We start from the raw sequence: 288,358 nt of genomic DNA, 5'->3' as shown, positions 1-288,358 counted from the left end.
CCACAACTTCCTTAAAGACTTCAAGTCCAAATTCTATCTTTAACTCCGGATATTTGCGCCACTACATATGTGTGTCTGAGAAGATTTGCTTATATCCTACGCCTTCAACTTTGCAACCCAGTAAAATAAATGCCCAAGAGGATTTTGCCCCTTTCTCTCCAAGTGCTATAGCAGCTCCAAAATCTTTAGCTCCTTCTGTTGAACAAGGATTTTTGGGATGGACCACTCTCTCTTCGGGCTAGAGGCTACACCGAGCTGCTCACACTACCACCAGGCTCTACTGCCAAGCTCTAATACTAGTTGTGAGGACACAACGGAAGCTGAGAGGGTGAGAGGAAGCTTGAGAGACACAAGTTTTGGTGGGTGCAGAGCACCCTAATCTTCTATTTTATCCATATATATATATGTGTTTGAGTATTGTACATAACCGGCGTTAAGGTACAGTGGCCTTTAACCCCCACACTATCAAATATGACTTCAGAGGTAGTTTATTCAGGAAAATCTAAGTGATGTAATTCTTCTGCATGATCTCTTTTTTGGTTAGGCACAATTCTTTCCTTCACCTATCTATTGTATGAAGCAGGGATGATTCCTTCAGTTGCACTTAGTGTTTAGCATTTGCTACCTTGTGTTCTTCAAAATCATGGCATTTTCTATGGCTACAAATTGTGCATTAGTTGATAAGTCCTTAGCTCAAGGTTTTTCTACATGGCAAACCAAGGTGCAGTTGCTCCTCAAGCTAGAAGAACTATGGGAAATAGTATTTGGTGATGATGATATGGGAAGGTCTGACCCTTAGAAGTTGAACATATGGAGGCAAAACAATGAATTGGATATTGACCTTCTTGGCCTCAGTTTGTTAGATTCTCTAATCGGCCACATTGACTTCAAATTCTATGGTTAAGGAACTTTGGAATAGGCTAGAGAGCTTGTTTGGTAATTGCTTTACTAGCTCAAAAGTCCTTTTCCAACTATATTTTTATGATTTGAAAATGAATGATGGCAAAGAGTTGAGTCACCACAATCAAAATTCGGTTCACTTGTATAACAATTAAATGTGAGCCTTATGATGAAGATAAGATGGCTATTTTAATCAAAAGCATGTATGTAGTTGCTCATTTTGAGAAAATTTAGAAGTCTTGAGACTTGTAGCCACTACATTTGATGATTTGGTATCTCTTCTCATAGAGAAAGACACGAGATATAAGAATGCAAAGGTCATTTTTGAAAATGATAAAACCTTTGCCAACACATCCAACAAATGGAATACAAACAAAAGAATTCAATGCGGGTATTAAAAAATTGTGGGACATCAATAAGCCAACTATTTCAAAATATTGGAAAAGGATAAAGAAAAACATCATACAAGCCTTGTTAAAGAGAACCATGAGGAATAATCTATTGAAGTGGAAGGAATCCTTCCTTGCAACTACCCAAGTCCACATCAAGAGTTGGGATTTTTTATTGTCCCTTACATGTGTGTGTTGAGATAATAAGAGTTCTTTGTGCTGGTAGTGACTAGTCCCAAAAAATGATTGTATTTGAGTCTTTGTGTGAGAGCCTTCATTCTAGGTTTTTAAGATAAACTGTGTACCTAGTTAGGAGCCATGGGGAGTGATTGAGTGATTCCATAGTTGAAAGGGATTGACTCCCATGGGAGGCGTGCACAGTAAATCCACATCTTTGCGATATTGCTATGGAGTCAAATATTGTTATTCCTTTGTGTGTTGCTCTCACCACCACCTTTGCTCCAAAGTGGGGTTTGTAGGGGTATTTTGGAGCCAAGTTGTGTGAGATGTGTAAGTTTACTTTACCTTTTAAGATTGAATTTAATTCTATGTAACATTCTCAGCGATGCATGTGATGTGTGGAAGATAAGGCCAGCCTAGTGCTGCTATCAAATGAGGCTTGTACCTTTCACTCTAAAACAAACAACCAAGTTTTTTACCTGAGTCTTTGTGCCAAAGCATGTAGATTTCTCTCTTATTTCCAATTTATTTGCATCCTTAACAATGTTAAACTCCTCGTTTGAAAACAGGAGAGACTACTCAATGGAAGAAGCTCATGTGGGAGAAGGAGAAGATGGAAGAGACACCACACAATAGGATAAGGATCAACATATCAACCTTATATTGATCATCAACCTTGTAATGATAAGGCTACTAAGTGCTCAAAATAATATACACCAATATGCATAAGTTCCACCTATAATTTGGGCAATCATGTCTCCAAAAACCTATCCAAGATACTATTCTCCAATCATCCTGATGATAAAATCTCAGCACCCCCCTCAATATGAAATGGGAGAGGAGTATTGCCGTACATCAGGTAAACAAATTTGAGAAGCCTTTGCACATGGATATAATCGAGATTCCATTAACATGCTTGGCACTTTGAAGCCTAGCAACACCTCCTTTGTATTGCAATGAGGAATTTTCTTGAACAATGGTGTATACATAATAAAGAAGGAGGGTCTTACCACTTGACATATATGAAGATTAAGGGTAGTTTCTAGTCCATTACAATGTAGACAAACATATATAGGCATGTCATACAAAAGATACCCACAAACACATGAGGAATAGAGTCATACAAAATAAATCACTATAACAGTGACCTTTCCAATTGATCCCATTTGTGTTTTGACATTAATACCTCACCAAAATTGTGAACCTGTCAACTATTTAAATGATGTAAAATATAAGTGTGAGCACATCATATTTAGTTCAAATGCATTCTCTGGATCAAATGTCCTCAAATTAATACATGGTAATAAAGTCTTTATTATCAAGATACTTTTAATTAATATTTACCATATTTAAAATTTTTTCCTTAAAATATATTTTTGGCCATTGAGCCCAAGATGAAAAACAATTCTTAATGGATCAATTATGAATAATAGATCATCCACAAAAGCTATATAGAGGATGCGTATATAAGTCAATAATACATGTAGTAAAACATTAAAAATTTGACTTCCTAGACTCAAAAAATAGGTAAAAATCAAACAATGTGTGGCAAAAATAATAGCTCCAAGTGAAATGAATAAGACCAAGAAAATGATGTAATAGGCTAGTCAACTAAAGCATTGACAAACCACTAGAAACTTTGTAAAGTGGAAATTAGATATCAATTATTGAATAATAATGTGTTTGTAAATGAAAAGCCTTGAAACCTTAGCTAGGAAAACATTTGGAAAAAATTGACTAGAAGCATCCTAGTATTGCAATGAAGATTTCCAAGCGACAAGGGAGAAAAATATTGTGCTAAATTTTTACTCAACCTTAACTAGCCCGTACAAGAAATAATTATTAAATACATTGAACCATAACAAATTAAAAAATAAACCCTTCACCATTTTTTAGAATAAATTCAATAGAACATACCCTCCTAGCAAACCATTAGCCTTCATAAAAAAAGTTTTAGTAATAGGATCTTCTTAAAAAATCATGTTAGAGTTGAGGAGTGCTGCTTGTAGTAATTAATGTGCAATATGGAGAAGAAATCTAGCCACTACATTGACTTGGATGAATATGCTATAGAAGATCGGGGACTAAGCAACACAGAGATGCTTGTTGAAGTAGAGTCTCAAGAGCAACAGTACAAGGCCTCTAAGAGAAATCTGACTAGCCTTCAAGAAGCATATGCTGCTTAATATAGGACTCCCTTAGAAAGTAAACATACAAGAAATGCTTCAAAGCAAGGTCATGATTGACTTGATTCATTTTGACATATCTCCTCACATTCTTTAGGAAGAACAAAAGTATCACTTTCATTTGTCTAGATTTTGGTAGAATCTATGGAAAATTCCACATCCACCTTTTCTCCCTGTAGCATTGGGACAATTAGGAATAACTCTAAACAATTTTGTATCAAAATTGTCTAAACGCAACCTATAGTATATCTTGTATGGTCCCAGAATGATCTAGCTATGAAGCATGGATGATTTTTTCATGTTAGTTTCGTTAAGAAGCGAAACTTTTAGATTGGCATCAAAATTTTATATGCCCTAATAAAAATAAATGTTCGAAACATTCACCAGGATTTGAAACTTTCATGCAAAAAAATAAAAAGTTTCACCAAGATATACACCTTTAACTTCAAATTTCCAACAAAAATATATATAAGCATACCATGTTCTAACAACATTGCGAAACTTGAAAAATTAGCTCAATAAACATTTGCCAAGATTTTATATTAATATAGAAGTATAGCTTCAATAAAAAAATCCCTGCTATGAAGTAAGAAGATTAACATCTAAAGTATCCACTCAACTTTCTTGTATAAAGACAGCCATGATCCCATAGTCAAATAAGATCCTTTTCAAATCAATGTATTCCACATGAAAGTTCCATACAAACACAACACAATAGACTTCTTGTACTATAATATTAAAAATGAATTAAAAATATGAGCATGTACATTATAGTGATCATGGCAATGGTCTATAAGCAAATTGTTACAAGTATGAGCCTAATTGATAAAGTAAGAACTTACATGTAAATGACATCCCCTTGCAAACTCCCACTCACACTCATTTGTTGTCTCCCCATAAGTTCTTGGCCTGACAAATCTCTTCGTGTAGCCAATTACATGACACGTCTTTGTAGAGAAGAACAAGGTCCATTGGATAGGTTGTGTCCTATAGCTTGTTGAAATCTATATTTCTCAATCCAATTTTGCATGTCATTGTTATTGAAAATAAAAAAGTTATTTACCTTCTCCTTCAAAAAAATTGTCTTCTTTCTTGTAATACATCTTTCTTGAGAAATCTCACCCATCACATGATCATATGATCTTTAAAGTGCCAAAGGAAAGGCATAGTGAGATCCATGCTTGCGAGAAACTCTATGATTTTTACCATGGACTCTTGCACCAACGAACTATGATTTCCTTAGGCCTTGCTTTTTTAATCACAAATCCTTCAAGGTTTTCATAAACGTTTCGAGGAAAAACATCCAATGGCTATGTGAAACTTCCCACAATGGCTACTCATCCTTTATGTGCACAAGCAATTGTGCTTAGATCATGATACTGCTTGAGAGAAATGTCCTCTAGTAAGCACATGGCTTTAATAGAGTCCACCCTAGATTATTTGAGCTCAACAAAGAATCCTCCTTTAGATATATCCATCTTTTAATTAGTTACGTGCCAAAATAAGGTTCCAATATTACTCATGATTAGATGCATATTAATATCTCATAAAGATATCTAATGATGGATAATAAGCATAGCTCATAAGGCCACTAATATTGGAAATGGCTTTTTAACATATTTAACAAGCATCATTCCACCACATTTGGAAGGATAAAATTCAACGATAAACTCTATGTACAAAATCATACAATCATGAAGAGTGTGTCAATTCTTTGAAAAGCACACCCACAAGATCTTATGCCAATCATGAGACTTGAGGCCACTAAGCTTACTGTCCCTAAATGATAGCTCCCACTAGCCAATGTTTGAGTCCCATTAGCGTTTGAAATGATGCAATCTTGCTCTTGACCATTGCCTCCTCCCTTGTGGTGGTCAGGGCTTCCAAAACACAAATTTTCTACCATGTCTTTTTTATCACATTGCCCTCATCTTGTCCATTGCTTGCAGGTCCTCTCATGCTCCTTTCCTATCTCTCTCATCAATTAAATTCTTCCAAATGATGGATTTCACATTCTTGAAGAGATACATGGGGTCCAAGGGATGATTGATCTATGAATGAACCCAATACGGTAGCTCATGGAAGATCCAACATTCTCTTCACAACAATTGATCACCACAAATAGGAAAAGGATGGTACCCACTTGTTGACAAACCTACATGCATGCATAAAAGTAAGTGTGTGTGCAAGTGTCTATGTGAATGTGATCCATGCCAATAGGCACATGCATGAAAAGGGGAGGGGACTCTCACTTGATCACTCTCCATATCCAAGAAAGACATGCATGGTCCACATCAAGGCTCCCCCTACTCAAAAGATCATAAGTCTGCCTTGAAGATCTGGAGACATAAAAGATCCAACAATCTCTTTATCTCACTTGTGCCAACAATTGATCGCCACACAAATAGGAAAAGCATGGTAGACAAACCTGCATGCATACATAAAAGTTATTGTCTGTGCATGTGTCTATGTGAATGTAATCCATGCCAATAGGCACATGCATGAAAAGGGGAGGGGACTCTCACTTGATCACTCTCCATATCCAAGAAAGTCATGCATGATCCACATCAAGGTTCCCCCTACTCAAAAGAGCATAACTCTTCCTTGAAGATCTAGAGACATCAAAGACACAAATCCCTCTTTATGGGGTTTGTATCTCCTCTATTAAAGGTTCCATGTACACTTCCATCTTCCTTGCCTTGTATCTCCTTTGGGTAAAAAGGGCAAGCATAAGGTGTTCCTTCTTTATGGTCAACCATGGAAGGATGTTGTAGTTCACCAAAACTACTAGCCAGATGTTGACGATGGTCCAAAAAGGATTCATGCCATCACAATATGCAAGTATTTATCTACGAATTCCTACCATATGTTCTCTATGTGCTTCCATGTAGCACAATCAGTAGGAATCCCAAAATTATTATCGGTGGAATAATGTATAGCATGCCATGTCATCAATTTTTCCTAGACATATGTCAGATCCTTTGAATGATAGGATAGTATCAATACCTTTATTGGGATGGTTTGGTTCTATAAGTCCTTTTTATAAAACAAATAACCCCACAATCTGCATAACAAACCAAATCCCCATACTCATGCCAAAAGAGTATGCAATCCTTAGGACAAATATGGATAGTATTGTAGTCCATGCCAACACTTGTCAACATCTTCTTTTCTTTGTCTCTTGCTATGGCATGGTATTTGAAAACATATTTTTAAGAAGCCGGTTCCAAATCATAATCTCACACAATGTTAGTAACATGATGGTAATGGTTGATAAAACTCTAAGTCACTATCCCTAGATTCTAAATCCAAAACCCTAAGTTCTAAACTCCAAACTCTAAACTCACCTTAGTAAAGATGAGATATTGGAGTCTAATCACCCTTATGTTGCTTGCAAATATAGGATCAAAAGGAAAGCTTGTAGCTTCGACATAAGGAGCTAGACTACAACTCCCTCATCATGACCTCAAACTCAGACATGACATGTGTATGCTTGGTTGTGCCTCTAAAGATTGCATCCATCATGTCCTCCATCTCCTTATATTTAACCTAAAAATATATCCTCTTGTGTGTCCTCAATAATTTCATCTCCCTCATTTTGTTCCAAGTGTGATATCCCTCCTTCCCCAACTTCCCTAGAAGCTTGCCTAAATCTATGCAACTCATGGCTATATACGGTGCCAATACCAGGTCCTCTCACTGACCTTCAACATTTACTTACATAATGAGGGACATACATGATATATCATGTCAAATATTACATGAAAATTTAGGTAAGGATGTAGATGGAAATATAAATCTCATTCACTTATCATAAAAGCAAAATTTGTAACAAAAGTATCGATGTTGATGCAAAAATGTGAGACCCAAGAGCTTGTGTTTTAGTTTAACTTTTTATAATTAAGCTTTCTCTTTCCTTCAACTTTCCCCAAGTTAGAAATACTTCCCCCCCATCACTCTTTTGCACCCTCTTCAACTTTCCCACTCTCTACCACTTCCCTCTAAAGGAGAGCTTTGAGCTTGGTAGAGAGAAGGAGCTTAAAGTCCAATTCCCCTTCTCCCTTCACTTTTTCCATGCTAGGGATGTTAAATCCTTATCCTTTATTTGTCTATAAACGTTTTCTACTTTCTATTCAAAAGGTATTGGGCCTTGGTTTGACTCTTTCTAAGTTTTGTGAGGTTTTTCCTTGGTTTGTTTGCAAAGGAGAATGTAGCTTTTGTTTAGGAGGTGATATCCAATTATTTCATGCCCCCTACGTCTCTAATATCCTCCCCTTTCCGCTTTCATTCAAAAAATTCTAACAAATTCTCTTCTTGTCTCTTTTCATGATTCTCTTCTCTTCTATTTTTGTACAAGAATAGAGAAATATACAGATAGAGAAGGAGTGAGTTTGTTTGTCTTTTAAAACTCCATTCTTCTCTTTTCTTGTAGGAATAACTTAAGAAAAGTTGAAATCTTAAGGCAAACATGGAAGAGAGAAAGAGATGAAGAAAGAGGAAGATTACTTACCTTTTCCCTTTCAAGTTGTGGCTTGCTTGCTCCTCCTTTCTTCTATGCTCCTCCCTTCGTCTTTGAATAATATCTACCTAAGGACATTGCTATACTACTTTGGTAGGTACCTTGATCTATTTCTTACCATTCAATCCATTAAACTCATCTATCTCTCCTTGATTAACCTATCTCTCCCTAATTAGCCTATGCTCTACCTCCCCTCACGCCCCCTCGTCTCCCCATCCTTGTGCCCTCCTTTCCCCCTCCTTGCTCCCTCTTAGTGCTCCCTCTCCCCCCTCTCCCTTCGCTCAGCCCCCTCTTCTCCCTCTCTGCCTTGGTTGTCCCTCCTCCTCCCTCTTCTCTTATATATGCACCCACTCTGGGGCAGAATTGGAACCTTCTTGAATAGTGAATTTTTTAGAATGCCTTGATATTTCCTACCCCTCTTACCTTAATTTTTGCATGCTACCTTGATTTTTGTGGTGCCTCTCCCACTACAAATTCTCTTGTTGCTGTAGACTTGTGTGGTTGGTCATATGCCAACCAAGGACGAGTATAACTATGCTTATGAACATAATACTCAAGCTCTCTTTAACAAGCTAGAGTATGAGGGAGTCAAATCCATTGGGCTACAATAGCTATAACAAAGGTATGTCTTTGGCCAGTCCTACTTTTGTTTTATAATTAGCTTCTTTTGAGTTATGTAATGTTGATGTACTTAATCCATTCATATTGCATGTAGCCTACCCCATCTAGTAGCTTGAAAGAGGGAAAGGGATCTAGAGGCAATGGAGGTGGAGGCAAAGGAGTAGGTGATGATGAGATTGCTTCCTCTAAGGGTGAGGCAGATTGAGGAGATTGACAGGGGCACTAGCTTGTAGCTCACTAGTGATCTCTCTTTTTCTATTTCCTTTTTGGAATTTCTTGTAATTGATCTTGTAGCCTTATACATTCATGCCACTTTGAGGGTTTTTTTAATAGATATCTTATCTCTCTTTTATGTCAAGTTATGGTGGGTAGGATGGAGAACAAGTCCCCATTCTGCCCCACCAAATCTTTTCGTAGATTACACAATGTTGATGCTTGATGGATATATCGACACTCTATTTTTTGCATAATAATCGATACCTGTTGCATATGCCAACGATCTCATTCTATACATATACTAATGGTTATACCAATTCTTCCACACTTAGAAAAAAAATTGTTTCTTTAGAAATTCCATCAAACTTAGTATCCAAAATCACCCAATACCTTCTTCTAGCAACTAGAATAATCCAAAATCCCAGGCATAGATAATTGAGGATTTGAAGATCTTTGTTAATGTTCTTTGTTATCAAATTGTTGTTATGTGGTCATATCACATAGCCTTGAGCTTGATTGACTATTGATACTCGAGAGGAGAGCTCGTGACATGTATCAAAAAGGGATTATTAATCCTAGCTACAGTTTAAAGAGGAGGCTTTAGTATTTGCTTACAGATTCTAACATAATAGTATAAGATAAAATCAAAGACATTATGGAAGATCATTACTTAGGCTACAACAAGAATAAGGTAATGTATATTAACATCCTTGGCTTATTTTAATTTAGGTATTGTAGGTAGAGTTCTTGTTTCTTCTTCTTGTTCTGTTGTCTTCTTTGTATTTAGGTCTTTTGTTTTGGGGAATTCCCTTAACAAATACGAAAAAATCTCACAAGTGCATGCTAGCAAATAAAATCAGGCTCACTGACAAGATTGCATACAACATTTATGGCTATACCAACTCATGATATTCGATGGGATAGAACAAATAACTTTCCACTAAAAAAGATCATGATTTTATGACCCCAACGTAACACCCATGAACATGCAACAATTTTTACATGCTTAACATTTTCTTTTTTTTCCTTGATGTGAAATTCAAGATAAACCATATGTACCCTATGAATATTATAAAATCTTTGTATAAATTTTACATGGTAGTTAATGTTAATTTAATTTTATGTGTACAGATCTACACTAGCCCTTAAATTTCAAATATTATAGTTGAAATCTCTATATTAAGCTCATAGTTTTAATAATTCAAAGAACCAAATGTATAAGAGCTACTTGAACACTTGTTTCCTTCTCATGGTTGAATAAAACTGCTTGCTACTTACTAAGTTTTCCTAAATCACTACTCGTTAATATATCATGATCATGAACCTTAACAAGGATCCCATGTATTATAGAAAAATAATAATTCTAAAGCTACAACCTTTATCGAGAGGAAATTATAACATGTCGCATCACACTATATGCTTGCAAATTTTCTCTAGGTGGAAATGAGGAGTCCTCCATCTATTAGTTATATGTACGAATATTTGCTAATAATGAATGTGCACACACTAATATTTTCAATGGAGGCACATGGATAACATGAAAAAATGTGAATCTTGGCATGGAAGAGAGATGTTGTAAATATATTTAGCAAAAAAAAAAAGTTTACCTATTACGCTATTAGATAAGAGAATTATAATTTGTGTTCCTATTGCACTATTTGATAAGAGAATTATTATTTGTGTTCCTTTGTACCTTGGGGATGATGAATGATGTCACCAATGGTGTCAAGAACATATTGTTTTTTATTTTGAGCTAGCACTCAATCGATTATAAGTGCTAATTCTTTATCTAATCCAATTTGTACACCTCTTGAGGATTTCCTCATTGGATTTGTGAACTAATGATACATTTTATACGATGATAACAAAGTCACATTATAATAAATTCTTATCTATTTGCGAAATGAAATTTGTATTAAAAGTGTGTATTTACATAGTAAAGAAATGGAAAATGATTTAGAGAAGCTACATTTCATGTAGTACAAAAACCCAAAATTGAAGAGGTTTACAAGTTTATCTCTTAGATATGCATGGATACATGTTGCTCAACATTTCTAAAGCAAAGTTATCAAAATGCCTTAGCATGTTACTATCATTCAACTTACATAAGAAAGTTTACTTTTAAGTTACTATGTCACATTCCATTAGAACTTTGCTCATTTGTAAATACAAAACAGAGCATGATTCATGTTGGTTTTATTGTCATCATTGTGACATTGCTTTTGATGTATATGGAAGGGTTTTGTTCGACTAATGACATCATTTTGCACATTCTTCGTTTATGTTCTATACGTTATAAGTTGTGATTCCGAATAGCAATAGATAAAGAATAGCATATGAAAGTACAACAATATCTTTTTTTTCAAGATATGTCGTTGAAAGTTGTGGAATCTTACATTTGGTGATAACCTCCTCTCCACAGTCACTTGATTAATGTAAATGTGAGAGACATGATTGTGACAAGTAATTGACGAACTCCCAATACTTCGATACATTCTCTAAATAGTTTGTAGATTGCTAGCATTTCTTATACAAAAGTATATCACAAAAATGATATCAACCATCATCACATTTTGTGGTGCTTACTTGGTCATCATCCTAGTATTGATTGAATACCCATAATCTACCTCATGAAAGGTTATTAATCATATTTGGCCCCCAAAGTTCTTTGTATAGCAAAATCTTTCCAATTGCCCAATGGCATGTTCCCTCCATTACACATGATCGTCTAATAAGAGAATAGAGATTCTCAAAGATGCCAAGTTGTCCAACACTCTCTACTAGATGCGTACATAATTCAATGCGCATGCATGTTTTCACTTCTACCCACTCAAATTCTCATTCTCTCTCTCTCTCTCTCTCTCTCTCTCTCTCTCTCTCGCGTGCGCGTGCGCACACACATGCATGCATATACAAACATACATCTTACACACAAAACACCTACACATCCATAGATACACATAAGTATAACAAGTCACAAGTAAAGTCGACATTTGCAACAAAAATGAGATGTGTTTAGTTGTATGTTTTTGAAATGGTACTTAAATAGCATGCGGTGCCTTTGTGATCTTGGATAATTTTGCATATTATGCTTTAACTTCACGCGTATGTGGTTACACATGAACGAATGAGCTCCCAAAGCATTAATTACCCTATATATATATATATATATATATATATATATATATAGAGAGAGAGAGAGAGAGAGAGACACACACACACACACACACACACACACTTAGATCGCTTCTATAAGAATCTTGTTTCTTATTAGAAGATGTTCCCATGCGTGGAGGTGCAGTGGCAGAGTCTTGACGTTTGGGCACGAGTGCCTAGTTTGATAGTCCAAAGCCTGAGGGATTTGTTTGGGCACCCAGCTCGCATGTCCGAGCTATCATTGCCAACCATCTGGGTGCTCGCACCCTGAGTACGTGGGAAGATTTTTAGAATATCACATTGTCTCATGTGGTCTTCTCACATTAGACTTTGCTGATTTTGTATAAAAGTAGCTATTCATTAGGTGCAAAATGAATGTATTAGGTGGGTGTAAGTGCCTCACACAACAAAACCGTCTCTCAAAACAAAATGTATTCATAGCCGAGTGAGCTTTTGGGGCATCGCTTTAAGAGTACCCTTTTGAAGGACTTTCCCATATGCTAATGGAGATAAGGGCCATATGTTTTTTTTTTTGGGGGCGTGAAAGCACAAATCTATTAAGGAGAAATATATACAAAGAAAAAAAAGAGCGCCTTTGAGCAAGGGCATGATAAGCAGCTAAGAGCTTTTCATCCTCGCATGTTGGCTTAAGCTAAAACTAGGAAACTGCTCTGGGTGGAATTGCTTGCTCTGGGTAGAATTGCCTTCCCATGCGATTGCGATTGAGATTCCCTGGCCAACTGGCTTGGTAGATTTTTGCCACATGGCATCGCTTGAGCTACAGGGAGAATGTCTTGTGATGTCCCCTACGACCCCTAGCTCTCCAAGGCTAGGCTGGCAAAGGGTTTTTCACCATGGCTGAGCTCTCCAAGGCTAGGCTGGCAAAGGGTTTTCCCCTGTGACCCCTAGCTCTCCAAGGCTAGGCTGGCAAAGGGTTTTTCACCATGGCTGAGCTCGAAGCTGGACGCGACTCTCTTTTCCCCACTCCCCTCGCAAACATATAGAACACACTACGTGTCCGTGTGCGAGAGAGTATGTTTCTTCCCGTAGTTGCCTCAATCATATGCTTCCATCATGGTCCTCACCAACATACCGAGCGCCCAACTACGAGCTGTGCGGGACCGCGAGTGAGTCCGCACGAAAGAAGAAAATAAGATGCAGCTCATCCATTGCGTGTTGGGTGCGTGGAAATCATGAACTTCGTTTTTTAATGTTCTCCCAAACGACATTGGTTCTTACAACGAAGGTATATATTAAGCGGGCTCTCTCACTGGTTGTTGATGGTGCCCACCACCAGCAATATAGATGTATCATGTTGGCAACGCAATCACTGGGAAACCAAGACTATCTGGGGCTTTGCTTTTCAGGGTTAAGGGGATTGGGACCTGCCCATTTTGGATTCTTTCACGAAACAATTGTTCAGTACACAGAGGACGACGGGATCAGCAGCGGTACTGGTAACGGCAAGCAGCACATTGGCAAGGGGAAAGAAAGTTTCCCCAAGGCAACTCACTTGGCCAATTTACTTGCGACCTTCTGTCGCCTCCCACAACTGGTGTGGCAGTTGTGTCCATCACCGCACGCATGGGTTCGGTGCCTACGCTAGTGAATCCCTTGTGAACAGTCTGCCACAGACCCCACATGCTCGGGATAAATTTCAATACCTCGTGACTCGTCTATATGGATACTATAAGAATGTATCCATCAAGGCGCCAGGCTTAGTGCCGTCACTGCTGGTATTTGGTATTTTAGAATCTAGATAGAGCATCAAACCATCAAGTGGGGTTGAAAGGCTGAATTATCAGATATAGCATCGAGGAGCTGTTTCGCGCATGGCAAATGCTAGAAATGGAAGTCAGTCTCCACCTACACAACACTCTGCACAGCCTGGAATTCCAGAAATCATCATCATTAAAGGAGATGAAAAATCAGCGGGACCCAGGGGCCCAAAGGAAGGCAGCCCTGACCTCACAGCACTAGAGTAGTACTACACCTTCGACAAGTTACGCCCACTAGGTAGAAATCAGTTTAGAGATTACCGATTTCACAAAGTGATCCCTCTCTGGGTCCATAACACCGAAGATCAATGGCATTTTCTATGGTTTTTGTCGTTGAGTCATAACCTACAGGATGCAAACCAGACAAGCTTTTTATGAAAGCTAGATCTGTTCCAGGTCCCAAAGCATCGCAAACTTTTTTCTTAGCAACCAGATTCTAGAGTTAGAGGCACCACTTTGACTACCCTTTAGGATTCCACGCGCGATATCGAAAATCTTGACACGTTCTCCAACATTAGCGTCACGGCGGACTGTCCACGTGATACCAATTCCCAATTTCTAATTCCATTTAGGCTTTTTTTGGTTTCACCCTCAACTATTTTCCCCATGAGAAATGGGCATTTCATTTAAGATTTGCCCATTTCATTTGTTATAGGGGGGCCTGGTTGTAAATTTTAATCAACCACCCCCCTAAAAAAATGTTATTTTAGAACCTTTTTTTGGCCACACATAGCCATTCATAGAAATCCGATGAGAAAGCATATGAATGGGACTTTTTTTTAAAAAGATTTTAGTACATTTGAAGAGAAACATGTCGAGTAATTAAGGTGGGCAATGGGAATGGGAATATTAGTTTTATAAAAATATATTTTGAGGGTCAAGAATAAAACAAAACTATTGAATATGGAGACGTGTTTAGAAGCTCATTATAACAGCAACCTAGGATTCAAAATTAGTTGAGAGTGGAAATTGCGCTTTAATTATATCTATAAAAATTAAAAGAAAGTGATTTTGTTGACACTTTAATCTAGGGCTCTCATGTGAGCTTGACACATTAGCATGAGGAATAGAGTAAGACTTAACACATCAACGTGGATGGGAATAAAATTAGGCTTGCAAAAATAGAAATTTACGCATGACTTGGTCGTGCAAAAAAATAGTTATCCTTGTAGAAATAACTAGAGCTAGTAGTCAACACTTTGTGTGTACTCTAAACTTTAGCCAAAAAAGGAGTTGGATTGTATACAAGACAACCTACATTCTAGGATTAGAGAGTTCAAAGCTATGTCCGAGTTACTAGCCATGCAAAGGAGGGTGTCTTGCAAGTTGGAAGCTTCTACATTTGGTTCTATGTTTGCAGCAAAAAAGGTGTTAGGCTATACTTCCGTTAGACGATCTGTGTAGTCCCGTATTATCTATTGCTCTCTTTGTTTTATGTTTTTAAAAGTCTGATTTGTAGATGAGAGGTGCTTGTCCAATGTGGAAATCTTGAAAAGGTAGGTCTATATTCTCTTCACGTATCAGGTGTTTTGATATTGAGAAGAGAGCCCATTAGGGACGGGTGCAAAGTGGGAGTCTCAACACAGCTGATGAAGAAAGGGGTGGAGGCATTATGCACTAGTGTCTACGAAGCTAAGAAATCAAGAAAGGGGTGTAGGAAGGAGTGTAGGCATTATGCACAGGTGTCAAGCAAAGCCTCAATAGCCATGGGAGGACTAATGAGGTCTTTTTATCTCACCCCTCGGTTGACTTGTAATCGGTGCTTAACATGGCACTTGTCCTACCAAGGTGCCCCATCTTGCACTCCTTGGTTTTCTTAACGTCCTACTAGTGCTTGGTTGCATGAACGCGTTAACTCGCCTACTCACCTTGGTTTGCTATAACGTGGTCAAAATTATATGGAGAGAAGGGAACAAGCATATGCAAGCAATAGAGATAGCAGAGTAGAGAGTATAGTAAAAATGCACTTCTATTCAGCAAAGAGGGCATGCCCACACTCAAAGGGTGAATTTGTAGCTGAAGACATGTGAGCTCCTAACAAAGCAAGGGGATGAGATATTAGGTTATTGAAAATAGGGGAGAAAGACACCGAGGGAGTGAGATAGATCGATCCTACCTTGTGGCTAACTATGAGTCGTTGTACTTGCTTGTACCATTAGAATTGTATGCCTTCTCAAAATGTAACTCTAAGATACATGTACATGGATTAATTATGATGATCTCACTAACATAACGTGATAATGGGGAGATACATTATAATGTCCAACAAGGCTACCAAAGTTAAGTGTGTGTCCTGCAGATGATCCCATATGTTGCAAACTTATATAAAAATATGACCATGCCTATGAAGCTAGCATGAAGCATCCCATACTTCATATATAACATCATACAAAAATCGACTCTTCGGCCTATAGTGTTATTCCTTTTGGAAACAACGGCCAATTTCTAGGCCAAAGCCTAGCTAAGGGCTTAAGTATTTTGTGATAAGTGTATATAAGACATAAATTCTAACTTTGGTGGATTGTTAAGTGTCATTGACTAGAAAGTCACATTAATCAACAATCGATGGGGATGAAAGGTTCTAGTCACCTAGGGCGCTTAGCATTTTGTGAGTAAGTTTTTGCGAGTTTTGCGAGTTTTTATTAAAATTTTTCTATAGTTCATAGCATGCCATTAAAGATCATATGGTGTAGAACTCTTACAACCACCTTGATCTCTAGCTACAAGGATTGATTTGACTCAACCACATTGTTTTTTTAAATGGGAAAATTTAAGTAGAACTATGCATTTAGCATTGGGAGAAATTTAAATTAATGTTATGTGCACAACTTGTATTCTTAGATGTAAAGGACTTAATACAAATAGACACATCTTCCACAAAACTAGAAATTGCTGATGTTCAAATATTTGACCTATGGATGGCCATCGTTACTCTGCTCCATTGGTAATAAATTCCTTGGAACAAAACAAAACTTGAACTATGTTGCCAGTGGGGTATAAATTACGTGGAACAAAACAAAACTTTTGATACATGCACAGTTTGACCTCTTTGACACTAGAAATGAGCTCAGAAGGCCCAAACCCCTTGAAAATGACTACAAACATGGGCATCTTTAGATGAAACCCCAAAATGCCATCTAGGAAAAAAGTTTTTGGCACTTGATCTTTGTAGCTTGCTGGTGAGCTATTGTTTCAAGGTATTTATGCTTGGCTCAACTAATGCACAAATGCAACGATGCTTGGCTAATGCTTGCTTGGTTGCCTTTGTAGCTTAACAGTGAGCTATTGATTCAAGGTATTTATGATGAGATCTTGTCCTCTAATCGAACTAGCTCCATGGTTTCCATTGAGTGTTTCCTATGTTTAAGAAATATATTGCCTAGTTTATTATGGTTTATAATTGCATGGTGATATGTAAGAATTATAACTAGCTACTAGCTATAAAATTCACACATAAAGATATTTGAAAAACTTGCAAATTCGTGAGAAAATTTACTCGCAAAATGTCAAAACCCGTCACCTAGTTGGAGTGAGAAAGAACACCATGGACATTGGTGGATAGGGAGAGGTACCTATACTACATGTATGTATTCCTATGATGGCCTTTTATATTAATTGTAGCAAATAAGGTTGACTAATGAGTGTTAAGGGACTTATAGGGCATATATACACAAAGAAGATTTAAAAATATATGCAATGAGGACATTTTCAAATTCAAGATCCAAGAAGAATAAATTTTGAAATATAGGGAAATATTAAATGTATGCTTGTGCTCCTTGTGGTGGAATGGGTTTTACAGAGTGATTGCCCTAGGTACATGCTAATATTTCAAAGTTTTTTCAATTTCCAATTAGCCCATAATCAAACACATAATATCAATGCACCCCCTAGTCTCCCATACATTCACTGCCCAAATGGAAACCCAATATGCCATTGGAGGTAATGTGTATGGATATAAGCAATTAAATTTCATTGGTAGCATTGGATGTTAAGATAAACGATAATCACCACACCACTAGTACATACAACCCTAATGGCTCTCATCTAGCTCCTCTATTAGCTTTCTCATCTACATTTCCAATCTAAACATCCTAAAGACCTTTAATCTCAACAAATCAATCCACACATATAACTTGACCTGGCCTAATGGCTCTCATCTAACTCCTCTATTGAGCTTTCTGATCTACATTTCCCATCTAAACATCCTAAAGGCCTTTAATCTTAACAAATCAATCCATAAATATAACTTGACTTGAGGAGAAATGTAATTAAAAGGACCTTAATCCCAACAAATTAATAATTTGAAGGGCCTTTATATTTCAACAAAGAAATTCAACTGCTTTCTTAGGTGAAAAAAAGTGGAGATAGCCAATGAAGGTAAGCTTAAAAAGATAGCTTCAAAATTTCATGCAAAGAGGGGACTTAAACTCGACATGCTTTACCCTCTTATAGGGTCTTTCCAATTGGCTACATGAAGAAAAAGTATAGTTAAAGGGTTTTTAAAATTTTCTCTCTCATAAATAAAAGGGTTTTTAATTCTTGCTTTCTTAAATAAAATGGGAGGGGTCCCTCCCCTCACATTGATAAATAGAGGGACGTAAATCCTCTGCTCTACTTCCCACCCTAGTCTTTTTTACAAATCCCTTCTTAGCTTTTCCACTAAATAATACATTTTTTAATTCTTTTTATTGGAAGACTAATTTAAGGAATTCAAAAACATTGTATGGCATTTGATAAGGACTTTTAAAATGCCTCATGTTTGTACATATATTGATCCATTGTCTAACATGTTATGTTACATGTTCATAAGGTCACACTCCAAGGTGCATGTGGGAATATAGATAAAACTTTCCATAGAAAAGCAAAATTAATTATAGTGTTTTGCAACATTAGGGGCTCTTAACTATCTATTTTCTTAGATCAACTTGTCAAAGTGGATATCGCCAAGGGAACTGTTTGATGGAAACTTAAGACATGTAGGGGGAAGGACTTCCAACTATATGATAACATAGCTTGTTTTTTATATAGCATCAAATCATGTGGGATGGGATTCCAAATTCAAGGTTTTTTATACATCATGGATTTTTTTAAAGCTTTCAACCATGCTTAAAGCTCGATCTCAAACATTATTAGAGTTGTATGCCTAAAACTGGGCAACACGAGATCTTGTTGTCAATAAGTTCCTGTTAAGGGGTATTTAGACACCTAGGCTAAGTAGAGCCATGTGGAAGTTGGAATGTCACAGGTCATGTGGAAGTTGGAAGGTCACAAGTCATATAGATGATGACAGTTACCAAGAACCACTATGGGAAATTATAACTCCTTTTGGATAACACTATCTTGAGGTATGTCAATCAGCTAACCAGGCTTTCAGACCATGTATTCCCCTTTGGCAAGCTAGATGCTCAACGGATGTTGATCCCATGCACAATTCTCCATGCTCTTGTTTGTGTGTTGTTGGAAGAGGAACACTTTTGCTCCTATCTTTCTCTGTTGTATCTAATACAGTCCAACTATCTTTTGTTTTTATCCGACTAGCTCTTGATTATGTCCGACTAGCTTCTGTCTGACTAGCCTTCTATCCAACTAGCCTCCGTTTCTACAATTTCTTGTGTAATTATGTTCTGGGCAAGTTCAGCCCACAACACATTTGACGATCCCGTGGTTGGTTCAAGAATTCAGCACTCCAAAAAGAGACATGCTTATTTGGGAAATGAAGCAGACAATGCGAGACTCGAATACGTCTTGAAGAAGAAGAAAAATGTGACATTTTGGTTGAAGGATGAAAAGGATGCAGAGGCGAGAGTTGGGTATTGAAAGACAATGAGATGCACAGAATGCAAAATCTTTGATTATGGGAAGAGCGATGTGATGGCTTGCTATGCATGGGGCAAGCTGTTTGGTGAAGAAGTTACACTAGTGAGGGCCTAATATGAGACACTCTGCACAAGATGAGCGACAATCCACATCAGATAAGGCGGTTTGTTTTGTGAAGGAAATGGAGTAAAGAAAGGGATGGCCTGCTCTACACAAGGAACATGCAAAGAGAAATGAATGACGACCTTGTTTCAGTGTTCACCTATGGAGATGAAACTATCAGGTGCAGTCTATGTAGGGAGATTTTCACAAACTGATGGCCATCTAATCGAGCGTGACCATGACTTTCATAAAAGGCAACTTCAAAAGGAAGTCTGCCAAGAGATGTGTGAAGCAATGCCAGACTCCTGAAAGATACACTAGGCACCTATATCTGTCACTGTATTGGGGTGGAAAAGAGGTAACCGACTTTGCAAGTTACACCAATCTACACCAGATGGTGATGAATCAAGCTCTCATTTCTGAAGGAAATATGACCTTCCTTGAATCAAATCGCAAGCAAGGGATGCATTGAAGTAATTGAAAGGGAGCACCAGAAGCATTGCACTAATGCAAGAGTCAAGAGATGCAAAGGCATCTTTGAAGCGCTTTGGAGATTCATCGCTAATGCAATCCATACTTCGCACTTTAGAGGTTTTGGTCTACAACAAATGCCCATATTTCTTGAAGGAAAACTGGAACCATGATGTGTTAACTATTTGCAAAAATAGAATCTCCTAGAGAACTACGATGAAGCAATAATGCCAAACGCTTTCGAAGGATAGCTGATTCTCTTGTATTGCACACTGTAATAGCATGAGAGAAACTACATGATGGAATGTTCAATGCATTCTCCACCGGTTGTGGCAAATCTCTTTAAAAGATGATATTCAGAAACAAAAGTATTCTGTGACGTGGCTCCTGTCCCACACTATTTTTGCTTGCAAAATTTTAAATCATGAGAGCATTGCCAAAATGGAAGGTCCTATTGAGGAATGGAATGGGTTATACACTTGAAGTATATTGCTTGCAAAAAGTTCCATTGTTGCTGTCACACTCAGCCACTACGGCATCATTCTCAATTCAATAAATCCATTCAATTTTAGCACGTCTATGTATTGTATAAATCAAATTTTTGGTAACGTGCGGTGCAAATAAATGCATTTCAATCCAATCCGAAGCTTTTTATTACATTCGAAGTTTCAGATCCAATCCGGAGTGACTTTCAAATGAGTGAATAAGGTGCAAAGAAAGAGGATTCTTGAACACCGCCTACATTTCCAATCTCAAAGAAGGAAAACGCGTCATGATATGATGTTTCCAGATTTACATAGAGAGAGTAGCCACACATAAGAAAGGTGTATCAAAGACAAAGAGGCTACCTCACTGGAGCAACGTACAAAGGAAAGATCATATGGGGTGCCAACATCCTAGATCTTGAGCTTGATATAATCATATCGCACCAGAAAGCCGGTGTTCTATGGTTGTGAATTGTTCATTGAAGAATATAGGGCACATAAGGACGTGATTGATGAGCTAGAACTTGCATGAAGCTCTTAAAGACAAATGAATTATAAATGCATTTCAATCCAATCCGAAGCTTTTGATTACATTCGAAGTTTCAGATCCAATCCGAAGTGACTTTCAAATGAGTGAATAAGGTGCAAAGAAAGAGGATTCTTGAACGTCGCCTACATTTCCAATCTTGAAGAAAGAAAATGCATCATGATATGACATTTCCAGATTTACATAGAGAGAGTAGCCACACATAAAAAAGGTGTATCAAAGACAAAGAGGCTACCTTGCTGGAGCAACATACAAAGGAAAGATCCCATCTGGGGTGCCAAAATCCTAGACCTTGAGCTTTGACATAAGCATATCGCACTAGAAAGCCAGTGTTCTATGGTTGTGAATTGTTTAGTGAAGAATATAGGGCACATAAGGAAGTGATTGATGAGCTAGATCTTGCATGAAGCTCTTAGAGACAAATGAATCTATGTATCTGGCATCCGGTGAGTCAAGCTACCCAAGCAATGAATAGATCAGAGATTTTGGAGTACTTTGGGCGATGATTCAAAATATACAAAGTCAAATCTAAAAGTGGCAATAGGGAAAATAAGGATGAGAAGTCTCAAATCAAAATTCTTGAACTGAGGAACACTCTTCCTCAATGCCAGAAATAGATCCAACTTTGCTTCCGCTGTGTTAGCTATCTCTTTCCCCTTATTTGTCTTCTTCAAGGTACCATTCTTTTCATCTTCTTTCTTGACCCCGCAATCTGCAATCACATGGCCCTTCTTCTTGCAATAGAAGCATTCCCCCTGAAACTTCTTCTTGCCGCCCTTCTTTTTGTCACCACTAGTAGAGGACTCACCTTTGGTGGAGGAACCACCTTTGCCTTTCGCAGTGGCAGAGAATGCAGCATCCCCATTGCCGCCTCCATCTTGAGCTTTAAGCCTCAATTCCTCCTCCATAAGTAAAGCACAGAGCTCCTCAATTGACAATGGTTGGGGTCTCACCTGAGTGTTAAGCGCGCTATTACCAGTCCATCAAACCTTGGTGGATATATCCGAAGACACTGCCAAGCTAGCTCTTTGCTAGTCTTTTGTATCCTAGCTCCAGCCATCTGGCCACACAGATTTTTTATTCGGGTTATGAATGCCTCTGCTGTCTCTCCTTCTGCCTCAGAAAAGTCAAATAAAATGCAAATAAATTCAAATCGGTTATCAGGCAAAGAAAATGATGAGGACAATGTTCCAGATGAAACACCCTTTGAGGTGGTTTTACAAATAGAAATTCCAAATTTTGAAGGATGACACATCTGAGATGCTTTTTTATACTTGTATTGAGTTTAAGGATGATTATTTTGATGCAAATAATGATGCTATGTAATCATATATTAAAATCCCCTTGTTGGCAAAGATTCAGTTGTTTGGGAGGACTTGAGAGCAAAAGCACAAACTAAAAATTCAGAAACAATTGCAAACAAAGATGATGTTGATGTTTATGCTAATATTTATACAATGCAAATGATGAAATATGAGGGTAAATGGAAGAGCTTAACCCAGAGCTAGAAGAGACCAAAATGGAGCCGAAACAGCTTGAAGGAGTCCCCTAACCACCTTTACTTCATACCAAAAATATGCAGGCACTTGGCAAGTGATCAAGGTCAAATAATATAGCAAATGCAAGCTTGGGGAAAGAAAAAACAGCAAATAGAAAAAATGCAATCCGACATGTTTCAGGCCGTCTGATGAAGGTCGAATGCATTTTGAAGGTTAAAAACAATCTGCAAGATGGATTTGCAACTTGATTGCAGTAAAGGGAAGTTCTGAAAGTATTAAGGAATATTTTTGTGATTTTTTATTCAACAAATGATGATCAGACATGATGATCAGACAGTTGGCATGATATGGACAAGAAATCCGATGATAGTCAAACTAGTTCTGACAATCTGACTATGAAGATTCTAGAGAGAAATCAAAATTCAGGCAAGGGACTAAATCTGATTCAAAATTCAGAATTTGGGATGTTTAACCAATGTCAAATGCACATTTTTCAAACACAAATGAAGGATGTCTTTGAGGACTTTACACCAACTTATGTTGCAGATGTTGGAGCTTCATCAACATATTGCTTTTTGCTTGATCGGAGCGATGTATCCATTCCATGCCAATGGAATGGATACATTCCATGCCAATGGAATGTGAACATGTTGATTCATGCATGGTTCTACTTATTTATTTTTTATGAACTAGCATGGATTATATTTCATGGGTTGTAGCCATGAAATGGTACAATTGTAATCAGTAAAACCTACACCATGGAGGTTAAGAAGGGTTCGTGTCTATGCTTTTTTGTTCCAAAAAGAACTGGCCACTGGATGTGCCAAGTGTTGAGGGGTATTTAGGCACCTAGGCTAGGTAGTTACCAAGAACAATATGTGGTAGTTATAACTCCTTTCAGATAACGGTACCTTGAGGTATGGCAGTCAGCTGACTCGGATTTCAGACCATGTATTCCCCTTTGGCAAGCTATGCTCATCGGCGGATGTTGATCTCATGCACAATTCTCCATGCTCTTGGTTGTGTGTTGTTGGAAGAGGGAATATTTTGCTCCTATCTTTCTCTGTTGTATGTACTTTTTCCTTGAAGGATACATTTTGAGCTCGTAATACAGTCTGACTATCTTCTGTCTTTATCCATTTCTGTCCGCCTAGCTTCTATCTGACTAGCTTCTGTCCGACTAGCTTCTGTTTTTGCACTATCTTGTTTAGTTTTGTTTTGGGCAAGTTCATCCCACAATAGCTCCTAGTATCTCTTATTTTTTACATTGATTGATACAATTATAGTGGAAGTTATAGCATGGAAGTTATAGATTTATTGCTTGCTAAAGTTGAATATTAGTTTTATTAAGGCTCAAATTCAATAAGCAATGTAAGAAAATGATTTTTTCTCTTACATTCTATAGAAGGGAAGGCTTAGTGGGAGTGATAATGATTTGTCTAAATGGATAAGAAAAGGATAATTTTTAGGTTCTTAGGGTTAACTTAGATTTTGGTTCCCTCCGAAGTAGATCTTTGAGTGATTTTTGGGAGAGAGAGAGAGAGAGAGAGAGAGAGAGAGCATTTTCATGAAATTCCATAATGATTAGTTGCATTCTCAATCTATGTTTCCATTGCTTGGCTATTTGAAGAAGTCATTAGGATTAAATTGATAATATTTGTAGGCACCCAGGTGGAGAAGAATAGGAAACTACATATTGTTTCTTGGAAATTAAAGTAATGGAGTTAGCCAAGAAAAAGTTTGCATTAAACCTGAGGATGGATGATATGGATGGAAGCTTCTTTGTATATAAAAGATAATTTACCTATTTTTGGGTCTATCCAAATGATGAATTATCACACGTGTGCCTAGAGAGTGATGTCATGCAAAGGTAAAGATAATATATTCCTCAAGAAAAGTTTTAGGTCATGCATGGTTATACATGATGATAATATGGGTTATACAAGAAATATTCTCACACTTTTATACTAATGTATGAGCATTAGATGAGATATAGAAAGTCTCAATGGTGAATAAGTGCCATTGTATTAGGCTATGAGCTTTTGAACCATAGTTGAATGGTCAAAAAATAATTTTTATGAAGTGATGCTATATTATGTGATGTAGAACTTTAAAGTGTAAAGTTTAAACTTTTGTTATATGTATAAAACATAGGTCCCATAGGTATATATCTTTGAATAGGCTATAGCCCAATGATAACATACATAGATGTATTCAATTTTGAAGACCATAAGATAATTTTTAGTATTGAAAGTTTCACCCAATTTTATTTTCTATACTAAAACTATGTTTAATAAAATGATACCACTAGAAGTATACTTTTTCAATAAATTTAGATGCTTGAATTTTGTTCATCCAATAGTTTGTATAGGTCCAAACAACAACCAAGCAAATTTTTGCAAAGAAAATGGAGGCTTTGTCATAGCTTTTTGCCTATAGAAGTATTTTTCCCATGTTCTTGAACAAGTCAACAATATATGTCTTGAAGGGTACTACATTCAATATCAGTTCAAACCCTTTTTCTTTTTTTTAATGGAACCCGAAAAAGGGACACTTTTATGTCATATTGACTTACCAAACCTGTGCTAACTAAATGAATTTGATGATGTGCTTAAATGTGTACCTATTATAAGCAGACTTTTTGTTGTAATTTATAGTTACCAATATTAATCTCATGTCATTTTTCCTTTCTATACTCAAAGGAAGAATACTTAGAAGTGTGTTTCCATTCTTTCATCCATGTCAAGAAGGTTCCAAGATCCAACCCTTATTGCTTTAGCATATCCCTCTCCTAGTCATCTAAGAGATTTAGCCTCATCAAGGAAAGTACTCTTAATCTTCTTCATATAGGTGCCTCATAGAATAGTCCCTATGCATGAGACAAGGTTTGTACTATTAGCTTCAATGATTGATTGTGATTGAGAACTTGCATTGCAGAGTTTGGTGTCTATTGTATAATGGCTTGGATATATGAGTAATATATTTTGTCGAGTGTTTTGGAATGTTTTTTTGGGTGGGAGAACTTTCTTCCTCTTTTTGGTCATGGTCTCTTTACTTAGGAAATTGAGTGCTCTTTGGCTAAAGAGGGAGCAAACGGGTTGGCCTTGCATATGATCGAGAACAAAGTAGCCAAGCAAGAGGGAGACACAATGCCAAGCCACTCCAAAGGTGGAGGTAAGTATAATTGTCATGCTCTTTTGAAAATGAAAGGTTTCATTAATGGTAAAGAGGTTGTTATTCTACATGATGATGGTAGGACACATGATTTCATCTCAGAAAGAGCTTTAGCAAAGCTAAACCTAGAGTCATTCCCATCTCACTATAAAGTTAAAGCTGCTTTCACCAAAACAAAGTATAACTAGAGTTGAGGAATGCCATGGATACCTCAGTATAATCCTAAGATAGATTATGACTCACATCAAATGTGGATTGAGAAGGACAAACATGAAATACGTCTGAAGAGTTATATGAAAATAGGAATTAGTCCTTTACTCAACCATACACAAGCCAAGAGAGCAATTAGGAAACATGAGAAAACATATTTGATTTTGGTGCCTACACAAAAAAAATTTGTTTCTCGATTTTTTGATTGTTTCTTAGAGGATGTACCACCCACATTACCATGCTCCATAGGATAGAAATTTTACCGAATTATTCTCCACCTTGCAAGGCTCCTTATAGAGTCAACTAGCTAGAACAAAAGAAAATTCAAAAGCAAGGGGAGGAACTAATACAGAGAGCATTAGTAAGCCCCAATAGTTCTCCTAATGGGGCACCTATCTTATTGGTAAAAAAGAAAATGGAACCTATCGAATGTGATTAGACTATCATGCATTGAACAAAATCACAGTATCTAATCCCTAGAATTGATGATATTTTAGACAAATGAAAAGAGGCCAAGGTCTTCAGTAAGATTGATCTTAAATCTGGCTATCATCAAGTCCGTATGGTGGAAGAGGATATATACAAGACTACCTTTAGAACTCAAATGGGACATTATGAATATGCCTTTTGGGCTAATGCTCCAGCTACTTTCAGTAGAATGATGAATCAAATCTTTCTTAAACACCAAGATTGTGTGGTATATTCTTCGATGATATTCTGGTGTTTAGCAAAGACATTGAGGAGCATAAGGAACATCTAAAGTTAGTATTTTCACTTTTGAAACAAAATCAATTGTACATAAATCTTGAAAAAAGTAGTTTCTTCCAAGATCAGATAGAGTATTTGGGTCATATAGTGTCTGCCGATGGGATTTAGTAGATTCAAAAAAGATTGAATGTATAGTCACATGGCCTAAACCGCGAGACAAACACATCATTCTTGGGATTGTGTACCTTCTATAGGAAGTTTTTCAAGAATTTCGCATTCAATGCACATCCATTGACTAACCTTCTTAGAAAAGCTAAGCATTTCTTATGGACTGAGCATCAAGATAAATCCTTTGCAGCTTTGAAAGAAGCTCTCACACAAGCTCGTGTGTTGCAACTACCCAATTTCTCTAGACCATTCTTTGTAGTTGTAACCAATGCAAGTGGATATGGAATGTGAGTCATGCTTATGCAAGATGGACATCCTATAGCATATGAGAGCCAAAAATTAAAACCAACAGAATGCAATTATAGTACATATGTTAAAGAATTAACCATTGTTGTGCATGCCTTACGGATGTGGAAACATTATTTGATAGGAGCTGAGTTTCTTATCAAAATTGATCAACAAAGTATCGCACATTTGTTGACTCGGCCACTAATATCCGATAGGCACATCAAGTGGGCATCATTTATACAAAGTTTTCAGCCCATTATTTAGTATGAGCTTGGAAAAGAGAATGTAGTTGCTGATGCTCTCAGTAGAAAGCCAAGTGTTAATCACATCACTGCTGCTGTAGAGACCCAGCCTTTTGAAGGTATGAAGAATTCTTATCAAGAGGATCCATACTTTTTTGATATATGGAACAAATTAGAGAATAATAATTGGAATCCTATGTTGGACTATTAATGCAATGCTGGATACCTCTTTTATCAAAAGAAATTATGCATCACTCGACCCTTTAGACAAATTGTAATGGAAGAAATGCACCAACCACCATATATGGGACATAGGGGAGTGACTGCCACTTTACAAGTAATAGCAAGAGAATTACAAGTGATAGCATGAGAATTTCATTGGCCTACTATAAGAAAAGATGTGGCTAAGTTTGTAGCCGATTGCATCACGTGTCATAAGGTCAAGAGTTACAAAGGGAAGACTCCTGGATTGCTTATGCCTTTGCCTATTCCTACCCAACCCTGGGAACAAATATCCATGGATTTCATAACAAGTTTTCCTACTACAATGAATCAAAATGATATGATATGGATGATAGTGGATCGCTTTAGTAAGCAAGCCTATTTAATCTCATGCAAGAAGACTTTAACAGCTTAGCAAGCTGCACATATATTCATCAAGCATATCTTTGTCCATCATGGCTTGCCAAAGATCATAGTGTTTGATCAAAATTCAAAGTTTTGCAGTTTTTTTTAGACTGCATTATTTCATAATCTAGGCAGTAAGTTAGATTTCTCATCAGCTTTTCATCCAAAATCCAATGGACTACAGTCACAAATAGTACTATTTTGGACATGTTAAGAGCTTATGTGGGAAGTGAATGAAAGACTTGGGACAAATATCTTCACCTCTTGCAGTTTGCCTATAATAATACTCCTGATTTTGCAACTGGAAGAGTATCCTTTGAGATCATATATGGGAAAGTTTTACCTATACCTATACCTATCACATGATTGACCCTTTGAGATCATCAATGGGAAAGTTTTATCTATACCTATCACACAATTGACCCATAGAGTTGAAGTAGCTGATGCATTTACCTAAAGCTATTAAAATATTCTCAAGGAGGTTAGAGAAGCCATTGCAATCGCTCAAGAGAAGTACACAAAACAAGCTAATAAGAAACAAAAACACATGCTTTTTAAAGAAAGTGATTATGTACTTCTACGGATTGAGAAAGGAAGATTAAAGAGCATTGAGAAATGGCAAGTAATCAAGATGTTCCCACATTTTTATGGACGGTTTTATGATCTAGCATATAGGCATTACCTGATGATTGGAAAATACATAATGCTTTTTATATCAGCTTCTTAAAGCCCTTCAAAGGACCTCTACTTATACATACTATTTATTATAAAGAGGCTCCCATTGATTGTTGATGAAGAAGAAATACTAGAACCTAAATGCATTATTGATTATCAACAAACCTTGACCTGAAAAGGAAATGTCTATACCAAATATTTTCTCAAATGTAAGAATCATCCAAGAGATAATGCTCAGTGGATGCCAGAGTGGTTCTTTCGAACTTTTCCTGACCTTATTAGTCCCTATAATTAGACACACAACTGAGGTTACTTGCAATCTAACCAAGAGGGATGTTACGGAGATTATATTTCTGGTACGTCTTGCTTTGGATATTATTATTTCAGCCAAGTGTGACTATGACAAAGTATTCCATAGGAGCGCACCGGACGCGGAGGAGGTCCTAATGGATGCTTTGTGTGGTTAGTTGGGGACGCCTAACTCTCGTCTAACTAGCTTGTGTTTTGCCATGCTAGATGGTCAATATTGTGTGTGATTCCATGTTAATACTGATGTCACTAGTGTTATTGGTGTTGTGCTTGATTATTGTACATTGAGTGTGGCTATGTTGGGATCGGTTGGTTCGTCCATTCGTTCAATCGATTGCTAATAAACTAATGTAATTGACGGCTTGAGTACAGGTGATGGAACTCAAAGCGAGGATTGGAGTTAGTGCAAGGGTACCAATCGAGGTGTCACATAGCGCATCTTTTATGGCCATGGGCCAATTTTGTATTTCTTTAATATTGCAAAGTTTGAGCAATATAGTTGACAGAGGACATAAATCACTTTTGGGCCCAAAGAGGCTATGTAAACTTTAAAGAAAATCCCTTATTTTGGAAGAGAGGGATAATTTTGGCTCCTTGTGCTTTTATGAAATATTATAAATACTCTAGATGAGGAAGCGTGAGCCACTCATCTAGGGGGGGGAGATTGTACCCAATCTACTTGTACCTATCAATCTGTGATTTTGTTCTTCTTCTCCAATTGAGCTAGGTGGTGAATTTGTGTGGAAAGATCTCCTTTTGGTTTCAGTGGTGTGGAGGAGGATCATCAATTGTAGAAGCTACACAGCAAATCTAGACAAGGTGGGTGGAATACCATGTAGTTTGTGTACAGTGTGGTCAATGACACAACACTAGCACCGCTGCATGTAGAGATGAATGGAGACTTAAAAAGCTTGGTGGAGAACTTTTCTATTATGGAGGGACATAAAGAGGAGGATGGAGACTTGCAGAGACTGGTGTAAGTTGTTGTTCATGGACCAATGCTTGGATGCACAAGATGTGTCCATAAAATCTCATCTTTTGGCTTATAATGGGAGCGTGAAAAGAGGGAGGGGGAGGACCCAAAAAACGATGTCCACAAAGGTTAAAAACTCCAAGGTTTACATCTTACTGTTACAATAGGCTTAGAAGGGACCCGAGATTTGATCGTCCTTCGTGATGTGGATAGATTTTATCCATTGTCATCTATTTTTCATCTTTCTAAGTTGAGAGGAGGGATACACTTTTTCATTTACACTTGCATATGATATGCCACATCGTTGCAACAAGTATTTCAAAGTGTAAATATATTCATTCAAAAATACATAACTTGGAATAAAAAGCATCCGATTGGTGGAGCCATTCTGTGTAGGGCCTACAATAGAAGAATATGCATAACCTTTCATGGGACATTGTGATATATTTCATAAGCACTAAGGCCTCATTTGCAAATCGAGATGGACTTGTGTGTGTGCAATATAGCACAGATGATGTGAAGAGTCATGTTTGTTTAAGCAATTTGAATGTTTTTGAGAGGGCATGCATGTATTGTGTTGTGGGTCACAACTAGGGGCATCTTTAGATACGTGTCCACTGTCTTCTCAGGATGCTTCAAGATGGCAAGTATTACACCTTTGCATCATGGGTCACACCCTGCCAGGGAATGGGCATGGATCATGCATGTGCATTCACTCTTTTGTGAGCCATGGCTTTGCCATCTTCAGTCACTACCAATGATATCACCAACATTTTTTATAGTTTTGACATCCCACATGAACGACCCCATGTTGATTACCACATGAGAGGTTCACTGCATACCGCTCCCAAGTACTTTGAGCTTAGTCTAATTTGTCTGCCCTTGGTTAAGTAGGAGGGATGGTCCTATTAATGTGCCGAGTCGAGAGGATGGTGATGCAGATACTAGCCAACCCTTGATGCACTAGGCATACATCATGCTCAAGTATGGAAGCATCCCCCGAGCACATTTGGACCTAGAACATCCCCCAAGAAGGATCCCAATGTGGTTATTCTAATGCCCAATGTGGTCATACCGATGCCCAATGATGATAATGATAGTGATGTGCCCACTCGTTCACGTGTCTTGATTCCCTTGGTCAATGATAATAGCAAGGGGATAGATATAGGATGGTTTACGTTTCATGTTTCTTTTCCTCATGGATCCGAGATGTTTTGGAGGGGCTCTCATGTTTTGAATTCGTCTATGAAATATTATTTTGTATGGTTTTTGGGCTTGTGAATTTTCTACTAGAAAATAGAAAAATCTTGGGCTTGGAATCATGCTCATTCGAATTATACAATGAAAGTTCTGCGTTTTTAAATTAAGCAGACCCATTAAAGCTAATTAATGAGAAAATAGGTAGCTTTAAACCATGTGCTCTAACTAGCTACAGTGATTGGCATGCCATGTCCAAAGGGTGGTGTATGGACTTTAAAAAATTTAACAATTACAAGTAAACATGTTGAAGAAATAGCAGTTTTTGTCTTTTTGGGTGGCCTTAGCTCCATCAAGCTCGATTTTGACATTTTTACAATAATTCATTGTTTTTTACCATCACATGGTATTTATGTGATTATTTACAAGGGGTGGGGAGCATGCCAATTCATAAATGCAAGCCAAGTTATCGCCAAGGCACAAAGGGTAAGACAAGTCATCTGACTTATGGCAATATGGTTGAAGCCTAGCGAAAATTGCATCAGCTCCACTTGTAGAGCAAGTTATGGAGAAGCTAACCTTTGAAGGCAAACTTGTCATTGGATGACATAGCATCATACTATAAGATGGTAGTTGCATGATGTTGTAAGAACCAAACGATGATCTTACCCAAGCGTGACTCACTTTGCCAATTCATCTTCTTCTAAAAGGTAGTGACCGCTACTTGCTTATGCAAAGTGGTGTGTGTCATCAAACGATTCATATAACGTTCGTTGAAAATATCAAAAAGGAACTTGGGACATCCATAGGAATATAGAATCCCTTTGGTTGGTATCCAATCAGCTTGGAAATTGCTACACCTAGTGATGTGTAAGGGCCTCAAGTGGCAACATTGTTAGGTTAGCAAACTCACTTAAAGCATGGATCTACCTTGGACAGGAATGGAAACAAAATGGGAAATCCATAAATAGCTTGGTTACTAGATGTGAAATAATGTCCTCTTCAAACCATAAGTAATGGGGTCCTCTCTCCTTTGAATGCACTTAGGTTGGGGATAGTGACCACGTTGCCCATAATACAGGCATTGGTCTCTTTGAAAGCTCATTGCACATGCAGGGAAAGAAATAGAGTGAGGAGTTGCCACCCTCAACTACCCATCGGATTGAGGAAAATGAAATGTGCTCAATGTGCCCTCTATAAGGTCAAATTATTGCATACATCAAGTAGTAACGAGAAGGGTCAAGACCCTGAACCACCCATTTGATCAAGGACCATGATAAGGTGAGCTCATTTTTGCCCTTTACAAGGTAGTCACAACACTTTCAATGGAGTGCTCGAGTTTGCTCAAACTCACCAATGGGAACCATAAATGACAATGAATCCAAGTCAAGTTTTTAAAACTTGAATTGGTGTATTTCGGTAACCGATCTGGAGAACTTTCAGTCCCTTTTAGGGCATTGAAAACGTCCTCTAGGTTATTGAGCTGTTTTTCTTTTACTTTACTATATTTTCTCTTTTCTTTTCAATATGACAATTTTCATCTATGTAAGTTTTAAAAACATTGTTGTTTTGACCCCACATATGAGTTTAATGTATTCTCTCTTTAGCAAGGTGAAAGCAAAATAATGAAATTCTTAGAGTAAGAATTGAGAGAGAACCTTCAAGCTATATATAATAATGAGCTTCCAACATCTTCATTTTCACGTGTAAAAAACATTTCCTTGATTTTGTAAGCGTGTAAAATTTCAGGCAATGAAGCTACAAAAAATCCGCAAATTCCAAAGGGAAAAGCTTCAAAATGTGGAAAAACCAAAGGGTTGTGATGGGTTGAGAAAAATGTTTCATGGGATCAACATGAGCGAAGCAAAGAAGGATGAGTCAACTCCGAAGGTTGACGAGGGGCCATTTTAATTTTACCGCCTCAGCGACAGAAAGAAAAAAGGCAAAAGGGTCATTCCTTCTTCTTCTTCTTCTCTCTCTCTCTCTCTCTCTCTCTCTCTTTTTCATAAGATTCTCGCTGCTTGCTCAGTAGCAGGCACAACCTTGATCGCCATAGCCACCCACCACACACACCCCCTCACACAACTATAAGCTTTACAAACACTTCCCCTCCTCCCACCAGCTTCCCCCTTCTCCTCCCCTCAGCTTCTCACCTCGCTTCCTACTCACCTTCTCTTCTTCCAACTTTCGCTTCCTCTTTCTCTTTCTTTATGCCTTCCTCCCTCCTCCGTCTTATGTCCTCGTCTACAGATCTGCCCCCCCTGCTCCACTTAACGCCACCCTTGGCTTCCTCCCAGAAATTCTGCGTCGTGCCTTTGCTCACACTGTGCTTTACTCCGTCTTCGAGATGAACTCTGCACGCCACTTCTCCTTAATTACCTCACCAGACCTTTAAGATTTCCTGCATTTGGGTAAGTTTCTCGCACGGAGCACTCCAAGTGCACCCGTATCATTGGAAAATTTCGGTAGAATGTTGTCATGTACTGGCATATCGCCTCTCATTCTCCACATTATTTGCAGGTGCGAGCCTCTTCTATCCGTCTACCCGATTTCTCATGGTCGTGGAGCTCCGTATCGCTGGCAGATGTTCAAGTGGCAGCGAAAGCACGACCGTAGCAGCAGTTTTAAGGGTGTGTCCAAGCTACCTTGCAGTTCCCGAAGGTTTATTCGCGTGGCTTGTGTAGCACGGTTCGTGGACGAGGGTACTGCCGAAATTGTAGACATAAGTACCCAGTCAGAAATGATCAGCAACGAGGTGTTCAGGCACAGCCGCCGACTGAAAGTGGCACCGCAAGCCGCAATTGATCGAGTGTCCAGTAGCAGCAGGGAGCTGCTAGAAATGGACGTGCAGAAGGCCACCGAGATGGACACTCCAGAGATAGCTCTGGTAGGTACCTTGCCGCTCATACCCTCTTCACCGAAAAGCCACAATAGAGGGAAGAAGGTTTTGACGATTTTCCGCTCGATTCTTCACCTCTTCCCCGCTCCGTTCATTCCTTGCAAGTGGCTAGCATTGCCCCCCGGGCGTTCTGACTACCCGTCTCTCGGCAATCGGGTCACAGGGACGCTGTTTGGTTACCGAAAGGGCCATGTGCACTTTGCGGTGCAAGAAGATCCGAGGGCTCATCCTGTCCTGCTGCTGGAGTTGGCCACCCCGACAAACACCCTTGTCAAGGAAATGGCTTCAGGCCTCGTGAGGATCGCCTTAGAATGCGAACGCACACAAAACAGAGGGAAACTCTTCTTAGAACCTGTCTGGACCATGTATTGCAACGGCAGAAAGACAGGCTATGCCATCAGGCGGGCTTGCTCCGAGTCAGACAGGCAAATTCTGACTCTAGTACAAGCCGTGTCTATGGGCGCGGGAGTCCTTCCCATGGATGAAGAGGGTCCCGAAGGTGAGCTGATGTACATGAGAGCCCGCTTTGAGAGGGTTGTAGGGTCGAAAGATTCTGAGGCTTTCTACATGATGAATCCTGACGGCACTGGGGGCCCCGAATTGAGCATTTTCTTGTTGAGGATATGAGGGCTGGAGTTTGTGAGAAGGGATAGCAACCACCTTACGAGAAGTCTACCCCTGTGGATCTACTCGGTCGCTTTGTTAACATCAACTCATCAGCTGACCCTTTTGTCATGAGAAGTGTACGCAGTGGATCTGCTCGGTCGCATCGACCTATCACTGACAGGCTACGTTAACTGCAATTTACCCCATTGGATCTGTTCGCTATTGTACTGTTTAGAGATTGAAGATTGAACGGATTGATTGAGGTGTCCGAGCAGCAGGATCCTGGAGGAGCTGCAACAGCGATTGCTGAAATGTATGTATCAAGAGGGATACTCAACAACGGTCAAGGTTCGGATCTTTAGCAATGCGTATTGCCCGTTCAAACATTACACGGCTGATTCGTTTCGATAGTAGTCTGTTATGTATACATACAATACAGTAGTATATAAAGCAAGCCTGATCAAGGCCTTAGCACCATACCACACAAGGAAATTCTCAAGTGATATCAAAAGGTTTAATGCTTTAAATCTCAGGATTTGGCCACTATGTATTTTTAAATTCGTTGCAGCACTGATTGGTGGCCGAGCCGAGTGGTTAGGCTCTCTAGGTAGGATCTCAGCTTAGTTCACACGCATTGTGGGCTATTATTATGTCAAGGAGGCCCAGGCCCCGCATCCTCTCTCGCAACGAAAATGTAAACTAACGCAATTGTTTAACAAAGTTTTCTTCCCTTTTCTTTTTTATACTGTGCAGTGTGCTTGGTTCCACGTACAGCTTGAGTCAGTATGTATTCAACTTAAAACACCAGGGAGCGCTTTGACTGAAGAAGTCACGAAGCCCTTGTGGGCACGAGGGAGCTAGTTGTCATCATGACTGGTTATCTGTATTTGTCGATCTTCGTTACCATGGGAACCAGAATGTATCATTTAAAAAAGAGGCAGTTCCTGCACTGGTAGATCTTGGTGACCATAGAACGGAGAGAGTTTAGAGGAGACTTCCTTGTGGACCTGTAAAGGTTTATGTGTTTGTTTGTAGGGTATCTATTGTTTTATTGGTGCCTTGTTGCGAGGACACCCTAACCATCGTACTGTGTTCACCAAGAACATTTTTGTCAACGAGGCACAGAACTTGGGGTTTCAAATTTTTGAAGGTTTTTTGCTAAAATATAAGTAAAGTGCCTAAAATTTTGCAGATTTTATAAGATTGAGTGAAGATGTTGCAGGTTTATTGTACGTAGTTTGGATTTTTTTGAGCACCTAAAGAAACCTTCAATAATGAAGCTAACAATCAGTATAATTGTGCAGGATGCTTGTGCATTAAGTAGCACAACACTTTGAGAAACTAATTGCTTGAGTTGACTTTAACAAGAGCTAAACCGCCGTCGATTGAAACCAAAGGCATGGTTTGGGAAGGGCCTCTAGTGAAAAGAGGAGGGGGGGGGGGGGGGGGGGAGCCTCGCATTCATAATTGTTTGCCTTGCTCCAATGAAAGACTAATCATTTGAAATGATTCGCATTACCACCTTTCATCCATTGTTGGAAGATAAGAGGGAGACTCTTCAAACTCTCTCTCTCTCTCTCTCTCTCTCTCTCTCTCTCTCTCTCAAAAGCATCATGTTTCATGTAGAGATCTTTGGTGATATGAGCTCTTTTGGGGTTTGGATAGTACCTTGCACACATGTATGCACGTATATATGTGCATCTAGTTTTTGGCTTAATAGATCCAAATCGATCTCTTGTCGACATTAATAGCATGGTTAATATTCTCGTGTGTGTGTGTGTGTGTGTGTGCATGTGTGTGTGCGTGTGTGTGTGTGTGTGTGTGTGTAGCTTGCATCCTATGTTTGGCTTCATAGATTAAAATTGGTGTGTGTGTAGCTTGCATCCTATGTTTGGCTTCATAGATTAAAATTGGTCTCTCATCGGTGTGAAGAAAGCATCTCTCTCTCTCTCTCTCTCTCTCTCTCTCTCTCTCTCTCCTCTTGTAGTAGTCCCTTTATCCACTCACCCTTAGCTCACATACATGAACTTCCAATAATTTTATGTTAGCAATTTAATTTAATGCATAATGTAGTGTAAGAAGGAAATTGAATGTGGAGAGCACACCATACTTTGAAGGGAGGATATGACCTTAATAGATTGGCTAATTATAACGTGAAGATTTTTTGGTGTTCTTGAGTGGGCAAAGAAATGCATTAGGCTAATAATGGAGTGCAAGGAATGTGAGCATTGAGCATGCTTTTCGTTTTATACTATGCTCATATTAACATGACACTACAGGAAGAATTCCAAAGTAATACAATTTTGCATACTTTAATTCATCCTTTGGTATCAAGTCACTTATTAGAAATCTTACAATTGAATTAGGAGCATCATCTAGATAAAAAAGTTTTTAAAAAAAGATCACAAAACCAAGTTGGCTTTTATTATTTACAAAAGGAGAAAATTTACAAAATTTGGTGATAAGTGGGAAAATTGTCCATGACCTTCACCATATAGGTAAAAACTAACTCCTACCCCATGACTTTCACCATATAGGTAAAAACTAACTCCTACCCCATGACTTTCACCATATAGGTAAAAACTAACTCCTCCCCCATAGACAGAGTACGATCCCTCAAACACAAACCCACCAATATATCTCTCTTTTCAACCACCCGACTCAACTCCATCAGCATAGACTCCCCCATAGACAGAGTACGATCCCTCAGACACAAACCCACCAATATATCTCTCTTTTCAACCACCCGACTCAACTCCATCAGCATAGACTTAGAAAGAGCAACAATAACATCCTCCCTACAACCCACCCTAACCAAGTTTTAAAAGCTAACTAACTCCTCACACTTCACAATGTCAAAACACATAGCGCAAATAAAATGCCAACAAGCAGCCAGAGTCGATGGCAACCCGATCTCCCACAGCACCAACATCCTCCAATTCGTTTTCACAGAGAACTTGCTCATCAGTCCCACATTCCCAATCCCCACAACCACTACACACCATGTTCTCCTCGTTACTACTGCACACGCCCACATCAAGTGCATAATGTCTTCCACACACCTCTCACCCAACAGACACAATGGGTTCGCGGAAGACCACTTCTTAATTCTCCCCCCCAGGGGAAGCCGTCAATGCATAGCTTTCTAGAGAGAAAAATACGCCTTGCCAACCAATGGGCCCTTCCAGATCCCCTCAGACCCTGCCCTCCACCACTTTGGCGACCTTCTCAATCCCCATTTCTCATTCAACTTATCCCACATATTCAGGACTACTAGTAGTGATCTGTACACCTTTGTGCCTGTGATCTTTCTCAATGCCGAGTCACCCACCATCTATTGATTTACCCTCCAATCCGAGACATCACATAATTCGTGGGCCAACCTTCAAGCACATTTCCTAACCCAATAGCCACCAAACCAACTTCTCTATCAAACAACCCGTATTGCTCGCTTACCCACAACACCGATCTCCAACAAGCTCTCCTGCCATCCCACATATGCCACCAGTATTGCAATCCCTTTCTTCTCCGTCGACCTGGCAGTCTGCATATCCACCCATTCATGCCAATGCCTTATCCTGGCAATTAATTGCCCAGCTCCACCATATTGATTCATTTAAGCTTACATCACCCCTCAACCTAGACCTCCCCTTCCACCTCATCAATCTCCCACACAGCTTCCAAAAGCATTATCCAGACCAGCAAACAAATCCGACCCACAAATTTTAACAAGAAACCAAGAAAAGGCCTTATCATACTAGGACAGATCTCTCCACTTACCCACGCTCCTACACTTGGCCTACTCCACAAACCACCACATGCATTCCACCCAGGGAGCTCTACATTCAAACACCCTAGGCAACCATTTAGCCAACAAGGCCAAGTTCTTTGCATCCACATCTGGCACCCCTAGACCGCCAATCTCTTTCAGCTATTTCGCTACATCCCAAGGCACATAATGTCATTCCTACCCCGTCTGTCCTCTATCCACATGAAGGCCTTGAACATCTTCTCCACCTTAAGCCCTCCAAATCAAATCCAAATATTTAGTAGAAGCAGAGAGAACATGCTTTACTATATAAGTACATTGCTCACTATTATAAACCCTGTACGCGTGCATTCATAGTGTATTTGTAAAATCCCTTATCTATGAATTTTCATTAATAAATTACACCCTTTTCCTCCTCAATCTGTAAGTTTTTTCCTAATCCTTTTTATAACCTTCTGTATGTAAAAATGTGAGAAAAAAATGAAATTAAATATGTCCTTATGTTGAACTCATGTGATAGTCACATTTATTATTAAGTGCCCCCCCCCGGAGGCACACTAGCACTCCATCCCATGGTAGTCCCATGCCAAGCTCTGATCTTCTACCAATCTCTGCCTCAAAGTAACCCCCACTTCCAATGGGACTCCCAAACGATTATAACTCCTCTTTTTGCCCATCTCATAGGTAGCTCTATCATCCACTCATGCAGATGGCTTGGATCCGCCGATCTAAGTCCAAATGTATTTTCCCAACTACAAATAGAACTAGAGATCAAACAAAACTTTCTCATCACCTCAAACAATTTTTCACACTCCATATTTTCCAAAAACAATGCCACCAAAACAATTGACGACATTGGTTCCTTGAAGGCAATCTCACTCCTTTAATCTCCCCCATAGCTTACCCTTTTTTAATCAAATAAACAAGTGAAACAGTGCAAATAGCAAACAACAAAGGAGCCAGTGGACACCCTTGCCTCGCAAATCTCCTAAGGTCAAACCTGCCAACCACCCCCCCATTCAAACAAAGGATAGCGGCTGCATTCTTAAACAAGCAACCCATCATTTTACAGAATCCTGAACCAAACCCCACCTTTTCCAGGACAACCAAAATAAAATCCCACCTAACTCTATCATAGGCTTGATCAAAATAAAAACCCAGCAATAAGCATCTTTGCCCTGATGCAACTGCAAAATCTAGAGAGCTTGAGACGTTCAAAATATTTTCAAATATGTCTCTAGCCTTAACAAACCCATTCTGCTCTCCATCCACCACCTTAGCATAGATTTCTCTGATCCTCAGTGCCAAAGCCTTAGCCATTATCTTGTAGGATGTATCCCAACATAGTAATAGGTCTCTACCATTCCCTAACCTTCAATCTATTCTGTATTTTGGGAATAGCTACATGAAGCCCACATTCACATCTTTTGACAATGCCCCCCTCTGCATAGCATAGTTGGCCATCTCCACTAACCCCTCTTAATCAAACTTTAAAAGGCCACCAAAAACTCAGCATTGGGTCCTGGAGACTTATCATTCTCCAATCTATTTAGAGCCTCCCACAACTCCTTTTCGAAAAATGGTTGTTCCAGCCTTGCCCTTTGGGAAGGGAGGACTCTGTGATCAAGTTCACCTAACAGCACTTGCACTTGAGCCTCCATTCCTCATCTTGAACACCTTCCAAGACCACAATAACCAACAAATCCTTCCTAAACACACCTGCTACATGCCAAAACTCAGAAACTAGATATCTTCCTTGTCCATCACCTTCTCAATTCTCTCCACCAATTCTCTCCACCAAATGCTTCTTCCTAACAGCCTAGTAGAAGAACTTACTAGGGAAATTCCCCAATGGTAGCCACAAAACCCTACTCTTCAATCATGTCACCTTAGCACATTCCAGCTCTTCATTTCTCAGCACATCTTGCACTTCAACCAACCAAGTGGATAGGAAAGGGTCCATGGAGTCTAAAATCATAGCATTCTTCAACTTTAACCTGCAATCAATCAACAGTTCATTAAATTTAATCTTCTCTTCCCTAAAACTTTGATCACAATCTTTAGTAACTTTGACTACCTCATGAATGGATTTATCCCATCTCTCACAAGGATCACTCACCCCTACAGAAGTCCTCGCTCACACCCTCTTCACCTTCTCACATAACTCTTGCCTCCTTACGAGCCTCTAATAAAAATTTAACGGTAGGTCATAAGATCTCCCAATTTCTCTTGGCATAGAAAAGGTCCATCTGTTGACCACCGCTGCATGGTTCAGCAATCTCGAGAAAACCAGAACCCTACCACCCATAGGAGCACTAAGCCACCATCCCTCCTCTAGAATATTAAACCTCTCAATACGACTCACATGAAACTCTGATCCCTTATGCTTATTGTTCCTAGTAAATCCCCCAAGTCCATCCCGATCAAGTTCAAGACAGCAGTCCACCAACCCCTTCTCTAGACATAGACTCTCCCAAGCCTTCGACTCACCCGCAAAAATCCCCCTCTCAGAACGTGATTGATCCTTGCTAGTCCCTATCATGTTCCAATCCCCCCCCCCCCCCCCCCCCGATCCACTTACTACCAGAACTCTTCTCATTCAGCTCCATCCAACACTCCCCTATCGCCCTAACATCATTTGAGGCACACACACAAGCCACAATAAACTTAAAATCTCCCACTCCCACTGACTGCCAAAAATTGACCATCAGCATCCCAAAAGAGCTCTTGCCCCATCATCGGGCCTCTGAACAAAATGTGGGATTGCCAAAAATTGGCTATTAGCATCCCGGAAGAGCTCTTGCCGCATCACTGACCTCTGAACGAAAGTGCTCGACCTATTTTTGGTGAATTCACTATCACCTCATATCCATAATCCTAACTATTTGCAAGCCAACCATACCTTTTCATCAGCACCACATTTGATCTCCTGCAACAAAAGAATCTATACATTCCACTGTTTAATTCTCAAAATACATGCCTTCTGTTCAATCTTCCCATAGACCACAAACATTCCAGGATACTAACAACACTTCATGCCCCTTCCCCCCCTCAAACTTGTTTTGCGATAAAACCTTGTAGGCATCACGCAAGAAATTAAATCTATTCTCCTTTCCCCCTTCCATGCCCCTCACCGTATTCTTAATTCTCTTTGAAGGGTCCTTTGATGAGGATTTCACAATAGGAATTTCCTCCAAGTCCTTTGCATTTTGATGCTTCTCCTCCAATAGTCTCTTCTTATGATTTTCGTCAAGCAACTCACCGTCTGTACCATCTTGAACAGCAACTCCACTCTCCCTCTGCAACTCCTTGCCCTCTCCGACATCCAATACAGACATGAGCTGGACCTCCATGTCCTTATTCTCCCCTCAGCCAATGCCTTACCTCTACACCCCACATGTTTCCATGATTCGTCTCCCGTTCTAGAATCCACCGCCTTGGATGATTGCGATATTGCAAGTACCACCTCCTTTTCCTGATGATCCTCCAGAGCTCCTATTGTTTTCCATTTCACCATTTTTACCATAAGATATCTTAGGAACACTAGTACTCCTCTTATGCTTGGCCACATCAGACTCCTTAGCACCTGGCAATAGATCTGGCCCGTGATCACCTCCACTGATTTCATAAGATACATTCGCCATGAGCCAGACTTGTATTCTCTTCTTTCGTAGGACACTATCAAGCATAATGACCAGTCTACTTGCAAAGATAGCATGCATTGGGGAAAAGGTCGAAGATAGCCTTTTGTGTAACTTATACTTCCACATAATCTAGAGTGTTTTGCTCTGTATTCCACAAAATTCATGCTCGCTTTAGGCCAAACTCCTTCGCATACTCCGAAACAACCAAAACCCTGCCAAGAGTAGTAGCAATAATATCCTTTGATTTTCCCATCCATGCAAGCATGCCAAGAAATTCCACCCAAATCGAATAGTCTCTGCAAAGAAACTCATTAATACTAACACAGGTATCGACAACACAGGTGCTCCTGCAAACATTCATGACATTCCAAGCACCTCATTGCAAATTTCTTTAAAAATGCACCATAACAACAGGAAGAAACCTTTCCCCATGAACCGAATTGCATATCCCTCTACTTGAATCTCACACTGATATGCTAGGGATACTCGTAGCTCTCCCATAGTCAGCACACGGCTAGATAAAAACAAGTATACACCTCCATTGGATAACTTTTCAATTTCTGGCTTGATCACGCGAATTCTAGCGTGATTGCAACTCCATGCCGCACTCCTTTTTCACATATATCTCTCTTGCTAGGCTCATCTTCCCACTTAATGACATTTGCACAAAGTAGTCGCCAAGCCTCTTCGTTTCAAAGTGGCATAAATCCTCCTCTCAACCTTCTAGTTGTAATTTTTGCATACGAGATCTCTAGCCCTCTCCTCGTAGTCATGAACTGCCTTTCTCGGACCCCAAACTTACTCCATCCTCCCCTCCCCCAACCCACAGTCTTGCCTCGGTTCTCGATTTTGAATCCCTTGCAATATCTTCACACACCACTCACCAATCGACTCATCCCTCCACACTCGTTCATTGTCACCTCACATCTCTTTCTCTTACTCCCTATATTGGAAACCTCACCCCCAACACGACACATCGCACATGCACTTACCACCCTCATAGACCTCGCAGAGCTCCATCACCAACACCCTTGAAGTGTTAGTTGCCCGATAAAAAAGTGTTAATTTAAGGAACATAATTTGGAGTATTTTATGAGCCCACTAATTGGCATAGAGTTATTTCTTTTACTAAGGCTAAAAATCAAGTTGAGAATTGCAATACTTCTCCTTTCTTGACATCTTGTGCTACTTTATAGAAACATTATATTAGCATGTTTTATGAGCCTTCTAATTCATTCGATGTAGGATATGCTATCTTTTTAACCTTATTGAATTTTCCTATTTGTACCCCATCTTGCTCCATAGAAACGTGCCATATATCACTTCCAAGTATTCCAAGTTTGTACTAAGTGCTTGCACATTTCCAAGTTTATGTTGCCTCGTTTACAAAAGAAATTCATATGTACATTGCATATAATAATTGATTTTCTTACGATTGCGTGTGTTTGTAATTGAATCGAATAGGGTTGTTGTATATGATGTTTGCTAACCTTTTTGAATTGGGTTTTTCTTTGTAAAAGTAGAGCCATGTCACAAACCGTTTCATGGCATTATCTCCATTGGTAGGAAAGTTATGGATTTAAGAAAAGCACTAAGCTAAGGGGTCACCTCCCTCTCCACATGTGAGAAAAGGCAAGCCCACAAGGAAGTACCCACAAGAGTTACAAGAACACAGAAAGAGCATCCCTTTGAAGAAGCTCACAAAGTGCAAAGGTATCAGGCAGTATCTCAAATGAGTATTAAAAATTCGCATCTGCCTCCTTTCATGCATCTCAAATGAGTATTCATGGGCATGAGAGCGCTAACAGAAATAAAGAAAAGCAATGGTGACAAGGTGGTGTGGAGCCTTGACTGAGATGAGAGTTCCACACTTGATTTTGGAGTTGGAATGCTGATCATAGCATGCAGTGTGAATCATGGCACATTGGAGAGGAATATAAATAAGCGTAGATTCGCCCACAAAGAGTTATTTTAGGAGTTATTTAGCGTCTCAACCTTTGGAACTTGAGGTGCCCTCTTCTCACAGTAAACGGACACCTCGTTTGGTGCGAAACTTAAGGCTCTTCTTGTACGCAAGATTAACACACAGCACCGTACCCAAGTCTTCTCGCTACTCTGCGCATTTGTAATTCTGTAGTAGAGCACAGCTCACCCCTTATCGCTGTAGCATCCATTCCCTGCAGTCTGCTTTCCTATATCTCGTCTTCCTCTCACACAATCTGATCCCTGACTCCTCAAGCCTGACACCTCAGACGCCCTTTTCTCTCTTTCTTTTTCGCAATCCATTCAGTATACTCATAGCATCTATTGCCGCATGTTGCTATGAGCAAGATCTTCGGGACTAGCAATGCAGTACACACGAAATCGGGACACGTTGCGGTTTGCGATGGAGATTTGCTCTGATTCCTGCGATAATTTGTGTTGTACGCCATTCGGTGTTGCGTCGTGGATTTTGAGGAGAGACGCGAGCCCAGCGCCACCTACCGACCACAGTCTCCTGACCGGAGACTCGGTTTGCCGCAGTTGTATTTGCGGATTTACCGGTTGATAGTGTGTGCTCTTTACGTGACGGTACAGCCTTACAGGGGCTAGGAGTCGGGGTCCGAAGTTCGAAGTTCTAACGCAGGGGACAGAGCCTAGCATTCGGATTTTGAAAAGACTTTGATGCTTGAGAATGACTTTGATTTGCAGCCCGTTAGCAAATGGATCCACTAACCACAATGTCGTTCAATGTCGTTAAACGGGGACACGCCACGGTCTCTGGATTTCCGGAAATCTTTGGCGGGCCATCCCGCAGGACAATCACCGAAAGGAATCAAGAGTAGGCCGAAGTGAAGTGAATTTCGTCTCCAATTTCTGACTTCCCCCCACGAACGCCGGGATGCATCTTTTTGGTCATCATTGATCAACTTACCGGGCTGGGCTGAATTCAATTGCACGAGAAAGGGCAACAAGACATACTTCCTTTGAAAGACAAACAGACATGTCACATAGCCATCACAAAATGGCCAGACATGTCACACGGCCAACACTCGATTAAAGTTAACCATGTCACACCACTATCGAAATAGAGGGGACAATATGGGAAATATACCATTCGCAATAGCACTCCACGCTTTACTTCCCCTACCCTTGAGAACCATCGATGTGACTTACATTTCTTTATGGCTCCCCAAGGAAAATCAAAGAAAAACGATGAAAATATGCTCTTTCAAGGGAAAAACATGCAAAAAAGCCATGGTTCTTTCCCCTCCATGATATAAGACCCTTGCACTTCTTATCCTACTTAGTAGGCCTACCTCCATGGATAATGCATTGCATTCCCATGAGATGGGGTGATAGACTAATGATGACATGAACTTATTAGAATTGCTTTTCCCATTTTGGTGTGTGCTTCCTCATTGTAATTTTTGATGGTTTAAGGTAGGGTTAGATGGTTGGCCTCTTGTGGATTGTCCATGCTGTTCTTTGAAGGCTTGTTTATGAGTGTGTATTTCACCAAAGCAACATTAACGAGGCATGTAACTGATTTTTTACCAAGGGAAAATAGGTGTTTTCCAATTCAAGAGTTTTTACACTGTATAGGGAGGAAGCATAGATATCTTGTAATAACAACAATCAAAAGAAAGGCCATTACTATGATTGAATTTTTGAGATTTCAAGGAAATGTCTTATAAGCTTCTGAATATCTCTAAAGTCTCTTGAAGTGCCTTGATTTGCTAGGATAGATGTAACCTTGCTTGTGGAAAGGGTGTAGTAAAATAGTACTTTTGTAAGCAAAGTTTTTTTTTCATCCAGATGCGTGATAGGAGCTTATTTTTTAACACATAAACAAGCGCACATTTCCCATGCTTAATGAACGTTCTTCCATGACCTTGAAATAGAAAAATCGTGCAAATTTGGCACTTCAAGTTTAAAATACTATGTGGTCACACTCTTTATTAATAGTAACTAGAAGAGCCATTTAAAGACATTCGATTCTAGGAGTTGTCAAGGTACAAGCTCACCTTGCAACCGGGAAAAAGTATTAACAACTTGTAGATTCAAGTCAACATTCCCCTTTCAACTCAAATTGTTGGATGATGAGCTCCATGGCATGGGAATAAGAGTTGGTTGTCCCTTCTTATTGATGGTGATTCTTGGTTATCTTTGATTGTCATCCCCCAGGGAATGAGGGTTGGTCATCCCTTCTTATCGATGCCAATTCGTAGTTATCCTTGATTGCCATCGACCAAGAGTGGTGCTTCGTATTTCGTTTCTTATATTCTTAAAATAAATTGGATGAATAAAGAATGCAAAAATGCGATCTATGAGAAAGTTCATTATTCCATAAATTTTGATTGATTAATGGTAGTTGGCCCTTTCTTTGAATGCATCCTCTTATTACCTCCTTATTACATAGACTTATGCACACCCTTTAGTTTATAAATCCATGGTTTTGGGGGCTTTGGTGCAAGGTTGGACATGCAAATAAAGTTACAAGTTTGTAATAGTTTTATTGACTTGCATTGTAATCCATATAATGTCTCACTTATTGATCTAGAAGAATTGCAATCAATGCATAGAAGCTTCATCACTTCTTTAGTGAAAACATCTTGAGAAAGCTAAGAAGCTAGATACACATATCATTAATTTTGGAATCGTGTGCTCTCCAAAATCGAGGAAGGGAAGTCCAAAACACTTTTGATAATTACTTTGAACAAATGCTACTAGAAATTAAAACCCTCTAAGTGATAAAAAATCTCTAAATAATTAAGCAATTCTTCAAAGCTTTAGGTACAAAAACATCAAAATTACCATGTGCTCTCCTAAACCAAAGAAAGGACATTCAAAATAATTTTGATAATTACTCTTAAAAACAAGCTCATAAAAATCAAAACCCTCTAAATAACAACAAACTCTCTTAAAAATTAAAAGTTTTAGGTATACAAAACATATGAAATTATAAACGGATTTGATAGTAGTATAAGAAGTACATGAGGCTAATGTACGGAGAGTCCTCTTATATTTTTCAATTCAATTGGTTCCAAGGCTTGTAAAATCTCTAGTACTTGATAATTATTGGCGTTAAAAGAATCCTTACAAGAGTTTCATAAAGCAAGGATAGTATAATCTTTAATACTTAACAATGGTGTCAAAGGACACCTTTCAAGAGTTACAAAAAGCTATTATACTTAATGATGGTGTCAAAAGATACTTTCAAGAGTTACAAAAAGAAATACTTAATAATGGTGTCAACAACTTGCTAAGAATTACAAAAATCAAGAAACACCTTTCAAGAGTTTCAAAATGCTCCCCAATTAGCACTCTCCATGTAAAAAGCCACCTTTCCCACTAACCCCTACCCTCCCTAACCCCTTGTGGAGGGTTGGTTATAGCTTGTATAGGATATAGATAGCCCTCCATAACTTGTTTTCTATCTCCGTCCTTTACAATTACACTCCATCCTAAACCCCCTTGTGGAGGGTTGGTTGTAGACTGTGTAGTTGCAATAACCATGGCAATGTGGGCTACAGCTAGCCCTTCACAAGTGGATTTCCACCCCCTACTCCCCAACGACACCCATCATTCCTCCTCCCCAACTTCTCCCATGTACCCCCTAATTGCACACATCCCAAAACCTCCCTTGGCCTCTCCAACCACCTTGTGGAGGGCTGCCTGATAGCTCGTATACGAATTTAAAATGAAACAAAGCAAAAGCTATATTTCTTTTCTTCTCTTCTCCGCTTCTTTCTCTTGTAAGATTGAACGAAGGAGGAGGTGAGGTTCTAATCCAAGCCTTATGAAATTTTGCGAGTATAAGGGCCCTACCAACTTGAATTTGTTTCCAAATTTTAATGATCATTGGATATATAGACTTACTATATAAGCATATCTATGCACAATTGTCTGGCAATTGTGTACCATGCAAGGTAAAAAATGAGGAAATATGGATGTTCCACCATTCAAGTCATGTCTTATTCTTATGAAACTTTGTAGGTATAACTAAATAATTTGTGCAACTATTTTTACAAAGTTTCATGACCATGAATACATAGAGGTATGGTATAAGCATACCAATGCACAATGTTTGGCAATTCATGACCATAGCATACATAGAGGTATGGTATAATCATACTTATGCACAATTTTTTTTCATAATTATGCATTACAAAAAACATGAAAATGTGCACTATGCAATGTTGAAATAAAAAAATGTGCATGTCCCACCACACAAGTCATGTCACATGCTTATGAAAGTTTATGAGTATACGAACCTATTTCATTTGAGGGTCTTTGAAAATTTTCATGACCACCACACATAGCGATATGGCATAAAGCAGAATGCACACAATCATTTGCATGATCAAAAATATGAAAATCTGCATGTCCTACCATACAAACCATGTAAGATCCTTATGGAATATTGTGAATATTTAGAACTTACCAAAAAAATGGTATGTGCAAATTTTGATGAAAATTGAACATGTACACATATGGGTTGCATAAGTTCTTGACACTTATGTACATGCACGATCGAAAATTCAAAAAAGTGCATGTCACATGTCTAAAGATAATGAAACTTTGCAAGCATATAGTCATTAGTAATTCAAATGTCTTTGCAAACAACTAGTCCTTACTGATGAGAAGAGGGATCTCTTCTTGAGACTTCTTTTTTCATATGTGTCCTCAGAAGAAGAGAATATGAATTTCATTTATGAACATTTTGCTACAATGCTGAGCAACACGGATAGTGCAAAGACAGAGGTTGTAGAGGCACGACATTATGCAGAAGGAAAAGGGGTAAAACGGTATCCCCAGCCTTGATCAAGATCAACTAGACCTCGACCTCTCTCTTCAAGAACTAAAAGAGGATACTTTTGCCATGGCTGAGGGCAAGACACCGAGAGAAGATGGAGTTCCTGTTGAATTCTATAAATTCTTATGGGACATGGTTGGGCCATGTCTTTTGAAACTCTAACAAGAGTGCATGGAACTAGGTAGCCTTCCATGCCACCTAAATGGTAGTGTTATAAAACTTATCCGAAAGGAAGGTGTGAAAACAGAGCTAAAAATTTAGAGACCACTCACCATGTTGAATTGCAGCTATACGATTTTTGCTAAGGAGTTGGCCATTAGACTCAAGCATAAGATGGACAAATGGATCTTCCCAGAACAGAAGGGTTTTATCAAAGGCAGGCACTTATTTGAGGCAGTAGTAAACCTATGGAAATGGTGCACACATGTTGAAGAGATAGGTCAGGATGTTTGCTTCATTAAGATTGATTGTGACAAGGCTTATGATAGACTCAATTGGTATTTCTTGATTCAGACTATTCAAGACATGGGTGTTGGCCCAAAGTTCACCTCTTTTGTGATGTTACTACTCACAATGCATCAACAAAGCTCAACATAAATGGTAAGATGTATCAACCATTCCCTTTAAAATGCTCCATCAAACAAGGATGCCCTTTGGCACCTTTATTGTATGCTATTGCAGCAGATTCATTGGGATGGCTGATTAGAGATCAAGTTGACCAAGGGCATTTGAGAGGGATTGAACTGCCTTTGGGAAAGCAGCTAGTTTAGCAGTTTGCAAATGACACTAATCTCACAGTTAGAAATGACCCCCAGTGTATAGATATTGCATTAAAATGTGTGGACATCTTTTGTACTGCTTCTTGGTCAAAGGTCAATCATGGGAAGATAGGATATGTTGTTCTCTCAGGACAAGACCAAGATCTAGTTAAGGCAAAAGTGTGTAAACAGATCCCACATGGTCAAATATTTAGGCTTCTGGGTATTCGTATGGGTTTCAAAGTCACAATGAAGGCTAGGTGGGACTGATTTCTAAAAAGGTTCAAGGAGAAACTCGATAAATGGAGGGGATTTCAGGCTAACCTAGCCAAGAGAAGAGTTGTGCTAAACCACTATATATATCCTATCTCTTTCTTTTACCTCTCATGTTGGTGCCCCTCTATCGCAAGACTGGAGAAATTCATTAGACTCTGCATATCTTTCCTTTGGGGAGGCAATGACACTAAGAGAAGAATCTCTAAATTCAGATTGTATTTTTGTACAAGGCCCAAGAGTGAAGGGGAGTAGGGGTGATCAACATCCAACAAGCCTCCTACAAACTTGCAGCCTCTTGGATTCTTAAATCACTCATCAACCCAGATAGAGATTGGGCCAACTTGCTTCTAAGAAATTTCAAGCAGGGCAGACTAATCAAAGTTCCCAAATGGAGAAACTACCCTATGCTTTTAGCCATTTTTAATCTAGAACCTTGTTCAACTAAGGGGAGCCAACTCTAGAGGTCATTGTGGTCTGCATTTGACCAAAGCAAAGCAAGACTATTTTTCTCTGGGAAAGGCTCCTTCATGGGTTTAGACTCTATCTGTGTCTCCTCCATTTTCAAAAATTACCCTCTACAAGATGATGAGATACAAAAGGCGTGGAACCTCTTTAAGAAAGGACTGCACACCTGGGACCAACTATGGGATAGATAGAATTTAGGTGGAAAGAGTGGCAAACAATTAGGAGGGAATTCATGCTATCCAACCAGGAACAAGCTTTGATCATGGGAAGACTTGAACTTTGGGAGCGGGACGTAACTTGGAAAGGTGGCAGGATTTTATCTTATGATAGAGAGTTCACCTGGATAGGTGCCTCTCATCTCCTGCCTATCCCTACTCTAGTAGAAAGTATAGACAAGCTCTATCCAGTGCTAAACCACATGTGGAACCTAGCTGACAACTCTTTCAAATGGGGTATTAGATTTGGATTGATATGGGATAAAAGGATCCCTGAAAAGATGCCCACACTTCTTTGGCTTATAATGCATAAAGGAGTATGGACCAAAGTGTAGAAGCCTTAGAATAGGAAAAAGTGATGGTACTTGCTGCAAGAAGTGTACAAACAAGCAAGAGGATGTTTTCTATCTCTTTATTCCATGCCCTACTGCAAGGAAAGTCTGGAAGTTTATCCAAATACAATTAGGGGAACCCATCAATTGGAAGGCCATTCTTCTGGGGGATGCTTTCAAGACTCCCTATGCTACTTGGACTTAGTTAGAGCACATGCACTCTGGCACATTTGGATTTCCAAAAATGCCTACCATTTTAATAACGAGATTACTAATGCACAATTGTTTTTCTCTGATTGGTACTATAGATTTGTTGTCTAACCACTGTGTATTTTGCCTCAGGCTAAGTTCCTTCTTGATTAGGACATTCATAATTATAATGAAGAGATATGCCAACTCCACTCCGAAGTCTAGGGAAATCATAAGCTATTTGTCCACTATGAGGCCACTTATTAGGACCTTCTACACAATGTGCTACTTCCCCTCTACCCTGTCAAATAGGAACTGGTGGAGTGATAAGATTTTCACTGTGATCGTGCCTTGTGGAGTTTTTTTTTGAGCTCTCTCCTACTGCTATGAACAACCAGCAAGCCTCTATTGAGGGACTTTTTTATGTTGTGTAATTGGAATTTCATTGTATATACCTTCTTAGCAATACTATAATCAACTTTTATTTTGCCTAAAAAATATAAACAAATGTCGTTGCAAAGTTTCATGACTATCGAACACATAGAGGTATAATATAAGCATACCAATATGCATAATATTTTGGCATTATGCACCATCCATAATGAAAATTTTGCATGTCTGGCCCTACATGTGATGTCTAATCCTTTCAAAAAATTTTAGTATATAGATCCAATGATTTCCATACAGATACAACAAGCATCTTCCCCACATGCCATGCTTGCACAACCTTGAAGTATGGCCATAGTTATGGAAAGGATGTTTTTGAAGGAATTTGGACCATGATGGATGGACTTGATCTGAACTATGATTTGGAAGCTGTTATTAAAATTAACTCATGGCATTCAGGGATAGTAATTTCAAATTCATCTCTTTTCGAAAGAAGCCTCATTATTCCATTGAAGAATTTTGGACCATGATGGATGGACTTGATATGAACTATGATTTGGAAGCTGTTATTAAAATTAACTCATGGCTTATCTCGAACATGATGGATGGACTTGATCTGAACTATGATTTGGAAGCTGTTATTAAAATTAACTCATCGCTTATCTCGAACATGTGCATACAACTTAACAACATGACCTAGAGATAGAAGATGGGAATTCCTATGGGCTTATCATGCTCGCCCATTTGGTGCAATCTATACCTATTTTACTTCAAGTACAAATTCTGCATTAATCTGACTAGATAAGATAGATGGGATATTTTGAAATGGGTTTCAATATCTCTTTAGATATATTGATGACATTTGCTTGGTCAATATACCTAACCATATGAGGTTTCGTTCCCATGGTGATTATTGTATTTACCCTCTAGATTTTGTGGAGATTATTGTTGACACCACAACATTCTTTTGGCTAGAAAATGGTTGCATAATTGGTACCAACGCTATATTTCTTAGCACAGAGATCATTATCACATCCGTGCATGATGGGACTTTCATCATCCTTAAATATGATAAGAAGGATTCCCTCCCTTTTAAGGTGTCGAGATTCATCAAGGTGGACAACAATAGGCCATCAAAGCTATGTTATGTGGGTATATGCTTGCAAATTATGGCGATCATTTGCATTTGTAACAATCCTAGCTAGGCTACTTATTTTATCTGTAAACTGTTAAGATACTTTTCTGATAATGGATGCAGTAGCCTAAGGCTCAGGAAGATTGTGGATAACTTTCTCAAGGGTGATTTCCCTGGCACGTGGATCAATACTGAGGATCTAATAAATTTTGCATAAATTCATTCTTCCTTTTTTCAAATATCAAGATTCACCATATGGGTACTTGCTCTCAGATTATGCTGATCATCTACATTTGCAAAAATACAAAGCATGCTACCTATTATGTTAAGAATTCGTTCATATACTTTTTGAAAGTGGATACAATAGCATAAGGCTTAGGAGGATTATGATTAACTTTCTCAAAAATGATTTTCATAGAACATTGAACAACATTCATAATCTAACAAATCTTGCTTAAATGTCATTCATTTGTAAAGGTGGGCACCATGACCCCCTCCCTGCGAGGGGCCATGGTGACCCTTGTAGGGTGTAGGATTGTAATTGTGCAAGTAGACGGTTGGGCATGCACACACTCGTGCATGCACGCACACACACACACACAAGTGTAGGCTCTATTCAACAGTATAATGTTGGACTAGCGCTCACTACTGGATCTTGACAATGATGGATTGGTATTTCCCCTTATCAATAGTAAGAAATCCAATGATCCTTGAATTATTAAGCTACGAGAGGTAAAAATTAGAACAAATATTGCAACCTGTATGGAACTCAAGCATTGATACCAACGACATTTATAGTCATCTCTATGGTATACTTGATGGGAACCTGTGGATGATAATTAAGGGATTAGTCTATGAGGCTCTTCTTTGTCTCTCTCCCTCTTCTCTCTCTCTCTCTCTCTCTCTCTCTCTCTCTCTCTCTCTCTCTCTCTCTCTCTCTCTTTCTCTCGTACAAATGCACACACTCTTCATTTATGGAAAATTTATTAAGATATTTGCCATCTTATCTAGTGCTTTCCAAACAATTTATGATTAGCTTTTAAATTTGAGGTATACTCACGTAACACTTTCAAAAATGTCAACCCATTTAATTTCTTTTTATCATGATTAGACAAAAATATTCATGCCTTAATACCGCCCATGGATACTTTATTGGGAAGGTTTCATGAATTTATTAAAAGTTGTGTGTCTATGCAAATCTTCACATTCCCTCAATGTACTCTCATGCTTGATGGAAGAGCTTCAATATTTGCAACACATGATGTGGCTTTCTCTTTAAGTTTCATGGTCTGTGCATGTACCACATGCAAATAAAATAACTTACCGATGGCAGCATGCAACGCACAAAAATGTACTCTTTCTAATAGAATGTTTAAAATGCAATCCCATTTCTTATCAAAATTTTCATAATTGGTATAGCATCTTGATCATAACTCATCACTCCAATGGCTCATTGGTGTAATATGTATGTTTGGACCTCATCTTCAGAATTATTCCCCACATCTTGCCAAAGGATGATAGCTTCATGGTTCAAAGCTTTCACAAAAAATGAAATCATAGGTTCAACTCTCATAGCCATTGTGGGGCTTGGGAAAGACTGAGCATTTAAAGTGGGTCATGAGCCATTAACACTGCTAGAGGCAAATGGTTCCCACAAGATAAATTTTTAAGGTACCCATGCTTGCATAGGGAAGTGGGCCCTTTAATTACTCTGCCAATAGTGGGAGTTTCCTTTTTTTCCCAACGTTTTTTTTTTGGTTTTAGTATTTCTTTTTCATTTCTTGTATCTTTTTCTTTATATATTTTCTTGTATTTGTGTCCTTGCTTACCTACACATGTTGTGAGTGCATGCAAAAAATAGATTGGTATGTTGCAACTTGCATTGGCACTTGTCTCCACTCCACACATGCACTTCACTGTTTTTAAGTTTGTGAACATATGCCACTTAATGTTAAACCAACCAAATCCTTCCACATTGAGAAACACTCCTTTTCTTCTATCAAATCTTACAAAAAACTAGAAACTTGTCAAATCTACCAACTTAAAATTATGTCAAATGTAAAGTAAAAACTTGTCAACAAAACACATGAAAAAACTAGAAAAAAATAAGCACCAATTTTTTAACATTCCAAAAAAGTTATTGATATTTCTACAAAGTCCAAATTAGATTATTTATTAAAAAAATGAATTACTAACATGGGGTTCCCTACTACCTTCATGGGCTTACGTGCACTTCCCTACTATCTTACATGGGTGCCTCTATTACCATCTTTAATTGTGCGATAGTATCCATGCATGTCCATGCATAACCTTCCATATGATGAGTTCCATGCTGGTAAAGGATTACATGACGATGGAGATGTAATAGCTCAACACAACTTATCTCTTATCCAACTAATAAGAGAGAAGGTCATGGAGATATAAGTGGGTTAGATGACTCCACAAGAAGAGAAATGAGATGGGGGTTTGAATATAAAATGCATCCTTGGAAAGGAAACACATACACAAGCTCAAAAACTCCCACAACATCTTTCAACATTCATCAAGAGTATAAGCTCCATTAGTGCTTGGGCTTGGGTAGTAAAGAATCCATGGTTCCCTTCCAATAATTCCAAAAAGTGAGCCCTCTCCATTGGAGATGAATGTGTTGGACGACCTATCCATTCAAGTGAAGTTGGCCCAAAGGCATTCCACAAGAGACACCTTAGGAGGGCACTAAATCTCAAGCTGAGATAGAGCCATATTCAAAAGGTAAAGTGGCTACATTTTTAGATGAGTATCTCCATTATGAATTTATAGAATGGCTCTCCACTCATGCATTAATTGGTTTCTTACCTGGTCCCCAACCCCCTATTACATTTCTTGAGAATTGGATGAGAACTAATTGGGCAAGACTGAGTTGTCACTAGTGTAAGATTCCTCAGAAAGGGTTTTCATTTTTTCTTATTTGAGAGGGAAGAATGGCTTTTGATTCCTTACACCAAGGATTGTGGACTATCAAAAACCAACTTTTGTACTTATAATTTTGGTCACACGACTTCAACCCTAATCGACCTAGATCTACCACCATTCCAATGGGAGTGGAACTACCTGATTTCCCCTTTTCCCTAGTCAATCAAGTAGCAAATCTTTGTAGAAGTTTGGGTGAAGTACTACAAGTTTGTGTTAATTTGGATATAGTTGAGAACTCCTAGATACATTAGTTATTGTCAATAGGATGGGGCTATTTACAAAGAGCAACCCTTAGTCTACAGATACCTTCTCAATTCTTCTTTCTATGTGATCTCTCTTTGCATACAATGAAAATTTGTCATTTGAAGAGGAATAAACAAAAACCCCCCAAGAAAACTACTCTTGGTCCTCAATCTCCCAAAACAAGGTGGAATGTGAAAGCTAACAAATCACAGTCTTTGACCTTGGAACTAGCTTCAAAGTGCATGAACCTAACAAGACTTTCAACGACCAGCTTGCTAGGGAATTGACGCTCGTTCTATTGAAACAAAAAGTGCCTTAGAGGCATTAATTGATGAAGAGACCTAGCAACAATGGATACAAGAAAATTATTTGAATGAGGATGAGGTAAAACCTAGATGGTCAAAGCCTTTGAGAATGAAATAAATCAACAGGACACAATTATGAGTGATAGTGAAGTTGATGAGTATGAGGAAGAACTCCCACCCCCTATGGTGTAATTAAGAAATACTTTTCTCTTAAAGGAAAAGATCAAGCTACCGTGCACAATAAGAGAAGATTGTCACAAGCAAAGGGCTTAATTTTCCCTCCTAAAGGGTTAAAATTTCCCTCCTAAAAGCCCTTCCCCCAAGGCTAAGAACAGAATATTGTCACAAGTAAAGGGTCAAAATTTCCATCCTAAAAGCCTTGCCCCCAAGGCTAACAAGGGGAAATATTCTCCACCTTGCTTTGGCTCATCCTGCATAAGGTAGTGTGGACTAACTTAACCTTTTTATCACTTGTCCTAGAGCCTGAAAAGTATGGAAGTTTGTGTAGATTCACGTAGGGGAACCGATAAATTGGAAAGAACTTTTGCCTAGGGACTCACTCAAGATGTCGTATTCTTCTTGGGTTGTAATAAGAGCTCATGCCTTATGGTTTATTTGGATTGCAAAAAATGCATTATGAGTCTGTTAATGCTCTTGATCTCTTTTGTCAATGGTTTAGCAAAAATACCTCTTTTTTCCATAATTTTTTTCAAATGATAGCTACTAATATGTTGTTACAATGCTTTCTCAAGCTAAGTAGCTTCGTTTTTCAGATAATAGCTACTAATATATTGTTACACTGCTTTCTCAGGCTAAGTAGCCCTGTGACCAAACATTTTTAACTACAATGCTGCTTTGACACAATTACGGGAAGAAGCGGATGAACATCACATGACTTGTAACAGCATCAAAAATATTATCTAAGGTCTTCAAAACCAAGTTATTTCCCCTCTGCTCCTTGTTAAGGAAGAAGCACCATCTATTCAGCCATTGTCTACTTTGAAATCTCTTGCATATGTTATCCCTATGAATACTCCAGATATGGAGGTTATTTTGATGTCTCTAGATTCTCTTTTGTGAGATCCTTTTGGCTCCTCTAGAACAATATTGTATAAATCTCTTATGTTGATTTAAATACAAACTTTTTTGCCAAAAAAAAAAAAGAAAATCCCACTCCATGTAGGATTGGAAAATTTGTTGGGCAATGAGTGTGAAACAACATACTCTCACACTATCTTCATAGTTTGTGTATAGTTTCATCTCATTTGGCCAATGAAGCTTGTTCTTGAAAGATGTTCTAGATTTAGTAGATAATCATTTGCACTGGTAAAACTTTCAAAGTAGACAAGTATCTAATTTAAGCATCATAAGGATTTATTTAAAATAGGAAATTTATAGCCATGAACTAAATATTAATACCACCACACGTAATTCATCACACAAGGTCTTAAAACTAAAAATAACTAAAAGAATGGAACTCAAAAAAAGTGAGGCCATTTTGGGTGCCAACTAGGATCACCCCTACCAAAGCTCAAGCACTTGGCATATTTTTATATTCCAATTATATAAAAGTATTCTAGAATTTAGGATGGAACCCTTAATAGAAAAATAAGAAAAGAAAAAATTCATGTAGCCAAGACTTGGTAATAATTCTAGAAGCTCTGTTAGATGCCCAAAACTCAACCAAGGGAGAAGGTTGAAAACAAAGTCCTCATGCTTCCTTCATCCTCCTACAAGAAGGCACTGTCACAATAACTTTCCATGCTAAAAGAGTTGGAAATCCAATTCCCACAAGTGAATACAAGTAAAAACATTGGAAACCCCTCCAAATTTCTCAACAAAACTAATTCATAGCCTCAATCTCAATCCAACAATGAAACAATCAATCAAGAAGAAGCCAGATCAACATTACACATTTTGCATTGCTATTTGTTACAATATTTAATCAACTAAGCATTACACAATTGAATCAATACGATGAAACATAAACATTCACACAATATTAAACACTTGAAAACATGGATTCAATGAAATATATTGCTTCAACATGGCTAAAAAATTTGCACAAGATGAAGTTACAAGTAGATGGAGATGTACACAGGCATGTGTGCATGCACATGCACACACACAAAATCATAACAAATAGACACAAGTTACAATCCAACCTCTCAAGATAATTCTAGCAAGTTAACCAATCAGAGAATCCTAGTCTTTTTGCATCATAATAATAATATGGCTTTTCTTCACAAGCTTTGTCACTTTTCTATTGGCATATCATAGGTGCTTCTTTCTTCTTCTTCCCTTTTGCTTTCACATATGAAGCATTAGAAGCGTAACAAGAGCTAGGCATTGTGAACAATGAAAATAAGACTGTCAATAAAGTATCCTCAACAAATTTGGACTTGCATCAAGCATCCAATCACCAAAACTATCCAAAATTTTAGTATAAAAACAAAGAAACATGGAGACCTCAATTCCAACACTCTAAAGCATATTTGAGAGGGCTTTCATTGCGCATTGAAAGATCTTATACCAACTCATGTCCACCCAGGAGAATTGACGAAAATTTACGCAAAGTTGCCCGTGAATTACGCTTGTCCCAACTAGTCTTTTGCACAATTCTCCTTGCCAAGTGGACCATATCTGCTCAGGTTCAAGCATAAAATAGGTCTTGATGTCGCCCAACAGTAGCTAGGAGCATTATTAGAAATTTAGAGTATGTAGGCCGAAAAATCATCGGGCAAAGAACGCGTCGGCATGGGCTACGATAGGACAATTTCCGAGAAAGCCTTGCCTGTAGCAGAGGGGTCTATGACTGAAAGGATTTGGGAAATGACGCACTAAGGGAGGAGAATAATCCTGGCAAAAATCAGGCAAAGAGGAGGCAAATGAGAGAGAAGGTGGAAGGTGAAGAAGAATGTGATGAGGTGGCAGCTAAGAGGCTAGGGAGTTCACTAAAGCCTAGTGCTTTGAGACCACGTGTTGGGAATTGGTGCAAGAGAATAGATGCATGATGACTCAAGACATGAGAACACAAGATGAAGCTAAATGGTGTTTATTCATTGTGAGAGAGGTAACTCTTTTATAGAGTGTGGGAGGTTGGCCTAAATCACAAACACCTCACTCCTATATCATAGGCACCTCCTTAAGAGTGGGCCTTGCATTACATCATCACCTGTGTCATGGTACAGACACCTCATAGCACTAAGTGTGCCACTTTTTTTAGTGAAATCTTTAATTTTTGTGTGAGAAACCCCAAAAAGAGGTAAAAACCCACCAATAGGTATAAAGAAAAAATCTGTAAGTAAAGCCTCAGAGAAAAACTCATGAGGTAGCCCAGTAAAAAGTTACATATCCACTGGAGGAGAATGAAACAAAACATCCTCCAGTTTCAAATTGTTGCTTTGTAAAAAGTGATGCAATGGAGTAACTGCACCATCAATAAAAACTAGCTATTTTTTGCCCTTGTGATTCTTCTTAATATAAGTTGGCAGCTGGAATTTTTGAATCACAGGGTCAAAAACTTATCATGACCAAGGATGAAAAGAATCCAAAGAAAAAGGAACATCTGCATCCTGAACGGAAATAGACTCTGGCACGATCATCACAGGTGAAGGAGCTGGATCAATATTAGTAGAATCTGAAGGAGCTGCATCAGATAAATCACGACTCATCATTTTAGCTTCACTCGGAGTATCAACCTGAGATAATACATATACATCATCCCGTATAATCCCCTCTTCAAGAGGAACATCGATATGCTAAGGAGAAGGAGGTTGGTGGTGCTCAACAGGAGACTGAGCCTGAGCTTCTTTAGCAGCAAAAAGATTGGCCTGTGATTTATCTATCTTCCTCCAGTAATGCTTCGGAGCAGTGAATGAAGGCTTATCCAGTGAAGCCATAACAGAGACTCAAGGAGAAGGGGGAGTAATCTTGACTACTGAGGAAGGAGCAGGAGGAGTGGTCTTGGAAGCAGAAGGACAAGCACGTGCAAAATGACCAACCTAGTGGCAGCGATAACAAGATGTAGGAAGAGGCAAAATGCAACTGAATGTGCATCGGATGGGCAAAACCCAGATCAAGATCCAAAGTAGAAGGCACTAGCTACATCATATCCCATAGAACACAAATACGAATATCCCGAGTGGCTTGCAAAAACTCTTGTCTCGGAACATGAAGAGGCCTCCCCAAGAGTGCTGCAAGGGTAGAAAGATGCTGAAGAAGAGGAACATGCAACGCTTTGAGGGTGATCCATACCGGACAATGAGTCAAAAGAGAAGTTGCCGGATCAAAAAGAGGATCCCAGGGCATGACATAAGCAAAGAAAACTACCCAGGAACCCCAGCACAACTGACAAGGTGCTCCACCACCTCTGTTGAAGAATAGTGGGCATAATAAAACCCTTTGCCCATAAAGACAGGGGAGGAAATGAGATCCGGACCCATGGCAGCTTTTGCCCAACGACGAAGGTGAGCTGCAGAAAGAACCATGCCCATAAAGTAGAGACAGATCCCAAGCTGTTGAGCCTATCGAAGACCAAAGATCACAAGGGCAAAATCCAAAGAACAAACCAAAGGAGAACCCGAAGAAGGAAGTTCTGTAATGGAGGCAGCACACATCTGGTGAAGAAGATCAAACTGGAGAGGAGAGGAAGCTCCATCTGCAATATCTAGCTTCACCGATTTGTAAGAGCACGAAGGAAGCAAAACACCTCTCTTCCGCAAAATGATAACACATGTGGGAGCAGAGGCAGGCAGAAAGAGGAGCTGAAGCAGAGAACACGAACGAGGCATCTGTCGAAGCAACAAGAAAAGGGGAAGAAGAGGCATCAAGGAAAGAGCAAGATGGAGAGGGCTTCACTACACACACACACACTTTTTTTTTTGTGAAACCAAGATACTTATATTACAATACTTTCATTTACATCTGGGCAGTGCTCAAAAGAGAGCCAAAGCCCTATGCATCAGAAGCAGTAAAAGAAAAGTTGAATACAAGAGACATCCAAATCTTCCTCATGTAAGGCATCATATAATGATTGCCGCAATGAGGCTCGGAAGAACTCATATGGATGCTGAAGGGGAGAATTCAGATATGCTTGATTACGCTGCAACCAGAGGGTCCATAAGTCCCAGTATCTGATCCAGTGGAAGAAAAAAGAATACTGTGACAGAGATGCCGATAGTTTGCCATACATCCAGAAAAACCTATAGAACCTGTGTGCTGGAAATCTGAGAGATAAGAAATAGGAGATTCTGTCTAGAAGGTTTCTGGAATGTGAACAAGACCACAGTAGATGGGGAATACTTTCAGAAGTAAGGTAACACAAAGAGGTGAAGCTATCCGCCTTTGAGCCAATTTCACCCCTACTGGAAGAATACCAACAATACATCTCCATAAAAAAAGACGTTGCTTCAATGGCATTTTCAACTTCCATATTAATTGCAATTTTCCCTTCCACCAGGCTAATGACTTGTTCAAATGCCATAGAGAATTAGCATGATGGGCAATCCAAGGAGGAGGTAATATCAATTGATAAGCCTGTATAGAAGTCAATAAATGCAAAGGCTTAGAGGAGATGCTTGTATTTGAAGACTGAAGGTGCCAATCTTGAAGCCTGTCTCTGACATTCAATGTCGGTATCGGAACCAGAGGGAGTAAGAGATCAGCAATAGCTTTCCAGATAGGTCTATGATGCATCCCCAGATTGTATTGTCGACATGCTACTGGAAAAGAGAGGATATTTCCTTGCATATCTACTACATCATCAATGAAACGGATACCCATTTTCATAAGATTATAAGCTCTGATGGCTTGTTGAGCAACAAGGGGAGAGGAGAACACAGCACTCCAATGAATACTTTCCATTCTGAGTGAGGAATCTGTAGAAGTAGGAAGGGGAGACCATTTGATGTGCGAAAGTACTTGCTTCCAGTCCTGTATCAAGGAGTTAGAAAATGGACAGCGAGGTATTTTACCTTGAAATTTGCCCAGTACTACTTCCGATGGATCAACTAGCCAATGTCCATAAGCATTTGTGGTCATCTGTCCACACAAAAAAGCCAACATAATGGACCAAGGCTGCTCTTGTTGAAAAAAAGTCTTGAGCATAGTGATCTTTCTTGCCAACACATGAAATTGGATGTTGATTATATTCAAACCACCATGCATTCTTGGTGAACAAAGCATATCCATTTTGAGCAGCCGTAAAGCTTTTTTATGAAGCTTTGTTTTCCAAAAAATCTCCATGGCTTGAGACATAAAGGAGGTGAGATCTCGGGATGACCAATGCAATAGAGGAAGGTAGAACTGGACATAAGCTAGAACAATAGACTGGACAATGCGAAGCTGTACATGCAGAGGCCAAGTGGAGATCTTCCAATATTCTAATTTGTCCTGAATTTTGTTTAACACCCATGACATTTGTTGCTTATTGTTGATTTTCCAGCCAATGGGATAGCCCAAATGTCTTACTATATTTTTCGGATAAATAATCTGGCCTGGCCACAGGGTAGCATGCCAATCACAATGCTTGAGAGGCAAGAGTTTTGATTTTTGAAAGTTGATTTTAAGACCAGCCGCCAACCCAAAATTGATAGGGTATCCATCAAAAGGCGAATCTCCAAAGGGCTATTCTTTGGCATGAAGAATGAATCATTTGCATAGGCCTGAGCAATGAAGGGTCGTGAACCAGAAATCTGAAGCCCCTCTAGCTGTCCAGTATCAACCATGTGATCCATATAAAGAAGCAAAGGATGTGAAGCAATGGCATATAGCAAAGCACTGAGAGGGCATCCCTGTCGAACTGAACGTTCAAGAGTCCAAGACTTAGACAAATGATTTCCTATAAAGCATTGTGCAGTGGAATTTGAGTAGAGCCAATATATGACATTAACGAACTTTGGCCCAAAACCAAGTTTTGACATGATTTGAGAGACATAATCCCACTGTACTGTATCAAAAGCCTTCGCCACATCCACCTGCATAACCAACACATCTTAATCTGTATATTTTGCATATTCCATTGCAATGAGAGTGTTAGAGATATTGTCATGTATGTGCCGTCTTGGAACAAAACCATATTGCCGGGGATGAAGTCCATCATGAAGGATATCCTTTATCCGATGTACCAACATTTTGGCAATTAGTTTGTATATGACCGGCATCAAAATGATGGGCCTCCAGTCATCCATAGTCTCACATAGAGGTTTTTTGGGCACCAGCTTAACTAGACCATGCTTCCAAGCTGAGGGAAGATGTTGCTGTTGCCAGGCTACATTTATAAACTGCAAAATTGGACCTTTCAATTCAGGCCAAAAGGCATCAAAGAATTCAACCGTCAGACCATCCCAGCCAGGGGATTTATGTTTACCCAAATGCCGAAGAGCTTCATCCAATTCCACATCTGTAAAAGACATTTCCAGCATTGAGGCTTTTTGCGGAGAGACCATAGGAGAAACAAGTGCAGTAAATCTGTTTCGAGCTGCAACAACCCTAGGCGTAGAGAAAGATGGCTGAGAAAAAAGATGCTGAAAATGATCCAAACATTGTTTCTCCAGCTGAGATAGAGTTTGAGTCCAAAGGCCATCTGATTTCCTGATCCTCATGATAGATTGGCTTTGTCTATTTGCATGTAAGTTCCGAAAAAAAGATTTTGAGGAACAGCCCTTATCTAGCATAGGTTTAGCTCTAGCCCTGGTCTGCCATTTGGACAGCTTGCGTTTATCATTGGCATCTATTATAGAGGAAGCACAAGACAATAAATGCTGCTCAGAAGCAGATAGAGATCTTTGATGACCAAGCTGAACCAAATACTGCTTGTTTGATTTTGCCCAATGGATATGCTGTCTAGTTTCTGCCATGTACCATCTTCCATATTCCTTTATGACATTTTGAGTACGATGTGTGAAAGAGGTCCAAGCAAATTCCAGATCCTCCTAAGCATGAGATAACAATGGCCTGCAAGCCAGTCTGATCATTTGCTGGAATTTTTCATGTGTGAGATATATTTGATTGACCTGTAAATACCTGACTGAGGAGAGCTGCAAATCATCCATAGGCATACCAAAAGAAAGGGCTAGCCAAAGCGGAGTATGATCAGATAATTGTTGTGAATAATCAGTCCACATTTGACATGTATATCCATCATATTGCTGAGCATGAATGAGATAATATCTATCAAGCCTGGCCCAATATTCTGTAAAAGCATTATGATGATATGTGAATCCCATAACTGTTGGGTGAGTTGCTGTCCATAAATCTGCAAATTGAAGAGATGATGTCATATGTTCCCATTGCTGAAATTCAGAGGGTAGCATATGAGATTTATGTGTGGTATTGTCCGTCCAATGAGGAGGGTTGTTGAAATCACCACAAAGTAAAGCATTTGAAGACCAAGGATATTGCTTGATGGAGTTCCACGTTTGAGCTCTGGAAGCTGAATTCTGAGAGGCATACAAAGACCCTATTTCAAAAATCTCTCCATTAACCAGACATTGGATGATCATCCATCGTCCACTAAGATCATTATATGCTATCCAAGGTTGCAGTTCATGTTTGGCTAGAATGCACAGCCCTGAAAATTGTTCAGATCCTGAATAAAATATATCATATCCAGAAAAAAACCCATGCTGGCCAGCATAAAAATGCGGATTATGCTCTTGTAAACACACGACATCTGGGTGAGTTGTATTTATATAATGCCATAGAAGCCTCCATTTATTCTGATTACAAAGGCCCTGTATATTATAGGAAAAACATTTAAGAGAAGCACGCATGAAGATATATACAAGAGATGATCATTCCTCCAAATGAACGGGAGGCCTCAAGCCTCTGCCATTGCCACAAGGTCTTGCTGACCCTCAGCATCCAATTCTCTGATAATATCATCTTCTTCACAAAGGGGAAGACCTTTCTTGACTGCATTAACCCATGCCTTCGAAATGGGGTTGGTTGGAGAGGTAGAAGATTGTCCTGGAGAAGGAGCAGAGGCATCCCAATTACGAGATTGGAGTGGTCTTTGCTTGAGAGGCACCATCTTCTTTGCAGTCTGCCATCCCTCGTGAGAAGATGTGTTATTTTACCCTAACTTACTTTTCCCTTTTTCCTTATTTTGAGCTGAATTGGCCTGGCTCCCTGTATGCAGTGAAGGCTTTGCTCCTTTAGCCTCAAGTTTTTCCACATATGTCTTCTGAGCTCCTTTATTAGAAGGCAGAGGGATAGCTGCTGGAGGAGGTGGATGAAGGATAGAGGGACACTCTGAAGCAAGATGCCAAACTTGTGACAAGAAAAACAGGCTCCAGCAAAAATGCCCCATTTTAGAGTGAAATATTTCCTTCCCAAATTAACACCCTCAATCTCAACTGCAATAGAGGAGGGGGTTGGTCTATCAGTATCCCATAAGATGCAAAAACGATTTTTATTACCTGTGGGACGAGGGGGACAGATGACTTGTCCCAATGTCATGGCTAAACCTGGAAGCTCTGTTCTCATGTAATCTGGAAAATCAACCACTTCAACCCATACAGGGCAATGATGCTTGATAAGGTTCTGGTAGTCCTTATTAGGGGACCAGGGCATAATATGCACCATTTGTCGACCAAAAAATAAAGGGGACATTTCCAGCATCTTTTGTTTTGTCAGGGCATCCAAAAGATGAACTTCATAAAATCCTCGGGAGGCAAAATAGACTCCTTCTACATAGCATCCACCTAGGAGAGAGTTCACCCATTGACCCACATCATTAGCAGAAGGAATTTTGCCTGGGAAAAAGATGATAACTGCAGTTTGGGAAAGCTTCTTCAAAGGATGTACAAGAGAGGGCAACTTCATTTTGTAAGTGAGTTCCGGAGCAGGTTGACTCCATTCCCTTCTGCTTTGCTGAAAATCATCATTCAACATATCAAACACATAGGAAGCATCTTCAGATGAAGGAGATATGGGGGAAGAGGTTTCCCTTGATTGTCTTTTGGGTTCAAGAGAGAGAGCTCTCTTGACATAATACTTATTTGCTTCTGCCATGGAGGCTAAGGGTTTTACACCGATATCAAACGAAGAGGATGAATTAGGACTGAAGCGCTGTGTGAAGAAACGGGGAGCTGACAGAACTGTACGGAGGACCTGAGTAAACTGTACGGAAAGATCACACGGTTGATCAGACAGAAAGGTACGAAACAGAGTTGCTGACTGGACACAAAGGGGCAAATCTGTACGGAAGAGTCAAAGATGTACGGACGTACGGAAGAGACGGTGAACTCGTGTACTGTACGGACGTACAGATTAACAGATGGAGCAATACGGAGGTTTCACACAGAATGTCTGACAGGACTGTACGGAACAGAGAGGCTGATGCTAGACTGTACGGAAGTTTCAAAAACAGTACGGATAAACGGAGGAAACGTTAGAATGGGAAAAACGATGGCAAGGTAGAAAGCAATGGGATCTGACAAGGCTGCGCAGGGATGACGACGTCAGGTAATCACCACCGTACGGTGAGCGTCCGTACAGATGTACGGACGGAGAGGGGAGCTGTACGGGAACCGACTCGCTGCTTCGACCTCCTCATGCACCCCCACTCTCCATACCACACACACTTTTTTTTTGTGAGAAGAAATCTTTTATTTCTATGGAATAATTACATTCATAGCTGCTTCAAAAAACGAAGTAGCTACTACTCAACAAAAGATCTCAGTATAAGCTGTATACACATTACAAAGGCTGCGTCTCCTTTGGCATTACAAAGTCCCTCTTCGACAACAGCTTTTCCTATGGCGAGTTCTCCTTGGCATTTTTCCATCTGGACAGTTACTCGCACACAGATATATTGCTTCAGCTGTTTGTCACAGATGCTCACACTCTACTGAATCAGTGCTTCATATCTTTTGGTCCTGTCCAAACACTTTTGATCTTATTGCTCTCATCAGACAGAGGCTTCGACAGCGATTTCCTACTGTTACTTTTGGCAGATTTTTCTGGTTGTTTGGATTTCATCCCCAGAGACAGGGTTTTGATTTATTTTTTGTATGGGTGCGATATTGGACCCTATGGACTTTATGGATGGATAGAAATCATAGAGTCTTTGGTGATCCACTATTTTCATCCTTTCTTTTCTTCAAACGATCTCTGCAACAATCATTCTACGATTGTTTTCAGACTCGTTTGATTGATCAGAATGTGTCTCCATACCACACACACACACACACACACCACACACTACACATACACACCACTACACACACACACACACATGTGACTGCTACTAGATGCACACATGCACTTTAGAGCAAGCCCGTGATCACAAATATCCCGACATTAAACACATTCCTTGCTGCAAAAATATCACATGCAAGACAATAAACCGGTTTCCACGTCCATGGAGACAGGTTTCAAATTGGATGCTAGGAAGAACGAGAGAATTGCAGATCAACTTGCCCCTCTGGACATACTCAACACTGCATCCCCTTGGTAGAAAGGATGATCCCTCATCAGAGAGAGGACCAAGAGCATTATGAAAGAATAGGACACTCGCTTCCATTGTTGGACCTCCTGGTCGGCACAGGCACTGGACAACTTCCCAGGGTTGCACTCATTGATTCAATATGTACGATCGATCACATCTGCAGTCACAATATAGAAATCCCCCTAGGATATATGGATGTTCAAACCTTATGGTGGAAATTTGCAGGTAGAGGGGAGATAACAGAGTAGTTGAGAAGACCTGAATAAAGTAGGAAGAACAAGAGGAGTATAGCCATCCTTATGATTAAGCCTTTTTGCACAGATGCATGCAACGAGAATTCTTTGTGACGTTCATTATAGGTTGTTTATCAACCAGCTATGAATCACACTTTGATATAGATATAAAAAACCAAGACACATTTATCCAAATTTTGTTTCGCCTGTATGCACAGGTCATGAATGTCTTGTCAGATGTATAAGGGGGATTTTATGATGGGTAATGACTGTTGCTAGTGGAAATTTTCATGATGTGCAACCCTTGTAACAGGACTTCTCATCGCATAGGGATCCATGTGTTTTCCTCATGAATTTTGTTTGATGGATTTTGCTGAGTATTTGATAATAAGATTTATGGATCCCTGCAAACGTTAACAAATGATACCTGGTATTATCTCCATTTGGAGTAAGAGGCTTAAACAAGGCAGACAATTTCAGATAAAGATCTATTAGTATCACATCCACTTTTTATTTGTCCCGCTTCAAATTATAACACCTTTCATATTGAATGTTGAAAACCTTTCATAGGACCCATTAATTTGCTGTGCCTCAGGCCAAAAATATAATGTAGAATATTTTATAAATGTGCCAAAAATTCATGGGCAGTATGACTAAGACAACTGTACTAGCTGTACTACTTTGAATTCTCATTTTCAGAAAAGTGATCATGGATTTCAAAACATAAATTGGCACTGCATCCTCCAGGAGATCCAGATAATCCTGTACCTTAGGACCAAACTCTGAAGGTACAGTCTGTGCTACCAGAAACCAAAAATTTGCATGCAGGATCAAATACAATTGCCTGTACTACATCCTCGTGACCACAGAGCTCAATAATGGGAAGAACTTCTTCATTGATTTCAAAACTGCGCAGCATAAATCTTGTGAACTTGAATGCAACCATTAGGAAAATTATAATTTTATTTAGAAAGATGCAGGAGATACCAAATATTGTGCAAATAACATGACTGTCAACATTATGAATAATCAAACTGCAACTGCAGGAGATACCAAACATTGTGCAAATAACATGACTGTCAACATTATGAATAATCAAACTGCAGTCAGCAGAACTATCAGAATTGATCATGCAATGTGTGATATAGTGTGCATATGACAACATTTTATAAACTAGGGTAATCTTGCAAACTATACTGCATTTATATATATATATATATGGATGTTGCTCCCTGCTTAGCTATGGGTCTCCCTCCACTCACAAGCTCAACCCCCCTATCGCTATCCTTGTCTGCCTCCTCTCCCACTCTCTGAGCAGCACGGCAGCTTAGTTGCCTCTCAGCCTACCCCCTTGCCTCTCCCTTGCGACGACACTCAACCCATAATGACCTTTCCCAGCCTAACATGACCCCACTCGATGCCCTCCTGTCAACATTCCAGCCCTTCTGCCTCCTCAGCCTTGTACTGCTCTTCAGCCTCTCTCTGGCCCGGCGTGTTTGCTCCTTCTCCCCCCCCAGCTGGCCCTCTCCTTGGAGCTACTGTACTCCCTTTTGCCTCTTCTTGATCTTCTTGGAATGCCCCCCTACTTCATAGACTCCCCCTGCTCTAAACGCCATTGTTTCCCCTTCACCTGCACCTCTCTTTCCCCTCCCTCTCCATCCGTAGACCCACAATCCTCTTTCCCCCTACTCCCTTCTTTCTTCCCTTCTTTTTTTTTTCAAAAAATATTACTTCATTAAGTATGAATGAAAGCCGCAAGAGCAAGCTCAAACATGGCAGTACATCATGACATGCATGAAAGAAAAAACAGCTCAAAAACAGCTAACAAAAATCCTGAAAATGCCACCTCAACCCTGAAATAGTCTCAAAGAAGAACGGAGATCCTCTCCAAACTCTGAAAAAGGTATCTTTCCTGGCTGTAGCTGCTCTGGAGGATCCCTGCATGCTCGCCTAGATGGCCATCGGTGTGTATGGCCATAGACTGGGACGGGTGAACCTATAAACCCTTCATCACCCCCATACATCTAGGCCTCCAAATATGCGATGCTACAATGCAAGAATCTCCCAAGATGTGTCTATTGAGGCATGAGCAGCTCTGAAAGGAGTGAAAGGAACATCCTAGAGAGAGCATGACTCTACAGAGTGTTGTCGTATAATGAAGGATGAGTCTGAGTCCCGTCTCTCGAAAAACACATGAGGTCCAGTAAGAGATAACCATGCCACTAATCCCCAAGTCATGAAGAAGGGTGCTCTATGAAATATGCAAAGAATCATGGCAACACCCTTTCAGATCGTCCTGGTGTGTCTGCACTCCCAAAGGCAATGCTGAACTGACTCAACTGCTGTGTGGCATCGAGGACAAATAGGGTCGGCCCTAAACCTAGATCTCCACAGGTTCACTGCAATCCTTCCATGAATAGAAAGCCAAAAGAAGAGAGTGATCTTTCTATTTTTGAGGGATTTCTAGAGCCTCCTCCAAAAGTTTTTTATGCACCACTGCAGAAATATGAAAACTATCCCAATGAGGAGCTCTGGAGGGCCTCCACCCTCTACTGCTAAGCAGAAATCTCCAGGCATTTCTAACTGTGTAACAAAAGAAGGGTATGCTCTTCTCTCGGTGCCCTTCATCATCCATTCCCATGCCCCTGGGTCCCACTATAAGAACTTGATGGGAGAGCCACCATATAACCAGAGTCTCCAAGACCGAAGTGCCAGGAGAACGGGGTCAAGATCAAGATACTAGTGTGAATCCATGCCCCACTTCATGTACCCTGGAATCCTAATGGCCTGGAAGGCAACCTCCAAAAGAATATCATCTGAGGATCTGAGAAGTCTGCCTCCCGACTGAACATCAAAGCGTCTCCTCGTATGCATCCCGCAAGGCAATGACCTGTAAAGGGACACCCGTCCTCGAAAAGGCTCCCAACCAAGTGGACTCTATGATCAGTAAGTCATTTGTATCCATCCACTTTGCTGCTATGGCTGCCTCTATCTGCTGCATCTTGACTGCACTCCCTCTGAGGTGGCGAACTGATAAGAGTTTCTGATCTTTTGGAAGCTGTCTAAAAGCCTTCCAGGCACCTACATTGGACGTAGGTCCTTTCTCCCATCTAGACCATGGCAAATGATGTGACACGCCCAGTGATCTTCCATGCTCATCCAATATGGATTCATTCCACATAGCTGGCTGCCTGTCTATTTCTTCGCGAGAGGAGGTTGTAACTCTCTGAAGAGTGTCTCTGATGCTGCCCCAAGCTTTCAAAATGGAAGCCATGAGAGGGGAAGAGGGAGACCTAAGATGGGCTGAAGTAAAAATCCAACTGGAGCTGTCCATCCAATCTCCCCCGTGAGAAGGAGTACAAGACTAAATGCTGCGTAGAAAAAAGTCCTTCCAAGGCTCCTGTCCAGCAGGTATCAAACCTCTCACTACAAATTTGCATAGCAAGGGCATACACTGAAAATTCAGATCAATAATATTGAGACCTCCTTCCCCAGTGGAGAGAATGAGGGTCTCCCAAGCCACCTTGGCTATCACATCTGAGGTGCCATCTAACCCACTCCAAAGAAAGTTCCTGACAGGTCTCATGAGCTGAGATATGCAACCTCTAGATCTGCACCAACAAGAGCAAACAAACCAAGCAGTAGCCAATAGTACCTGGTTTACAACCACTACTCTGGATGCAAGGTTAAGTCTAGAGGAACTCCAAAAAATGAGTTTCCTCCTTATGCTCTCCTACACGGGAGCAAACTGCTGTGCTGGAGAGATGCCCACCCCAACCTAGCATCCTAAGTACCTGATGGAATCACCCCTCTAAATCCAAGTGAAACCTATGTCAATCCCCCAGTCTGGAGTGTCCTCATCACTAATCCAAAAGCCATTGGATTTGTTCCAATTAATATAGGCCCCTGCTGCAATGCAAAACAAATCCAAGGCTGTTCTGAAAGAGGTGAGTGTATGTGGTGTGGCATCCAAAAAACAACCGTGTCATCTGCCAACTCACTATCCAAAAGCTCATTCTCTTGCCTCAACGGAAGACTCAGCTCTATAATATCCGCTTGAGCTCTAAGGTAGTAGCTCATAGCTTCAGCCACAAATAAAAAGAGAAAGGGGGCTAAAGGGCATCCCTGACGGACCGATCTAGTAATCTGAAATATGTCTCCCCTGACTCCACCAATGAGAACCTGGCTATGGGCTGATCTGTATAGAGATGACACCCCTTTGATTCATGCATCTGTGAATCCAAAGTGAGAGAGGATACCGTCTAAAAGACCCCAGTCTACCGAGTACTCTATCATAAGCTTTCTCAAAGTCTAGGAGTAAAATGACAAGCCTATGGCCATTATGTATGGCCCATTTAAAAGCCTCCCAGAATGAGAAAATATTATCGAAGATGCTCTTGCCATGCACAAAACCTGTCTGCATATCATGTATAAGATCTTGAAGAAAGGGCTGCAAATGTAGGCTGATTGCTTTTGCTAGGATTTTGTACAAACTTCCCAACAAAGTGAACGGTCTCCACTTCTGGCGACACTAAATTCTTGCAACCCCCTTTAGGGATAAGATGAATGAGGCCCTCAGTAAGTGAGTCTGGCATCTCACCTGAGTCCCAAACGCCCTGCAGGACTGAGGTGATGCGATCCCCAATCTGATCCCAAAATGAAATAAAGAAAGAGGATATAAGGCCATCTGAACCAGAACACTTGCTCTTGTGAAGGGCAGAGAGAGCAGTCCTGAACTCTATGTTGGTGAATGGTGCATCAAGTGAGACTATCACATCTCCAGTCACTAATATAGGTAAATGCTGCCAAATAAGACCTCAAGCATCATCTCTGGCCTGAGTGTTGGGATAGAAATCTGTAGCTATTTGGATGTGTCTATAAAACTCCGTCTGAGTCAACAAGCTGTGAAACGCTCTCCCTACTATGTCTGGGGCCAAGAGTAGAGAAGGACTTCTTGTTGACCCTACCTCCCGTATGGGTCCAAAAAGACTCGCTGGCATGAAAGAAATACTCTACTCTCTGGTCCAACAATGAATGTTGCTAAGCCCTTGCTGCAACAAGGCGATCCTGAACCCAAGCATCTATAGGCCTCTTCTACTCTTCCCTCTGAAGAGCAGCCAACTGCTAGCGGATACCTATCTCTTGCCTGAGAATCTCACCTCTCCTGAACCGAGCAACTAAGTGATAAAAGTCGCTAATATCTGAGAGGGCTGTTGCTATATCTATCGGGGAAAGTAGCCCATCGTGCATGTGAGAAACCCAAGTCTACAGAACCGCCTTTGTGAGGCCCTCCGCTGCGTAGAAAGCATCTCGAATCCTGATACTGGCAGAGCAACTCCTCACCCGAGGATCTGAGACATACAGAACAACTGGAAAATGATTTGAAGTGGACACCCCAGGTGTAATGCCTATTGTCCCACCTTTGTCCAGAGCCCAGTCATCCACATAAAACCTGTCAATCCGTGCATGGATAGGTATATGCACCCTCTTGTTCGACCAAGAAAATAGAAGTGAATGTGACCGAGTGTGAAAAGCATCATCATGCCAAGCATCTCTGCTATTGTACTGAAAAAGAAAGGCATCCCAGGCTGCTCTCTCTAGGGAGTGTAAGCCACCTTCCCTACCACCTCTTTTGTCTGTAGACATTTCAACCATGTTGAAATCACCCCTAATGATCCAAGACTCTGCAATGCATGACCAAGAAAGCAGCTCCTTCCAGAAAAGGACACGGTCCCCTCTTTTGGGGGCATAAAGCTTTAATAAACCAACCTTACGCCCACCAATCAAAAGAATGACCCACTAAGCTCTAAAGGGAACTATGATCCCATGTCCAATCACCAAGGGTAGCATAGAAGAAGAAACATAAATACAAGCACCTTCCCTAGTGCCCAAGGCGGGTGACCAAAAAGTATGACTAGTTTGTGTTCCTAAATCATGAGGACATCAATGGAGGCCCCACTGACACCTGGATGAAGTTGGTTGGGTGCATCTCCGTAAACGTTCCAACTAACAATCCTCATCGCTGAGAGGAAGAGGCTCGATGAAAAACTCTATCCAACCTAGTAGTGGAGATATCCCTCTCTTGGAAAAAGTTCCTCCTATCAAGAGGAGTGAAGTCAATTGGGAAAAGTACTCCCACACCTGCAGAGTAAAGCAGCGAGCATCCAGTCCCTGGCATGTAATCTGGAAGGGTGGGACCCATGGATGCGAGCAAAGAGCGATGTTGAGCTCTCCTGCTCTGTATCTTTTTTGAGGTACTGCAACTCGTCTTTTGAGAATGTGATGGTTTTCGCGGCCGGTGGAAGCGGATGAGGATTGGCTGAAGGCAGAGCCATTGCCAATCAGGGTGTAAAGGCCGATTCGAACACTGTTGGGCACCATCCAACTAACAAGCTGTTTAGGAAGAGGGTGAAGGCAGAGAAGGGTCCAAAAAGAGGGTGAAGGTAGAGGGAGGGTAAGGATGAAGGAAGGAAGAAGGGTGAGGATGCAGGGAGGAGGGGAGGGGAGAGGCAAGCTGAAGGGGAGGGAGAAGAAGTGAGGGAGGGAGGCGGGGGGGGCGGGAGAGTGGGGGAAGGGGAGCTGAAGGGGCGAGGAGAGGAGGAGGGCAAATATTGTGCTCATTCAAGAAAGCTAAAACAATCCAAAGTTGAGGCTGAAAGTGCCACCTCAACCTTGTAGGGAACTTTGAGAAAAAAGGAAGCTACTCCACTCCCTAAGAAAAACAATCCTCTCGGCAAAAGCCACCCACGGAGACCCCTGCATGCTAACCCAAAAGGCCATCAAGGTGTGTACCGTAACTGGCCAAATACTGGCCAATGTGTGTGAAGAGTGGATTTGGGAGCCATTCAAAGGCTCTATGCATCTCCATCTACAAATATGCCACGCTGAAATTCTCACAAGAATCTCCCAAACTGAGGCACATGCAGGTCTATAAGGAGAGCTAGGAACAACATCCAAAGAGCACAACTCAACTAAATGTGGTTGAACCAAAAGAGACCAAGAAGAGTCACGCCTCTCATAAAATACTTGAAGCCCCAAAAGAGAGCCCAACCACCAAGTCCCCGGTCATGAAGAAGGAGAAGGAACAAGAGTCCAAGAAGAGTCATGCCTCTCATAAAATACTTACAGCCCCAAAAGAGAGCCCAACCACCACCAAGTCCCAGGTCATGAAGGAGAAGGAACAAAAGTGTTCAATAGACTAGCAATCCATTTCTAGTTGATCCTCGCTTGCCTACAGTCCCAACTCAAGGGAATGAAATTTGGGTTAGGGTCTAAATATCATTTTGAAGCCAAAAAACATTGCTCTACATGACCTAAAACCCTAACACGCTGAAATGTAACATCCACAAGGATATCCTCATCTGAAGACATGAACAACCTTCCTCCAAAGTGAACATCAAAGACCAAGTGCATCCCCATCTGAACGTCATAGTCCTATGACCTGAAGTGATATACCTAACCTCATAAAGGCCCCAAGCCAAGTATAGCATAAGTGAGGCCTCCCATCTGTATTACCCAATCCAAGGATATGGATGCATTGATCTGCTTAATTCTACCTACACTTCCTCTGAGGTGATTTACTAATTGAAGTTCACAATCATCTTGAGGGTTTTGAAAACCTTCCAAGATCCTGCAAAGAGGAAGCCGGACTATTGCATGTAGTGGAAAGCAACAAGTGGTATGCCATGTCATCAAGCATACTACCATTCCACACCACATGCTCAATTCTACCTACACTTCCTCTAAGGTGATTTACTAATTGAAGTTCACAATCATCTGGAGGGTTTTGAAAACCTTCCAAGATCCCACAGAGAGGAAGCCAGACTATTGCATATAGTGAAAAGCAACAAGTGGAATGCCATGTCATCAAGCATACTACCATTCCATACGACATGCTACCTATCAATCTCTTCGCGAGAGGAGGGGGACCTCTCCAAAGAGTTCTCCTGAAGCTACCCTAAGATTTCAAGATAGCCACCATAAGAGGGGAGGAGGGAACCCTAAGATAGCATGAAGTAAAAATCTACCTAGTGTTATTTATACAATCCCCACTCATGGAAGGAGAACACGATTGAGTGCATCAAATGCAAAATCTTTCCAAGGTTCTTGTCCTAGTAAAAGCCCCTCGACCAGCACCTTGAACAACAAGGCCTTGCACTACAAGACTGGATTTATGATATTGAGGCTTCCTTCCCATGTGGGGAGGAGCAATGCCTCCTAAGCCACCCTGGCTCTAGTGTCTGCCAAACCATCTAGCCCACCACTCCAAAGAAAATTCCTTATAGGCCTTTTGAGCTAAGTGATGCACTCCCTAGAGCGGCACCAAGAACAACAAATAAAACCATGCCGTGTCCAGCAGTACCTCGTAACAACAATCCTAGAAGCGCGGTCAAGTTTGGCTGAGCTCCAGAAGAGGAGTTTTCTTTTGATACTCTCCATAGAGGAGCAAATTGTTGCGAAGGAGAGGAACCCATGCCGTGTCTAGCAGTACCTCATAAAACAACAAATAAAACCATGCCGTGTCCAGCAGTACCTCGTAACAACAATCCTAGAAGCGAGGTCAAGTTTGGCTGAGCTCATAGTTGCCAGTCGAAATGGAAACGAAAGAAATAGAAGAAACGGAGTTTCCGGCTCCCATCGAAATGGAAACAGAAGAAACGGCAATATGATATAATTTATGTATAAAAAGTTATTTTTTATACGTAATATAATTATCAATAGAGTGCAAATCATACATAATACAATTATCTATACTTGAAGCATCATGCATGCTTCTATGATTCTAAATTCCTATGATGATTGATCTATCTCGTATCATCTATTATCCATGAATGATGCTTCAACAATCAACATGTGTCATCATTCATGAACTAAGTTCTAAGTTCCAAGTTCCAAGTTCCAACAAGTTTGAAGTTATCACAATCCGAAGTTTGAAAGGGAGGATGGAGGGCCAAAGATCTCCTTAGACAGACAAGCAAGAGCCATGAAGTTCAAGCTGACCTTGAATGGAAATCTGTATGGGCATATAACTAGGAGCTGCTGCTCCTCCCGTGAGCTGGCTGCCCCCCCTCCCTCTCTCCCTTTCAGCCAGCCCCCTCTCCCTCTCTCTCCCCTTCGCCAGCCCCCTCCCCTTCTCCCTCCTCCTCTCCGCTCCCCCTCTCCACCCTTGCCAGCCCACCCGCCCCCTCTCTCTCCCTCCTCGCCCTCCCTCTCCCCTCTCACTGCCCTCCCTCCCCTTCCCTCGCACCCTCTCCCTCACCCGCTGCCCCCCGCTCCCTCTCCCGCCCCCTTTCTCCCCCTCCCTCTCCCGCTGCCCCCCCGCCCCTTCCCTCCCCTTCCCCTCCCCCGCCCTCCCTCTCCCCCTCCGCCCCCTTCTCCTCCACCGCCCCCCCCCTTTTCCCCCCTGCCCCCTCTTCCCCCTCCCTCGCCCCCTCCCTCCCCCGCCCTCCCCTGCCCCTTCTCCCACCCTTCCCCTTCCTCTAACCCCCCCGCCCCCTCCCTTCCTAACAACCCCCCTCCCTTCCTCTCCCCCGCCCTCTTTCTCCCTCCCCGCCTTCAGCCCCCTTCCTCCCTCCTAGCCCGCCCCCTCCTTCCCTCCTATCCCAGTCTGCCCTCTCCCTTCTATCCTCTCTCTCCTACCCTCTCCTCTCTCCTCCTTCCTATGCCCGTTTCAGGGCGTCCAGGGCAGTATTTTCATGGACGGAGCTTTAACAGTGTTGGAATCGGCCTTTTCACTTCGATTGGCGAATGGATCTCCATTCAGCCAATCTCCGTCCACTTCCACTGGCCGTGAGAACCGTCAATTTTTCAGAAGACGAATTGCAGCAGCTCAAGACAGAGGAGTGGGTAGACACAGATGATATGCCACTCACTTGCTCCACTTGGGCAGGTACTTTTACGAGAGGCGGTGTTTTGCTTCAGGTTTTGGCCTTTCGAGATGCACAGGAGGATGCTTTGGTTTTTACTGTGCAGGATGGTGGCACATTGCTCAGATCCACAGAGGGCATCTTGCTTGAGTATGCTTTTCAGCCTATCAGGGTTGTAGGTCTTTTGGTGCAGGGATCAGATTCAGAGTGGTTCCTCGACCCAGATCCCCGGCTTCTCTCCACCGGGTCTTGGAGGCTTTGGCTTTACGGGGGAGTTCCCATAAGGTATTTGCAGTGGGATCCTGGAGAGTGGGAGTGGATTGACACAGGGCATCGAGAGAAGAGCATCCCCTTCTTTTGTTAGACGGTCAATAATGCCAGGAGATTTCAGTTCAATGGTAGAGGTTGGAGACCTTCCAGAGTTCCCCATTGGGAGACATTTGATATCACTGCGGATCTGCAGAGGTGCTTCTGGAGGAGACTCTGGAAATCCCACAGGAATAGAAAGATCACTCTTTTCTTTTGGCTTTCTATCCATGGTGGGATTGCAGTGAACCTTTGGAGATCCAGCCAACCCTACTTGCCCTCGTTGCCTCTCTTCTTCGGAGACTATTCAACATTGTTTATGGGACTGCAGACAGGCGAGGATGATTTGGATGGGAGTAGCTAGGATTTTCAGTCACTTTGCCCACTCCAAATTCTTTATGACATGGGGCTCAGTGGCTTGGCTTTCTCTTACAGGGCTACAGGTATTCTATGAGAGACTTGACTCCTCTCGGGCCATTTTGGTTCGACCTCATCAGATTGAGTCCTATTCGTTGGATGTGGTACCACACCTTCCTTTTACAGATGTACATGTCTCGATGGATACTTCTTGGGAGATTTTAGCGAGCATAGCGTCCTGGCATATCTGGAGGGCCAGATGTACAGAGGCTATGGAGGGTACTCAGGTTCATCCCTTGCACACTCTGGCTAGTATCTCGACAAACACCGTACATACTTTGATGGCCATATGGATGAGGATACAGGGAGACTCCCGTGCAGCCTCACCTAGGAGGGCTTCTTTCTTCAAGGAATGGAAGGACTCTCCTTTCTTCTCTGAGACTCCTACAGGATTGAGGTGGCACTTTCAGCCTCATCCTTGGTTGTTTTCCACCTCACTTTGAGGGGTTTTTATTTATCCTCATGATTTCATGATGTTGTATTTTCGCTCAGAGCTTGCTCTAGTGAGTTTCTTTCTTTCTTAATAGAAGTCTCTTTTTTGAAAAAAAAAAGAAAGGGAGGATGGAGAGGTGAGAGGGAGGATGGAGAGGTAGAAGGAGGATGGGGAGGTGAAATAGGATGGAGATGTAGAAGGAGTCAGAGGAGGAGGATGAGAGGTAGAAGGAGGATGGAGAGGTAAGAGACGAGAGGTAGTGGAGGGATGGAGAGCAACTGCCAGCCTAAAGGATGGAGAGGATGGAGAGCAGGCTGTAGGGTGGAGAGCAACCTACTCAATGGACGGATGGAGAGGAGAGTAAGATGTGGGTGCCAAGGCCCAGGAATCAAAGATGGAGAGGTTGGAGAGTAGCAGGATGGAGAGCAGCAGCACAGGCGGTGGCGGAAATGACAACATGAGGCGACGAATCGGCGAAAAATGTTTTAATCAAAAGAGGGCAAAAAAAAAATTAATCGAAAGAGAGCCAACCACCCCCAACAAAACAACCCCCCCCCCCCCCCCCCCTTACGCAAAGCCACCCAACAAACAAACCCACACCCACCCCCAAAAACAAAAGGTATTACGAAACGGTGTTTTTTCAAGAAACACCGTTTCCGTTTCCTGGCAAGAAACGGCCGTTTCGTGCAACTATGGCTGAGCTCCAGAAGAGGAGTTTTCTTTTGATACTCTCCATAGAGGAGCAAAATGTTGCAAAGGAGAGAAACCCATGCCGACCTGGCAGACCAAGTACCTAACATCGACACCCCTTTGTATCCAAGTAGAACTGAAACCAGCACTCCAATCTGGAGTGTCCTTCTCACAAATCAAGAAAGCATTGGATTTATTCCAAGTGATATTTGCCCCAGTTGCAGAACAACATAAATCAAGGCCGCCCTAAAAGAAGAGAGTCTCTGGAGTTGTGTCATCTACAAGCGACTGTCCAAGAGCTCCTCATCTTTGCCTCGGGGAAAGTCTCAGCCCAATAATGTCAGCCTGAAATTCGAGAAAAATGACCAATGCTTCAATCAGATATACATACAGGGAAGGGACATCCCTATCGGACTGATCTTGAAACCTAAAATCTGTCACCATTGTCCCCCCTAATAAGCACCTGCTGATCTATACAAAGAAGAAACCCCTCTGATCCAAGCATTTGAAAATCCAAAACGTAGAAAGGTACCCTCCAAGAAACCCAATCTACTCCATCATAAGCTTTCTCAAAATCTAAGAGTGGAATGGCTAGCCTTTGGCCATCTGCATAGCCGGATCATAAGTCTCCCAAAATGAAAAGATATTATAAGAAATGCTTTGGCCATGCACAAAGACCATTTACATATCATGAATGAGATATGGAAGAATGGACTGCAAACGGAAACTTGTAGCTTTGGCCAAAACTTTAGTAAAGGTGCCCAAGAGAGTGATTGGCCTCCATTGGAAAACCATAACCCTTTGGGATAGATGAATGAGACCCACTATAAGTGAGTCAGGCATAGTAATACAGTCCCAAAATCATGGTCCCCAATCATGTTCCAAAAAGAAATTTCAAAAGAGGGTGTCAACCCCCTTGTGTAGAGCAAGAAGTGAGTCCTAAATTATCGATTGAGGAAAGGTGCATCAAGTAAAACTCCCATGTATGGTTTCCCCAATACATGAATACCTACTAAACTTCTATCTGGCATCATCTCTGGTAGGTGTATAAGGACTTGCTGAAAATAAAAGACATAAAAAACAATAGCTATATATAAGACCGCATCAAGATCTGACTACAAAGCCCCGTCAGAGTCAATAAGCTGAGACACACTTTCTCCACCATGTCTTGGGCCAAGAGTAGAGAAGAAGTGTTTATTGACTCTTCCTCTCACTCCCGTGCATGAAAGGCATACTCTGCTCTTGATCTAGCAAAACATGTGCATAAACCCTTGCTATAGTAGCAAGGCGCTCTTGAATCCAAGCATATGTAGCATGTTTTTGCTCTTTCCTCTACAAGGCTACTAATTGCTGACGAAGCCAATCTCATGTCTAAGATCTCATCTCTCATGGTACTAGTGATAGTAGCAATCACTAATATTAGAGAGGGCTGCTGCCACATGTGAAGGAGATGACATTCCACCTAGCATACGAGACACCCAAATCAGCCCTCCTCTGCATATAAGGCATCTGGAATCCTGATACTGGAAGAGCGTCATCTCAAATGAGGGTCGTCATAACCATTAGAAAGTGATCCGAGTTGGAAACCCTTGGTGAAATGGATATCAAGCCACCTCTTTCTAATACCCAATTATCAACATAAAATCTGTCTATCCACTCATGGATAGACATTTGCATCCTCCTATTTGACCACAAGGACAAACCTTGAATGAGGTAAAGTGTGAAAGGCATTATCTATCCAAGCATTTCTGCCACTGAACAATAAAAGGAAGCATTCCCAGCTGCTCTTTCAAGTAGTGGATGCCACCTTCTCTTCCCTTCTTTTTCTCTGAGGGCAACTCCGCCATGTTGACATCACTCCAAATAATCCATGAATCTGCCATTGGGGACCAAGAGAGAAGTTCCTTCAAGAAAAGGATATGGTCCCCTTTATTGTTGGGGGCATAGAGGTTAAGAAAACCAACATTACATCCCCCAATCAATGATATGATCCACTGTGCTCTAGAGGGTATAATAATACCATGTCAAACCACAAGGGAAATAAATGAATCTGAAACTGAAATGCATATTCTCTGCTAATGCTGAAAGCAGGCAACCAAAAAGTATGACCAAGAAGTAGTTTACCAAACTTTGCACAATCTCTAGCATCTAATTTGTGTTTCTTAAGAAATAGAATGTCAATATATGCACCTAGATGAAGTTGATTACGAATCAGCTATCTTCGACGGCGATGAGCTATACCGCCATGCAAGGAATAATTTACCCAACCTAGTGATAGAAACACCTCCCTCATGAGTTAAAAAATCTCCTAGAGTAGTGGAGAGGAGAAAAGTTCATATGGGAAAGAATCCCCACACATGTGAAAGATGATGCCTATCAATAGGAATACCAAGAACCACACTACTAAAGGTAGAGGGCACAAACTCTACCGCTTTGACATCAATCAAAGAAGAGAAAGAGTTCCTTTGAGGCAAGCACGGCCCCATAGTGGCATAGATCCCTGCCTGCAAGAAAGCTGAGTCACATCCTTCCCTTGATCAACGAAGGAAGACTAGAAAACTCAAGAGAAAGGGGGCTGCTCGGACATTAGGCTAGGACCCAGAAGAGGATATAAAGGAATACCATCACTAACCTCATCCACGGGTGGGTTTAGACATCCCTAGACCTAGGTCATAGGCATTACTAGCCGTGATCAACATTGTAATATCACTAGCTCCTACCGGAGCAAGATTTGAGGCTAGCCGCTAGAGAAGGTGCCTCATAATCTATAGGTGGTGGAGGAGCTGAAACTCTAATTAGAACCCAAAGGGAGGCCACAGGTGTGGAACGCATAGCGGGTGCCGGACTTAAAGGAGGCGTTGAACACTCTACCAAGGACCAAATAGGCCATATTAGAAGACTTCTTGGGCCTTTTCTTCTTCTTAGGGCAATTTCTAGCAAAATGCCCAAAGGTCCTGCATATCCAATACTGGCCATGTCTATCTCGACTCTCTCCCGAAAAAGAGAGCCATCTAGGTGTTGGAGCATGATGTGGTCATCAAAAAATATTAGGATCCGACACGTTGACCCTAACCTTAGGAACTTCATCCAATCTGTTCACCTCTGCTACAGAAGAGGGTAAACTAGGGAGGAGGGATCTCTGTGACCAGCCCAAAGAATCTCCAATTGTGAATAGGAGTTGATGGTAAACCTAAGCCTAGATATTCGATGAAGACAGAAGTTGTTTACCTGTCCTCCTCTACAAGGTCAAAGCCTAAAGAAAAGGACTTGAAGAAGATCTTCCTGGAACCCAGCGCTAAGGGACTAGCCTTAAGCACTGTGCTTGCGGCTCTAGGAGAGTCAAAGGCCACCTAAAAGAAACCTCGTCCTAGTATTCGAACATCATCCTAGTAATCGAACATTGTCCTAGAGTCAAATGCCACCTAAAAGAAACCTCGTCCTAGTAATTGAACATCGTCCTAAAGTCAAAAGTCACCTAAAAGAAACCTCGTCCTAATAATCGAATATCATCCTAGAGTCCGATTGAACGAATCACCGGATCAACCGATCCCAACATAACTGCGCTCAAAGCACAATACCAATAACACTAGCAACATTAGTATTAACGAGCTCCTATGGAGTACTTTGCCATAGTCACACTTGACTAAAATAATAATATCCAAAGCAAGATATACCAGAAATATAATTTTCGTGACATCCCTCTTGCTTGGATTGCAACTGACCTCAGTTGCGTGTTTGATTATAGGAACTAATGAGGTCTGGAAAGTTCGAAAGAACTGCTCAGGCATCCATTGAGCATCATCTCTTGGATGATTCTTCAATTTGACCGAGTATTTAGTATAGACATTTCCTTTTCGGGTCGAGGTTTGTTGATGATCAATAATGCATTCAGGTTCTAGAATTTCTTCTTCATCAACAATCAATGGAGCCTCTTCATAAACAGGATGAATAGGTAAAGGTCCTTTGAAGGTCTTTAAGAGGCCAATATGAAAAGCATTATGTATTTTCCAATTATCAGGTAATTCAAGCCTATAAGCTAGATCATTGATTTTCTGAATCACCTTGAAAGGTCCATAAAAACGAGAAAAAAACAACAATGTATTCCCTTTCCTAACACTGTCAAGCTTCTACTCTCTGCCCTATTGCACTCTTTGGTGGGAGACCAATAAAACTGAGTTTCTCCTTCTTTGGCAAGACGGAAACAGCCCTTGCCTTCTCTGGCACACACTTCTCCTTAATCCCTCTTCACCCCTGTCACTCAGGTTGAACCTCTGTTCACCCATGTTCACCTCCAGGTCACCATGTTCACTCCTAGGTCACCCCACCCCTGTTCACCTCTAGGTCACCCCTCTTCACTCCTAGGTCACCCCTGTTCACTCCCAGGTCACCTCCCCATGTTCACCTCTAGGTCATCCATGTTCACTCCTATGTCACCTCCCCATGTGCACCTCTCTGTCACCCATGTTCACCTCGTGGTCACCCCTATTCACTCCTAGGACACCCTTGTTCACTTCTAGGTCACCTCCCCATGTTCACCTCTCTGTCACCCATGTTCCCCTCTCTGTCACCCATGTTCACCTCCAGGTCACCCTTGTTCACTCCTAGGTCACCCCTGTTCACTCCAATGTCACCTCCCCATATTCATCTCTAGGTCACCCATGTTCACCTCCAAGTCACCCCTGTTCACTCCTAGGTCACCCCTGTTCACTTCAATGTCACCTCCCCATGTTCACCTCTAGGTCACCCATGTTCATCTCCAAGTCACCCCTGTTCACTCCTAGGTCACCCATGTTCACTTCTATGTCAGCTCCCCATGTTCACCTCTCTTTCATCCATGTTCACCTCTCTGTCACCCATGTTCACCTCCAAGTCACCCCTGTTCACTCCTAGGTCACCCCTGTTCACTTCTATGTCACCTCCCCATGTTCACATCTCTGTCACCCATGTTCACCTCCAGGTCACCCCTGTTCACTCCTAGGTCACCCCTGTTCACTCCTATGTCACCTCCCCATGTTCACCTCTTTGTCACCCCTATTCACTCCTAGGTCACCCTTGTTCACTCCTAGGTCACCCCTGTTTACTTCTAAGTCACCTCCCCATGTTCACCTCTCTGTCACCTATGTTCACCTCCAGGTTACCCCTGTTCACTCCTAGGTCACCCCTGTTCACTCCTATGTCACCTCCCCGTGTTCACCTCTCTATCACCCATGTTCACCTCCAGGTTACCCCTGTTCACTCCTAGGTCACCCCTGTTCACTCCAATGTCACCTCTAGGTCACCCCTGTTCACCTCTAGGTCACCCCTGTTCACTCCTATGTCACCTCCCCATGTGCACCTCTCTGTCACCCATGTTCACCTCCAGGTCACCCCTATTCACTCCTAGGTCACCCCTGTTCACTTCTAGGTCACCTCCCCATGTTCACCTCTCTGTCACCCATGTTCACCTCTCTGTCACCCATGGTCACCTGCAAGTCACCCCTGTTCACTCCAATGCACCTCCCCATGTTCACCTCTAGGTCACCCATGTTCACCTCCAAGTCACCCCTGTTCACTCCTAGGTCACCCATGTTCACTTCAATGTCACCTCCCCATGTTCACCTCTAGGTCACCCATGTTCACCTCCAAGTCACCCCTGTTCACTCCTAGGTCACCCATATTCACTTCTATGTTAGCTCCCCATGTTCACCTCTCTTTCACCCATGTTCACCTCTCTGTCACGCATGTTCACCTCCAAGTCACCCCTGTTCACTCCTAGGTCACCCCTGTTCACTTCTATGTCACCTCCCCATGTTCACCTCTCTGTCACCCATGTTCACCTCCAGGTCACCCCTGTTCACTCCTAGGTCACCCTTGTTCACTCCTAGGTCACCCCTGTTCACTCCTATGTCACCTCCCCATGTTCACCTCTCTGTCACCCCTATTCACTCCTAGGTCACCCCTGTTCACTCCTAGGTCACCCTTGTTCACTTCTATGTCACCTCTCCATGTTCAGCTCTCTGTCACCTATGTTCACCTCCAGGTAACCCCTGTTCACTCCTATGTCACCTCCTCGTATTCACCTCTTTGTCACCCATGTTCACCTCCAGGTCACCCCTCTTCACTCCTAGGTCACCCCTATTCACTCCAATGTCACCTCCCCATGTTCACCTCTAGGTCACCCATGTTCTCCTCCAAGTCACCCCTGTTCACTCCTAGGTCACCCCTGTTCACTTCAATGTCACCTCCCCATGTTCACCTCTAGGTCACCCATGTTCACCTCCAAGTCACCCCTGTTCACTCCTAGGTCACCCCTGTTCACTTCTATGTTAGCTCCCCATGTTCACCTCTGTGTCACCCATGTTCACCTCTCTGTCACCCATGTTCATCTCCAGGTCACCCCTGTTCACTCCTAGGTCACCCCTGTTCACTCCTATGTCACCTCCCAATGTTCACGTCTCTATAACCCTTGTTCACTCCCAAGTCACCCTGGTTCACTCCTAGGTCACCCCTGTTCATTTCTATGTCACCTCCCCATGTTCACCTCTCTGTCACCCATGTTCACCTCTAGGTCACCCCTGTTCACTCCTAGGTCACCCCTGTTCACTCCTATGTCACCTCCCCATGTTAACCTCTGTGTCACCTATGTTCACCTTCAGGTCACGCCTGTTCACTCCTAGGTCACCCTTGTTCACTCCTATTTCACCTCCCCATGTTCACCTCTCTGTCACCCCTGTTCACCTCCTTGTCACCCCTGTTCACTCCTAGGTCACCCCTGTTCACCCTTGTTTACTTCTATGTCACCTCCCCATGTTCATCTCTCAGTCACCCATGTTCACCTCCAGGTCACCCCTGTTCACTCCCAAGTCACCCCTGTTCACTGCTATGTCACCTCCCCATGTTCACACCTCTGTCACCCATGTTCACCTTCAGGTCACCCCTGTTCACTCCTAGGTCACCTCCCCATGCTCACCTCTAGGTCACCCATGTTCACCTCCAAGTCACCCCTGTTCACTCCTAGGTCACCCCTGTTCACTTCTATGTCACCTCCCCATGTTCACCTCTCTGTCACCAATGTTCACCTCCAGGTCACCCCTGTTCACTCCTAGGTTCACCCCTGTTCACTCCTATGTCACCTCCCCATGTTCACCTCTCTGTCACCCCTGTTCACTCCTAGGTCACCCCTGTTCACTCCTAGGTCACCCCTGTTCACTTCTAGGTCACCTCCCCATGTTCACCTCTAGGTCACCCATGTTCACCTCCAAGTCACCCCTGTTCATTCCTAGGTCACCCCTGTTCACTTCTATGTCACCTCCCCATGTTCACCTCTCTGTCACCTATGTTCACCTCCAGGTCACCCCTGTTCACTCCTAGGTCACCCCTTTTCACTCCTATGTCACCTCCCCATGTTCACCTCTCTGTCACCCCTGTTCACCTCTCTGTCACCCCTGTTCACTCCTAGGTCACCCCTGTTCACTCCTAAGTCACCCCTGTTCACTTCTATTTCACCTCCCCATGTTCACCTCTGTCACCCATGTTCACCTCCAGGTCACCCCTGTTCACTCCTAGGTCACCCCTGTTCACTCCTAGGTCACCTCCCCATGTTCACCTCTAGGTCATCCAGGTTCACCTCCAGGTCACCCTTGTTCATTCCTATGTTGCCTCCCCAAGTTCACTCTCTGTCACCCATGTTCCTCTCTATGTCACCCCTTTGTTCCTCCCTTGTTCACCCTAGGTCACTCCTTGTCGCTCCTTGTTCACCTCTCAGTCACCCATGTGCACACCAATGTCACCCCTTGAATATCCTTGGTTCACCCTTGGTTCATCCTTCCTTTACCCTCATTCACCCCTATGACACACTCGTCCACTGGCCTATACAGGAGGTATATAATTCAAATTCAAAATTTACCATCTTTTTCATTCAAATAGTATCACATGTCCAAATTTGATGCCGTCTGAAGCAACGGCTTCAACTCAACTAGTCCTATCTACTCAGATGATCCACCGCCATAACAAATCGGTCGGCGTCCATCATAAATACAAATACATTTTAAACCATTAGCGTATAATATATAATAATGTTTTAATGTCTACTAATCACAGATTAGTGATTTCTCTTGTCATGACAAGGGTTATCCAATGTACTTGGATTCACTCATGATAGTAGCCCCCTCGACATGAGAAAACTGAATGCTGAGACTATAGTGTAGCTGGCCCAAAACTGTCATAGCAAGTGACTGCCGCAAATTAGTGTTATAGGCTGCAATATGCTGAGTGGAAGGTCCAATCAAGAGCATATCATCCACATATAGAATACGAATCAGCAAGTCAGCATCACACTTGTGCACATAGAGAGTGCTCTATGTAGGCCTGTTCAAAGAACCAAGGCTGATCAGATGTGTATGAATCTTTGCATACCATGCCCGAGGTGCCTTCTTCAAACCATATAATGCTTTGGCAAATAACATACCTTATTTTGAGACCTTCTCGACTCCAAAACCAAGAGGCATCCTCGCCGGTGTGGAGAAAACAAGGGTGTCCGCTGCTGCTCCTCCCCGTTCCCCTGCTGCTCCCCCTCCCTCAGCCCGTCCCTCCCTTCTCCCCTCAGCCTGTCCCTCGCCCCCTCCCTGCTGCTCCGCCCCCTCCCCCCTCCTGCTGCTCTGCCCCCTCCCCCTGCCTGTCCCTCGTCCCCTCCCCCCTGCTGTTCCGCCCCCTCTCCCTGCTTCCGCCCCCTCCCCCCTGCTGTTCCGCCCCCTCCCCCTGCTTCCGCCCCCTCCCCCCTGCTGTTCCACCCCCTCCCTGCTGTTCCGCCCCCTCCCTGCCTGCTCTCCCGCCCCTCTCTTCCTCTCAGCCCTCTCCCTACCTCTCAGCCTGCTCCCCCCCGCCTCCTCCCTGCTTCTCCGCCCCCTCCCCCGCCCCTCTCCTCCCCTTCCCTTCTCTCCTTCCTCTCCCTCTCCCTCTCCTTCTTCTCCACTCCCTCTCAGCCCTCCCCTCAAGCGCCCCCTCCCTCCCTCTCAGCCTGCCCCTTTCCCCTCTCAACCCCTCTCCTCCTTCCCTCCCCTTGCCCCCTGCTTCCTCCTTGCCTCCTTTCCCCTCCTTCCGCCCCCTTTTCTCCCACAGCTTATTTGGAACGGAAGGAGCGTTTAATTTGTTAGAGTCGGCCTCCCCACCTTGATTGGCGATGGATACCCCATCAGCCAATCCTACTCCACCTCCACCGGCCGTGAAAACTATCACTTTCTCTAAAGACGAGTTGCAGCAGCTCAAGAAGGATGTAGAGATTGAATGCTCTACCACGTTGCTAGCACGCATCTTCGGGTCTCACCCCTCCAGATCCCAAGCCAGAGACTGGATGCTTGCGGCTCTCCCCCCAGACCTCACTCCACGATTGTTAGATGTCCGTCTTCTGGGACGAGGTTTTTTCTAGGTTGTTTTTGACACTCCAGAGGCTGCGAGCACTGTGCTCAAGGCTGAGTTTTTACACCTGGGACACAGGAAGATTTTCTTTGAAGCCTTTCACATTGGTTTCGACCCAGTAGAGGCAGATAAGAAAATCTTCTCGCTCTTCATCAGGTTCCCCGGGCTTCCCCAGGTTTACCATCGACTTCTTTCTGTTATTGGGGAGCATTTTGGCGCAGTTGCTGAGATCCCACCCTTTCCTGGGTTGCCATTGACTGCAGCAGAGGCAACCAAGGCTGATGGGGTTCCTAGAGTTAGGGTCCTTTGCAAGGATCCTAACCTCAAGATGGATCATGTTATGATCCAGCGCCCGGATGGTTCCTTTTTTCGCCAAAGAGTGGAGATTTCAGGCAGGCAGGATCAGTGCAGGATTTGCAGGACCTCGGGACACTTTGCCAGGGATTGCCCCAGGAAGAAGAAAAGGACCCAAGAAGCCCTCTGGTATAGCTACCGCCCCAGGGCATCGACAGGGGGGACGGGGGGGTGGATTAGACCCTGCACTTGCCCCTCGACCTCGACAGAGGGGTGGTACAGGTCCAGCTCCTGCTCCTCGTCCTTCGCTTGGCGGTCCTCCTCAGTTAGGTGGTGGTACAAGTCCAGCACCTATTCCTCGGCCTCGACAGGGGGATGGTACAGGTCCTTCACCTGCTCCTCGATCCCCACCTCCCTCAGGCACACGCGACGCTCTACAGTGGGTTCCAGTACGTGTGCAGGTCCCTCCTTCAGTTTACGAGGGTACCTTAGTAGACTCTGCTTCACCTCGAGCTGTCCCTCCTGTCTCACCCTGCACAGTCCGAGACGCTGAAGCTTCGACCTCCTCCCCAGTTGCAGCTTCTTCCTTAGATCCAGCAGTGCCAGATGCTCCTTTTGAGGCAGGAGAGATCTCTGCGGCTGGGCAGACACAGGATAGAGAGCATTCCTCACTTCCTCCCTTGGATAGGGGGAAGGGGATAGCTTACACTTTTGATCCTCTTCCCTCACAAGGGATCCTTCGCACTCCGGTGTCTGGCTTGCTCCACAGGAACTCGTTTTCAGCCTTGGCAGAGAGTTCAGATTTCCCAGAGGAGGAGTTTGTGCCCGCTACTTTTGGGGAGCCAGTGGTTGGGTTTCCTATTGACAGGGCTTCTTCTTCAGGTGCCAGGATTCTTTCCCCTGTTGATTTTCCACCACTTGGTTCCATCCCTCCCTCCTCGAGCAGGAGGTCTTCCCCTGTTGAGGGGTTTGTTTCCGCCACTAGGTCGGGTAAGGTGTTCCACTATACATCCTCCCGTCGATGAGGATTATCAGTTGGAACATACAGGGCCTAGGTGGCATCCCACATCGCCGCCGTAGACAGCTGATCCAGGATCAGCTTCATCCAGGTGTTACTGGGGGTTCCATTGATATATTATTTATTCAAGAGCACAAGCTGGATTATAGAGATTGTGCCAAGTCAGGCAAGTTGCTTTCTGGCCATACTTTTTGGTCGCCTGCCTTGGGCACCAGGGGAGGCACTTCTATTTCAGTTTCGCAGTCGGTTCTCCCCTTAGTTGTTGGGCACGGAGTCATTATCCCCTCTAGAGCTCAGTGGATTATTCTTTTGATTGGAGGGCGTAAGGTTGGCTTCCTTAACCTATATGCCTCCAACATTAGAGGGGAACGTGTCCTTATGTGGAAGACTTTGCTCTCCTGGGCCCCCATTGTGGATTCATGGGTGATTGGAGGTGACTTTAACATGGTCGAGTTACCGTCAGACAAAAAAGGGGGTAGAGAAGGCGGACTTCACTCTTTGGAGAGAGCAGCTTGGGATGCCTTCCTTTTCCATTTCTGTGGCAGAGATACTTGGTGTGATGATGCCTTTCTTATTTAGCCATAGTCCCTCCTGTTCTCTTGGTCGAACAGGAGGCAACAGATGCCTATTCATGCACGCATTGACAGATTTTATGTAGATGACTGGGCACTAGACAGAGGTGGATCGGTATGCATTGCTGCGGGGGTTTCCACTTTAGATCACTTCCCTGTTGTGCTGGCTATCTCAGAGCCTCACTTGAGAGGCCGGTCTACTAGCATCAGGATTCCAGATGCCTTTTACACAGAGGAGGACCTTACAGAGGCAGCCCTACAGATATGGTTTGCTCATGTCCAGGGTGGGCAGCCACATCCATCACATGTAGCCGCTGCCCTTTCTGGTATTAGCGACTTTTACTGCTCAGTTGCTTGTACCAGGAGACGAGATATTCTCAGACGTGAGATTGGTGTTCGCCAGCAGTTGGCAGCTTTGCAGAGGGAAGAGCAGAAACGGCCTTCAGATGCTTGGATTCAGGAACGCCTTGCTGCAGCAAGGGCTCATCTACAGTTATTGCTTGATCAGAGAGCAGAGTATGCCTTTCATGCACGGGAGTCCTTCTGGATTCAGATGGGTGGTAGAGTTTTTCTCTACTCTTGGCCCTAGACATAGTAGAGAGAGTGTATCCCAGCTTATTGACTCACATGGGGTTTTACAGACAGAGCCTGATGACGTCTTACGCATAGCTTCAGATTTCTATGCCACCCTTCTTACTGCTGATCCTGAGACACACTCCTGAGACACACGATAGAGAGGATGCTAGACACGCTATTTGGCAGAGTATCCCTGTGTTGGTGAATCCGAATATGCATGTTCTACTCGACGCACCTTTCACCAACACAGAGTTCAGGACTGCACTTTCAGCCCTTCACAAGGTCAAGTGCCCAGGTTTAGATGGCCTCACCCCGTCTTTTTTCATTGCATTTTGGGATATGATTGGAGACTATATTACTTCAGCCATGCAGGCCATTTGGGACTCTGGCGAGATGCCTGGGTCGCTTACAGAGGGTCTCATCCACCTTATCCCAAAAGGAGGTAGCAGAAATTTATTGTCCCAGTGGAGGCCTATCACACTTCTGGGGACTTGTTACAAGATTCTGGCCAAGGCTATCAGCCTCCGATTGCAGCCACTTCTCCCTGATCTTACTCATGACACTCAGACGGGTTTTGTGCATGGCAGAAGTATTTTTTATAACATTTTTTCTTTCTGGGAAGCTTCAGAGTGGGCCATGCAGAGTGGCCAGAATCTTGCCATTCTACTATTGGATTTTGAAAAAGCTTATGACAGAGTAGATTGGAGTTTTTTGGAGGGCACCCTTCTTCGCTTCCGATTCACTGATGTTTGGATCAGAGGTGTTTCCTCTTTGTACAGATCAGCCCATAGCCAAGTACTTATTGGTGGGGTAAGGGGTGAGAGATTTCAGATTTCGAGATCAGTCCGTCAGGGATGCCCCCTTGCTCCTTTCCTTTTTTTGTTCGTGGCCGAAGCTATGAGTATCTATGTTAGATCTCAAGCTGACATCTTTGGGCTGAGACTTTCCATCAGAAGAGAAGAGGAGCTACTTGACAGTGAGTTGGCTGATGACACAGCGATTTATTTGGATGCCTCTCCACAGACGCTCACTTCTTTCAGGATAGCATTGGATTTATTTTGCTTGGCGGCAGGGGCGCAGATAAATTGGCATAAATCCAATGGCTTTTGGATCAGTGACGAGGACACTCCAGTTTGGGGGCTTGACATAGGGTTCACTTGGGTTCAGAGGGGTGTGCCTATCAGGTATTTGGGCTGCCAGGTCGGCTTGGGTATTTCTACCATGCAGCAGTTTGCTCCCGTGTTGGAGAGCATCAGAAGGAAGCTTCTCTTTTGGAGCTCAGCCAAGCTGGATCTTGCCTCTAGAGTTGTGGTGGTTAACCAGGTCCTCTTGGCCACAGCCTGGTTTATATGTTCATGTTGGTGCCGTTCTAGGGACTGCATCATTCAGCTCAAAAGACCGATCAGGAACTTTCTCTGGAGTGGGCTTGATGGCACAGCAGATGCCTTAGCCAGGGTGGCTTGGGAGACCCTCATCCTCCCTACATAGGATGGGGGTCTCAATATTATTGATCCAAATTTACAGTGCAGAGCTTTACTTTGCAAGATGGTGGTGCGAGGACTTATGCCAGGACAGGAACCGTGGAAGGACTTTCTTATCAGCAGCATACAGAGGTGCACACCTTCCTCAGGAGGAGACTGGATGAGCAGTGTTAGATGGATCTTCACCACAACACACCTCAGGTCACCTTCGTCCCCTCTCATGGTTGCCATTCTGAAAGCTTGGGCCAGTTTCAGAAGCTCTCTTCAGAGGATTCCTCCTTCCTCCCGGGAAGAGATTGATAGGCAGCCCATCATGTGGAACGACAGTATTTTAGATGATCTTGGCAGGCCACTGGGTGCCTCACTCTACATGCAGTGGGCCAAGTGGGAGAGGGGACCTGCTTCTTCTTTGGGATCTTGGAAAGCTTTTCGTAGGCTTCCAGAGGAAACCAAATCAAGGTTGACAGGACATCTCAGAGGGAGTGCAGGGAGGATCTTGCAGATTGAGGTAGCCCTTCCAGAGGCTTGGATGGACACAGATGATATGCCACTCACTTCCTCCACTTGGGCAGGTACTTTCTCGAGAGGCGGCGTTCCGCTTCAGGTCTTAGCTTTCCGAGATGCACAGGAGGATACTTTGGTTTTTAGTGTCCAGGATGGTGGCAGATTGCTCAGGTCCACAGAGGACATCTTGCTTCGCTTTTCAGCCTATCAGGGTTGTAGGTCTTTTGATGCAGGGATCAGATTCAGAGTGGTTCTTAGACCCTGACCCCCAGCTACTCTCCACGGGTCTTGGAGGCTTTGGCTCTATGGAGGAGTTCCCATCAGGTATTTACAGTGGGACCCCGGAGAGTGGGAGTGGATTGACGCGGGGCATCGAGAGAAGAGCATCCCCTTCTTTCGTTACACGGTCAGTAATGCCAGGAGATTTCAGCTCAGTAGTAGAGGTTGGAGACCCTCTAGAGTTCCTCATTGGGAGACTTTTGGTATTACTGCGGATCAGCAGAGGTACTTCTGGAGGAGGCTCTGGAAATCCCACAGGAATAGAAAGATCACTATCTTCTTTTGGCTTTCTATCCATGGAGGGATTGCAGTGAACCTTTGGAGGTCCAGATTCGGAGCCGACCCTACTTGCCCTCGTTGCCTTTCTGCTTCGGAGTCTATTCAGCATTGCTTATGGGATTGCAGACAGGCGAGATTGATTTGGATGGGGATAGCCAGGATCTTCAGTCACTTTGCCCATTCCCCACTTTTTATGACTTGGGGCTCAGTGGCTTGGCTTTCTCTTACAGGACCTCAGGTTTTCTATGAGGGAGTTCACTCCTCTCGGGCCATTTCGGTTCGACGTCATCGGGTTGAGTTCTGTTCGTTGGATGTGGTACCACACCATCCTTTTACAGCTGTACATGCCTCTGTGGATACTTCTTGGGAGATTCTAGCGAGCATAGCAGCCTGGCATATCTGGAGAGCCAGATGCACAGAGGCTATGGAGGGTACTCAGGTTCATCCCTCGCACACATTGGCTAGTATCTGGACAGACATCGTACACACTCTGATGGCCGTACTCTGATGGCCGTTTGGACGGGTATGCAGGGGGACTCCCGTGCAGCCTCAGCTAGGAGGGCTTCTTTCTTCAGGGAATGGAAGGATTCTCCTTTCTTCTCTGAATCTACTACAGGGTTGAGATGGCACTTTCAGCCTCAGCCTTGGCTTCTTTCCACCTCACTCTGAGGGATTTTTTATTTATCCTCATGATTTCATGATGTATTCCGCCTTGAGCTTGCTCTCGCGGGTTTTTGTTCTTACTTAATAGAAGTCTTTTTCATGGGAAAAAAAAAAACCAAGAGGCTGAGGGGCTGGGCTGCAACAGCTCCCTATCAAGCCTTATTCAAACCATATAATGCTTTGGCAAATAACATACCTTATTTTGAGTCCTTCTTGACTCCAAAACCAAGAGGCTGAGGGGCTGGGCTGCAACAGCTCCCTATCAAGCTCCTCTTCCCTCGGCATCCTTCCCTCTCTTGCCTCCTTGCTTCCTCCCTCTCCCACTTGTTGCCCTCCAGTTTTTGCCCGCCCCTTTGCTCGCCTCTCCCCTCATGGCTGTCTCCCCCCTGCCCTTCAACCTCCCTCTCCCCGCCTGTCCCCCACCCCTCAGCCTTCCTCCCCCACCCTCTTCGCCCCCCACTTCCCTGCCTCTCATCCCCCCCCCACTTCCCTACCTCTCCCCCCACTTCTCAGCCTCCCTTCCCCTCCTCAACCTCTTCTCTCCCCCGCCTCTCAGCCTCCCTTCCCTGCCTCTCCACCCCCCTCGCTTCCCTACCTACCCCTCCCTCCATTGCTCCCCTCTCCCCCTTGTAGCCTTACCCTCTTCCCTTCCACCTCTCTCAGCCACCCCTTAGCCCTCTTTCCCTCTTAGATCCTCCTCTCTGAGTCATATCTTTCCCGCAATCCTTTCCTTTTTACGGATGGAGTTTTTTCATTGTTTGAATCGGCCTTCCACCCTCAATTAACGAATGGCCACCCTTTCAGTCAATCCTCATCCACTTTCACTGACCGCGAGAATGTTTATTTTTTCAAAAGACAACTTCTTGTTGTAGCTTCAAAAAGCTATGGAGTTTGAGAGCTCGGCCACCCTTTTTGCATGCATCCATGGGTCCCAACTATTATGGAAATTATATTTCTGGTATATATTGCTTTGGACATTATTATTTTAGTCAAGTGTGACTATAGCAAAGTACTCCATAGGAGCGCACTGCACGCGGCGAGGGTCCTAGTGGATACTTTGTGTGGTTAGTTGGGAATGCCTGACTAGCTTGTGTTTTTGCCATGCTAGATGGTCGGTATTGTGGGTGATTCCATGTTAATACTAATGTCGCTAGTGTTATTGGTGTTGTGCTTGATTATTGTGCTTTGAGCGTGGTTATGTTGGGATCGGTTGATGCGGTGATTCGTTCAATCGATTGTTAATAACTAATGTAATTGGCGGCTTGAGTACAGGTGATGGAACTCATAGCGAGGATTGGAGTTAGTGCCAGGGTACCGATCAAGGTGTCGCATAGTGCATTATTTATGGCCATGGACCAATTTTTGTAGTTCTTTATTATTGCAAGTTTGAGCAATATATTTTGAAGTGAACATAATTCAATTTTGGGCCCTAAGATGGCTATGTAAAGCAAATCCCTCATTTTGGAAGAGAGGGATGATTTTGGCTCCTTGGTGCTTTTATGAAGTATCATAAATACTCTAGATGAGGAAGCGTGAGCCACTCATCTAGGGGGGGGAGATTGTACCTAATCTATTATCGCTTTCGTGGTGTGATTTGTGTTCTTCTTCTTCAATTGATTAAGTAGTGAATTTGTGTGGAAGAGTTTTACCTTTTGGTTTCAGTGGTATGAGAGGTTTGGTCATGCTATTCTGGAGGGAAGAAAGAAAAATTGTGTGACAAGAGCTCCTTAGAGTGGTCTACCTTGGAGGGGAAGGAGAGTGGTCAAATCAGAAGAGTCTTCAAAGAGCTTGCCTGAATGTCCGCGACATTAAGGTTGAGATTAATACTCAAAAAAGTACACATGTTCTGAACTCTGAAGAACCTGCTCGAGCCCTACTTCAAGATCTGGCACTAGACCCGCACTGCCTTTCTACATAGTCTGCACTGCCTGCAGCTCTAGGCAGTCGTCGGCTAATTGAATGAGCCGCCCTTACAATCTTTGGAAAAAGCACACCTCTTGAAAAATACGTGTCTGCTGCAACACATATTCCGAGTTCTCTGCCTCACCCACTGCCTCTGTGATCTGACCCAGCAGTCCAACACTGACCGCGACAGCGTGTCCATTTGCACCTCTGAAATCCGTGTGCCCGTTTGTAGACCTGCTCATCCAAGGCAGTGACCACTGACCAATCCCAAAAGTAGTACCTGTGCGAACTTCGAAGTCATCTCTAGGCTCCCAGTCTCGGACTGTGCTCAACATACATCATCATTCGGATTTTGTGGCCTCAAAAGTCAGGGAGACACAACCCTTGGGACTTGGGAGCACTCAGCATGCATTGAGTGCAGCCAGCCGTCGCTGTAGTACCAGCTAGCGTGCCGCCTGTTTGCCAACTACAACAAGAAGGAAAAAAGTTAGGGAGACACGACCCTTGGGACTTGGGAGCACTCAACATGCATTGAGTGTAGCCAGCCGTCGCTACAGTACCGGCTAGCATGCCGCCCGTCTGCCAACTACAACAACAAGGAAAAGGAGCCCTCTGGACTCTAGAGAATGCGGCACTGCCACTCAGTCTACGCAGTGCACAACCGCCTTCGCCGCGTCGAGCCCTACCCTCTACGATTCCGGAGTAGCCTCTGTGAGAGAGTTCCTACAATTGACGCTCAATGTTCTCAAGTCAAAGGATTCCTTTGACTTTCTACAAAGCAAGGGTAAAGGACCCCGAGGTTTAAAAGTCCCTTTAAAGAATTTATTTTTAAAAAAAAAAGAAAAGAGAGAGCTCTAAAGTTCTAAAAAAGAAGACGTTTTCCTTTTGGCGATCTGCAACACAAAGTGTGAGGCCACTCCACCAACCAACAAAGGCGTACAAAAAAGAAGAGAGAGAGCAAAGCGAAATCTGAGAAAGCTTGAATTAAGAAGGCGATTTGGAACCATGAAATCACCGTGCAATTAATTGGAGAGTGGTTGAGCACAAAGACGACTACAAGCGACATCATCAGTCACATATCTCCCACTCTAGTCTTTTCTACGTCCGATCAAAGAGCGAGATAAGTGATTTCTTTTGCTTTATATTTCATACACTTAGTATCATTCGCCATCCGTTTCTTACCATACACTCGAATCATACTTTTTCACCTGTTTAATTTCTCATGCACTTATTATCCTTATTTCCCTCTGCTCCGCTTTATTTGTATTATCGCATTATCATGGCGAATCAACCACAACCACCCACGCTTCAAGAGCAGTTAGACGCACTTTAGGCACAGTTGGCCGATGAGCATGAGCATAGGGAAAGAAAATCAATGGTAAGAAAAGGAAGAGGCATTCATCTGACGATGAGTCATCCGACGATGATTCCGAAGATGATCCTATTATTAGGACAGTCAAAGCCACACTGAGAGCACATAATTTGAGAAAGGGGAGTAAGATAAGTAGAAAAGCTCTCTCATTTCAAATTTCGATGGAAAGAAAGAAGCACGCACTGTTTTCTCTTGTCAGCTAGATGATTATTTTGCAGGGGAGAAATTCTCTGAAAAAGATAAGATTAAGTGTGTTGCAAATCATTTAGTGGAGAGTACTGCACTTTGATGGAACATTACTAAGCACAGTAAAAGGTGACCAAAATCTTGGAAGTCTTTTCAAAAGCTCATCAAAAGGGATTTTCTTCCCTCACACTTCAAAGCAAAAACTAGACAACAATGGGATACTTTCAGGCAATTCGATAAAGAAACGATCTCCACATACACTGATAGGTTTTGGCAGACGTTGATCCAATTACGGTCCTTAGAGAAAGTGAGTGAGCGAGATCAACGAAGAAAGTATGTGGCAGGTCTAAAATCTAAGTTGAGAGGCGAGATTAACATGTTTCATCCTCACTTACTGAACTATGTGAATTATGAGAGGAAGAATGGGATCCCAAAGGAAGGGAAAGATTTGGAACGGCCTATACCCTTCCATAAGAAAAAGAGGTTTGATAAAAAGCCCTTCTTTAAATCTAAAAATGGTTTTGTTCCACAGAAGACAGATTCTTCTTCAAAGCCGAACGGTGGAAATTTTTTGAAGAAAGAAATAAGGTTTTCAGGTGCAACAAGGTGGGGCATATAGCAACTGAATGTCCCGAAAGAAAGAAGACCCTGACGGCACTTTACCCCGGTGGCGAAAGTGCACATGATCGAGGATGAAGCAGCTAAGCAAGAGGGAGGTAAGTATAATTGTCATGCTCTTCTGAAAATGAAAGGTTTCATTAATGGCAAAGAGGTTGTTATTCTACATGACGATGATAGTACACATGATTTCATTTTGGAAAGAGCCTTAGCAAAGCTAAACCTAGAGTCATTCCCATCTAACTATAAGGTCGAAGCTGCTTTTACCAAGAAAAGTATAATTGCACTAGAGAAGTCAAGAATCTTGAAATTTCAATCAAACCATACAAGGATAGACGAGGCTTTCTAGTGGCACCCCTACGGGGAGTTGAAGGACAAACAAGAAATATGCATGAGAAGTTCTATGAAACCTGAGATCAGCCCTTTACTCAACCATACACAAGCCAAGAGAGCAATTAGGAAACGTGAGAAAACATATCTGATTTTGGTGAATATGGTAATGGCTACTCAGCCAAACACTAAGCCTACACACCAAAAGTTTCTTTCTCAATTTTCTGATTGTTTCTTAGAGGATTTGCCACGTGGATTACCCTGTTCTCGACCTAAAGATCATAGGATAGAAATTCTACCGGGCAATACTCCACCTTGCAAAGCTCCTTATAGAGTCAACCAGCTAGAGCAAAAGGAAAATCAAAAGCAAGTGAAGGAACTAATAGAGAGAGGATTGATAAGACCCAGTAGTTCTCCTTATGGAGCACCTGTCTTATTAGTCAAAAAGAAGAATGGAACCTATCGAATGTGCATAGACTATCGTGCACTAAACAAAATCACAGTAAAGAACAAATACCCAATCCCTAGGATTGATGATCATTTGGACAAATTGAAAGGAGCCAAGGTCTTCAGTAAGATAGATCTCAAATTCGGCTATCACCAAGTTCGTATGGTAGAAGAGGATATATATAAGACTGCCTTTAGAACTCAAATGGGACATTAAGAATTCCTAGTTATGTCTTTTGGGCTAACTAATGCTCCAGCTACTTTTAGTAGAATAATGAATCTTTCTTAAACACCAAGATTGTGTGGTAGTATTTTTCGATGATATTCTGGTGTTTAGCAAAGACATTGAGGAGCATAAGGAACATCTGAGGCTAGTCTTTTCACTCTTGAAAGAAAATCAATTGTACATAAATCTTGAAAAGAGTAGTTTCTTTCAAGATCAAATAGAGTATTTGGGTCACATTGTATCCGCCGATGGAATTCGAGTAGATCCAAAGAAGATTGAATGCATAGTCACAGGGCCTAAACCCCGAGATATACACGAATTAAGATCATTCTTGAGATTGTGTAGCCTTTATAGAAAGTTTGTTAAGAATTTCGCATACATTGCACATCATTGACAGACCTTCTTAGAAAAGCTAAGCATTTCTTATGGACTAAGCATCAAGATAAATCTTTTGCAGCTCTGAAAGAAGCTCTCATGCAAGCTCCTATGTTGCAACTACCCGATTTCTTTAGACCAGTCTTTGTAGTTATAGCCAATGCTAGTGGATATGGATTTCGAGCCGTGCTTATGCAAGACAAACATCCTATAGCATATGAGAGCTGAAAATGAAAACCAGCGGAATGCAATTATAGTACATATGATAAAGAATTAACCGCCGTCGTTGTGCATGCCTTACAAATGTGGAAACATTATTTGATGGGAGCTGAGTTTCTTACCAAAACCGATCAACAAAGTATCAAGCATTTGTTGACTCAGCCACTAATTCCGATAGGCACATCAAGTGGGCATCATTTATACAGAGTTTTCAGCCCATGATTCAGTATCAACCTGGAAACAAAAATATAGTTGCTGATGCTCTTAGCAAAAAGCCAAGTATTAATCACATCACTGTTGTAGAGACCCAGCCTTTCGAAGGTATGAAGAATTCTTCACAAGAGGATCCAGACTTTTCCGATATATGGAACATAATAATTGGAATCCTATGTTGCAATATTCATGCAATGATGGATATCTCTTTTATCAAAAGAAATTATGCATCACTCGACCCTCTAGACAAATTGTAATGGAAGAAATGCACCAACCACCATATATGGGACATAGGGGAGTGAGTGCCACCTTATAAGTGATAGCAAGAGAATTTCATTGGCCTACTAAAAGAAAAGATGTGGCTAAGTTTGTAGCTGAATGCATCACTTGTCAGAAGATTAAGAGTTACAAAGGAAAGACCCTTGGATTGCTAATGCCTTTGCCTATTCCTATGCAACCTTGGGAACAAATATTCATGGATTTCATAATAGGTTTTCCTACTATAGCGAATCAAAATGATATGATATGGATGATAGTATATCGCTTTAGTAAGTAAGCTTATTTCATCCCATGCAAGAAGACTTTAACAGCTCAGCAAGCTGCATATTTATTCATCAAGCATATCTTTGTTTATCATCGCTTGCCAAAGATTATAGTGTCTGATCGATATTCGAAGTTTTGCAATAATTTTTGGACTGCATTATCTCATAATCTAGACACTAAGTTAGATTTCTCATCGGTTTTTCATCTAGAATCGAATGGACAAACTGAAGTCACAAATAGTACTATTTTGGACATGATAAGAGCTTATGCGAGAAGTCAACCAAATACTTGGGACAAATACCTTCACCTCTTACAGTTTGCTTATAATAATACTCCTCATTCTATAACTGGAAGAGCACCCTTTGAGATCATCTATGGGAAGGTTTTACCTATTCCTATCACACGATTGACCCATAGAGTGGAGGCAGCAGATGCATTTACCCATGACTATCAAAATATTCTCAAAGAGGTTCGAGAAGCCATTGCAATCGCTCAAGAGAAGTACACAAAACAAGCTAATAAGAAACGGAAACACATGCTTTTTAAAGAACGTGATTATGTACTTCTTCAGATTGAGAAAAGAAGATTGAAGAGTGTTCAGAAATGGCTAGTAATTAAGATGTCCAATAAAAATTCAACTAATTATCCAAAGAGAGAGAGTCAATGTGGATGATACTTCTTTACCCGTGAGCCATTTACAGGTGCTGGTAACTTCTTGCCCTCCAAGGTGGCCAAATAAACCCCTCCACTCTGTGATAAAAAAGGGCCCTGTCCAGCCACTGACAAATTTGGGTTTATGCTTCAGGAACTTACTGGAATATAACAAGACCAAGCTACCAACTTGGAATTCCCTCTTCCTGAGATTTTTGTCATGCCATGCTTTCTGCCTTCTTTGCTAGACTTCCTGAGCAAGGATCGCTTCACAACGATGTTCATCCAAGGCTTCAAGATCCCATAATCTCTCAAGTGTACATGCCTCCAAGGTATCATCCATCTCTGCCATGACCCTAGTGGTCTTCAGTGGAGCTCATAGGGCATAACCGCCTCCAAGCCGTAAACTAGCTGGAATGGTGAATATCCAGTGCTAGCCTTGTATGCTGTTCTGTAAGCAAAAAGAGCGGCTGGTAGTAGAATATCCCAATCTGCCAAGGAATGAAGGCATAACCGAGCCACAATATGAGACATGGTCCGATTGGAGCTCTCGGCCAAACCATTGGCTCGAGGGTAGTATGAACTAGAGGTCTTGTGAACAATTTGCAGTTGGGTGATGAGGTCAGTAATGACATCATTGAGAAAGTGGGTACATCTGTCACTCATCAATTCCACAGGACATCCAAACCTAGAAATGATTTGATCATACAAGAATGAGGTCACAACTTGAGTAGTGCAGGTCTTCGCTGCCTTAGCCTCCACCCATTTAGTGCCATAATCAGTAGCAATCAGAGCATACTTGTTCCCTCTTCGAGTTGCAGGAGAGATGGGTCCAACAAAATCAAATCCCCATCTATAGAAGTGTGGTATAGGGCTGGATGGCTGAAGGGGAAGGTACTCCCGTCGGGTAGGCTTCAGCCCCCCTCTTTGACATGAGTCGCAGCGGTGCACATAAGCATAGCAGACTTGGAATAGCTTTGGCCACCACAACCCAGAGCACATTATCTTTCTAGCAGTGGCCTCTGGTGCCATATGACCTCCCCCCATTCCTGAGTGAGCCTCCTGAAGGATGGCTTGTGTTTCATGAGGGAGCACGCACCTCCTTAAAATGTGGCCCTTCCCCAACTTGTACAGCTGACCCGCGATCAACTTGAAAGGAGCAGCCTGAACAATCTGCCTCCGCTTTTGTGCTGGAGTTAACCCTTTGGGGAACTCCCCTGTAGACAACAAGTGTACAATGTTTGCATACCATGGGGGAAAGCAGTCCACAGCAAACAGGCAGTCATCTTTTGGTACTGTGGCACTGACACGGAAGAGGCCCGCATCTGGAAGGTCATCATCAACTCCTATGGCTACTTCACCTGAAGAGATCCTTGACAAGTGGTCTGCTGGTTGATGCAATCGGCCTGCTCTTACTAGGATGTCAAAGTCAAACTCTTGAAATCGAAGAATCCACCCACTCACTCTCCCCCCAAGCATTGGTTTGTTCAGTAAGTACTTGAGAGCTTGATGATAGTAATGATGATAAACTTACTGCCCAAGAGATAGTGTCGATACTTTGTCATGGCATAGACCATGCCCAAGCCCTCGCATTCAGTGGTGCTATAGTTTCTTTCTGCTCCATTGAGTTGTCTGCTTGCGAAGTACACAGGTAGGTCGAGTTTGTGCTCTTCCTCTGGTTGGGCCAATATCGCCCCAATCGCCAGCCCACTTGCATCTACATGCACATGAAAAATGACATCCCATTGAGGTTGCCGCAAGATGGGTGCCTTTACTAGACGATCCTTGAGGTTGTCAAATGCCAGTTGTTGAGGTGCCGACCAGTTGAAGGACTGCTCCTGCCGAAGGAGTTCCGTCAATGCCACCACTATGTCGGCATAGGACCTGATGAATCTTCTATAATAACCCACATGTCCCAAAAAAGACTTGACTTCTTTGGGTGTGCGAGGAATAGGCAAGGTCAATATCACTTCCATCTTTGCTGGGTCCGTGGTCATTCCCTCAGCCGAGACGATGTGGCCAAGGAGAACCCCTCGCAAGGCGAGGAAGAAACATTTGTCCGGATTCAAGCACAACCTAGCTTCTCTACACTTATCAAAAACCCACCTCAACTTACTCATGTGATCAGTCTGAATAGCAGGTTTGAGATGAGAAGCATTCTTACCATTGAACACAGAGAAGTCATCCAAGAATACCTCAAGGAACTTTCCGATGTTCTCTTGGAAGAGTTTGGTGACAAGACGTTGAAACGTGGCCGGTGCATTGCATAGACCAAAAGGCATCATCCGGTAAGCATAAGTTCCCCATTGGGTGACGAAGGTAGTCTTTAACTGATCTTGCTCTCGCACCCGAACCTGGTTATACCCACTGTATCCAACCATGAAGGAGTAGAGAGCATGACCAGCTATGGTTTCTAGCACCCTGTCAGTGAAGGGGAGAGGAAACCTATCCCGACGTGTGGCGGTATTCAAACTCCTATAGTCGACACAAACCAGTCTCTCTTTTGGGCACCACTACGATGCCACTAAGCCATTCGGAGTAGTCAACGGGGTAGATCAACCCTACTTGGTCCATCTTTTGAATATCAGCATGGACAGCCTTGCCATAGTTAGGATTCATGCGATATGGTCCCCTGATCACCGGCTCTGCTTCCAGATATAGATCGATGCGATGTTCCATGAACTCAGTGGGTACTCCCTTTAAATCCTTATATGACCAGGCAAAGACATCAACATACTCTTGAAAAAAATCAGACAATGTAGCAAGGAGATAGTCATGTTCCCAAACCCAACTGGCTACCTTAAGATGTTGTGGTTGGTCTTCTGTCCCAACGTTAAGATACCTCCAATCCCTGGCATGGTCAACCTGAGGTATGCTTCCTGATGTGGAGTGGTTCGGTTCTTCTACTCCCACTGCTGGGTGCGCAGGAGAATCATCCAGAGAGAAATCCCCCACTACTTCTTCCATCCAAGAGCTCGGATAGGACGGTTGGGTGTCTTCTGGAAATGGTTGAGATGTAGAGGCAGCACTTGGGCCCATTCTTGTTTTTCCTTTTTGTGCTTGCTTGAGCATTCCTCTGTATGGTAGTCCAACCACCTCGTATGTAGTTTCGAGAACCTCCTGTGTCGTTGGGGGGTCGGCTTTTGACATGTATAAGTTGAGTAGAACAAGGTCCACGACATCTTCTTCTCCCTGTATGCTGTGGGCTTGCCTTGAAGGTCTGAAGTTCCAGACTCCAGTGTGAATGTGGACGGCTCCTTCAAGTTGTCCGGTCTCTTGACCCCTCCTAGGTTGGTCCATTTGCACAATCGATTCAATAACCCTTCCAAGAGTCATTTCCGGCACCGCCTGCCTTTGAGTGACATCAGTAAGTAGGTGGTCATCCTCTTCTTCTGCAGATCCATGAGTGTCTTCTCCAATACCATCATTATGCTCAGCCATCCCATCATCTATGTGGTCATCTTCTTCTTCCATAGATTCATGACTGTTCTCTTCAGTACCATCATTATGCTCCGCTAGCTCGTTATCTTCTTGCATAGCATCCTCTTCCTCCTCTATTGTGACCCCATGGTCATTTTCTTGGTTTGAGGCAACCATGTCGTGTGCCTCCATTGCTTCCATTGCTGCTTCATGGTCTTGTCTTTGAGTCACCCTGGTGGCCTCCCCACCACTTGGTCTGGTACTTGTGGTCATCATTCGCTGATACATGTGGGGATTATTAAGAAGACCAAAAGGCATCCGTTCATACATGAGATCAGCCAAACCAGGCGGTGGAGAGGCTTCCTAGCTCACCTCTTGCGCATTCCATGAAGTACCAAGATGGGCTTCAGGATCCTCTTCTGGACACAACTCCACCATGTTGATGGCTAAGGATCCCAGGGCCCCCATCCAATCCAAGATGACAACTTCTTCCTCATCTGGTCCAGCATGTTCCAACAAGTACGTCAAGCTCTCACCATCATCTCGTGCTGCTGTTACATAGGTTTCACCTTGGAAGGGTGAGTCCTCCACATAGGCCAACTCTTCTTTCTATAGGGGCCAATCCCCAAGTGCCCATCGCTCCTCTTCCACCCCTTCTTCTTCTTCAAAATCCTCTTCCCCAAGTTCCACAGGTCGGTGACAAGCCCTTCCAGTAACCATGTCTATTTCTAAGGATGTGGATCCCAAAGGCAGTCGAACTTCATCACTTGACCAATCTTGAATGGCCTTTGCTGAGTGTAACCATGGTCTACCAAGAAGTAGAGGATAAGTCTGCTCACCCTCCATCATATTAAGTACAATAAAATTGGACAGGAATGTAACTCCCCCAATCTTCATGTGAGCACCTTTGACAGCCCCCATAGGCTTCACCTTGTGTTGATCCGCCATGTGTACTTGAAAATGTACGTCAGTTGTCAATTTCAAACCCAGTTGTTGAAGAGTACCTCTCAGCATGATGTTCACTGCTGCCCCACCATCCAAGAAAACATCTTTCAGCTCCACCCCATTGATCTCCACTGCGAGCTTGGGACTTTGTTCACATGTGAGGGCAACATAGGCTAAGCAATTGTCTAGTGTTACTCCATCTTGAACTGTTACTGTGTGTGGGCCCGCCCTGAACAGATCCCCTTTGGTGCCCTCGTGGCATGCGATTCAAAAATGCAATAGTCTGATGCTTGATATGTGGAGACAATCGACAAAGTTGTCGTAAGGTGATATTGGGCCTAAAATCCATCAAGTCATCCATCAAAGAATAGGGCTGGACAGTAGCAGTAGCCTTTTGTGCCTTCATCCGCCGAGCTTCTGGCCGAGGGTCGAAGCTCACGCAAGGGAGAGGAGGTGCCTCTGGATTCTCAATCAATAGTTCCTGTGGTGACTCTCCCATCACCCATTTCCCCTTTTCTTGGGCACTACTAGGCTTCACCCCTTTTTCCTTCTCTTGCTTCATTGTGCTTCATGAGTGGAAAGTGGATGGGCCTGCCTGCAACTCCTCACGTTTTTGCCCTAAAGTTGTCACTTCCGTTGCAAACCTCACTATTCTGGACTTGCGGGAAGGGAACTGAGGTGTGATGCCTTCATCTTCAGAACTAGATTGAAGATCTTTGGTGACACTCCTGACCACCTCCTGGTACCTTGAAGGCATAGATTGCTCACTTGGAGCTGAGGTAGTTTTAGAGCTATTGATAGGTCTTGATGGCTGTGGAGCCCTTCGGATCCTTTCTAATCCAGTTACAGGAGAGGACAAGGGTGATGCATTCCTGTGCCCACTGTCCACCTTGGAGGAAGGAGGTGGGGATGCTCCTCTAGTGACTGAGCTGGTATTAGTTGGTGATCAGGCCTCCGATATTGATGTTGAGTCATCCTTACTACTGTCACCCTTCATTTGTGACCTAGTCACAGCTCCCAACACTGCACCAATCAAATGGGGCTTGTCACCCTCCCCCGCCACTACTACATCAACCATGTTGACTTGCGATGTTGATTCCTTTTTGCCATTGGGACAATCTCTGGTGTAGTGGTCATTTGTGTTGCACTGTGTACAAGAGGGTCCCTCGAATGGTTGTGTACAATCATCTTGGTAATGGCCGTACTCGCCACATCTATAGCACATGATGGGCCTGCGAAAGTTGGTACCTCTGCCTCCACGTCCACCTCGGAACCCACCCCGTCGACCGCAGATATAAGGGGGTCCATATCCACCCCCTGACATAGGTGGTCGATACTATGCATAGTAGGGCGGAGGATAGAAGTATGGAGCCCCAAATTCACTAGGAGTAGGAGCTTGGAGCAAAGGAGGATTAGGAAGTAGTGGAGGTGGAACGATAGGATGGGTGGGTGGTTCAAGTGCCTTCACAGGGGCTGAAGGTAGGGGTATTGGCCCTGAAGTGGTCGGTGCAGCTTTGTTGATTGTAGCCACCATTGGTTCTCCAATTAAATACTCCAGTAGAAGCTTCCTCAACCCCTTAAGATACCTACACTCGGAGGCATCATGTCCATGAATTTCACAAAATGTGCAAAAGGAGGTCCGGATGGGTACCTTACACTTCGATGGACATTCCCAGTAGCCATGGCCAGAACCCTTGCAGTCGGTGCACCAGAGACCACTTCTTATCTGAGCTTCAAAGGGTGACGGTCCATCCACTTTTGTTCTGTCTTTCAGACCTTCTTTGATTTCTTCTAATTCCTTCTTGAGTTGCTGCCATGCCTGTGAGCCCTCTTCTCTCGGAAGTTGGGTGGTCTGGGCGGGTGTTGAGGCGAAACTTAACTGGGACCGTTCCATCTTCACTGCTTCTCTTAGAAATTCCTGTAGTGAGGCATGCTCAGGGAGTTTGTCAACCAGCCTTATAGCAATGGTGGAGGGTAAAGCCTTCAAAAACCACCCCTTCATGACGGCGTCATTAGGTGGCACCGACATCTTTGCCGCCAAGACCCTCATCCTTGTGTACATCTCGGAGATGCTTTCTCCAATCTTCATGGTGTCAGTGGATAACTCTTGGACAATCATGTGTTTGAATTTTTCCAACTTGAAAGTGCGTAAGAATTCCTCCCTTAGGTCTGTCCACGTCTGGAAGTGGTCCGGAGGAAATTGACTGTACCATACATCCGCGGCATCCTCCAATGACGAGGGAAAGATGTGAAGGAACGCATGCTCATTATCCACACCTTTAGCTCTACATGCTGTGAGGAACTTCCTCACATGAGCTTCTGCATCCTCATGGAGGTGGCCTTTGAACTTTTGAGTCTTCACATGGACCTTGTTGAGTAGCTCGAGAAGCCTAGCTCTATCTGGAGGACTGAGAACAGCCATCCCCACCCGAGAGGTTGGAGAGGATGTAAGAGTTGGAGGGAGTCCCGATGGGGCTGTAATGAGTGTTGGTGCTCCCAAGGAGGAGGCCACTCCGACAACTCCTCCTGTGGAGGACCACAATGGGGAAGTCATTATTGATGTAGTCATAGAGGAAGTGTACCCAGATGGTAGGGCATAAGTGGGGGGTCTTGGTGTTGCAGAGGGAAAGGGTGAGAACATGGAAGATGTGGGGGTGAAAGAGGATGGGAGAGCATTTGGGAAAGAGAGGGACGGAGTTGAAGTCATGGATGAGTAGGCAGAAGGGATGGAAGGAGGTGGTGGAAAAGGCAACACCGGTGTGGATGGAAAGGGAGATGAAACCATCATGGCAGGTAAAGGCATGGCCGGAGCAAAAGTACCCCCCAATGGGATAGATGTAGAAGAAGGATTAGCTAGGAGCCCGGAGCTATGCATAATAGATGAGGTAGCAGCTTGTCCACAAGAGGTTGAGGCGGGAGCAGATGGAGTCACCAATTCGGTAGAAGAGGTGGTTGATGAAGACATCGTTGCAGGAGGAGGAGAGGGGCTGCATTCACCTTGATGAGTCCCTGAGGAGCCCTCGTCCTTAGTACCCTCTTCTTTCACCTGTTCTCCGCTTTGCACTTCTTCTCCTCTGGAGTCCGGATCTGACTACCAAGGTTCCTGTTGATCCAAGTCAATGAGAGTGTCGATGAAGTTACTCACTCTGGCTACTGCTCCAATGGGCTCACTTTGTGCTCGAGTTGAGGACTTTGCAAACTTACGTCGCACGTAATGCTTCTTGTACCTAGTTTGGTCTACCGGAAGTCTTTTCTCCACTCTCCTCAAGTACCTCCTAGTTCTCTCACTAGCTCCTTCAAATGTTTCAGACCTACTCGGCATAAGACCTCTCTCTAGGACCCTATATCACCACTTCACTCGTGCTATTCAACACCAGCAGTGTCCCACCATGATCACCATAAACTGTCTGAGGGGGGGGGGGGTCCTAACACTTTCGGAAGTATTACCGGAGGCCTAGGGCCACTGGTGCGAGAAGCGAGTAAGGCATGCCATAAGTGTCACTGATGGTACGTAGGCGAGTGCTAGTCGATGGTGTCAACTATGTGCAAGCGGTACAAGTGCTGAAGTGATGTGAGCAAGAAAAAGACCAAAGCGGAACAACATCATGAAAGCCAACCCTCGACATGAATGGCAAAGAACTTCAACCACATGACATAGGTCCGTTCTACCAGGTGAAGGGAGAGGAGGGGAGGAGAACACAACGGAAAGAGATTTTAGAGTAGTGAGCAGAGATGGGGAGTAGCATAACTCATTAGAAAGCAAGATGACTGATACACCCGGAGAAGATACACACGAGGCGAGCTCTTGACTCTAGCCTCTCACTCCTTCACTCACGCCTCTCGCCCCTGCCAGAATGTCCCTCTCCCTTTCCCCTTTCCCCCTCTTCACCTTCTCCTCCTTTGCTCCACCCCCCGTTACCAATCTCCTCTCCTTCTTCCTATTATATGTCTTCTTGCATCCTTAGCCATCCTTAGCCATTCCACCGTTTGTGGGCCGCTCTGTCCTTGATGGCTTCCGCAACACTCTAGCCTATTCTGGGTCAGTGAATCCCGTGCTCCATGTGTTCTCCTGTCTATTCCATGCGCTCCTGACACTAGTTGGTTGTGAGGGTTGGTGCACCACCTATACCTCTTAACTGTTGGACTGCTTCCCATGTGCACCAACAGGTGTATCCCGTGTACCATTGCGCCAATACTTCCCGCTGATCAACTTTGACCATGGTGGGTCGAGGTTGAGGTTTGGCACTCTTCAGTCATGCATTGCTTCCGTCATACCCAAGTCATGTCAAGTCATGTCCATGTCTGTTCCAGAGTGACCAAGATGTGAACATGGAATGGGCCATAGATCCTTCCAGATTGACCATTGCAGAGGATACTAGATGGAGACTTTGGATTTTTCAGGGTCGGCCTCTTGCGGAGCTTGACTGGGACCCAGGTGAGTGGGCATGGCCTGCTCCGCTGGCAGGCGTTCGTCCTCTTTCATTTTACCAGTACTCGACGAGGGTAGGTTACAGGCTTTAGCAGAGAGACTCTCATCACCTACCATCTGCTTCCCAGCATTGGCACGCACAGGGACTTACTGCAGAGCTCTTGCAGAGCTACTGGACCCACTTTTGGGGCATCAGTAGAGCCAGGAAAGTCTCCTACTTTCTTTGGCTCACTATACATAGGGGTATACCGGTGGGTACTTGGCTTCAGCAGATGGGTAGACCCTCCTTGTGTATGCGTTGTCAGCTTGCAGAGGAATCTAGCAAGCATTGTTTATGGAGTTGCACCAGCTCTAGAGTGGTATGGACAGGTATCTTCAGGTTGTTCTCATATGTTACATCTGAGTCCTTTCTGATGACTTGGGGCACTGCCCTTTGGGGGATAGGATCTGGAGCCTTTACTCTCTTTGAGTCAGAGCCAGGAGACCACGGTTTCTTCATGCAGCGTCACCAGAGACGGGGTCCCACAGAGGCTAGCATCATGGAGCCACAGGATTTACTTTTGGTACCGGTACCAGCTCAGGATTCCATGCCTACTTCTGCTGCAGGGTCAGCTTGGGAGGTGATTTCCAGCATTACCCTATGGCGGATATGGTGTTCGCGATGTTCTTTTGTCCTTGGGGGCCATTTATGCACGGAGGCTGACACTCTCGCTTCCATTTGGGTGGAGATTATCTTCATTCTCAGGAGTCAGTGGGAGCGGTGTACAACCACCTCTTTGGCAGCTCGTGGGAGACTTATATCCTTCATGAGGACATGGGACTGCTCATTATTTTTTCATTTGACCCCTTTTGGGATGTCGTGACATTTTAGACCACCTCCATGGTTTTTTTGCCACATTGTTGAGGCTAGGGATAGAGTACTTTCTCTCCCACCTGTTGTATGATTTGTTTTGAATGGAATATATCACTCTTTTCTATTTAAGATGTGAACACGCTGTGTATGACCAAGGTCTAACAACTTGGCATGTTGCCGAGGTGACCATGATGTGACCCAGGTGTGACTCTTGGTGGGTCGCCATAAACTTTGAGTACAACACAGCTGCCTGTGATGGAGGTCTCACCTCAAAACCTGCCATGAAATTCCACAAAAGGTCATTATTTGCCATTGCAGCCAAGGCATAAATGCAAAGATCCCAAAGAAATCTAATTGAATCAAATGACTGCACTAACACAAGTGCAAATGTCTGATTCCACACAAGGTCAATAGCCTTCAAAATGTCTGTGACTGAAATAACTTGCAAATAAACCTCGAGGCATGAGGATCGTAATGCAAAGACACAGGAAGCAGAAGCCCCAGTTTGCAGACGGAAAATGTGCCAGAAAAGGGAAAGGCAGGCCCAACGTCTTTACAAAAAAGCTTGCACAGCAAATGCAACAAGATTTAGGACTCACATTCCTTTGTCCAGAAACTCTGACTAAAGCAACAATCCACTGCAAGTAAAAGTGACTGCGCCGCTCCTTCCAGAGGGCTCCAAACTGAAGAAAACAATTTTGAACTGCCCCAACCAGTCTACACAAAAAAAGAGAGCTGAATTGGACCTCGAAATTGAGGCAAAGGCTCACAATGACGTAACTGGTGGCAAAAGACTATTGACAGCTCTGAAATGAGCAAAGCCACTTGAAAATGGAGCAAGGCAACTCTGTAATACACAAAAATGCCTCAAATTTTAGTAAAACAGCTGCGAAATGCACAAGAACAGCTCTTAAATGCAGCAGCACAGGAGTCGCCTGCAAAACATCTTCAAAGACTGGGTTCCTCACAAGTAGATATCCAAAACAGCAGATACTCCAAATGTGGCTCCAATAGTGGCAAGCAGTCGATGGTAGACCTGAGGAAGACCAGGAATTCTAATGAACAGCGATGTGACCTGCCTGTCCTCCTCAACCGGAGTGGTCACTGAGATCCCCCCCCTTCCTGGAATGCCTTCTTCCTTGGCAGAGGCAATCCATGCAGATGGGGTGCCTCGTGTTAGGGTCATTGTCTCTGACCCTAACATCTCAAATGACCACATCATGCTTCAGTGTCCAGACGGCTCTCTCTTTCAACAGAGAGTCGAGATTTCAGGTAGACAGGACCAGTGCAGGATTTGCAAGACCCTTGGGCACATTGCTAGAGACTGCCCAAGGAAGAGAAAAAGACCTAAGAGGTCTCCTTCATGTACTACCCCGACTGCACCTCCCCAGCACCCTGTACCACGCAATCCAGGACCACCAGGAGTAGCAAGGCGCCCCGCTTCGCGCACCCCACGACAACTAGGGGCAGCAAGGCGTCCAATGCCCACAGCACACCCAATACCATGGTGGAGAGCTATCAGAGCGGCTCCCTTACCTCAGGAGGAGACCTTTGATCTTGTTCAGACAGACGCCTTCCAGACTCTAGAGGTGGATGTTGCTGCAGCCCCAGACACTACAGCTCCACATCAGGAGGGGCCTTCAAATGCACCAGCCCCAATCACCTTGGTTTTTGACCACGAGGGGGCTACAGGTACTTCTTCCCTGCAGACTGTTCCTGCCACAGTCAGGACAATAAAGAAAGTGCAGGCACAGATGAGGACTCCAGATTCCTCTTCAGCCCATCCACAGGCCTCCTCAGCCCCCAGCTCCAGTTTTGCTGATAGAGGCCTGGCAGGTCCTTCTCCTCTATCTTCCATGAGTGCAGGTCTTCTTCGCACTCTTCAGCCAGACTTGTTTATCAGGAACTTTTTTTCGGCACTGGCAAATTCGGCTACTTTCATGGATGAGGAGGAGTTTGTGCCCTCCACCTTAGGGGTCCCGGTCATTGGGACTCCTTTTGATAGGGCCTCCCCTTCAGCAAGTGTGGGGATTCTTTCACCTGTTGAGTTTCCTGCCCTCAACAGGAGTGTTTCGGCCCAGGGGAAGCTGGTCTCCTCTACTAGGTCGGGTAAGCCTTTCCATCCAGCATCCTCCTGTTGATGAGGATAGTCAGCTGGAACATACATGGCCTAGACGGAATTCCACACCATTGCCATAGGTAGCTAATCCGGAATCAGCTTCATCTAGGTGTCACTGGACGTGCTATTGATATCCTTTTTATCCAGGAACACAAGTTGGATGCCAGTGATTGCTCTAAGTCTGGCAAACTACTTTCAAGACATACCTTCTTGTCGCCTGCTATGGGCATAAGGGGAGGTACTTGCATTTCGGTTTCTCCTTCTATTCTCCCCTTGGTTGCTGGTCATGGTATTATCTCCCCCTCTAGAGCTCAATGGATCATTATTTTGATTGGAGGGCGTAAGATTGGTCTTCTCAATCTTTATGCTCCCAACAACAAAGGGGAGCAAATCTGCTTTTGAAAGGAGTTACTCTCTTGGACCCCCATTGCAGATTCTTGGATCATTGGTGGCGACTTCAACATGGTTGAGTTGCCTTCAGACAAAAAGGGAGGCAGATAGGGTGGAATTCATTCTTTGGAGAGGGCAGCCTGGGATGCCTTTCTCTTTCAGTACAGTGGCAGGGACACTTGGTTGGATGATGCCTTTCATGTTATGCCACAGTCACTCCTGTACTCTTGGTCGAACAGGAGAATACACATGCCCATCCATGCATGTATTGACAAATTTTATGTAGACGATTGGGCACTTGACAGAGGAGGATCTATATGCATTTCCACTGGGGTTTCCACCTCACACCATTTTCCAGTGGTGTTGCACATTCTTGAACCTCATTGGAGAGGACGCTCTGCCAATGTCAGGATTCCGGATGCTTTTTATGCAGAGGAGAGCCTCACGGAGGATATTTTACAGATTTGGGTTTCTCACATACAGGGTGGAGCTGTCCACCCATCTCAGGTAGCTGCAGCCTTATCTGGAATTAGTGACTATTATCGTACAGTCGCTGATTCCAAGAGACGTGAGATTGGTATACGCCAGCAGTTAGCGTCCCTTCAGAGGAAAGAGCAGAAGAGGCCCACAGATGTTTGGATTCAGGAGCGCCTTGCTCAACAAGAGCTCATATACAGACATTGTTGGATCAGAGAGCAGAATATGCCTTTCATGCTTGGGAATCCTTTTGGATTCAGATGGGTGGCAGGGTCAACAAACACTTTTTCTCTACTCATGGGCCCAGACATAGTAGAGATAGTGTCTCGCAGCTTGTTGACTCAAACGGGGTGTTACAGTCAGATTCTGATGTTGTCATGCATGTAGCTTCATATTTTTTTGCATCCCTTCTTACTGCAAATCCGAGCACATAGGCTATAGATGATGCCAGAGAGGTTATTTGATAGTGTATCCCTGTATTGGTGAAGAATGAGATGTATGTTTCTTTGGATGCACCTTTCACCAATGCAAAATTCAAGACTGCATTACTTGCCCTTCACAAGGGCAAGTGCCCAGGTTCGGATGGACTTACCCCTTCCTTTTTTATTACTTTTTGGGAGCAGATTGGTGATCACATTACGTCAACCCTGTAGAGCATGTGGGACTCTGGTGAGATGCCAGACTCACTTACAGATGGTCTCATTCATCTCATCCCAAAGGGGGGTAATAGGAATCTTGTGTCTCAATGGAGACCCATCACTCTATTGGGCACCTTTTACAAGATTCTGGCGAGAGCCATCACTCTGCGGCTACAGGTTTTTCTTCTAGATTTGATTCATGACACATAGATAGGGTTTGTGCATGGCAGAAGTATTTTTGATAATATTTTCTCATTTTGGGACGCCTCAGAATGGGCCATGCAGAGCCGCCAGAGATTGGCCATTCTACTCTTGGACTTTGAGAAAGATTATGACAGAGTAGACTAGGATTTTTTAGAGGGTACTCTATCTCGCTTTGGTTTTTCAGATGCATGAATTAGAGGAGTATCCTCTCACTACAGATCAGCCCATAGCCAAGTGCTCATTGGGGGGGTAAGAGGGGATTGGTTTCAGATTTCCAGATCAGTCCGCCAGGGATGTCCTCTTGCCCCTTTTCTTTTTCTGTTTGTGGCGGAAGCTATGAGTATCTACATTAGATCTCAAGCTGATATTTATGGGCTGAAGCTTCCTATCCACCGGGAAGAAGAGCCCCTGGATAGTGAGTTGGCAGATGACACGGCTGTTTTTTTGGATGCCTCCCCCAAGATGCTCACTTCCTTTCCGACAGCCTTGGATTTATTTTGCACAGCTGCACGTGCACACATTAATTGGCATAAATCCAATGGTTTTTGGATTTGCGATGATGACACCCCGGATTAGGGTAATGATTTTGGCTTCACTTGAGTATAGAGGGGCGTCTCCATCAGATATTTGGGCTATCAAGTTGGGGTGGGCATCTCTCCTTCACAACAATTTGCTCCGGTGTTGGAGAGCATAAGAAGAAAGCTCCTTTTCTGGAGCTCAGCCAAACTTGACTTGGCTTCCAGGGTGGTGGTGGTTAACCAGGTTCTTCTAGCCACAGCATGGTTTGTATGCTCTTGTTGGTGCCACTCTAGGGATTGTATCACTCAGCTTAAGAGGCCTGTACGAAACTTTTTATGGAGTGGTCCAACACTACTTTTGGGATTGCAGACAGACGAGAATCATATGGAAGGGGATTGCAAGACTTTTCAGCACTTTTGTTCGCCTACCTTTCTATATGACCTGGGGATCAGTGGTTTGGCTTACTCTTTCAGGGCCCCAGATCTTTTTTGAGAGACTTGACTCCTCTTCGGCTCTTCACGTCCGACGACACCTTGTGGAGTCGTGCTCTCTAGAGGATGTTCCGGCCACTCTCTTCAGGGCTGCTCATTCCTCGGTCGACTCTCCATGGGAGGTCTTAGCTAGCATTGCAGCATGGCACATTTGGAGAGCCAGATGCACTGAGGATTTGGAGGGTTCTCAGGTTCACCCTTCTCCGATCTTGGCCAGTACTTAGACAGATACGGTACACACTATGATGGCCATTTGGGCGACCATGATGAAACCAGCTCTGATACCACTGTAGGATTGTGTGGAAGTAAGGGAGTAAAAATGTGACTCAAGGAGCTAGCTGAATTGAAGTGAATTGTTGCAAAACATTACAACTAAAGTAAGGGTACAAACCTTCGAAGGCCAGCCCTAAACCCTAGCCCTGGTCAACTCATGGGGCTACTTTATGTTATAAGAGTTGACTTTATTAAAACGAACTAGTAGTACTAGAACACAACTAGCACTAGCCTACAAGGCCATACTAGAAGCTAACCCTTGCATACTGGTTACCCAAACACAGTCTTCACACCTATGATGAGGTGTCATCATTCAATGTACTTTCTTTAAAGGTCGTTGAACCCTTCTTTCCATGTAAAAATAATTCCTTTTTGTACCCCGCTCTATCTATCAAATGCTTATAGGACCCACGGGTTTGTGGATCTTATGTTTTGGCATAATACGGAAATAAGGTGTGCAATTAATGTGCTATCACTCTTTTCTTTTAGCATAGTAACGTTTTGTCTTGCCTAATTTCAAAGCTCTTGGAATGACATTAGATCTTTGCAGATTTGTAAAGAGAAACATGGCCAATCAGTACTATTCACATTCCAATGAAGGCAAAATATGCATTTAACTATCCTTGACTTCCAATTTTTCTTGCTTCATCGATTCTCACACTTAAATTTCAAATAAAAACTTCTGTTAAAAGAAATGTTACATGAAGAGCAATAGTTTCTTACCACTTAATTTTGCTATCACTGCTAGCAATTGCAAGTACATTGCCACTCTTATCAAATGTGCATGTGCTGGACGCACTTGGTCCGGTGTCAATTGTAGAAAATTCAATCACCTTACGTATGTCCCATAGCTTAACAATACCAGCCACATCCACAGAGGCCACAAGAGTCCCCTGTAGACTTTTAACATGTAAGCGCTCTCTCTCTCTCTCTCTCTCTCTCTCTCTCTCTCTCTCTCTCTCTCGTTGATGATGTATTTTCCTTTCGGATGATTTTGTGTCCCATAGGCCATGTATGGCCTTCCGTGGACCTTTAATAAAATTTCTTTCTTTCTTTCTCTCTCTCTCTCTCTCTCTCTCTCTCTCTATATATATATATATATATATATATATGCGCATGCGCGCGCGTGTGTGTGTGTACATCCACCCAGATAGGAGTTTGATTTCTTTTTTGTTTGAATTCGGTACTAGGCACTCTGGACTCTCTGGAAGGATCGCAATCATAGGGTCTTTGGTGATCCTGTTTTTTCCAATTTCTCTTTCTTCAGACACTCTTTGCAGCAATCGCTTTTTGATTGCTTGCAATCTCGTGTCTTTGATCATGATGTATATTTGTCCTACAGTGAGATTTTCTCTTGATGTATTATAGCTCTCCCTTTCTGGGATAGCTTTTTTTGTAATATAATGACTCAAAGATTCCACACAAAAAAAAAGTGTGTGGTGTGTGTGGTGATGTGTGCGTGTGTGTGTGGTGTGAGAGAGAGATCCCGTGCTAGCCCTCGTGCTCCCATGCTGCAATTGCTTGTTTCTCCCTCAGTTTGATGCCCTCGACATTCCATTTGATGCCCGTTTTGTGTCCGTATGCTCTGTCAGAAAATCTCCCCAAAAAAAATAAAATCGTACTGTCAAAAATCCGTACGATGTCCGTACAGCCAGGAAAAATCCGTGCAGTTTTGTCCATACAGTTTCATCCATACAGTCCGTACAGCCAGGAAAAATCCGTACAGTTTTGTCCGTACGGTCAATAATTCCGTACAGCCAGAAAAATCTGTACAGTTTCGTCCGTACAGTCAGAAATTCCGTACAATCAAAAAAATCCGTACTATCAGATTTTTGTACTGATTCATTCGTACTGTTGTCCGTATAGATTGTACTGCTGTTGTACCTGCTGTGCTTTCCTCCTTGTAAAGCTTTGCTGCTTCCAAGCCTTTTCCTTGGCTCGAATGGCGGATTATTCCTATGAGAAAACCTTTCACAAAGACAAGTCAGTTTCCAACAAGAAACAAAAACACGTAATGGATTCAGATGATTCCCTTCATGACTCTGCTGAGGCTCAACTTGTTTATGAGGTTATGCATGAAGGGTTTGAAGACACCTGCAAAGGTTGGAAAGATCCACTTCCCACCATTGGCATTATGGTGGAAGTGGATGATATCTTTTATCCAATTAAGGAGTATGCAAAGCATGCCATTATAATTTTCTTCCCAGGACGGATGCCTGCTGCTACAGCGAATGTTGGGAATTGGTTGACTCGAACCCAAGGTGGTTCTTATGTCAAAAAAGTTCATTATGCAGCAAGGGGCTTTTTTGAGATCATCATGGCTGATGAGGAGCACCGTCAGGTTTTGCTGGAGCACTCTCCTCTCTTCTATGGCCAGCAGACGGTCCATGTCCTGCCCTGGTCTCCCACCCAGGATTATCAGGCATTGATTCGGCATCGTTGCCCTGTTTGGGTAGAAGTCGTGGATTTTCCTCAAAGCTTGTCTTCTCTTCTACCTAAAATTGCAACTTCCCTCGGTAAGGTGGTATGTCCACTGCGACCCAATGGAAATTCGAATCGCTTCTGCATTTTGTGGGATACTGATCATCCCACTCCAGCTTCATATTCGATTACTATGAATAATGTTTCCATGGGGAGTGCCTTTTACAAGCTCAAGTGGGGGCTGTTTGCAGGTGCTTGCTTTGAATGCAAGCAATTTGGGCACATGGCCTCACAATGCCCTTCCCGAGCTCCACAAATGCCAGTGCAAGCTGAAATGGTTTAGCCTTTGAATAAGAATGCAAATGCCTCTTCTGTGGTAAAAAACAAAGGGGTCAAACAGTTTTTCTCTGTTCAAGACAAAGGCAAAGCCCCGGCTGTCTCAAATGGCAATGCTTCTTTTCCTGTGGCTTTGTCCTCTCCACCTCAGGGGAAGGGGGAAAATTTTTTGACTAATGGATGGCAAACTCCTCGCAAAGTGATCTCCCCCAGGCAACCTTTGCCTTCTCAGACTTGGAGTGGTGCATCCTCTCATGGGAAAACACTTGCTGAAAACTCTGGTGTTGGCTTGACCTAGGCTGCTATGACTGCAAATTGGACCTTGTTTCCTGAAGAAGAAGTTGCTGCACTTTTGTCCTCTCCTCAGGCTGATGCTTCATCCCAAGGTAGAGGCCCGGACATTAAGGTGGAAATGCAGACATAGACAGCCCGTTAGTTGCTGTACATACCTATCCCATAACTGTAAATATGCTTGATCATCTAAAGTGTGTTACTCTCAATGTACAGGGAATGTGTGATGGTCGCAAATGGAAACTGGTATGGATGTATATCAAGCAACTGCAGCCTGATATAGTTGCTTTGCAAGAGCATAATCAGCATATGTATGTTGGTCAAATAGGCCATTTTGCTAGTTATGATATCTTCTATACTGGAGAGCACTCCTTTTTTAGTGTGGCTTTTTCGGTAAAGCACGACCTTCAACCTATTGTGGCTCTCAATGATTGCCATGGTAGATGGATTATTGTTCAATGCCTTGTTCAAGGGAAGAATTTTGAATTTGCATCGGTTTATGCCCCCCAATCTTCTCGTGATAGAGCTTTGATCTGGACTGCCATGCATAGCTATCCATGGCGACAACATGCCTTCATTTGAGTTGACTTTAATAAAGCCCCTCAATCGGGTGACAACACCTCAGGCCACACTCATATGTTGTCTTCTGAAACACAGGCATGGTCTGATTTTTTGCTTCAGTTGCGCTTGGTTGATCTCTAGAAGGAATTACAGCCCATGCTTCCGGGCTATACCTTTCAGCATAATGCTCAATCTTCTTATCGGGCACGCTTGGACAGATGGTATCAGGTTGATCCACAGCATTGTGATGCCCTTACTTGTCAAATTTGGGCTGATCATGCTTTCACACATTCGGATCATGCTCCTCTTTGGTTGAGGCTTTCCTTACATGAATTTCCCACTAACAAATTGCCTTGCCGAAGGCTTTTGCTGATTAATAATAGTTATCTGGAGCATGTTGACTTTAAAGCCTTGGTCTCTGATGCTATTCAGCCTCTCTCTTCTCAGATACACATTGGTTTGGATTATGCCTGGCAAGATTTTGTTACTCGGATGCAAGTAGTTATTCAGGATTATGGCAAATCCTATATGCAAGCCACAAGGGAGACTGTAGCACATGCCAAATTTACTTGTCAGAGTTTGACTAAGCTTGCTCATCTTCGCCCTTTGTCTTCATGGGAAAGCATGCTCTTATATCAGGCTCAATTCTCTCTTCAATCCAATGATCATCGCAGAAAGCTTGCTAAATGGGAAATCCGATCTAGACAACGGGCTTTTTTGGATAAAGGCTGCTCTTCCAAGAAATTTTTTAAGAGTTTACACTACAAAAGACAAACTGCCAATATCTGTCGGATCCGGATGCCTGATGGTTCTTGGTCGACATCTCATTTAGAGCTTGTTGATTTATGTGTGCAGCACTTCTCCACTCATTTTGGACATGTGGATACTCTTTCTCCTTGGGTCGTGTCTGCACATCAGCTTCTTTTGCAGCATGTTCATCCAATTCTGTCTAATGCTCAGGCTTTGGAACTTGAACATTCCTTTATTGAAAGAAAATTGTCTGATGCACTGAGATCCTATGGCAGATGGAAATCTCCTGGATGGGATGGTCTCACTGTTGAATTCTTTCTTGCATTCTGGGATCTTCTTAAATTCACCTTGCTGCAAATGGTAAATACAGCATGGCAAAATCAGCAGATGCCTGTGTCATGGAAAAAGGGTCTTCTCAAGCTGATTTCAAAGAAGCAGCTATGTGATTCACTTGGTGATTGGAGGCCAATCACGCTCATGCCAGTCATTTACAAGATCATTGCCAAAATGGTGGATTAAAGGTTATTTGCATGCTAGGTTGCATCCCTCCCAATATGGCTTTGTTCCACGTCGCCATATCACAGATAGCTTTGCCAATGCTTATATTGGGATTGAATATGCCAAATACACGCAACAAGATGTTCTACTCTTGCAGGTAGATATTGCAAAAGCCTTTGATACAGTTCAATGGGATTTCATCTCGCAAACTATGCGAACTTTGGGTTTGGACCAAAAATGCAGCAGGTTATTTACTGGCTTTACAGAGATAGCAATGTAGCACTTTGCCTGGCTGCCCTTTTGTCTCATGCTTGCTTCTTGACTGGAAGCATGTTCTTTCTCATCTGAAATGGAATGGGCAGCAATCTTTGCGAATTCTTTGAGAGCTGAAAGCACTCACTGGTCGAAAGTCTTTCAACCTCCCTTGGCTTTACAGAAGCCTCGACGTTCCTACTTTGTCTCGTTTAAAGGCATCACCTCGGTTGCTGATGTTATAGATGATGCTGGTACTGTGCTTCCCTTTTCTCTAGCAGCAACTACATATGGATTGGGCTCTCATTATCGTCCTTTGTGGCAACAAATTATTTCTATGCTTTCGCCTTTTGTTCCAATTCCTCCTTTGGAACTCCAGGACCGGCTGGAAGATTGGACTTTGACTTCTCCAGGGTCCTCTTCTCGTCCTTTAAGGCTATCTCAGATTACTGTACCTGCATTGTATAAAATCCTTTTGCCTCAACCTTGGGTTTTAGAGAGAGGTGATTCTGTTTGGTGAATGCATCGCCCAATCAAGTGGAGGAAAAGATTATAGCAACTTTGGGCCTATAAAGTACCGCTTCGGCAACAGGTTTTCTTTTGGCGAGTTCTTTTGCAAGTGTTTCCATTTGGACAACTATTAGCTCATCGACACATTGCTCCTGCACTTTGCCATAGATGTTCTGCTTCTTCGGAGACTGTGCCTCGCTTGTTTTGGCATTGTCCGTGTTCTCGTGAGTTTTTTTATCTGCCTCGACAGTGCCTACAAGTGAGATTCCTATCTGTTCCGTTTGGGAAGTTCTTCTGGCTATTTGGGTTTCATCCATCCAGACCAAAGTTTCATCTTTTCTTCGTTTGGGTTCGCAACTGGGCACTACGGATGGACTTTATGGACATATAGGAATTGTAAAGTCTTTGGTGATCCTACTTTCTCTCTGTTTGACTTTTTTAGGCGTTCTCTGCATCTTTCTTTGATTGCTTGCAAACCCGTTGCATAGATCATGAGGTCTTTTTGGCATATACTGAAATTTTCAGTTGATGTAATTGTAGCACCTTGTTTTGAGGTTGCTACTCATATAATATAATCAATCAAAGATTTCACCAAAAAATGTGTGTGTGTGTATTATCAGCAAGATTTACATGAGGGTCTCAAAAAATAGAGAGCCTCAACAAGAAATCAAAAGCAAAGAGAAACTATTTCTAGGCATGACTGAGGAACATCTCTTCATAAGATTGCAAGAACGGATTCCCAATATACCTCTCATGGATTTACCAAAAAAAAAAGTGTTTAAAGGGAGAGGTGAAAATAAAAATAAAAAAATAATTAATATATATCTATATATATATACATATATATGTATGTGTATGTATATGTATATGTATATGTATATATGTATATGTATATGTATATGTATATGTATATGTATATATGTATGTAAAATAATTAATATATATCTATATATATATACATATATATGTATGTGTATGTATATGTATATGTATATGTATATATGTATATGTATATGTATATGTATATGTATATATGTATACATATATATGTATGTGTATGTATATGTATATGTATATGTATATATGTATATGTATATGTATATGTATATGTATATATGTATGTATACATATATACATATACATATACATATATACATATACATATACATATACATACACATACATATATATGTATATATATATAGATATATATTAATTATTTTTTTATTTTTATTTTCACCTCTCCCTTTAAACACACACACACTTCTTCTTCTTCTTCTTTTTTTTGGGGAGGGGTGCAAAATTTATATGTATTATATTACAACAAACTATGAAACTGTCCCCAAAAAAGAGGGGGCAAGTAGTCACAACATCAAAAGATCTCATTATAGGACCAAAAAACAGGATAATCCAGATCCCATGCATGTAGGCAGTCAAAGAATGATTGCTATAGAGAAGCACGAAAGAAATTACACTCATTAGACAGGGCAGGGTCACCAAAGACTCTATGCCCAAAAATGGACCCAATGAAAGAAAAGATTAAATCTCACCTGATAGGATGAACACCAAAGATCCAGAATAGCTTGCCAAAATTAGATGTTAGGAACGGGTTGTAAGTCATCGGTGAAGCATAAAGAGGAAATCATGAGAATCCAGGCATGCACACAAGATACGTAATTTCTTATTCTTCATGCCTATCCACAAGCCCACAATTCCCTAGATGGTTCCCCCCTGCCACATGTCATCATTTTAGACCTTTAGCTTGGTACACCATTTACCCCTCTCTTGGGGCACAATTAAAACATTTGCCCCTTGGCATTCTTACACATTTAGGTGCTCCTAGGCCTGAGCACTTAGAACCACCTAGTCAATGCCAATACACCCTCACCTAGGACCTTGGCAGTTACTTCCCTTGACCATTTAATTTACGCACATGAAATATCACACAGAAGTCGGTCATCTAAGAGAAAATGCCCACCGATCTTTCCGAGGTCATGCTATCTCGGCTAGAGCATAACATTCCTTCCCTCTTCAAGCATCAGCGTCCTCGATGATGAAATCTGGGAACACTCTCCGTAACTGGTATACGGATTCTCAGGTACCTTCTGATAGAGGTAGACCATGGCATGCAACCAACACCATGGGTATCTTCCGATTGCACACTTGCATTTTTCCTCGGTCCAGGATTCCTGTTGGTTTGCGTCTTGCATTATCCTCTATCTCCTGAAACAAAACAACACCTTCGATTAGTGAGTCACCAGTATGCAAAAATTTCTTTAAACGAGAAACATGAAACACTAGGTGCACCTTACACCCCTGTGGCAATTCTAATTTATAGGCTACCTTGCCTATTCTTTTTAGAATTAACCATGGCCCACAGTATCGAGGTGATAACTTAGCACACTCTCCTGCAGTGAAAGACTTAGAGTGCGAAGGAACTCTGAGAAAAACTTTTTCTCCTTCCTTAAATTCTCTAGTGGATCGGTTTTCATCCGCATACACCTTAGCTCTATCCATAGCTTGGCGGATGTTAGCTCTCGCAAGTGCTAGCATCTCCCGCATCTGAACCATAATGTTTGCAGCACTAGGCACTTTCTGAGGTATTCCAACTATAGTTGGATTTGCTGGCCTATAACCATAGTTCAGCTCAAACGGATTGAACCCGGTAGAGGAATGTTTTCTATCATTGTAGGCAAACTCTAACAATGGCAACCACTTGTCCCATGTATGTTGCCTCAATGACACATATGCTCTAAGCATATCCTCTAAAATTTGGTTGATTCTTTCCGTATGACCATCCGTTTCCGGATGATCCCCACTACTCATTCCCAACTCAGTCCTTAGTGTCTCAAATACCGCAGTCCAAAAATGACCGGTAAATTTGACATCTATGTCTGGCACGATGGATTTGGGTAATCCATGCAGACAAAATATATGTCTAATAAACAAATCTACTACTTGCAGGGCACTAACAGACTCTCTAATTGGAATGAAGTGAGCCATCTTGGTAAGACGATCAACCACCACAAGGATAGAATCATACCCACCTTGTGTCGTAGGCAGTCCTACAATAAAGTCCATGGAAATGCTCTCCTACTTACTTAGTGGTATCTCCAAGGGCTGTAAAAGTCCGGGTGGCTTCACCCGCTCTGCCTTACTTACCTGACACGAAAAACAACGTGTCACATATTCATGAATATGCTTTTTCATCTTTGGCCAAAAGAAATCTCGCTTTACGAGATCATATGTCTTCTCGACTCCTGGATGTCCCGCACATGGGCAATCATGGCATTGTCGAATGACTCTTTGCCTGAGATCATTCTGATTAGGTACTACTACCTTGCTATTTCTTTTCAGCATACCATCCCTTATGGCATATCTTGCATAAGTTTGGCCTTTTCTGGATGCCAGGTCATCCTTTTCCCCGGGTTTTAACATATGAGCCTTAGGCCATAGGCTCTGGACAAACTCGTCCACCTTTTGAGTTTCTCTAATCTCGGCCATTAGAGCACTCTCTAACACCGTGAAACTCATGTTATGCATAATGCGTGACAACGCATCAGCAACTTTATTATCCTTCCCTCTTCAGTACCAAATCGTCAAGTTAAACTCCTGCATGAGTTCTGCCCACCTAGCTTGGCGGCCTCTCAAGTCAGGTTGTTTACAAAAATGTTTCAGAGTATCATGATCAATATCCACATAAAACTCTAATCCATATAAATAATGTCTCCATGTTTTCAAAGCATGGACAACAGCATACAACTCTAATTCATGAGTTGGCCAATTTCATTGAGAGGGAGAAAGCTTCTTGCTTTCAAAGGCTACTGGCCTTCCCTCTTGGAGGAGAACTGCTCCTACCGCAATGCCACTTGCATCGGTTTCAAGGAACAACGGGTTCTGGGAATCAACTATTTTTAACACTGGTCCTATGACCACAGCTTGTTTTATGGTGTTAAAACTTTCCTGTTGATTCTGTCCCCCTTTATCTGAGGTCAGATCAGTCAATGGCGATACTATTTCGGAATATCCTTTGATATGCCTTCAATAAAATTAGACAAATCCCAAGAATGATCGCAAAGCGGTCAAACTCTGAGGGATTGGCCAAGTCAGTCGCAGCCACTTTCTTTGGATCCATTTCTACCCCCTCTGGAGTAATTATGAATCCTTAATATTCAAGTCTAACCATACACAGTATAGTTTTCTTCTTATTTACAGAAAGACTGGCTTTCCTTAAAGTACTGAACACTATTCTTAAGTGTTCATGATGCTCAGTAATACTTTTACTGAATACCAGAATATCGTCAATAAAATGTACTACAAACTTTCCGATATACGGACGTAGTAAATCGTTCATAAGCATGATGAATGTAGTTGGAGCATTGGTAAGTCCAAAGGGCATTACCAAAAACTCATAATGTCCAAACTTGCTCCTAAAAGCGGTTTTATGCACATCCTCGGCTCTAATACGGATCTGATGGTAGCCACACTTAAGATCTATCTTACTAAAAATTACGGCCCCATGTAGCATCTAGCAAATCATCGATCTGAGCCATCGGATACCTACGCTTAATAGTGATATTATTCAGTGCTCTGTAATCTATACAGAGATGAAAAGTATCATCTTTCTTCTTTTTTAATATCACTGGCGAAGCAAAAGGTGAAAAACTGGGTTGAATCTGCCCCAGCTTGAGGTATTATTCCAGTTGTCTTCGCACCTCAACTTCTTTTGTAAAGCTTAATTTATAGGGAGGTCTATTTATAGGTTCTGCCCCCGGGATGAGCTTAATTTTATGTTGAACATTTCGCTCTGGAGGTAACCCATAAGGTACCTCATCCCTAAAACAATCAGAGTACTTCTCCGATATCTCTTTTGCCAACTTGGCCATTTCTCCATCTTGGGTAGCCTCAGTGCTAGCCGATGCATCATCAATCGACTCTACCGATGCTATACACAGACACAGAAACTCTTTCGGAGTCTTCCGAATTTCCATGGCTGAAATCAATGGTCCTCGAGGTAAATCCTTTTCACCTCACAAAACATATTCTACCCCGTTCATCTTGAACTAGTAAATATGCCTTTTCCAATCAATGGCTGGATTTTTCCAAAAATGCCAAGCCATGCCTAGGGCTATATCTGCGTGAGCAAGCCTAGTCAACTCAAAGTCCAGCTTCTCAACATAGTCTTGTATTCGAGGTTCCAACTGGGTAACCCTCTGGTCCCATACTTCAGTTGAACTTCCGTCCGCCATCCTGACCGTATAAGCATAGTTAGATGGACTAGTTTTCAACTTGAGCCTCTTAATAAGCTTCGAGTTAATTACATTGTGCATTGATGCTAAGTCAAACAATACAATCACATCATGATTGGCTACTTGCCTTTTCATTTTAATCAACTCGGGCTCATCGAAAACCGTATACCCCATTGCTGCAAGCTTTGAAAGGATGTTATCGGGTGCACCGCTTACTAACTTAGTAACAGACACACTTAACAACACAGGTACTAAACTCTGAGAAGGTCCCGCCAATTGCATCTGCATATGTTCCGCATTGGGACTCTCCTGCATTTCCGCTTTGCATTCAGATATTATCATATTGGCCGTGCGACGGTCTTTGTTTAGTGGACAATCTTTCCACTGATGTCGCTGAAGGCAGCCGAAGCATAGTCCTTCTTTTCTAGCTTTTTCTTTTTGCTCAGGGGTCAACGAGGATTTTGACCAAGCCCGGGCTGCCATTGGAGTTATTTTCTTTTCACCCCAACGGTGGTACTTGTCTTTGCTTGTCCCTCAACCGGCTTCACCGACTTGGTTTGGCCACTTGGTTGCGAGACACTTGCCTTTGAAGTCCATTTCCTCTGAAATCCCCCTTTTCTCGGGTACTCATGCTGAGTCCCTGCTTGCCTGCACAAACCCACTAGGTCTGCCTCTGGCATCCTCATAGTTCGGGGCTACTGCAATAGATTCATCTAATGTAGTCACATATTTAGCCCGAACTTCCATTTTAATTTTGTCATTCAGTCCATAGATATAGTCTTTCAACTGAACCGACATAGGGAGAGGGTCTGTTATTTTCATAACACATTCCCTGAAATTGTCAGTGTACTCTGCCACCGACAAATTCCTCTAGCAAAGGCTTCTGTAAGCATCCCAAGCTCGGGACTCTTCGTCAAGTGGAAGAAAGTGTTTCTTAAATTCAGCCTTAAACCCTTCCCAGGTGGTAGGGGTAACCTGATCTTTTTGTTGTTTTATCCACCACCTATCCGCTGCCTCAATAAACAGGTGAGTGGTCTCGCGGATCTTCTTTAGATCAGATCTGATTTCACAAATGGTGAAGGCTTCTTCCCACTTGTGTAACCAAACCTCGATCACATCAGAACTGCGCTCGGTCATCTGACCAGCGTACTTTTCCGGTCTATAATTGGCAATATTAGGTACCTTGACCTTCCCACGTTCCGACGGGTGTATACTGGGCTCTGGCTCTGCTGGAGCTTTGCCCTTTTCATTTCTAGATGGTCTAGCTGACAAGGCTTGCACCATCTCTCTAATTTCATTTTGACCAGCGTTCACTTGAAACTGCTCGTTCATGATCTGTTGTAAGGCATCTTCTAGTACATAAATCCTACCCACCAGAGTAGGTGCTGTGTGGTGGGACACTTGTTGCGTAGATTGCGCTCTAGATTCACCAGGATTTACCCTCGAATCTTGTCCCTTTGCCTCCATTCTTTCAAAAAGGAAAATAGAATTTATTTATTAATATTATTAATTTTTCACTTCTTTCCGCACGCCAAAACTCCAAAAGTATATCACACTTCAAATTCCCCTTTGCTATACAGGAATAATTAGACTGCAACTGAAAACTGAAAATTTGTATAGAAGGACAAAAAAAAAAAGCCCCCCTGGAAGCTCCGTGAAGTCTTGAGAGGATACTCCTATCCCTGGTATTCAGATCTTCAATAAAATAGTCGAACCACTGCCAAACTGCGTAATCTGCGCGATGTATTAGTCTTGGCCAGACAAAGTTCAAAAGCTAGGCGACCTGGTCTTGACGTGACTGCGCACATAACCGTACCCACGCTCAAACGATCACCTCGCTCCCGAGCTATTTGCATGACCACATCCCAGATGCGCAACTCTCCCACGCATCTTCGGCGCTGCTCATCAATCTACCCAACTATTACATAGCTTGCACACCCGCGATGCCAAGGAGTTCTGAAAACACCACGTGGTACAGCTGTAACGACATCCGCTTATTGGTCGGACTTCCCGTCGTGTGCCTCCTGATTACAGCCTTGTAAAAAGCTCCCTTGATTCTGCGAATTAAGCTAGGGATGGTAACACAGTCCCGACCAACTTCGTTGAGCCCACGAACAATATATGGATTCTACCGAGAAGCCAGGTCCTCCCACCAAGAAATCCCACGCTTGCGATGACGTCCATGACTATCAAGTTGCGCCATCACCTCCGTATTGTCCGTCGTCACACATCCCAAACATTCTGCGCTCTGATACCAATTGTTAATGACCCAAACAAACTCAGGAAACTTCTTCCCGTCGATTCAAGCTCACAATCATAGGCGATGGCATCATAATTTTCCTCCCAGCCTATCTCATGGATTACATGCACACAAGATACGTAATTTCTTATTTTTCATGCCTATCCACAAGCCCACAATTCCCTAGATGGTTTCCCCCTGCCACATGTCATCATTTTAGACCTTTAGCTTGGTACACCATTTACCCCTCTCTTGGGGCACAATTAAAACATTTGCCCCTTGGCATACTTACACATTTAGGTGCACCTAGGCCCGAGCACTTAGAACCACTTAGTCGATGCCAATACACCCTCACCTAGGACCTTGGCAGTTACTTCCCTTGACCATTTAATTTACGCACATGAAATATCACAGAAGTCGGTCATCTAAGAGAAAATGCCCACTGATCTTTCCGAGGTCATGCTATCTCGGCTAGAGCATAACACAAAACTTATAAAGAGAGGCAACTACCAAAGGCAATGATCGACAAGCTGCATGAATGCCTTGGACCAATGAAGACATTCAGCTCGCAAGGAGTTGCCAGCAACAATATGCCTGCCATTCCATTTAAGATGAGATAGTATATGTTTCTAGTCCGAAAATAAGCCAGAGACAAAGGGACGACCCTTAATTATTCTAGTAATATGCCCTAAGAGAAAGTTCCAATGAGTGAGATTCCAATGACCAAAAGCTGGAGAAGACAAATGGCAAAGCAAATGCCGCATCTTTAAAATCCAAGGCTGATCACCCTCTAAAGCATCATCTTCCCCTCATGAGCTAACAAATTCGAATGAATATTCAGAATGTTCAATCCCTCGTGCATCTTTGGAGTGCAAAGGTGATCCACAGAAAGAAGCCGAAGTTCTTTACGGTGATGATGGGATTGATAAAAAAGTTCCATGATAGAAGACATGAAAGATGAAATCTCTCGCTTTGAAAACATCATCAACGGTAGATAGAATTGTATGTAGGCGATTAGGATCAACTGAACAATGCACAAGTGAACATGTAAGGGCCAGTAGCAAGCTTCCAATATTCCAATTTTTTCTTCAACTTTTCAAGTACCCAATCCATATGTCGGCACCTAGAAACTGTCCATCCCAAAGGATAACTTAGATGACGCACCAAGTTTGTGAGCAAGACAATTTTCCCAGGCCATAAATACGATGTCAATTCTTTAAATGTAGTGGAAAAGCTTGGATTTATGAAAATTGACTTGTAAACCAGTAGCCAATCCATACAAGGAAAGTGCACTCATAAGACAATAAAGATCCCCCTGGAGAGTGAAGAAGGAATCATCAGCATATGCATGCGCAATGAGCGGCTTTCCTCTACGGATCTTCAAATCCATGTAGTGCACCCGTATCAACTAAATGATCCATGTATACAAGCATGGGATGAGATCGTATAGAACAAGGCACTGAGTGGACAACCTTGTTGAATCGAAGTTGAAAGAGTCCACTCATCAGTTATATCCCCAACTAGAATGGCTTCAACCTTACTATCCTCATAAAGCCAATAGAGATTTTGCATTTTATCCCCAAATCCTAGAGCGTGCATGGTTTGTGAAACGAAGTCCCATTGTACTGTGTCAAATGCCTTAGCAATATTAACATGCTCCTGGTATTTAGCATATTCGATCCCCACATAAGCATAAGCAATATTACCAGCAACATGTCTACGAGGAATGAATCCATATCGGGCAAGATGTAGCTCCTCATGCAAAAACCCCTTACTACCATCCACTATCATCTTAGCAACTAGCAGCTTATATATGAAAGGCATGAGTGTGATGAGCCTCCAATCAGCAAACATATCACATAGCTGTTTTTTAGGGTATAATTTGATTAGACCCTTCTTCCAACAATGGTTCACATATGTTGTGTTTCCCACGCATCATTAACCATATATAAGAGTGCAGGTGATATGGCATCCCAGGCCAGAGATGGTAATCAGCCAAAGCTCAAAATGGAGGAACAGAGTTTGGAGCAATCGACTAGACTAGAGATGGTTGTGTATCAATTGCAGCCAGCAGATCCAAACAACAATGATTTCGAAATTGAAGAAGTATTAGCCACACAAATGTCAAGGATTGAGAATGTGTATTGGATGATGTTGCTGCCTCTAACCATTATCATCCTCGGTGACAAAGAATATATTTTTTTGCAAAGATATACAATTTTTGACAGTGTTTTGTGAAGACAAGGATTATCCACACTATATTGTTGGGATTCCAGCATTGACTTGGTCGTAGATGAAGGATAATTATGCAGCAAACATCTCACAAAGATGCAATCCTTGGAGAGTGTAATCTTTGAAACTTGGGGGAAGAGATGATGCATGCAGAACAAAGCCTCATCACGGAAGAAGCATTCCATCAAGCCCAAGATATAATGGTGGAGAGAAAGCAAGCTTCAAAAAGAGATCAGGGGGAATCATTTGGAGAGGCTTCTTGTCTATAGGACCTTCAACGATTGATTCATTGACCTTCATAGGAAAGCTCTCGAGGAAGAAGATATACAAGTTCTCGTAGGTAAAATGTGATGTTGTAATTCATAGTTATAAATCTTCTTATCAGCATGTTTTGTTGAATGTCTTAGGCTACAACTTTGGAATGCAGAAGGGAGACACAAGGCAATGTTTTCGAAAAGGCACCTCCCTTGTCCACTACATGGGGCCTTTTCGAAGGCACACAATTTTGTGCATGCATGCCAAGTTTGCACCCCATGAAAAACATGAACTGATAAAAGTGCAAGGCTATGTCCAATTTGACATCCTTTGCACCATTGTCTCATGTACAAAAGCAATTTTGGTGCATCTAGATGTAGCCCTTAGAGCTTTTGGGCAAAATCTATCAAGAAGAATCTTGGCACTTGTGCGGGTGGGTATGGTAATTGAAGTGTTAGATGCCCCACAAATCGCTGAATAAGAAGATATGGATTCAAAGCTACTTGAATACTTGTATGGATATAGTTGCATACGACAATGTATTCCCGTCTGATCGAATTCCTACACCAAGTCTTCACGTGCCATAAAACCTGCGAGCTTGCTTGATGTGGATCCATCATTGGATACATGATTTCACATGGTTCATGATTGTAATAAAGCAACATTGCCATTTCCTTTGTCAGTCCTGAGTCAATTTTACCCCTTAGGTTGCTATGACTTGGAGCCGATATTGTGCAACCAAGGTGGATGCATTCACATGTCCAATGTTATAGGGTCTTAGAATAAGTCCTTAGCTAGGTCTAGGCATGGTTAGATCAGTAGTTGGTGGGTTATGGGTCTAATCATTATAAGGTTACTCAAGTTAGGTGGTCTAGTTAGTTAGTTGCAGTTTCCTCTATGGATGCACTTGTAATGGAGGCCTTGCATGTGGCCATAATGATGAATCAGATCACACCGATGTAATGGTAGCCACGACGTGATGAAGTGGCACATAACAGCAGTCCACCAATTGAGCTCATTAGCGTCACATTGGAGACTGCCCCTTTACTAGAAGTCAATCCCTTGATTGTAGGGGTCCTCACAGACCTGCCCTGACTAGAGGCCACCTACCTCCAAATCGCACCATCAGATCTCTCTGCTCTCTTCAGGTGAAATCAAGCTTGTATATCAGCCTATATCCTCACTGGAGGGATTTGGTAAATGGCTTGGGGATCTTCTGGTATTCACCAAGCTCAGACTGCTACCATCTAGGCTTTGGTGAGACAGGTGGTGGCTAGCAGTGGAGAAGGTTCCTACTCACCTTGAGGAGCCTCTATTAGTGACCGCTCACCTCAGTAGAGGGGTTCAGAAAGATCCTTGACTTCTTGCTGCAATAGATGGTTCATATCGTTGTATCCACTCTTCTGCTTCTTTCAGCTAGCTGGTGCATCATCATCTACTAGCTTGTATTGAGGGATTGTCCCCTCCTTTCTTTCTTGAGTAATGCAAGTGTCTTTTCTGGTACACCCAAGGTCTAGCCTGCTTTTTGAGTCTGAGAGAACTTCTTTGAGTGAGTAGTGTGGTCCTGGTGCACATCATTGCTGCTCCAAACTGCTTGGAGAGCTTCTGTGTCGCTGCAAACCGTGCACCTCCAATTTGAAGCAAGTTCTGGCAATGGAGCTTCTCAAACTTGCTATTGTCTTCTCTGGGTCACCTTTGGGTATTCACAGATGCATGTGCTTGTGTGGGATTGCGCTAGGAGGATGGCTTTGATATCACTTGTGAAATTTGTGAGACTGAAGAGAACAAAAGATTTGAATCTGGATGGGTGCATCGGCACTCTAGTGGACAACGGTGGTGGACTACAACCAATTTAAGGATGACAGATGAAGGTCCCCTTGCTATGGAGTGGTGGACTTCTGGTGTAAGCTTTTCTCACCACGACCCCACACCCTGTCATACACCCTTCCCCTCTGCACCCTGCTCTCCTTCCCTCAAAACTACTTTCAGGATAGAAGATCCTCTTCTGAGGCAATCTTCTTCTCACCATGACCACACTCCTTGTCTTACCTCCCTCGCTCCTCCTCCTTCCCACAAACTCAAGATAAAATTCCCCCTCTAGTCCTATCCCTAGCCGCTTGCTTTGCCCCTTCTTTTCTCTCAAATCCATTCACTCACCTGGGTCATACTCATTTAATAGAAACCCTTCAAGACGTTGGGATTGAATAACCTAGGCAAGTTGAGAAGGCAACACCAAACGTTGAACAATAGATATAGGGCCCAGTCTGGAAAAGTCACGTGCTTTATGGCAACAGAAGGTGCATCATGCCAAACTGGAACAAGATAGAGTACCCACTGAAAAATCAGACATAGAGCAAAATATTCATCTTTCGTAGTCACTAAAGATAATATTTAGGGGAGGTGAGAATTGGTAGTGTGATCACTTTATCTGATATATAAATCCTTAGAACCATTTCATTCTCCTTCACACAAACTGAGATAGAACAGTTACGCTTAGGATGATCAAAAGAAAGATCTTGGCCTGGAAAACTCATAATTGATACACGAATTCTGATTTTTATAACATACGATTTGAGATTTTACTGTTTATATTCAAACTGTCTCATTGCTCAAATAGAGACACAGCTACCTTGGGATTAAAAGTTGCATGATTGCATGATGCCTGGTGTCCATAAAACGTCTGGATACAAAGTGCAGTCCGTGCATCCCACAAACTAACAGTTTTATCGCTAGAAGCAGTACACAGGATGCTGCTGAAAGTTTTCCATGCGACTCCATTGACAGAGTCCACATGGCCTCGCAATGTACCTCGGCATTTTGGGCTGATAATTGAGGAAAAAATAATTTAAGACCCATACATAAACAAAGGTTAATTTAACGAAACAGAGCTTCTGCATTATGCATTAACAACTTCAAGCCCTTCATTCCAATAAATATTTTATACAAACACAATATTAAAAAGTGATGGTTCTCCTAGGGAAAAGACAAAACTTTGGAAAATTTGCCATGGTTCCCACCTTTCTATGGGGAAATAAAACAGTTAGAAACTTCTCGGAGTGTGCTTTAGACACCCTGGGGAGTGAAGATGAAGCCCTCAAGAATTGCTGTGAGAAGCCACAACTTCTCAAGGACAGGCACAGGAAGATTCAGGAAAAAGGATACCAATTGTATGGAAAAAGAGATGTCCACACCAAGGAAAAAGAAACTTGGGGGTGCTGTATGCAAGGAAAATCAAGACAACAAGTCTTTAAAAAGCAGAAAGAACACCGTGATTTTTTGGTATTCCAGAAAAGGAAATACTATGCAACTTTGGTTCCTTGATATCACAAAAGGAAGACAAAACAACATAGTGTGCATGTAGCTGGAGACAGTAAATCAAAGTACAAGACAAGTGTGAGATGTTAGTGAATGTTCAAGATACTCACAAAGAGAGGGAATTTGCAGGATTTACAGAGGATATAGAAGGGAAGGATATGATAGCTATATGAACAGAAAGCTCTCTTCTAATGCATACAACACCTGACTGGTTGTCAAGTGCAGAGTCCATGCAGGTCCCTTTCTTTTCTGAAATAGGTGTTAGATTGTGCTGTGTTAGCCATTTTCTATGCTATACAGGCGCATAGCAGCTCGTGCATCCTCTGGAGTTCTGTATCCCCTAGATATTGAGGGATGCTTAAATTGCCTTGCAGTGATAGTCCTATCTATAGTGGTAAGTATGCTTCCTACATATGAGCACGCGAATTTTTCAGGATATGCTAATAATATGGCTGAGATTGACCACCTCAACCTGGAGGAGGAAATGAAGGGGAAAACGATCTTAACTCGGTCTTAGAGTTTGTCAAGAGATGTCTACATGCAGGGGGCCATGTCGAAAGCTGATATGCAGTATTCTAGGGGGCATGGAGGTGTCATCAGCCTCAAGTGTGTGTCACTAGGTCATATAAAGGTTCAAGAAGAGTAATCTCTTGTATTCGGCATTGTTCTGCCTCTTTCCAGTGGACAATACAACTGATTGTAGTTTATTTATTCTCTCTTCATGAGACACCGCCGTCCTTCTTCTCTGCATAAGAAAATTGCGCAATATACTTCGCATGAAACATAGAAACCATGTAAGTATCCTCAAGAAATGAAATGAAGTATAAAAGAAGATAGGAGGAATGAACCAAAGATAAGAAATGAAAAAGTGCAACTTATATCCAAAATCTATGTAATGGTCTCCAACTGCCTATTTTTGGTTGATTAAGTTCTTATTGATCATTCACAATAATTAGTCAAACTCTGATAAAGTGAAAACCACCTTGCAAGGTCCCAAATCCGCACTGTATGATCCAAAGATGCACTTGCAAGAACATCTCCGCTATCATGGTAAGAAACAGACCAAACTGCCTGTAATATCACATACAAATCTCATAATCAGCCGTTAGTTGCTTTGCCAACACACATGAACAAGAACGCATATGAACATAATGTTTTTTCATTCTAAGATACACTGATTACACCACTACAATGTATTGTCATTCCCTTCCAAAGGCCATTGCTATCGAAATTATCTACACGAAAATTTCATTGTCCAGGATAATTGACTGAAGAAACCAATTTTTTCAAAGCATAAGTTCCTATACATTGCGTCCTCTACTCACTTTTTAATTGAATTAATGAAATTCAACTCAGATTTCTATAATTGAGAACAAGAAGAAGTCCACGCAGACATCTTAATAAAAGAGCCGTGAGGAACATTCTTAAATGCAATTGTCTATGTGCAGCCAGGGATGCTCAATCTCTCTGTCAAAAATAATCTAATTTCAGATATTATATGCACCTAAGCTATGTACGCCAAATATTTTTAACGAAGAAAATGGGTGACAAAGGCAGGAGCAATTGTGCATCTAAAACCTCTAAGGGGGATAGGTCCCCTTGTTGTACCTAATTCAATAGGATCTTATTTAGGCGGAGATGAGCGAAAATTGGATTTTGCTTTCAAGAGCCATTATAAGAGGGGGTAATTCCAATATGTCCAACAGTCAATTTCCTCCAACAAACCTAATAAACTAAACCTCTACACATATTCTCCATGCACAGATCATTCACAGTTTCAGTTCATGAGGGAACACACCCCTCCTATAGCAACAATCATTAAAGTATTGGAATATCTCCCCTAAGCCAAAAATGAAAGGAAAGGGGCAAATATCCCAAATAAAAACCCCTTCATGTACCAAATATATAAATGACCATGAAGACACTCTATCTGTGATCCATGTGACATCACAAAAATAATAATCTCTCATGATGTTGCATAGCATCTAGGCCTCTTTCTGGCACCACCTGGTACAAAGCACAAAGTGCAGGCACACATGTGTGTATATACACATATTTCATTTGCTCTACAGAATCTAGGTGAGCATCCCTTGTCATCACCACATACAAAGCAATTATAACCCGAAATCACATATGTTACAACGGCATGATTCAGATTATAAACCCAGTCTATTAATCTATCAATTCCCATCACAATGTATCATACCCATTGAGAGGAGCTTATCACACACAAGACCCATAGATTGCTAGACAACCAAACCATTCATGAAAAGTTGAGTATTGTCTAGGTTTTTGTCCTTTTGATTAAAGCGCAGAGAGTTACGTTCAAGTACTGCATCCAGCAATAACCCATAGAAGGCTAAGCCAAGCCAGTGGCACATCATGATCCACAAAGCTCTCACACAACCATCTGTTGAATCACGCTAGCACTTCTACTTCCTGCATCAATTCAAAGCTCCAACCATGTACATAATGCCACTGCTTTCGCTTTGCTACCACAGCTACGAGATTCCAAACTCCAGCCCTCATGAACCTTGTCAATCAAGCATTTGGCATGGCCATCTCATTGTTTGCAGTGCTTGCTGAGATGCTAATAAGCTATTGTTGACAAATGACTTAAGTTCTGATCCTATGAGAAGCTTGATCTTTGATAAGGTGGTGCAATTGCATCATTAGCTGCTGGGTTAAATCTAGCTAGAAGTCATATTGGCATTCCTTCACTTTGACAAGGAGATCAAACGACTACTCTTCGTTTCGTATCGTATCCAAAGGGATGATTTCACCTTCAATAAAAGGCAGTGAGTAGCTCTCAACATGCGTTCCTAGCCCTCCCTCATAATGCATTTCTCTCCCCCTCCCTGATGCCCTTCCTCTCTGTTTGCCTTGGCCTTCTCTTTCCTCCACACTTCCACTTCCTCCCTCTACAACTTTCTCTGCTGCATTTAGCTCCCCTCCCCCCTAAGCTCACATTTCCCCTTTCGGCGGGAATCCTCCAGGACTCTTCCTCTTCCCAACCCCTCCGAATCACCACCAATGCTCGTTCTCTTTCATGTTGCCCCCTTAAAACGTTCCTGTCCTTCCTTGCAGCTCCTGCTATTGTGGCCACGTGCATATGCTATTCCAATCCTATACATCCTTCTTCACTCTTGACATGAAGAGTTGGAGTAATTTCATTCCAGATTTGAGTCATCCTTCTCACTGTTATGTGGAAAATTCGTTAATCACTTTTTTCTTTTCAGAGAAACAAACTTGAGAAACCAACCATACAAATCAGCAGTCCCTGAGGCACTGATCATGGGAAACATAATAAAGAGAACTGGTTAAAAGGAAACAGCCCAACTCACTGCCTAGGGAATCTCTGAAATAGGGGCTAAAACTAGGGAGGAGGACTACAACCAGCGAATCCCTCGCAGTGTGAAAATAGAGATTATGCCTGCAGCCCCCTTGTAGAAATGCTCCCACCTTCCGGCTATCACTCTAGATCCGACATCCCGTGCTTCCAATTGGCATGCAGGCTATAGATAATATCCTACCAAATGGCGACCAGAGTGGCTGCGGGTGGAACAAAGTGCTCGCCCATCACTAGGCATTGTGCAATTCAAATGTCCCACACTAGATGCTGGCCATTGTATCCCACACATTGTCCTCTGGAGAGGGAAGGGGACAATACCGAACCAGTGGGGTCGCCTCGTGTAGCTCAATCCTGTGGATGCTTTGTCCATGTATCTTGTAGGTTCGGTAGACCTCGTCGATTGGGAAGCCATGATCCCTTTGTCAACCCAGCCGCCATAGTTCAAGCGAATTCCATCTGAATCCTCTGCACTTGAGCCACAATCGAGCCACAATCCGAAGAGATCCCAACCAACTCCTCTATGCGCAAGGAAAACTCCATAAGCAATGAGGGATCGACTAAAGAACTTTGCCAGTGCGGCGGTGAGGCCGTCCATCCACACGCATCTGCTCCATCCATGGGGAGATGGGAAGACCCCCATGGGCAACCATCTAGAAGAAATAAGAGATCTTCATGGCACCAAGAATGTAGATCTGACCTCCTGCAACACCTGCAGTTCAGCCCACTCTCTCTCTCTCTCTCTCTCTCTCCCTCTCTCCCCAAGTAGTCACCTCTAACTGAAGACGCCAGCCAATATGTGTCGTGTAGGAGGAAAAGGCCACCTTCTCCACGCACTCTAAGTGATCTACTGTAGACGGCCTAAACCACTCTCCCGGATCCCACTGATGCTCGTGAAGGGGACGGCCTCCCAAAGCCAAAGGTGCCACTGAGGTGCATCTTGGTCCAACATGTGTGATGGGTCGATGGACCCTTCCTTGCCCAACTAGCCCACTTCTGTGATCATTTGCCATTGAAGTGAATCCACGCTCTCATCCAACTCTGGGTCTCCCACATACACTGGTAGCAAAAGCTCCCCACTCCAAGGAAATGTGAAGGAACATAGTGGAGTAGGGAGAGGAGGTAGCGTAGGAAGGGAAGAGAAGCTATGGAGAACAAAAGCAAAGGAAACAACTAGAAAATATGAAAGAAGAGCATGAACAAAAAGAAAGTACTCACATGTAGACCAAAGTGGTTGTAGGCTTGATTAGATTGAATGATTTGACAAGTGACAAGTACAAGCCTTTATAGATAGGCACACACAGTAGAGTGCACAAATGTATATGGGATGCCTCCCAATATGACATATCGCACTCAGACATAAGACTCTACTAGAACTCCCATAGAACACACTAAGACACAGTCAACTTGACTTCATGTTCTAACACCCTCCCATGAAGGACAGGTGAGGGACTACTAGAATGGAACCAAGAGCAGAATATGACAATGACGGACTACTAATCTGTGCACCCCTAAAGTCTGAGCATGTTTAGAGGTATCCAAGCACTCTCATGGCTTGATACTCAACATGACTCAGAGGCTATGTCTAAGCATGGCTACATGACCAGCTCATAGGTCTAGGAATACACCAACATCTTAGAACTCAGCCAGCCTTATAAAGAGACCCTATCAAAGCCAATACATGGTGACATGGAGCCCCACACCATAGACAGCAAAACATCATTTTAGAAGGACTATCCAAGGCTAAGAACGTTTATTGACTCCATAATATTTCATTCATTTTATGCATAACAAGGGTAGAGAATCCATAAATATCCCCAAGTAGCTACATGCACAAATGTGCACATCTAGTTGAGTCCTACGCTCTTGAATCATCTTGTTGTGAGCTGCTCCCTGTCTCCTTCCACTTCCATCCTTGCCCTCTCCCTCCTTCACCCCACCTCGTCTCCACCTCCCCCTCTAACGCTCTTCCTCACCCTTCCTTTTTCTTCTTCCTCCCTATAGCAGGAGCATTTGTGCTTGTTAAGGTGAAATAAAACCTTGGTGGTGACCCTTGGTCGCCAAAGGGGTTCTATGGCAGCACTCTCGAATCCCACAACTGTTAAGGTTCTTCTTTCCCCAACTGACAAGCAGCAAGTATAGCAGGCAGTTCAGTCCCTCCAGGACAAGGTGCTCGTGGGCAGAATCGTGGGTCTCACGCCTACAAGGAGACAAGTGCGAGAGTGGATCCAGGTGAGCTTGGCATTACAGGGTGACCACATCCACGAGGTCACCATCTATGGAAGAGGCGTATTCCTCATTCAGCTGAGCTCCCCCGACACTGCCGCGACATTGGCTATCTACTGTGAGGCCTCGGGTGCGCAGATCAACTAGACAAAGTCTATAGGTTTCTTGACGGGCTATGAAGAGACATAGGAGATTCGTGAGTGGGGGAGTGACTTTGGCTTCAGATGGATACTGCGGGGCCAGATAGCAAGATACCTCGATTGCCAGGTTGATATTGACATTACAACAGAGCAGCAGATCGCCCCAATCCTTGAGAGTGTTCGGCGCAAGCTTCTCTACTGGATCTGGGCCAAGCTCTCCCTAGTAGGGCGTGCCTTAGTGGCAAACTAGGTCCTTGTGCCACGGCCTAGTATATCGCCTTCTACTCGTGCTTTCACAGAGGATGCATTGGGCAGCTCCAACGGTTGGTTGTTCGGAACTTCCTTTGGGCAAGATTGAACGGCACGCGGAATACTAGAGCCTGGGTCGCTTGGCAGGTGGTGATCATGCTGCAAGCACTGGGAGGCTTGGGTATCAGAGATCCAGAGATGCAAAGAAAAGCCCTTCTGGGCAAGTTGGTTGTTCGCGGCCTCACCCCGGTTGTAAAGCCTCGGAGGCTCCTCTTACACCGAGGGCTTCTTAGAAACACCCCACGCACCAGAGGACAGTGGCAGCCTTTACATAGGTGGATCTTCTCAGAGGTCCCCCTTACAAGGAAGGGTTCCCCCTTGATGGGGAGCCTTCACAGAGTCTGACAGAGACTAGCAAGGGGTCTCATTCGTGCTCCGCCCAGATGCAAAGAAGAGTTTGAGCGTCAGCCTCTTATGTGGCACCCAAAGATCCGAGATCAGGAGGGGTGTATGCTCGGACAACGGACGAACATTGGTTGGGCACAGTGGGACAATGGTCTGACCATGTCTTTTGGTAGATGGAGCAGATTACCCATGGAAGCAGAGGCAAGGCTTGGCTCCGTAACGCAACTGCGAGGGGTAGGGCAGCGGATGAGAGAGATCGACATAGCCATCCCTGAGTCCGGATGGAAGGGACTTCGCGTCTGGAGGGACAGCATTTGGTTAGGGAAGTTTTCTCGGACTAGTGTCCCTTTAAGGATGATGATGCAGCGAGGCAGCACACACCCCGGCTTCTTCTATGTAGGACCTAGAGGCCTACTTCATCTGCTCACTGAGAGAGACCCTGAGATGGATGGGAGTCTTGATGGGATTCACAGGCAGATGATCAGAGTGGTGGGATGTTTGGGGAAGGAGTGGCACATTGACCCTCTAAGTATCTCAGAGTAGGATGCCCCCAAATGGTGCCTCTGGTTGTGGGAGGATAGACCCTTGAGGGAGGTCCAGTGGGATTCGAGAGAGTGGTTCTAGCCCTCTAGGGGTTTTCTTTGAAGAAAAAAAAATGTACACATCTCCTGGTCGATGAAGTTCATGGAGAGAATGCCCTTGAAGATATGTCGATGTCGGCCATGGGAGTAGCTATACCAAGGGCTATTACTCCATGACTCTCAAAATGGCGGGTGAGAATCACCGAAGTCGGAGTAGACCCTCAAATGTTAGGTCTTAACACTGATATGAATCAGTGTCAGCATCTAATCCTTTACACTAAATTGGCAGAAGTAAAATTAGGGTTTCTATACTTTTAGGGTTTCTCACCAAAATTAGGGCTTTTCAAAATTTGTTGCAGGAAATTGTCCTAGCAACACTTAGAAGCCCTCTGATCATGAAAGTCTTATAAAATACTGAGTATCCAAGCTGAAATTTCAAAACTCGATCACGAAAATTGTTGCTACACATGCTCGGTTCAGCAACTGCTGTTGCTCCCCGCTCCTCCTGCTCCCCTCCTCTCCCTGCTCGACTGCTGCTCTCCTCTCCCCGCTCCTCCTGCTGCTCCTCCTGCTCCCCTCCTCGCTGCCCCCTCCCTTTCCTCCTGCTGCTGCTCCTCCCTGCTGCTGCTCCTCTCCCCGCTCCTCTTGCTGCTTCTCTTCCCGCTCCCTGCTGCTCCTCCTGCTCCCTCCTCTCCTCGTCGCCCCCTCCCTTCCCTCCTTGCTGCCCCCTCCTACCTGCGCTGCCCTCTCCCCTGCACTGCCCCCTTCCCCCGCGCTGCCCTCTCCCCTGCGTGCTGCCCCTCCCTCCTACCTGCTGCAGCCTCCCCCCCGCGCCTGCTGCTGCTCCCCCCCCGCTGCAGCCTATCCCCTCCTCTCCCCCCCTGCTCCTCCTTGCTTCTCCTCCCATCTCCTCTTCCCCTCTCCTCTCCTCTCCTCCACTCCTCCTCTCCTCTATCCTCCCCTCCTCTCCCCTCCTCCTCCTTGCTGCCACTGACTCCCCTTGGCTTCTTCTTCTCTCTCCCTTCTTCCTTCACCCACTCCTTCATCTAGAGTACCCCTATTCTCTTATAGGGGTCTCCTGGGTTTCAGGAAAGCGGACGGAGTTTTTATTTTTTGTGTTTGAATCGGCCAACACACCTCGATTGACGAATGGGTTCCCATTCAGTCAATCTGTCTCCGCTCACACCGGCCGCAAGAACTGTCACTTTTTCAAAAGACGATGGATGGACAAAAGCAGTAGAGCCTAATCCGCCTTCACAGCCACCCTCATCCACCTTTAAAACAACCGAACAACACAATCACAAGGAAAAAAACTTTCATTCAACATCCTTCTCTCTACACACCTTCTAATACAACTCACACTCTAGCCACATTTTCTCTGGAAGCCAGACAACCTCAAACAAAAACCCAGTGGACCACACAACTCAACACAAACTCCTACCATTGAAGCTCTTCACTATCAAGATCCCCCGCTAAAGGTCTCCCTCCTAGTCACGGAGTTCATGGTCTTTTGTCAAGATACTCAAGTGCTGCAGTTTCTCTCGTGCATGCGAAACTCACCGAGCTCTTCCCTGGCTCTTCCAACCCATGCACTAGCAATGCTTCACTTCCATCTAGTAGCTCGAGTCTGAGTGCCCTTCATGATATTCATGTTACCATGCTCCCCAAGTCACAACCAACTACTACAACCTCCTCTCCTACTACTCATAGAGCATCCGTGATGCCTTTCTCCTACACGTGATCATATCCAACTAACCGACGCACCTCCTAATCCAAGGCACCGGCTTTCAAGCCAACAACCATATCAAGGAGCTCCCACAAACTCATTGACCACCTAGTGAAGACACCATCTTTAATCAAGCTAATCTCCCCGTCAGTAGAGCTGCAGCCTCTGTTGTCTCTCTATCCTTCTCCTCAGCAGCCCAAGCTGCTTCAGCGGCTCTTTCCAGAGCACTCTTGGTAGTCTCCTGTCGTCTCCTCAGCTTCCTACTGACCATATTGCTTAGTCTCCTCCATCTCTTGAGCAGCTTGTGCGGACTCCCTAGCCTTCTTATGTGCGCGGCCTCCTTCCCGTCGTCCTCACCAAGCTTCCCATTTGCAATTCGCCATTCTCTTCTTGGTCCTCCCTTCCCCACAGAGCTGAGAACCCACCGTGCTTTATGATTATCCGTTGCCCAAAGTCCTTTCCCCATCCCGCATCATCTACTACAGCCAAGTCTTTACAAGACTTCAGTAAGCGCTGGCTGTAACACCTGGAATTCATCTATGCCAAGCATGCAGTCGAAATTCCTCATCCCGTCATGTACGTAGACCTTCACACAGCCTTTCGCTTATGCACACACAGCAGCGACCTACGCGCTCCTCCAAAACTGCAAAGTATAGTTGCCACCACCACTGTTGTCCCTCACCTCGTCACGCTATGGTAGCCCCTCGTGGCTTCTCCTGCTCCAGCTCCCACTCTGTCGTCTGAGATCCTCCGGATGCCCACGATGCTTTGAACCTTCTCTCAGAGCTCTTCTCTCCACTTGCAGTAATGCTTCTTACTTTGCAATAGAGACTTGAAGAGTTCTGCTCTTTACACGTGACGACCCCTTCAACAAGAGGCCTCCATCCACACAGCTTGCCATAGCCGTGAGCCCACGATCACCTTCTCGAATTCTCTTGCCAGCTGCCATCCCCATTTTCTTGCCAGCTCGTCGACTAGAACCTTGCCTTCTTTTTACGTAGCATGTTGCATGCATACTCCTTCTCTCCAAAATAGCCACGTCACCTTTCACTAGCCACCTTACCTTTACCTTTTTACCACTCTCTAAGGATTCCCACAATTTCATACACCAAGGTACTTAACCACATATTCATTGACTGTGTGCACACAAATGCATGTCACCGGCATTTAGTATCAAATTGCCCACCACTGGGTTTTCTTGAGGGCACTCTTCTACGGTTTGGATTTTCAAATGCTTGGATCAGAGGGGTGGCCTCCCTTTACAGATCAGCCCACAACCAGGTTTTGATTGGAGGGGTAAGGGGTGACAGGTTTCAGATTTCCAGATCAGTTCATCAGCGATGCCCTTTAGCCCCCTTCCTCTTTCTTTTTGTGGCAGAAGCTATGAGTATCTTCCTTAGATCTCACACTGAGCTTTTGGGCTGAGATTGCCCTTGAGACAGGAGCAGGAGCTTCTTGACTGTGAGTTGGCTGATGACACTGCTATGTTTATTGAGGCCTCTTCGCAGTCACTTGATTCTTTTCGGACAGCCTTGGATATTTTTTGCTCAGCTGCAGGGGCACACATTAACTGGCATGAATCCTTTGGCTTTTGGATCAGTGATGAGGACACTCCAGGCTGGGGAGTTGACATTGGTTTTTCCTCGATTCAGAGGGGTGTTCCTATCAGGTATTTGGGATGCCAGGTAGGATTGGACATCTCTCCAACACAGCAGGTTGCCCCAGTACTAGAAAGTATAAGGAAAAAGCTCCTTTTCTGGAGCTCTGCCAAACTCGACCTTGCATCTAGAGTTGTGGTAGTGAACCAAGTTCTCTTGGCCACCTCCTGGTTTGTGTGTTCTTGCCGGTGCCAGTCTAGGGATTGCATCACTCAGCTCATCAGACCTGTCAAGAATTTTTTATGGAGTGGACTTGATGGCACAGCAGATGTTGTAGCAAGGGTGGCCTGGGAGACCGTTATTCTCCCTACATGTGAAGGGGGCCTTAATGTCATTGACCCGGACTTGCAATGTAGGGCATTGCTTTGTAAGGTAGTGGTGAGGGGACTCATGCCTGGGCAGGAAACTTGGAAGGATTTCTTTTTTGGACGCATTCAGGCTTGCACACCAACCTGGGAGATGATTGGGTGGACAGCCCCTGCTGGATTTTCACTTCCGCCCCTCTTAGATCTCCTGCCTCTCCTCTCATGACTGCCATCCTGAAAGCTTGGGGGAGCTTCAGGAACACTCTTTGAAGGATTCCACCTTCTACCGTCGAAGAGATTGATAGGCAGCCAATCATTTGGAATGATAGTATTCTTGACGAGCATGCTAGACCACTGGGCACTTCCCATTACATGCAGTGGTCTAAATGGGAGAGAGGCCCCGCTTACATAGTAGGCACTTGGAAAGCTTTTATCAAGCTACCTGAGGATTAGAGACTGCAGTCCGTGAGTCACCTCAGAGGGATAGCACGCAGGATTCAGTAGATAGATGCAGCCATCCCGGTGGAATGGACAGTTGAGTTGCCTATTACTTCCACCACTTGGATGGGGGCTTTTTCGCAGACATCAGTTCCATTACAGGTGATCGCTCTCCGAGGTCTCGAAGAAGACGCACTGGTCTTTGATGTTGGGGATGGAGGTTTACTTTCTACATCCAAGGATGGCATTCTTCTTGAGGTTGCCTTTCAGCCTGTTAGGATTGCTGGTTTTGTGGACCATGGAGCGGGCTTGCAGTGGTACTCAGACCCCGACCCTCTGCTCTTGGCCTTGGGATCCTGGAGGTTGTGGTTATATGGAGGTGCACCTATCAGGTGCTTGCAGTGGGACCCAGGAGAGTGGGAGTGGATAGATCATGGGCACCGAGAGAGGGGGATTCCCTTCTTTCGTTCCATGGTTGGTAATGCCAGGAGATTTCAGCTGAACAGTAGGGGTTGGATTCCCTCTAGAGCCCCCCATTGGGAAAGCTTCTTCATCACCGCAGATTTGCGTAGAAATTTCTGGAGGCGGCTTTGCAAATCCCTCAGAAATAGAAAGATCACTCTTTTCTTTTGGCTTTCTATTCATGGAGGGATTGCAGTGAACCTGTGGAGATCACAATTTGGGGCTGATCCCACTTGTCCTCGATGTCATTCTGCAGAGGAGTCAACGCGACATTGCCTTTGGGACTGCAGTCAGGCGAGGATTGTTTGGAAAGGGGTTGCTCGGATACTCAGCATCTTTCACACTTCCCCTTTCTTCATGACTTGGGGCTTGGTCGCATGGTTATCCCTTACTGGGCCCCAGGTGTTTTATGAGGGTGAGCCTTCTTCTTGGGCACTCTCGGTCCGCCGTCAGGTGACAGAGCCCTGCCCTCTTCAGGATGTACCACTTACTCCCTTCAGAGCTTCTCATGTTTCAGTGGACACCTCTTGGGAGATTTTGGCTAGCATTTCCTCTTGGCACATTTCGAGACCCAGATGTACTGAGGCCTTGGATGGCACCCAGATACACCCATCACAGGTGTTCACGGGTATTTGGACTGACACGGTTCACACTTTGATAGCCATATGGGCTAGCATGCAGGGCACTTCACGGGCAGCCTCTTCTAGAAGGACTATATTTCTTCGAGTTTGGAGGGGTTCTCCCTTTTTCTCGAAGGTTTCTACCAGATTGAGATGGCACTATCAGCCTCAATCCTTTCTATTTGGCTCTTGATCTTTTCGTGCATTGCATGATGTATCCCGTATGGAGCTTGCTCTAATGGTTTTTCTTTAATACTTAATAGAAGTCTCCTTTTGCAAAAAAAAAAAAAAATCAAAACTTAACTTTTAGGTCAGAAAACACAATTTTGACTGTTTTTCTCAGATTTCAGCACTGGATTTGCTGTTCAGAGTGTCGTCCAGAAGCAATAGAAGTGGACAAATGTAGAGATAAAGGCAACAACTCAAAAAATGACCTTGACCAAACCCTAAATTGACAAAAACAGTGTGGTGGCAGCTGGTAGAGAGGCCATGAGCTGCAGAATCGAGCTGTTGAATTGGAAAGTGGCTCTACAATAGTCGCCCAGAATGTAGGAGCTTCATCGAGCTAATTTCCAGTGATGAAGTACCTCCAAACTTCCTCGAAATGTAACAAGAGCCCACTTGCAGAAAAAGGGGTCTAGAGCAGTCGCCCTAGCTGGAATAGCAGCTTAGAGTGAAGTTTTTGCGACAAAGAGCTCCAAGACCAGCAGCTTCATCTTCACCAATGGTGGCAGCTCCAAGCTTGAATTTGTTGAAGAAGAGCAGCTCATGGAGAGGCTAAGGATGAGATGGGGGCTATCTTCCAGGAGGAAAGAGGCTCCTCTTTCTTGGCCTCCCTCACCTCAATTCCTTGGAAGAGCAAAGAGCAAGAGGGTAAAGCAAGGATGGCTCTGATACCACATGAAGGACATAGTAAAGTAGGGAGAGAAGTTAGGATAGGAAGGGAAGAGAGCTATGGAGGACCGAAGCAAAGGAAAACACTAGAAAGTATGAAAGAGATAATGAAAGAGCATGAACCAAAAGAAAGTACTAACATGTGGCCAAAGTTCTTATAGGCTTGATTAGATTGAATTATTTGACAAGTGACAAGTACAAGCCTTTATAGGAGACACACACACTAGAGCACACAAATGTATATGGGATGGCTCCCAATATGACATGTGGCACTTACACATAAGATTCTACTAGAACTCCTAGTAGAACACACTAAAACACACTCAACTAGACTTCATGTTCTAACAAAATAGACTCGGGCACTGCCCCTAAACATAATCCTCAAGGGTGCCCCTATCCTGGAAAATCGACCCGCCCACCGACTGACCGCCAGAATATGGAGTAGTGACCAACACCCTCAGAACCTAGACTTGGGAGAGACACTGATAACAAGAACTCTCCACTATCGTGTCTTGAGAAGGCTCTCCTTTGGTAGGGTGTTCACGTACTCATCTATCACCCCAAGGCAAGGAACTTCGCATTTGCTACCACTCACGCTGTTGATTGAGGCAGAGACTCAAGCACTATGCCAAATGCTCTTTGAATGCAATGGAGGATAGGAGGGTACATAATTTGAAGCGATTGCACGGAGTTTATGCATGCATGAAGGTCATATTGTGTGCATAATACATATTTGTGGGAGTTTCATGCAGAAGCCGGTGAAGGTTGTGTTTGGTATTGAAACTAATAGTGATATCATCATGATGCGGGCATTATGCTATCTTTTCCTTGCTTGAAATCGTGAAACTTGGACTTGAAAGATGACTCTTGAGAAGCAACAGGTCTTGTGTAAGCTTGGGAAGGGATGGTGCACAGGGGGATCTCCAAAGACATTCAAAGATGATGTGAGGCTTGCAAGGCAGAAAGAGAGGGCAATAAATAGAAAGAAGTGTGGAGAGCTGAAGCATATATGCTTGTGATTGCTTTGAAGTAGTTTAAGGAGGAGACACGAGCACATGTGATAGTGCCATGATTGAAGTGCTTTGTGAGGAGCCAGAGATGCCTTCAGTGGGAGCATCACTTAGGGATTGGTGCTTGCAAGGTTGCATTTGGAAGGCATTGACTTTTGCGGCTGCTAGGCATGCATTCATTACGGATTTGGGGTGGGAACCAGGAGTTCCCCACCAAGATCCAATTCTACCATGACCACTTCCTAAGAGTGTCAGCAGAGGATGGAGTGATTACCAAGTCCCGGTATCTAGAGGACAGACAGGTCTCACATGCACTCAAGATTGCCATCGCGGAATGCTGCGGGTCTCATCCCATCAGCAAAGGATCAAGGCACAGAGAACCACAAGCACACATAAAGAGCAGCGGATTGGGGATAGAAGCAAGTAGAGCTGCTAGCATACCGAGGGAGTAGCGGATATGCAGACTTTGCACACTAGGGGAGGTGGAGACACAGGAGTATTCTCTATGCATATGTCCGGCATACTATGAGAATCGAGGGTGATACGACAACCTCTACTAGGAGGGACTCGGCTTTCAACCACTCTCTTGCTTGATCCACTTCCAGGACCAGGTCTGTGTCATCTCTATCTGATGGAGATGCAATGACATAGACAGACCCTTTTGAGACAAATCAGATAGCCTAGACCAACAGCCTACCCGAGCCAGAGATAGATGCAGCCCAAAGACATGTCACAGATTTTATGCCTTTCAATCGACCCCAAGACATAGCAGAGGGAGGGTGAGGAGATTGATGATATGAGGGCAGAGTGGGCCCGTGGGAGTAGCAAGAGAGAAGAGAGGGGCTACACCACACACCATGGAGGTCCGGGCTATCACAGCCTTTCTCCGAGGTGAGCGCCAAAGTGAAGGGATCACTCTTGACATGGCTCGTCGGATACAGAAGTCTCGGAAGCCACGCCCTCCCCTGCCATTGTGCAAGACGACACGACAGACGCAGCTCCGGGATATCCTCGCATCTCACAGGAGAGCCGCCATGGTTCCAAGATATGCCTTTTGAGTATTTTGAGTATCTGTGTATTGTATTATTGTCTCATACGCCCGCGAGGCCTCCCGAAGATGTTAATAGAGAGAGAGAGAGAGAGAGAGAGAGAGAGAGAGAGAGAGAGAGAGAGAGAGAGAGAGAGAGAATGCTTTTATAGGATAGGCACACTCACACTCTAAGTGTCAAGTGTATATGGGATAAGTCCCAAGTGACACGTGGCACATAAAGTCCTCTTGAGACCCTTCAGGATCTATGCGACTGGTGACCACTATAAAACTAAATACTGGTCAATTACATCCAGTGAAAAAAATTTCTAAAGTAATTCAGAGAACCACAACTGGTTCGTAAAGGTATTTCTTGATTGTTTATTCCTTTGTCAGCATATCAATCCTATAAAGTCCTCGGCATGCCAAGTTTTTTATTAGGACTATCAGCAGTACCTCCACTTCTATGCTGATCACTGTTGTGCCACTCCTAGACTTATTTCATGAAATAGGACAGGGTCTTCAATTGAATAGTAATTCAACAAAAAGTGACACTGTTGTGCATCCAGTTGTGTATGCTGACACAGTTGTGCCACTCTTAGACTTATTTCATGAAATGGGACAAGCTCTTCAAATGAATAGTCATTCAACAAAAGGTGTTTGATCTTTCGAAGGGTACACTGGAATCAGTTTTTCATGGGCATACTAATGTGGTACTTTAACTGTTGGAGCAATTAGCCAAACCAGACATGAACAAAAAAAGGACCTTACTGTCTACTTTCCTTGGCGGCAGCTTTAATGGGGCAAAATGAAAATACTCTACAACTAAGTGAGAAGGCTTGGACATGTTGTATTTGAAGATAAGACTTTGACGTACCTATTGGCAAATAAATTCATCATCATTCACAATTATCATAAACGATGAAGCCTCAAATTGCATGCTCAATAAACCACTTTTCCCCAGCAGAATTACAGGTGGCTTCTATTGTTTCAAAAGTTTGCATTTGAAATATTAGTTAAACTTGGAAAGTTGCATCAGCCTGTGGCCCATCTGTCTTAAATCAACACCAGTGAAGCATCCATAAGGATTGAAGGGTAAGCTCCTTCTTCCTTTGATCCAAAGGGGCTGGATGCTTGTCTTCTGATAAAAACCCAATGGAAATGTACCTAATTAAGTTTGAAGCAAAAATATGAAAGGAAATCGTAGAAAACTTAGGTTTTACCCGATTTTCCCACCTTCTGGATCATCTAATAAATGTTCACTATGCTTCTAAACCCTCAGACCAAATGAAGATGATTGTTGGAGCATGTTTCAATTGGAAATCTTAGAGGTGATCTTGGTCCCTATTGTAGAACCTTTTGAGGCTTCCAAGTGACCAAGGATCTTCTACAAGTTTTCACATCGCAAGGCCTTAGGTCAATATAAAAGCCCCAGAGTTTGCAGTGATCCTAGCTACTCACAAGGAACTGAGAATTGTATTTGTGCACAGTCTAGGACAAGTCTTCTATTTAATCTCTCTGGAAAAAAGTATAGTATTTAATATTACAGAGACTATAACACATATTTTAAATCAAAAAAGGGGATTGAATTAAATAAATTTAGGTGATGGAAGAAGAATCTGTAAAAAACAGCAAAGCCTAAATTTAGTATGCCCTTATCAATCCATGCAGTACTTTTGGAATTTGCAGAAAACGACTCAGTTACAAAAGAGAAATTTTTGAAGTTCTGAAACAAGATGCATACCTGTGTGTGATCTGCAAAGGTATGGACACAGCGTGCTTTTTCAAAACTCCAGACTTTTACAGTGCAGTCTCCAGAAGATGATGCTAATTGCATGCCCCTAAGGCCGAAAAAATTCATTACCCGTGTATGGATTTTTCCCCGCCCTCTCCTTAACCGCTACTTACATCAAATTTCAAAAAATCTTCTGACAATCAGTGTGGACAAAGATAATCATTTGTTTTTCATTTATTAAGGCCTGAACTATGAACCACAAAAGTATCTATAAGGTTAGATCTAAACGCTTGAATAGCGATGTATTGATGCATTCAATACCTTAGAGGACTTGAACCATTTAATAATCTCAATATTACATTGTAGTCATAGACATGAGGGAAAATTGATTCCAAACATAACTTTAACACCTGAATGTTGATTAAATGCTTTTATGGTAGCAATGCTTCAGTACAAGATAGACACTTTTTAGGACATTTAAAATAACCTCATGGTCCATAGACAATCACCTTGGATGGAAGTCTAGACCAGCAACCCATTCTTTATGTCCATCACCTGTCATTATGAGATCCCCATCTGGAAGGCCCCACATTTTCCATGTAGCATCATCTGAGGCAGTGACCACTACTGGCTTTTTGGGGTGGATAGCCACACTGCCTTTGCATAAACATGGACAGAGTTAGCTTGCAATACTCCTGGAAAATTCAATTATCTTCACGGTAGCTTAGTAAATTTGATTTTAACTAATGCAAGCAAAAGAAATGTACACTTGACAGATCGCTTTCTAAGAAGCTTAATACAGTCTTGAAGGGATCAGCTCAAAGTGCAATTTACAACAAACAGACCCCATCATGGCCCCTGCATCTGCAAATTTATTTTGTAGGATCTACTAAAGTTCCCCCTCCTTTAAATGCTCATCACATTTGTCTTATCAATTGTCCTTAACAAAATTGATTTCCTGTATTGACATTCTAAACTGAAACAAAGCAGCAGAAAAGTATTTTATCAACTTAGAACTATCACACTATCAGATCAAAACAGATTTGTTAAGTCAATCGCAGTTTCAAAATCCTGTACCATCAATGAATACTACATAGAAATTGCACCTACAGACACAAGAACAACCTTTCCTTCAATCCATTTTGTGAAAGATCTATGCTTTATGTAAGATCAATTCCTCAGAATTAGCTCTGCATTAATACAAACCTTCATGCAAGAAAGGTTGTGGAAGAAGCGGCTAGCTTCAGCTCTCGCTGCTGCTACTGTTATCCCCCCTCCCCCTCTCTTTTCAGCTTGTTTCCAGTCCCTCTCAGCCTGCCTTCCCTGTTCAGACCATTATCCTGCCTTTGTTTCTCCCCCTTGCCCACTTGTGACAGTCCACAGGAGCCTTCTGTTCCCCCTGATTTCTGTTCGCCTGAGCTTTCCCTATTGTGTTTGCACTTTCAGCCCACATCCATGCCCCCCCCTCCCCCCACCTGGTGCACTCTGTTTGCCCCTTCTATTTCCCCTCTATCTTAGCCCGTGGGCAGTCTAGCTGCCAAAAAGGCCGCAGACGGCTGTTTTGGGTAGTGTTTGACGTGCCATTTCTCGCCCTGTTCATGGTAGCCCCTTGCTCATTTTTTTGGTCCCCCCTTCTCTTCCTTTATTCAGATCAGCCACTAGGCTGTTACGCTGCCAGAGGGCATCCCATAATTGCCACCAGGGAACAGAAACATTTCGGGAATGCCAACCCCCCGGGAACAGGAAGGCCATCAGGATCAGGGGATGGGAACTTCTAAGGAACACCATGTCGTCATACTAAGCATATCTTCAGTAAATTTCGGTGGAGCATGCTCACTATTCTACCTTTGCTTTTGCTTAATATCAGTTAGCTTGAGAGGTTGCAACAAGGAGCATTGTCCCAGCTTTATCAAGGAACACCAAATCTCGGAATGTTCCCTAACTAAAGGTGAGCAAAAATACATTGTTTGAAGGGAACATCTAGGAAATGGCTAGGGAATGTCCAGGGAACGTGGGATGGGAATGTTCCCTGGCTGGGAACATGGAATATTCCATTCCGTGTGTTTCAGAAACATTTCCAAGTTGGGAACGGCTTTCCTACATTCCACTGGCCTCAAACGGCATTCTGGTGCTACTATGGGGAAGCCTGTTTGACAGCCCAAACGAAGGATTTCACACCCCCCTGCCCCCCACCCCTCCCCCTTGCTTATGTTACCCCTCCTTACCTTTTGCTTTCTCCCCCTCCATACCCCCTCTCTCCCTTGACCCTGAGCACCTTCTCACCCATTACTTTTTTCTTAAGCTCTCCGCTTTGGCCTTGCCTCCCCCTTCTCGTCTAGTCTTTCCCACCTCTCCCACCTCTCTCTTGCCTTTTTTATGCGTCTGTGGTCTTTGATACTAGCAATCACAAAGGATTTGCTTGATACTATGAAGAGATATCAGAAGGTGACCTCCTTGCTTTGGCCTAAGGAGCTCTTATGGTAGCATCCTTGATACCCACTGAAGGTGCATGGTGGAGAGGGAGAGAGAGAGAGAGAGAGAGTAGGCTAGGGAGAGAGATAATGATACTCAAAGATCTCGAGACATAATGAAATGAAAATGAAATAGCAAGAGCAATGAACAAAATCATAGTACTCACATGTAGACCAAAGAGCTTGTAGGCTTGATACTTGATTGATTTGACAAGTGACAAGTACAGCTCTTATATAGAGCACACACAGACAAATCAGTACTAATGCATATGGGATAACTCCCAATGTGACACGTGGCATCCATGGGACACACTAGACTAAAACTCACACTAGGACTCACTAGAACAAACCAAAACTGACTCAACTTGACTCCATTTTGTAACACCCACCACTATCTGGATATCTCTTTTCCATTGAGGACAATTGTGTAGTGCAAGGGCACTTTGTTGGCCTCACTCCCGGATGGTGCCATGTTTGGGATTGGGTCCAAATGGAAAATCATTTATAAACCTTATTAACTACATTGCAAGATGTTAATAGCAGTATTCAAAAGTTCGTTGATTCTCAATTAACCACCCCAAGTATCCTTATGATACCACGTGATACCTCTCACTTGAGAGAAACCTCCAAGTCATGAATAATTTAAAGCCACTTGTATTCAATGAGAAAGATAAAAGAGAAACAAAAGAGTCATTAATATTGTTATCCAGGGATGGCAAGATCTAGATAGGTTGAAGAATAGCCCACCTGAATATCAAGTCCTTGAATCTACTTTGCCTCCTAAAAATAAGGCTTATAAATACAGGGTGACCCTAAAGGGTAATGATAAAACTCCAAATATGAAGTACATTTGAGAGAGTTAGCTTGAAAGAGTTTCTAGCTGAGAATAAGGTGTATGAGTAAGGACCATTCTACTTGGAACTATACTAAAAAGACAAAAGTGGGGACTAGTATCTTTGCTAGGCTTACCAAAAGCAAGTATATGTGATACAAATGTTACCGCTTTTTTGTCACTGAAAGTACAAAGCATTGATTTCAAGGGATTAGAGAGGGATTCGAGGTGTACCAATGGGAGTGCTAGAAGGTGTAGGACAATGGTATGTTGAGGTGGCATGTGGTATTTATTATGCTTAGGTCATACGTGGTTTCAATTTGAAAAAAGTGGTTTCAATTTGAAAAAGGGGGAAGGAATACCATAGATTTGGGGAAGAAAACCACCAAGGGTGGGGAGGGAGAACCATGTGCTGCAATATGTCCCCAAAATTCAAAATGTGGGGAGGGGGTGCATTTATGGCATGCCCAAAAAGTCAAAAAGGGGGGGTTGCAAGTGGGCTTGCAAGTGGCATGGTACATGGTATAGTGGGCAGAGCAAGCCGTGCCTCACACGGGCGTGCCACGTGGACAGGCGTCCACCAAACCTGCCACCTCCATCAAGAAAGTAATACGCCTAACAGTAATTCAGCACGTGACCCTACAGCCCCCACCCAGTGCCCTTACTACCAATCATGTGTATATCTAGGCTGACTACTTGGATATATTTACAACTTGTTGGGCGTTTTTTGGACTTCTCCCTCTTTATTGCTTGCAAAACCACCTCTAGCTTACCAAAACCACTTGAGCCTCCATTATGACCCCTCCATATAGAATGAGATTAAATTTCATAATCCTCTCCTAATTCATTCCATACGAGGCCCTTTTGAGACCCCATTTCTCCCCTAATGACATGAAGATGTATCATGAGCATGTCCACAGGTGTTGCTTATCATTGGCAAAGTGGAGGCCCAAGTTTCGGTCTGATGGAGTGACGATGCAAGGAAATATAAAAAGGCATAAGGTACATGGAATGGTTGATGAGAGTGCAACCCATAATTTCTTAAACTAGTTAGCTAAGAAATGGTTGATGAGAGTGCAACCCATAATTTCTTAACTAGTTAGATAATCTCTCTTTTTTTTTCATGAAAGAGACTTCTATTAAGTATGAAAAGACCTATGTGAGCAAAGCTCAATGCAGAAATACATCATGCTGGGCATGAGAAAAAACACTCTAGAAGAATTTAAAAACTCAAAAAGAGCTGGAGAGATGTAGAGATTTATACAATGATATGGTGTAGGATAGACTAGGACTTAGTCTATTTTAGAGTTTTTAAGTGCTCTAGTACTTGGACTATATATATTTCTCTTGGAGTTCACTTGTGTTCACTTCTTGTTCTCTTGTGTTCACAACTCTTCTCCATTCTTGTTCCTACATGTGGTATCGGAGCTACTCCTTCCAGCCCTGTCACTCGCTTCCCCGTTCTCTCACGTGCTCCTATTGCACTTCTGTCACGGAGAAGAAGTTAGTTCTTGTTGGTCGACTTCTCTTTTGGCTGTCCTAAGCTCCCACAAGCTTCACGTGATCTCAAGCTTCAGTTTTGTTGCAAGATTTTGCACCAAGAAGCACTCCTCAGCTGGGCGACTTTACTTCGCATCGCACGTGCAGTTTTTTCAGACAATTTTGGCTATTGAAAGTTCTATAGCTGCGTCGGGCAACCCGGAGGATTTTTTATCAGTTCTACTAGGGTTTTATCCCCCTTTTGGAGCTGTTCGTGCTATCAGAATTTCATTCTGAGCAACAGATTAGAAGGTACCAGCAATATCACTTATGTTTTGCTGATTTTTGACTAATTTCAGTACATTGCACCTGCAAACAGCTCCGTGCATTGCCTTGACATCCGTACTTCCATCCGTACACCTCAACATTGCTGCCCATTGCCTCTCCATCTCGCCATTTGCATCTCCAACTCCGGATTCAGCTTGGTGGTTTGAATTTTGCTCCTGCTCCAGCTCAAGATCCTTGCTTCAGCTCATTTTAAGCCTCTCCCAGTTGGTTCTTGCAGAAAGCATTGCGCAGGTGTCTTGCACATTGCATTACACAGGTGTCAGTGCATTTGGGACAATTTTTGGCTACACATTTAGTGCAAGTCATATCTCAGGTGTTATGTATTGTTGAAGCCAAGTGTTGGCTGTAAGTTGATGCACTTTTGGATGCCTATTGAGCAAGGGTTTGCTATTGCATTGTGAGCCATTGTTTGGCTGAGATTCAAGCTGATTTTTTGGGGCAGAAGTATATTGCATTTGAGCCAGTGTTTGGCTGTGGTGTTTGGCTGTGGTTGAGGACAATTTTTTGGGGCAAAAATATTGTTTTGGTACCATGATTGAAGCATATAAATTGGATGGACCCAACTATGCTTTATGGTCATTTACACTCAAGAATATCTTGGTTGGAAAGGGCTTATGGGACATTGTGAATGGTGATGAGGCTAGACCTGCTGGATCTAGCACGAGTGCATCTTTCGCTTCTAGCACTACCACTCAGTCTTCTATTACCACTCCCACAGAGGATCAAAAGAAGTTTGATTGCAGGGATGTCCAAGCCTTGTCTTTGTTTGTGAAGACACACATTAAGTCCACTATCAAGTCTTGCAAGACTTCAAAGACAGCTCGGTATAGAGTGAAAAGTATGTGTAATGTGAAGAATGAAGCAAGAAGCATTGCTTTGAATAATAAGCTCAATGACTTGACCATGCACGAAGGTTAGACTATTTCAGCTCATATTGCAAAGATTACTGACTTTTGAGATGAGCTCGCAACTATTGATGAGGATATAGAAGACAAGAAGTTGGTCTCTACCACCCTCAATAGTCTAGCACCCTCACATGATATGTTTGTTACTTCCTTGACTATTATACTCAGGGCCTACTCCACTCAGTTTTGAGGAGTTAGTTGGCTTGCTCTTACAAGAAGAAATGTGGAATTCCAATTCAGCCCGTTCGAGTGAGCAAGCACACCCACTTAAGAGGTGTGTGAAGCTTGTGCTCTTGGAAAGTTGCATCGCTTACCATTCCAAAAGGATGGTCTAGGTCCAGTAAGACCACAAAGGGTCTTGCAAATTGTGCATAGTGATGTTTGTGGACCAATGAATGTCACAACCAATAGAGGGTATCGGTATTTTGTCACATTCATTGATCTAGGTTCACTTGGCTCTTTCTCATGAAAGAGCTAATCTGAAGTGTTCTATTGGTTTAAGGAGTTCAAAGCATTGGTTAAGAAACAAACCAATTCTAGGATTGGGACACTTAATACTGAACTCCACGATCGATTAGAGGATTGGACATTGCTTCCCTTGGGTCCTTCTCTCGTCCTTTGAGGCTATCTCAGATTACTGTGCCTGCATTATACAAAATCCTTTTGCCTCAATCTTGGGTTTCAGAAAGAGGTAATTCTCTTTGGCGAATGCATCAGACAGCTAAGTGGTGGAGGAAAAGACTGTAACAACTTTGGGCATACGAGGTTCCACTTCGGCAACAGGTTTTTTAATGGCGAGTGCTTCTAGGAATTTTTTCATCTAGATAGTTACTGGACCGTAGGCACATTGCTCCTGCTTTATGTCATCGATGTCTAACTCAGGAGACTGTGCCTCATTTGATCTGGCATTGCCCATATTCTCGGCAGTTTTTTGATTCTCTTCAACAGAGGCTATGATGAGATTCCCGTTTGTTCTCTTCGGGAAATTTTTATGGCTATTTGGTTTTCATCCACAGGGACCGGAGTTTCATCTTTTCTTTGTTTGGGCTCGCTATTAGGCACTTCGGACTTTATAGACAAACCGCAATTGTAAAGTCTTTAGTGATCCCAATTTTTCTTTGTTTGCTTTCTTGAAGTGTTCTCAGCAACAATCTTTCTTTGATTGCTTGCAGACTCGCCAAATAGATTAGGATGTATATTTGGCTTATACTAAGATCTTTAGTTGATGTATTTTCTAGCGCCTCTTTTTTGAGGTGACTATTCTTGTAATATAATCAATCAAAGCTTTCACTAGATAGAAAAAAGTGTGTGTCTGGTGAGTGTGTGGTGTGAGAGAGAGAGAGTAAGCTATGGTGTCTCTTGCCCTCTAGCCACTTCGTCCAGCCTCGTACAGCTTCGCTATAACCATCGTACATCTATGCCCTTTTTCGTACGTCGTTCAGTTCTGCCGTCTGTACATCGTGTACGTTGTACAGATGTGCCCTTTCCCGTACATTGTATAAGATTTGCATTGTTCCGTTGTCCGTACATCTGTACAAGCTCTACCCTTTTCCATACGCTCTGTACTTTTTCGTATATCGTACAGATTCATCGTCCGTACTTCCACACAGCACGTACATCACGTACATCCCTACGTCCGTACATTCTCGTCCGTACATCTGTATAGCACGTAGAGTTTCTACCATTCATACCCTTTCACGACTGTCAGCCGTACCGTTTGGTCAGGATTATTGCTCCTCTTTCGTTCTATCCCTCGTCCTGCAGGTATTTGGGGGTTTTGGTGCTTTCTACTTCTTCAAATAAAATGGAAGACTATGCATATGAGAAAACCTTTCAGAAGGAAAGGTCGGGTTAGTACAAAAAACAAAGGCAGCTGATGGGTCAAGATGACTCTCTTGATGCCTTCGCAGAGGCTCAGCTTGTTTATGAAGTGATGCATGAGGGTTTTGAGGACACTCGAAAGAGTTGGAAAGATTCGGTTCCCAAGATCGGCATCATGGTTGAGGTGGATGATATCTATGATCCCGTACAAGATTATGCTAAGCATGCTATCATCATTTTCTTTCCAAGACATATGCTTGCACTGCAGATGTTGGTAACTGGTTGACTAGAACCTTGGGTGGTTGCTATGTCAGAAAAGTACATTATGCAGCAAGGGGCTTTTTTGAGGTAATCATGACTGATGAAGAGCATAAACAGATTTTGTTGGAGCATTCTCCTCTCTTTTATGGACACAGCAGATGGTTCATGTGTTGCCTTGGTCCCCTACCAGGGATTATCAGGATTTGATTCGACACCGCTATCCTGTATTGGTAGAAGTGATTGATTTTCCCCAATGCTTAGCCTCTCTTCTACCAAAAATTGCAGCTTCTATTGGTAAGGTGGTTTGTCCACCGACACCAAATGGCAATTCCAACAGATTTTGTGTTTTGTGGGACACTGATAATCCAACTCCATAATCATAAACTGTTACAATCAACAATATTTCGATGGGCAGTGCCTTTTAAAGTTGAGATGGGGTTTATTTGCAGGTGCATGTTTTGAATGTAAGAAATTTGGGCACCTTGCTTCCCAATGCCCTTCACGTGTTCCCAAAATGCCATTGGAGGCTGAATTTCTCCCGCTTCAGAATAAAGATTCGAATGCCTCTTCTGTGATGCAGAATAAGGGTATTCGACAGGTTTTTGTTTAAAAGGAAAAAGTCAAAAAGCAGGTTGCATCGAATGATAATACTCCTCTATCTGTGCCCTTTACATCTCGACCACAGGTGAGAGAAAAAACTTTGACTGAAGCATCACAAACTCCTAGAAAAGTTATCTCGTCTAGGAGACCCTTGCCTTCCAGGAATTGGAATGGTGCATCTTCCGAGGGAAAAAAACTCATGAAGAGAATTCTAGAATTGGTATTACTTGGGCTGCAGTGACTACAATCGTACTCTATTTCCAGAAGAGGAAGTTGCTGCCCTCTTGTCTTCTCCTCGAGCTGATTCTTCCAAGGGAGAGGCCTAGATATTGAGGTGCAAATGCAATCATAGACAGCTTTTTAGCTGCTGTACATACTTGTCTTATATCTATAAATATGTTTGATCATATCAAATGTGTTACTCGCAATGTACAAGGTATGTGTGATGGTAGAAAATGGAAATATGTGTGGATGTGTCCCAACAAATTACAGCCAAACGTAGTCGCATTACATGAGCATAACCAACACATGTATGCGGGTCAGACTGGGCACTTTGCTGGTTATGACATTTTTAATGCTAGGGAACACTCTTTCTCAGGGGTGGCTTTCTTGGTGAAGCATGATCTTCAGCCTCTTGTGGCCCTCAATGATCATCAAGGCAGATGGATTATCATACAATGCCTCATTCAAGCAGATATTTTTGAATTTGCCTCAATCTATGCTCCGCAATTCTCACGCGAAAGGGCTTTGATTTGGGATGCTATGCAAACTTATCCATGAAGACATTATGCTTTCATCTGTGGTGACTTTAATAATGCTCCACAACAGAGAGATAATACCTCGGGTAACACTCATAAGTTAGCCTCTGAAAAGCAGGCATGGTCTCAATTTTTGCTTCAGCTTAGCTTGGTTGATCTCTGGAAGGAATTACAACCCATGCTGCCGGGCTACACCTTTCAGCATAATGCCCAATCTTCTTATCAGGCACGCTTGGATCGATGGTATCGAGTTGATCTGCAGCATTGTGATAATTTTACTTGTAAACTTTGGATTGACCATGCCTTCACACATTCGTATCATGCGCCTCTTTGGTTAAGGCTCTCCTTACATGCTTTTCCAGATGACAAATTGCCTTGCAGAAGGCTACTATTGATAAATAATAGTTATTTGGAGCATGCTGATTTTAAAGCATTGGTTTGTGATGCCATTCAGCCACTTTCTCATCAGTCATAGATAGATCTTGATTATGCATGGCAGGCTTTTGTTGCTAGAATGCAAGCTGCTATTCAGGATTATGGCAAATCTCATATGAGAGCAATACAGGAGACTGTTGCTCATGCCAAATACACTTGCCATGAGCTTGGTCATCTCAGGCCTTTGTCTTCGGAAGAAAACATGTTGCTATGCCAGGTCAGATTTTGTCTCCAATCTAATGATAAAAGAAAGCTCATTAAATGGGAAACATGCTCTTGAACGAAAGCTTTTCTTGATAAAGGCTGCTCCTTAAAGCAATTTTTTAAAACCTTGCATTCAAGTGACAGGTAGCAAATATATGCTGGATACGAATGCCTCATGGTGCTTGGTCTTCATCTCGCTCAGAACTTGCTGCTACTTGTGTGTAACACTTCTCCTTTAATTTTGGGCATGTGGATCCTCCTTCTCCTCAGATTATGTATGCACGGCAACTTCTTTTACAGCATGTCCATCCTATTCTCTCTGCTACACAGGATTCAGAACTGGAAAGCCCCTTCATAGAAAGTGAATTGTCCGATGCAGTTAAATCGTGTGGTAGATGGAAATCTCCAGGATGGGATGGTCTTACTATTGAATTTTTCCTGGCATTTTGGGATCTTCTGAAATCTACTCTGCTGCGCATGGTTAATTTAACTTGGGAAAATCAGCACATGCCAATGTCATGGAAAAAAGGACTTGTGAAGCTTCTTCCTAAGAAGTAATTATGTGATTCACTCTTTGATTGTAGACCAATCACGCTTATGCCGATCATTTACAAAATCATAGCCAAAATGCTTGCAGACCATATCAAAGGAGGGGCTGCATCCTTCTCAATGTGGGTTTATCCTTTGTAGGCATATCACAGACAATATTGCAAATGCTTATGTTGGGATGGAATATGCAAAATACACGCAGTAGGATGTTCTACTTTTGCAGGTGGATATTGCAAAACTTTTGATACAGTTCGATGGGAATTTATCTCGCAAACCATGCGAGCTTTGGGGTATGGAATAAAAATGCAGCAGGTTATCTATTGGCTCTAAGAGGACAGCAAAGCTGTTTGTATTCTCTCTGGAGACATCTATGAAGAATGGATTCTTCTTTGTTCGATCCGTCAGGGATGTTCTCTAAGTGCTTTGTTGTATGCCATTGCTACACATCCTATGTTGCAATATATAAACCATCTGATGGATACAAGAATCCTTCATGGCTTGGAAATGGCAAAAAATCGCCACATGGTTGCTCAAGCCTATGCTGATGATTCCTTTTTTACCCCAAAGAATACTCAGAATGATCCTTCTGCTTTGATGCAAGCTCTTTCGCTCTATGGTTTGGCAGCTGGTCTTTATGTGAATTTTCAAAAGTCTAAGTTGCTTCCCTTGCATTCTAAAGAATGGCATGGTCTCTTATGGCCAGGGGAAATAATTCCACCCACTCAGATTGTTCGTCATCTTGGTTACCCTTTGGGTTGGGGAATCACCCTCGACTTCAGATAGTGAAGTCCATTCTAGTGGCCTATATTCAATTCTATTTGCCTCTAATCATGTTCACTAAAGCAGATCTTGCTTCTTTCATGTTGGTAATCATGGAACTCTTTTGGCGATCCAAGCATGGCCAGAAAAGTGTAAGACTGCTTTCAATGCATCGACTATGTTCACAAAAAATGCATGGAGGTCTTAATATCATTGATATCCAAGTGCACATCCTTGCTCACAAAGGGAAAATGCTGCTGCAATTTATGCAAGGTGATCAGCCTTGGGCTGTTATGATTCGCTCTCTGTTACAACAAATCAATACTTCTGCCTTTGGTCACCGGCAACCCACTCAGTGGGACTTCTTACTTGGTTGCTTTGATGGTACATTGCATGGTTGCCCTTTGGTCTCCGGCTTGCTTCTTGATTGAAAGCACGTCCTTTCTCAATTGGAATGGCATGGCTGTGATTCTCTGATAGGAAATTCCTTGAGGGCAGCCCTCAAGCATTCGCTCGTCAAAAGCTTTTCAGCCTCCGCTCGCTTTACAGGAACCTAGACGTTCCTTTTTTATTACTTTCAAAGGAATTACTTCTGTTGCGGATGTCATTCATGATGATGGAACTATTTTACCTTTTTCTCTCGCAGCCACATGGTATGGCTTGGGATCTCATTATCGTCCTCTATGGCAAAAAATTACATGTATGCTTTCACCTTTTGTCCCAATTCCTCCTTTGGAACTTCAGGATAGGCTAGAGGATTGGATTTTTACTTCCCGCGAGTCCTCCTTTCGTCCTTTGAGACTCTCTTACATTACAGTTCCTGCATTATATAAAATCCTTTTGCCTCAGCCTTGGGTTTCAGATAAGGCTGATTCTATTTGGCGAATGCATCGGCCAGCTAAGCGGTGGAGAAAGAGACTAAGGCAACTTTAGGCATATAAAGTTCCTCTTCGGCAATAGGTCTTTTTTTGGAGAGTTCTTCTGGGAGTTTTTCCATTTGGTCAACTATTGGCACGTAGACACATTGCTCCTGCTGTATGTCACAGATGTTTGGCTTCTCAGGAGACTATGCTTCATTTGTTATGGTTTTTCCCATCCTCCCATGAGTTCCTGGATTTTCTTTGACATTGGTTGAGAACGAGATTCCTGACTCCTGCTTTTGGGAAATTCTTATGGATCTTTGGTTTTCGTATGTGCATTCAAAGTTTGATCTTTTCTTTGTTTGGGTTCGTTATTGGGCACTTTGGACTTTGTGGATAAACAGGAATTGTAAAGTCTTTGGTGATCCAACATTTTCTTTATTTGCTTTCTTCAAGCGTTCTCTGCAGCAATCTTTTTTTAATTGCTTGTAGACTTGCTACATCGATCATGATGTATATTTAGCATATACAGAGATTTTCAGCTGATGTAATTTCTAGTTCCTCGCTTTGAGGTGGCTTTTCTTGTAATATAAATAATCATAGCTTTCACTTTTAAAAAAAAAGTGTGTGTGTATGTTGTCGTGAGGATGAGTTGGATGTATCTTCTTTAGAGGTGTTTTTGAACTGCTTCTGATTTTTCTAAATAGTCTATTCTGTAGACTATTCTCATTGTAAAAAGATTTTCTAATATAAATACAGTGGTTTAACCACACACAAAAAATGTGTGTGTGTGTGTGTGTTCTCATTTGGAATGGAATGGACCAGATTTTTTACAAGGCAACTCTCTTGGAGCAGAGAGTATACATTGGTCTAGAGTCTTTGTCCCTCCGTTGCAAGTGTAGGAACTTCGCCGCTGGTATTTCCTCAATTTAAAAGGCATCCATTCAGTGGCAAATGTCTTTCAAGATGATGGGTTTCCTCTTTCTTTTCCATTGGCTGCTGTAAAATTTGATCTTGATATGCATTACAGATCCATTTGGCAAAAAATTACAGCTATGCTTCAACCTTTTCAGCCTTTTCAGCTATTCCACCATTGGAGCTTCAAGAACGTCTTCGTGATTGGATTATTACTTCTCCAGGATCATCCTTGAAACCTTTACGACTATCAAATATTATTGTCTCTTCATTATACAAGGTCCTTTCACCCCTACCATGGGTTTCTCACAAGCTCAAACAACTTTGGCGAATGAATCACACAACAAAGTGGTGGCACAAAAGATTGAAATAGATTTGGCATTCTCAAATGCAACTCAAACAACAAGTTTTCTTGTGGTGAGTACTATTGGGAGTTTTTCCATCTGGGCAACTATTGGCATGCAGACATATTGCTCCGGCTATTTATCGCAAATGCTTAGCTCCTGTTGTACTCAAAGTTTATGGCGACCCACCAAGAGTCACACTTGGGTCACGTCATGGTCACCTCAGCAACATGCCAAGTTGTTAGGACCTTGGTCATACCTAGTCGCAGCGTGTTCACATGTGTTCACATCTTGGACTTGACATGGACATGACTTGGACATGACATGACTTGACATGGACATGACGGAAGCAATACATGACTGAAGAGTGCCAAGCCTCAACCTCGACTCACCATGGTCAAAGTCAATCAGAGGGAAGTATTGGCGCAATGGTACGCGGGATACACCTGTTGGTGCACATGGGAAGCAGTCCAACAGTTAAGAGGCATAGGTGGTGCACCAACCCTCTCAACCAACTAGTGTCAGGAGCGCAGGAGAACACATGGAGCACGGGATTCACTGACCCAGGACAGGCTGGAGTGTTGCGGAAGCCATCAAGGACAGAGCGGCCCACAAACGGTGGAATGGCTAAGGATGGCTAAGGGTGCAAGAAGGCATCCAATAGGAAGAAGGTGTGGAGATTGGTAGCGGGGGGTGGAGCAGAGGAGGAGAAGGTGAAGAGGGGGAAAGGGGAAAGGAGAGGGACATTCTGGCAGGGGCGAGAGGCGGGAGTGAAGGAGTGAGAGGCTAGAGTCAAGAGCTCGCCTCGTGTGTATCTTCTGGGAGTGTATCAGTCATCTTGCTTTCTAATGAGTGATGCTACTTCCCATCTCTGCTCGCTACTCTAAAATCTCTTTTCGTTGTGTTCTCCTCCTCTCCTCTCCCTTCACCTGGTACAACGGACCTGTGTCATGTGGTTGAAGTTCCTTGCTGTTCATGTCGAGGGATGGCTTTCATGATGTTGTTCCGCTTTGGTCTTCTTCTTGCTCACATCACTTCAGCACTTGTACCGCTTGCACATAGTTGACACCATCTACCGCTTGCACATAGTTGACACCATCGACAAGCACTCACCTACGTACCATCAGTGACACATATGGTACGTCTTACTCGCTTCTCGCACCAGTGGCCCTAGGCCTCCGGTAATACTTCCGGAAGTGTTAGGAAACCCCCCCCTCAGACAGTTTATGGCGATCACGGTGGGACACTGCTGGTGTTGAGTAGCACGAGTGAAGTGGTGATCTAGGGTCCTAGAGAGAGGTCTTATGCCGAGTAGTTCTGAAACATTTGAAGGAGCTAGTGAGAGAACTAGGAGGTACTTGAGGAGAGTGGAGAAAAGAGTTCCGGCAGACCAAACTAGGTACAAGAAGCATTACGTGCGACGAAAGTTTGCGAAGTCCTCAACTCGAGCACAAAGTGAGCCCATTGGAGTAGTAGCCAGAGCAAGTAACTTCATCGACTCTCTCATTGACTTGGACCAACAAGAACCCTGGTGGTCAGCAGATCCGGACTCCGGAGAAGAAGAAGTGCAAAGCGGAGAACAGGTGAAAGAAGAGGGTACTAAGGACGAGGACTCCTCAGGGACTCATCAAGGTCAAGGCAGCCCCTCTCCTCCTCCTGCAACGATGTCTTCATCAACCACCTCTTCTACCGGAGTGGTGACTCCATCTGCTCCCGCCTCAACCTCTTGTGGACAAGCTGCTACCTCATCTGTTACGCATAGCTCCGGGCTCCTAGCTAATCCCTCTTCTATATCTATTCCATTGGGGGGTACTTTTGCTCCGGCCATGCCTTTACCTGCCATGATGGTTTCATCTCCCTTTCCATCCACACCGGTGTTGCCTTTTCCACCACCTTCTTCCTTCCCTTCTGCTTACTCATCCATGACTTCAACTCCGTCCCTCTCTTTCCCAAATGCTCTCCCATCCTCTTTCACCCCCACATCTTCCATGTTCTCACCCTTTCCCTCTGTAACACCGAGACCCCCCACTTACGCCCTACCATCTGGGTACACTTCCTCTATGACTACATCAGTAGTGACTTCTCCATTGTGGTCCTCCACAGGAGGGGTTGTCGGGGTGGTCTCCTCCTCGGGAGCACCAACACTCATTACAGCCCCATCGGGACTCCCTCCAACTCTTGCATCCTCTCCAACCTCTCGGGTGGGGATGGCCCCCTCTCCAACCTCTCGGGTGGGGACGGCCGTTCTCAGTCCTCCAGACAGAGCTAGACTTCTCGAGCTACTCAACAAGGTCCACGTGAAGACTCAAAAGTTCAAAGGCCACCTCCATGAAGATGCGGAAGCTCATGTGAGGAAGTTCCTCACAGCATGTAGAGCTAAAGGTGTGGAGAATGAGCATGCGTTCCTTCACATCTTTCCCTCGTCATTGGAGGATGCTGCGGATGTATGGTACAGTCAATTTCCTCCGGACCACTTCCAGACGTGGACAGACCTAAGGGAGGAATTCTTACGCACTTTCAAGTTGGAAAAATTCGAACACATGATTGTCCAAGAGTTATCCACTGACACCATGAAGCCTGGAGAGAGCATCTCTGAGATGTACACAAGGATGAGGGTCTTGGCGGCAAAGATGTCGGTGCCACCCAATGACGCCGTCATGAAGGGGTGGTTTTTGAAGGCTTTACCCTCCACCATTGCTATAAGGCTGGTTGACAAACTTCCTGAGCATGCCTCACTACAAGAATTTCTGAGGGAAGCGGTGAAGATGGAACGGTCCCAGTTAAGTTTCGCCTCAACACCCGCTCAGACTGCCCAACTTCCGAGAGAAGAGGGCTCACAGGCATGGCAGCAACTCAAGAAGGAATTAGAAGAAATAAAAGAAGGTCTGAAAGACAGAACAAAAGTGGATGGACTGTCACCCTTTGAAGCTCAGATAAGAAGTGGTCTCTGGTGCACCGACTGCAAGGGTTCTGGCCATGGCTACTGGGAATGTTCATCGAAGCGGAAGGTACCCACCCCAACCTCCTTTTGCACATTTTGTGAAATTCATGGACATGATGCCTCCGAGTGTAGGTATCTTAAGGGGTTGAGGAAGCTTCTGCCGGAGTATCCAATTGGGGAGCCACTGGTGGCTACAATCAACAAAGCTGCACCGACCACTTCAGGGCCAGTACCCCTAGCTTCAGCCCCTGTGAAGGCACCTGAACCACCCACCCACCCTATCATTCCACCTCCACTACTTCCTAATCCTCCTAATCCTCCTTTGCTCCAAGCTCCTACTCCTAGTGAATTTGGGGCTCCATACTTCTACCCTCTGCCCTACTATGCACAGTATCAACCACCTATGTCAGGGGGTGGATATGGACCCCCTTATGTTCGCGGTCGACGGGGTGGGTTCCGAGGTGGACGTGGAGGCAGAGGTACCAACTTTCGCAGGCCCATCATGTGCTATAGATGTGGCGAGTATGGCCACTACCAAGATGATTGTACACAACCATTTGGGGGACCCTCTTGTACACAGTGCAACACAAATGACCACTACACCAGAGATTGTCCCAATGGCAGAAGGGAATTAACATCGCAAGTCAACATGGTTGATGTAGTAGTGGCCGGGGAGGGTGACAAACCCCATTTGATTGGTGCAGTGTTGGGAGCTGTGACTAGGTCACAAATGAAGTGTGACAGTAGTAAGGATGATTCAACATCAATATCGGAGGCCTCATCACCAACTAATACTAGCTCAGTCACTAGAAGAGCATCCCCACCTCCTTCCTCCAAGGTGGACACTGGGCACAAGACTACATCGCCCTTGTCCTCTCCTGTAACTGGATTAGAAAGGACCCGAGGGGCCCCACAGCCATCAAGACCTATCAATAGCTCTAAAACTACCTCAGCTCCAAGTGAGCAATCTATGCCTTCAAGCTATCAGGAGGTGATCAGGAGTGTCACCAAAGATCTTCAATCTAGTTCTGAAGATGAAGGAGTCACACCTCAGTTTCCTTCCCGCAAGTCCAAAATAGTGAGGTTTGCAACAGAAGTGACAACTTCAGGGCAAAAACGTGAAGAGTCGCAGGCAGGCCCATCCACCTTCCACTCAGGAAGCACAATGAAGCAAGAGAAGGAAAAAGGGGTGAAGCCTAGTAGTGCCAAAGAAAAGGGGAAATGGGTGATGGGAGAGTCACCACAGGAAATATTGACTGAGAATCCAGAGGCACCTCCTCTCCCTCGCGTAAGCTTCGACCCTCGGCCAGAAGCTCGGCAGATGAAGGCACAAAAGATTGCTGCTACTGTCCAGCCCTATTCTTTGATGGATGACTTGATGGATTTTAGGCCCAATATCACCTTACGACAACTCTGTCAATTGTCTCCACATATCAAGCATCAGACTATTGCATTTTTGAATCGCATGCCAGGAGGGCGCCAAAGGGGATCTGTTCAGGGCGGACCCACACCAGAGACAGTAACAGTTCAAGATGGAGTAACACTAGACAATTGCTCAGCCTATGCTGCCCTCACATGTGAACAAAGTCCCAAGCTCGCAGTGGAGATCAATGGGGTGGAGCTGAAAGATGTTTTCTTGGATGGTGGGGCAGCAGTAAACATCATGCCGAGAGGTACTCTTCAACAACTGGGTTGACCATGTCTCATATTGTGCTCGGTTATGCCTTCATTCCTTGGCAGATTGGGATATTCTACTACCAGCTGCTCTTTTTGCTTACAGAACCGCATACAAGGCTAGCACTGGATATTCACCCTTCCAGCTAGTTTACGGCTTGGAGGTGGTTATGCCCTATGAGTTCCACATGAAGACCACTAGGGTCATGGCAGAGATGGATGATGACTTGGAGGCATGCACACTTGAGAGATTATGGGATCTTGAAGCCTTGGATGAACATCGTCGTGAAGCGATCCTGGCTCAGGAAGTCTGGCAAAGAAGGCAGAAGGCATGGCATGACAGAAATCTCAGGAAGAGGGAATTCCAAGTTGGCAGCTTAGTCTTGTTATATTCCAGTAAGTTCCTGAAGCATAAACCCAAATTTGTCAGTGGTTGGAAAGGGCCCTTCTTTATCACAAGGATTATTCCCAGTGGAGGGGTTTATTTGGCCACCTTGGAGGGCAAGAAGTTACCAGCACCTGTAAATGGCTCACGGGTAAAGAAGTATCATCCACATTGACTCTCTCTTTGGATAAGGATTTCCATTCCTATTAGTTGAATTTCTATTTATTCAAACCACAACAATGTATTCCCTTTCCTAACCCTGTCAAGCTTCTACTCCCTACCCCGTTGCACTCTTTGGTGAGAGACCAATAAAAACTGAGTTTTCCTTCTCTGGCAAGACGGAGATAGCCCTTGCCTTCTCTGACACACCCTCCTCCTTAATCCTTCTTCACCTCTCTGTCACTCAGGTTCACCTCTCTGTCACCCATGTTCACCTCCAAGTCACCCCTGTTCACCTCTAGGTCACCCCTGTTCACTCCTATGTCAACCCCCATGTTGACCTCTCTGTCACCCATGTTCACTCCGAGGTCACCCCTGTTCACTCCTAGGTCACCCCTGTTCACTCCTCTGTCAACCCCCATGTTGACCTCTCTGTCAACCATGTTCACTCCTAGGTCACCCCTGTTCACCTCCAGGTCACCCCTGTTCACTCCTCTGTCAACTCCCCATGTTCACCTCTCTGTCACCCATGTTCACTCCCAGGTCACCCCTGTTCACTCCCAGGTCAACTCCTGTTCACTCCTATGTCAACTCCCCATGTTGACCTCTCTGTCACCCATGTTCACTCCTAGGTCACCCCTGTTCACCTCCAGGTCACCCCTGTTCACTCCTATGTCAACTCCCCATGTTCACCTCTCTGTCACCCATGTTCACTCCTAGGTCACCCCTTTTCACCTCCAGGTCACCCCTGTTCACTCCTATGTCAACTCCCCATGTTCACCTCTCTGTCACCCATGTTCACTCCCATGTCACCCATGTTCACTCCTAGGTCACCCCTGTTCACCTCCAGGTCACCCCTGTTCACTCCTATGTCAACTCCCCATGTTCACCTCTCTATCACCCATGTTCACTCCTAGGTCACCCCTGTTCACCTCCAGGTCACCCCTGTTCACTCCTATGTCAACTCCCCATGTTCACCTCTCTGTCACCCATGTTCACTCCTAGGTCACCCTTGTTCACTCCTAGGTCACCCCTGCTCACTCCTCTGTCAACCCCCATGTTGACCTCTCTGTCACCCATGTTCACTCCTAGGTCACCTATGTTCACTGTCACCCATGTTCACTCCTAGGTCACCTATGTTCACTCCCAGGTCACCCCTGTTCACTCCTATGTCAATTCCCCATGTTCACTTCTCTGTCACCCATGTTCACCTCCAGGTCACCCTTGTTCACTCCTAGGTCACCCCTGTTCACTCCTCTGTCAACTCCCCATGTTCACCTCTCTGTCACCCCTCTTCACTCCTAGGTCACCCCTGTTCACCTCCAGGTCACCCCTGTTCACTCCTCTGTCAACTCCCCATGTTCACCTCTCTGTCACCCATGTTCACTCCCAGGTCACCCCTGTTCACTCCTATGTCAACTCTTGTTCACTCCTATGTCAACTCCCCATGTTGACCTCTCTGTCACCCATGTTCACTCCTAGGTCACCCCTGTTCACCTCCAGGTCACCCCTGTTCACTCCTATGTCAACTCCCCATGTTCACCTCTCTGTCACCCATGTTCACTCCTAGGTCACCCCTGTTCACCTCCAGGTCACCCCTGTTCACTCCTATGTCAACTCCCCATGTTCACCTCTCTGTCACCCATGTTCACTCCCATGTCACCCATGTTCACTCCTAGGTCACCCCTGTTCACCTCCAGGTCACCCCTGTTCACTCCTATGTCAACTCCCCATGTTCACCTCTCTATCACCCATCTTCACTCCTAGGTCACCCCTGTTCACCTCCAGGTCACCCCTGTTCACTCCTATGTCAACTCCCCATGTTCACCTCTCTGTCACCCATGTTCACTCCTAGGTCACCCTTGTTCACTCCTAGGTCACCCCTGTTCACTCCTCTGTCAACCCCCATGTTGACCTCTCTGTCACCCATGTTCACTCCTAGGTCACCCCTGTTCACCTCCAGGTCACCCCTGTTCACTCCTATGTCAACTCCCCATGTTCACCTCTCTGTCACCCATGTTCACTCCTAGGTCACCTATGTTCACTGTCACCCATGTTCACTCCTAGGTCACCTATGTTCACTCCCAGGTCACCCCTGTTCACTCCTATGTCAATATGTTCACTTCTCTGTCACCCATGTTCACCTCCAGGTCACCCTTGTTCACTCCTAGGTCACCCCTATTCACTCCTCTGTCAACTCCCCATGTTCACCTCTCTGTCACCCATGTTCACTCCCAGGTCACCCCTGTTCACTCCTATGTCAACTCCTGTTCACTCCTATGTCAACTCCCCATGTTGACCTCTCTGTCACCGATGTTCACTCCTAGGTCACCCCTGTTCACCTCCAGGTCACCCCTGTTCACTCCTATGTTAACTCCCCATGTTCACCTCTCTGTCACCCATGTTCACTCCCAGGTCACCCCTGTTCACCTCCAGGTCACCCCTGTTCACTCCTATGTCAACTCCCCATGTTCACCTCTCTGTCACCCATGTTCACTCCCATGTCACCCATGTTCACTCCTAGGTCACCCCTGTTCACCTCCAGGTCACCCCTGTTCACCTCCAGGTCACCCCTGTTCACTCCTATGTCAACTCCCCATGTTCACCTCTCTATCACCCATGTTCACTCCTAGGTCACCCCTGTTCACCTCCAGGTCACCCTTGTTCACTCCTATGTCAACTCCCCATGTTCACCTCTCTGTCACCCATGTTCACTCCTAGGTCACCCCTGTTCACCTCCAGGTCACCCCTGTTCACTCCTATGTCAACTCCCCATGTTCACCTCTCTGTCACCCATGTTCACTCCTAGGTCACCTATGTTCACTCCCAGGTCACCCCTGTTCACTCCTATGTCAACTCCTGTTCACTCCTATGTCAACTCCCCATGTTGACCTCTCTGTCACCCATGTTCACTCCTAGGTCACCCCTGTTCACCTCCAGGTCACCCCTGTTCTCTCCCATGTCAACCCCCATGTTGACCTCTCTGTCACCCATGTTCACTCCTCGGTCACCTATGTTCACTCCTAGGTCACCTCTGTGCACTCCTAGTTCACCCTTGTTCATTCCTATGTCACCCCCCAAGCTCACTCTCTGTCACCTATGCTCCTCCTTATGTCACCTTTTGTTCCTCCCCTGTTCACCCTAGGTCACCTCTTGCCGCTTTCACCCTCAGTCACCAATGGGCACACCAATGTCACCCTTGTTCATCCTTGGTTCACCCTTGGTTCATCCCTCCTTCAGCCTCATTCAGCCTCATTCACCTCTATAACACCCTAATCCAATATCCTATACAAGAGAGAGTAAAATTCAAACTCCAATTTTCCCACCGTGTTCATTCAAATATTTCCTCTTGCCCACACCGCGTTTTCTCTCACCTACCCCCTCCCACCAAGGCTATATTTAGCCACCAAATTCAGCGTCTGTCCTTTATCTCCCAATTCCAACCAGTGCTATATTTAGCATCTGGCTAAACTCTCCCAATTCCAACCAGTGCTATATTTAGCATCTGGCTAAACTCAGCGTGGATCCTTGGGATCAGCTCATCCACCTCCTCCACCGCATCTTGCAGCCCACTCATGCTATTTTTGGCTTACTTTTCTAAATTTGGATCTCTTGGTTATGTATTTATGGCTGTCCCCCCTCCAAACAACGAAACCATACGCAGTCTCCCTCCAGCGCCTTCTCCTGCAGCCTCCCTCCTTCTCCTGCTGCCTCCCCTCTAGCGTTTTCTCCTGCAGCCTCCCTCCTTCTCCTGCAGCCTCCCTCCATCGCAATTCTCCTACAGTCTTCTCCTGCAGGCTCTCCCTCCATCGCCACCCTACAGCTCTCCCTCCATCGCCATCCTGCTGCAGCCTGCAGCCTCCCCTCCAGCGCCTTCTCCTGCAGCCTCCCTCCTTCTCCTGCAGCCTCCCTCCATCGCAATTCTCCTACAGCCTTCTCCTGCAGGCTCTCCCTCCATCGCCACCCTACAGCTCTCCCTCCATCGCCATCCTACAGCAGCCCTGCAGCCTCCCCTCCAGCGCCTTCTCCTGCAGCCTCCCTCCATCGCATATCTCCTACAGCCTTCTCCTGCAGAGACTCTCCCTTCATCGCAATCCTCCTGCTGCAGCCTGCAGCCTCCCCTCCAGCGCCTTCTCCTGCAGCCTCCCTCCATCGCAGTTCTCCTGCAGCCTGCTCCTGCAACTCTCCCTCCATCGCCATCCTACAGCTCTCCCTCCATCGCCATCCTACAGCAGCCCTGCAGCCTCCCCTCCAGCGCCTTCTCCTGCAGCCTCCCTCCATCGCATATCTCCTACAGCCTTCTCCTGCAGACTCTCCCTTCATCGCAATCCTCCTGCTGCAGCCTGCAGCCTCCCCTCCAGCGCCTTCTCCTGCAGCCTCCCTCCTTCTCCTGCAGCCTCCCTCCATCGCAATTCTCCTACAGCCTTCTCCTGCAGGCTCTCCCTCCATCGCCACCCTACAGCTCTCCCTCCATCGCCATCCTACAGCAGCCTGCAGCCTCCCCTCCAGCGCCTTCTCCTGCAGCCCTCCCTCCATCACAATTCTCCTGCAGCCTTCTCCTGCAGCCCTCCCTCCATCGCAATTCTCCTTCTCCCTTCTCGTTATCACCTGGCCAGCTCCCCTCCTCACTAGCACCTCGCTAGCTTCCTCGTCATCGACTCCCCTTCTCGTTATCACCTGGCCTGCTCCCCTCCTCACTAGCACCTCGCCAGCTTCCTCTCTGGACCTCGTCATCGACTCCCCTTCTCGTTATCACCTGGCCAGCTCCCCTCCTCACTAGCACCTCGCCAGCTTCCTCTCTGGACCTCGTCATCGACTCCCCTTCTCCCCTTCTCGTTATCACCTGGCCAGCTCCCCTCCTCACTAGCACCTCGCCAGCTTCCTCTCTGGACCTCGTCATCGACTCCCCTTCTCGTTATCATCTGGCCAACTTCCTTCTTGCCTCGTCATTAACGCCCCTTCCTTTCCTGCTTCCTTTCTAGCCTCCGTGCTTCTCCATCAGCTTCCCTTCTCATCACCATCAGCTCCCCCTCTTGTCACCACCTGCCCCACTATCTCGTTCTATCTCAGCGGGCTTGCCAACACCTCGACAATAGCCCTCCCCCCCCTACCTCGTCACCAGCTCCCCTTCCCTTCTTGCTTCCTTTCTTGCCTTGTCATCACTCACCTTCCTGCTTCGTCATCAGCTTCCTTTCTTGCTTCGTCATTAGCTTACACTTTACCTCTTGTTCTTCTTCATGCTCGAGAAGAAGTCCAAGTATAAGCCACGGTTGCCCAGAGATAAGCTCTTCATTCCTTTCTATACCGCCATGACGTCTCAGGCAGCCTCTGCAGTGCACATGACCTCACCCATGCCTACAGCCTCAGCAGGGCCGACTACATCAGCTAGGCCGACTTCATCAGCAGAGCTACTTTCATCCGCAAGGCCAACTTCATCGGTAGGGCCGACTTCATTAGCAGGACCGACTTCATCAGTGATACATTCCCATCTTGGTCCGGAGATCACTATCATCTCGGATGGAGAGCCACCGCAATCAAGACAGCAGCGGGGGGTTCTTTTCCACTCTCAGAGCTCCAGTGCCTCCTCTTCTGACCATGGGGGCTCAGATTACACCCCCTCTGCACGGAGACCACATTCAGAAGGGTCGGGTGGGCCAACGGAGATACAGAGCCCTTCGGTAACCACCCCTCCCCTCTCCCACGTTCGGGTTATGTTTAAACCTCTTCTTGATCCGAACCTCAAACTATCCTCCGTATTGTCATCTTCCGAGATCCAAACCCTCAGTCTAACTGAGTTCGACAAGGTCATCTTCCCTCCGGTGGATGTGGAACTGTGTACAGGATTCATCAGATCTTATGACTATGTCACAGACACTTTTGAGTTCATGGGCTCCAGGCAGCTTCTCACACCCAATTTGGTCTCACAGTACATGGGGCTCCCTGCTCTCCCTATTCAGCCTCCTTCCGACGATTCACCACATCTCCTGTCATTCCTTTCACAGTGCAAACCCAACAGGAGGGGATATGATTGCAAAAAGGTTTTGGAAGGTGGAAGCAGAGAAGCAGTGATCACACGCTACTTCTTCACGCTTCTATTCAGCACCCGGGCATTACTACATCACGAAAGGTATCCGTCCTGCTCTTAATGCTCTCTTCACCATCACTCAGTATGATTTTGCATCCCTCTTTTATTCAACATTCCGGGCCACTGTTCGAAATCGCACACGCCGAAGCACACACACCTGTACTTGTGGACCTCACCTCACCTACCTCTTGCACCAGTGGCGGGCTGCAACGCCTGCACTTTTTCCTCCACCTTCACATACTTCATCCTCTCCTCACCGCCCACCCTCCGCTCCTATGATCCCCCACTTGAGATCATCTCCACTGGCCCTTCGTGCGGCCCCAGCATCCTCAGCCTCTGCTGCATCAGTCTCTGTCCTCTCTTCCTCTCCAGTCCCCATTCCCACTCTTGCTCCCCCCACATCTGCATCTCCAGTCCCCATTCCCACTCTTGCTCCCCCCACATCTGCATCTCCAGTCCCCATTCCCACTCTTGCTCCCCCCACATCTGCATCTCCAGTCCCCATTCCCACTCTTGCTCCACCCACATCTGTAGCACAGGTTTCTGAGCCATTCCCTCTTGGGCCAGCCTTTGGAGCTTTGCCATCAGTTGCTCATGCAGGAGTCGCCTCTCCATCCATCCCCTTCGAGGCAGATTGTGATTTCCCTGATGATGTTCTTCCGGTCACTCCCCTGCCCTCCTCAGGTCTCACCCACCATGGCAGGACATTACCACTTACCTCACCCGCAGTCATGACCATTTCCTCTCCGATCATCTCATCAGGGTCAGTAGGGTGCAAAGATATGCACATTAACCCCCCAACTCAGGGGGATCCCTCGACAGAAGGTACGGCAGCAGGCACCGTTACGGCAGCAGGCACCTCTGCCTTGGAATCTCTTGATGGAGAGGCATCAGAACGACACAGGTTATTGAACTTGAATCTTACTTTGGGAGCCACTGGTGATGCGAAGACCCCACCCCGGGTGTCTCGACGACTGACCCTTGAACCAAGTATGGAGGCTGCTGGACAGGACTTACTGGAAACTCGACCTGGCGAGGTTATTTTTGCTAAGGGTAAGATACCTTTTCCAGCGGATTGTCCTCCACTTCCTCAAAATGATATGTTGGATACCTACTTCGCAACCTCCTCGGGAGATCTATTCACCCATGAGGCCCAGATAGAGGAACAGAGCCAGGAACACAAGCGGCTCCTGTATGCATTAAAGCGGAAGCGGTCTCCTGTTTGCATGGAGGAGGAGGACTTGGACCAAATTTTCACACTTCCCTTGCAAGAGACAATCGCTTCCAACAAGAAGGTATCCCAAGCTCCAAGTTGTTACCTAGACATCGACACACTGGCTCCAGTGGCAGCTCTTGAGGACCCAGAGCAAGAGGGGATGAAAGCGGCCTTCGAGGAATATGGCGAACTTATTGACATGGCTGACCGAATGACCTATCGGGACAGGTATGCATGGGTTAAAAGGTCCCTTCATATGGCTCAGCGCATTATAGATGACAGCTTCATTCAAATGGGTGCCTCCCTCTTTAATACTACGGGTCAGGTTTGCAAGCTTCTGTCACAGAAGCAACACCTCCGCTTGGAACATGAGAAGCAGGTAGCCAGCATGCATAAAGAATGGGATACAACATTGCAAATGAAAAAAGCGGAGTGGGGAGCAATTCTACAGGCAAGGGAGGCTGCGTGGAAAACTCAGCAAGACGAGTTTCAGCAAAGTCTTGTAGCAAAGGAGGCAGAGTGGACAGCCACCAAGAAAGTTTTGGAGGACCACCATTCAGCCCAACAGGCTCAAATTCAGCGGGAGCTTGCCGCCCTACAGGACAGATACACCTCACTGGCTGCGGATAAGCTTACTGTGGATCAACAGGTGGAGGTGGTGCGGAGTCAAATGAAGTAGAATCGCGAGGCGAAAGACCATCTCCAAGTTTCACATTCCAAGTTGCAGGACAACTTCCATGGGCTGCAAGATGAAAATGCTGCTCTCAAATCTCGATGTGAACATTACAGGTCTGGCTACCACAGGTATAAATCCAAATACGAGGACATCCGCAACCTCATGGACACAGTCGAGGAAGAGGCAAGGACCAGCCCCGGACCATCAGCTCACCCACCACACCCACCCCCTCCTCCTCCCTGACTTTCATCCAGCAAGCAGTAGCTCCTGGATCTTTTAGTTCGGCATTTCTTTTTGCGAACTCTGTACATTTGGATTCTCATGTAAATAAGGAATTTGGAGTTGTATGGCCATGAGCCAGTTTCTTTTTTTTCAGTTTTACAGTTGTAAGGCCACGAGCCCTTTCTTTTCAGTTTTGGGATGTCAACCCCAAGGTCACTTTCTTATTTGTAATTTACACTTAACTTTCTCTCACAAGATCCTAGGTCATTCACCGGGACGGTGAATGATAGTGGCGGGGGATCTGTTGTACTCAAAGTTTATGGTGACCCACCAAGAGTCACACTTGGGTCACGTCATGGTCACCTCAGCAACATGCCAAGTTGTTAGACCTTGGTCATACCTAGTCGCAGCGTGTTCACATGTGTTCACATCTTGGACTTGACATGGACATGACTTGGACATGACATGACTTGACATGGACATGACGGAAGCAATACATGACTGAAGAGTGCCAAGCCTCAACCTCGACTCACCATGGTCAAAGTCAATCAGAGGGAAGTATTGGCGCAATGGTACGCGGGATACACTTGTTGGTGCACATGGGAAGCAGTCCAACAGTTAAGAGGCATAGGTGGTGCACCAACCCTCTCAACCAACTAGTGTCAGGAGCGCAGGAGAACACATGGAGCACGGGATTCACTGACCCAGGACAGGATGGAGTGTTGCGGAAGCCATCAAGGACAGAGCGGCCCACAAACGGTGGAATGGCTAAGGATGGCTAAGGGTGCAAGAAGGCATCCAATAGGAAGAAGGTGTGGAGATTGGTAGCGGGGGGTGGAGCAGAGGAGGAGAAGATGAAGAGGGGGAAAGGGGAAAGGAGAGGGACATTCTGGCAGGGGCGAGAGGCGGGAGTGAAGGAGTGAGAGGCTGGAGTCAAGAGCTCGCCTCGTGTGTATCTTCTGGGAGTGTATCAGTCATCTTGCTTTCTAATGAGTGATGCTACTTCCCATCTCTGCTCGCTACTCTAAAATCTCTTTTCGTTGTGTTCTCCTCCTCTCCTCTCCCTTCACCTGGTACAACGGACCTGTGTCATGTGGCTGAAGTTCCTTGCTGTTCATGTCGAGGGATGGCTTTCATGATGTTGTTCCGCTTTGGTCTTCTTCTTGCTCACATCACTTCAGCACTTGTACCGCTTGCACATAGTTGACACCATCTACCGCTTGCACATAGTTGACACCATCGACAAGCACTCACCTACGTACCATCAGTGACACATATGGTACGTCTTACTCGCTTCTCGCACCAGTGGCCCTAGGCCTCCGGTAATACTTCCGGAAGTGTTAGGAAACCCCCCCCTCAGACAACTCCACAGGAGTTTGTGCCACATCTACTTTGGCATTGCTCCTCCACTCAGGATTTTCTCACTTTCCTTGGACAGAGCTACATGCCAGATTTCCACATGCTATCTGTGGAAAGTCTTTCTAGATCTTTGGGATACACCCAGCTACAAAAGAGTTTGATTTGTTTTTTGTTTGGGTTCGTTACTGGGCACTTTGGACTCTATGAAAGGATAGAAATCATAGAGTATTTGGTGATCCCAATTTTTCAATTTTCGCTTTCTTTAGGCGCTCTCTGCAGCAATCTTTTATAATTGCTTGCAAAAAAAGTGCATAGCTCATGATGTATATATGTCTTATATTGAGGTTTTCTCTTGATGTATTTGGGCACTTCCCTTTTCGGGATATCAACTCTGTAATCCAGGCATCTTTACGACATTTTATGATTGTCTACATGCGTGAGATTTGGATTATCCCACCTTCTTGTTATATAACGAGAACTTCTAATGCTTGTAGCTGACTGTGCCATTTTTAGGAACTGCTCTTTGTGATATAATGACAAATGGATTGTACCCGCACATTTCCCTTAGCCGTGGGAGGTCCTGAGGAGACTCCGCGTCCCTCAAACGTAGCGAGTGCTCACACTGGCTTCAGCCTGAATAACTCCTACATGGAGTCTTCACTTGGCCATCCACTACCCCATTCTTGAAGATGGCACGACGTGCTTGTCGCAAGGGTTCAAGATGCTCCTCAATCAGAGTCCGAACACAAAAGTTATGATAAAAAATGTACACAAGGGTCTCCACGACCCTTGCCCCCTCGTCCGCCGAGGGCTTGAGCCCGTCACGCCTTGCGCGACACGTCCTGCACCCAAGCACCCAAGCACCTGCCTGGATGTTCACCCCAATCCCCCTCTCTTTCAAGTGCGCTCAACCCACCCTTTGTGTGAGTGCCAACAAGAAAACCAAGGGAGCAAAGAACTGTACAAAAGAATGCTTGTATTCACAAAACGTGCCACAAATGTCCGCACATGTTACACTGTCTGAGAGAACCACCTCCCATATACTCTCCCCTATTCGATGGATCTTGAAGTCCCCTTCAAGCATTATAGAAGTTGAGACCCATGTTGCGATAGCTATCAATCATATGTGCCTCGGTAATCCACCGGCATTTCGTCATGGGTCTACCTTTAAACTTAACATAAAACTTAGAAGTACCAAATGGAATTCCAGATAGCACGCCACCAGCGAAGGCGCCATACCGAATGAACGATGAACAACTGAAGGAGTTGAAGAGGCTACTCAATGAGCTAGTTGAGAGTGGATTCATCAAACCAAGTAAATCACCATATGGGGCTCCAGTCTCGTTCAGGACAAAAAAAGATGGAAGTTCCAGATTCTGTGTTGACTATAGAGCTCTCAACAAAATCACAATTAAGAACAAGTATCCAATGCCACTATTGGATGACTTGATGGATCAGTTATCCAGGGCTAAGTATTTTAGCCATATCGATCTAAGATCTCGATACCACCACATAAGGATTACAGATGAAGATGTTGAGAAGACGGCTTTCAAAACTAGAAATGGGAGCTATGATTGGTTAGTCATGTCTTTTGGACTTACCAATGCTTCGGCCACGTTCTGTACCATGATGAATGACATTTTCAGGGAGTACCTAGATGACTTTGTCATTGTTTACATTGATGATATCTTGATTTTCAGCAAAACGATGGAAGAACATCTGCGGAAGGTGTTTACCTAACTTCGGGAGCACAAGCTCTTCACCAAGCGCGAGAAGTGCCAATTTGGGGTCAGTGAGATAGATTTCCTAGGGTTCGTGGTGGGAAAAGATGGGATCAAAATGGACCCATCCAAAATTGAGAGTTAAAGAATGGGAGTTGCCAAGAACAGTACATGGAGCATGAAGCTTCTTGAAATTTCGTAACTGAAGATGCAAGACATGGAATGGAAAGGAAAGTAGGAAAGCAAGACTAGGCAAACATAATGGAAATGAAAGAATACTAGCAAGAAATGTACAACCAAGCAAAGTACTTACATGATCAAGAAAGGCTTGAGGCTTACTGCAGAATTTGCAACTCTCACTGCCTACTGAGGACTAATGTAACTTGATCTTCTATTGCCTATTCGTTAGGATGCACCTCCAGCTCGAAGCTTGTCGTGAAATTTTGCCTCCATCGCCTGTGTTGACAAGATAACAGTCCGCCCACGTATCGCGCAATTCCGCCTCTGTGGTCACTCATTTCCAAATTCCTTCAAGCACAAGTTAGGCAATGCCTAGAGCTTGCTGCTGGTGAAATCTGAGAGCCAATGCGTGCTGGAGCGAGGAGAATTCAAGCAAAGAACAGTCAAAGAAGGCGCAGTTCTCCCAGACAGAATGGTGCATGATTTCGCCTAAGCTCTGTGCTGAACTTACTTTGCTATTCAAGCTTTACTTTTGCACAAAAAGCCCTTTCAAACTCTTCTCCAGCTGTGTGAATTCTGCCCTCCAAGTTGAGCTAGTACTTTGCAAAGCATTTTTTATAGTTTTTGAAAACTTGATGCTAGAGTAAATGCTAAGATGATGTTTGAGGAATGAAGTGGTGCGAAGGTACAGATCAGAGAATGCAATTTCAGATTAAAGATCAATTGGGACTAATCTCTTGTCAAGATGCCAAGCTCTCAATGTTCTTCCAATGCTAAGCACTTAAAGAAGACTACAAGAAGGACAAAGTTCAAGGAAAAGAAGACCCCGGCCAAGAAACTTTGGGAGAAGCCAACTGGGTATGCATATGCTAAACAACTAGGCTTTTCTGAGTTTATCTCTAGCAATCTACATTTGTATGGTGAGGGAGACTTCTTTGTTCAACAAGATTAGTCATTTTGTAAGAGAGTAGACATTGCCTGATAAAGGTAAGACCCTCTCATGGCTACCTATAAAATTGACAAGTTCAATGGCTAAGGCTTTCACACTTGGCAAATAAAGATAAAGTTTGTGCTTACGAAAGAAAATTTTTGGGACTTAATCAGGGCAGAACTCAATCCTCTCAAGAAGGTGAATCAACCACAACCAAAGGTAAAGGGAAGGCAACTGACTCTTCTTCTACACCTGTGTACCTCTCACTCTATATAATGGAGAATCTTCCTTCATTCTAATACACTTGGTTTTTTGTCTCACTTTGAGAGTGCTCTCAACGGAAGCAAGAACGGAAGAAGGAGAGAGAGAGAGAGAGACAGAGAGAGACAGAGAGCCACAAGTTTTGGTGGGTGCGGAACCACCCTAATCTTCTTTTTCATTCATTTATGTATATGTGTTTGAGTATTGTACATAACTAGGGTAAAGGCCACTTAAAGGACAATGTGCCTTTAAGGGAGAAGAACCAGTGAGCATACTATCCAATGCCCATCAATACACGACAATACTCAAACCGCTGACTAGGTAGACTCTTCGTCAGCATATCTGCAGGGTTATCATCTGTATGAACCTTAACAAGCTCTATGCGCTTGTCCTCAAGTACCTCCCTGATGAAATGGTACCTGACCCCAATGTGTTTGGTCTTTGCATGAAAGACCGGATTCCGTGCTAGCTAAATAGCACTCATGGAATCACTATGCAATGTCGGTACACCTGTATGAATCCCCAAATCTCCCACTAGCCGATCAAGCCATATAGCCTCCTTGCAACCCTCTGTGGCTGCAACATACTCAGCCTTTGTGGTAGAGAAAGCAACGCACTTCTGTGCGCAAGACATCCACGACACTGCACCTGCAAAGGTGAACACATAACCAGAAGTGGATCTCCTACTATCCACATGCCCTGCATAGTCTGAATCTGTGTACCCAAGTACACGCATGTCTCCTTTACCAAAGCAGATGCACATCTCCTTGGTACCCTTCATGTACCTCATGATGCACTTAACTGCCTCCCAATGCCTCTTTCCTGGATTAGCCATATACCGGCTAACAACTCCCACTGCAAATGCAATGTCTGGTCTAGTAGCTATCATAGCATACATAAGACTCCCAACCGCTGATGCATAAGGAACCTTGGCCATCATGGCCCTCTCCTCATCTGATTTGGGACTATCTGTATGACTCAATTTCACATATGGAGGCAATGGAGTACTCACTGCCTTCCCCCCCTCCATATTGAAACGTTGCAATACTTTTGTAACATACTCTTTTTGTGAAAGCCAAAGGAGTTTCCTACTCCAATCACGCATGATGCGCATACCAAGAATATGACCTGCAAATCCCAAATCCTTCATATCAAAGGCCTCATGTAACTTGTCCTTTAATGCATCTTGCTCATAAGTATTCTTGCTAGCTAATAGCATATCATCCACATATAGTGCCAAGAAGATTATCAGGCTATTATCCTTAGCCCTTTTAGTGTAGAGGCAGTGATCAATTTCACTCCTTCTAAAACCCTGGGACCGAATGAAAGCATCAAACTTCTAATACCATTCTCTAGGCGCTTGCTTAAGACCATAGCAACCAAATGGGCCTTGTACCTAGGCACATCATCACCTATGACCTTCATTTTGTAGACCCATTTACATGGCAATGCTTTCTTTCCATGTGGCAAAGAAACCAAGTCCCAAGTCTTATTCTTCATAAGTGAACTCATCTCTGATTGCATAGCATACTCCCACTTGCCTTGATCCTCGCGCATCATAGCCTCTTTGTAGCAAGAAGGCTCCCCGCAATCAGTAAGCATCACATAGTCTACCCCTGGAACAAACTTATCAGGCGGTCTAGAACCCCAATTTGCATTCTTTTTCTTATCCTTTTGCTCTCTTTTCAGCTTGTAGCAATCCTTTTTCATATGGCCCTTCTTACCACAGTGGTAACACTCAATGTTCCGTGCCCTGGATTTGCTACGAGACTTCCCTCTTTCTTGGGACTTCCCTCTGAACTGTGATCTCCCCCTTTGCACATTTAAGGCTGCATCCTGCTTGTTGCCATCCATAGACTTTCGTCTAATCTCCTCGGCCAACAAGCTACCCACAACATCATCAAATTTCAGTACTCCACCAGGTGCAGAGTTACTGACAGCTGTACGGAAGGTATCCCATGAGGATGGCAATGAACATAAGAGAAATATTGCCTTAGTCTCCGCATCAAAATTCATTTTCTGAGCCTGAAGCTGGCTGAAAATAATATTGAATTCATTCAAGTGAGAAGCAATGGAGACCCCTTCCTTCATCTGCAGCTCAAACAACCTCTTCATGAGGTAAACTTTATTAGAGGCAGTTTCCTTCTCATAAGTGGCACATAGTTTCTTCCACAAATCTTCCGTAGTCTGCTCATTTACTATTGTGAAATAAACTGACTCTGCAAGATGAAGTCTAATAGTAGACTTTGCTAATGCATCCAACTCATTCCAATCATCCTCAGACATATTTGCAGGCTTAGCTTCAATCCCTGCCAAGGGTTTAATCTGCTTCTTTTGAATAAGCACATCCCTTATTTGTTCTTTCCACAAAGAAAAGTTTGTCCCATCAAACTTTTTAATGCTGAAAATCTCATTTTCAGACATGGAAGAGGATGCCATGATGCAAATGAAACAAAATCCCAAATGCTAGTCCCTGCAAGAGAGAATCACACCAAATACCAGGTGCACCCAAATGTGTATGCCACAATAGAGTGAAATATCACCAAAACTCAAAGCTCAAAGCATCAAAAGATGCATCTGACTCATGTGCATATACTATGCATCCATATGAGCAAATCTGGCCCAAAAGAAAATGCCAATAAGTGCCAAATGACTCAAGCATAAACACCGTCCACTGGCATATGCATCCATAATATCTCATCCAAGAGAGCATAGCACTATCAGTGCATCACCTGCAATGTGTCAAAGCTGTCCGTCAGCATAAAATAGCATCCATGTGCAAAGCGTCCATAAAAAATAGCATCCCACAAGGCAATTTGGGCCTATCAGCGCATCCAATAAGGACCGTAATGCATCCAAATGGCCTATAAATCATCCACTGCAACCCAATGCATACCACGAATGAGCGCACACTGCTCAAACTGCAACCAGAGTGATCTGCATAAGGTATGCTCAAGAAATCATAGTCCCATGGTAATGACCGCTACTGAAAATAGAACCTAAGATGCCTCAAAACATGGGCGCCATTGCATAATCGGACTCAGCAAAAAAATCTGCAAATATCTCTCTTCTGCCAGAACTCCAAAATCCCAACCGATGAGTGAGAAATGGGAGTCAACACTTATCCACTGCCATGTGGCATAAATCTAAGGTTTCAAAACCTTAGAATGAAAAATGCATAACAGAGAGACGAAAATCGAATACACAGATCTATAACTCTGAAAATCCTCCACCGAATCGCGCAAGAACTGACAGGTAGGGGTTTTTGGGCATCCGAAACGCAATGGGACAGACGGTTTTGGAAACCGTGGTCTCAATCACTGGGTCCAACACACGGACTGAAAAACGTTTTTGAAAATAGAGCTGTTTGTAAACTCCACCGGAGTGCGAATGATGAGCAACGTAGAAGTTTTAGGATCTCCTGAGTCCACTGGAACTGACAGATCTGCAAATGGTTGCTCCAAACTTGAGTTCCAACACCCGGGCAAAAAACGCAGAAACTGACACAGTGAGTCAGAAATCCAATGAAATGATCCCAGATTCAAGAATGAAGGTGTTTCCAAGCTCCTGAAGTGAAGTGGACACCAAAAGCAAGTAATAGTTGCCTTTACAAGTCAATACGGAGCCTCTGTCATCGAACGGAATAGAGAAAAGCTCAAAAACCGACTTTTTCTTTGAAACCACTTAACAGGCTCTCAAAACCACTTCGCAAAGCCAAAGTGACTTTTCCAAAGGTTCCTCCAAGGTCTCTCCACACTCGAATGCAAGTAAAGTCACCCACAGAGCTTCCCACAGAGCTTCTCCTTCCTCCCACAGAGCTACTGAGCTTCAAGCATTCATGCACGCTCAGCTAGATCACCCGGGCTCTGATACCAGTTGAGAGTGCTCTCAACGGAAGCAAGAACGGAAGAAGGAGAGAGAGAGAGACAGAGAGACAGAGAGCCACAAGTTTTGGTGGGTGCAGAACCACCCTAATCTTCTTTTTCATTCATTTATATATATGTATTTGAGTATTGTACATAACTGGGGTAAAGGCATAGTGACCTTTAACCCCCACACACTTGAGCTCTCACTCTTTGTGTCATGATGCACCTATTCTATCCCACTCACTTCTTTAAAGCACACAAAGGTGTTAACTGATAACATTTCGCTGACGAATTTCCAAACTCAACCAAAAACTGATAACATTTCGTTGAATAATTTCCAAACTCAACCAAAACTCTCTACCAAACAAGCACGGTGGCAAGACTTCTTGGCAGAATGTGATATTACGATTGAGCATAAGCCAAGCAAGGTGAATGCAATGCCGAATGAGTTGAGTAGGAAGGCTGAGCTAATGGCGATTAGCATTGTAAAAGGATCTCTCATAAAGCAGATCAAGGAGGCCACGAAGCGAGATGCGGTATCTCAAAAATTGCTTCAGGACGTGAAGTAGGGCATAGTCCCTTGGGAGATGTACAATGAAGAAAATGGGTGGCTCTATGTTTATGAGAACCGCTTGTACATCCCGGATGACTTAGATCTGAAGAAAGCTCTGTTATGGGAGTGCCACGACTATAAACTTACAAGGCACACAAGGCAAAATAAGACACTTGACAAGATGTGTCAAATGTTCTTATGGCCCGGCATGCGCAAAGACGTAGTGGAGTGCGTGCGTACATGCCGGACTTGACAGTTTGTTATGACCAACCGGACCAAAAGGACAGGCAAGTTGCAGACCATGCATGTCCCATCAAGACCATGGGATGTGGTGAGCATGGATTTCATTACTGCGCTCCCCAACTCTCATGGTTACACCGCAATCATGGTGGTGGTAGACTATTCTTCTAAGCAGGCCCACTTTATTCCGATCAAATCGCCCATCACTGCGAAACATGTAGCCCATCTGTACTTTACGCCTATCCTCAAGTACCATGGGTTGCCACTCGCAATCTCTCTGACTGAGATCCTAGGTTTCTAAGTGACATGTGGACTCAACTCTTCAAGATATTGGAGACCCAATTGCGTTTCAGCTCATCGTACCACCCTTTTCTAGATGGACAGACTAAAAAGATAAATCAAACCGCGGAGGACTTTTTGCGCAACTATGTTCAAGTGGACCAAAAAGATTGGGCGCTGCACTTGGACATTCTTGAGTTTCACTACAACACCACGGTGCATCGGAGCACGGGCTTTACACCATTCAAACTGGCAACCGGTAAAGAAGTTATCACGCCAATGGCTCTTGCTTCAGGGTTTCCAAAGGTGGATGATCCTGATGCAGAGGAGTTCTTGAATCGATGGCAAGAATGGTTGAAAATTGCAAAGAAAAGCTTGCAAAAGAGTAAACTAGTCATGAAGAAATTCCATGATCAAAAGCGCAAGCACATGGAGTTCTTCGTTGGCGACTTAGTACTTCTGAGCTCTCGCAACATTAACCTGCCACAGGACATGACTCCAAAATTCAATCATTGACTCTATGGACCGTATGAAGTCTTGTATGTGCTCGATGAGGTGACCGATAAATTGAAATTACCACTGAAGGTCGCCATCCATAATGTTTTTCATGTACAGTTGTTGCGTCGTTTCTATACAGATAATAAGTTTGGTAGGAAAGGCCCCCCGTCATTCTTAAACATTGTAAGCCCGCCATATGAGCCAGAGGCAATTTTGAAATATCAAATGTTCCGGGGCAGACTAGAGTTTTGTGTTAAGTTTAAAGCTAGAGCCATGACGGAATGCCGGTGGATTCCCAAGGCACATATGATTGATAACTATCAAGACATGGTTCTCAACTTCTATAATGCTTGAAGGGGACTTCAAGCTCCATCGAACCGGCGAGAGTATATGGGAGGTTCTCAGACAGTGTAACACGTGCGGACGTTTTTGGCACATTTTGTGAATACAAGCATTCTTCTATGTACCGTTCTTTGCTCCCTTGGTTTTCTTGTTGACACTCACACACGGGGTGGGTTGAGCGCACGTGAAAGAGAGGGGGATTGGGGTGAATGTCTAGGCATGTGCTTGGGTGCTTGGGTGCAAGACGTGTCATGCGAGGCGTGATGGGCTCGAGCCCTCGGCGGACGAGGGGGCGTGGGTTGTGGAGACCCCTGTGTACGTTTTTTATCATAACTTTGCGTTCAGACTCTGATTGAGGATCTTCTCGAGCCATTGTGACGGACATGTCGTGCTCTTTGAGGCTTGGACAATGGATGCCTAAGTGAAGACTCCAGGCGGGAGTTATTCAGGCTGAAGCCAGCGTGAGCATTGGCTACTCTTGAGGGACACGAAGTCTCCTTAGGACCTCCCACGGCTAAGGGAAAGGTGCGGTATTTGTGTGTGCTCTTGTGTGTACACTGTAAATGTGACTTTATTTTTTAGAACTCTGGGTCCAAGCACAAGTGAAAGAAAGAAGAGAGTGAAAACTCAAAAACTAAACCCCATTTCCGTTGCTCTCACAACCTCTCTCCCCTTCTTACTGTACATCCTTTGTCCCCTTTTCTCCCTAAACCCTCTTTTCTCTCTAGACTTCTGCGAGGTTCCCACCTTATCCACTGGACCCTTCCCTTTTCCTGATTTAAACTACACCTTAATCCTACATCAATCTAATCCTCTATGTTTAATTACATAACTCGGGGTCTAGTAACCCAATCGACATGAAATGGATCACATCTGGAAGCCTGCAAGCCTCCCTAACTCCCTCTAGACTCAATAGTGGCAGTGGGCTTACAAAACCATGATACGGCCTCCCAGCACCTATGACACTAAAACCTGCAAACTACCCCAAAAAAGCCATGGAACAAACTGCTTGCATGCGTGTCTAGACATACTCACTCTATCTGAAACAAAGGGGTCATAGGATTAAAAGATACTAGAATAATCAAGAACAAGAATATACTAATAAAACTCAAAATTCTCATTCATGCTCTAGCCCTCAACACTTACACTTGTGGAAGACTCTTATAGAAGAGCCCATGGGCTCCAATATTGGACTACCCAATCCAAAAATATTCCAAGGCTTGTGGTATGGCCTTGTCCAAATTTTCCTTCGACCAAAATTGTGTGAGAGAGTGCACTGAAGTGTGGATCCTGCACCATCATACACGAGACCACAAGAGCAAAATATAAGAGGCCATGGGAAGCACTCCTCAAGAACTCAAGATTGTAGCAGGTCTAGTCCAATTGAGGCAGAGAGCTTCTCATGTTGAAATGTGGCATCCACCATGAACTAGAAGTTGAAAACCAAATGAATTTTCAGAGCCACCTCAGATCATTGTGAAACAGGAATTACATGGAGAGGGAATGAATGGAATGAATTGTAATGGGATTCCAAAAATAAGCCTAGAATCAAAAATAACCAAACGCAGGTGAGAGAGAGAGAAAGAAAGAAAGAAAGAAAGAAATTTTATTAAAGGTCCACGGAAGGCCATACATGGCCTATGGGACACAAAATCATCCGAAAGGAAAATACATCATCAACGATGCGCCAACTAGGTGGCCTCATCGTAATACAGCTAAGATGCCAAAAATGGCTACAAAAATCCTAGATACAAAATGAAATGAAATAGAGTACCAAAAATGCCTAGATACAAAATGTAAAATATGAAATATGAGGAACATCGTCTTCCCTAAGGGGTCTGTGATCCAAAGAAATGATGGAAGTCATGGCCATCGACCATGCCTCCTGCCATGACTGAGCAAATGGAACACAAGGTGGTCGGATGGAATGGTACCTCTGATACCAAACCAAAAAAAGGGATGGGCTCACATCAACAAAGAGGAACTCTAACAGAATCAAGAATAATGATATTCATGATCTAGCTCTCAATCCTTTTTGCTTGAATGATGTATATGAGTGTTTCTCTTACATAAGACTGCATGGACAGTAGATAAAACAATAAATACATAACCTTTTTCCTTCCAACGGGTCCCGGCCTACATGGCAGATGCTTGTATAGAGCAGTCATACAAGGACTTTGTTCCTTTCTTGGGATTAAAAACTGTTTGCTTGTGATGAGATATTAAAAACAACAAACGTAAGGCCTTGTTTGCAAACCAAGATGGACTGTAAAACACCATGTAGAATACAATCATGTTGGTAACATAGTAAACAAGACATGCCATGCAACAAGATAAAGATAATAAACATAATGTTGGCCGAAGAAGCCACTTGAGTGGCGAACTCTCCAACATCACAAGGAGATCATAGCTCCAAATCCATAAGAAGTTCCAAAGTGAAGCCTATATGTAGCCCTTGATACCTTGAAAACTACAGTAGTGATTAAAAAATGTCCTTTTGGGTAGAAAGATATCCATTGATGGCATGTTCATCACAACCAGTCTGAGGGGTTCACATTATCTTGGCAAATGAACATCTTGCTTGTAGTGAGTATCTACAAGGGTGCTCTTCATACTTTCATGGCCATAACATGTCTTTACAATATGAAGCTGAAAAAGCCTTTTTTTTAATTAAGCACAATATAAATTCAACAAAACTCCAGTAGAAAGAGCTGCAAAGGACCAGATGGCATCCCTGACCAAGCACAAGTTTTCATTTCATTGTTTTTTTCGGTTTTCTATGCCAGGTGTATATTTCCAAAGCTCTTTAAAAACATTCATTGACACACATTCGAAAAGTGAACTTACTTGCTGATGGGCAACAAGTGGCCCTTAAAGGTTTTCTGAAGGGTAAAATTTTTCACGGGAACGGGATCTACATGATGATCAACATTAGAGTTGCTATATCTTATTGAAAGAGGATCTGGCCTGGAAATAGAGTGTTTTTCCCTTGACTCAGATGGGCTTTCCTTATGTCCTGGCTTGCCCAGTGTAAAGTCTTTTTCGACACTTTCACTCTTTAAGCTGTAGTAAAATGAAAATTCATCCTTGCTTTGTTCAAGCTGTACTGTTGCAGCGACCTGCAGTATAGTACAACAGAACCTTATTGTTTTTAGAATTACAAATCAGCTACCCATTCCCTAGAATATCATTTCAAAAGACTTAGATGTTGGTGCACCCTGCAGGGAAGTGCAATCATTAATATTGATCAATAACAAATCAAGGTTTTGGAAATGTCACAGAAGCATATATGGAAAAAATGTTTTAAAACAGTCTCTTAAAGCAACCTTGGATGGGAACCTTAAGGTCTTTATACCCAATAAACAAAGATGCTTACTTGATCCAGCAATTTATTCCTTTCCAGCTCAAGTAGTGCTTTTTGCCTTACCGCAACCTCATATTTCCTCTTCAATTCTCTAATGATTGGCTCATATTGGGAGAAATGCCTCTGTAACCTCTGTTCATTCCAAAAGTGGTGGAGAGCATTATTACAATAATTGAAAAGCATCTTGAACAACCACATTCTGTTCTTACTAAAACAAGAATAGGAAATTTATGGGTAAAAGAAAATAAGTGACCAAATCAGAGAGGTTGTAACCTAAATAGAGATTTTCCCAAGGGTGAGGACACCATGAGCTTGCCTACTCACAAAAAGCAATCACATCCTATACAGAAACCTTAATTGCCCCATTAATCCCTTCCAAGAAGCAAAGTTGTGTATGGTATGAAGTGACATACTTCTCATCCTCAGTGCTCCTTCCTTCATATTGTTTGGCAACGCAACCGACCGCTCTTAGTTCTCCCACTTGATGTACTTTATTGTTCTCTCATTACAAAGTTGAGTTTTACTAGGTTTGAGATTATCTGCTTGAGACTTGCACATCCCTTTGTTTTGTTTTGTGAGACATTATATATCTTCAATTTTAAAGAACCTTTTATTCAAGAAGCAAAGTTGAAAAAACCAGACTTGGGTGAAGCACAGAGAGTCTGCTCATGGCAGCAAGGTGGATATAGACAATATAGGTTGGGTTTTCCTTGAGTACTCTTTATCTTTCCAGAGATTAGTACCTTCTTTTAAAACGAGAAAACAATACAAAGAGTCTGCTATCCATGAGGCAATAAAATAAAAAGCTAGCTGTCCAGCAGCTTACTTCACAGAGTCCCAGCTCACTGCCTAGGTGCCAACAACTCGTGTGGCAGACTAAAGAACCAATAGATTACTGGATTTGTAAAAGATAGAAGATGCCTCTAGGCAAAACCTTGCAGAAATGCTCCCACCTCTTGGCAGTGTTCATAGAACTCTCTATACCTTGTTCCCACATGGTGCCCAAGGTGTAAATGAAATGAAGCCAAATGTTGAGGAGAATAGCAGTTTGACGAGCCTCTTACCCTCCACCAGGTTACAACGTTCAGCCAAATGTTCTAGGGCCACTATCTCTTAGACATTGTACTCTGGCAAGAACATGGGGCATCAAATCCTCGATCTCCTAGCTCTTGACACTCTTCCCATCCACTAAGTAGGCAGGGGAGTTCATTTATATGGAGAAGGCATGCTGCTCCTCTGTTAGCCACAGTACCATACCAGCAGATTCTACAAATTTTTAACTCTAATATTGCATGGCACACTATCGCAATAAAGACCACGTGATATGGAAATTATTGCATGCTTATGAGCTCATGCTATTGGCCTTGTTGCCAATGCTACAATTATCTTAACAAAACTTGACAGTCATGACTCAAGTGATTTTATCAATGGTGCAGGAGTGTTTCACATATAGTGAAAGGTCACCATCTAAGGCCATAGATTCCACAATTAACTCCAATATTGCATGACACACTATTGCAATAAAGGCTAAGTGATATGGAAATTATGGCATGCTTTTGATCTCAATCTATTGGCCTTGTTGCTCGTACTACAATTACCTTAACACCACTTATCATTCATAACTCAAGTGATTACATCAGTGATGAATGAATACTTCACATAGAGTGAGAGGTCACCATCCTTCAATAGTCCGTCAAAAAGTTAGCCAGTGCACATGCCCAAACTCATCCTCTAAAAACAAATACACAATGCAATTCAGTCTCATCACAACCACTCACACAGTTGACTAGCTACTATGACATCCGCACTGATGTCATCACCCTCCAACGGTGGGTGTAGAACCTAGTATAAACATTTGCTCTCACACATACATATCCATACATTCACACACATATTGAGCCTCCATATATACAAAGGTCTTCATACTGACTTTCTATCAGCACTCCAGAGGAGAAGGACAGACAAAGGCTAGCACTAAAGGAGGAGGGTAATCAAAAAGTAGTCCACATTCTCTTCATTTAATCCATAACTAATTGTGAAGACTATATGATTTAATTTTAGTATCCCAAACAAGCATTTCTAAGCAAAATATGCTTAGACAATCGAGTTGATAGGGCAACACACCATCTTAAGATAGAATTTATCGCAATACCAGCAAGCCACAACATGGATAAAAACTTCACAAGTGAGATTTGCATGCCTAGTAATACGGCGAGAACATATATCTAGATGAATCCAAGAACATGCCCAAACTCATCCTCGAAAAACACAACACATAATTTAATTCCAATCTCATGACAGTCACTCAAAAGGTTTGAAAACATAAACTCCATCATGCATAGTAGGGACAAGCTACTGTGGCATTCCCACACACATCATCAGCGCCCAACGGTGGCTGCTTCATTTGCGTGGCCATTAAGGCCTCTAGAAGGGTCAAGTACGGCATGTAACCCTTTGAGACTCCATGTAAACCAACAATTACCCTCTCAATCAAAAGGGTTCCAAAATACTCAAATCACCAATAGGGTCATATTCAAATACCCTAGTCATCCATAAAAAACCAGACCAACAAAGTGGAAGTTACCCACACAAGTCCAAACTTCTATGATCTCTATACTTGAGCCTTCAAAGATACATCAACCATTTCTAAACTTTAAATAAAAAACAAGCAACACAGCTACAATATTGTAAAATAACTGCACCTATGCTCCAGCCAGTGTCTTTCCATGTCTTTCCCTCGCGAAGTTCTCCAAGGGCAAGCTGCTAGCTGCAAGAGTCCGCTGATGCAAGTGCTGCTGGAGAAGAAGGATACTGGTATTCTCCTCTATGCTTGCCATACTAGGAGAACTCAAACCACTGCACCTCTCAACACGTGTTGCAGAACAAGGGTATCCACATTGTCCTCTGTTATTCCCCTACTAGGAGGACCAAAACCATGCTCTTCAGTCCCACTACACCTCTCAAGAGTTATCCCCCCGAAAACCAATGCCCCGCATAGGTGTACTCCTAGCCCATCACTTCCCCAACCATCGCACAGTTCATGGTTCTCTACAACTAGATGAAGTTCAAAACCCTATTATCCTCAACGGCATGATCAATGGCCTATGAATCAAACTGTAGGGACCCACCCATGTCTATGTTGAAGAAAACCAGAGAGCGCATATCAAGGAGGAACTTGTCCTCACATCACCTACAGTGATGGGCTGAGAGGGGGACTCCAGCAAGCATGACCGCTTGGCACATTTAGAGATCTAGATGTACAGAGGCTATTGATGGCACACAGGTCCACCCTGCTCATACCTTGGCTTCCATTTGGACAAACATTGTACATACCTTGAGATCCTTTTTAGGATTCAAACTTCTTGTTTGGACAGATGCTCTGGAGGCATGGTTTAGAGAGCTGAAGAATGTGATGACTACCGCACCAATGTTGCATAACATGGATTCGAGTAAACCATTCATTGTTGAGACAAATGCCAGCAACTATGCCATTCGATCAGTCTGTTGCAGGATGTTTGACCTCTGGCTTTTGTTAGTAAAAAATGGACACCAGCACAGGTTAGTTATCCTACACATGAAAATGAAACCTTTGCTATAGTGCATGCACTAAGGAAGTGGAGTCATTATTATATGACTCCTAGTTTGTGAGATAACATATCAATTAAGTACTTCTATCATACTTCAAACTTGCATCTCTGAAAGGGTAGATGGTTTGAACCTATGCATGATTTTGATTTTGAGATTCAATACAAAAGAGGAAGCACTAATGTGGTGGCTGATGCATTAAGTTGCATCGGTTATGGGAACTTTATGAGTTTCATTGAGATCCTAACTGATCTATTTCATCCCTTAAAGGACTGCATGAGCACAATCATCATTTCATCCATATTTCGCAGCAATTCCAAGGAGGGGCACGCCTAGATGAACCAGGTCTCTTAAATCAAAAGGGTAAAGTCTGCATGCTCGATGCCCAAAGGACACAAGGAAAAAAGTATATGACACCCCTATGTTAGACATCCTGGTATCCAGTGAACGTTGGCTTTGGTGAAGCGAGAATTCTATTGGACCAAGACGCAGATGTTAAATGTTACATTCAAGAGTGTCAACAACATCAAGATAATAAGGCAAAACGCCTAAAAGGTAATTTGCCGTATATATTCAAAATCCTAGATAAGAATGGGAGAGCATTTGGATTTTTTAGTAAGCTTGCCACACTTCAACTATGGGCATGATGCAATATGGGTGGTTGTGGATAGACTGACAAGATGACCAGGTTTATTACAGGAGAGACTACAATCTCTGCTCCACAACTACGTAGGTTTTTATGGAGAAATTATCTAGTCTCTACAGTCTACAAGCTGAGATCATCAATGATAGCAATCCTAAGTTACGAGTCGTTTCTTGTAAGAATGTTTAAAATTTGGACACTGAGCTGACTATGAGTTCATCTAAACATCCTGCATCAGATGGACAGACGGAGCTGATTAAACACATTCTTGAGAATATGTTTGTGCATTTATCTCTTAGAAGCAATCTAATTACAGACGTTATGTTGAGTCCATCTGTCTTTATGTGTGCATTCCAGCCTAAGGCTCCACATTTGGTTTGCACAACTACCAAAATTATCAACTTCTCATTATGCTCAAGAAAAATCAAGCACCCCAAGGGTGCTATTCTGGCCATCCCCTTTCGACTTGTTTCACTGAGCTTCCCAGTTCACTGCCTATGAAACCATTGGAAGAGCTACAAGAAGCTAGTTATCCCATGATCCATAAAACATAGCCATATATGAGGTTGAAAAAGGGCTGAAGTGAGTAAGCAAAAGCAAGCTGAGTGTGAGGCTACACTGTATCCCCTCTTGCATTTGACTAAATAGGTACACTACAGTGCTATCACTATGTAGATGTAAAGCTCCCCAGAATGTTATTTAAAATGATAGCTTCTTCTGAGTTGAAATCCTCTAAAGGCTGCTGGCAAATATTATATGCTCTGATATAGTTTTCTCATCAAATGGGCTGAAAATATGTGTATTTAATTGCCGAGCAAAGGAGCTGCATCCTGGATTATAGCAATCGTCACTCCCTCAGCATCTCATTAATATGTATTTACGATGAGGTAACATACTGGAGAGGTGAAAGAGATAAGACTCTTTATTTACAAATGGACAAGAACATGGCATTACATGGAAGCACTAAAAAAGTCAGAGGATTGGATATTAACATAATAATTTCAAATGCAAACTTTCATTCTGCTAAAATGACTGAATTTGTGTGATTTTAACCTTCTTTCAATAAGATAATTTGCTTTATACAAACCTTCACATCAACTATAAGCTTATTTTTTTCTTGAGCAATTCGTCTATGGTGCATCCGATGAACATTCCTCTCTTTCCTGACTTTTTCCAACATCTCCTGCCTGCACCTGCAATCTGAACAAGTCAGAGATAAGAAACATGCATGGTTGGACTGCCTCAAAAGAACATCTCAATCAAGACAAAAAGTTTGAGTTCATACGTGTTCCTTAACCATCAGGCTCAATTCCTTTTTTTTTATTTTAATATCAACAACTTATGCTAGGTATCTGTAAACCTAAAAAATTCACACATATTCAAAAAAGATAGAAATTTGTCAAAGACAAAATCTTAAAGTGGCCAAAAGAGCATACTGTGCAAGGTAGTTTGCATGCTGAAGTTGTTGTTTAAGACTTGAAACTACCTCCTCCAATTGCATGCTTCTTGTATACTCATCAGGAACAGGGCCTAATTCACTTTGGAGTAATTTTCGTTTTTTCTTCAATTCAAACCATTCTGTCTGGGTTTTAGCATATCCAGACACTTTTTTGTTAAGCAGCTAGCAGCATATGAAAAAGGATGCATTATTAAGTCATTCATCCAAATGTAGTTTCAATAAAGCATCCTCTCCCAGCCTTCTAATCTTAGTTACCATATGGATAATTGGGTTGCCTGTAATTTGTTATTTGAAGTCATAATCATTCATCTCTATTTTACATTTTTTCCATTGGATAAATGAAATGTATGTATAGAATTAAACGGTACAAAGATTACAAATTAGATCTGGACTCAAAATCTAGAATGACTACATCAGAGGGAGTAGAGCACCAAAAAAATAAGGGCAGGAAAAGGAGGATCGAGATAAAGACAGTTTAAGATGAAATAAAGACGAGGAGCAAAAAAGGAAGGAGATGAACAAAGTATGGAGGACAAACGAAAAGAGAAACAGCAAGACGAGGAGGAATATACTTGAGTTTACAGCAATTTACCTCAAAAACACTCAGAGTATTTGTAAGGTTCATTTTGACCAAAAAATTGCGAATGTAGTCATCTACCACCTCTGACTTTCGTGTCACGGGGCCATGGTCTGGGTGAGGTGGTTCTGGAATCTTGTTTTTGCCTGAATAAGAAATCATGCAATTTACAAAAGCGTTATCATGCATTTGGCTTTCAAGTAGTAGACTTCAAAAACTTTCAACCAAATAGGGATGCCTGATTTAATCAAGTATTGTGGAGCCACCTACACCCTACTTCATTTAAAACCAAGTAAACGTGAAAAAATGCAGTTTCATCATCTCTTGTTTCCTTCCCTCAAAGGAAATGAATAGTGTGCAGCTTCAAATATGATGATAACTAAAGTTGTCACTGCTTAAGAAGATAAGTAAAACCTTTTTAAAAGCATCCTCATTGCACTGACAACTGCCTTGTTAGACATCAAATAACTTACGTAATGATGACTGAGGTGGGATTGGTCAAACTGTTACAGAGATATTAACATTTTGTAATGATGCGATTGAACTGTTATGGAAGGCTGCTTGTACAAGAAGTCATGATGACCCTCAACAACTTGGGCAGTACTATTCCAGCACTGAATGATAACATGAAATCATGAATGTTACACTCAACAACAAAAAGAGCTGACAAATGGGAGAAACACTAGATGCACCTGGACAAGGAGGGTAGTGGAAGATATATGAATGGAAGAAACAGTTCCTTAGTTTCGCACTACAATTCTGGTGGCATAACTTTAGTTTCGCACTACAATTCTGGTGGATGTTATGCCACCTCCTTTCCCCCCCCTTACTTGTATGTGCAGTACTTCCTCTTCTTGTCCTGACCAGACAGCTGATGGTCAAACTGTATGGTACAGGTTGACCAGACAGCTGATGGTACAGTTTCATAGCAGAAGATCAGAAGCTAGTGATCTAAGGGCAACATCCCTAGAAGGTTTTAGACCAAAACACTCAGCACTATCTTGTCACAGCAAGAGTTGCAGCAGAGGAGCTAAGGGCGAGAACAATGCCTTATACTTCTGCTTTGTGGATTTCAAGAAATTATTTGGCACTGTACCACCGGAAAAGATTTGGGAAAATTTGACAAAATGCACCAGCTATAAACGGTGAAAAAGGAGTTAGTGCAAATCTATGGGTGTGAAGCATGGGTCCAGGACTAGCTAGGGAATAATAGGAGAGAAGGCATTGTAAAAAAGAGTCCACATAGAAGAGCTAGGGGACAAGATGCAAACCCATGCCCATCCTATTGGTTGAGGCAAGTATGCTACCTTTGAAGGGCAATGCTATGCCAACTCATCAAATACCTAGAGAGAACAGATGCTTGGTAGCCTACTTCTCAGGGTTTTCACTCACTACCTAAGGTAACCCTAAAGCATGCGCCTACAGAAAGTATGGTGGACTATGCAACCAACCAATTCCTTCACCTATGAGAATGTAGAAAATAAATGTAAGCCAGACATTACAGAAATGCTGAACTAAACCACATTGTGTGTTGCTCCAGCTCGAGTGCAAGCTCGAGTGCAAGGTATGTATCAAAACAATGCTGAATGGACTCCTCAGCAAAAAGGAAATGAGGGAAAGAGGGGTTGACCCAATAGTGATTTTTCTATTCCCGAGTGATTTCTAGAGTCTTCTCTAAAAAGAATTTGTAGACACATACAATGATATGGTGGTGTAGGATAGACTAGGACTTAGTCTATTTTTGTGTGTAGTACTTGGGTACTATATATACTAAGTACTTGTACTTCATTGAGAAAGTGTAATGAAGGTTGATGAACCCCTACCTCAGTCAATCCAAGTAAAAGATTTTATCTTTGGATTGAATGATCGGATAAAGATGGAAGTTCGGGCTAAGTATGCGAACACGCTAGATGAAGCAATTGCCATAGCCCTGAACTATGAAGATGCAAAAGGAAACAGACCAAGTGGGTTTGTGCAGGTTGGGACTCAGTATGGGTACCCGAAGAAAACTGGGTTTAAGAAGAAGTGGATTAGCAAAGGGGGTGCCTCACAGCCTAGTGGTCAAGCCAAGGAGGTGAAACCAGTTGAGACTCCTAAATCAAGTACCACCATTGGAATGAAAAGAAAAGTAACACCAATGGCAGCCCGGGCTTGGTCAAAGTCCTCTTTGAACCCAGAGCAAAGGGAAAAAGCGAGGAGAAGGCTTGTGTTTCGGTTGCCTTCAGCCTCATCAGTGGAAAGATTGTCCACGGAACAAAGATCGTCGGATGGCTGAGATGATGGTCTCAGAATGCGACGTGGAAATGGAGGGAAGTCCCAGAGCAGAACAGATGCAGATTCAGCTAGTGGGATCTTCTCAAAGGTCAGTACCTTTTTTGTTATGTGTGTCTATTGCTAAGTTAGTAACTAGTGCCCCTGATAATATCCTGTCAAAGCCCACAACAACGGGGTATACAGCCTTTAATGATACGGAGTTAATTAAGATGAAAGGGCAAGTAGTTAATCATCAGGTCATTGTGTTGTTTGACTTAGCGTCAATGCACAATGTAATTAACTCCAAGCTCATAAAAAGGCTGAAACTAAAGACTAGCCCATCTGACTATGCATAAACAGTCAGGATGGCAGACGGAAGTTCAACTGAAGTATGGGACCAAAGGGTTACCCAGTTGGAGCTTCGAATTCAGGACTATGCTAAGAAGCTTGATTTTGAAATGACTAAGCTTTCTCATGTAGATATAGCCCTGGGTAAGGCTTGGCATTCTAGGAAGAATCCAGCCATAGATTGGAAAAAGCACATTTATCAATTCAAGATGAATGATTTACTGTATGTCTTACGAGGTGAAAGGGATATACCTCAAGGACCGTTGGTTTCCGTGATGGAAATTCAAAAGCTCAAGAAGAGTTTTTGTTTCTTTGTACAGCATCGGTAGTGCCGATTGATGATTCTTCGGCTAGCACTGATGTTGCTCAAAATGGAGAGATGGCCAAGCTGGCTAGTCAAATAACAGAGGAGTTCTCTGATTGTTTTAGGGATGAGCTACCTTATGGATTACCTCCAGAGCGGAATGTTCAGCATAAAATTGAACTAATCCCGGGGGCAGAACCTATAAATAGACCTCCCTATAGGTTGAGTTTTATTGAAGAGGCGGAGGTGCGAAGACAACTAGAAGAATACCTCAAGTTGGGGCAGATTCAACTAAGTTTTTCACCTTTTGCTTCGCCAGTGATATTAAAGAAGAAGAAAGATGATACTTTTCGTCTCTGTATAGATTACAGAGCATTGAATAATATCACTATTAAGCACAGGTATCCGATGGCTCGGATCGATGATTTGCTAGATGCATTACATGGGGCCGTAATTTTTAGTAAGATAGATCTTAAGTGTGGCTACCATCAGATCCGTATTAGCGCCGAGGATGTGCATAAAACCGCTTTTAGAAGCAGGTTTGGACATTATGAGTTTTTGGTAATGCCCTTTGGACTTACCAATGCTCCAGCTACATTCGTCATGCTTATGAACGATTTACTACGTTCGTATATCGGAAAGTTTGTAGTACACTTTATTGACGATATTCTAGTGTTCAATAAAAGTATTACTGAGCATCATGAACACTTAAGAATAGTATTCAATACTTTGAGGAAAGCCAGTCTTTATGTAAATATCAAGAAAACTATACTGTGTACGATAAGACTTGAATATTTAGGATTCATAATTACTCCTGAGGGGGTAGAAATGGATCCAAAGAAAGTGGCTGCGATACTGACTTGGCCAATCCCTCAGAGTTTGACTGCTTTGCGATCATTCTTGGGATTTGTCCAATTTTATCGAAGGCATATCAAAGGATATTCCGAAATAGTATCGCCATTGATTGATTTGACCTCAGATAAAGTATCTTTTATATGGGGACAGAATCAACAAGAAAGTTTTAACACCATAAAACAAGTTGTGGTCACAGGACCGGTGTTAAAAATAGTTGATCCCCAAAAACCAGTTTTTCTTGAAACCGATGCAAGTGGCATTGCGGTAGGAGCACTTCTCCTCCAAGAGGGAAGGCTAGTAGCCTTAGAAAGCAAGAAGCTTTCTCCCTCTCAACGAAATTGGCCAACTCATGAATTGGAGTTGTATGCTATTATCCATGCTTTGAAAACATGGAGACATTATTTGTATGGATCATAGTTTTATGTGAATGTTGATCATGATACTCTGAAACATTTTTGTAAGCAACCTAACTTGAGAGGCCGCCAAGCTAGGTAGGCAGAACTCATGCAGGAGTTTAATTTGACGATTCGGTACCGAAGAGGGAAGGATAATAAAGTTGCTGATGCGTTGTCATGCATTATGCATAACATGAGTTTGATGCGTTGTCATGCATTATGCATAACATGAGTTTCACGGTGTTAGAGAGTGCTCTAATGATCGAGATTAGAGAAACTCAAAAGGTGGACGAGTTCATCCATAGCCTTTGGCCTAAGGCTCATGTGTTCAAACCCGGGAAAAAGGATGACCTGGCATCCAAAAAAGGCCAAACTTATGCAAGATATGCCATAAGGGATGGTATGCTAAAAAGAAATGGCAAGGTAGTAGTACCTAATTAGAATGATCTCAGGCAGAGAGTCATTCAACAATGCCATGATAGCCCATGTGCGGAACATCCAGGAGTCGAGAAGACATATGATCTCGTGAAGCAAGATTTCTTTTGGCCAAAGATGAAAAAGCATATTCATGAATATGTGACACATTGTTTTTCGTGTCAGGTAAGTAAGGCAGAGCAGGTGAAGCCACCCGGACTTTTACAGCCCTTGGAGATACCACTAAGTAAGTGGGAGGGCATTTCCATGAACTTTATTGTAGGTTTGCCTAGGACACAAGGTGGATATGATTCTATCTTTGTGGTGGTTGATCGTCTTACCAAGATGGCTCACTTCATTCCAACTAGAGAGTCTGTTAGTACCCCACAAGTGGCGGATTTGTTTATTAGACATATATTTCGTTTGCATGGATTACCCAAATCCATAGTATCAGACAGAGATGTCAAATTTACTGGTCATTTTTGGACTGCGGTGTTTGAGGCACTAAGGACTGAGTTGGGAATGAGCAGTGGGGATCATCCAGAAACGGATGGTCAGACGGAAAGAATCAACCAAATTTTAGAGGATATGCTTAGAGCATATGTGTCATTGAGGCAACATACATGGGACAAGTGGTTGCCATTGTTAGAGTTTGCCTACAATGATAGAAAACATTCCTCTACAGGGTTCAGTCCATTTGAGCTGAACTATGGTTATAGGCCAGTGAACCCAACTATAGTTGGAGTACCTCAGAAAGTGCCTAGTGCTGCGAACTTTGTGGTTCAGATGCGGGAGATGCTAGAACTTGTGAGAGCTAACATCCGCCAAGCTATGGATAGAGCTAAGGCGTATGCGGATGAAAACCGATCCACTAGAGAATTTAAGGAAGGAGAAAAAGTTTTTCTCAGAGTTCCTTCGCACTCCAAGTCTTTGACTGCAGGAGATTCTATCACAGAGTTTTTTCAGCCAGATCACATGGACACCCACAGGACAAGGCCTCGACATGACCGTGACCCGAAGCCTATGACCCGACAGCTCAGATAGAGGGGTGACACACAGATCACACTTGGGGACATCCCCTCCATGTTTAGAGTCGGGACTCGCCCGATGGGGGTCATAGTTGCCTTGGTTAGACGCAGAGCTATGACCATGAGACATGCCAGGGCATCACCTTTGAGTGGCCGACAGCACTCTATCGCCGATTTCATGCCCCCATTGCCACATCCATGCTGATGTCTTGATGGTGATGATGATGGTGGTGGTGATGATAATGATGATGATGATGATGATGATGAGATAGTCGACTACCGACATAACATGACTATGTTGTATCTAGGATTTAGTACTGGCATTCTGCATATTTTGCATTTGCATTGGTGTGGATGTGTAAGTAAATAATACAACGTCTGTGCTCAACAGATAACAGGATCTCGTACACAAGAGAGAAAAGAAGATAGTATGGAGAATCAAAAATTTGATTACTGTACAATTGATACAATAGATGGTGCCGTCTCCCAGCCGTGCGCTCCTGTGAAAGAAGCTTCGCTGGAAACAGTAGAAGATGGAGGCTGAATGCTAAGGAATCAAGGTTGCTGTAGCCAGTGATGAAATGGGCTTCACGGGCTTGCTCTTATATAGCCACCAGTCGTAGTCGGTTAAGCTCAATTGGGTGGCCGACCCAGTCCACCCAAAACGGTCGACTGGGGGTCCGTCCCGAAATAGGCCACCGACCATACGATAGAACCGGTGTGTAAAATAGAGCAACTGACCTACGGTTCTCTGTTCGGCCCACAGCCATCTGGGATCATCTGAGGCTACAAACGGGCCCCGCAACCCGAGAGTGGGCTGCCCCGAGAAATGCTCCGTCTACCCTCAATGCAGTCAGTCAAGGGATGCCTTCCCGCACTTGCATGTAGCCTAGTTGGCGGTGTGTCAACTCTATTTGAAGCCGTCTAGCCATCAGGCCACACATGGCCCCCATCTGGTGTCCAAACCAGGACCTACCGGATAACCGAGCTACTCAAATGCCTTCTCCTCATATGGGGGGCTTACAAGTAGAGTTAGCTTGTTTCCGGGTAGTTACACGAGAGTGGAGCATTGATATCTAACACCCCCCCTCAATGTCCACCCGCAAGTGAACTTACTTTTTCGGGCCAATGCCAAGTCGATGAAGATGCCTCTCCAGCAGGTCTCTTCCAAGAGCCTTCGTGTAGATGTCCGCAGCATTCTCTGTAGTCGGACAGTACACCAAGTCGACCTCTCCATCCATGATCAGCTCGCGTACAAAGTGCTATTGAATCTCAATGTGTTTTGTGCGAGTGTGGAATACCGGGTTCTTTGCAATCGCCATGCAACTCTGATTGTCACATAATAACTGCGTAGGCTTGTTCTGCACTGCACCCATGTCCCCTAAAATCCTTCTCAACCACACTGCCTCGCAAGAAGCAAAGCATGCAGATTTGTACTGGGCCTTGGTAGAAGAAAGAGCAACTGTGGGTTGCTTCTTGCTGACCCATGACACAACTCCAGATCCAAGTGAGAAACAATACCCTGTCACTGATCTCTTGCTATCCACGTCTCCTGCCCAATCCGAGTCACAAAATCCGGTCAAGATGTTGCCCTTGGTATAGGTGATGCCATAATTAAGTGTGCCTTTGATGTATTTCAGCACCCGCATCCCTACCCTCCAATGGTTCTCCCGGGGCTTATTGGAAAACCTGCTTAGTACACCAGTCGCAAAGCTCATGTCCGGCCGTGTGTTGCACAGGTAGATCAAGCTGCCCACAAGCCTTTTGTACTTCGCTTCGTCTACCAGTGGTGATGAATCCTCGTTTGAGAGCTTCACGTCAATCTCCATAGGGGTACCAACTGTTTTGCACTCAGCCATACCAAATGCTTTCAGTATCTCTCCAGCATATTTCAGCTGTGAAATGAAGATCTGTTTCGGCTCTTGTCAAACTTCAATCCCCAAACAGAAATGCATCAGTCCAAGGTTTGTCATTTTAAACTCTCTTCCTAGCAAATGCTTCGTCTACGAGATCTTCTCTTCATGGTTCCCTGTTATGACAAGGTCGTCCACATAAAGGACCACGATCATACACCTGCCTCCTTCTCTAAAGATATACAAATTTGCATCAGTTGGGCTCCTCCTGAACCCGTTTTGCAGAAAGTAGGCATCAATTCGCTAGTACCACGCTCGTGGGGCCTGTTTCAGCCCGTAAAGTGCCTTCTTTAGTTTGCAGACTTTACCTTCTGAACCGGGGATCTCAAAACCTGGTGGTTGTTCCACGTATACCTCCTCCTTGAGATCTCCATTAAGAAAGGTGGATTTCACATCCATCTGAAACATGGGCCAACTTCCCTGGGCAGCTAAAGCCAAAATACTACGAATTGTGGTTAGTCGCGCTGTGGGAGCAAAAGTATCTTGATAATCAAAACCATGTACTTGTGCAAATCCTTTTGCCATGAGCCGATCCTTGTACTTATCCAACGTGCCGTCGGACTTGCACTTAATCTTGTACACCCACTTGGTTCCGATTACCTTGCGCTTTGGTGATCGATCCACAAGGTCCCAAGTGTTGTTCTTCATTATGGAGCCATACTCCGACTGCATAGCCTCCATCCACATATCATCGCCTTATGCCTCTTCAAGAACTTGGGTTCATCAGCACGGAACAATTCTGTTATCAAAGCATAGTTGACCAAGTGTTCCTGCGCCTTTCTTTGCTCCTCTAATCTCTTGGACCCGCGGTGCTCAGATGGTTCCTCCTCAAATGTTGGAGGTTTTCTGCCATCCAAATGCTGCTTTACCCACTTCGGGAATGGCCGTTGCCGTTGTGGTTCTGCAGGCTCTTCTTCATCTTCTTTGTCTTGAATCCTCCCAAGCACCGTTGGGGGAGTTCGGTCTGCTGTTGGTGGCGGTACTGGAAGGATATCCTGGTACTGGTTGTCTGGGAAGGAAGCATCCTCCTCCAATTGATGCTTTTGTTCTAAGAAGACCACATCGCGACTTACAATTACCTTCTTGGTAACAGGGTTATAGAGACGGTAACCCTTCGCCTCTTCACTGTAGCCCAAGAAAATACACTTCCGGCTCTTCGGTTTTCATTTGGTCCTGGTAGCATCAGGGACATGCACAAAACAGTGACATCCAAAAACTCTGAAATGTGCAGCTGAAGGTTTCTTACCAGAAAAGACTTGCAATGGAGTCATACCGTTCACAGCCTTCGTGTAGCTACGATTGAGGATGTAAACTGTAGTGTTACATGCTTCAGCCCAGAAAGTCTTTGGCAAATCTTTCCCTTTCATCATATTCCGGCCCATTTCGCAGATGACGCGCATCTTGCGTTCTGCTACTCCATTTTGCTGTGATGTATGTGACGGGGGTTTCTGCCTCTTGATTCCGTGACTTTTGCAGTAACTTTCGAATTCAGTCGATGTGAACTCTCCACCTCCGTCTGATCTTAGCTTCTTCACCTTCCTCCCTGATTCTTCCTCGACCATTACATGCCATTCCTTGAACCTACTGAAAGCCTCGTCTTTCGTCTTCAAGAAGTATATCCATATCCTTCTACTGTAGTCATCAATCAGCGTCATGAAGTAGAAGGAACCACCCAAAGCTTCCGTCTCCATCTTTCCGCAGAGGTCTGTGTGAACGAGCTCTAGAGGAGCCTTTGCTCTGCTGGCCTCTTTAGGAAAGGGCTGCCGATGCTACTTGCCCATCATGCAAGCTTCACATACATCGGACAGATCTGAAATTTCTGGTAGGTCCACTTTTATGCATCTCCTTCAAAGAACTAAGGTTTAGATGACCAAACCTCTCATGCCACAGCTTAGTGTTCTTCACATCCGCTCGAGCACTGAAAGCTGAGAGTTCGTAAATGTTGTTGCGCCGTGTACCTTTACCAATGATCTTTCCTTGAAGATCCACAATCTGTGCACCATTCTTATCGAATTGAACTTTGAGGTCCCGATCCGTGATCGCAGAAACGGACAACAAGTTCCTCTTGATATCTGGCACATAAAGAACATCGGACAACTGTTTTACAACTCCATCTGACTTGAGAGCAATCGTACCTTTTTCTTTTGCTGGACATTTCGCATCATTGCCGACTACTACCATGATGTCATTCCCTACCGGCTGTAGAGAGGTATACCAATCCTTCTGACTGGTCATGTGGCGCGATGCACCACTGTCAATGATCCAAGGTTCATCTGCAGGTACATGAACTACCTCCGTGCAAATCTCCTCGATTGCGACGAACAGCTCTATGGGTATTGCCTGTGCCCTGTTGCTGGACTCTTTCTTCACTCCGTTCTTCTCATCTGCAATCTTCTTGCGGCACTCATTCTGCTTGTGCCCTGCCTTGTTGCAATAGAAGCACTTGATCTTCTTCTTTCTCTTTTTATCATCAGAAGAAGATGGGTTACCAGAGTCCTTACCCTTATCTTTCTTTGATCCGGTCCAGAAAGCCGAATCTTCTCCAGTCCTCATTTTTTGACGCATCTCCTCCTCCATAAGCATCGCGCTGAAATCCTCAAAGTTGAGGGGCGGATTTTTGTTTTGCGTATTCAGCGCCGTAACAAGACCGTCGTACTTTGGTGGGAGAATCCATATGCACCTTCGTGCTAGATTCTCGCTCGTGATGGTGATGCCAATCGCAGTCATCTGATCGCGCAGATTCTTCACCCTAGTGATGAACTTCTCTGCTGCTTCAGACTCAGACAACTTTTCATTCGCGAGTTGAGTCTCCAGATTTTGAATCTGTGTTTGATTCGTGGTCTCGTACTGATTTTTTAAGACTGTCCATGCCTCCTCCACTGTGGTGACATGTTGAATTAACGCCATGACGGAATCACTAACACTGCAGACAATAGAACACAGCGCATCTGCATTTCTTCTTGTCGACGTGAGAATCTCATCTGCAGTTGGTACTATCTGTTATCCTGCATTGGCTCGATTCGGTCTCGGAACCGGCCTCACATCCACCCCAGTAGCAATGTCCCAAAGCTCATATGCACTTAGGATGGTCTTCATCTTGAACTTCCAGAAAGGATAGTTAAAGCCGTCCAACTTTTCGCTTTCGTCGAACGGTGGGATTCGCAGTCTTGCGGGCTGAGCCATCTCTCACAATCTGCTCGCAAACAGAAACACACTACCAAATCTTCTTGCTAGAGTCTAGGCTCTGATACCATGTAAGAAAATAATAATACGTCTGTGCTCAACACATAACAGGATCTCGTACGCAAGAGAGAAAACAAGATAGTATGGAGAATCAAAATTTTAATTACTGTACAATTTATACAATAGATGGCACTGCCTCCTGGCCGTGCGCTCCTGTGAAAGAAGCTTCGATGGCATGTTGGAAACAGTAGAAGACGGAGGCTGAATGCTAAGGAATCAAGGTTGCTATAGCCAGTGATGAAATGGACCTCACGGGCTTGCTCTTATATAGCCACCAGTCATAATCGGTTAGGCTCAATTGGGTGGCCGACCCAGTCCACCCAAAACGGTCGACTAGGGGTCGGTCCTGAAATAGGCCACCGACCATACGATAGAACCGGTGCCCAAAACAGAGCAACACACCTACGGTTCTCCGTTCAGCCCACAGCCATCCGGGATCATCTGAGGCTCCAAACGGGCCCCGCAACCCGAGAGTGGGCTGCCCCGAGAAATGCTCCGCCTATTCTCAGTGCGGTTAGTTAAGGGATGCCTTCCCGCACTTGCATGTAGCCTAGTTGGCGGTGTGCCAACTCTATCTGAAGCTGTCCAGCCATCACGCCACACATGGCCCCCATCTGGTGTCCAAACCAGAACCTACCGGATAACCGAGCTACTCAAATGCCTTCTCCTCATATGGGGGGCTTACAAGTAGAGTTAGCTGGTTCCCGCGTAGTTACACGAGAGTGGAGCATTGATATCTAACAGGATGCTCGTTTAGTAGCTCCACCACCACAGCTCGTTTGTACCAGGATTTTCACAGTCTCATAGACCCATCGGTCTTCCAAAGACTTTAAGATCTTTCTTTCTTTCTCATATGCCCGTAAGGCCTCCTAAAGACGGTAATACATCTCTTTCTCTCTCTCTCTCTCTCTCTCTCTCTCTCTCTCTCTCTCTCAGTCCGGCCTATCTCATTCCTTCTTAGAGGCGACCGCAAGAGATGAGGCATCACCCTTGATGTAGCCCACTGGATCCAGAGATCGAGGAGACCACGGCTCCCCCACGTCGTGAGACAGCTCGACAGACACAGATACGAGAGCTTCTCACATCTCATCAAAGTGCCACCAGGTTACCTGGATATATGGAACTTGAGCACGTACTAGGAGTGCTAGCTCTGAGCACCTAACACACTTCTGTTACTTTGCTACTCTAGTATTTTGCTTTGCTCACTAGCTGACTGTGTTAGCATGTTAGCTTTTGCTTTCAGTTATTCAGTTTTCAGTTCTCAGCAAGGGTCTTAGTGAACCCTTTGCTTCAGCCCTCACTGGCTTGTATGAGGTACTTCTTGGGTTTGCACTTTGTCTCATAGGCCCGGGAGGCCTCTCGCAGACGTTAATATATCTTTCTTTCTTTCTTTCTCAGGCGACACTTATTGGAGATGGGAGCAATGTATGACTTGATTATCTATAACGATCTCCAAAGATGACCGTTATCTGAAGGGCTCACTTGCTTTTCACATGAAGGGGGATTAACACATGGACTTATCTGACCACTCCTATCTAGTATTTGGTTTTTGACTTACATGTCAACCACAAGATGGGACCCTCTTGCCTCCACCTGTGTCCAGATACAATTTGAAAGGCATGAAGATATGATTGAGGAAAGTGGCAGTAGAAGGACTCTAATTGACAAAGAAGGAAATATAAGAATGTGTAAGTGGGATAAGGCTCTTAATGAAGAAGACAGGAAAGTATTGTTTCCAATAACATCAATACCTGCGGCATGATGAAATGATTGAGGAAAGTGTCAGTACAAGGAATCTATGATGGCACAATCAGATTCTATTGAGTAGAGTACTCGAATCTGGCAAGAATGCGTTGCCAGAACAGTATGAATCTCTCCCATTAGTCGACTCTTAATGATGAATGATGAGCGAAAATGCACTGCGTGGAAGGATAAGCTTCATTTAAAAAGAAAACAAGACAAAACAATTCTTTCCAGATCCATATCAGCTCAAGTACTCTGCAATGTGGCCGTGTCCTTTTGCCTTGACATCTACATTCAGATACCAAAAGTGCAAGCAAGGTTTCACGCAATAGAATCCCATTCAAAAAAAATTCATAGAATATTATGTCCATATCACAGCAAGAGAGACCTTGAACTACCTCAAGGTCACCACCTATGTAATGAGTGTGTTTCCTCTATTCCACCCTCTTGCTAGTATCGCTGCCTCATCTCTCTTCTATCAGATCTAGATACATTAAGAAATAGAGCTAACAGCAGTTAATTATCTTCGATTAACATCTCCCTCCCCTTCATTTTATCCCTAATTGTAGATGGGAAACTTTGACTCCTCCTGATGGTAACCATAGTTACACTAAGGTGGGAAAAGCCAAATAATTATAAAGTATAGTCAGATCCCTTTGAGCCTTGTTAAATCTTTATTTCCCTCTCTTGTATGATTGAAAGAAGCAGGAAATAGAGAACTTTAGAATCTTATGAATATCAGCCATCTATTGATCTTCAAATGCAAAAATGAGTCATTAGGAACGTGTTAGATAACAATAACCCTTCACATCTTTGGAGGGCATAACAGTAAAACATTGTTTACCTAACAAAAATGAATGCTTTTGTAGAGACAAAATTGTAGCATCAAGGTCTTCAGAACCTGCATCCTCTTCTTCAGAGTCGCTAGAAACTTGTACTTCCTCCTCATAAGTATATTCACCACCTGTTCCAACTTCTCTTCAGAGTGAATTTTTTATGCATAAAAGCACATGTATTGGAGTTATAGAGATCTACTATGCAGATGCCCAACTACATGCAATTTCTTAAAACCCATGCATGTCATAGCATGGCATATTGGGTCTATCAAAGGACATAATCCCAAAGTACTCTCTTGCTAATTAAAAGAACATCTTTGCATAAGCTTTTTCTTGAACCACATTTCTTTAAAATTTTTGAAGCAGATAACCTTAAATCTCATTTCATAACAAAACCAAAATACATTCTCTTTTAAATCAAAGCATCTGTAGTCCTCCAGCTCGTTTGTAGTGCATTCCTGAGACTCTGATGAATAGCACACAAGCACAAGAAAGCATTGGAGAATTGGAACAACATATGCTGCAGGTTAAATGATATGTTACCTTTATTTTTCAGAGTAAAACAAGAACCAATGCATTAAGAGGCCCATTGGGCACACGCATGACCCTGTACAATACAGAAGATTGCATCTGATTTTTTTTAAAGGAAAAGACCCCCCCACAAACTCCCAACTACAGATTTAATATAGATCCCACCAAGGAAGGAGCTTACTCAATGCCTAAATGGGAAGCCAGCAACTATTCAGCTGATCATCAACAAACTATGGGGGGGAAATCCGGTATTCTTGAGCTGCAATGAAGCAACTCTGTCCCTCTCCATCCACAGCCAATTGATATTTATTAAGATGGAGGCCGGGAACTTTCCCAGCGAACAAAGAAGGAATTTTCTTGGCAGATGCATTCAAAGCCTTCTGCTGGTTCGTTGACCTAGTTGGAGTAAAAGACTCTACAGAGATCATGCTAAGAGGTGATACTGACATTGAAAACTACTACATGAAATTTCAGAGGCATGATGCTGGACAGAAATCTTCGTAACTGAGTTGAAGAACGTGTCAGAGACGAGAACCATGTGATTAAGAGAGGTAGTTTGGTAACCTAGACCATGCTAGTTGTAGAAGCGGTTGAAATATACCCATGATACTTTGTACTTTGCAAGGTTCAATATGTTTCAGAGGGGGATATCTAGATGAACCTGTTAATAGCATTTGGGTGTGAAGATGAATGGAAAAGCTTGTGTTGGAAGTGGTGTGGTCACCTCCCCATTTATAAGCCCCCATATGAGGAGAGCAAGAGGGGGTGAGCCAAAGGGTGATGTGGCTGCCACATGGGCAGCACCTTCGATCCCATGTGGGCAGCAAGCTCACAGCGACAAAACAACAAAGCATGGGGCTGCCACATGGGCAGCACAAAGGAGGAAGTACCTTGCAGTTATGAGCCACCATGGTGGACAGCAGGGGTGTTGAGATGTCACGTGGCTGTCAGCAATTGGAGGGATCAAGATTGCGCAGCTGCTATTTGCAGAGGCAGTACGGAGCTGTTGGAGTGGCTCCAGGGCCTGGAGATGGTCAGGAACAGTGGGGAACAGCAGCGCAAGAGGCGCCTGTTTGGAGGTGGTTTTGGGCCTCAAATAGGGCCTGGACCAGGCCAAGGAAGAGGTCCATCGCCTCCGTACATCTGGCCCTCCAAATATGCCAAGCTGCAATGCTAGCCAAAATCTCCCAAGATGTGTCTACTGAGGCATGAGCATCTCTAAAAGGAGTGAAGGGAACATCCTGGACAGAGCACGACTCCACAGAGTGTCGTCATATAATGAAGGATGAGTCTGATTCATGTCTCTCGAAAAACACCTGAGGACCAGTAAGAGATAACCATGCCACCGATCCCCAAGTCATGAAGAGTCTTGGCAACACCCATCTAGATCGTCCTCGTCTGTCAGCACTCCCAAAGGCAATGCTGAACTGACTCAACTGCTGCATGGCATCGAGGACAAGTAGGGTCAGCCCCCAAACCTGGATCTCCATAGGTTCATTGCAATCCATCCATGAATAGAAAGCCAAAAGAAGAGAGTGATCTTTCTATTTCTGAGGATTTCCAGAGCAGCCTCTAAAAAATTTTCTACACCTCTACATAAATCTGAAAACTATCCCAATGAGGAGCTCTGAAGGGCCTCCAACCTCTACTGCTAAGGTGAAATCCCCTAGCATTTCTAACTGTGTAACGAAAGAAGGGGATGCTCTTCTCTCGGTGCCCTTCATCAATCCATTCCCACTCCCCTGGGTCCCACTGCAAGAACCTGATTGGGGAACCACCATATAACCACAGTCTCCAAGACCCAAGTGCCAAGAGAACAGGGTCAGGATCAAGATGCCACTGTGAGTCCGTGCCCCACTCTATGTAAACCACAATCCTAATAGGCTAGAAGGCAACCTCCAAAAGACTATCATCTGAAGATCTGAGAATCTGCTTCCCAACAGAACATCAAAGACAAGGGTCTCCTCATGTGCATCCTGCAAGGCAATAACCTGTAAAGAAACACCCATCCCCGTGAAATCTCCCAACCAAGTGGCCTCTGTGATCGGCATGCCATCTGTATCTATCCACTCTGCTGTTATGGCTGCCTCTATTTGCTGCATCCTGACTGCACTCCCTCTGAGGTGGCCAACTGATAAGAGTCTCTGATCCTCTGAAAGCTTTCTAAAAGCCTTCCGGGCACCTACAATGGAAGCAAGTCCCCTCTCCCATCTAGACCACTACATATAATATGATCTTCCATGATCATCCAATATAGATTCATTCCACATGACTGGCTGCCTGTCTATTTCTTCGCAAGAGGAAAGTGTAACTCTCCGAAGAGTGTCTTTGAAGCTGCCCCAAGCTTTCAAAATGGAAGCCATGAGAGGGGAAGAGGGAGATCTAAGATGGGCTGATGTAAAAATCCATCTGGAGCTGTCCATCCAATCTCCCCCATGAGAAGGTATACAAGACTGAATGCTGTGTCAGAAAAAATCTTTCCAAGGCTCCTGTCCAGGCATCAATCCTCTCACTCCAAAATTGCAGAGCAAGGCCATACACTGCAAGTTCGGATCAATAATATTGAGACCTCCTTCCCCTGTGGGGAGAATGAGGGTCTCCCAAGCCACCCTGGCTACAATATCTAAGATGCCATCTAACCCACTCCAAAGGAGGTTCCTAATAGGCCTCATGAAGTGAGAGATACAACCTATAGAGATGCACCAACATAAACAAACGAACCAGGCAGTAGCCAATAATACCTGGTTCACAACCACTACTCTAGATGTAAGGTCAAGTATGGTAGAACTCCAAAAAATGAGTTTCCTCCAGATGCTCTCCAACGCGGAAGCAAATTCTTGTGCTAGAGACATGCCCACCCCAACCTGGCATCGTAGGTACCTGATGGAGACACCCCTCTGAATCCAAGTGAATCCTATGTCGATCTCCCAATCTGGAGTGTTCTCATCACTAATCCAAAAGCCATTGGATTTGTTTCAAATAATATGAGCCCCTGCTACAGTGCAGAACAAATCCAAGGCTGTCCTGAACGAGGTGAGTGTCTGTGGTGTGGCATCCAAAAAAACAGCCGTATCATCTGCTAACTCACTATCCAATAGCTCATCCTCCTTCCTCAATGGAGGACTCGGCCCTATAATATCAGATTGAGCTCTAAGGTAATAGCTCATAGCTTCGGCCACAAATAAAAAGAGAGAGGGGGCTAAAGGGCATCCCTAACAGAGACCGATCTAGTAATCTGATGATCCATGCATCTGTGAATCCAAAGCGAAGGAGAATACCCTCTAGAAAGCCCCAGTCTACTTTGTCATAAGATTTTTCAAAGTCCAGGAGTAGAATGGCAAGCCTATGGTCATTATGCATGGCCTAGTCAGAAGCCTCTCAAAATGAGAAGATGTTATCAAAGATGCTCCTGCCATGCACAAATCCCGTTTGCGGTATTATGTATAAGATCTGGAAGAAAGGGTTGTAGACATAGGCTGGTTGCTTTTGCTAAGATTTTGTACAAAGTACCCAACAGAGTGATCGGTATCCACTGAGACACTAAATTCCTGCAACCCCCTTTTGGGATAAGATGAATGAGGCCCTTTGTAAGTGAGTCTGGCATCTCACCGGAGTCCCAAATGCCCTAGAGGGACTAAGGTAATGGGATCCCCAATCTGATCCCAAAATGAAATAAAGAAAGAGGGTGTAAGCCCATTTGAACCAGGGCACTTGCCCTTGTGAAGGGCAAAGAGAGCAGTCATGTACTCTATGTTGGTGAATGGTGCATCAAGTGAGACTATCATATCTCCAGTCACCAACACAGGTAAGTGCTGCCAAATAACAACTCGAGCATCATCTCTAGCATGTGTGTCAGGATCTGCTGTAAGAAGGGAGGCATAGAAATTTGTGGCTACCTACAAGACGGCATCTGGATGTGTCTGTAAAACTCCGTCTGAGTCAACAAGCTATGAAACACTCTCCTTACGATGTCTGGGACCAAGAGTAGAGAAGAACTGCTTGTTGACCCTACCTTGCGTCTGAGTCCAAAATGACTCTCTGGCATGAAAGGCATACTCTGCTCTCTGATCTAACAATGGCTGCTACTGAGCCCTTGCTACAGCAAGGCGCTCCTGAACCCAAGCATCTGTAGGCCTCTTTTGCTCTTCCCTCTAATGAGCAGCCAACTGCTGGCGGATACCTATCTCTTGCATGAGTATCTCACCTCTCCTTATACGAGCAACTGAGTGATAAAAGTCACTAATATCTGAGAGGGCTGCACCTATGTCTGACAGGGAAAGCTGCCCATCGTGCATGTGAGATACCCAAGTCCGCAACACTGCCTTTGTGTTGCCCTCCTCTGCGTCAAAGGCATCTGGAATCTTGATACTGACAGAGCAACTCATCACATAAGGATCTAAAACAAACAGAACAACTGGAAAATGATCTGAAGTAGACACCCCAGGTGTAATGCATACTATCCCACCTCTGGCCAAAGCCCGATCATCCACATAAAATCTGTCCATCCGTGCATGGATAGGCATCAGAGACCTCCTGTTCGACCAAGAAAACAAGAGTGATGGCACTGAGTGTGGATAGCATCATCATGCCAAGCATCTCTGCCACTGTACTGAAAAAGGAAGGCATCCTAGGCTGCTCTCTCTAGGGAATAGATACCACCTTCCCTACCTCCTCTTTTGCCTATGGGCATTTCAGCCATGTTGAAATCACCCCCAATGATCTAAGACTCTGCAATGCAAGACCAAGAAAGTAGCTCCTTCCATCGAAGGACACGGTCCCCTCTTGAACTGGGGGCATAGAGGTTTAAGAAACCAACCTTATGCCCACCAATCAAAAGAATAATCCACTGAGCTCTAGAGGGAACTATGATGACATGTCCAATCACCAAGGTTAGCATCGAAGAAGAAACAGAAATGCAAGTACCTCCCCTGGTGCCCAAGGCGGGTGACCAAAAAGTATGGCCTCAAAGAAGCTTACCCGACTTGGCACAATCCTTGATATCCAATTCGTGTTCTTGAATCATGAGAATATCAATGGGACCCCCAGTAACACCTGGATGAAGTTGGTTACGAATCAACTCCCTACAACGGAGGTGAGGTACACCTCCGAGCCTGAACACTCCGACTGACAATCCTCATCGGCAAGAGGAAGAGGCCGGATAAAAAATCTTACCCAACCTGGTAGCGGAGATATCCCTCTCCTGGGAAAAATTCCTCCTATCAAGAGGAGGGAAGTCAACTGGGAAAAGCACTCCCACACCTGCAGAAGGGGAAGCTCTATCCACGGTGATCTGAATAAGCTGCTCCCCGAGGGTAGAGGGTACAAACTCCTCCAACTCAAACTCTACCATCTCTGCCAGAACTACAAAAGAATTCCTAAATGATGCCTTTGGTGCAGGAGTGCAGAGGATCCCTGTTGCAGATGGTGGAGTAGAAGCGATAATCCCCTTGTCTCTATCAAGAGGTGAAGAAAGAGGAGCAGAAGAGAAAGGGAGGTGCGGCCTGGCACTGATGAAGCTCGGCTAAATAAGTATCATTAGCATGGACTATGGCATGGGTTTCGGTAACAAATTACTCCATAGATGGAAGCTTCTTCACATGAATACCCCCGCCCCTTCCCCCATCTCCCTCAGCCCCTACCCCCGCGTCCTACCCCCGCCCCTACCCCGTCGACCTCAGCCCCTACCCCTACCCCCGTCCCTACCCCCACCTCCCTCAGCCCCCTCTCCGCTTCCCTACCCCCGCCCCTTTCCCTGCCTCCTTCAGCCCCCCTCCCCACCTCCCTACCCCCTCCCCTTGCCTCACCCCTCCTCCCTCAGCCCCCCCCCCCCCCCCCCCAGCTCCTAGCCTTTCTTCTCCTCCTCTCTCTACTCCTACTCCCTTCCTAGCCTCCTCCTCTCTCTACTCCTACTCCCTTTCCTAGCCTCCCCCCCTTCCACCTCTCTACTCTTATCCTAGCCTCTCTCCCCCTCCTTCAGCCTTCTTCATCCCCCTCTCTCCCCTTAGCATTCACCCTCTCCTCCCCTTTCTCTCTCCTAGCAGCATTTTTACGGACGGAGCTCAACAATGTTTGAGTCGGCCTTCTTACCTCGATTGACAATGGCTCAGCCATCAACCAATCCTCGCCTGCCTCCACTGACCGCGAAAACCATGACATTTTCAAAAGACGAGTTGCAGGAACTCCGAAAATATATAGAGCAGGAGTGTTCGACATCAATCTTTGCTTGCATCTATGGGTCCCACCCATCTAGGTTACAGGTGGATGCTATCCGCTTTACCTGGAGACCTCGCAGGGCACCTCACAGATGTTCATTTGCTTGGTTGAGGTGTCTTCCAGGTTGTTTTTGACTCCCCCATGCAATAGTTACAATGCTTAAGGCTAGTCCCTTAGCACTGAGCCCTTCTCGTTGGGCTTCGACCCTGTGCAGGAGGATAGCCGAATGATTTCTTCCTCAGATTCCCCGGCCTTCCTCAGGTGTACCATCGACTCTTATCTTCCATCGGAGCTGCTTTTGGGATGGTCACCAAGATCCCCCCCCCTCCCTGGGATGCCTTCTTCGGTAGCAGAGGCAATCAGGTTGGACGGGGTACCACGTGTTAGGTTCATTATCTCCGACCCTAACATCACGGATGACCACATCATGCTCCAGTCCAAATGGCTAATTCTTCAAGCAGAGAGTCGAGATTGCTGGGAGATAGGATCATTGTAGGATTTGCAGGACCCCTGGGCACTTTGCTAGAGATTGCCCAAGGAAGAGAAAAAAGAAAAAACCTAAAAGGTGCACGGGTGTAGCGCCTCATAGCACCACCTCGGCTGGAGCTACTTCATGATCTACTGCACATCCTATCACTTCTCGTGCTGTTGGACCTTCCACCACTCGCCTAGGACCATTGGCTATAGCCTCAGCACGACCAGGTTCGTTAGCACGTCTTGTTCCAATCGTCCCCCATTGTGTGCCATTCAGAGTTGTTGAGCCAGTTCCACCTCAAGAGGCTACTTATGGCACCATGGACCCTTCCTTGCAGGCAGGAGATATTCCTGTCCTAGTTCCTAGTGCTGATGTGGCGGGTAGGGGCTGAGGGAGATGGGGTAAGGGGTGGGGGTATGAGGCGGGGGTAGGGGCTGAGGGAAGGTGGGGGAAGGGGCAGGGGTAGGGGCTGAGGGAAGCGGGGGTAGGGGTGGGGGTAGGGAGGCAGGAAAGGGGCTAAGGGAGGCGGGAAAGGGGAGGCAGGGAGGGGGCTGAGGGGAGGTAGGGGCTGAGGGAAGCGGGGTAGGGCCGGGGGTAGGGAGGCGGGGAGGGAGCTGAGGGAGGTGGGAAAGGGGAGGCAGGGAGGGGGCTGAGGGGAGGGAGAAGGGAGGGGCGGGGAGAGGAGGCAGGGAGGGGCTGAGAGAGGGAAGCAAGGGGTGTACGGGGAGGGATAGTGTGAATGGGTCAACAAAACCATGGTGTGACATTGGTAGGAGCGGTTCCACAAGGTTCAAGTGCCATGTGGGCATCTAGGGCATATAAATAGAGCACCTAGGGCCCTTGCTGAGGTGTTCATTTGAGAGCCACTGAAGCTCAAGTATCACGTAGCTTGAAGGAGCGCATGGCAGAGTTTGGAGCAAATCCTCAACATTCCACTGAGCATCCAATGCAGCTGAATCAATGCAAGTGTTGGGAATTTGTGGAAGCATGGTTACATGAAGGTTTGACTATTATGGTGGATCACACTTTGAGTATCTTTGCTGTTCTTTACTGCTGTTCATACTCCAAACCTGAATATCCTTGTGTTATTACTTGCGCAAATGTGTCCTATGAAGTTGGATCCACTTGCATACTGGTTCAAAGTGCTTCCTTTGGTTTACAACTTCCCCCTGCATAGGATTAAGCTATCATTTAGCAAGCCCCTGTTCTAGCATGGTATCAAGGTTGAGCGTGATACAGGCATAGATTCTCCAACAGTTGCTCCTCTCTCTAAAGGGCCAAATGTCTGCGTCTGAGTGCTGTCTTTTGTGAGATAAAGTCATGTCGCTTGGTCGCTGCTACAGAATGGATGTGATCACTGATGTGCTGAGGTGCGGAAATCAAGGCGAAAGTAGGACTTCTCCATAGATCCAAAGCACTCTCAAAGAGCTGCTCATCTATGTAAAAAGAGTCAAAAATCCTCACCCTAGGAGAAGACACATGTCCAAATCAAAACCTTGATATGAAGGACAATGGAAAAATGCTCTGAACTGGTGGTGCCTACTCATTTGAGAGTAATACCTGCAAATCGTCCACATAGAATCGATCTATGCTGGCATGGATATTGCCTCCTTGTCTTCTTTTAGTCAAAAACATCATAACATGCATCACTGATGTGGACTTCGTCCTCATACCAGCAATATATATCCCACTCTCAAGAAGAACTCTTCCCATGTTGTAAGATCCCTTCCTTTGGAAGGTGCCTCAAGCTGCAGAGCCTGGGCAGAAGTGATAATAGGAGAGACATGTTGTAACAGCTCCTGTTGCGCCCACAAAACCTCCTGTGAATGGGAATCTAGGCTCCCAAACTGTCGGGCAAAGTGAGTGACACAAGCGTGAGCAAGGCGTACTTTAGAGGCAGCCAAATAACCATCAGACATCAAACCCCGTCAAATATTTGTGGCCTGCCTCTTATAGTGTAAGCTTTTAAAAATTTCTTTAGAAGAGCAACCTATATCCAGAAGAGCCTTTTGCCTGGCCTTAGTTTCCCCTTTCGTAACGTTTCGTAACGTTTTTGTGGTCATTACTCTGTAACAGATGCTTTGCTTGACATAAATACACAAGCTCAAGCTGAGTTAAATCCCTGATATGACTGAGCTCTATCAAATTTTGACAGTTGAATTTAGCATCCACAACTGCCTTCCTAAATCATGAAGGTAATTCTTCCCATACTCACAAAACACGGACTGCATTCAAGAGTACTCATCATGCCCCACATAACTATTATTAACTCTAAGAAGTCCTTTATCTGGCAACCTGTCATGCGGCATCTCATGAAAGGACAACATCAGCCATTACGGAGCATGATCAGAGTGCGGGAAGGCATAATCCACCCACATTTGGCAAATAGGAGCATCATATTGGTGCACATTCACCATGTACCAATGGTCCACACACTTTCTTTCTTTTTTGGGTGAAATCCATCAGACTTTATATTACAGTGAGTAGTCCCCAAACAAGGGGCTGACAATTACAAGATCAGAAAATCTCATTGTAAGATAAGAAAAGAGTATGATCTATCTGATGACCAGACAGATTACCTCAATGACACCCGGGAGAAAGTGGAATCTTGAAAGACTATGATTACGATCTTTCCAGAGACTCTAGAGTCCCCAATAACGAACCCACATGAAAGAGAGATCAAAGCCTTGCCACTTTAGACCACACACACATATATAAAACAAAAGGATTAAAGAAAGCTATGATATAGGGTTAGATGAACAAATAGAGAATTAACATTTCGTTTCACACATGTACCAACGGTACACACACACACACTTTTTTTTTTGTGAAAAGATTTTTCTTTTATATTACAGAGTCACAATCCCAAAGCAGCTCAAGTACATCAAGAGAAGATGTTAAGATATGACAAATATACATCATGATCAAAAGTCCCTACAATCAAAAAAAGATTGCTGCAAAGAGTGCCTTAAGAAAGAGCTTAGGGGGAAAATGGGATCACCAAAGACTCTATGATTTCTATCTTTCCAGAGAGTCCATAGAGCCCAATATCGAACGCATACAAAAGACAAATCAAAAGCCTGTCTGTGTGGGTGAATCCCAAATAACCAAAAAGATTTTCCAAAAGCAGCATTGGAAAATCTAGTGTGTAATGTTGGCGCAGAAATCCCAAAGAGTCACGTGTGTGAGAGAAATGCCAAAGAAGATGAGGCACTGAGTCTCGTAGAGCCAAGCAACTGTGACAAACAGATGGACCAACATGTCTGCGTGACAGAAACTGTCCAGATGAAAGAACTCCTAACAATATTCTCCAGAGAAAAACCTGCTGTCGAAGTGGAACACACACACACATACACGTCTCACACACATATATACAACAAAAGGATTAAAGAAAGCTATGATATAGGGTTAGATGAACAAATAGAGAATTAACGTTTCGTTGCACATGCTATGTGTAAGACAAGCTCATAAGCTTAGCAATGTTGTAACTCTAAATATCAGTGAAAAAGAACAATATCTTCAATATAGAAACTACATCACAAATGATAAACAAGATGAGTGCGATTTAAGACTTGCCTTGCTGCACTACAATTTTGTCATGAGAAAAGGAAGAAAGCTTCACATCTGGGTCACACATATTGTTTGAAGATCCTTTTTATATTAACAATATCTGCTCAGAAAACAGTGTTGAAGCATCTAAGAAACCAGATATACAGCCCTCAGACTTACAGGAAAACAGACATTCACAGCTTTTTAACCGTGATAAATAATGCCTTTCAATGTAACCCTGATATATTTCCATTGGAATCAGTGCATAAAGAAGAATTTTGATTCTATGGACCATCTGACTCTGCCACCCATTTCAGATGTAATAGATGCACATGTGTCTCATGAAAAACAGCCTACATTACTTGAAAACATATTTTTATATTTACAACAGGGGAGAGGTTTGAAACAAAAGCCATCGTATCCCAAGACAGAACCACTAGCTCAATCTCATGCCTGGCTCTAAAGCTAAGAGAATTTTCCATTCACAGATTGAGATTGTGCTAGCCTATAGTAGATGTACTTTCAGTTAGATATAAATATTGGTAAGGAGTAATGTCACATAAAGCATGAAGCATCTAAGAAACCATTTAAATATGCAGCCCTCAGACTTACAGGAAACAGACATTCACAACTTTTTAACCGTGATTTCTAATGCCTTTCAATGTAACCCTGATTTATTTCCATTTGAATCAGTGCATAAAAAAAGATTGTGTTCCTAGGGAACATCTGACTCTGCCACCCATTTCACATTAATAGATCCACAAGTGTGTCATGAAAAACAGCCTATGTTACTTGAAAATATATTTTTACAATTACAACAGGGAGAGGTTTAAAACAAAGATATTTCTAGATGAATCCAGGAACATGCCCAAATTGATCCTCTAAAAACACAACACATAGTGCGGTTTCAATCTCATGATAGTGAGAACAACTAGCTGGCCATCACATGCCCTGCTTTAAAGCTGAGAGAATGTTTTGAAGACACGAACCACTAGCTGGTCATCATATCCCAAGACAGAACCACTAGCTGGCCATTTCATGCTTCGCTTTAAAGCTGAGAGAATATTCTTCTCTGATAATCATGAATTCTCTCTCTCAGAACCCAAAATTTCTCTGTATTCACAAACACATAGAACCTTAAAGTTGTCTTGTGTTCCCATCTCATGCTTAATGCAAGCACAAGATCAACTTACCGAGCTCCTTTACTAGCTTGCGACTATCCAAGTGAATCCTCACTTCAGGATATCAAGCATTAAAGGTTCTTATCAAAGATCCAAAGAAAGTCAAGTCAGCAACTATAAAGTATCCCTTCAAAATAGGAGGTTATCCAACCTTTTACTATTCAAGAAATCTTGCCAAATCCGTGGCTTAGTTAGTCAAGCCCATGACTAATCAAATCAATCATTGTGCCCTTGTTTGCACCCATTGACCTTAGTCAATCCCAAGTAAGACTGTGCATCCTATACTACACAGCCCCAGCCTATCCAGCTGTCGTTAGGGAGACATAGGTTTGGATGGGTCCAAGGACCAAAGAAAGATTTATGTCTGGGATACCAGTCGATGAGAACATTAATTTGGAACACATATCATATTCAAAAGCAATGGAAATAGCTGGGCAGTGCCTTCCTTTAGGGCGACTCTTGAAAAGGCAGCCACCTTCTAGGTCTATTTCAGACTAGCCATGTATCTTTGGGCTGATTGTTATTAGTCGCCTACCTATTCTGAATAGGCCCCAGCTACGAGAATGGATCAGTAGTAAGGAAGACTCTGACGAGGAGAAGTCAGAGTGAAAGTTTATATTATGAGGTCTTGAAGAATCATCCACCATTTTGTGTGGTAGGTGGATTGTATTGTTTTGAAAACCACCACTCTATTTTATTGGGTGGAGGGAGTTGTTATCTCTTTTTTGAAAGGCATGTAATTATTTCTCTTTGCCAGCCTATTTCAAGCTTCGGAACAGCATGCATCAATCCTTCACAAGCTGAGCGGCCCAATTGTAGGTAGATGCCCCGAGATAGGCATAGCGTGTGCCGATTAACCTCAGTTTGAGCCTATTGCAAGCGACTTGTTGCAGACTTACAAATGCACCCAATGAGAGGCTCTCTCTGGTTGTCACATTAGTCGACTTCAAAGTTCAGACCTATGCCAAACCTATGTCTACTGGCCTATAGCAGGAGGAGGGCCAAAATCATGATCTGCTCTACTTGGATGGGGGCTTTCTCAAGGACAGTGATTCACTTCAGGTCATACGCCTTCGAGGAGTACATGAGGATGCATTGGAATTTAATGTAGGGGCAGATGGCAAGCTGTCCAGATCTTCAGAGGCTATTCTTTTGGCCATTCCATTTCAGCCTATCAAGACCATAGGGTGGTTTGTGAAGCACAACAGGGATTCTCAGTGGCACCTAGATCCGAACCCACGTCTTTTCTCTTGAGTTCTTGGAGAATTTAGGGGTCCCTAGTAAGTTCTTGCAGTGGGATCCCGGAGTGTACTGATGCAAGGCACAAAGAGAAGAGTTTCCCCTTCTTTTGTTATACGGTAAGTGATGCCAAGAAGTTTCAAATCAGTTCTAAAGGTTGGAGGCCTTCTAGAGCCCCTCATTAGAAGAACTTTCATATCTCAACTGATTTGCAAAGAGTCTTTTGGAGGAGACTCTGTATATCCCTCAGGAATACAAAAATCACTTGTTTCTTTTGGCTTTCTATTCATGGAGGGAATGCAAGTGAACTTGTGAACGTCTAGGTTCAGGACAGGACCCTACTTGTCCTCATTGTGTGGAGTCCATTCAACATCGCTTATGGGATTGCAAACAGGCGAGGGTTATTTGGAAGGGGATTGCTAGGATCTTCAGTACCTTTGCTCCTTCTCGTTTCTTTATGACCTGGGGTTCAATGGCTTGGCTTTCTCTTTCAGGGCCTCGGGTCTTCTATGAGGGACAGGACTCTTCTTGGGCTATCTCGGTTCGACAACATTTAACTGAGTACTACTCTTTAGATGATGTTCCTTATCTCCTTTCAGACCTGTATATGCTTTTCGTGGATACCTCATGGGAGATCCTGGCAATTATTGCAGCATGGCATATCTGGAGAGCCAGGTGCATAGAGGCATTGGATGGATCTCAAGTCCATCCCTCTCATACCATGGCCAGAATATGGACTGATCCCTTATATACTTTGATGGCCAGTTGGGCAACCATGCAGGATTCCTCCCGGGCAGCCTCTACCAAGAGGGATATTTTTCTTAGGGAATGGAGGGGCTCTCTTCGTTCTTCTCAGAGTCTATAGCTGGCATTTTCAGCCTCTTCTTTGTAGTTTGTACTCGAATTTTCTGTTGACCCGTCCCCGGCAGTCTTTTGTTCATGCTGAGCTAGCTCTTTGGGTTTTTATCATACTTAATACAAATCTCTTTCTTGGAAAAGAAAACGTGGGGCATAGCATGGAGAGATCCAATGGATGAACTGCCCAATCCTACAATTTTCACAGTCAAATGGTCTACCTCAACCAAAAGGGTACTAAGACTACAGAATGAGATCAAGCAAGGTCTCAAATACATTGTGTAGAGGAAGTTGACCACAAGTTGAGATGGACAAGCATATGTCAACAAGTTTTTGAATAATTTCAGCCTCCTCTATAGGTCCATGCTTCAACCTGAAGCATCCTCTATCCACACTCAGACAAACATACAAACTGAAAGGGCACAAGGATTTGCATATCTAAGGATCTTACTCTGAGCCAACTCAAACAAAGAGACATCAAACTCACTAAAGTGAAGGAAGCACATAAAGCAGGCAAATAGGCAGTCTATAGAGATGGGCAGGCATTGATTAAGGACTCAAATCCAAACCCAAAAACTCTCAGTCTTAAACTGATGTTATATAGGCCATCCTATGATAGTATTAAAATGTAGCTATGCTCTATAATAACTCGGGCTTTGTGCACTCCCCCGACTCCCTGGTTATCCAAATGTAGTAAATCACTTTTTGGTGTTTGTACTTTATCTCATAGGCACACGAGGGCCTTTTGCAACGTTAATATATCTTTTTTTCGTTCTTTCTTTCTATAACATCACAAAGAAACAAGGTGAACATATGGATCCATAATTCCTTAATTCCTTTAGAACTACAAATCTCTCTCTCTCTCTCTCTCTCTCTCTCTCTATATATATATATATATATATATATATATATATATATATATATATATATATATATATATGCAGCCCCAGCTGCTCCTGCTGATGGCGTGCTGCTATTGGCGCCTAGCCCGGCAGGTGCACCTCCCCGCCAAGCTGGGCTGCCATTGCAGCCTTGTCCTTATCTAAGGCCCCAAGAGGAGACCTCTACCATCGACTCCCCCCCCCTTTTTCTTCTTCCACCTCTGCTGCGATTTTGGAGGAGACATCCACCTACAACAAACCAAGAAAAACAGCAAGCACAAAACAGCGCTTTCAAATTCAGAATTTTGAAATTTTGAATACACAAAAAAGAGTGCGAAAGACCTTGAGGTGAGCATTCAGAATTTAAGATTTCAGCACAATATTCAAGAAGGGATAATGCAGGGCCAAGTGTCCAGTATGGACTATTCACTTGACACGAAAACAAGGGGAGAAAAATAAAGTATAGTGCCATTTGGGCAAGTGCACAAAAGAGAAGTGGGGAGCATGTCAAAACATGCATAAATACCATGAGAGACATCTCCAAAATGCATGGTGGTGATATTGAAAACTTACAGAAGATGCTTGGGGGCAGCAAAGAGGTATATATTGATGCCATCAAACAGGAAATGTGTGCTTCTTTGGAAGAAGAAATGCAATTACAAACGGGGATCCAAATTGGTAAGATGCGAGAGGAAATGTCCCGCTTGGCTGATGCCAAAACCAGCCACCACACATTGATGATCAAGGAACTATAAACACAGATTGCCAAGCTCAAGTATGATAATGACCTATTGAAAGCCTGCACTCCACTTGAAGGAGAGATCCAACCACCTCTTAACAAGGAACTGAAGCTTTAATCACTAAGATGGGGGTCAATCGTACCTTCGAGTCAGCTTAGAGGGTACGAAAGGATGATGCACCAACAAGACCTATGATCGTGAAATTTCGGACAATAGCAGACCTGTCTACCTTCATGAGTATGAGGGCAGCTCTGAAGGGGACTAGAACCTACTTGGAAGTCAAACCCCCACTGACAGTCCACACAATTCACACAAGCAGATTAATACTATACATAACTCGTTTGCAGCATTCAGGCAAATTCCAAGATGGGCAAAGTAGTTGGTGGACGCAGCAAAGGGCATTGTCAAAGACATGAAGCCTAGAAAACTACAAACGAATTCTAGGTATTATGTGGCATAAGTTAGAGGAGCTGTCAACTTCCAAGAGGCAATAAATCCAAGGAATGGGTTCGTGCCATGGAAGAAGAATATAATGGCATCCTGAAAAATGAGCTTCGAAGTTAGTGAAACTGCCTAAGGAAAAGAACGTCATTGGCTGCAAATGGGTCTACAAGGTCAAGCACAAAGCTGACGGAGAGTAGACAAGTATAAGGCAAGATTGCTACCAAAAGGATATGCTCAATAGGAGGTCGTTGACCATGAGGAGACTTTTGCACTGATCACAAGGATGAAGACAATCTGCCTTATTCGATCATATAAGCGCAATGTAAGTCTTCTTGATATGCAAGAGTACATATTGGAGATTGTAGACCTCAAAACACATATGTAGCAAATGGAGAAGAAATTGGAAGAGAAATACAATATCTAGAAAAGAAGGGAGTCCATGAAGGGATCCAGGAATATATTTCCTCTCCCACATCTCAGTTCATGTTCCATCCTTATTATGTCAAGGATGCCCTCTCACTACATTATTATATGTAATGGCTACTCATCTAATGCTTCTATACATGGATCAGCTCATCACTATAGGCAGCTTGATGCATGGAGGGAGGCTGATGAGCACAAGCATATCTTTCTTCACTCCCAAAAACATAGAAAAGAATCTTTCGTAGTTCATGCGTGCCTTGTCATTGTGAGGTTTTGCTGCAAATGAACTTTCAAAAATCTAAGCTTCTACCACTATGTGCAAAAGACCGGCACAACATTCTATGGCGTGGGGAGATTGTTTCATCTAAGCAGCTTGTGCATCATCTTGGTTATCCTTTGGGCTGGACAGTTACTCTTCGTCAGCAAACGGAATGGGTCCTCGCCAATATGAAAAAGAAGTTGGAACATTGGAAGTTAGCCACCTGGCCAATGCATGTTTGATTCCACATAGTCCAATCGAGCTTGGTTGCATGTATACAGTTCTTTTTGCCTTTGACGATGTTTGCCAAGAAGGATATCAATTGGTTCGTGTCTACTATCCTGGAGGCTTTCTGGCAGTTGCAGCATGGTTGTAAGAACCTGAGGTTACTTTCCTTAGAACACCTCTACTCGTCGAGACCATTTCTCATCCCATTGGCGGAACCATAGCTGCAGCCTCTTGCCAACAAGCTGCCCCAAGTTGTTCTAAGTGGGAACCCACTTAGGCACGAGCACAACTTGACTCAACCATGCCTACTCAATCATAGGATCATGACATACACATCCACATTGTATATTCTATTACTCTTTTAATTGTTACATTATTAGGGGTGTACTTCCTATGGGGATGTTCTCTATTAGGTCACACCGGTGACCACTTTTAATTCCATTTGGTCAATTATTCCACATGATCCACAGATTTTGCATCCATGAATCTTATTGAATTTCGAGTTCTCTGGTACAACCCCAAGGTCAAGTTCCATCCACCATAGGAAGAGAAGAAATAAGGCCATAGTGAGGGGTCAGGCCCTTTGCCTCAACAAGAATCAGTCTGATCGAAACAGTAATGTGAAGGGACATTACTCCAAAATAGGAGTGTGAATGGACACTCGGATGGAAAAGGGAGTGCATAACCTTCTCTCGGAAAGAAGTAGCGACAAAGGCATTGGCAGTTAGGCATTAAAGAAAAATTAATGGACAGAGCAATTGTAAAAGTCCACACGCATGTAGACGAGCAGTAGGTAGAACTATCACGCTTGGTCAACCAACTTTTTTTGCTGTTTTATCTCCTATCAGCTTGGAAAAAAAATTGCACATGCACCGGCAGATTTTCTTATCAATCTGCGCTTCGTACACAAAGACATTTTTATAATTTGTGTCCATCTTTGACACGATACTATGTCTTTCATCCAGACAAACTTACATCAGCCTCATGTGTACGTTGAGAGAGACACAGAGAGAGAGAGAGAGAGAGAGAGAGAGAGAGAGAGAGAGGGGGTGGGGGTGGGGGGGGCACATGTGTCTCTTTAGTTTTCCTTTTCACACTCGACGAACAAATTTTCCCAACGTGAGACAATAGACCGCACGTATGGGTATTTTCAATATTGAATGTCATCAACCCCTTCGTCACCCGAGGGCATTGTTATTGCCTCCCACACAGGATTCGATACAATAAGCAACGTGCCACAGAGTCTCACCTACGTAGTAGTTGAGACTTCAGACGAGCATTCACGGGAAAAACACGTACCCGAGCAAATTTCTGAGGGGAAGAACTATCGCTACTTGTTGAGGCACAAGTTTGGACTCGAACATGCAAGCGAAAGAAGAGGTTTCAGTTCACGTTCTGCGGAGTGTGCATGTGGTCACGGGGACCGAGAAGCTAGCGGTCGTTGGAACAAGAGCAGTTTTGGCGCACTAATTTTTGGCTAATCAAAACCAAAAGTCAAGATGTGCAAGATAATCTTGGTTTCAAGTTAACTCACCGCCGTTTAGTTGATACTAATGATGTTTAGTGCTAAGTTGGTCTTATATGAGGATTATGAAACGACCACCTTTATCATACTTTTTTTTGGCCTTGCCCTGTGGGAGGGCCTTAGTGAGCATTAGCGATAGGAAAGGAAAATTGTTGGCCCGTCGCCGTGTGGGAGGGCCTTAGTGTGCAATCGCGATAGGAATGGAAAATTGTTTTTCCTCTGAATTTTGTTCCACTTAAATGTGTGCGAAAAGAGGGATTCGTCCACATGTAGTACCAAAGAATGTGAGTTGCGACGCGGAGGTGTTCAATATGTACATGCGAAACAGAGTTACTCCTGTGGCGATGTGGTGCATGTCAACTCTGCAACGCCACTACTTCCACAATTGAATGTTGCATGTGCTTTGACACTTGAATTAGATAACATCGAATGGTAGGGAGCTCCAGAAATCGTCTCAATTGAAGAAGGCACCACTTTTTCTTGCGTGGATACTTCTTTTACTCTTGAATTAGAGCTCCAAAAGTTGTCGCAATTGAAGAAGGCACTAATTTACGCTTGAATTAGAGCTCTAGAAGTCGTCGCAATTGAAGAAGGCACTAATTCCGATTGATTTCTTTAGCTGGATGCTCAAATTCTAGATCGAATCTGATTTCCTTGGTTGGCTGCTCGAATTTTGGATCGATTTGTTGGCATGTACTCGAGGGAGGTAGTGTCTGCCCAAAGTGGTAATAAAAGGAGCATGCTTTGTTGTAGAGGACATTCGACGTTCATTGTTCTTCTGTCTTGTATAATGGCGCATCGCGAGCATAGTGCTGAGTCGATGGGGGAACGGCATGTCCTGAGTCAATGGAGACGAATGAGAACACCTTCCATCATGGTCGAATTGCATGATTTCCTTTGGAATTCTTGCTTCATTTTCTTTTCAATTCATATTCAATTTACTGGCTTGCATCTTTGTTGACACATCTGCTTGACTGATTGCAAAAATGGTGAAAAGAGTCTCTGACAACAACTTGGACGATATAAATGATGATGCTACTTCATCCATGAACCGTGAGAAATGTTTACGTATCGTATGTGCATCGTTTTTATTTTCTTATTGAACGACTGTTGTATTGGATATCGATTAGTAGCTGATGAAAGATGTGTTTGTTCTGCATGCAGATTATCGAACCAAAAGCTGTGACCCATCTAGACCAACTGACAATAAGATGAAAGCTTCAACCTCGACTTTTATGAGTTCTCCTCCTAGGTTGGTGCACCTCTCAAACAAGCTCTGCCGACAAACAACACTGCCATAAATAAAGGTGCCATAAATAAAGGTGCAAAGAGAGAATGTTGCACGTCAAGCCTACGCTGAAGGATGGTCGTATTTCTTGCTTCTATTCCAATTCATTCGGATTTCTATTCACGTCTGTCGAAATTCGACTGTAAAGAGACGCATATCATCTTTCCTTTTCTTCGTTTTATCACCAACGATGCACGGTGCTGAGTAATTATTCTATTTGTCAATTTGTTATGCTGAAAGTGTGCATTTCATTAGTGCTACGCTCTACAACAAGTGTGAGTTTGTATATTGCTGGGCTACAAATTGCCATGCACACGCTCACTATATACAACTTTTAGCTACAGATTCGCATTTATTAAACTGTGTTGCCAAGCCAGTTTGGGAGACAATAGTACTGGCGTTACTCTTTTTTACTACAAAGGTTACGCCTATTCGAAATGACAGCGAGCATCAGAAATGGTAGTGGTATGCAGGATTATACTATGCGAACTGCCGATGCTGCTCATAACTTTGAACATTAATTCGTACCATTCTAATTCCTTACAGGATCCCTTAGCGCAATAAAATTAGACTGCAATTTGGAAAGGTGGACGGACAAAACGTGTCACGCATATTGTTTGTTGTTGAATATTGGCTTGGGAATTCTCCTGCTTGTTGAATGCTTTTACACGGTTGCTACTTTTTCAATTTGTTTCATGGTCTTTTTTGGGGGGGCAACATAGGACTTGTTCAGGATTATTCTCATTGTCTTTCACAGCTTAAGGAATTTTTCTCATTGTCTTTCACAATTTAAGGAATTTGCAATTTCTGTTTTGTGCAACAGTTTTCTAGTTAGTTTATGATTATGGAATTCAAACAGCAGCAAAATCAAATAACTTGGAAATCATCCAAATGAAATATGCATATTCAATTGAAAGATGCAATTTTAAAGAGAGAAACACATTGTAAATGTTAAACTAAGACGTAATGTTCTACGTTTGTGGTAATATACAAACGATGGCCCACTAGTCTCACACAAATAAACGCAATATAATCTTATGCAGCAAGTAGATCCTCCTCATATAGGAATGACCAAAGCAATGAGAGCAAGAATTAAAGGAGCTTACACATGTAAAAGCAGATTTAGAGCCCTCTCAACTCAATTGTTTAGTTCCAATTGAATGTCAACATGCCAAAGGAGGATATGATTTGACTTTGCTTACATTGAGTTGATTACAGATGTGATAGAGCATAGGTTTTTGCTTTTGAGGGAAATTTAATTGTGAAATATGGAACTTTCAAGGCAAAAAATGCAAAGTACACAACAAGACTCCTAGCAGATTTCACCGATCACCACACTTGCCAAGCCATTACCTTGGTTGTACCCCACACTTTCATGGACCAATACAAGGACATTTTGTTCCCCAAGTCGTACTACCGCATTGAAGGAGCTCTTTGTTGCAAGGCAAAGAGCCTTTGGCAAAGGAGGAAGTTCCCATTTTCGTTGCATCTTGATGCCACCACCATGATTTTGAAGGCAGGGCCATTCGACCGAACCATCCGCTTCATTAATGAGAACTTTATTGCTGAATTTATGCCTAAGGCAATTAAGGTGTTCGTTGCAAAGAAGGGCTGCATCTCCACAATTGTTGCCACCATAAGCTTTGTTGTGATCAAAGTCAACCCTAATGGCAGCACTGATCAACTAGTCATTGTTGACGGCCCACGCAACAAGGACCGTGCTGTTGTGAGGCTTTCTTTTTCTCGTTGACGCTTGAGACACACAAAAAACAACACATCCACTTATTTTAATTTTTTGCAGCTCTCATTCGTGGGTGAATAAAAGCCAATATTGACATGCTTGGTACAAGAGTACAACGATGAAGGGCTTGTCATGTACACCATGCGCAATTGTTCGTACACGATGGCAAAGAATACATTTGGTTTCTACAACTTCACTATTCTAGCAGACATTCCAAATGGAGAGCGACGTGATGACAGTCTTGTACATGCCACCTTAACTTTGAATGCTTTACATGAATTGTTTCAAACACCATTGTACAGTGCATCAGGTGCGTCACTCAATCCTCTATGGGCAGAACACATCCAAAAGCCCTGGCACAAACAATCACGAGCTATAGCTTGCCACCAGCATTGCACCTGAGGATAATGATGATGTTGTGGAGACAAATACACTTGTGCATGACATCTACTCGACCCAACAAGTTGTTGACTTTGAAGACCAAAAAATCTCCATTGCCCTTCAAAAGGCTTTCCGCCATTGAGCATTTTCAAAGTCAACCACTACAAAGAACAAAACATTTTCAATGTTTTTTTCTGACACTGTCATCCGCTAAAAAAACATGGGCACCACTTTTTGCATGCTCGTATGAACTATCAATAAGTGCAAATATCAGACCTGCACATCTCACCTACGTTAGCATACGTGAACGTGTATGTAGTGACCCCATTACAATTGTAAGGTACTATGTCCACAAATGCAAGTCTATGAAACGACTGCTAAAATCTGACACTACAGTTCTTGGGAAAATTGTCGATTTCTTTTTCATGACAAAATTTCTAAATAGAGGAAGCAAGCATGACCATGCTTTGCTATGGGTTCCAAATGCCTTGGTGTATGATGACGTATCAAACCAAACGATAGAAGAATTTGTAGACAGATACATAACCACTGACATCTCACTCTTCGAATGTGATCCTAATGACATTCAACAACACAAACATAGAGCCACATGCAAGAAGACGTGCAAGGCTTGCCGTTTCCATTTACCTAGGCCTCCAATGAGGCAGACAAAGATATTAGACCCTGTCAACGATGCAAACCTTATCAAAATTTGCAAGCACAACTACAACAAGATCCACGAAGCTCTTGAAATACTTACAAGACTTCAACACATTCCTCGACAAGCTAGCAATTTTCTAAGAAGACTACTTGCTTGCGTTATGCACCAGCATCACTCAGCCCACACTCTTCCTCAAAAGGCATCCAAAAGACATTTATACTAATAACTTAAATCCAACAATGTCGAAACTATGGGGAGCAAACACAGACATGCACTTCCTCCTTAATGCACATGGAGCTACTGCATATCGCACGTCCTACGTGACAAAGATATGAAGCAAGCCTTTGACCAATGTCTACATACAAATGCTCCAGTAAATGAGTGCACTTGCAAAGTAGAAAACACTATACTAAATACTCAATGCATTAGCGTATAGCAAGTTGTATACTTGTCTTTATCATTGCCCTTAACAAGCACAATAAGAGAGTTTTGCTACATTAACACTAGCTCACCCAAGGAACAAACACTCTTGCTAAAAAGACACACATAGCTTGAAAGAATGGACCCTACTAGTGCTCCTTACTAGTATTCTGCTTCTTATATCACTTGCAGATTTGTAAAGGGATTCATAGCATGTCGATCCTTGTTTTATAATTGAAGCAACCATTTTAATAATTCAAAATGTCACTTTTATGATCCTTTCCTGGTTCTCTGTGATTTGATCTAAAATGTATAGCAATATTAATTCTTTTAAATCATGCATTAAAGTTCTTTCTTCAAATCCATCAAGATTTGGAGATTGGCACTAGTGCCATTCTCTCGATGATGAGACTACAGAGAATGGCACCTGATGAGGTTATAGATAAATTCTTCATAACATCATAAGGGGGATGATGTTATTGCCATTTCCTATAAGAATAATGGCATCATTGCTAGAGTCCCCACCACTTTGTATGAGATTGTTGAAAATTGATGTAATGTCATTCTCTCCATTTGTATTCATTATATTTGATTAATTAACCTTTCTTGTATCTATAATTTGTGTCCATTTCCTACAAGTTTTAGAATCTTTGCATTGGATTTTTATTATGTTTAAAATTCTTTAGTTGTTTAGAACCTCATGATGTGGAGAAGTGCCATGGAGAACTACGCAAGTGTGATTCTCTCCATGAGGTGATATACGTGCTATTGTTTGTGGCACATGTGTCATCCACCATTACCTCATAGGAAGAATGGCATTAGCGCCATTCTGCATGACCACATAGGGAGAATGGCACTAGTGCCACTCTCGATAACCTTAGAGCGAGGATGCCACTACTATATTGTAAATATAATGAATGTATTAGTTGGAATTACAATCCATAGGAATCATTGATGCATGGAAAGAGAGGGAGACAAAGACTCCACAAAGAAACATAATGGATTTTAGAATCAATGATACGCAGAAGGAGAGGGAGACAACTACTACACAAGACAACAAGCCTTCAAAAATGGGGACAACTACAAGTGACCCCATTAGCAACATATTTTTGCACGTTTTGGAGGAGTCAATATCTAGCACTTATGAGGCCAGTACATATGTTAGCCATCCGAATCCATCATCGTTGGAAAGGATGACTATGAATCTGAATTTTGAAATGAATGATGCCTAGAAGTAGAGTGAGATGACTACTGCACAAGAAAACATGCCACCAAAAATGGGGATAGCTACAAGCAACCCAATTAGCAACATATTTTCAAGAGTGGTATCATGAGCTATTGACCTTGAGGTCGAATCAAATGTTGGGGATGTGCTAAACATACATGGAGTCATAGCATGGGGGAGTCAAGATCTAGCATTTTTTTGGTCCAATCCAGATGTTAGCCATGCAAATCCATCATCTTTGGATAAGCCAAGGATGATTGTGATATTGGACTTGAATGGGTTGCTATTACCTCATTGCTTATTCAAGTTTACACCCATCTATTGAGTATGGCCACAATAGCTTTATGGTTATTCGACCTAGGTGCATCAAATTTCTAAGGATCTTACTAGAAAACTTTAATTTAGGTATTTGGTCAATAGCAATGGAGCATAATGTCATTGAGATGGTAGAGAAACTTCAAATATATGCACAAGAAGACCTATCTTTCTTTGTGATATGGTCTCATCTGGGATGCTACACTTGCAGCAAGAGGAGGAGAAATACGCCTGACAAGGTTGGCGTATAGCCAATGTTCAAACCCTTAGCGAAAATCTAAAAGGTGTTTGAATATGATGCTTGGAGGATAATTCTTATTGATGACTCCTCCATCAAATTGCATATTTCTGCAAATGTTTAATGTACAAGACAAGGAAGATATCTATTGGAGAGTTGATGCCTTACTTGCTACTTATTGATGAAGCTGATGATGTGCACATTAAGAGTAATTCGTATGGGCAATTGCGGGTGGTGGAAGGCCATAAAGGTTCAACCTTGTTCAAGAAGTTATTGATGAATGGAGCGAGCAAAACCATTAATGGTCAATGATGGAATAGAAAGCAATAAAGCTTCCTCTTGTAAGCCCACTAATGTGCATGGCTATAAGTGATCATAAGAGAAAATCCTATAGGTCAAGTGATTATGGTGGTGATCACTTGCCTCAACTTACTACATCACAAATAAGTATTCTAAGGACTGCTCCACCCATCAATAGTATGAGTGCCATGCAAGCTTCTCATCTAGCAATAGAACTAGGGTACAGAGGTTGCTGTATTAAGAAACACATTGCTAAGGTGTATCTAAAGTGACTTCTAAATGCATATTTTCCATGAAGGTACATAATATGCCAAACTTTCCTTTGATTTTATCTCAAGTTAACATAATGGTTTTTTGAGCTAATTGGATTATCTTTTGTTGTGCAGACACATATACTTTCAATTTATGCTTGAACAGGTACATACCAAAATGTGATCCCCTTGGAACACCAAATTTCATATCCCTATCAAGAATTGGAAATGTGGCTTTTGAGGTTCATGAGTCATCGATTACAAGCACTCGCCTATGGCTTATTTGTGCATGATTCCATTACGAGAGGGACTACTATTCCATTAAGAGAGGGACTACTATTCTCCATTATGGAGTTCACAAATATGCATAAGTTTTGACACTCGCAATTGGCTTTTTAAGCCCTAGCATCAAATCCAACTTCTATTACACATTAAAGCCTCTTCATCGATGCATTTGACCCAAGCACATTAAAAGGAACAAAGGAAAAGAAACTATTGCTTGCTTTTAATCGCTCAAGAATTGGTATAGCATAGATTGGCGCACATATTATTTTATTCATAGCAGAGGCATTTGAATTTCTCCAAGTAGCCAATCAAAGCCATGCTCAAAATTCTTGACTAGTTCCTACTCAAAGCTAGTCCCTTCGCTCACATGCGGTTTCACATCATAACATGTCATGAAACTTGACCATCTATAGAACAGTGAGTAGATTTCAAAGTGTTCATGGGTATTAGCAGATTTTTCAACGGGGGTAGATTGCCTTAGCACTTCACATGCCTTCATTTCAAAGCCTTATTAGCTATTTTCTTGCATTTGTGCATGTTATTTGAGCCTTGTAAAGCCTTCATGGCTCTTCTCAACATTTATGGCCACACAATCCTTGTGAAAGATTAGATTATATTGGATTATATCTTCACCAGTAGTTCAAATTGCAATTGATATAGACAGTGTTTTTCACATGCACTTTGATCATTATTTTGCATCATGCCTACCACTAGCAGCCTCAATTTGAAGGAATCTACTAAGCTAGACAAATCTAATTATGGTACATGGAAATATCAAATGGTGACCATAATTTTACTTCAAGATAAGTGTGAGTATATAGATGGGTCTACACCTCGACCATCTGATGGCCCCACATCAAATCCCACCATTGCCTGAGCACAAGCAAAATGGTCTACACTTGCACCAATTGGGGTCCACACCTACAGTAGACACTGTCATTGCCCAAGCATAGGAAGATTGGGACAAGAAAGATAAGTATGAATATCATTTAATCAAGCAAAACATGCAAGATGCCATGCTTGGACAGCTCGATACGGTTAAGACAACAAAAGAAGCATGGGATATGTTCGCAACTCTTTATGAGTCCAAGAACACTTCCAGAATTTTGACACTCCAAAGCCATAATTATCATAAGTTTTTGCAACAGCAATGAATCTAGTCATGCTACGTACTCAGATTAAGGATTACAACAATCAATTTGCAACAACGGTTGAGACTAGGAAGCCCACAGAGATAGTTCAAGTCATCCTAAATGGACTTGGAGAGGGGTATGAGAGATCTCGTCCAGAATATTGCCATTCGAAGGCAAGCTCCAACACTAGAAGAGATACAATCAATGTTACTTAGTGAGGAATTTAGGACATAGTCCATTTAAGCAAGGAAAGATCATTGCAATGATTAAGCATTCACAACCTCAGATAGAGGTAGAGATGGAGGCAGAGGAAGAGCATCACTAAAAAGTGGAAATCAACATCAATGACAGCATCAACATCAAGCCACATTAGCATCAACATCCAAGAGGAAATCATTCCAACTGGAGGGATATTTCAAGGAAGAGGGAATGCATCCACCAACATGTCAGACATTCAGTGCAACTACTGTCACAAGTTTGGACATTATGTGACATAGAAACAAGAAGCGGTATGACCAAGGAGGCCAATCTAGTAGCAATAGAGGGAGTTTTTGTGGAAGAGGAAATCACCATGGTGGACATCAAAGTCACAGTCATATTGCTAATGGATCCAACACAATGTATATTGTAAGTGAGGACTTGTAGAAGACTAACACAATGTACCTTGAGATTATTGTAATTCCAAGAGGGAATGCAATTATCAAGTTAACCACGTAGATTAGGATCCTTGGTACATTGATAGTGGTGCATCATCTCACATGACAATACATCACGAATGGTTATAAAGATGAAGCCACTAGAAGGACCCAAGCACTTTATCTATACTACAAATAACACACCAAATTTGACTCAAGTGAAAGGCACAGTCCCTATGAACAATGTTACTAGTACAAAAGGATTGGTGAAAGATGTACTTTATGGTCCAGAACTTAGCAAGAACCTTTTGTTAGTTGGACAAATGATGGAACATAACTATAGAGTCATCTTTGATGGAGATGAATGCCCAATCAAAGACAAATCTAGAGGATATCAACTAGTGGGAAAAGCAGTCAAAGAAGGATGATTATTCACAATACTAGCTTCAGTACCATACTTGCATGCCATGTGGATGCCACTTTTCACAGTATGGCACAAGAGATATGACCATGTCCATTTCAAAAGTTTGATGCAATTGAGAAAGCAGAATATGGCACTTGGCATCCCTAAACTTTAAATTCTTGGAAAAGTTTGTGAAGCATGTTGCTTTGGAAAAACAAAAAAGAACCAAATTTGGGAGAAGCACCTCTCGAGCAAGAGGTATTCTTGATTTGATACATAAAAATGTAAGGGGTTATGCATAGACCTGCATCATTAATGGTTCACTTTACTACTTGACTTTTATTGATGACTATAGCAAATATTATTGGGACTATTTTCTTAGAGATAAACCTAATGTCTTTTCCAAATTTCAAGAATTAAAGCCATGGTAGAGAACTAGACAGACATAAGGATCAAACTCATTAGATCAGATAGAGGAGGTGAATACATGTCTTTAACATTCATAAACCCTTTCAAAAGTAATGGCATTCAAAGGTAGTTCACATGTGCAAATACTCCTTAGTAAAATGTAGTAGCTGAAAGGAAGAACGGGACTTTAGTAGACAGTGATTGTAGATGGCAATTGACCATCCCAATCATTGACACTTTGATTGGTAAGGAAGTTCCAAAGATCACTGTGAAGATCAAGAAGTATAACATTTTGTGTATGATTGTAGATGGCAGTGGAGTGAATATAATATCTAAAAGCTATTGTCAAAAGACTAATGCTCAAGAATTTGAACCCTTCTCCATTTCGAGTTTGCATGGTAGAGAGATGGTAGATCAATGACTCATGGAACTATTAGGTATGCTTTTGGACATTGGTGGGTTGTAGCTCCAATGGAAGACAATGGCTACATGATTCTACTCAGTATAACTTAGTTGAAAAATCACTACAGTGTCGCATGATTGGGGTTCCAAGTTAATGACTATCAAGACTAAAGATGCAAAATTTAATATTCTAACTAATCGAAGCAAGGCCCCAAGTGGTTGCTACCAAAAGACTTGGAAGTACGTGATCAAGATACTGAAATGCAATTGATGGAGCTTCAATTCTTATCTTTTGAAGAGCTTGTCCTATTTTAGGTAGCTACGGAGTTCAAGGAAACAATCAAGCCTTAAGTACTAGTAGAGTAGCAGAATCTTTATCCTACCAATTTCACCAAAGATGTGGGTGGTGAAAAAGAATTGGCCAAGCCAAAGATGAAAATTAAAGGGTGGGTTCCGAGTAATTAATTTCAAAGCCAACACAAGAGTTGAATTTGGAAACAGATGAGGAACTATGTACAATAGTAATCAATGCACATGTGCCTAATTTAAGGGGAGTTCCTCTAGAGATCTGTTAGCACAAAATTCCACTTGTTCTAGATCCAAAACATATCAGACAACAGAGGTACATAATAAATCCCAATTGTGAAAGTAAAGCTTGATCATTCGAGCCAAATTCATCTATGTTATTGACAAAAGTGGCTGGTTTTTCCCAACTATGGTGGTACCAAAGCCAAATGGCAAACTCAAGGTATGTGTGGATTATAGAAAATTGAATGCTCATATTGTGCCAGATCTATTTCCAATACGATTCACATATGTATGTATAGATTATAGAAAACTAGATGTTCAGATTGTGCCACATATATTTCCAATTCCATTTGCATCCCTATGTAGAAACCAGTATCACTATTAAAACCTAATTATCATAATGACTAGGGTCAAGTTGTGACTTGGGTTAAGCCAGCTTGGATCAAGACCACGTAGGTAAGTAGAAGTGGGATTTTGCCAGTTTCAACATAGCCAAAGCGGTGCATTCCTAGGTTGGTTCCTAAAAAAGGCAAACGGCCAAGAGCATCAACAAACCAATTAGAGTTAGTAGCTAAGTAGATTACAAGGAATGAGTTTAGAAGGCGGCATAGTTCAACCACGTAAGTGTGAGTCCAATGTCTAGCATATAGAAGTTATTAGGGGGTTGTGGTGGCCTCTCTCTCGTGTTAATTCTAGTATGGCTTGCATATCATAGGCTAAAAGGATTGAGTCAAGCCATTGAATCTCAAGAGCCTTGTGCCTTAAGCCGAGGCAAGTGAGAGTGTTTGAGAACTAGTTCTGCAACTTTGAGCCATTTGTAATGTGAATAGACTTCTTTGAATCATACGAGTGAGGTTGCGTAATTCAGTTATTCATTTAGTGTTCTGCACATTACTTGTATTCTGCTCTCAAGTGTTATTCACCTATCTTCATATTTTTCCATGCAACACAAACCTTGATTGTTAGTATTTCTTTGTTGATATCTATTTTTGCATCCTAAATGATTTAGGGAATCCTGGTAGAGCAACCTCAAGAGTGCAAGTGAGGGAAGCCTGGCAAGTGATATTATTTTTTGCATCCTGAATGATGTAGGGAACCTTGGTAGAGCAACCTCAAGAGTGGAAGTGAGGGAAGCTTCCTATAAAGACGAGCACTAACATCGAGTTAGACACATAGGGTTATCATTCAATCCAAGGGTGAGAAAAAGTATGTTAATATTTGGTGATCTTGTTGTTGGGGATAGGCATGTTGAAACTTTGAGTGGGGTATTGAGTGGATTGAGCATAGTGTTCTGTAGAACCAAGTGCACACATTTTTACAATAGCAATATATGTTAACCTGAGTAGAGCTACATCAATTGCTTAGATTGGCAAATTATTTCAAAAGGTATCTCCAAAAATCATCCAATGATTTCAGAGTCTTGTAGACATGTTTGAGATTTGTGTTTGGAGGACTGAGGTTTGTTCCCAGGTAGTCCTTCACATCATTAACACACTAAACAATGTCTAAAACACAAGACAAGGATATGCAACTAAGAGAGAAGAGCACCTGCCTTGAGGAAGAAGAGGTTGGCAAAATTTAGATAACCAAGAGGCTATGATGAATTTTGAGCCTATAATAGATGAACAATGGAACCAAGACAAGGTAGTAGAGAGCCACCTACAATGGAGATCTTAAGGTAGAAGAGGACTTGGCCACATGTAGAGAGAGATAGCTTCTAACTATCATGTTGAGAGTAGAAGTAACTTCATTGTGAGTCTACGTTTGAGATGACCTGAGGCCCTAGAAAGAGAAGTGACTTTCAAGTTTTGGCAAGAGGATTTTAAGCAATCATTGACAAATAGTATGGCTTCTAAGGAGTCTAACAAGTATGCCCATGGACCAAGCCATGAAAATAGATCCCTGAGTAGAAGACAAGAATTTGGTATAGAGGCAATACATGTCTCAATTCGAGAACAACAAAAAAGACCTATCCACGAGTTAAATGTGGAGCAAAAATGTAGCCATGTCCTTGTTTGGGTTTTATACTAAGAATCAAGTTATGGGGGAATAATCAAATTAGCAAAGGCTCATGACACAGAGTAGGATGAGTCAAAGGACACCTAGTCTTGTTGCACTTTTGCCAAGATCTACACCAACACCAATATGTGGCCATACTCAATAGTGGAGACTGAGTTTAATGGAAAATAGGGTACCTGTGATGGGAAGAATACCCCACCCACCATTTGTCAAAAGATGCCATCATGCAAATATCCACAATGATGATTGTCACCATGAAGACATACCTCACGAGCAGGATCATGAGGCTAATAGGGAACATCCAAAGGGTCTTGAGTTAGAAATTGTCAAAGTCAAGATGGCAATGCCTATCAAATTCATGTTCCAAGATTTCAAAGGAACTAAGGAAGAAGATCCGTCCAATCATTTATATAGTTTTCTATGAGTCTATCATATAGATGCTATTGTGACCAAGGAAGACCATTTATAAAACTAGGTTGTTGCATTTGGAGTTTATCATATAAATGGTGTTGTGAACCAAGTTGTTGCATTTGGAAAAAAGATGACCTGCCACCACAAAGAAGTTGAATTAAAAGATTGAAGGAAGTGATGAAGAAGATGCTTCCATAAAGCCAAACAAATTAAAGTCTACAATGAAGAAGGATCTAAAAGAAATGTGTTTCTAAGAGAAACCAGGCTAGAATGAAAAGTGGCGTAACAAGTGTTTTAAAAAAGGACACATGAAAAATGAATGTAGAACAAAATACTATGATTTTTGTACCAAATATAGTCATGATAAGTCTGACTATTGGTATGCAAAGAAGAGGGCTATAGAAGTTGGAAGCTATGACTAAGGCAAAAGCTGGATGCCCACCTAGACTGATCAAGGCAAAGGAAAATGTAAAAATGTCAAAGGGAAGAAATCAAGGCCCTTCATAGATTTAGAGCTAGTTTTGTGGACAGAAAAATACTAAGGTCAAGTGTCCATTATGGAAAGGGCCCCTCAAGCTACTTAAAAGCAATATGGAGAGATGGCAAGCAGATCCTTGATGTTGAGCTATACTGATAAAAATCCCATACTCTATGGGTGATTGTATAGTGACTCGATCAAAAGGTCCAATGAAAGGTGAGAAAGATCCTCCACTAAGAGCTGTTGCTTCCCTGCCTTTGGGTGCGTTTTTCTTTCTCTATTTGGGTAGGTGGGCTTTGATTTTTTTCAAAGGGATGCCCTCTTGAAGCATGAAGTTTTATAGGTTTTGTCTTAGTGGCATGCATGCTATCTTGGATTAGCTTAGACAAAAATCAGTACATGTAGCCTTGCTGCTTATGCTCTAGATTTCTCAAGGTCATCGACTTCTGGGATCACATACCTTTATGATTTCTACCTCATCTTATTGATCGGAGATTTATCTGGCCTTCTTGCCTGTAGTCTAGTGACCTTTAGTGTGGTAACCAAAGGCATGCTCTTCATTGAGAAGGCTTCATGAAGTTTCTCTCGATTTGTCTGTTGATCTCCCGCCTTTGTCGAGTGTTTAGCTCATTGTATCTTTATATCTTGAGCACCCGGGTGTCTCTTGGCTACTTTGAAGGAATTTTCCAAGTCACATCATCATGACCTTATCCCTGCAGCTAAAAGCCGTCCCCTTCCATTCCAATTATGTAGTAAAATAAAATTGTAAACAAATTAACCAAATGATTTAATTAGACAATCTCAAACAAGTTGAATTGGTAAGTCCAAAATCCTTAGCTAGGTGTGATTGTAGAGCATGGTGCAAGTGTCATTTCTCTTCACATGAGGTGTTCCTATCTCTCTCTATGTGGTTGTGTAGAATGGCACTAGTGCCATTATCCACAATCTCACATGGAGAATGGCACTAGTGCCAATCTCCATGTGGGATTATAGAGAATGGCACTAGTGCCAATCTCCAAAATCCATGCAAGGAATGGCTCTTTTTAAAAAATCATGAAAGCATGAATTATTTTCCTAAAGTATCTAAGTTTAAATTTTGAAATTTGAACCTTGCTAGGATCACATGGAGATTGGCACCAACGCTATTCTCCACAATCCCACATGGAGAATGGCACTTCTACTAACCTTCGTGTGGGTTTGTTTGTGTAGAATGGCACTTGTGTCGATCTCCTTGTGGGTCTATGGAGAATGGAACTAGTGCTAATCTCCATGTGGGTTTGTAGAGAATGGCATTGGTGCCAATCTCCATGTGAGTCTGAAAATTGCTAGACTCACATGGATAGTGGCACTAGTGCCATTCTCTATAGTCCAACATGGAGGATGGCACTGGTGCCAATCTTCATAATCTCACATGTAGAATGGAATGGGTACCAATCACCATGTGGTTTTGTAGAGAATGGCACTGGTGATAATCTTCAGAATCCAGGTGAGGGATGTCTTAAAAAGAAAATTTTCATGAAAGCATGAATTATTTTCCTAAATTACCGTAGTTTTAATTTTGAAATTTGAAACACCAGTGCCATTTTGCATAATCCCACATGGATAATGGCATTGGTTCCAATCTCATAGAGAATGGCACTGGTGCCAATCTCTAGAATCCATGCAAGGAATGGCTCTAAATAAGCATGAATTATTATTCTGACTTGTCTTAGCTTGAAAATTTGAAATTTGAACTTTACCAGGTTCACATGGAGATCTCCACAATCCCACATGGACAATGGCACTCGTGGTTTATGGAGGATGGCACTGGTGCCAATCTCCTTGTGGGTTTGTGGAGAATGGCAGTGGCACCAATCTCGATGTGGGTTTGTGGAGAATGGCACTGGTGCCAATCTCCTTATGGGTTTGTGGAGAATGGCATTATACCAATCTCCATGTGGGTTTGTGGAGATTGGTGTCAATTCCATGTGAATCTAAAAATTGCTAGACTCACATGGAGATTGGCACCAATGCCATTCTCCATAATCCCACATGGAGAAGGGCACTAGTGTCAATCTCCATGCGGGTTCGTGGAGAATGGCACTAGTGTCAATCTCCATGCAAGTTTGTGGTGCCATTCTCTACCACAAACTTGCATGGAGATTGACACTAGTCCCATTCTCCATGAACCAGCATGGAGAATAGCATTGGTTCCACAATCATCATGTGCGTTTGTAGAGAATGGCATTGGTGCCAATCTCCAAAACCTAAGCTAGGAATGGCTCTTAAAACAAATTTTATGAAAGCATGAATTATTTTCCTAAATTATCTTAGTTTGAATTTTGAAACACTAGTGCCATTCTTCACAACCCACATGGAGGATAGCATTGGTGCCAATCCATATGTTGCTTTGTGGAGAATGGTATTGGTGCCAAATCTCTAGAACCCATGCAAGGAATGGGTCTAAATAAAATTTCCATCAAAACATAAATTATTTTCTTAAATTTTTTGGGAATTTGGTACAATTTTCCTTGAGTTTTAGATTTGCACTAGTGCCAATCTCAATATGAGTCAAAAAATTGGCAGACTCACATAGACCAAAAAGAATTATAACTTGAAGCTCAAAATGAGGCACAAAGGGTTGATTAGGTACAAAGGGAGATTGGCATCATTGCCATTCTCCATAAACCCACATGAGATTGGCACCATTGCCATTTTCTACAGGGAAATTTGAATTGCCAAGCTCACATGGAGATTGGCACCAGTGCCATTCTCAATAATCCCACATGGGGTTTGGCACCATTGCCATTCTCCACAATCCCACATGGGGTTTGCACTGGTGCCATTCTCCACAAACCCACATGGAGATTGGTAACAGTGCCATTCATCATAGGGAAATTTGAAATTTGCTAGACTCACATGGAGATTGACACCAATGCCATTCTCCACAAACTCATATGGAAAATGGCCCTTGTGCCAATCCCCATGTGGGTTTGTAGAGAATGGTAGTGTTGCCAATCTCCCAAATACATGCAGGGAATGGGTCTAAACAATATTTACATGAAAGCATGAATTGTTTCCCTAATATTTTGGTAATTTGGTAAAATTTTCCCTAGATTTCCTTTTTTTTTTCAAATTTGCAATTATCATCGGTCTAAAGGAGCTCAATATCAGCTTATTAAGATAACTAAATCACAAATTTCTTAACTAACATAACAAACTATTTTTTGCATGCAATTGAAAAATGAAAATACACTTTTTGCATGTAATTGGGGAAAAAAAAGTGAAATCCTACTTGGCTGCCTCCCTTTGCTACTCGGTGCATGAATCTACAGCTTCACAATCCGTGCATATTTCTTGTGCGCCCTTATGTGTGAATCCACAACTCCACAATCCATGCAAATCCGCAACTCTCGAATCCCTTGTGAATTTTTGTAAGTTGGTGGGTAGATGCATAAATATCTATCCGTGGGGGAAGATGCAACTTGCATGGAAAATTTAAATGGGCAAATGCTTTTGAGACAAGAAACCTTCGTCACTTCCATTCGTGGGGTAGAAGCTGCTGAGACTTTGTAGGCGTACGTGGCTCACTTTTGCTTTCCATCACTTTTGTGCCTCAAATATTTCTCTTGCCTAGATGTAAGCTACCTCTCTCTCTCTCTCTCTCTCTCTCTCTCTCTCTCTCTCTCTCTCTCTCTCTCTCTCCCCCACACACACACACACATGCGCGTGTGCATGCATGCACCCATGCCAAACCAAATTGAAATGAACTGTAACTTGATGTTTATTGTTTGTGAATTTCAATTTGAATTTTAAATTAGCATAATTCAATTTTCAATTTGAAATTTAAATTATATTTCCAAATTTTAATCTTGGGTTTGAATTTGAAAAGTTAAAAATTTTAATTTGAAATTTGAATCATGGAGAATGGCACCAGTGCCTTCTCCATAGACCTACAAGGAGAATGGTACTTGCCAATCTCCATATGAGTTTGTGGAGAATGGCATTGGTGTCATTCTCCACAACTTCATATGATATTGTATAGACTTACATCAAGAATGGGATTGATGCCAATCTTTGTGTAAGTTTGTGGAGAATGGCACTAGTGCCATTCTCCATAATCCATATGAGGAATGAAGCAGGTGCCATTCTTCACAACTTCATATGACTATGTAGAGAATAGCAACAGTGCCATTCCTTTGTTTATGTGGAGAATAGCACTAGTGCCATTCTCCTAACTTCATGTGAAAAAAATCTCATGGAGAATGGAACCAGTACCATTCTCAGCATTTTTATGGCACTGATGCCAATATCCATTTGAGCTTGTGGAGAATAGCATTGGTGCCATTCTTTATAATCCATATGAGAAATTGCACTAGTGTTATTCTCCATAACTACATATGATTATGTGGAGAATGGCATGTGCCATTCAGTAACATCGCGTGAAAAAACTATCATGTTGAGAATGGCATCTTACATACTTACATGAAAAATGGCACTAATACCGATCTCCATTCTCAACATACTTACATGAAAAATGGCACTGATACCGATCTCCATGTGAATACATATGAGGAATGACACTGGTGCCATTCTCCACAACTTTATGAGATTATGTAGAGAATGGTAGTAGCGCCATTCTCCTAAAATCATGTGAAAAAATCTCCTTTGAACAACTCTCATGTGAAAAGCTCTAATGGGGAATGGCACCAGTGCCATTCTCCACAGACTTACTTGGAGAATGGCACTGATGCCAATCTCCATGTGAGTTTGTGGTGAATGGCATTGGTGCCATTCTCCACAACTTCATATGATCTTGTGGAGAATGTTACTAGTGCCATTCTCATGTGAAAAACTCTCATGAGACATGCTTGGTGCATTCTCCACAGTATTAACTACATGACCATTATCAAAAGTAGCACCTATCCAATATGGTAGGTTATCCTCCACATAAGATTCATAATCCGATTCAATGTTAATAGACTACTCACCAGATGAGAATATTTGTTGAGGTGGTGGCCTTTTCCAATCAATCCTTTACCTCCACCTAGGATATATATTTGCAATTGTCACTCATCATAGTCAAATAGATCTCCATGTTAGCACATCATAGGCACACCATTCACCACATGGAGTTAGTCAGTCCGTAGGTATTTAAGCCTTCTATCTGACTGATTCTCAACCAAGGCTAGCCACTTCTGAAATACCTAGAACACATCACTCTTCTGAGCTATAGCATAAGCCCCCACTTTCCTAGTTGCATCATCAATGAATGTCACATAGTATTCAGCCCCGCCTAATGACCGTGTAGATTTTTCCCTATTGTTTCCTAATTATTTCAAATCTTTTCTATTTTTCCTAATCTTTCTTAAATTATTCCTAAATTACTCCAATTTCATCCTAATTTATCCTTAATTCTTCTTAGCACTTTCCTTTTTCTCAGTCTTGTCTTCTTTCCTCATAATGTTTTCTTTTTTCCACCTTTATTTCATATTTCCCCTAATTTTACGTTATTTAATTTCTAATTTTTAGTATCTTTTCCTAATTATTTCCTATTTCTCCCTAATTTTTTCTTGTTTTCCCTATTTTTCCCTGTCCTATTTTTCCTAATTGCACTACCCCAAACTGTGCTAATTCTTATTACTCTCCTTACCTAATTCGTCTGACTACATTCATCTCCCTAATTAACCCCCCGCTAACTACTTTCTCTCTCAAACCCCCCTATTTTTCCTCTCAACCCCCCCCCCTCCTACTCACCCCTCGACCCTCCCACTACCTCTACCCCTCTATCTCCCAACCTCTTCACGTCGCCCCGACTTCTCCCTATAAAAATACATTGTTTGATGTCGCACGAGGGATAAAATGGACATTTTCATGCATTTCTCTAGATTCTTGCCTACTATTTCACCATCTCTAGCACACACACATATAGAAACCAAGGTGTGCCTGGGGCATACACCTTGAGATATCCCATTATACCCCCCCTCAAGGGAATGCCTCAGGCTATGTCAAGGATACATCTAGTCTCATAGTTTCTCATGCCATCTCATGGTGGTCAAGGATAAATCTATGGCTAGGTTCTCATGCTAGCAAGGGGTTCCCAAGGGTGTGAAGTAAACAAAAGGGATACAAAAGACTTTCCAATGGTTATCTCCCCTGCATGTACATGCACACAATGTCTACAGGAAGTACCATGGAGCAAAACACATACACATGGCCTACATCATATGGTGACCAGAGGTGTTTACAAAGAACACAATAGTTTATTTCATTCATTTTGGAGGACTATCCAGGCTGAGTACCTTGACTCAACATCTCTATACCACAAATCATGGTGTCCCAAACCTTTTTATCACTACCCTTTGCTAGAGAGACCACATATTTATGGGCACTTGGACTCTCTGGCAACTTCAATTTCTTAACTAATGAATAGTTTAAGAAATTGTATATGGTACTAGCACCAACCATCACTCTTACTCTTTTCCTTTAAATTTTCCATGCATTCTCATTAAATCATGAGAATCAAAGGTGGGCTGCCACATTGTCGTTGATAAGCAACACATGTGAGTGCTATCCTCATGATGAATCTCTACCTCAGTGTAAGGGAGATCTGGAGCATATATGGTCAAGTGATTGATTTTTATAGAAATAAATGCCATCATACACAAATAGTGATATATAAATAAATTCCATACACAAATAGTGGGAGGGAGTGGACTAAGCTTCAACCTCAAGTGATTGATTTTTATAGAAATAAATGCCATACACAAATAGTAATACATGCCATGCCCCACTACCATTGGAATTCAAAACCAATCAAAACCCTTTAGTGTTGGTGTCTTATTACACATAAAGCACCAAAATGTTTATAGGGTAAGTTTTTAAGATGGCTTAACAAGTTTTAATGAAAATAAAACCGTGCATGGAGGAGGTTCAATGGATATTTCATGCATTGCCATCCTTGGACTTGATTTTTACTCTTACTAACATGTACTTTGTAAAGTATATTCAATTACCCTAAGCATTGATATGACTGTTACAATCACCATGGGTATGACATAATGTAGAAAATTTGATAATACAATCAATAAAATTGTCAAAACACCTTTGAAAAACACATTTCAATGCTTATATTGACATTGTCAAGAAAATTTTGACACTTATATCGATGGTAATGTCCTAAATAAGGTAAAGTAAACTACCATGACATTACGGGTGCTATTGTTTGTTCTTTCTTTTTCTCCCATTTAGGAAAACTAATTCATCTCTCCATTGTCTCCATCCAACTTGGCATCATCTCCATCCAAGTCTCCATACCCTCCATAGTCAATCTTGGACCCTTGCTCTCCAAAGAACGCAAGGTTTTGTGTGAAGTTTTTCTTTCCTTTCTTGTTTCCCCGTCCACCTTCCTTCTCTCCCTTGTTCTCTTTTTTCTCCCCTCCTTCTCTCCACTCTTCTTTCCTCTTCCCTCCTCCTTTCTCCTTATTTGCCTTGTCATTCTCATCCCTTCCCTCTTTCTCCTATCCTTCTTTCTTGCCTTCTTCTTTCTCATTCCCTTCCCCTCTTTCTTTCCCCTTTCTCCCCTCCTTCTTTCCACCCCTTTTGAATTTCCCATTTCCCCCCATCTCCCTTTTGAATTTCCCGCATACTCCTTTTCCCCTCTTTCTCCCCTCTTTCTTTCTCTCCCTTATAAATTTCCCATTATTTCCAATCCCCCTTCTCAATTTCTGTGCATCCCCCTTGTGAATTTCCCATTTCCCATCTTTTTCCCCTCCTTTATTTCTCCCTTAAAATTTTCATTTTCTCGTATACCCTTTTAAATTTCTGATTCTCTCCCACCCCTCCCTCTTCCAAATTTTCAATTTCCCCCCATCCCCCTTCTTTCCTTTCCCAATTTTCCCATCCCTTTTTTAAGTCTATCATTTCCCCCCATCCCCCTTCTTTCCTTTCCCTTCTAAATTTCACATTGACCCTATCTTCCCCCTCCCTCCCATCGCCATCTTGTTCCCCTCTTTCTCCCCCCTTTTTCACCTCTTTATTTCTCCCCTCCCACCTACCCGTATTCCCCATCTAAACTTCCCCCATCTGCCTTCTAAATTCCCATTGCCTTGTATTCCCCACTCTCTTCTAATTTCCCATTGTGCTCTCTTTCCCATCCCTCCCATTTCCATCTTTTTCCCATTTTTCTCCGCCCTTTCTTCCCTTTTTACTTCTCCCCCTCCTAAATTTTCCATTTTCCCCCATCCTCTTTTATGGCTCCATTTCTCATCCCTTTTTTCCCTCCTTCTTTTGGCCCTTTCTTTTCCCATCTCTTTCCATTTCTCCCCTTCCCCCCCATTTCTCTTACCTTTCTCACCCATTTCTCATATGTTTCTCATCCCTTTCCCATCTATTTCTCATCCCTTTATCTCCCTTCTAAATTTCCTAGGATGAAGATTGGCTTCTTGGCAACATAGTGTCAGAGGAAGACATTTCCACTAGTTCATGGCAGTTCCAAATACCACGATGCAGAGAATCCAAGAGGCCTTCATAATCCATGGTCTATGTCAGAAGCTTTCATTTGTGCAACTTTTGGTTATCATGTAGCTTTTTGACTGTATGTAGGAGCCCGAGGCAGTTGTATGACCCACTTCCACCCCAACCTCATCCAAGGAGCATACGATCAGTTGTTCCTATCATCCCTGCAGTCAACATGAAGAAACCTAGAGTCCTATCTGGTAAATTCAATGGAAAAACAAAACAAGACCCTGATAACCGCATTGGGAAATTTGAGAACCAATGGGTGGTAAGTGGTTTCAAAAGACATCTTGATGACGTGGTAAAGAAAGAACAGTTGGTAGCCCCTTTCATAGGCAAGGCAATAAGTTGGTTCATTCAATATGGCATGAATCACTTTGTAGATTACAAGGCTTTAAAGCAAGCTTTTCTTGCAAGGTTTTAGCAAGAGAAAACACCAAAAGCAATTCTAAAAAATCTCCAACAATTGAAGCTGAGGATCTATTGGTAGAGGACTATGCCCAGAAGTTCTATCGTTTGAACTAGAGTCTAGCCACCGCTCAGAGACACTCAAGAGCAATTGGGAGATTATGGGACTGAATACTGAATTGAGAAGTATCATTACAGGGAGGGACACCCTAGCAGGAGCTAATGACCTTGACAATATGGAAGCAACTACACAACATGCTTAACGAAGATTTGATATGACCAAAAGAAAATCCAAGAGAAATAAAAAGACAAATGCAAAGGATTCCGATTCTGACACAGATTTGGATGAGGAATCTGACACAGACAGTGAAGATGATCCATTGTGTAGCTCGCAATTGCTAGCTTGTATCAACCCAAAAATTACACTTTACAAAGCCCACATGTGTAAAAAGCAACAATTGATAGACCATAGTATATCTAGATCTAGAATCTATGTATTTCATATATTATAAGCACAAAATATTCAAAATGTTTAGGTTGCATATTTTGCAATTGCAAGCTTTGCATCAACCCACAAATTACACTTTACAAAGATCCGTACTTGTTTAGAAAAGACGCAATTATTGAAAAATGATAATGTATAGGATTTTTCTAAGTGAAGGTTTTTTATAAAAAAAGAATTCGGTTAGTGTCCCCTTTAAAAGAAAACTGAGAACAAGATATGGCTAAGTGGTGATGTAAGCATCGCTAGCTTCTGCACTAGTGTGTGTGAAAATTGACACTAGTCAACAAAGCATGATGTGAATGATCATGGTGTAGATATATGCTTATTATGAGAGAGAGAGAGAGAGAGAGATGAACATGTAAAGAGGTGACCCACTATCCCACTCTTATTTTATTCTATAGAAGACCACAATTATAAGAATCCATTGTGGTGAGAGGAGGCAAGGCAATTGGATCGTCTCTCTCTCTCTCTCTCTAGCTCACTTACATGAAATGTTATAAGAGTAATGTTATAGATATCCACATCAATTCATTGATGTAGAGATCCAAATGCCTTATAACACAGGAGTGGAGAAAAGTAGTAAAAAGGCAATGGACAGCAAAGTGCAGCTTCAATGACTTGATTGAAAAGTAGTAAACAGGTAATGAATAATGAATTACACTCCCAAAAAGTAGTTAACAGACTGTAATGAATAGTGAATTATAGCTCCAAAGACATACAATGCACAGTAAACATTTAATGAATGGTGAATCACATCTCTAAAGGGATGACTAAAAAGTAGTCACACGGGCAATATATAGCTCCAAAGGCTTGACCAAAAAGTAGTAAATAGATAATGAATAGTGAATTGCAACCCCAAAGGCCTATAATACATGAGTGGAGCTAGTGAATTTGCATTGCAATTAAACAAAAACTCATTTTCTAGAATCAAGACAAAAAAATAGTAAATTACAGGTAATGACTAGTAAATTGTAGCTCCAAAGGCCTAACAAAAAGTAGTAAATAGGCAATGAATAGTGGATTACAGCACTAAAGGTCTGTAACACACAAGTAGAGTAGGCATAGCTGGTGTTGAGAAATGATCTCAACATCATGTGTTCAATATTGTGCATAGCACTAACACATAAAGTGCTATAATGAAGGAATAGGGTTAGGTGCCCTAACCCTAACCCTAAATGGGTTTGTAGATATTCTACGTTTTTAAACTAAATCTAGTGTACAGTTAGTCATTTGTGGTGTGCTCTCTAAAGAGTTATTCCCTCTCTCCTCATCTCCACTCTTCACCCTCTCCACTCTTCATATTTGTTCATGGTATTAAAGAATCCTTGCCTTTCACTGAGGGATTGAGATCCAAGCATGAGAGATTAATTGATTGAGAGTTCACTTTCAGTGAGACAAATTTCATCCTGGCGAGAGTGAGTTCCACTCATTTGATCAAAAGAATTCCATCTATTTTTTTCGTCCATTTCTTGAGCATTTTGAGAGAGATCAAGCCTAGAATTGATTGAGAGAGATTTCTTGTGAGAGTTCATTCTTCTCTTGAAAGATTTGATTGAGAGTGTAGGAACAAAGTGGCGACAGGTTGTGAACACAAGTGAGCAAGGGTGCACACACAAGAAAGCTTTAATAGAGATGTTTAAATGAAACAATACAAGTACTTGGTATATATAGTACCCAAGTACTATTGGTCAACCATGCGGTTGACTTTATGCCTACAACACTTATCTTTGTAATCTCTTACAAATCCCCCCTCAAAGATATGGATGAAAGTACCCTGGAAACATCTCAGGTGTACCCTGCAGCACCTAAAGTACCATGGTTGCACAAATTCATCCAGATGGATATGCAACCTATGGAAGTACATGAAAATAATGTCATTGTAAATCACTTCACAACCCCCCTCGACATTGTGAGAATATCTCTAATCCCCAAGCCATGTTGATATCGTAAGAAAAGATTTGTTGATAGGGTTTTAGTGAAGCCATCAGAAATACAATCCCATACATAATGATAATGATTTTCAATGTGTTTCATGCGAGCATGAAAGATAGGATTGTTGGCTATGGCAATGCAACTCTGGCTATCACAAACTATAGAGTTCACTTCGCCATCCTGTGCATGATGCAAGTCATGCAAAAGATTCCTTAACCACATTAACTCCATAGTGGCTCAATTTGCAGCTTTGTACTCTACTTCACTGGAGGAAAGAGAGACTCGCTCTTGCTTCTTACTGAGCCATGAGATATAGGCTGAACTCAATGAGAAGCAATAGCCAGTAGTGGACCGTTGATCATCAATGTCCCCTGACCAATCTGAGTTGGTGAAACCACTCAGCTCTAGATCACAATCTGAAGCATAATGCAAGCCAAGAGAGAGAGTGCCATGGACATATCTGAGAACCCTCTTTGCTACATTCCAATGTGTGATCGTGGGACAATGCATGAACTAGCTCAAAAGCCCTATGGCATAGGCAATATTAGGCTGTGTGGAGCATAGATATATCAAACTACCAACGAACTGCTTGTACAATGTGCCATCAAACTTTTCAACAATATCATGCTTACTTAGCTTGAGTCCGTTTTCCAATGGAGTAGCCACAGGCTTATAGTTCTCCATTTTAAATTTCTGCAACAACCCCTTCGAATACTTTGTGTGTGACATAGAAATCGCATCATGGGTTTGCCAAAACTCAATGCCAAGACAATAGTGCAATAGGCCCAAATCTATCATGTCAAAGTTGTGACATAAAGCAGACTGCACTACTGTAATTTGTTGCAAATCACTGCCAGTGAGTATGATGTCATCCACATATAGTACCAACATGACCAATTCTGATTTTTGCTACTGAACATATAGATTTGGCTCTATATGAGTGTTTACGAAGCCCTGGGATAGCAAAAACTGATTTATCTTATGATACCATGCAAGAGGTGCTTCAGCCCATATAGAGCCTTCCTGAGCTTGCATACCTTGTGCTCTTGTCCCTTCACCTCAAAAACTTAGGGCTGATGTACATAAACCTCCTCTTTAAGATCTCCATTGAGGAAAGCGGTCTTGACATCCATCTGGTACACTGACCATAAAATGCAGTAAGAGAGATGAGAGAACGAATGGTGGCCATCTTGGCCACTAGAGCAAAAGTCTCCTCATAATCTATCCCCTCCTCTTATGCATACCCCTTGGCAACCAAACGGGCTTTGTATTTCTCAACTGTGCCGTCTGAATGGTATTTCACCTTATAAACCCATTTCGTGCCAACCACATTTTTCCCAATGGGCGCATCAACCAAGTCCCATGTGGCATTCTTCTCAATGGATTTAAGCTGATTATTACCTTCTTGGTAGTGCGATTATAAAGCCTAAATCCCCTGCTTTCAGGGCTATACCCCACGAAAATGTATCCGATGTGCATCTGGAACCAAAGCATATGCCACTGAGCCAAAAACTCTGAAATGACTAACCTTTGGTTTAAAGCCATACAAAGCCTCAAATGGAGTCACATTAACCAAAGCTTTGGTAGGCATCTGTTCTGAATATAAGTGGCTATCACAACTGCTTCTACCCAAAAAGCCTTTGAGACTCTCTTGAATTTTAGCATGCATCTTGTCATCTCCATGAGAGTGCGATTCTTCCTCTTAGGGAGTGGATTTTGCTGTGGTGTGTAAGGGCATGTCAATTGATGTTTAACGTTTAATCCCATGCTGCTTCAAAAATCCTTGGAATGCATGTGACATTACTCTCCCCCTCTATCTGAGTTGAGTGTTCCAATTCTAGAATTGGTTTGGTTCTCAGCCATAGCTTTGAACTCCTGAAACCAATATAACACCTTAGATTTTTCCTTCATGAGGAAAAGCCATGTGAACCTAGAGAAGTCATCTATAAAGGTCACAAAGTACCTTGCTCCTCTATGCGTGGGAATAGTCATGGGACTGCATACATCACTATGCACTATCTGCAACACTCTGGTTGCCTTGACCCAATTCTTGCCTTGTTTACTGAATGGCAAGTGATGCAATTTGCCAAGTGCACACCCCTCACACACTTCATTTGCTAGTTGCTGCAATTTTGGCATTCCCTGAGTCATATTATTGTTGTACAAGTAGGACAATGCTCTTTGATGGGCATGTCCAAATTTGGTGTGCCATAAATCAGCCTGGGAAGTGTTTGCTACAGCCAATACCTTCTGATCATAAGGCTGAGCATTAAGCTTGTATAAGCCTTTGTCATATGTCCCTGTTGCTACAACCTCATACCCTTTCTTTGGATCCTTGATCCTGCATTGGTTATCCTGAAATTCGACCAACATATGTTGATCATGGGCAATGTTTGAAACTGAAATCAGATTTTGCCTCAAATTTGGAACATACTAAACATCTTGGATACACTTAACTTTCCCATTATCAAGCTGAATGGGAATGTGCCCAACTCCGATGATGTCTTGAGAAGCATCATTGGCACATGTAACTTGTCTGCCCATGAACAGGTGTGATGCTCTCAAACCACTCTTGGCGAGGAGTCATGTCCTTAGTAGCACCATTGTTGATATACCATGTATCACTTGCAAATAAAGGAAGCATCCCCTGATTGATTTTCAGCATTCAAATCCCCCCTGGCATCCATCTTCTCATTAAATGTAGCAAAATCAAAATCTCTATCACCTTGGGCAAGATGAGCTTTACCATGTGCATCTGAAGCACGAGTTTCAGTGGGGGCAACAAAATTACTACTCAAGCTATCGCTTTGCCTCTTCTTTTCATGTTGGCAATCCTTTTGTGACACTCTACGATGTAATGCCCTAGCTTCTTGCAATAATTGCATTTGCCTTTTTTTTATTTTTGCTTGAACTGCTTGCATTCCCCTCCTTAGGTTGAGTTGTATGGCTATGTTTTGGCTCAAAATTTTTTTGAAATTTACCCTTTCCACCCATGGCAAGCGCTTGCTCACCCTGACAAGAGGCTTTGGCAAAATTTGAGCATCGCTCCTCTTTCTACAAACAAAAGCCCAACTAACTCATCGAACTAGAGTGGGGCTACTCTGAGAACAATGGTCAATGAAGTGACAAATGTGCCATATGAGGGCGCTAAGCTATTAAGAGTAATACAGATGAGCTTCTTGTCTTCTATTTCCTCATCAATACTTGCGAGCTGATCACATAGATCAGTGATCCTGGCAATATGATCAGTGATGGTATGGCCTTCCTACATCTCGAGATCCTTGAGCTAATTTGTCAAGGTAATGGTCCTTGCCTCATTCTTAACATGATACATGCTTGCCAATCTTTCCCATGCTACCTTTGAATCCTTGCATGACTTAATAGCCATCATAATGTGCCTCTTCACATTTGTGGCAATCAAAAACATTGCTTGGACACTGCGGCGGTCAAATTTTTTCTGCTCCTCTATCAATGCTATGGGACTAGCAGGAGGGGTTGTAGCAGTCTGATGTCTGCCTGTAGTCTGACCCAAAGAAGCTGTGCTGGATGTAGATGAGCTTGCTGCCTCACCTCATCCCCACTAACAATATCCCACAAGCCCTAACCAACCAAGATGTTCTTAAGCATGAATGACCACAAGGCATAGTTTGGTCTATCCAGCTTGTCACCCTCGGACAAATTGCCAAAACTATCTGAAGAGTTGACATGATGCAAAATGGGATACCCACCACAAGCTGCAAATGTACCTGCAAAAAGAACTGTAAGTCCCAAAAGTGCAACTGGCTGCAAATGTGCCTACAAAGCCCAAACTAATACTGGCTGCAAATGCAAAGTACGACTGGTTGCTCTGAAATGCCACTGATTGCATAATGCAATCGTTGTAAAAATGGCATCAACCACACTCTGCTGCAATCTGAACTACAATCCCAAACTAAAAATACACAACCCAAATCTGAAATAGTGCACCCACGAGTGCTCAAATGCATCCAATGGAGCTCAAAGGCATCCACAACTGTAGAGTAACTGCAAATGCACCCAACAATGTAGAGTATCTACTGCAAATGCACCTGAGAGTGCAAGAATATGGGCTGCAAAAATAGTCCCGAAGTGAAGTACACAACTCAAAACACTTACTGAAAGTGCACCTTGGCCTGAACCACCTGCAAAACAGTCCACTGACTATGTGGGCATTTTGGAGATGACAAAGGAGCTAAAGTGAGCTGTTTGGAGCTAAATGAAGCCGTGGGGAGTACTTCTGAATACAGTACACGTGTAGAGAAGAGCCTGGAGCTACTGGAACACACTCGGGAGAGGTTAGAGTTGAAAAGAGTCTAGATCTGAGCAAAAACACCAAAAAACAACTGAAAACTACTCGAATCGCCTTCTAACAAGACGTACGAACTCAAAATCAGGTTCCAACAAGTCGTACAAACTCAAAATCAGGTTCTGACAAGTCGTACAGACTCTCGACATTGTCGCGCAACTATATGGATAGATCCGTATGGACTATACAAGCATCCATACAACTGTACAAACAAAATATAGGAAAAATTTTTTGCCTAAAATGGTGCGGGACAGGCTTGTTTGTATGCGGACAGCTCAAAAATTTTGAAAAACGTCAAAATCGGACTTCAAAAGGTCAAAAAACAGCTGTTGGACTATTGGAGTTACCTCAAACAAAAGTTGGAGAGCTGAATGTGAGAATTAGGAATGCGCACTGGAGCACCAACCTTGTGGGAGTCTGGAAGCAAGCACGGGAATGGGCTCTAGAGATAGAAGTGCTCTGATACCAAATGTAGGAACAAAGTGGAGACAGGTTATGAACACAAGTGAGCAAGAGCACACACACAAGAAAGCTCCAATAGAAATGTTCAAATGAGACAATACAAGTACTTGGTATATATAGTACCCGAGTACTATTGGTCAACCATACGGTTGACTTTATGGCTACAACACCATATCTTTGCAATCTCTTAGAGAGAGAATTTCCTAAATGCAAGAAAGATAGGGAGAGGTTCATTCCTTAATTTCTTTGATAGATTTCTATTTGAAAGAGAGAGAAGACATAGGTCTCTACTAAAAGTAGTGACTCAAGCACTCAGAGGATGTAAGCAACAAGCAGAGGCACCGACAGCCTCCATCTACGCCGTCTGGGGATACTTCTACCTCTACACACAAAGGCGAATGACCTATCAACGAACTAAGCTTCAACAATGCATCCCGTCTAAGTCAACACATAGCTCGCTGGCTAGCTTGGAAGCACTTTTAGTCATAGAGGGTGACTGAGTCGAGCAGCTTCTACACACTGTCAGCTTCTACTTCAATGCTTGAGAACACAAACACCTATAACCTTCATCAACAAAGGCATACAACATACGAACTCTCCAAGTGACTAGAGATCAAGGTAGTAGACTACCATTTAGCTACTGCCAATAGACAAGCACACGGCCATGTAGCTCAAGCTTGGATAACCTCACGCGCATGCACGGACAACCTAGCTACCCCAGCGCATGGGTGCCTTCAACAATGCCTTTAGCATGGATGACCACATAGCTGGCTGCACCTGGCGGACCTCCAAGTCCAATGGCACTCCTAAGCTCCTTCAACAAGTGACTCCTCTATCATAGCCAAAGCAACATCATGTTCCCTAGCTAAGGCTCTACGAGCTCTCAGCCACCTGACGGCACAACCACTCAACATACTCCAATAGACCACCTGACAGCTCTCAGCCACCTGATAGCTCCATCCTCAATGAGCAGCCCTCCAGCCATTGGAGCTATGGGAGATGGGAGATGGCTGTAGTTGTAGTAGCGACCAAATGGGCTACACTAGCAAGCAGCCATGCCACACCACCTACAACTTCAACGACTGACTCCCAAAGCCTTCAGATTTGTTTTTAGCATCACGAACCCATGAGGCTTCTCCAGCATGACCTCCTACAAACATCTCCAACACTGACTACCCTCAAGCCTCATATCTCTCACGGTGCCCATAACCAACGTCTTCACCGGCCTCATGTACGATGACCCACAGATGGAATCTAAAAGATATTGTCACCATTGCCATTGGGCAAATCAGGCTTGGCCTCAAATCTGACATGTGATAGAAACTTTACCCCAGGGTCATAACCCAAGGCTTGGTCAACATAGAGCCACATGTCACCTTACGTCTAAGTGGTAAACCTCTGTCCACGTGAGCATCCTAGCCCACTCTGCCACGAAGGTCTTATTTGCCACATGGCAACCACTTGCCACATCAGCAAGACCAGGTCTTTTATCCATGTCATCAAAGCCACATCATCCTATCTAGCTCATCTAGACCACATCATCATTAGCACTACCACATGGCAGTCCCCTGCTTGGCACTATTACCTCTCCACATGCACACTGTGCATGTTACATATGATTCACGCTACCACCTAAGCATAGTGCCTCACAGGAACAACTCTTCACAAGCACACACTCTACATGTGAACACAAGGGCCACATCACTACCACATCATCATTTCTCACCTTTTTTGCCCCTCCACCTTGATCAAGTGATATCTCTTGATCCAAGAAGAATTTGAGGGTACTCCAAAAAGGAAAAACGCTCAATTTTTTGTGCTCTACATGCTACTCATAGCATGAGCACATTTTGGCACAAGTATCACACACTTTTGATCCTGAGCAACAAATCCACTTCTTGCACACACATGAGCCTCTACATCGATGCATCTGACCCAGTACCTAAAAGAACAAAGAAAAGGAATTATTTGCTATTTTTTCATCACTTGATGGTTGGTCTAGATCTAGTTCCAAGTATATTAGATCATCCATAGCAAACATGCCTAAAAATTCCCAAATTGTTCCTACTTGGAGTCAGTCCCTTTGCTCACATGCGGTTTCACATTATCACATTTCTTGAAACTCAGCGTTCCATAGTTCACTGACCAAAATTCAGAGTGTTCAAAGGCATTGGCCGATTAATCGGAGGGTAGATTACACATTTGTTAATTTTACACTCACATCTCACCATTGTAAAGCCTTATAGGCTATTTTTTGGCATTGTGCACATTATTTAAGCCTTGTAATGCCTCTTAGCTATTTCCAGCATCAATTATCACAAGCCTTGTAACAGATTGGATTGTATATTATAGTACTATCTTCACCGACAGTTCAGATTGTACTTTAATACAGTCATTGTTTTGTAGTTGATTCAAACAGTGATTTCACAAACACTTTGAGTACATTTCTTGCATCATGTCTATGGGTTTACACCTAGATCATTGGATGATCTAGCTAGTGGTAGCTCCACTCCCACTATTGTCGCGGCACCAACAGTGGGATCTACAACTGCACCACCAGTGTCTGCATCTGCTGTCTGCATCTGCAGTAGATCCTACCATTGTCTGAGCACAAGAAGAATGGGAAAAGGAAGACAAATATGCATATCATTTGATCAAGTAGAATGTGCTAGGATAGATCAACATAATGGAGACATCAAAAGAAGCATGGGATATGTTTGTAGCTCTTTACGAGTTTAAGAAGACTTCTAGAATTCTCACACTGAGAAACCAAATCAACTAGAGTTTCTTCAAGAGCAATGAAACTAGTCATGCTTACGTACTCAGGATCAAGGATTACAATAATCAGCTTACAATAGCAAGAGAGACCATGAACCTCACAAAAATGGTTCAAGTTATCTTGAATGGACTAAGAGAGGGACACGAGAATCTAGTCCAGAGTATTCCCATTCCATAGCAAATTCCAATAGTGAAAGAGCCACAATTAGTGTTACTTGGCGAAGAACTCATGATGCAAGCCATTCATGCACACAAAGGTCATTCTAATGATCAAGCATTCTCAGCTTTAGATAGAAGCAGAGGCAAAGGCAGAGGCAGAGGTAGATTATTTCAGCGAAGTGGTCATCATCAACAAAATTAGCATTAGCATCATCCTCAGTAGAAGCCAAGAGGAAATCATTGCAACCGAGGAAGATTCCAAGGATGAGGGAATACATACACCAACATATGAAACATTCAGTGCAATTACTATTACAAGTTTGGACACTATGAAAGAAATTGCCACAAGGAGTAGTACGACCAAGGTAGTCAATCCAGCAATAATTGAGGGAATTTTTTTGGAAGAGGAAATCATCGTGGTGGACATTCAAGTCATTATCATTATGCCAATGAGCTTGAGAATATGCTCCTTGCAAGCGAGGATATGTAGAAGACTGAAACAATGTATCTTAACATAGATTGCAATTCAAAAGGGGAATGCAGTTATCAAGTCAATCAAGCAGATCAAGATCCTTGGTAGATTGATAGCAGCGCACCATCCCACATGACAAAGCATCAGGAATGGTTCATAGAAATGAAACCATTAGAAGGATAGACTCCAGCCTAACATCTACTCCCTTCATTGTCTCTTCGCTCATGCCTCTCACCACTTTCAACTAATCCAACAGTCATAAACTTACGAGATTGTGTAGGTCTCGGTGGTGACTCATGTGTTGTGGGTAGGTTGAAGAGATGTTGATGGAGGCTCCACTCTAAGCTACTTCTTGTGATAGCAATGCAAGGCACGAGCATCTGCAAGTGTCACTCAAGCGGCCTCCAGATTGTTGCAATATGTTTCCACGAGAGAAAGAGGGAAGAAGGAGAGGGGAGAAGAGAGGGGAGAAGGGAGGGAGAAGGAGGAGGGAAGAGGACAATGAAGGGGGATGGAGTGGAAAACACAAGGGAACTACAATGGAAACAAGGGAACACCCAAAACACTCTCTTGGAAGAGAAGAGGACTTATGCAAACAACAACGAAGACCAAAGTCAACCATTTGGCCTTTTATACAAGTCATCTTTTGAAGGGAGGGCCAACCCTTTTCCTTTTAGCACTCTCCCTCTCTTTGCACAGTTAAAGGCTCTTGGGCCCGTAGGGTGCAAGGCATATTGCTGTTCTTTCCACCTCTCCCTACTAGCAGAAATAGCACTTGTGTTAACCATATAAGAGCGATTGGGACAAGCCTAGCATTAGGAGGTGTTCCTAACTGGTTCCCAAATAATGCTTGTGTTAGCCATGTAAGAGTGCTTGGGACAAGCTTAGCATTAGGAGGTGCTCCTAACCCGCTCCCAAATAGTGCTTGTGTTAGACTCGCGCCTCCAAGGCTTAGGCTATTTGGGGCTTAAACTCCTTGAGCGTCCTCAAGCCTTAAGCCATTTGTGGTTCAAACCCCATGCATAAGGCTCAAAACCTGGAGTGGTGAGGCTTAACTTCCATGAGACACTAACCGTAGCTTGCAGCTAGAACATACAAGGTGGTAGTTGGAACCTATAACTCGGTAGCTAGAACATTCCATCTATGCACATTGCCTGTAATCTTTGGCCTTGTGGTATTTGGGACTCAAACTCCTTGAGCTTGTGTTGTACTCCTTTCATGGTTGTTTTCATTGAAGTAAATCATGAAGCCTAATCACCTCTAATCACTGATTACCTTGCATTCGACGATTGTACTCTATGGATGTTAACATTCCCCCCTTCCTGCTGCTGATCTCCCCTCAGGTCAACCGCACTGGAGAAGGTGTGTGGTGAGGACCGTCTATAGGATTGCATAGCGGTCCAACTATCGTGGAGTGAGCTGAGTGAGGTACAAGCGATACTTCCAAAAATGGGTGGCATGCATATTCTCATACGTGCGGATGTGGTGTACATGGAGATTGCAGATGCCGAGGTAGAGGCAGAGGTCCTGGAATTGTGTAGGACCAATGTTGGGATTGAAGACAATCTATTGTGTCAGATTGTGTAAGCGATCATCGATGGGGTGATTGTAGGCGGGGAGATCGTGGAGGTGTAAGAGAAGGAGGCAAATGAAGTGGACCGCTACTACGATGGTGGGATTGAGAATTGAGCCATACGTGTTGTTGAATGACTGGAGGTGAAAGCAAAATCCCTCCTGAGTCATCTCTTTGGGGAAGTTGTACTTTGGAAAGTTGTACAACATATTGGGATCTTTTTGCTGGAGTTCTCTGAATTTGGCCCAAGTCCCTCATCATTCCATGGGCATATACAGGAGGTGGATTCGACGATCGACATGGGCACTACGGTAGTATCACCAAAATTTCTCCAGCTTCAAGAAGGGGAGGCACCATTGTGGCTGTAGACTGGTATCTGCATCGGTTGTTAGGACTGGAGCATCGGGGGCGAGATTGTATCCTCCTCTTGTGCACTTTGGATACATGCATTGCTAGTCATCGAAGGACTAGGTGATGAATTGTGTGAGGGGGTGCACCTCTAGGATTTCGTATAGATGGAGGTGGGAGCCCTCGAGTTGGCGCATCCAATGATGCATAAGCGCACTGTCTAGAAGCTCTTGAAATGATTGCAAGTCAGGGTGCCATTGGACATCTTCAGGAGGGGAGGCAGGAGGAGTTGGCAAAGCCTCATCATCTGCAATGGGCATGGGTTTCGGCTTTGTTGTGCCTATTGGAATTGTCTCTTTGGCTACCTGGACAAAATTGCCTTGTTGAAGGCCTCATCAGGGGGGTCGACTGGAGTTGTAGAGGAGATGGATGGGGAGGTCCTGTGCTATGCAGTGGTGGTGTTAGAGGCATTAGAAGAATACTCGGGCAGTGTTGTCCGAGAGAGGGGAGGTTGGGTGGCTTGTTGGGTGGGTTGGGCGGGATCCAAAGGAGGTGGTGGTGGAATTTCGACAAGAGGGGCAATAGAATTAAAGAGGGCGATGGCTTTTTGGGCTTCTTCCTCGGTGAATTTTTTTGGGTATGCTACATGAATTGTTTCAAAATTGCTCACCAAGGACTCAAGTGAGTCTTGGAGAGCTTGTAGCACCATGTTGAAGAGGATTATTATGTTGAGGGGGTTGCATGTGGTGGACTGGAATGCTGCAAGGTGCCCTTGAGATTTAATTGCGGAGGCTCAACCATAGGTCTGCATCCAGTTAATGTCTGCTTGAAGACTTTCGGGGGTGCAGACCCATAGCGTGAGTTCCTCGAGCTTTGCGATTTGCATCACTTCATTGTTGGAACTTCCTTTACCGGACTAGATGCAAATGATTCCCTGAGTGTATAACACACCTCTTAAATTTATATCACCCTTGGGGTGTGTGTGACATAAGAATAGACTACATGGGCACCCTTGTTTGTAGAAAGGATGCTATCCACAATGCAAACACTTGAGATTGCTATGTTTTCCAACTTATGATCTTTGAGGACATACTCATCATAGTCTCCCTTGCTACTGCTTCTCATTGGCCTCTTTGGTTCTCTCTAAGTGAGGACAAAATATGTTTTTGCATTGCAGATGCCCACCACATATTTGAATTATAACTACACGATCAAAGTCTGTCATGTTACTTGGTATATCATCTGTCCAAACATGGCTATTTTATTTTCTCTGTGTCCCCTCAGCATGGCTAGGGAGGTCCAAAGCAATAAGCTCAAAATACTACCATAATCCTTTATTGGAAGTGCATCAACTTCTTGTAATGTTATTTGTATTCACTCTCCTTGGACTATTTAGTAGGGCGTGAAAACCTTTATGTTATTTGTCTCGGTTAGATTCTACGTCCGAATTAAAATTTCCTCTTCCTCGGATCTTTCCTTTGAATTTCTCTCTTTGTCTTCGGATCTTTTGTCTGAAACTATTTCTTTTTCTTTGGATCCTTTGTCTAAAACTTTTTTTCCTTTGGATCTTTTGTTCAAGTCTTGTTCTCTTACTTCGAATTCTTTATCCGAGTATTCTTCTTTTTCCTTGGAATCTTTGTTCGGATCTTCTTCTCTATCATTACTGTTTCAACCATGTCTTCTACTGCTTGTTCAAAATCTACCTTACTACCTCATCCCCAAGGTCTTTGAGTTTCAGGAGAACTGGTGGCACTTCATCTACGTCCTCTTCATTTGTTGGAAGGGCGTCAAATGGTAATTGGCAATTTATTCTTGTTGTATTAATTGGTTCACTCTAAGAATGCTGAAATTATGGGATTTTCCCTTGATTCATCTTCTAGGCTTTTGACATCGGTTTTGTCTCGTGTTGCCATTTGGATTATGCCTTCTTAGCTTAATAAATGTAATGGTTCCATTTTAGCAAGCTTTCACTTCCTCATCTTATTTTTGCTACTCTTGCTACTCCTCAAGTCGAGTTTTTATTTTCTTCCTCATCTTATTTTTTGTTGCTCTTGATGCTCTCAAAGTTGGATTTGCAAGCACATACGTTGAGATATGGGGTTGTCGTCTTGGTGATTTCCAAGCATTCATTCTTCTATATATGCACTGCCATGCCAAGAATGTTAGTGTACCCAGTTCAAATCAATATGCATTATACCTGAGTCCAAACGTGTTTGGGACTATTAGATCCCACCATCTTCCAAAAACATCAGATTGAGAGACGATCTCATCATCCAAACTAAGCTTTTCTACTCCACCTTCCGGGATATGGTATACAAATGACCACATTGTCATTTGGATAATGCGAAATGCTACATGGCACACAATCAACTAATCTTAATCTTCAAGTGCCAGATACCCCTTAACAAAACAGGTAATGAAATAGTGATTACATCTCCAAAGGACTGCAACACATGAGTTTAAAATACTATTAAACAAGCAATCAATAGTGATATATAGCTCCAAAGGCCTGATAAAAAAGTGGCAAACATGTGATGAATAATGAATCATAGCTCCAAAGTCCTACAACACATGAGCGAAATGGGCTTGAGCTAGAATGTAATCAAATGCAGACTCCTTTCAAAAAGTAGTAAATAGATAATGAATAGTAAATCGCAAATCCAAAGGCCTTACCAAAAAGTAGCAAACAGGTAATGAATAGTGAATCACAACTCTAAAATCCTACAAATACACAAGTCAAGAGAAGTAATAAATAGATAATGAATAGTTAATCTCAACTCCAAAGGCCTGACCAAAAAGTATTAATGAGGTAATGGGGGATAGTGAATTATAGTTGGAAAGATATGCAACACACAGATTGCAATCAAGCAAGGACTCCTTTTTAAAATTACTAAGCATGTAATGAATTATGAATTGTAGCTTTAAAGGCCTACCACATGCAAGAGAAGAAAAGTAGTAAATAGGTAATAAATAGTCAATTTCAGCTATAAAGACCTAACCAAAAATTAATAAATAGGTAAGGAATAGTGATTGCACTCCAAAATCCTACAAGACAAGCAAAAAAAGTAGTGAATAGATATGAATAGTGAATTGTAGCTCCAAAAGCTTGACCAAAAGCAGTAAATAATTAATGAATATTGAAGCATGGCTCCAAAGGGTTACAACACGTGAGCAGAGAAAAGTAGTAGATATGTAATGAATAGTGAATCACAGCTCCAAAGGCTTGATTGAAAGGTAGTAAACATATAATGAATAGTGCTATGCTAAATCTTTGAATCTAGCCATGACAAGGGGGAAACATGTTGGATGTTGTGCCATTATTAAGCGATCTCTTAATCAACATTAGTTAACATGCCATCAAGGTGAGTTGTAGAATGCCCACAATGCAACAACTTGGCTTGTGTCTAATCTCTCCACATGGGAATAGTTGGCATAGAATAAAGATAGCCTTAACCAACAACTTAGTGCATAGAGTGTTCCACAAGATGAAGGTGGATAAAGTAGAAAGGAGGAATAGATATGACTGTAACACCATCAATGGGACACAAAGTTTGCAGAACATATGGGGCTTTTTAGACAACCACCTTTGCATCACAACACAATAGCTTTCTTGCTTTTGTAGTGTGTTCTTCATGGGATATTTTGAGAATTGTGAGGACATTGCAACTATGAAAAAGAGAAGCTATGATAGATTTACCCTCTACATGATGACTGTGTTGAAGAGACAAACAATGGACTATAGTTTGCAGAGGAATCCGATGACCTCACTAATGCATTGGAAGAGTCAGATTATTTTGTATTTGTCATTGACTCTAAGGAGCATGAGAAAAATGACCCATATTTTGTGTTGCAGTGTACCAAAACAAAACATACGGATTATTGGGGACCATGACCTATGAGAAATGGGAAGTAGTGGTTGGAGAGATTTGCTACAAGAAGACATCCAAGAAAGGCTGCAAATATAGACTCGTAGATAAGAAGTCACATGTGTTTGTTTACTCTCATCTAGTCAGAGCTATTAAGTTTTGAATGCAAGTTGTTCCTAGAGGAAAGAAGGGTAAAAGGTTGTCCAAAATAGATATAGACACTCATAAGCACATCATGTGGTGTCTTGTAGGTATCAACAAGACTGAGCTAGCTAGTTGTTAAAATTTTCACCACTGGGTTGAGTGTCATTTAGCCAAGGCCATAGCAAGTCACAAAATAGTCATGGAAGTTGTCCCATTCTCTTGTGTGAAAGTGCCATCACAATTCATGTTCTAGGCTAAGTGCCATCGGAATTCAATTCCCTAGGCTCTAAGGAAGAAGACCAAGTTCATTACGAAAGCCCTATCCTTAAGCAATTTTTGCTAGGAATCAATTTTCAAGGGTGGCCTAGAAGCTCATTTTGAAGTTTCATCTTTTAGTTGATATGTCCTCTTTTTCCCATCCCATCCCTTCCTCTTCCTCATCCCTTTATCCCCTTCTTCTTTCTCCCCCTTCTTTTTCTCCCATTCCTTTCTCATCCCTTTCTATTTCCCATCCCTCTCTCCCCCATTTCACATCCATTTCTTCCCCATTTTTGATCCATTTCTCATCCCTTTCCCATCCCTTTCTCTTCTTCAAAATTTTTAATTGCCTTCTCCTTTCCATCCCATCACTTCCTTCCATGACATCAGCTTTAGAAGCTTTTTTCTCACTGGGATTTTTTTTTGAAATGCTAAGATCTAGGATAGGATCCTTTAGATAATATTTTCTCTCTTGGAGTGTCTATGGGAGTGGAACAAGTGGGAATGATTGTAGTAAGTGTGCAACTAGTGGGATTGGTGGACAATCCAAGAAAGAGTTTTTGCATTTTGGTAGAGTGCAAAAGCTTCTTTGCAAGCTCAATCTGCATGAGACAGAAATAATCATATGGGAGATGGAGCAAGATCATGAGAGGTTTAAAAGCATGCAGCCTCAGTCTCATGCCGCCACAATTGAGGCATCACAAGCATTATGCACTAAGGGCCATTGCTCCCATCACACTGGATCAGGTGCTAGTTAGGACTCACACAATGATGATGCCCCACATGACGATGATGCCCTATTCACTATTACATTGATGGTGATGGGGACTCATTATGGATGCAGATGGGAATGCCATACGTTCATGAATGTAGAAATTATGCTATAAGAAATTTAAACAAGTCATGGTGGACTTTGGGTTGTAATCAAAGGAAAAGAAGAATCATGTCATCCAATAGTTGCATAATGAGGAGTTTTTGAATGCTAAGAATCTCACCTTTTCCTCAAAGTATGCATACAAAAATGGTACCACTATTCTCAACTTTGCCCCTAAGTATGCATATAAAAATGGTACCACTACTCTCATCCAAAGGTTGAAGGATAGAGGTGAAGACTCTTGGGATATCTTCTTTGATCTAAGAAATTATCAAGCCTTAAACTCAAACTTTAATTTATGAAAACACACATGTTATTAGGAGAGATTCTAAATATGTACCTTTGTGACTTCAATGTGTAGACTCATGAGGTAAACCTTCACATTTGTGAACAATGGTTGGTAGACATGGCCCCCATCCCCTCCACACCTACTTCCCTTGAATTATCCCAATTTCTATTTATTTCCCTTTTTCTTCCCTAATTTTTTTCACTATTTTAACAATTCTTTAATGTCTCCTTCCTTGGTTTTTTTAAATCTCCTAAATACCCCTCCTTTTTTTATTTTATTCCCTTTTTACATTTATCTCTTATTTAGTCTTCCTCTTTTCCCCTTTATCTCCTTTTATTCTATTATTTAATTATTTTTTTACTTTATTCTTGTTATTTCCTAATTTACTTTCTTCTTAATCTTGGTTTTTTCTATCTTCTAAACCTATTATATTTTTTAAATTTATCTTATCTTCTTTATCTTTTAAGTTAAATCCCTTATTTTTTCCTATATAAACTTTCCATATCTACTCTTTCGCTCTTATGTTTTCCAAATTTCTTAAACTTTCTAAGTTGTTTTTTCCACTTATGTCTTAATCCCTTTTTTAATTATTATTTTTGCTACTTAATCCCTCTTTTCTTATATTATCTTAATGCCTCTTCCTTATTATTATACTAATTTTACTCTCCTAAAGGTTTCCTATAGTTTTCTACCCTTTTACCTGCCATTCTTGCATGACCCTTGAAGTCCTTACACGCGTCTCGACCCCTTTGGCTTCCTCTCTCACCTCCCCAACTCCTTGACTTTCACCCTATGATCACTGCCTCGCCCTATTGCACTAGCTCGCGCTAGCCTCCATCATCTAAAGTGCCTTATAGCTCCTCGCTCTTCACGTCTCCACCATCTTGATCTCTACGCCGGTCTACTCCACCGGACTGTGTGCCTCAAATCCTACTGGTGGCCTGAGTCCTCTGCTGCAGTGATTTGACAGCTACCTTTGCTCTCTGCCTCGACCTCCCATCCATCATAGTACGTCCGCACAGTCTGACAGACTTTGCCCCCGCTGCTCACGGCCTCTCCATAGTCTAGTTCCCGCTTCCCAATGCCTCCTCACAGTTTGAACCCCCTTCTACGTCCTTTTTGATGTAGATGTAGTAGTTCCCGCTTCCCAACGCCTCCTCATGGTTTGAGCCCCCTTCTACGTCCTTTTCGGTGCAATCTACTGAGCTGGAACAAGCTCTCCTTCTCTCCGCCTCAAGATACGATGCCCGGTTTGTGTGTGCACAGCCCAGCTTCTTCAATCCGTTCTCACACGACATGGACATCCACGTATTCTCGCATATTTATTGGCTAAGCTACACCTAATTTTTTCCTATGCTTTAGTACCTACTCGCCTTCTTCCATCGAATCCCTCAAGTACTTGCTTCTCTGCACCTCCGTGCGGCACTGCCACAGCCACCTCGCTCTACAGACTACCACTCACACTTATACCTCCTAATCTACTTTATTTTCACACTCCCTTTCCTTTCTTACTACCACTCACGCCTTTTTCCCTTATCAAAATTAAAACCCTTTTACCCCTCCTATTTCTATTTCCTTCCATTCTATATACTCCCCCCTTTTTCCCTCCTTTACAGTATATCCTTCCGCCCTCTACATTCCCCTCTATCTTATTGTCCACATTTATTTATGTACTTTAGTACTTTATTAAACCACCAAACCCCGCCCCCCTCTTTAGTAAATTTTCTTTTGTAAATATATATTCTTTAATATTTTTTCTTTATATATTCTTTAGTAAAATTTTCTTCCCCCTCCTCTCCCCCTCTATTTATATATATATATATATATATATATATATCTCTCTCTCAAACACCCTCTCTAATTATATATATTCCCCCCTTCTTCCCTCCTTTACACTATTTCCTCCCCCCCCCCCCCCCTCCCCTCTACATTCCCCTCTTTTCCTCCCCTCTAAATTCCCATTGGATTTATCCTCTTATATTCCCCTTTTTTCTTTACTTCTTCCTTTCTTAAAACCACCCCTTGGTCTTTCATTTGTAACATCCCCTTATTTTCTTTCTCCCCCCCCCTCTTTTTTTTCTTTTTTTCTTATTATCTTCTTAAGGTTTTTTATTTTTCTTTACAATCTCCCTCTATGAACTTCCCTTTATAATCCCCCTCTTTTTCACTAATTTCTCCCACACATTACCACTTTATTCATGTTCTCTCCTTGTCCCCCTAATTTTAGATTTAACCACAAGAAGTTTCTTCTTTATTCTTATAATTTCATTTCCCTTCATGAAACTACCTCCTCACAAGTTGCTGCACACAATGTTTTAACCAGTTCTTCCCTTCACATTATTAAACTCTCACTCACTCACTTATCAACCCCCCTTGTCCCCCCCAGTTTTTTTTCCCCATCCTTCATTAGATTTCACTCTCTCAAAAATCATCATTTTACTTTCATAATTTTACTTTGAACTACTTAAGTTCCTGCCTAAGCTTCTATTTTATTGTGTCCCCGATAACAAGGGAGGAGGGCTTATGACACCTGTCTTCCCAACTAAGGTTAAACTGGTTCTCATCATGTTTTCTCGTTGGATGGTGGCAGGTATGCAGACTCTCCTCTTCAATAAAAGAGATGCTTGTTAGGACTTCACCGGCTTTTTGTCAGAACTTTTGTTTGCAAATTTTTTATTTGCTAAAACATTATTGGCATTCCTTGTCAATTAAAACTCTTACATACATTTTATACATTCTTGTAGGTGTTCTACCTATTCACTCTAGCACTTCCTTTCACTCCATAATGTTTCTTTTTTTCTCTTCTCTAACTCCTTTGTCTTTTAACTATGCAAAAGGGGTTGTTATCTCGTCTAACACACACACACACACACCTACACGTATAACTTCCCCAACTATGAATTATTCTTTTATGTGCCCCCCACGAAATCTCCCCTATACAATCTCTTTTTAACCACCCCACACACCAAGCACACTAATCCTCGCATACCTCCTCTAATCCCTTCTCAACCCATGCACTCATTCGCTCCTTACTCCACTTGTGACTTAAACTTCACTTCTGACTTATATTTTTTTTAATTATCTAAGAATCCATATGGTTGTCTATATTCCTAGCTAAGGTGATAACAATCCGAGGAAAACATGTATTACCTGTCTACCCAAATATAACTATGATGTCCTAACACCTAGTTTGTTTGGATGATGGTATGGACCCTGACCTCGGAACTTGAGGATTCCACATCTTTTTTCAATATTGTGTTTATCAAACTCAATATTATTAAAAATTCTTAATTTTGGTGAATTTTTTGCAAATGCGAGTTGTTGCATTTTTCAACTTAGATGTCTCAAACATTTTTTCCTTATATGTTCTCCCTTTCTTATGATTGCTTTCAAGAGATTTATTCAAGGTGGATTAGGTGAGGAATGTAGTACCAAGAAATTGAATGACTTGAGATCTCAACATCAACTTCTCATAAAGAAAAAAGTAGATCACAAAACATTTTTGTAGGTTCAGGCTCTCATCCTTGATTGGTTCAAGAGTAATACTATTACTTTGTGCAACGCTTTTTTATGGCCCACATCTTCTTCTCTGTTAGGACAAATTAGACAACCTCAAAGTCTACCGCTTGAGGTAGAAGCTTTGATCAATGTACTTGCATGAGAGATGTACCTTGGTGCATGATGGTCTCACCAAAAAATCTATCAATATTCGTACTTTCAATGTATAGCAGCCTCTTCTATGTACACCAAGGAGAGATATCATCTCCATTGATCCTTCGGGCTCTGCTAATCTTATAGACTCTATTGATCCTTCGGGCTTAGAACTTGACAAATTTTGGCACAAAATAAGAAGTATGAAATGCCCTTGTACTTGAGATTGGGGATCTATTCGTATGCACAAGGAAATGGTCCTTGCTTGGAGTCACAATTATCATCTATGAGCCTTGCCAAAGTAAGGAAAGATAGCTCTAAAATTTCTTTTGGCATGATTTTAAAGAATTCAAGAGTTTGACCATCTTTGTTGGCAAGGGCACATTATCTTTTTGGACTCCATTTGGACAATATCCATATTTAAGGTATATCTCTCACTAATATTGATTTCTTATGGGCAAGCATGCTCTTCAAAAAAGGTTGCAATGCAGGGGCTAGCTTTGGGATATAAATGGAATAAGATGGAAGCTATGGCGTAAAATCAAAAGGGAGTTCAAAATTTTAAACCAAGATCAAGCCTTTATTATGGAAATAATTTCTATGTGGGAACATGACATTCTAAACCATATGAAAGACTTCAAATGGGTATATTCTTCCGATCTCCTCCCCATTCCTACCCCTAGAGATGAAGTTGAAGAGATCTTCAAAGTACATAATGATACGTGGAAAGTATTGAAAATAAATTCAAGTGGAAAGAAAGGTTTTTACTTATTTAGGGAAAAAATATTTGAAAAATTTTCAACACTTTTATGGTTAACTCTACACAAGGTAGTATGGACAAAATACAAAAGTGAACAAGTTGGCAAAGGATATGGCAGGTATGAAAGATGGCTTGGACCCAAAGAGGACATATTTCACTTATTCATTACATGCCCAAGAGCTAGGAAGGTGTGGAAATATATATCCAAATCCAGCTAGGTTAGCCCATTATAGCCAAATTTTTAGGAGACTCATTGAAGACTTCTTCTACCCAATGGACTGTCACCAAGGCTCATGCTCTATGGTTTATTTGGTTGGATATAATGAGTTGTGCTTTTCTTGCTATTTTTTGTATTGTGAGACTGAGGCAAAGATGTAGATCAAGACATCTTTAACTTCAATGATTCCCTCACTCAAGTTCAAAAGGAGGTAAATAAGCACAATAGTATGTTTGTGAGTTGCCAAAAGCATGAAGAAGCTACAGACTGAAACCATACCTGGCTATTTCTAAGTGAAAGAGGAAGTGCCCTAAGGTTGTCCCATCTGCTCTTGCTGACACCCTAGAAGTTTTTTCTGCACATATGGGGTCTTATCCTACTTTATCATGGTAAGTACTTTATAATGATGGAAATTGCTAATATAGGCTACTGGTCTAAGAGGATGTTGATTGTGTAAGAGGATGTATCTTGATGCCAAGATGATTTTTTAGTGTTCTTAGTATGAGAATTTTGGCAAGATGAGCTGATATTGTATAAATCTTTATGTTAGTTTTAAAATCAACCTTGGGTATCCTCTATTGGAAATCAAAGCATGTAACTTGAATATTCTCTCACAGCCCAAAGATAAACTCATCTTCATGACTCACATGAAATATTGCATAGAATATAAAAATCCAACAAAGATATTGACAATAAAATGACGTATACTACTATGTTTAAAGAATCAAATGAAGATCAAGCTATTGCTCTCATCACAACTTTGCTTGTTGTAGCTTATATGAGACATCGTAATTGATCAAAGATGCTACCACACAACATCATATATCAAGACTAATCCCACAAGCTACTACTCCTAATTTTATAGTAGAGAGAGCCCTAAATGATCTCCCACCTTGGCCATCTACTATCAGCAAAGAAACAGGTCCATGCCACAAGATGCCCTCCTTGACTCTCATAGAGCAAATCCATGTAAGATAGTTCTTTGCAACAAAGGTGACCTTCTAAGAAGCAACAATCCATGTAGTTCTTTGCATTGGCTATTTTCCATGTGACAAAAACTCTAAAACCCACTCATATCTGGGTCACCTCTCTACCCAAATAAAACAAATGCCAATGTTTCCCCTTAAACCAGGTAGGAGTGAACAATAACATAGTAAAGATAAATCAGCCAGTCATAGAGAATTGAAAAGAGAAAACAACCCCAAAACAAAGCACCACCATTCACAACAAGATTGTCCCCATAGGATCCAAGAATAAACACAAAAAACTATCACAAGACATTGATTACAACTAAAAAGCATAGTCCTCCTTGAGATTGATCGTCGTGAGAACATCAAATTACACTACAATCCTCCTTGATTGCAACCAAAAAGCCTAGTCCTCCTCAAGATTGATCATGAGAACATCAAATTACAAACACTGTTAGTAAGACACAGCTCGTGCATAGGCTAGTGGTGTTACTATGCATCAGAATGTTTTAAATGAGCAGCAGGTGACCACAGGCAATATGCTCTCAAATGCCTTACACTCTTATAGAGCCTTGCCTGAGGAAGTGCAAGATGAGATGCCCTTTCCTTAATAGGTGAGCCTTAAGCGTGAGGATGCTCGATATTCTGGTGGGTACAATAAGCAGTATGCAGCCAAGGATGTGAAGGATAAGCTCTTGGTGTATAAGTTTAAAGGGGACACTCGCACTCCCAATGAGTTGGAGGAGTGGCTCACAAAGCTAGAAGACTATTTTCGCTTCTACCCCAAGTCTGATGAGGATCATATCATTTTCGCAGGTATGCATATGCAGGACTATGCCCACACATGGTCGCGAGATACATGAGGGATTCGCCTTGTAGGCCAACCACCTGGAGGGGTTTCAAAAATTGATGGTCACTACATTCATATCCCCACTCATCTTGGATCAGTACTTGGTTGAATTCTATGCCTTGTTGCAGACTAGTATGGTACAACCGGTACGGTCCAAGAGTATTTCAATGCTTCTAGAAGCTTTCCCTAATTGTGCACGATGTATCTGAAAAGGGGAAGCTATTGGATTTCATCTAAGGATTAAGTCCTTATCTAGCTACAAATATGAAGGCACATTACCCTCAAACTATTGAGAGGGAAGCCCAATTGGTAGAGGTATTTGAGCCAAAATATTCCAACAAGTATAAGAGTGGAACAAGCATATAAAAAAAAATTCACAGCATCATCCTTTCCAAGATTTCCTGCTATTTCAAGTATTAAAATGCCCTATGCTAGGCCATACATGCCATCAAATGCCAAGCCAAGAATTAAGCCTACTACTGGAAATGAAAAATAAAAAATTAAGCAATATACCAGGTCCATAATGGACAATAGAAAAAAGGCAACCTATGCTTTAAGTGTGGGGAAAAATGGACCCCTGAGCATTGGGATGTTTACAAGATGCAGAATATTGGTTCAGCCATGCTCAGTATGATCATTGAAATCTCTAATGATGAGGATTTGGTTGATGCCATAGATTCATTCGATGCCTCTCATGATGAGACAATAAGATCACATGATGCAGATGAGGCTCGTGACAATGGAACCACGAAGTGGTTCCCCCATTAGGTTCTTGCAGTGGGACCCAGGCGAGTGGGAATGGATTGATGAAGGGAACCGAGAGAATCCCCTTCTTTCATTACATAGTCAGAAATGCCAGGAGATTTCAACTTAGCAATAGAGGTTGGAGGTCCTCCAGAGCTCCTCATTGGGATAGTTTTCAAATTTCTGCAGGGGTGTGGAAAATCTTTTGGAGGAGGCTCTGGAAATCCCTCAAAAATAGAAAGATCACTCTCTTCTTTTGGCTTTTTATTCATGGAGGGATTGCAGTGAACCTGTGGAGATCTAGGTTTGGGTCTAACCCTACTTGTCCTCGATGCCATGCAACAATCAAGTAAGTTCAGCATTACCTTTGGGAATGGAGACAGGCAAGGACGAGATCTGAAAGGGTGTTGCTAGGATTCTTTGCATATTTCATAGAGCACCCTTCTTCATGACTTGGGGATCAGTGGCATGGTTATCTCTTATTGGACCTTAGGTGTTTTTTGAGGGATAGGACTTAGACTCATCCTTCATTATACAATGACACTCTGTGGAGTCATGCTCTCTCTACAATGTTCCTTTCACTCCTTTTGGAGCTACTCATGCCTCGGTAGACACATCTTAGGAGATTCTAGCTAGCATTGTAGCATCGCATATTTGGAGGGCTAGATGTACGGAGGTGATGGAGGGTTCACAGGTTCAGCTGTCCTAGTCTATGGCCAATATATGGGCTGATACTGTACACACATTGATGGCCATCTGAGCAAGCATGCAAGGATCCTCTAGAGTAGCTACAGCCATGAGAGATACCTTTTTCAAAGTTTGGAGAGGATCTCCGTTCTTCTTTGAGACTATTTCATAGTTGAGGTGGCATTTTCAGCCTCCACCTTGGATTTTGTTAGCTCTTTGTGAGCTATTTTTTCTTTCATGCATGTCATGCTATTTTTTGTTAGCAGTAGAGGTTGGAGGCCCCCCAGAGCTCCTCATTGGGATTTTCAGCAAAGGTGCGGAAAATCTTTTGGAGGCTCTGGAAATCCCTCACGAATAGAAATATCACTCTCTTCTTTTGGCTTTCTATTCATGGAGGGAGTGAACCTATGGAGATCCAGGTTTGGGGCTGACCCTACTTGTCCTCAATGTCACGCAGCAGTTAAGTCAGTTCAACACTAGTGTAGATAGGTGAGGACGATCTGGAAGGGTGTTGCCATGATTCTTTGCATATTTCATAGAGCACCCTTCTTCATGACTTGGGGATAAGTGGCATGGTTATCTCTTACAGGACCTTAGGTGTTTATTGAGGGACATGACTCAGACTCATCCTTCATTATACGATGACACTCTGTGGAGCCATGCTCTCTCCAAGATGTTCCTTTCACTCCTTTCAGAGCTGCTCGTGCCGCAGTAGACACATCTTGGGAGATCCTGGATAGCATTACAACATTGCATATTTGGAGGGCTAGATGTGAGGGTTGACAGGTTCACCCATCCCAGTCTATGGCCAGTATATGGACTGATATTATACACACACTAATGGCCATCTGAGCGAGCATGCCTCGAAAGCAGCTACAGCTAGGAGAGAGACCTTTTGCAGAGTTTGAAGAGGATCTCCATTCTTCTCTGAGGCTATTTCATGGTTGAGGTTGCATTTTTAGCCTCCATCTTGAATTTTGTTATCTCTTTTTGCGCTAGTTTTTTTCGCATGCATGGCATGATGTACTCCACCTTCACTCATTAACATGGGAGCCACATCATGAAATCTAATGAATCTAAATTTACCATAAGAATAGTGAGCATCTCAAAATACTATGGAGGAACACTCGTTGGCAAAATAACTTTGGTATCATCATCTTCTACCCTCACTCCAAGTGCCAACCTACTTTATAAGTGATTGTATCATGTTGAGATGAGTACCCAATGATTCTTGTTAGTCATTTGAAGCTTGAACAACCCATTCTAGGGACAATCTTCAAAATTTTCATCTTTTCACCAAATAGTGTCTCCAAGTTATGTCAATTTTGGGCCACAATTTTGGATACATTTATGTGGTGTAAATAATCCACACCCAAGGCATGACCTAGTAGCTTAGAACCTTTTCATTCTTTAGTTCACAAGCCTAGATCTTATTAGATTCTTGATTATTTAAGGGCTTCTTCTTGGATCTTGAGATGAACCCCTAGAGACCCTTCTCCATAAGTAGTAGATGGACAAAAAATCACAAGAAAAAAAGTTTTTTCTATTGAACTTCACAACAAATGGGATCAATTGGCAGCTCAAGAGATCTAGTTCATCTTGAGGCTTTCCACCACGGCTTTCCACCACTGACGGTGCAATATCCCATTTTGTTGTGATTGATGAGTGAGCCTAAAGCTAAACAATAGGTTTCCAAGCATTCCATTACCTCTCTCACGTCACGAGTGGTGTTTCTAGGTGTGAGATTAGTGTTGTCTATGAATTGCTACATAACAATTTGCTTTCTAGAAGGCAATTCAATTCCTTTGACTATGCCCTCAGAAGTTTTATTGTCGATGAGCAACCAGCCCAAAGCATCAATTGCTATGGCATAAAGGAGAGGGGCAATGGGGCAACCTTGTCTAATGGATCTTCTCAACAAGAAAGGTGAGGACATCTCACCATTAATGCACACCTTGGCTGAGGCATTTGAGAGAAAAAGTTTGATTGAGGAGATGAAGTTTGGACCAAGACCCATGTCTTTCATGGATTGCGTTAGAAATACCCATTCAAGTCTGTCATAAGCTTTATCAAAATCTACTTTGATAAAGCATATACCTTGACTCGACTCTCTAGCATGTTCACAGCCTTCCCAAATATTGCTAGCATCCTTGAGTTCCCTCAGTGTAAGCGGGGCCTCCAAACCTTGATGATCTAAACCTGTGACTACTCCTTATCGTGTCGACTGGCAACAGGTTCTTAAAATGTTCCCATATGAAATTGTTTTCAATGTCAGACTATGCCCAGCTGTTTGCACTAACTTCGAGAAAAGGAATTTCCTCATTAGCAGCTCTTTCCCTACGAATAAGCTTGAAAGTTTCTTTGGTATGTCGATAAAGTTTTCCTACCCACCATCTTCTGGTGTATAGTCTAGCTGAAGAATATCTTATGAGTTCAAGTCTTGCCAGTTCACTCTTGGCAAGGCAAAGGTCAAGCTGAGCTTGAGTGTCCTCGCTGTGCGTATGAGTTTCAAGAACATCAAGACTCTTTTAGATAGCATCTAGTCTCTAACAATGGACTTTATATATGAGCTTTCTGGCCTGCTTTAGTATTTCCTACGTTTTAAGGACGTTCCATAGCCAAAAGTTAGTAGCAGTTGATTCATCACCGAGTGTGGGGGAATTCCACAGCTCCTTCACTATGTTTTGTACCATTCCTAGCTGGAAGAAAAGGCTGGGGTCAGGCCTTAAACCAAGATAAGACTCTAGTTCCTGACCCAAAGTCGCACTGAACCAAAAGCGGTTTGTGATCAGAAATTAAAAAGGTGGAATAGACAGTAGTTTTGAATCTAGAGGTGGATTGGAGGAGATTCTAGGAGAGATAGGCTCTGTCAAGCCTTGCTTCTCTCCTTGACTCCCCCATCTTCCTGTTGGACCATGTTAGGTCCCCTGCACAATTCATGTCAACCAAATGAAGAGAATCTTTAAGGTTGCTCCATGAATGGAGCTTAGAACCTCTTAATGTGGTGCCTTTACCCAGCCATCTGTCAGTGCTTCTTTCTACCATGTTAAAGTCTCCTATCACAACAACTTCGTCACCTAGATTTGATAAGGACTACCAAGTAGTGCTTCTCCCATGACAGCTTGTGGGGGCATAAACTGAAACTAGCGAGAACTTGATTCCTTTGAGAAGGCATTTCAACAAGATCCATATGTTGTCTGTGTCAACAAACAACATCAAGGACACTTTGGGAATAGTGCAACAAAATTCCAATAGCACACCCTCCTCTACCTTCTTCGTGGGAGGTGGCATACCAAGTCCTCCTCTTATCAATACATCTGAGTCATGCGACTAGAGTTTCTCCTTTAGTTTTAACCTCTTGTAGAGGCAAAAAGGTTGGAGAAAGAGATTTTTCTCTCAACCAAGTGGCCAAGGTACTTGCCCTATTGGCGTCAATAAGACCATGAATGTTCAGGGACAGAAAGAAATGGGTTTACTTGCCATGCTTTTTCTTCCCCTTCTTGGCCCTGGGGTTTGGGCTACTTGTATGCATAGTAGGACCTTTGGCTGTTGACAATATCCTGTTGCTGTGTGCCATGGCCATAGGTTTTCCTTTGACCACTTTATCTTTATCAGCTTGAGAAGGAAGAGGAATATCTTCCTCCGATTCATCAAGGTCCTTTGTTAACATATCATCACTTTTGTTGACTTCATCTACTCCTTGTAGAGTAGTAGCAAGAAGCGGTTGCAAATGGATGCATTTGATCATTGCCATGAGAGCGGAGAACACGAGTTGTGGTTTTACGATTGGTGGGAGCATTGAGGCATCAACATCACGCCATTCAGGTGAATACTAGTCTCGAGTCTTCACAAGCTTTAGTTTGCACCCTAAAGTTCATAGAGTAACAACTTTACCAATGCCTCGGGAGATGCATGTCCAAGAGGCGATGCTCTCTAATGTGAGAAATGGCCTACAAAAAGTGAAAGGGGTGTACAACTTAGATAAACTAGTTGCAAATAGGGCGACATTAGCTATGTTGGTGTCCCTTGAAACAAAGGAGAAATGGCTTGGGCACACAATGTCAAAGATGTTGTCAATCAGAAGGACCAACATGGCTCCAGCGATTGAACGTAGAGCAGAAGCAATGCATGATCATCCCGATCCGAGAAGTTTTCGGGCTTCACAGAATGCAAGAAAAGAAGAGACAGCCTAAGTGCATAAGTCATTGCTACAGTGATGACGTTTTGGCACAAAAATACGAGAGTTTCTCCAAATAGAAAGGACATATGTAAGAAGCGGACGAGACGCAAGGTGTTTAAGGAGCACACTCCGATTCAAGCTTAGGAATAAGCTGGAGGTTGGGTTCAGGGACTGTCTCTAATAACGCCTCGGAAGCATTTTTCATCAAGATGTCAGGAGTAAGCTTGGGTTCCAACAGCGAAATGCTGTCCTTTTCCGGTTTGGCAGGGCTGTTTGGATGCACGGGAGCTTCCGGCTCTTTGGGAGTCCATTTTTCCTTAGGAACTTGAGGAGATTCACTGTTTCCTTTGGGCTTGGCTCGCTTCAAGGGACAATTCTTACCTATGTGGTTAGATAGTCCACACAAAAGACAACTTTGGCAAGTTCTTATATAGAACTTTTTGTTCTCTAATCACTCCCCCTACGATTGAGGATCCCCCTGCGACACTGACTATTACAAATTGAGGCCGCTTGATTACAGAGTGAGAAAGGCATGTCAAGAAGCTCTACCCAAATTGGGAGAATAGTGGAATGGGGGTTATCTGGGCTGAAGGATGGAGACCACTTATCCAGATACAGAGGTTGATTGTGCACTGTCCAGAGTCCATGAAGAAGTACTCTCAAAGCATGCTCAACTTTTTCAAAGAGAAAAATGAAGTATCCTCATCGTAGGAAGCAAACACTGATGACTAAGTTACCTCTCCTACTCCAGTTGGTTCGAAACCAGTTTTCAAGAAAAGTAGCTAGTGGATGCGAACCATGTAGGTACCCGATCAGTGCATGTGATTCAAGCCATTTAATAGATTCTTCAAGTAGATCTTCATCAATCTATGCAAAAATAGCTTTACCTTATTCAGTGGTCGTCCTCTCTTCTGGAAGGCCTGAGCTCAGCTCTTGAAAGTCTCGTGGAGCTTCAGGTGCTTTGTTTCCAGTCTCTGTGCTATCGAAGGCGGGGGCATCAGCTTTGTCTCTATAAGAGTTCTTGGAGGACGCCGAACCATTTTCTTGGAAGGGGGTTCGGGTCTCATGCTTCGCTTCTTGTACTCCCTCTTGTCCGGGAGCTGCCAAAAGAGTTTTTCTTTCTCTAAAGGGAGCTAAGAAGAAGCCCCCTCTATTTTGCTGGAGAGCCCCCACGTACGAGGAGCTGGGTGCTATAGCTTGTCCAAAGTGGCCAGAAGTCGGTGCTCCGGAGTTGAAAGCACCACGACTTGCTGACTTTCCCAACCTGCTTCCTCCCCAGCCTGAGAAGGTAAACGTGTTACCTCGTTCAATGGTTCCTCATTGGGAACCAGAAGGAGAAGCCCGGATTTCTTTGCTTCCATCTCCGACATTCTACTGAGGTGGAGCAGGAAAGTTGTCGACTAGTGGAGGGAACGATATGAGATCAGTGGTGGATAAAGGTGACATAGAAAAGGTTGGAGCTCAGTTTCTATTTTAATTTCTAAATTAAATGTATTTATTATTTTAAAATCTCCATCATTAAGTCTCCCATCGACCGAGTCACGAGAAAATTTTCGACAAACCAATGCCAACTTATTAGAAGCTTTGTCAATCCCATGCATGAAAAAATGTTCCTTGAGAGTTCTAAACTTTTCCCCAAAATGTTTATCACTCCATACATCTTTCATAAATCTCTTATGGCTGGATGGCTTTCTGTATTGGTTCCAGAGCCAATCATAAGAGAAGTTTTTGAAAATTTGCAATGTAGCATGTAGGGATATGCAAGTATGTGGCATAATTTTTTCCATGCTTGTTCAAGAGCTTTATGAGCATCACATACACAAGGTCTCTTAACCGGTATGTGGTTTAATCCCTCTATGAGCTCATGTCTTAATAGCTCATAATCAATTATATTTTAAATTACAAGTAACCACATGACCCCATTTTGTATCGATAAACTTTTCAAATTTGTGGCCCGAGCATCGTAACTCAGCATTAATACAGAAGGTCTCTTTTGGAGAATAAATGTATCCTAGTAGATTTTTGTGGAGTTTCTACGTAAACAAGATTTCATCAAAGATAGTACCATCCACTATTAATTTGCATAAATCACATGCATTTAGAAAGAAGTCTCTCAAAAGTATGCCCTCAAGTAGTGGGTTATCAAAAAGAGCATGGATAAAGTGTGAAAAGTTACTTTCTCTTCTACTTTCCAACATCTTCCTTTCGTGAGCTTAAAAAGAGATACATCTATGAACCTGTATCAAAAAAGAATCCTTTGAGTAGGATACCCTTCCTCTACAATAGATATTCATGAAGAGCTTTTACTTGCCTCCTCTGTATCATATCTTGTGGTGCCAACGTCTTGAGCTGCCCATCACGGATGATCCACCAGGGGAGAAATCAAAAGTTTCATGTCTTCTCCCAACATCACTGTCCTATTTAAATCCATAGGCGTCCACCACTAAACGTTGCCCTCTACCTCTACCCATGGGGGGCAGTAGCCTCCTCTCCTAGGTACACTACCACATCTCCCACCACGTGCCACCTCTAGAACTTATGGGTTGCCTTTCATAAATTTCCCATATCCATGATGTCCCACGGCCAATCCTTAATGGGATGGTAAGATAGCACATAAGGTTTATATCAAAAAAAGTACCACATAATGATGTTTACTTATATATAGCAAGCAAAACAATAAAGAAATCACATAGTGAATGACAAAGCTGACTACCTTTAGCTTTGCAGGGTTCAAGGTTACAAATAGCTTACAGCATAGGGTACTTTTTTCATTTAGGAGCTCTCAGAGGTCTTAGGGAGCTGACGTTCCTTAGAAGGATTTGGTCCCAATCCTCAAGAGGATGGAAGATTGCTTTAATTATCCAAGTTGAGGATAGTTTCAAGGAAGCCTACTCTATATCTATCACACCTAAGCCTCCTTCCTACTTGGGTTTGATACAAAAATCCCATCTGACCTTGGCTATCTTATATGAATGAAAAACCATATATTTTTATAGGCCTTGTCAAGATAGTGTAGTTTGGAAAAAAGGAATCAATAGACTTATATCATCTAGAGGCTCCCATCAAACATATCAATGACAAGGGAAAACATATCATCAGATTTATTACCAATGATAAGGGATAACATCAATATATCATTGTTAAGATCCACTAGTGAGTGCCAGTCCACTCATGTAAACTTATGAGTCTTGAAGTGTAGTTTGGAAAAAAGACAAAGAGCCTCATAGACTACTAATCCCTTATTTATCATCCACAAGCTCCCGTCAAGTATACCATAGAGATGACTATAAATGTCGTTGGTATCGATGCTTGAGTTCGATACAAGCTACAATATTTGTTCTAATTTTTACCTCTCGTAGCTTAGTATTTCAAGGATCATCGGATTTCTTACTATTGATAAGGGGGGATACCAATCCATCATTGTCAAGATCCAATAGTGAGTGCTAGTCCAACATTATACTGTTGAACAGAGCCTACACTTGTATGTGTGCGTGCACATTTAAGCTATTAAAATCTTGATAGCTATGCAAAGCGACCCGATACATTTCAAAAACCAAAACAACTATCAATCTAGGGTAGAAGAGTCCAAAAAATATGATGCAGAAGTCCAAAAATCAAATGAAATCTGAAATTTTGTATATAAGGTTTGGATTAGGTGTGCAACCAACCACCCATACTCACCTTGCATGCAAGCATTGCAATAGCATGAGAGGCTCCTTATTCTAAGTGCCTTACCATGCCCTTTTGAATAGCCTTGAACATTGTGCAAGGAGTGAGACTTACGAATTGGTTTCCAGTCCCATTTTTGGGCTATACAAACATCGACATCTTTGATCCCTCAAAACACTCATGCCTTGTCCCTCTCTTTCAATGCATATAGTTAGGTATGTTTCAACCTCTCTTGATGCAAGTGATACAACCCATATGTACCTGTTGTACCTACTACCATACCAGCCCAAGTATCTTCATGTTGTTGTCCTAGCGATAGATCTAGGTGCCATCCATGTGACAACCCACATGGCAACCTCACCCTTTCCCTTTCCAAGTTCATGTAGCCATATGTACCTATTGTACCTACTACCATACCAACCCAAGTATCTTCATGTTGTTGTCTTAACGATAGATCTAGGTGCCATCCATGTGACAACCCACATGGTAACCTCACCCTTTCCCTTTCCAAGTTCATCTAGCCATATGTATGCTGAGGTGTCAACCCCTAAGCTCTCCTAATGTGAGGCTCAATAGGTGGGGCATTGACCCTATTTCCCCAACACTCTGCGCACACATCTACATTAAAATTTGAAGTTGTATTTGCATCATGTTGCCCATCGCACAAGTAAAGCAACCATCAAATAGAATCCCTAGATGCAATGGCCCCTTATGTCTCAAGTTTAGGACATTCTAGCATCCCATTGGCCCTCATTGCTTCATAACATTTAAGAGGGACTTTACTTGGGGATTCGATAGGCCCTATCATCCTTGCCCAAAAGGTGTTGATAATAACTAGCTAATTGATTAATGATGACTCATCACACTCCTCTACTCATTTTACTATCATGGGAAAATCCAAAAGCTTTATTCTAGACATCATCAGGTGCTTGTGGACTGATTTGGTTAAGGATAACAATATGTTAGACACTATTTCTACTCCTTACGAGTCATCTAATTTGGTCTAAGAGTAACAAAGACATGAAGTTATTTCAAATTCTTGAAGCAAGATCGATAATGACTCATCACACTCCTCTACTCAACTTTACTATCATGGGAAAATCCCCGTCTTTGTCAAAATTCTTTCATTCTAAACATCATCAT

The 288,358-nt window shown here is 42.9% G+C and overlaps 1 protein-coding gene and 1 pseudogene across 2 annotated transcripts; one reads left to right on the top strand and one right to left on the bottom strand.

Annotated features, from left to right (window-relative positions):
• Positions 1–33,439: 33,439 nt before the first annotated feature.
• On the top strand, positions 33,440–35,652 carry LOC147896523 (protein MIZU-KUSSEI 1 pseudogene; annotated as a pseudogene). The gene is made up of 2 exons (XR_015541765.1): positions 33,440–33,848; positions 33,958–35,652. The product of XR_015541765.1 is annotated as a protein MIZU-KUSSEI 1 pseudogene (transcript).
• Positions 35,653–68,868: 33,216 nt separating this feature from the next.
• On the bottom strand, positions 68,869–218,417 carry LOC147896522 (uncharacterized). Its single transcript, XM_087381890.1, has 14 exons — positions 218,327–218,417; positions 217,272–217,463; positions 212,545–212,664; positions 199,220–199,350; positions 198,605–198,750; positions 198,256–198,361; positions 192,953–193,072; positions 192,424–192,695; positions 152,957–153,100; positions 152,457–152,553; positions 136,605–136,693; positions 134,937–135,129; positions 117,437–117,606; positions 68,869–69,007 (listed from the first exon to the last, which is right to left on the bottom strand). The coding sequence occupies exons 1-14, from the start codon at positions 218,415–218,417 to the stop codon at positions 68,869–68,871; spliced, it is 2,010 nt and encodes a 669-aa protein (XP_087238016.1).
• Positions 218,418–288,358: the final 69,941 nt, after the last annotated feature.

This window comes from Dipteris shenzhenensis, chromosome 11 (genome assembly GCF_047967505.1).
Source record: "Dipteris shenzhenensis isolate YYH24624 ecotype China chromosome 11, Dip_SZ_1.0, whole genome shotgun sequence".
Classification (NCBI taxonomy): Eukaryota; Viridiplantae; Streptophyta; class Polypodiopsida; order Gleicheniales; family Dipteridaceae; genus Dipteris; species Dipteris shenzhenensis.
Note: the sequence above shows the minus strand (reverse complement) of the source record. Positions and strands in the feature narration are given on the sequence as shown.

Excerpts from the sequence above, each read along its gene's own strand:
- LOC147896522 (XM_087381890.1), bottom strand. The coding sequence starts at position 218,417 with ATGGTAGAGTTTGAGTTGGAGGAGTTTGTACCCTCTACCCTCGGGGAG. Across the intron at positions 199,351-212,544 it reads AAAGCATTCATTTTTGTTAG|GCAAAAACAAGATTCCAGAA; the intron begins GTAAACAATGTT and ends TTTCTTATTCAG. Across the intron at positions 153,101-192,423 it reads CACTTGTTGCCCATCAGCAA|TGTGGCTATCCACCCCAAAA; the intron begins GTAAGTTCACTT and ends ATGCAAAGGCAG.